Here is a 251,700-nt window from a genome sequence, read left to right as displayed (position 1 = left end):
AGTTTTAATAAATATATAAATATTTAATTGATACAAGCCTGTTTTAGTTTTTCTGCTCTTTGTGTAGCTATCTATTTTGTGTTAACACCCAGGGGTTAAGGTGCCATAGCAAGCAATCTTTTAATAGGTTGGACTTAGCAAGACAGATTGAAACTGCTCTCAAGTAACTGCTCTTTGTTAATACTGCAAGGGAACCCCCCCAAAAAAAAATCTAAGCTCCTCTTTGAGTTAATAACTACTTGTGTCCCTAACTATCAGCTAAGCTGCTTACTGGCTTCAAACTATAAAACTCATATCACAGACACATAATCACAGTTCCCTACAGAGTCCATCCAGCGTCCCACACAGAATCTTGTTTTTTCTGCTACTCATCTCTTTCATCTCTCTACCAGAAACATTGGCTTCCTGATCAAACTGTGGTCTGACCAATTATTTGCCAGCAACTGGTCAAATGACTGATGGCAGCAGGACATTCTGCACAGCATTCTGGGGAACGTAGAGCTGCCATCTTGCTAGGACCTGCCATCCCCCCATTATTAATGAAACCAGGATAAAAAAAAACATTCATTTAAAAGTAAATCATGGTGTTGACAGTTATCTACTAATAATGTGATATGTACTATATTGTAAATTATAATATTGAAGCCTATTAAAACCAAGAGACTATGAAAACGTACATTTTAAGTGATTAAAACCTTAGTATATTAAAAAGCAACATTCAAAAATGAGATTGGATGGAATCCAAGGACAGAGTCAAGAACTCAAAAAAGACATACTGTAGCTTGTCATGTAAATAAAAATAGTCATGAAAGGCTGTGAAACATACAGTACAGGACAATATTTTATTGAAGAAGAAAAGAACAAAAGAGTGAATGAGATGCTGAAACCTGGGTTAACAGTCTTTAAAGCTGTGCCTTGAGCTACACAGTCTGAATCTCAGAATCAATAACATCTGAGAGCATTCATTGAATTTGTCAGTCATATAAACTCAACCTGTACTGGTAATAATACTGTGCTACCATGTACTATGGGTATGTGATTATTGTACAGGGCTGATGTCTTCTTCAAAGGAAAAATAATCTGTCTTCTACTGGTTCTTGCATATACTGTATGTGGATTTGTCATTTGCTATAAGTGAAGTGCAATATGAGCGTTTGCATTCATGCAATGCCATAGGAGATCTCGGTTTGCCTGATGTCCACATGATAGTTTTTAAGCTTCCAAGATGACAGGTTTACTTACTGTCGGCTAATTTTTTCCCACATTTGCTGGGGGTAGATCTTTACTGTTTTGAAATTATCACAGCACTTGAGAAACATATTTTAAAACGTGTGAAAAAAGTGTTATATATGATTCTCAACAGATGAGTCTCAGTTCTAAACTGATGCTAAAATAGAGATAACCTTTTTGTGGCATTAAACAGGGGTGTGTCCAGTGTGGAGGAGGAGTCCTGGATGAAGGGCAATGCGTTGTTTTAGCAAACACAGCTGTCTTGGCAGATTAAGGACAATCCGTGAGCTGTGAGGGCTCTTTAAAAACACACTGAACACCTCCCCGGAAAGGAAGAGCAGACCCCCGCAAGGGGAGAACCCCTCACCGATGGTCCCGCAGGGGACTGTGACATGAGCTTGAGGCCATCATTTTTCCTTTCTTTCATTTTCATTTTCAAGCAGTGCTTTCTTTTCACCTGTCCCGTCATGTATCTCGCAGGCTGACCTTTTCCTCTCCTGTCCCGCTGTATATCTTACACTGGGAAAGGTTGAGTTATCTTTTTGATTTGGCCTTGCACTCCCTGCTCTTCCAGACTGGACCCCATTAAATAGGGTAAGTCTAGACTCGATACCACTGTGCCAACGTTTCTTTTTTCCAGCCTGGACCCCATTAGATAGGGTAAATCCAGTCTGGTTGCCACGGTGCAAAGCAGTGCATTTTTCTTCTTCTTTTTTGCCTTTGTTTTTCATGTTTTCTTACATTTTATTATTTAATTAATTAATAAGTGTGACAAACTCTGCCTGAAGGTACAAAAGAGAGATTCACATGAAAATCAATTACTCTTCACTGCTTAATTCCTTATAATTCCATAGGTTTTGGTTCATAAAGCAAGAATTCAGTGGTGAAGATGGATTATACATTGCAACTTTCTCTCTCCTGATAAATTCTTCACAAACTCCTCTTCTTTTCTTTGCTTTTCTATCTTTTGTCTACTGTTTGACCACATTAGATACTGTTCTTCTGGAAATACCGAGACTGATAAGTAGTTCACCCATCTAGTCTATAGTCAGAATACCATTTTATCTGGTTATTTCAGCTATTTTGGTGTCTGGGGTAAATGAATCGTCTTTCTAATATAAGAGGTTTTAATAAATACAGGCAATTTAGACCTGTAGTATACAAAATAATTGTTTTGCTTTCTCTTATCCTTAAAATTTGAGGTTATATTGTCTAAAGAGTTCTTGATAGTTGCATACCTGCCCTAAATACTGAAACTCCCAAGGGATTTTCTGAGCACTTGAAGAAAATACATGTGGTGTACGAGGAAGAGCATATATTGACAATCTTTTTTCCCTTTTAAACCTACAAAGCAGTGAGTTGAGCTATAAATCATACCTCTCCAGTGAAAATAGACTTGAGAATTAAGAATCCCTCACAATTCCAATTAGCATTTCTTTGAAACAAATTTAGTAACTAGTTTTGTTACATTGTAGGTCTCTAGACTTTCTATTCAGGGAGGGCGGTTTATCACTTTATACATCTCACAACCAAAATAATTAGGTCAGGCAGCTCAACAGCAGGTAAAACTGTGTAAAGCGTTATCTTAACAATAAGATATTCTTATAATTCAATGCCAAACTATTTTTAAAGTAAGCCTTTTATTCTAATATATTTGTAAGCGTTGACTGATTGAATGTAGGAGTTCAGTAGCTGGTACAAAGATATTGGAACAAAATTTTGAGGAAGAGCTTCTGACTCTTTAAAGTATTTTACACTTTAAGAAATAATGTACTGTGTAATGGTTAGAGGTAACGGGCATAGAAACGTATTTGTAGAAATAGACATTTATTTGTGGCTTACCTTGTATAAAATCTCAATCATTTCTATAGTCAGGTTAATATATCTAGAAATATTTGTGCAATTTCCGGAAATCATTACATCAGAGTTGTGTATATGGGTGTTATTATGTTGCTTCGTGCTCGTATCAGTGGGAGGAACAGCAGGGATGATTACACTGGGATGTGAGGTGAGAGGCTGGAAAGAAGGGCATGTTTGCCACTGAACATGTTAATGTTTTAGTAATTCAGCATGTGCGTTCTGCACCTTTTTGAATTATAGCAACCTATTCTGCAAAAGTATGCTTACTGATAAACACTAAAGGGATATTTTCATGCTCAAACTATTAACCTTTTTTTTCCTGAAGGTAACTGCTACCTCAAAATGATTAATAAGTCAAAGTACTATGTGTACAAGAAAGTAAGTTTTTTTAAAATAAAAAAACTTTCTATTTTTCAATAATTCATTTAATTATTGAATTGAATTGAATGAATGCAGCAGTCAATTTGGTCCTTAACTGTTAAAGATAAATTACAAGGGCACACAACCTTGTACATTTTGGGGCTAAATTGGTTGCAGTGATTTTCTTGAGGCCTGGAGCCTCTTTTCAATATGCTGCTAACTTAATCTATATTTTACTTTTATTGCTTTTTATGTGTCACTTTTACTACCAACAATCGGATTTAGACAACCCTATTCTATCATTGAAATGATGGATTTCAGTTGCCGGGAGTTCTTTTAAACTTCTGTTCTCCTCCTGTGTATCAGAGGTTGATAATTTCCCAGTCCTCTTGCTATCTTTGGAAATTTGTACAGTGTTTGCTCTCACACTTGTACCCTACCATTTCATAGCCCAGGGATGGAATATTTAATTTTGTACTCTGAAATTAACTGATGTCTAACAGTTATTTAAGCATTGTCAGGAATTGGGGTGATGTACAGTATAAATTAGTAGATTTGCAGAGTGAATCAATCTCTACAGCAGTACCCTATCAAACAGGATTATGTGACTGTGGGTGGTATTCTTGTTAAGGAGCTCCTTGGTAAAAGTTAACTCCTACCGGATGTCAGGCTCTATTGACATGGTGCACATCAATGCCTTTATTCAAGGGCACCTTGCAGGACCATATTAACTTCTGTACTGAATTTACTTGAAGAAGTTGTTAAAGTTTAGAAATTATATTTATTACACCAGAATAGCTTTCCAAAGTTTATGTAATACAATATTTATGTAGTACATAAGAAGAAAGTTGTAATAATTATTGGAATTTAATAACAGAACATGAATATCTATACAGTGTATTGCATATTAGATATTTTCCCCAAAATTATTTCTTTTTTTTTGTATTTTATGTTTTTCCTCAAACAGTTTCTCTGATGCAAATTGTAGAGAAAGTAATGTGCAAATTAATTGTTGTGACATTTTCATGTTAAGTTTTCAATTTAAAAAAGCTCTTTTGACTTGCAGCACACAGCATTCCGGAGGAAACATAATAAACCAAAAAAATGTTGCAGGAAAGAAAGCAGTTGACCTATTTTCTGCTTTTCACATTTCTGACATGATTTATTATAATTTAATGTTGCAATATAAAATATCATTAATAATTATTACATTAACAAGAATAACTGAGCAAAACAATCTACCCCTTTCTGAGACTAACAAACAGCTGTTCTAGCTATTTCATTACATCAAGATTAAGTCTTCTTGTAAAATGGGATTGGTTTAGTTATACCAAAAGAAAATTGACCTATATATTGCATTTACTGTACAGGGCAAAATTCAATAGCTTGTTATGCTTTAAGACAGAGCGCAATAGATTGGTAGATTGCATTCCATTTGTCATTAAAACTAAATTAATTGCTGTGGTTTGAAGCTTTGACATTTATCTTTATCAATAGGTCACATACTGACTGTGAAGGCAATTCAATAGGAACCAAAATTAGAAGAGAATTACACTAAAAAAATGTGTAAAATTTTCACATTTTTATCTGCAATACACTGCAGAGCAAATATGCATACAATGTTTAGTATATATGAAATGAGTGTAACATTTTTTATAAGTAAAGCATTTTATGCATGTAAAAAGGCACTGGCATTTGTTAAAGTATATCCTTATTTCACTTAGTCTATTAAAAATTAGAACAATTAACTGGAAATTTTGAAAAGTACCTTTCAGACTCATTATCAATACACAGTTTCAATATATTTATTCCTTGCTAGTTAGTCGGATGATCTGCAAACTTTACAGACAGTCTTACAGCATGTGTTCATATTTTAAGAAGAATATTTCTTTAAAAAATGTTTATAACATTTTTTAAAATAAAATAAAAAAGAAACTACTCAGATTAGTAAAACAAGCTTTGAATTTCATTTTCACTCATGCAAATATTATTCCCAATGGGTAGCTGATAGTGAAATTGAAATAGATACAAATATAAACTGTTATAATTTTCTGTGTTGCATTGAACTTGAGAAAGTCTTCTTTGCTTTTTTATATTCAATAAATGAAAATGTGAAAATATGGGTATTGAAAACTTCAGAAAACACTGTTTTTCAGATTACATTGAGCCTATTAGGCACATTTGTACAACATTTGCCTTTATACAGTATATATTCTTTCAACTTCTTGGATTCTCTATTCTTGGATTGGTAGTAACCTTCGTGATCATTATTTCTATGATAAAAACTAACTTAAAACTGGACAGTTTTCCATGTGAGATTTACCACTTGCATGTTTATTATAACCTGTACAGAGATTGGAGGCCCTAAATCACCAGCCCTTTACCTGCAGATCTACAGTAAAAGAACAGGTTATTGCATTACCTCCAGAAAAAAAAGAAACCAACTACACACTGAAGAAACTAAAAAAGAAATAGATGACCGTTTTGTAGAACATATACTGTACCTTACATTTGAATTAATATAGCAGCATTTTAAGTTGCTTGATAATTCAGTAGCAATAACCATTTTGCTGAAGGTATCACCATCTCTGAAGTACTGTAACTCACTGCTATGGAAGAAATGCCTTCTGTAAATAAAAGGAATGAGAACTGATCTTTTAACTAGGTACTTAAAATCCCATAGGTTGAATATTCTATATTTATGAATACATAAATGAATATCAAACTTTGAACAACACCAAGTTTACTGCATCTGTTTATATTTCTTTCTACTCACCTAAAAAAATGACTGATACAACCAAAATGAATAATTTAAAAATATTATACAAAATGTAATTGATTGTCTCATATCAGCTTTTCATAACTTTTTACTTCCAACTATTCATGAGAAACATAACTAAAAGTCTATTTAGATAGGTCTTCTTTCTAGATTTGTAAAATGCTCATAATTAATAAATAAGGAACAAGTAATAGGTTTATTCCATGCTGAAAAGAGAAGAAAGAAAACACAACGTTTCGGCCGTGGAGCCTTCTTCAGGTGTCATGCATGTGGACGCAGCTACCCACCTGAACTACTAACATAATTAATAAATATTAATATATCTTATAATTCATAGTGATATCCTTTCACTTTATATCCAGTCATCAAAATTTAGTGGCTGGTGTACTAAGAAACTGAAACTCAAACCTAAAGAAAGATAATTTCTTAAACTATTTTATTTCCTTGTAAAGAACACAATTTTGCAAATATGTACAACATTCTGTAGTATTTCATGTAACATAACTTTGTAAATGAACAATAGTATGTTATTGATCAATTAAGCAAGTAATCACTTCAAACCAGAAAACTTTAGTTCTCAGAGGCTGAAAAGTACTTAGTTTTTGGTCCTGAATCAACATAACAATAACATATACCTTGCTTGATTGATCGCAGTGAAATTGTTCTCGGTCTTTTGGAAGTGGTGATGTAATGGTGGCTACATTAGGTCTGATCGGGATCAGGGACCCCTGCAGTGTATTGTAGGTTATGTCTTGTGCATATGAAATGCACCATGCATGTGTAAACTATGTAAAACATTATGGATATGTTCAAACCACTTTTCAAACATCAGTTAAAGGTTCTTTCTTTATTAGAAATATTAAATATATTACCTTTGAACGTGTTATTTACTGCACTTACTGCTAATTTATTAACAGATGTTCAATTAGAATTGAAAAGCATGCGGAAACGCATATTTACATACTGAATTAAAACTGACTTATAGAGCATGACACCTTCCTAATGAAAGCAGTGGGCTGTCTCCGCTACAAATCTGTGGGAAAAATTGTTCTAGTAAAGTTCGTCTTCATTAAACATTTCTGTTTTATTTTCTATTACAATTTTATATTCTCTGACTCTACAGGCAAACAGAAATGTATTCAGTGTGTAATGTATCAAAAAATTGTCACTATATATTCATGTACATTTCATTCTTCAAGGATATGAAATCCTTGATAATACACATGATAAGTGTTTGGGCATTCTACTTCAATTGTGAGAGAGAAATACTCTCACTCAAGGTTTTAGATTTGCCTCTTACTTTTCTATGTAAGCACACATTTTCTTCTAGTTTTACTCTTGTAAAAAACACATACCTGTAAAAGGTCAAATACACAAGGATAGAAAACATGCAAATGATACCATCCTCCATTTTGTAATTGCATTATCCAATACAAAGTCACAGGCTAGGTGGAAGCTATCCTAGTCAGGAATGGGCACAAGGTGGGATAGATGGGACAGCATACCTCCACAGGGTTTTCTCAGAAGCCAATTAACCTACCAACATGTCTTTGGACCTGAGCATCTGGAGTAAACCCACGTGAGCATGGGGAGAACATACAAAGTCCATGCACATACCAGCACCTCAGGTCTGGAATTGAACCCAGAGCCCTAGTGTAGCAAGGCAGAAATGCTAGCCACTGCACTATTGTGTTGTCACAAATGATACCAAATGTTATGAACTAATGTATAAGAAATAAATCACAAAAACAGGGGGGTGTGGTGGCTCTGTGGCTTAGGATCTGCACCTCTGGCTGGAAATTTGCAGCTTCATATCCTGCGGCTGACGGAGAAATCCTACTCTGTTGTGCCCCTGGGCAAAGCCCTTAACCCCAACCGCTCCAGGGGATCCATATACGTGGCTGACCCTGTGCTCTGACTCCAAGCTTCTCTCCCTGTCTGTGTGTCTCATGGAGAGCAAGTTGGGGTATGTAAAAAGACAAATTCCTAATACAAGAAATTTTATATGGCCAATAAAGTGATCTTAAATCTGATTCAGATATGATATAGAAATTTAAATGACCTATGTGTCATAAAAAATTAAATGTTTCAGTTAACAGTTTCATCTGATCATTAAAGCTGCAAGGGCTATAAAGAGATTAGAAGGGATAGTTCATATCAATTGTAACAAATATAATTGTAGAACTGTTATAACAATTATAACAAATAATTGTATAAATAAGCAAATCTGAATCGGAAAAGAATAATTTTTCATTTGTGATTAGCTTTTTAGAGAGTTGTCTGGTTTAAAAATACCAGGTTTATTGATGACAAAAGATATTATGACTTAGAAGAACACTATTAATTTGGTGTTTGAAATCCCAAGATGTATCAGTTCAGAATTATTTGCAGTTTAGTTTATATAAAGAAATGTTCTTTTTTTTTCATTATTAATATGACAACAACCTAAATGGCAAAAAATACAAATAAAAAAACATCGATTCCAACATGAAACTGTATTGTTTTCAATATGAAATAGTTTATTTTGTTTTGAAAGCATCTCACAGAGATCTTCTTTACGGTATTTAATTAATACAACAGTATTAAAGCACCCAAGCAACTTATAAAACATTTGTGATTAAACCAACCATACTGTATGAATTTAAAATAATCACCATTAACAAATCAAACTTTCTTTTTTAAGACTTTTTACCAAAACATTTTCAAAAATCATCTTAAATCAAATAAAACCTTTAACCTTCCAAAGCTTTTTTTTACATCATAATTAACAATTCCTAAAAATGTATGCTATAAATGAAAACCCAAAATTGATGTTCATTTCAGATACATCTCCAGGCAAGTAATCATTGCATGCAAGTGATGTTACTGCTGCTGATAATTAATACAGCTGTAAACAGCAATAGAATAACAGATTTCTCCAGGCCTGTTCTTTCATTTGAGATTCAACCAACACATTATTCTGATCATCATGTAATGCCATGTACGCTAAGCTTTAAAAAGACAAAACTTCTCTGAACTTCTACTTCCACTTCTCTGAACACTGAAATTTAGGGTATCTAATGCAAAACTTAAATTTTCACTATTTTATGAAATTTTACACCTTGCACCAGACACATAATATCATTGTATTTTACAATAAAGTCTAGTCTAGGACATCGCAAGTATCTAAATCAAGGTCAATACTTGGGCTTTCTCTATCTATACATTGAGATATTTAACTGTAACATAAATAGGATGTGGCACAGACAAGTGAGGTGTATCTAAGACATGAGATAAGGATACTGAGTTTCAACTTGAGAAGCATTAATTTATTTTTTGAAAAGACTGTTGTATCGGCAATGATTTTATCTCACCTTTGTTGAAATCCAATTACAATAAGAAAATGACTACAATTGTTAAACTGTAAGCTGTATGGAATGTAATTAGTAAACATTATGGGATTTTAATGGATAGTCCCTTTCTTCTGATAATTAGAAAGAGTGCACTTAATACCAATTAGGTGGTGTCTTGCATTTTTTTTCCTTCTAATTACACACTATTGACAAGTGAGGGTTTTCAGACCATTATTGCTGAACATTTATGCATTTTAAATCTGATCAATATAGCATCACTGGACCTAAATAAGCTCTAAATTAAAAACAATGACATATAATTAAATTGTGATATGTTTAGTTTCTTGTACTTCATCCAAAAATGTTAGCATATCACTAATACTTTTTTTTAAAGAAACTGGAATACTTGATTAATTATCTTCTCTTTGGTAAAATACTCCTTTAATTATTTTCCAATTAACCATATTTTTGGGTCTGAAATTATTATAATATTTTAGTCTGATTTTAAATTACACATATGGATAACTATAAGGTTACATCATGCATTTCATTTTTGATGCCTTTCAAACTACTAGTAAGAAAAAAAAAGTATCCATATACACAAGTTTTCCTCTGCCCATAATCTTACACTGAGTTGACAGTCAGTCTGACATGACAGTTAGATGTGTAAGTATGTCTGTAGTTTCCCACAAAATTCTCATTGTACTTCATTTTAAAGTTATAGTTTTTTTTTTGTTTCTTTAGAAAGCCATAAAAGAGAGAGAGAGAGATATATATATACAGTATAACTGGAAAACTTGGAGATCGGCAAATCCAGTTTTGGTCTTGAAGTTTCTAGATGCTAAAATTTATTAAATGCATGAACTTTAAAGCTACCCAGTACACATATTTATCAGGAAAAGTCTTGGTGCTTTCTGTATTGTGTATGGTACCTTCAATTTCTTCTTGTTTTCAATGCTTGCTTGGAGAAATTGCTCAGCACATTCTTTTGTCAGTCATGGAGCTGTGTAGCTCCAACTCATGAGAGACTGTGATCACAATCTGAAATGTTCTAAAAGCGAAAACTCTCCATACAAGTTTTGAAAGCAAGAAATAAAGCATAATGCATATTTATGGAAAACTATTTCTATTCATCTTGTAAAAACATCAATATACTGTATGTATATCTTTAAAAAAATATGGATAGCTCCACTCCAATCCACTGATCATAAATTCAGACTACTTCTTAAGCTTATAATTAACTTGTCAGAAGGCCAGAGACTGCTCTTTCTTGCATAATTAAATATTCTGTAAGTTTTAAATGTTTGTTACAGAGAAAGTAATCAAAACACCAACTTAGAGCATTGGTTCTTAAGGCAGTTTAACATTGTTGTAGAAATATTCTCTCAATATTTCTTACAAAAAAAAGATTAAAAAGCTGATATTTCGAAAGGATGCCATTTTAACCATCACCAATATCCTGCACTCTGAGCTTGAGAATCTTGCTGTAGAAGGCATTTAGTTTTAATTTCCATTCTATAACATCAATCTTGAAGCAAATGAAATCACAACTGTGCAAAAAAGCGATAGTTTGCTGACATCAGATATGAAAGCATTGGAAAGTCCCTTTGAGTTTAAGCCTAAAAGAAAGAACAGAAACAAATAATGTAGAGTTAATGTAGATTTCATAAAAAGAAAACAATTTTTCATGAAGGAATCTAAAAGATCTTAAAATGTTTCAAGCTACAGTATATATTTTTTTCTCTATGGATATTTCTAATTTAATTAATCAAAGATGAAATGGCATTGCTTTCTCTGCTGTAATCTCTTGATAAATGTAAGCCACTAAACCATACATTAACAAGTTGCACAGACCACAGACTGCAGAATCTGTGAAATAAAATAACTGTTTTATATTGTAACTAATTGTGCATATTGTAGATCATTATTAAGAGCCAATCATCTAGTTCATTTCTTCTCCTACTGTAGATGATACATACCCTAGTGTAGAAATTTTAATTAATTCTCTGATATCCCTTTTTTAGTGACTTTTTAAAATAAAAGGTAATCTCTTACTTGACATCTTTGGAATCCTGATTGGCCCACTGCTACTGCCATCTCCTCCATCACTGAATGTTTTTATCTCTATGAGGTAGTCTTCTCCTGATGGAAGCTGCAGCTCCACTGATGTTTTATTAGTCTCTACAACATTTGTCCTGCTGTGCCAGTTCTGACGATACACAACCTGGATGGAAAAAGGTTCTGTTGGTGAAGCTGCTACATATTGAGTTGTGATTTGTTGTGTGTTGGTTGGGATAAATAAGTAAAAGAATTAGATAGTTCGTAAAGTGAATTGACAAATCATCCACAATATATGCTTCACAGGTAGAGAAAATAGCATATCCATTCTCTTCTGTCATTACATCACAAGATCATAAGCCTCCACTAGGCTAAGCATTGGGACAAACAAGCTTAAGCCCCACAGTTCAGAATACAGGCTTTAAGGTATGTGAGTTCGCAGATGCATCATAGGCCTTACCAGGCACTTGCCACGATGGATATTTTTTATGTTGCAAAACAGTGTCTTCCTGTAATACCTGCATTCTTCCCTAGCAATCATGTGGTGAATGCAACCTGGGACTTTAGTGATTTACATTTACATTTATTCAAAGTATTTTATCCACAGCAACTTACAATCAAATCCAGTCAAGATGCAAATGGTGCCTACAACAGTGATGAAACTGAGGCCCAGGTCAGAGTGCAGGAATTGCTCAAGGACCCTCTTGAAACATCATTTCATTACAAGGCCATCCATAACACAGTGAAGTAGTGGCAAACATTTGAAAGTGCAATCAGCAAAGTTTTTCGGGCAGGTACACCTCCACTGAGACCACTCTTCAATAACTGAAGCAGTATGTTAATGAATATCTTAGAAACATTAATGATTGTGCTCAAATATAGTATATTATCGATATAATTCACTTTCATCAGAATAATTATATTTTACATTTTAGGGGACTTTCCTACAGAGCACCTACTTTCTTTAAAGAACTTTCGTGTTAAAATCTCTGGAAAAAATACATTTTTTAACATTAACGGTAACAAGAATTAACAGACTCTCTGTGTTTTACCAATACCAGCACACAACAGCACAGTGTTAGGTTGCCAGGTCATTCACAGTACAATGCTTTTTCTGACTTATTCTACTCAAGCCTCAGCATGAAAGTAAGATGATAGCTGGAATGCCCAGTGTGAAATGAACTAATTTGAGGCTACTTTTCAGAAAAGGTTGTTTAAAACAGACAAAGAACAAAGCTGCTCTCTAAATAAACAACAAATTCCATTAAAATACAGAAAGGGGGCACAATTAAGTTGTTACTAAAATTGTGCAAAAACTATTTTCTATTGGTACTACATTCATGTGTCTTCTCTCCACTCCCTTTCATATCATGCCAATTAAGTTTATGGGTGAAAGATTTCTATTTCTTTTTAACATCCAGTAAAGTCCTGAACATTGTAGTCTATTAAGAAAGAGGAAGAATCTACAAATACAAGAGTCTATTAAAATTTTCTGCAGGGGCTTAATAGAAAATTACATGAATTGCAAATTATTGTCAGAGGTGGTTTAACAGACCCCTGTGGTTTTTCAATGTGCTGGGCTTAATGCCTGTGGAACACCAGTTAGGGAACACCATCTAAAAGATACAGCTGACTTTCTCCCTCAGCTACCAAACTCTAAAAACCTTTTTGTTTATTGTAATAAAGTCATCATTAGTGATTTTTTAAAAGAAAGCAACACCTTTTTTTAATCCTCCTTGCCCAATTGCTTACAATCGCAAACAATTATAAATGATTAATTTATAATTATAAATCTCACTCCTTTGATAAGAACACTGAACATAAAGTACTATATATGTAATATTTGACATGTTTCAACTTAAATTTTGCTGTTTTCATTTTAAAAAACAAAAGCAATTTATTGAATATGCTGCCGCAGTTTATTGAATATGTTAGTTTGGGTGATGCATTGGTTTTAGTCAATATTCAACAAAATCCATTTCATTTATTATTCTTAGGTCATATAATGTATTGCCTAATGCATAGTCTTTGTCCCATTATAACAGTATCCACAGTTTAACTTTACCTTGTATTTCAGAAGGCCTGTAATCTGAATACATTAGTTTTAGAATAAGAGTTTTTTTCATCAATGTCCATGAAGTATTTTTGGAACAATAAATTGAAAACTACTTAAAATGGGACAAAAAAAACACAAAACAAAACAAAACAAACAAAAACAAAACAAAACATGGGTTTAATAATATATTTACACTACATGGCTTGGTGCTGTAAACATATTAATTAGACTTCTTTTGGTAAGATGCAGCAGTGCCATCTCATTAAGTTAAAGCCATGTTACTATAGTAGTCACTATCATATACAGCTATGTAGCTATGTAAAAACACTGCAAAACAACGTCATTCCTGGTGAGCTCTGAAATTACAGTGTGGCCAAACAACATTCTTTTGATGAGTTGGGTGTCATTTGCATTATCAGGAAAAATCAGTGGTATGGCAATGAAATTCACACTCTATATTACAAAATGAATAGAAATGTTTTAGACAACATTACACTTAAATATAACATATTATTTTTTTATGAACAGCTGTAATGTTTATATATTTAATGCATGAATCAATTAGCCCACTGCAGAATCTCAGGAAACTTTCAAATATAGACACTCACTGGTGTTAAAAAACAAATGTCCCTGCAACCAAAGATCTAGAAACATTATGCATTACAAATGATTGTATGGGGCACTTATTCAGCAGGTCTCAACAAGCACATTAAAAGGTAAACATCCTTAGGTATTTTTTATAACAAAGAAGATCTTTCAATAACTGGAAAACTTGCCTTGTATCCAATCACCTCCGACTCATTTTCCATTGCCTTCACATGCTCCCAATTCAAAAAGATCTTTGAATTTGTCAAGTTCCATTCAATATTCCCAGGCGGTTGACTTGGAGCTAAAATATAAATCACACAGATACATGCTTTAATAAATGAAATCAATACTTTCAATCTGCACTGCAATTACTTCTTTTTAAATTGCTCCTTTATCTCTAATGTCTACCCTGAGCACCTATTTGAAAGAGTATTATTTTCTGTGGTGCAGTGGTGCAAAAGCAGACGATTTCAGATTCATCGTTTAATTTGACCATTGATAATTATATATTCTGTCGATCCGCTTTTCAGATTTTCTTTCTTCTGAATATCACCATATTCCTACAAACAAAAGCAATTGGAATAAACAAGCTATAAGGTGTTTTCTGTATGTTTTCATTAATTAATGTTTAAACATGACAGCTGATATTACCAAAAGCTGTATTAAGCTGTATTAAGGTCAATATGAATGGGTTGTATACATTTAATCTAGCTCTGTCACTTATCCCACAGAGCGAATTAAATACTAAGGACACTATTTTTTAAATAAAAATAAAACAATTTGATTGATGATGATAAACAATTGATTTTGTAATAAACAAAAACTCCATAATCTTAACCTCAGAAAAGCAAAACAAAGTAAAATTTATACATTGCGGATCATTTTAACTATGAAAAGGAACTTCAGATGTGAAACCTGTGTTAAGAATAGCATATAACTGCTGACTCTGTATTCTTTTTTATGTAGACTTAAATTTACATGCTCAATTTAATAACTGCAATTGGCTTACAGAATCCCCACAGAGCAATATAACTGATTTATCTAGGCAATGACTGTCTCTTAACTGAAGTATTCTGCTATGTTTTGTCCTCATATAATTGGTATCAGATAATTATCCAACCTCATGTCTTAGTCTTATATGTCTAAAAAATTAAACAGAATTAGTCCCTTTACAATATCTTTACAACCTATCAAATAAATGTACATTAGGACTGAGATTCCTAATTGGCTTTGGAGGGACATAGTGAGTAATCTCACCTAACCTCATACTGTACTGTACTGTACTGTATATCTCATGTGCTGTACTTACTCATTTTTGTATTTCAGACACTCTTAAAAGCTCATATACTTACGGGGCTTTTTGGTGGTGACATTTACTGGTGCACTTGAAGGGCCAGTTCCAGCACTGTTATATGCCTTGACCTCTATTGAATATGTTGTGCTCCCCTTCAGGCCTGTAATATTTGCAGATATGTCTGTCACCCTGATTTTCTCAGCATCCTTTTCCATTACACCAACTTCCCAGAAGAGCACCTGATTCCCAAAAGAAACAATTATTATTATTATTATTATTATATTCAGATCAGCATTTTACCTGAGTAGAGAACATCCTAACAGAAGTGCTGTAATTCAGTGTTGATTTTCACACAGCTACTATACTGTATGGTGATTTATAAGGTAGCAATTTTGTATTTAGAGGTCATGGACTTCTAAGTAAATATGAATTTCTGGTAATGTGAAGTCCTTATAGTTGCTGTAATTTGGTTTGCCAATATATTTTTTTCTCTCCATTATATGATGTTGCACATGTTTGAAAATTGATTGTGTATGTACAGTAGGAAAAACAAATGCAGGGAGTAGCAATACATTTTTTGCAGGTTTCAGTGGGGGATCACTGAAACAGAGGCTGCTTTTAAAAGGAATTGAAAGTGCCATTCATAAACACAGGCTGTGGACTCTTGAGTCTGTACTATGACAAAATAAATAATAAAAAAATGAAATACAAAGCTAAAAAGTCAGAAAACAATTCTCAGCCACTAGAGAGTTTTATACAATTTCTAACTAGATAGATTTTTCACTGTCCAACATTTTATTTGTTCCCTCTGTCAGTGTTTCCTTTCATGTAAGACGTGTCAGAGGCAAGAAATATATTTTGTTCCTACCTCATAACCCAGAATTCTTCCAGCACTGGTCTTCCAAGGCACAGGATCCCAATACACTTCAATTTCGGAAGCTGACAGACTTCTAGCAGACACTCTTGAGGGTGCCGCATTAGGTTCTTAAATTGTTCACAATAAATAAAAAAACAAAATACATACCATGACATTGGTTTTAAAAGAAGAGTGGAATGTATTTAGCACATTTACACCTGGATCTGATTTCTGTCTTACTCTCCCATGTGGCTGATTCATTATTTCACCTTATTATTGTAACAATAATGCAAACAGGAAAGGTCAATGATCAGCAATTGTCCTTCAATCTACTGCTCAAATGACAGCAAGTGAGTGTTGCCAAGCTATTGAGTTATTGGTCTCACCAGGTCCCAGTTAGGACAAGGTGACAGTGGTGGATTAAAATTAATCAACCCTTGCATATTTAGTTTTTCTCTTCTTTCTATTTTGTGGAACATGAATGACAACAACAGCCAAGATTAACAAAACATAACTGATCAGATGCGAACGTTCAGTGACTGATTCAGACAGGACATGTTTGATACGAAGTCTGTTAAGTGTATACAGTATGTTGTCCCTTCAAAATAATTAACAGAATATTTTTAAGCAAGCATCTCATTTTTAAAAATGGATATATTCATTTGAGAAAAAACTAAACAGACTGGAAAACAAAAAGTTCCTGAGAATGGACAATGGCTTATGAACTTTGGAAGATGTAATAATTGAATGCACTTTGTAATCACTGAATGCACTTTTTAATTATCAAGGGAAGTAATTGAGGTTTACTGTAAATAGTAATTTCTGAAGCAAACCTACCCTCTTCTGCAGAATAAACTGTGAATACATGACTGAATGGTCCTTCACCAATGTTATTATAGACACCAACTTTGACTTCAAATGGCGAAAGTGGTGGGATGCTTTCATTCTTGAAGACATATCTGGAGGCATCAGGTACAGCTACTACTGTCTGCATCCATGTGGTTGTGTCAAGAGGTCGGAAAGCAACAACATATCCAAACCCTTCTCCATTCTGTAGCTCTTCTGGAATAGGCTGTGTGATAAAGAACAAAAACCACAAAAAATGGACTGTTTAATACTGTAGTTTAGAGGAAATCTAAAGATTTTGCAATGCAGAAAGCAAGAAAAATTCTTCAAATTGCTATTCATAAAAGATCCATAATTAACCCCATGGTGGGAGTTAAAAGGATTAGAAGCTCTTAAGGAATTTATTAAGACATTGATTTAAGACAAAGCTTTTTTTGGTTTGCATCTATTTGTAACATTTATGAAGAAATGTTTACTAACAGACCTTTGGAAATAATGTTTAAATTTACAAGTTCGTGTAATACATAACAGGCACTTCTTTACCCAAAGGGCTGTGAGAGTATGGAATAATCCACCCAGCCATGTGCTTGAAGCTGATACCTTGGCTTCCTTCAACGAACGATCCTTGGCTTAATAAACTACTAACTGAAATGGGCCAGATGGCCCAAACGGCCTCCTCTCATTTGTAGACTTTCTTATGTTCTTATTGTTTTATTTATCATGTCCTCACGTCATCTTTCACACATCAGGTTAAATAGCCCACAACTGTGTCAAGTTTCAGTTGCACTGTATATTTAGAGATAGCTTTACCACGGTTGGGGGAGAAAAAATGAATGGTTTTCCTCTAATTAGATTTTTTTTTCAATTTACAGTAAGTCATGTCAATAGAGCCACACCTCAGACTTTCTCTATCAATTTCTTGAATTTTTATCAAAAGCATCACATTACCTCCCATACAATTACAAGTTCTGATCGGCTTCCACCACCTCCACTGACATTAGCAGGAGCAATTTCTGGAACTTAAGAAAGAAAAAACACTTATTGAAGATTACATAATAAGAACATTTGAAAAGCAGTGGCCATATAGCCCATATAATTTGTTTGGTTTGTGGTAGCTAACTGATTCAATTTATCCAGACATTTCTTAAAAGATGTCAGGATACTAGCTTTGATAAAATAGCAGGGTATCATGTTCAGACTCCCACAACTTCATTTAAGCAAGATGATGTATGAATTGTGCAAAAAGTTGCACTTAATGACCCTGGTACTGTCATGTATTCAATACCCTGCACTATCAAAAAGTACCTAAAAATAGTACAAGCTGTAGTTGGTTTTGTTTGACTGCAATATGCTACAAAACTAATACGATAAAGGTTTTCTTTTGTAAAATAAGGATCCACTCCCCCTAAGTGAGATCAAATTTATCAAAAGCAAATATACTGTAAATAAACATGTAGTGGCAAGACATATTATTACACTTAGAATTAAGTGTTATTCATGATTTCTAATAATATTTCTGTTGCCCTGACAAACCAGCGTGGGCAGAGCAAATAAATGCACCTTAAAGGGGCTTATCTGATAAGAAAACATACTAATGACATACAGTATTGTGCTGTTGGCTTTGGTAAGTTTGCTATTCCTCTGCTGTACAAGACAGTGGGTTAGAGGATTATATATGACAACTCCCTAAACAACCATTGACCGTGATGCTGTACCTTAAAAGCTAGCACCCAACTCATTGATTAACTTCCTGTCATCACCTACTCTGTCTCACTGTACTGGCAACCTGACTTTACCGATCACATTACTGAAAACAGTCCGAGTCAGGTCAACTTTTTCCAAGATGACAGGCCAAGAGAGTAAGTCAGTAAAGAGCAGAATTCTGCCCAAGATATTATTCCTGTAAAAGAACAATCTTATGTTTCAGGAACCTTTTTGTCTGATCAAAGAAATAAAGACAGTAGGATTTTTAATATACTGTATCCTTGTATATTCAGAAAAAGGATATGGCTGAGATGAACCAAGTTCCTTCCACCAGCCTCTCTTGCAACTGGACCCAAGAAGATGACTGTGCACAGACTGTTTTAAAGACATTTCATTCCAGAGTGGTCATCAGTAATACTTAGCAAAGCTCTCTCTCTTCCCTCAGCTCTCTGTCCCAGTACACTCCCAGCAGAGAGCAAGCACCTGCCAAGTCACCCAGTGGACCTACCCAATGCAGCTCTGTCTTCTCAGCATAAGCTGTGTTTATTTATTCTCAGTATAAAATTTAAAGGAACATTTTGCCAATGGGTCCTTGAGTATTATACTTCTTTATTCACACTATAATTATTGAGAGTTAAACTATAACTGCAAACACGTTTTATGGTTCACTGTAGTAAATGTGTATTTGCTTGTATCTGAGAATATGATTGTGATTTAACTACTGTGTAGGACACTGATAAAACCAACAAGGTATAATCTGAAATTATGAACTCTGATCTTTATAATCCCTGAGTGAAAAATAGTATTTCGTATCACTGCAGATTATTTCACAAATATATTCTTACATTTGTAATAATATAAAATAAAATTGTATCTTGTATATTTATAATCCAAGTGTAAAACTATAAATGATTATATTTGATTGATTCCTAACAGTAGTAGAACTCTCACAATTTCCAATTCCATTTTCTAATTGCTACAGCAACTCTCAATTTGCTACAGACTTAAAGGAGACTCTTTGAATTCATCTGTCCAACATAACAGTATTTTTCAAAAGACCTAGCAGTTGTCGATGAGAGCATGCATTAGTCACTGCTGAATGTTCTGCTTGCTAATGTATACCACACGAAACCCACACTGTTTTGTGTGAAACATTAGTCTAAACCATTAAGTGGATTCCCTTTTGTCATTATAACACTTGCTTTTCTTCACTGTTTCATTAGCAGAGCAGTGATTCCAGAAATCTTTTAATGGAATCTGAAAGATCAAGTACAAGTACTCTGACAAATCACTTATTTCAAATGTGCATTTTTAAAGTAGGGACAAATAGGCAATTTCTCCCTCTTTTTTTGTCCTTTCTATGAGCTGCAGTATACTGACAACGGCATGTCTTTTTCTTTATTTGTTATGTTTAGAAAGCTTAAAGACATTGAAAGGAATATAAAGTTAACAATCCCTTATCAGATATCATGCATGATGTTTTTGAAAAATAAAATATATTGTGAGACAGTATTATACAAAAAAAGGAGTAAAGATTACTCTTTGATAGTGATAGGATCAAAATGCAACCAGGAAGGTTACTTCTACATGGTAAGTACCATTATTAAAAGGCACTCAAGGAAATGTGAAATAACAATTGGTTCTTATGTGCATCAAAAGCTATACAGAACATCATCTTTTAACAGCACCTCTGTGAAACACTGTTCAAAACATGCTGTTCTATAATCACGCAAATGACAGAGAACAAACTACAGGGCTGATGTCAGGGGTATATCACTTAGCAGATTACAAGAACAGTATAACCAAGCAAGATCAGTTGTTCACTTCCAATTGAAACACAGCTCATACTATTGAATTGGGAAGTGCCATGAAATTCTACAGAAATATTCAGGTTGTTTTTAGAAGTTAATTTAAAACAAACTTGCTTTGTAATGTTATATAATAAACTCCTGGTCTACTAAGAATAAACAACTTCAATATACAGTAGTTCGATGTTGTTATGAATCAAAAGTCATACTGTACAGTACCTAACATACAGTAATTTAATATTTAGTCAAGGGCATTGAAACGAGCACAATTGTTTTGCTCTACAGTTAATAATACATATTTTCTTGAAGGAAGACATTTAAGTCACATGGAAATGAAGATCTTACCTCCTGCTTTTGTCCTGAACTGCTTTGATGGAGCACTTGGCTCTCCAACCCCAACACTGTTGCTTGCAACCACCCGAAATTCATAATCCACCCACGGGTTTAGATCTACCACTGTGGTTCTCAGTGTCTTTCCAGGTATGTATTCAGGAACTATGATTAAAAGAGAGACTGGAACTGAACTATTTAACATCATGAAATATATATGTATTTACTTTACATACTTTTTACATTTTTTTGTCTTCAAATGTCTTCCACACATTGTAGACTTAAAAAAAATACTTGAAAACTAAGATATTTCCCAAACCTTTATTAAAGGTTTATTAAAGGCGCTTATTAAATTAAGGAAACTTTTCAAAATCAGTAATAATTGCTATTCTAAGAATAAATATTATCTTTTCATTACTTTCATTACTGTCACATTCAATGGATTTATAGGTAAATAACTTTTGTAATTCAACGCAAGAACTCAATGGTACTCAATGGTACTGTTCAACGGTAATGAGTCAATAAAATCCTTACAAAATAGTCTAGGATGAAAAGAGGACAGACATTTCCAACATTATGTATACAGTATAAATAGAATGGTACACAGACAAATAATCAAATGGGAATTTAGTTATTAATTCAATTAATTGTAGGGTATAATTACCTGTTTTAACTGCCTGCCATCCTATTGAAAAAGGTGTCCTTGCCTGTATTGTGTAAGTGTTAACTGGGCTACGATTATCAGTACCTGGTCCCCAGGAAAGCTGAGCTGTTGTGTCAGTAATCTCTTCAACAATCAGATCCTCTGGAGGACCTGGGGGCCCTGATATGACACATAAAGCGTTCAGGCACATACAAAGTCATATCACATTCATAATAAATCTATTAAAATAAAATGGATAGCTGTTTCATGCACAATACACTTATTGCAGAAAAGAAAAGGAATATAATTGGATGGTTTAAAAAGAAGATACCCATTAAAAATAGATTGGAAGAACATGGTTTTGCTTCATCTTTTCATTAATCAATATCATGAGGCTACTGTGATTAAAAAAATATATGAACTGCCGTTCTCTATAAGTGTCCTGAAATAAGTAATAAAATAACTTGCTAAAAACAGACACACAGCAAGTAAGCACACCTCTCACAATCAAGTCAGCTGCCGCTGATACACTGTCAACAACTGTATGGACCATGCAGACATATTTTCCTGCATGCTTCAGTTGAATATTCCTGATCATCAAGTCACCAGAAGAACCCTGTACAGAAAGAAAAATATTCATAAAGCTTCTGGTGTTTTTCACTCCACAATGCTGAGCAGTTAGACCTTATTAAAGATGCCAAGAGATAACATTCTTACAATTTACCTACTGTATCTGTGAAAGAACAATTTATGCTTAGATCACTGTATTCCAAAATCCAGTACAAACAACTAATATTTTGAATATGTGCACTTAAGTATTATAAGAGGAAATGTGATTTGTTGCTGAGTAATAGCACTGTAAATTGTTCAAAGTTATTATTCAAAGTTGAATGAGTTAGTATTTCAAAAACTAGATCTGAAACCTGAGAAATGTAACTTTTAACTTTTAACTAGACCAGGAATTATTTTTACAAAACTACTAATTACTGTATCTTGGAAAATATCCAACCCTTTTAGTCTTCATATCTAGACAAATCCACATTTTTAAATAATTCCTGTAGCTGGTTTTGGAAATTTAGATTGGTCTGGTATTACATAATGTATGCAAGTGCATTAGAAATCTCTTTTAGACATAGGTTTTTGTAAATTAACTTATTTTATGTTAATTTAGAGTAAACACATGGTAAACATACTGTATTCCAAAAAGAACCTCTTCAGATTAGGAAAATATGATAATTTAGAAATATAAATATTAGTTACAGATTAAGCCATATTTGCAATCTGACCATTCATTTTTTAGGAATGAGCACAAGGAAACTGATTGCATCTTTCTCTGGTTTAAGCTCTAACTCCAATATGGAATGTCTGTAGAGCTTGTATCATACAGTAGCATTAGGGTGAATTATGAGTTTCAAGTACTTACTCCTCCGATTTTTTCAAAATGGTCTTGTCTGTTAAAATCAATCAGCTTCCCATTGAAAAACCATTTGAAGGTGGGATCTAGGGTTGAGTCTTTTGATACTTCACATGGAAGGACTATGCTTTCCCCAACTGTAGCATCAACACTTAAAGGTGGAATAATGATTTTTGTAGGCTCTATAAAGACAAAGAGTACATAACGAAACACATTTTTTAGACATTGAGCACTACTTTGATAATAAATACTGCAAGAGAGTAATAGCTTTAGACAGCTAATTTTACAGAAATCTTACATAACAAAATCCTGTAACGTGCAGAGAGATCTTTTGGAACAACATGCATTATACATTTGATTTATAATTTAATCTTCTATATATAGTCAAATAGTCAACTTATATAAAGTCAAAGTTTAACACTAACACACATGGTTTTGTGCTTCATATACTGTAAAATGCATCAAATTAGTCATAAAGTAAAGTAGGATCTTCACCTAATAGTTGATGTTCTTTGAACAGAATGTAATCAAATAGCAATTACAGTATATTATACATATTAAATCAAATTTAATAATAATGATTGGTTCAATAAGGTTGCATGGTGGTGCAGTGATTAGAATTGCTGCCTTGCTCCACGGTGGCAATGGGTCCAATTCCTGGGGTGCTATCAGAGTGAAGGTTGTACTGTATGTTCTCCCCATGTTAATATGTATTTTTTCCAGAAGCTGCAGATTCCTCCTATAGTCCAAAGACATACTAGAAGGTTAATTCACTTCTGGGAAAATTGGCCTTGGTGTAAGTGTGGACATGATAGGCGATAGGATCCAGGTCCTCCACGACCTTGTACTAGATGTATTGGTTTAATTCATTATTTGGTATAGTATATCGAGCCATTTGGTATGAGAAATACACATAACCTGGTGAAGGCTGCAGTATACCACTTCCCTTGTTCTGGAAAGGATGCCCGGTCCATTGCAGGGACACAGATAAAGGGACACTTTAGAATAGCCAATGAAGCCTGGACACTAATGTTTCTGGGAGGTTGGGAAGTACAGAACCTGGCACAAGCCCATGTGAAGCCAAGAAGAACATGCACACTCCACACAAAGATTCCAGAGTTTTCCTTACTGAATTAATACATTTGTTGGAAATTATGCTTTGTGCATTAACACATTTCTTAAAATTACCAGATTCATACATCACAGATGACAGAAACTAATTTTACATATAGGTTGTGGGCTCTGCAACATTTACAATAATAAAATACAGCCTAATTGTTCTTATAAAATGCCACCTGGACATCAAGAAGTGCACTGACTCTGTAAGAGATTATAAATCACACTTACATCAGTTAATATTAATAAATGATTATCAATTAAATCATTTGTTAATGAACACAGCTGTTGAACAGTGAGAAGGAGACTCCAGATGTATGGAAATAAGGTTTTTGGTTACTGAAATTAAAATTTATCTTCCTACACAAAAGACCCATTCTCCCTCTACTGAACATTAAATCTCATTAACTGATTTATAAATATCTGGCCAGGACACAAAATTGTGTCTCAAGTACAATCTCAATGTGAGCTTGGGAATCAGTTTTGGGTTTAGAAACTAAACAGTGGTGTACCAATGTCCATGTACAGTAGCAACAGATGTCCCTCATAAATAGTTTATGAGGTCTAGCAGAGATGACTTAGAGTGACCTTTAAAAATCTGAAGGTGTTTTTTAACACCTAATCATTTGTTTTATCCAGCTGAGACAAGACTTGGAAGATTAGTGGTAGAAAACAGCATTGAGAGGAAAGCAAGCAAGCTGACCAACATACTGCATAGTAAGTATCTCTGCTTTGAGCATACTCTTATTTCAGTGTTTGGAATCCAATTTAATTATTTCTGTCATGGCAATTAAGTTGAAACTCAAAAGCTATATAAATTAAAAAGGGATATATTTAGTTTTTAAATCTACAAAATGCTATGATGCTAAGCTTTTATTAAATCAAAATAAAAGATATAATGAATGGGTTTAGAATAATGCAGCACATATTGTACTTTTTCCAGGAGGTGCCAAAGTATTTTTTTCTTTTCTGGACGTAACCGCACGGCCAATAACTCAAAGCTGACAAAGCTTAGGATGAGTTATGTTACTGTCAGACTAGCAGGAACATAAAACAACTATATATTTCATTATCAATTTCATGGTTGGGTTATTCTTTTTTTTTCTTTTCTTATTTCTCAATGCTCATGCTGAAAAGCCAGTAAAATCCCAGTTTAAAAGCTTACCTTTAACCACCAAACTTCCTGTGCTGCTCGAAGTTCCAAATGGGTTTCTGGCAATACATGTGTATCTTCCACCATCATATTTCGTAACATTGGTGATTCTCAGGCTTCCATCCTCTAACACAGCCACCCTGATTGAGAGAATTATATGATAGAAAATACATGCTACCAATATCTTCTATACATAAATAAAATGTTTGTGAAATTACCACTATCAATATTGATCTTTCTTCGTATTATAATTTGAAATGTTGAAAAAATGGGAAAAAAAAAACAAATTTCTCAGGTTACTTTTTTAGAATCACTACATTGGCAACAATTTTGCTGTGCTACTTGCACATTCATGGATATTTGAGAACCTTGTTATCAAGGAGCATACTAGACAGCAGTATTGCTAAACAAAGAATGACTCTTTTGATCATCTAAAACTTAAGCAGGTATAAAGACAGACTGTTTAGTTTTTCATATGCTGTATACCATTTGTTTGCTTTGAATTATTTTGTGGTCATAGTAATTATCTTGGTAACCCTTTTTGGAGGAAGGTGACTGGATTAAAGGATTCAATTTCCATGTATGAAAATATGCACTGTAGGACAATTAAGACTAAAGAAAAAAAACTAGGTGGGTGTTGAGATGTGTATTGGGAAGAGATACTGGAGCATTCAAATTGAAATGAATCTTTAACTCGAGCCTTATCACAAAGTAACGTGTGTGATTATATCAAAACATTAAAGGCCATTTTCGAAAGGTAATGAAACAAGGTATGAATATAAAGCAGCATAAACTACAGGGGGTAGCCTTCAGTGAAAGTGATAGATCTGTGGTGTTTAAAAAAAGGCATTTCAGCTTTAAGCTGTGCAAAATGAAATAAACATGAAACTAAATGTGCTCTCCACACGTTTCTGTGGCTTTCTCTTCATAATTATATCCCATGAAGTTTCAATCAACAAATGAAGTTGCCACGTGTTTAACTGGTAGAGAAGCACTGTGCAGAAATATCAGTTCAGTCAAAGGGGCACAGTAGGTCATGGGATTCTCATAACTTCATGTAACAGAGCTGATTGCTATTAATAAGGTGCCTGGACACCTCTGCAGTTTCTAACACAATTGGCACATAAAATCTCCTGATTCCATTTTAGAGGAGAATTATATAAACAGTAGAATTAAAACAAACATCGGTATCATAATCCCGATCATATTAATCACTTGATAGTGATTTTCACCTTTTTGAAGGATCTGAAAGCGCTATGTATAAGTATACAGCCATTCTGCACCTGCAGCCAGAGTGCAGACAAAGAAGTGAGAAATTGCTTCACCAATTGGATTAAGAACTTTAGGTAGGCCAGATTGTGCAAAATCAGAATGGTTAGCCAGGACATTGGGATATCATTTACTTTCATATACTCTAGATACCCACATGTATACTTCGTTCTTTTTGACATATTTATGTACTGTCAAGATGCAGACACTCTGTAATCACTATTTTCTGCTTCTCCATATGACAGCTTACTGTGGCATATGATGACTAATCAATAGTTCATTTTGCAGGCCAGAGCAGGTTCGCTGATTTACTGAAAATGTATAGATAAATGGTGATTGATTTCAGTAGCTATATCTCCATAAGCAGAGACAGGAGAATACTTTAGCTGAGCCATGCATAATCCTGCTGTATGTATTCTTACCCACACTATGAAATGGTACAGATTTCCTTATCTACACATATTTAACTCTGAGAGACTCTTCATCGCATGTCACCATACTGTATAATGACATTCAAAATATGTTTGACCCATCTGAGAAAGAAAAATTATTACCTGTAAATTGCAATAATTTTAAATGAATTACCTGCATATATACTGTATGTGTATAATATAGTATCTACAGTATATCATGGGGCAGGGCTTTTGATATAGTGATCATTATAAAGGGAGTCCCAATCTCTTAATTCATCATGGATCTGTGCTTACTAGGTCAAAAACATCATCCTTAATGTTAATTCCAGATGTCAATTACTAGATTAATCCTAGGAATACTGTAAATCACTGGGGTGGATATGGTGACAGAATACTTTGTAACAGACAAATGGATAATAAGATTACTGGAAACCCTCCCACATGTTGCTTGAAAGCTACTCTTTGGCATTAAAATAGTCTACCACTTCAGGTGTTATGAATGATCCCACAGTAGGTGAGCATTAGCCCATTAAAAAAAATCACCTGACATGGTTTAATCCCAGGGGTTTAGAGAAAAATGACAGGCAGTAGACATTCAGAAAAAAAAACTGAGGACTTTGAAAAATGTCAAAGAATGGGAATTAAAGGGGTCAAACGAACTCCAAGAAATAATAATAATAATAATAACAATAATAATAATAATAATAATAATAATAATAATAATAATAATAATTGCTTACACTTATATAGCACTTTTCTGGACACTCCACTCAAAGCGCTTTACAGGTAATGGGGACTCCCTTCCACCACCACCAATGTGCAGCACCCACCTGGATGATGCAACGGCAGCCATAGTGCGCCAGAACGCTCACCACACATCAGCTATCAGTGGGGAGGAGAGCAGAGTAATGTAGCCAATTCATAGATGGGGATTATTAGGAGGCCATGATTGGTAAGGGCCAATGGGAAATTTGGCCAGGACGCCAGGGTTACACCCCTACTCTTTTCGAGAAATGCCCTGGGATTTTTAATGACCACAGAGAGTCAGGACCTCGGTTTTACGTCTCATCCGAAGGACGGCGCCTGTTTACAGTATAGTGTCCCCGTCACTATACTGGGGCATTAGGACCCACATGGTCCGCAGGGTGAGCAACCCCTGCTGGCCCCACTAATACCTCTTCCAGCAGCGACCCTAGTTTTTCCCAGGAGGTCTCCTATCCAGGTACTGACCAGGCTCACACCTGCTTAGCTTCAGTGGGTTGCCAGTTGTGAATTGCAGAGTGATGTGGCTGCTGGTAAATGGCTGTGCCTTGAATGCTGCCACTAAATATGTACTGTGTATGAGTTTAATTCATCATAAAGTATATCAGTGAAATGTAAGCAGGTAGACACATTCCACCCACCCACATCCTTGTACGTCTTGCAGAATTGTTACTCACACTCAATGCCTTCTTATTCAATAACCTTATTTACCAGCAAGTTAGTCGAATTGCCATGAACACCAGAATGGGACCCAGTTATGCCATTGTTTTTGTTGGCTGGCTAGAAGAACGCTTCTTTACTTCCTACACTGGCTTCGTCCCTGACCTCTACAAGCGATACATCAATGATTGCGTCGGTGCTCCCACATGCTCTAATTACCCGTTAGAGCACTTCCTGCATCATGTCACCAACTTCCACTTGTTCCTCAAATATACAGTTAACATATCTTCCACTACTCTTCTGTTTCTAGACATAAACCTATCCATTAACCATCCCTGATCCTCTACTTCAGTCTATTACGAACCCACGGATTCACACAGCTATCTTCTGTGCATATCATTTCACCCCAAACACACTAAAAACTCTCTTTTCACAGTTCCTTCGGCTACGATAACTCTGCAGTGATGAGATGGATTTTCAGAACCAAGCACTCAAAATGTACTCTTTTTTCATCAACAGAGGATCCAACACCCATGTTTTTGACAGGGCCCTCATCCCAGTCAACAATTCAACCAGGATCCCGTGGCCTAACAGCCGCTGTCCTTTGGTGCTTCCCTTCCACCCTAACACACTTTCTATCCCCAGGACCATTAACGACACCTTTTCCATCCTACAGGCTGATCCCTCCACTGGGGCCCTCTTTTCTGACTGCCCCATCATCTCATATTGTCTGCTGCCTAATCTGTGTAACCTTCTTGCTCACAGCTCCCTTGACCACCCTCAAAAATCATCGACACCAGGTACTTTCCCCTGCAACAGAGCTTGCTGCATCACCTGCAAGTACATATCTAACACCACACTTATTCAAGGCCCCTCAGGACAATTCTGGATCACCCAGGCAACCACTTGTACCTCCATTAACCTCATTTACTGTATCTCTTCCAGGAAATGCCCAGCTATCTATGTTAGGGAAACCAGAAGGAGACTACTGTAGGAGACCACTTCAGAGGACATGTTAGGGCTGTGAAGATTAAAGATCTCTCCAAGCCCATAGTTTCTCATTTCACCTCAGATGGCCATGATTACACTGATCTCTGTTTGCGTTCTCATAGAAGGTTTTCTTAACTCCCATAGCAGAAAGACATCAGAAACAAAAATTATCCTGAAACTTGGTTCACATCTTCCACCTTCTCTCAATGACACACTTGTTTTCATGTAATCTTCTCTATTTACATGCAGGTATCGACTTCACACCTCTCTTAACTTCGCACCACTTGAGTGGCCTCTCTGCCTCTCCTCTGCTCCTGCCTCCTCCACTCTCCCAGCTTTTGTTCTCCTATCCTATTTAATCTTTGCTGTCTGCCCTGTCTTTCTCACACCTGAAGAAGGCTCCACAGCCGAGATGTTGTGTTTTCTTTCTTCTCCTTTCAGCATGGAAGAAAACCTATTTGTTCCTTTGCAGCCTACACATGATGACACAGCTACGCACCTGACACACTTATTGGTGATTAAGAAGCACAAGCAAGGAAGTGCTTTATTGCATTATTATTGCCAAGGTACCCTAACAGAGTTACTTAATGTTACATACTGTACTTCTCACTGGTTTTATTTTAGCCCATCTCAGCTTTTTATTTTTTTTAATATTTGGTGAAAGATCTTCTCTTAAAATACAAAAATGTGATTGCACATGGGCCTTGTACAGTACTTAGTGCTACACCTTTACAGCTCCTGGTTTTTGTTTCAATTCTTGCAAAATACAACTTGGAGGACCTTCTCAAATTCAACTTGTGCTTGCATGGGTTTTCTCTTAGTATGTCAATTTCCTTCCAACAAGACATACTTGATAACAACTCTAGACACAAGACTTCATTTGAAGAATGCACCTGAATAATCTAAAAATTAATCTTGTAACACTTGCCTGTTCACCATTCTTTTCAATAATCTCTGACAATATCTGAATTCATACAGTGCATATACTGTTAAGAATATGAAGCGCAGCATTATGTAATTGTTAAATTTATTTGTGCAGTAAGGAAAACGTATGAGTTGTATCAAATCTATAATCAATACAATTCAGGAATCATACCTCTTACTTTCTTGAAGAATTTCACCGCCCTTCTTCCATGAGAAGGTAGCCCTTGGAGAAGCTTTTGGTCGGCATTCAATGGTAACTTCACCTCCTTTTTGAATCATTGTGGTTTTCCTCACTGGACTTTTGGAAAAATCTGGTGGTGATGCTGTGACAGAAAGAATATGTTTAAGTTAAAAAAGCATAAACAGTAAGCCTTTAAAACAATAGTTCCTATCATCATTAAAAAGATCAAAAGATGCAGATTAATTATTAATTATTATTAAAGTAATTAATGTTTATTAATTAAGCTTCATTTATTGGAGCTATCAGCTCCCTTTCTGTTTTGCTTCCAGGTAAAGTACCGTATGTAAAAGGATTATGATGAAGGCATAGACCATTATCAAAGAACCTAAAAATAAAGCATACAGTACACATACTTTAAACTTATTAATTTCAATTGATTTTGTATTTATTTATTGTAAGTCTCATTTTCTTATAAGATGTTCAACACAGTGTTTTGCTTCAAGGTAATTAATCTTTCCCCACAGTAGGGGCATATCAAAATTGCATGGATTTAGTGTACATAACAGCTTTGTGACAGCAAATACAAAAGTTGTTCTTTTCTAAAGATGCAGGCATGGAAACAAACAATTTTCCTCTTACCGACAACCTTGAGCTCAGCACTAGCATAAATTATTCCGTGTCTGTTTTCTGCCAAACACTGATACATCCCAGAATCCATCAGGCTGAGATTTGTAATGGTTAGTCTACCATTTTCTATCTGAATTCTGTCCTGGTTACATAATACAAGAAAAAGGGATCACAATAATTGCTTGCATTTATATAGTGCCTTTCACTTCAAATAATCTCAAGGTACTTTACATATAGGTGGGGATCTACCCATTTAGCTTGGTCATATGCAGCAGACATTATGCATCAGCAGGTGTGATCTTCTTTAATTAATTTATGGGCCACACAGTTAGGGGCCAAATTGTAATACGAGCTCTTTAATAGTCAAGTAGTTTTGTCTCAACTGAAAGATAACACCACCTACACCATGTGATCCACCAGTAAGATCACTATTCTAAGAAATTAGTTTGGAAATTCCGGCTCATGGGTTTCCTTAGAGGTGTTCCATTCCAGTACTCACCCAGACTAAGCCTTGCTAGAAGATCACAGTTCTTATTATTCCACTTTGATCATTTGTTTTAATCGGTTTACTTACGGCATTTTTATCCAAAGCAACCCACATCTGAACACGTTTATATAGCTGAATATTTTCATGAAGCAACTGATTCCAGTATCTTGTTCAAAGGCGTAATAACAGTGCCTCACCAAGGAATTGTACCCACAACCTTCAAGTTACAAGTTCAGAGCCCTAACTACTAGTCCATACTGCTGTCAGTTAACCATCATTGCTCAAGAGAATCAATGCTGGAAATGTTATTGGTCTTATACTTTAAGAAGAAATCTGTCAATTAGCTTTATAAAGCCAATTTAATCTCTCTCAGATGTTTGTGTGACCTTTACTTAGTACTCTCACTCCTAATTTAATATTGATTCCTCTAGCTGCCTAATTCTTTTAAGTGCATTGTCGATACATAGGTAAAACCTTGGCTTTACTAAGCACTTTATTACTACGTGTTTTCAAGAAAATTCAAAGCAGTAGCATCTTAATACACCATTTTATCACATTTTACAATCAGCCTCTGAATGATAAAGGATCTTTTAATGGAAACATAGTACGTGAAACAGATTTATTTACTTGCATTCTTTTTTTCAGGTGCATTGCTGACCTAATTTATTTTTTCCCATTAAATATCAATAGAATATTTAGAAAATGATTACATGTGACATACAATAGTATCATACATGTATATTGACTCAGATAAGAGAACAGATTGGTTTATCAAGGTTAAATGCCAATATTTAATAATTTATTTTCAGCTGTTCTGCTAAATATGCAAATTGTCCATATAGTTTTTAAGATTATTAAATTACAGTACTTCTACATCTATAAACATAATTTATATAAATAAATCAATCAAATGAGTCGGAACAAGGTGTGAACAGGATGTAAACAGGTAGTACTAAACAATCATGTGACATGTGACATCTCAGGTCCACTAATACCTATTAGCAAGCCATTCACCAGTAAACCATCAGGACTTCCACTCACCTCAAGAACCAAAAGTTCTCCATTTTTCAGCCACCTATATGTAGGTTTTGGTTTCCCACTGGCTTTGCACTCCCAATAGAGATCATCTTCAATGGACATGTATGAATCTTTTAATGTTTGGACCCAGTGAAGATGTTCAACATCTACAGATACCAACACAATTAAAAAAAATCATCAACAGATCTCAACAAAGAATAGTCAGTTTCTATTCTATTTGGTTTCAGATGTACAGTAAGTATTATTAAAAACAACTATAAACTCTCCAATGCACTGTTTAAACTATACAATTCTAAGAACCATGTACAGTGTTACAAAACATTAAAATAAAATATTCTAATCCATGCACTGCCAACAGTGAAACAAATACTTGATAAGAATGGTCAAATAGAAATTCCTAAACAGTATACAGTATAATTTGTTGTTTTTACTTATTTCTTTTAGTGTCTATGGTTAATAGATATGTTTGAATGTTTATTAACATTGCAGAAAACTACAAAGGCACACAAAACATAAAGGTTAATTGGTACAAATTAATTCCAGATAATCTTTTCTTCTTAATACCCTTACACAGTTTGAGAAAAATAATAGTTATTAAACTCAGACTATATAATTAATAGAACAGCTATTTGAATTAGACTTGCTTCAATGAACTCTGACAATAATGAGATAACTTCATTCATAGCAATGCAGCCATTAGGTATATTGTGTTATCTGACAAATATAATTAGAGTATCAGCTCTTGAATCCCTTATAACAAATTAAAATATGACATGTAACACAAACAAACAGGCATTAAAGTATATATATATATTTGAATATTTACTTAACTTCGACTTTTAATTTAAAATAGGCACTTCTTATTCCACAATTTTATCATGCTCAGAAATATATTCTGTTTTCATCAGGATGCTTAATATAAATTCATGTGTTTTCTATGGTTACAACTGAATATTTTGCATTTGAAATGCAGTCTAAAAAGTCTGAGACATGGAATATTTTAAGTGAAAACAACAAAAGACAGCCTTTCACAGATCGGAACTTTAATTTCCACATTTCTTCTTTAATCTAAAATGAATTACAAGTGTGAGATGCAAAATAAAAAAAAAACGAAGTACATTTTTAAGCTGATATCAAAAGAAACTCTTTAGATTGAATCAGGAGGTGTAAATTGACATACCATAGAAAATCAGCCTTCCTTTTGCAACATTTCTTCCTCTTGAGTTCTCAGCAATACATTCATATATCCCAGCATCTTCTGGTCGGAAATATGGGATTTCAAGGACTCCATTGGAGCTGTTTATTTTGACCTTGCCAGGAAAAGGATTACCATCTGCTCTTCTCCATGTTATGACAGGAACTGGGCTAGATATATCAAAAAGAAAATGTTAATTAATGCCACATATGTTTGAACAGGTACTGGCAATATTGCATTTAAAAAAAAACTTGTGTATTTCAAAATTAAGAAAAAGCAATCAATCGCTAACAGAAATGCATATAATTATGTGACCATGATTTCTGATTAATGCAGTTACTCTGTGTTCCTTACTGTAAAACAAATTGATTTTTTTTCTATTTTGGAGAAATTTATTTCATAGAGACTCATATAGATTTATACATCTGTTCTGAAAAACAAGTCACTTTTTGTTTGAGTAAAATAATATTGACTTTTTTCCAAAACTTGGACTACTTTTCTTCAGTAGTGAATTCAATTGAGTTGGGTTGAGTCACACATCTTATTTTGGTAGTTAACATTACTCCAGTTCTACATTACATTATTATCCAAAGTAATTACTTTGCTTCTGTGGCAATTACAGAAATTGATACTGTACATACTTTCCCAGGGCGAAGCATTCCAACTTTACCGAGGATCCTTTAGCAACAGAAACTGTGTCTGAGAACTGCACTTCTATTTTTGGCTCATACTCTCCCATCACAGCTGTTAAAAAAATAACAATTACAGGCAAACTTACAGACATAGTACTAGGAAGTCTCTTCAGTAAGATAAATTATAACTTACTAAAATATCCAGCTAACTTCTATTATGTGGCTCTGGGGTAAGGATCTGCGCCTGTGACTGGAAGGTTGCCGGTTCAAATCCTGCAGCCGGCAGAGGAATCCTACTCCGTTGGGCCCCTGAGCAAGGCCCTTAACCCCAACTGCTCCAGGGGTGCTGTACAATGGCTGACCCTGCGCTCTGACCCCAAGCGTCTCTCACTGTCTGTGTCTCATGGAGAGCAGCTGGGGTATGCGAAAAGACGAATTCCTAATGCAAGAAATTGTATGGGGCTAATAAAGTGATGTTATGTTATGTTATGTTATGTTATGTTATGCTATTTTAGGTTAAACAGAACACAACCGAATTATGTCATTAAGAGATTCATGTCCAAATATGAGAAGAGCATCAATTTTCTTCTTTTTTCTGTACAGTACAACATCAGAAAGCACCAAGTTGATAACCAAGTTTGAAAAATTGAGTATGAGCTGATTTTAATGATGTTGAAAGTCTATTCAGTTTTACAAAATTCATGGAATTAATTAATTAGTATTTACAATATATTGAATTGGTATTTATTTTCCTCCAGAGAGCAGATAAATAATCCACTGATGATAATCAATGTATTGCATTGATGAATTGATTGATTGGTGTATTTATCCAAAGATACTTACAATCAATTAGCTAGTGTAAAAAATAACATTGTATAAACCACATGTAAAGATAGATTAACAAAACAAATACAGTAAGTTAATATGCTACTGTATAATACAAAGACCAAAAAATGCACCTCAGAAAGTACAGTCTACAATAACAAAGCAAAAGAAATACAGTACAAAGCACAGAAATGACAATGATAAATCACATAATCTAAAGGTAGAGATTGAACAGGTGGGTCTTAAGGAGGTGCTGGGGGGTGGTCATCATAATAATTTCCCTTTTAATGAACCATTTCACGGTATGTTTTATGATACAGTAATATTGCAATTAAAAATACAAAAAGGAGACTAAAATGTATAATTCTTAAAATATGTGGACACAAATGGCGAAAATAAACCTCTCCATCAATCCCTAAGGTAGCCACTGTACAGGTGGGAACATTGCCAGCACTAGGCTCACTGATTCACAATTTGCTTCATGCCTCTGCAGGGATCAATGTTATTTAGGCTCCATGCATATTAACCCTCTTACAGTTTCTGAACAAACTCTGATACAGCCTTGGTTCTTGGCAGCTGAAAGACAGGTTATTAATAAACTAATGTCCTGCTTACATGCAGCAAGAAACATAAAAGCACTATTTGGCTCAACCTACTCTTTTTTTCAGTTTTTCATTGTTCTATATAGAATGGCAAGCTTGGTACACAAAACTGAATAAAAGCCAGTTTAAGAGTCTTACCATCTGTACGTAATACTACAGGAGTTGGAGAACTGAACACTGTGGCATTGGTTATAACATTCCTCACCACACAGGTGTAATTCCCAACATCTGATGCTTCTACTTTTGCTATGTACAAGTTCCCTGTCTTTTGTGAAATGAAGCGACGGTTGTCCTGCTGTACAAAGTTGAAAGCTTCATTGAAAACCCAGGAATACGTGAGCTCTACAAAGAAAAACAAAACACAAAGTTAATTAAGAAAGACAAGGTACTGTAGCTTCCAAACATTGTTTCTGCATGGGACACCTATACAGGAAATTAAGAGATCACAGCCCTGCAAGTCTGACTTTCTGAAGAGCACACATTTCGCCTGGTACATGTACTGTACTATACGTTTCTGTGCCTGGCTGGAATGACATTCATTTTTTATGTGAAAGTGGGAAAACTCTGTTTATGCTGCTGGAGGAACAAATGTATTTTCATCTGTCTTCAGGGTATAAAGTACATAAAAGACTGGCTATAAGGGTATAAAGTACATAAAAACACTGGGAAAATGTGTGAAGCAAAACTCTGCTGTATTAATTAATGCCACCATGTAACCAGGTGACAAACACAAGGTAGAACTGATACTAAAATGGCTAAAATGAGTTAATAAAGAGGCCAATGAGACAATGCTATTCTACATCCAGAACAGAAATGAAAATCTAAAAAAAACTGTATTTTAGGTAACTAAAATGAAGTATTAATAATTATATAGTCCTGTGTTAATAATTGCACAGTCCTGTAGAAATGTAATTCCTTACAAATTAAAATAGTAAAATAAACTGCATGCACTCAATTCCATCTCTTCATAGAAGACAATCTAATGTAGCATACACACATCTTGCACAGACTTCAGTCCGATAGTCAATCAGATTTCAGTCTGATAGAACCTACAGAACTTGAGCATCAGAAAAATCCCTATTGGCAGGAATCAAGCCCAAACAATGATTTAGAACAATTTTGACCATAGGACTCTCTGAAATAGAAATAAACTGGTATCAACTTCTGTTAAAACTCTATATTCTCAACATTAGAAATGTAATGATTTTCAGTCATACTTTAAAATGCAAGTGAAAAAATGCAAATGTCCTGTCTTGAAAAGATACTAAAGTATTCAAAAATAAGATGACATCCAAAATGTACTTTTTATTACATATCTTGAGTCTAAAATTAGATGAACACTGAGTGGAAAACTATTCATTTTATGTTATTGTATTGCTGAGTAAAATAATCAGCTGTAGAATGTTTGGGAACACATATCTCGTCATGTCAGTGTTTTATCAGTATTTATTCCTGCTGTGTTGAGGCAAATGAAAAAACAAAACAATGGGAATTTCTATGCTAAATGGCTTGATCATTCTAAAATGAATCAAAGAATGTGTATGATCATGCTTTCAGGAAAGTATATGGTTTCCAACTTAGAAAATAACATTCTTTTATTAACATTGTAACTTCTGCTTCCTTTGGAATATTTTTTGCAATATTTAGATTTATTCCATGGTTGAACAGTCTGTGAAATTAATGTGTATGTTTCAGATTTTAAAAATATAATTATGATATACCTATTCAATTTTATCCTGACATCCTTTTAAGTATATCACTGCTTAATGAGCCAGAAAGGAATACAGCACAGAAGGGTCTGGGGACATCAATGCCAAAGAAGAAATTAAAAAAAGAAAGCTTTATATTATATTGCAATGTATTATGTCCCTAAGCAACCTTTTAGTTTTTCGCATGCTGTCAAAATCCTCATTTGTTACCTCAAAGCACAAATGAATTAAAATACATATGGTATGGGTCCTGTGTTTCAGGAAAAAAATGTAACATTGAATCCCATAACTTCTTATGAGAACATATAGTATAACAGTTTATCAAAGATAGTGATAATGAATGTACACGAGCTGCAAAGAGATTACCATCACCATGAGAAGCTTTAAAAACATAGCTGAAATAAAAACTATGTGATTAAATTTAAATGTCAGTTTTCTGAGGGATTTCCTTGAATTGTCCACTCTTCTGCTGAGCCCCTGCAATATCCACCAGCCAGGGAATATAGCTTTCAGTATTAATTCAGATTTTAGTAAAATCATTGTTATTGTCCACTCCCAGGAGTTCCTTAAAATTCCAATTCAATTTTTTGAATGTTCTAACCCAAAATTCTAAATTTTTGAAATTCCAAACTTAGGGTTTTCCGTGCAGTTCTGCTAGAATGCTTTCTTTTTTTTTCAAGAACATATCTATGCCTCTATGAATTATGTATATTTTTATCTTTAGTTTTCTTTATTGCCACTATACGATTCTGGTGGGATTTCACACTTCTGAATAATATATCCAGGCAGTACACTGCCACTGCACTTCTCAGCTTGCCTTGAGCCTGTTAATGATGGTTACTTTTAACTTACTACTGATTTAGTATTCATTTAATAATTCATTTTAACTTTCTCTTGACCCATAATGTATTAGTCATCAAAATTTGTTTTCTGTTTCTTTGTTAAAATAATATAGCTGAACCAGCTTAATTAAAACTCCCCTACATCAATTATAAAGGTATATGCTCATCTAATAAAATATACATTTCTTGTAAAAGTTTTTTATACCATTTTCCACAGTAGGAATCACTTAAACATATGCTGTGCTGTTTTTATGTTAAGGCAATTAAAGTGAAATATGCATTTTATATGTGTGTAACTAGAACTAACAATAAAAATAAAAGTATAGGAACATATAAACCCCTGAATTAGCAAATGGCTATTTCATATTATATTTTCATATGTCTATGCATATGTTTTAGTTTTATAGGCCATTTCAGGAAATCATAATCATCCCAATAGCTATATATATAACATCCCTAATTTGATGTACTACCAATCCCGATATCAAAATTTAGAACAAAAAGACAAACACACAAGATTTAAGAAACCAGGAAACTGCAAAGTAAAAGATGCAAAACATGATTTCACAAAACTTGAGGAGCTCCTGGCTGTTGATTAATTTGAAATCTTGAAATCTTAGAGAATGCTGGACTGCCAGCATGAAATTATGCTGGTGGCATCGAGTTTGTGTTACCAAGAGGAGAAGCATTGGGTAGGATTTGTACAGACAGGAAACTAGTCACAAAGGAAAGTAAATACAGCAATACTACATGCAGTTCTTTGCCATATCTAAATTCTTTATCGTATAAATATTCATTTTTTAAATATTACAAATAGTTTGGTCTTCCTTACCAAAGCTCCCACAAAGGAAATCATACAACCCAGAAAAAAGTAAAACTGAGTTCATAATTTAATTTAAGATTTAATTTCGGTACAGTATTCCCTTCGGCTATTTTCATCTCTTTTGTCTTCTTAAGAATTATGTTTTTTTTTTGTTTTTCTACAGTTATCACTTGTCTGGGTATTTTAACTTTTATTTAAAATTCTTGATTATGTAGTAGATTTAATAAAAATAACAATGACTGGTATATCTCTAACTTATAACTAAATTTATTTTATTAAATCTGCCTCGTGCTCCTTAAGTTACCTCATGCTGACCTTCTACTGCGAGTCTATTCATCTGACCAGGAATTTCTAATATTTGGAATACAGATGCAGCCATTCAAAATGAGCGGTAAAAACCCGCGGTACAGTAACCTACCCACAGGGCACCGGAGGGCACCGCGGTAAGTGATTGACTGGCCAAAATGACCGTCAGGGGCACTCGTGGTGCATTGGTTGGTAGTGAAAAGATTTAATAATTTAATGTCTTTACTGTGCACATTTTAATCCGCTTAGTTATGAATATTTATATGGAATTTTACCACTAAAGGGAAATTTTAGTAGCTGAGCATAAAAAGAAGAGGAGCATAACGCATCTGAAGGTCATAAACGATATTAATTTAGGAACATAAACATTACTGTATGTACATAAACTGTACTGTGTATGGCTGGTCTTGATAGTTTAAAGAAAAAATACACACCAGTCTTCCATTTCTCCCTAAACATTTTAAGCATGAAAGTTTTATGAAACGGTACCCAAATATGTGATTGCTGTATAGAATGAATTTTAATTTTTAAAAATTATTTAACACGAAAATTAAGCTGTTTACATCTTCCGCCTGAGAACAGTCACCCGTTGCTACCCAACGCAGAAACACAGCCACTAACTAGCAAAGAGAGGACATTAGCTAGCCAATATGATAAAGAAATAAATGATTATTTTGTTTATTTCTTTTGCACATTTATTTGAACATTTCCATCAATTGTACAAGCACTTGGAAACTGTCCAATCCCTAGTTCATCAGGCATTTACCGGTCTGGCGCCGGTCTGTGTCTTCTAGGATATAATGCCAGCGAACTCTTGTTTTTATGTCCACAATAACTACGCTGGGCAAACGTTCCGAGGTCAAATTCTTCCAGCACGGGGGTACCTTTAAAGCGGAGACGACGGCACCGAAATTTTTTGGCGCGCCTTCTCTTTAAAGCCCTGGCTAAATATGAAGACAGTACGTACAGTTATAATTCAAACGGAATTAAAAACTACACATCCCAGTTACCATGGTGGTGCTTGTGATCATTGCGTTCAACCAATGAAACAGGGCGAAAAATCAGTCACATGACTTTGGGGCAGAGTTTCGAAAGCTTAACCTATCAGCAACAAAGCGAAATTTACACGATAGGCTACCTCAAACTGTCAGTTACACGACTGTGTATCTCGCTTAAGCCACTCCTATTTGGCATTTTAGTTATGGAGGCGGGAAGACGCCCCCCCCCTCTTTGGGTGTCTGATTTGCCGCCATCTTTAACTGTTCGGTGTCCGAATCGGAGTAGCTACGCGTACGAAATAAAGTTAATCCCAACTACACAACATATATAGTCACTGTTTTAAACGAACAAGAAAAAGAGGATTTTCGGAGGGCAATTACGCTGTGTTTATATAGAATAACTGATTTATGAGCAATCTAATTTCTTGTTCGTTTAAAACAGTGAAATGTCAGCTGCAAAAGATCGCACCAGAAACAGCACTCTCTCTGCCTGTCATAGACGTTCAGGAAAGGCTGAATGAAGTCATGTCAAGTACAATAATTCGGTGATCAATAATAACAGTTGTAGGACAGTATATAAGGAGGATAAGGATTTTGAAGTTGACTCGAAATCTGATAGGTAACAGGTGTAATGCATCCCTGATAGGATTCTTGCTGTCATATTCTGAACATATTGAAGATTGCTCAGTGTGGATTTAATTTCCCCAGTGAACAGGATGTGCATTTATTAATTCTAGAAAAAAAAAGCCTTTCTTGATTTCTCTAGTTCTTAGTTTCTCTAGTTCCCTTTAAAATAAACTATTATTCCACAATGCAGAGTATTACATGGCCAGTATTTACACATGATATTTGTGATTTAAAGAAATTAACACAAGCAGCTTTTGGAGATTTAAGTGTTGGCTGAGTTATTGCAGGATAAAAGACCAGAGATGTTGGTAAGAAGAAGATAATTTGGGGAAAGCTGAGGAATACACTTATAACAATAACACTTCCTAGTGGGATTAGGCATACTTTTGATGAAGATGATGAAGTTAACAGACTATATGTTTACATAGATACTGAAATAAGGATTGTATTTTAGATTATGTGTAGTTGCTGGCATTGAACTGTGTGTTGGATGCACATGAATTGAAGGAATGGGCAAACATAGCTGATGCGGATCCACAGAGCCAGCATATTAAGATGTTTATAATTAGAGGCAATTTGTTTAAATAACTAGGTATGGATACTGATGTGCAAGAGAGGTGGAAAGGCTGTTTCCTTAAGCCAGCACTATAAAATATTTTATTCTCAGTGAGATGCTGCCATTTCATAGTGGGTTTCTAACACTGTGTATAGTTCCATCCACACAGTGCCTTTACTTCCATCCATTTCTAATCTCTTTATCCAGTACAGAGGATTTGGAGCCTATCCCAGTAAGCAACGGACACAAGGCAGAATACACCCTGGACATAGCGCCAGTCCATCACAGGACAGAAAGACACAAACACACACACACCAGGGCCAGTTTTCCCATAAACCAATTAACTTACCAGTATGTTTTGGAGTGCGAGAGGGAGTCATATCACACATATGGAGAAAAACCATGTAACCCAGAGAGAACATGTAAACCCCCCACACACAGGATGGCAGGAATTGAACCTAGGACCCCAGTGCTGCAAGATAGCAATGCTAACCACTTCGCCACCATTATAAATGGATGGATATCTTAGTTATCTTTCTAGTTCACAGGTTTGCATGCATAATTTAATTTTGAAAGCCACTGAGACATCAGGTACTACTGTTGTATTTATGAAAAAGAAACAAAACAAAAAACACACTAACAACTGTGCCATCCTACTCCTTAGTTAATACATTTTATTATTCATAAACAGTTAACATTGTTAGCAAAATATTTTGAATTATATTTAACCCTATTTTTTCTTTAGTTTTGTATTTAACTTATTATATGATAGTCAGACTTAATGTATATTTGAACAATGGAAATATATTTTTACAAGATGCGGGGGAAAGTGCAACAACTTATTACAGTGCTAAATTTAATATTATTGATTGCTAATAGTTTATGCTAACACCTAACTTTCTTAATTAGATGTATTTAAAACAGTGAACTAAGTGTAACATACTATTCAGAAATACAATCGAAAATAGTTTTGTGGTGTTTGTATGGATGAAACGTTTCTAAAATGTATAACGTAACAAAATTAAAGACGATTAAAATCTGTTATCTTTCCACTTGTAATGTCATTAGACAGAACAACACGTTTCTGGTTTGACTAAGGATGGTATCAAAAAGTAGTCTAAGTGGTGAGAAAGCTGTGCTTAATGATAATTAAGGGACTTAAAAGTAAAAAGAGATGCTTCATATTGCTTGATTAATTTTAAAAACTAAGTTATAAATGCAGACGCGATTGCTGCCATAAGCGCTCCAGGCAGCAGAATGTTCGTTCTGTACTGCTGAGCTCCGCGCCTCCTCCCTCTCTGTAAAATCCTGGGTTCGGTAAAATGTTTCAGGCATTGATGTGAAGGACAACAGAGCTTTCACTGGCAGATTATCATTATTATCATTATAATCATTATTATTAATAATGATATTAATTTAAGGGTCTAAATACTAAACATATGTATCTGTATAGCAGGTAGTATCACTGTATTCCACTTTCTTTGTAAACACGGAAAAACAGATTCACAACGCAAAGCTGTATCGCTGTGTAAAAAAACCCAGTTTGTAATGAGCTGCTGAGCTAAGAATAGGAATGTTCCTGTTGGCAGAGGGGGTGGAAAGTGCCTGCGGTCATTTAATTAGTATTGCAATTCGCACTGATTCCCTTGCGAAGATATGGACTTAAGAATATTCGTGCCTGGTCAAAAAATGGCATTAAGCACTTAAAATTAATATGGTTAATAATAGTAAACTGTAACATGCTGTAATAAGATCGGCTAAACTGCGAAGAAAATGCTTTCAGAGAAAATGTTTCAGGTGTGAAGAACATAGATCTCCAATGCAATTTCAACCAAACCTGTTCCCACACACCCTGCCCCCACTACCATTAGAATATACACAAAGCACTGAAATCTTTCGAGCTAATGATCAGGTGACCCGAGAGAGAGCGAGAGAAACACCAAGGGGTGTGGAACCAGGGAACTATTTACATGGAAAACGGGCGATCTCCCCAGACTGTCCGCCCGTTTCACTGTTACCTGGATACCTCTTTATTTAGAACTTACTAACACTGATTTTTAGTTTAGAAGGATTCAAGTAGGGTTTTAGATGAAAGGCAGCGACCTTAATCAAGCCCAAATCATAATTGAACCCATTCAGAGCCTACATTACATTTTAGCGTTTCATTCTGAGCAGAAGACCCTCACACCTGAAGAAGGCTTGCGTTTTCTCTCTTCTCTTTTAAGCATGTGTACAATGTGTAATACAATTACAATGTGTAATTACAATGCTGTAATACAATTTGAATAGTATGAGGGGGGGGAGGTGTCTTTCGCTGGAAATCTCGCCTACTTCTACTTTACGAGTACAACTCCCTCTCTGCCGGAGTGCTGGCTATGACGAATTAAACCGGTTTTACAGGTATTTTCAAAGTAGGAAGTACAGTGTTAACTGGTAGCTGGTTCAAAACGCGATTCAAATCAATATAAATGTTTATTTTGTAACGCATAGGTGACTATTCATTGTTATTAAAAAGACTTAAATTCGATCATGTTGTGATATTTAGAAATATAAATTTGTTTGGTGCGAGTGAGGTTTTATTTAATCTCTGACCAAGGGAAACGTTTCATTTTTTCAAAGAAATGTTTGTTAAAAAATAAAGTTATAGTTCCATGGGATTCAATCACAGACCATGTGACATGGGAGTCAGGAAACTAACACACAGCGCCACCGGATTTGATAACGCTATAAAAACGCTATAAAATAATGTGACTTGGCACAGAACAAGTTTACAGCACAGTACAATAATAAATGCTGACCATGACTTTAGAAGCATAAATTGCCTTACACTCAATTTAAACACAAGCTGTCTTTAGCCCTCTAAGCTGGTTCATACAGAAATGTAGAGATCCAGGCTCAGAACACACAGCTTCATTAGAGAATACATATGCAGGACAACTAGAGAAGACGTTTTACAGAGGATGGATTTTTAGAAACATCCCATCAGTGACATCACTGAAGTCAACTCCTAGGTACTGTAACTGTCGTGTGGATAGTTTCACAAGAATCAGACAAAGGTTTAAGCATCGCTTGTTCTAGATAAAACTGCAAGAAAAAAAAACAACAACCCATAATGTACTTCTTTGCGGCTCTGTTTGCCCAAATCATATATTCACAATGTGAAATCTAGAAAATAATATTACGTAACCAAAATCCGCAATATGGAAACAGAACCTGTGTAATTGTTGATAGATGATGTACTCGTAACATTTTTACAAGACGAACTACAACATTTAAAAAATGACATGTATGTACTTGATATCTCTAATCAATCCACGGCGACATTGTTAAAAGCAGTCTCAGCACAAAACGAAACTAAAACGCATACCGTTTCGCGCTTCTTATTAGTTGCTCAAAAGTAATTTGACCGTATGAAATGCATAATATAAACCTAGAAACATATACGTGAGCAGTATTTACGCACTGTAGTATCGGTGTTAAGACATACCTCTCAAATACTGTAAATCAAGTTAAAAATATCTCAAGACCGATTCTGGTCATAATGAAACCAGGTTTCGTGTATGTTTTCTTTAAAGTACCGAGACCAGCCATATACTGTATGTTTATGTTCCAAAATTAATATCGTTTATGGCCTTCACACGCGTTGCAGTATGCTCCTATTCTTTTTATGCTCAGCTACTAAGATTTCCCTTCAGTGGTAAAATTAGATATGAATATTCAATACTTAAACGGGCACAGTTAAGACATTAAATATACATATACATACTGTATACAGTACAGTTTTCATACGGTAATATGTTTATGTTCATAAATCAATCTCTTTTATGAGCATGTGAAAGCCATGGTGAATCGATTCTCAAAAATTACTGTACTTTGCATGATTGGAAACAAATGCGTGATTGCGAAATGCTGTGGTGTTACTTTTACAAAGACGGTCAATGAAAAAAAGAATGTTGACCAGGGCAATACTTTGAGTTTACACTTACAGCTTGTCCAAGGTCATTCATTATTAATACTATTAGTAATATCTTCGTTAAAGACTTTGATGGCCACAGCTCAAACATGAGAGGTTGAGCTTTATTAGCTCCACCTTGCGGAAATTCTGGATACTATTATTTTGCTTGTTGTATTATAGGAGAATTTACGGTAACTCGCGGTATTTACCGGTAGCTTGCGGTAGACTGCGTACAGCATACCGGAAAATAATGCGGTATCGCCCGCGCATTTTGAATGGCTGCATCTGTAGCAAGTGCACGTGTAATGTATGTTTTATTGTGCTTGCGCCTCCTCTCTTGGTAGCCGATGATAGTGAAGTAAGAGACAAGATGTTAAAAGGGTTAATAACTTAATTAAGTCAGTTCTGCCTGAAAATTAGACTTCTAAGCAACAGGGGTTTATGGCAGGAAAGGGGGTTAACTGATAAGGATTCCAGATGCGAGCAAGGAACGCCCTGGGGGCATAATCTTAAACTGACCATTTGGCCAGGGCCTTTTAACTGGCCATATACCATGACCCCCCCCCTTACCATAACATCGAATGACATCTGAAGCAGCAAGCAAGGACTTTATAACCTAAAAGTTTGTACCGGCACATCGAACAATACTTCGGTTTTGTTGTTTCTTGCGTGAAACAAGACTTTGGCTTTATTGTTCCTTGCATGCAATAAACTCATCTGTTTTACTTCATCTCGAGATCAAGAACCTTATTCGTTCTGTTACAACAAATTTGGCGTAGTCGGCAGGATGCTCCAGAAGGCGCAGAACTTCCCATCGGCAGGAGAGACGGTCAGCGCTCACATTACTAAGAGGTAAGGACTCCTTTTTTTAAAAAAAAAAGTCCCGACTCTCTCTGACCGATTGGGAAGTCTCTGCTCCCTGCGAGAATCGCCCGAGATGACAGAGTAAACGTGAGTTCCTGAATTCCTCTGGCCCGGGGAAGACACCGGTGTATGTAATGGGTTGTTTGCTGTAAGCCCAGAATTTGGTCTGGCAGGCGGTCCGCGGTATTGTGTACAGGCGTTCGAAGCTGGTGTATGCCTTAATTGTGCGTGGAGTTTTTGAACAGGTTTTGGACCTTTACCGCGAAGTTCAGGACTGGTGTGGGCCTTAATTGTGCCAGGAGTTCTGAAGGTCAGAACTGGTTTGGGCCTTAATTGCGCCCGGAGTTCTGAGGCTCAGGATCGGTGTGGGCCTTAATTGCGCCCGGGGTTCTAGAGCAAGTGGTGCATTAAATGCACGTAGTTCAGGACTGGTGTGGGCCTTAATTGCGCCCGGAGTTCTGAGGCTCAGGATCGGTGTGGGCCTTAATTGCGCCCGGGGTTCTGGAGCTGAGTGGTGCATTAAATGCACGTAATTCAGGACTGGAGTGGGCCTTAATTGCGCCCGGAGTTCTGAGGCTCAGGATCGGTGTGGGCCTTAATTGCGCCCAGGGTTCTGGAGCTGAGTGGTGCATTAAATGCACGTAATTCAGGACTGGAGTGGGCCTTAATTGCGCCTGGAGTTCTGAGGCTCAGGATTGGTGTGGGCCTTAATTGCGCCCGGGGTTCTGAGATTAGCTACGCCTTGATCGTGCACGGATTGGCGTGGGTGGTTTTTTGTTTTAAAGGAAACAGAAGTAGGAGATATATATATATGTATGTATGTTTTTGGTGTTTTCCTTGTTTGTGAATACATATACACACGCACGACACTAACATAAACACACCTCATAATAAAAGATCAAAGCATTAAGTAGCAGGATTTAAAGGACGTTGAGACCCGAGAATCGCCCTGATTGAGCTCAGTGTGTAAGTCCACCCCGGGGCAAAAGCAGCGATGCTGGCGTTCTGGGGATGGTGAATTACTGATCAGGAAAGGGGGTTTTCGAGGTCTCGTTCCTTACCTGTGAACAGTGCGGTGTAAGTCCTCTCTAAAGTCTCTGAGAGGCATTTAGATCTGGAGGTAACAGACGCCCTTGGTTGAATGAGTGCAGGAATGCACAGGTTTTTCAAGTGAAAGCATCCCCTTATTGTATGAGCTGTTACCTCACACACGACAAAAGTAAGAGACCGAACATGTGTGCTAACTGATGGTTTGAGAAAGTGGTGGAAGGGTCCGTTTATATATCGGAAAAGTGTAAGTTGACGGAAAAGAAGGAGAAAAATATGGGAAAAGCTGAGTTTGTCAGAGGGAGTTTGGGGCGAAGACGCCTGTAAAGAAATTGATTGGCAAAAGCACAAGCATGTAGCTCCCACCCTGGTGCACAGCCGGCACCAGTGGTGGCAGATACATGAGAGAAAAAAAAAAGAAATTGGGATGTGACTTAAAAGTGTGTTTACGGGGAAAACAAAAACCCGGAAGAAAAGATACTTTACTCGCTACGAAAGAGTATAAACAAAAGCGAAAAGAGGCAGTGCAGGAGAATCAGAAACTAAAAGAAGAATTAGTTCCTGGTCGCACTGCACTAGTTAATGTGTTATATCCTGCTCTCCCATAGGGGACCAGACTGGCAGGAAATGAAAATAATTGGGATCAATTCCCACAGTGACCATATGGAGACGGGGGGTCTGAGTGGGATGACACCTGGTACGAATGTGATAGAGACGGAACAGGAACTCCCTTCTTAAAGGGAGGGCGCCCGCAGATCTGTACTGTACTCTCACCCGAAGTGGGAAAGGACTTGATGTAGCGGGGGCTGGCGTTGTTGAGGACAGCGTCACTCTAAGTGTCTCGCACCCCGTCGAGGGGGTCCGCACTCGCACCTACCTTCCCTGATTCCCCCATACGATCAAATCCAAAACCGGAAGATATTGACTGGTGGGCTAAAGTACCGCACCCGAAATTAGGAACGCAGCGAACCTGGAGTGCGCTTCAGGCATTAAAAGGATTCATGTAGAAGTAAAACAAGAATACAGCACATTGTGGTACGAAGAGAAAAATATATTCTCGATGTGTATGTGTGTTTTATGAATTTGTGTGCCGGCATGTATGTGTGTAACTGTGAGTTTTTGTATACTAAATGACGGTGTGAGTGTGTTTAGCCAGCGGGACTGGCTAGAGACGTAACTAAAGAGACTTGACGAAAATCAACTTGAGATTGGAAAATATAAGAGCGTCTGAAACGTATAAGTACAGTACAGGTGGACGTAAAAGTAGTTAGATAAACAGTTTTTGTATTTTTTATACAATTAGTTGCAATAGTGGAAACAATTTGGGTTTATTCGAATGTCTCAAAACCAGACATGCTGAAACGCTGTAGGTTTAGAATCGAGACTGGGGAGAATAACGTCTTGTGAGAAGATCTGTTTACCTAACGATTAGATCCTATAAATCCCTTGTAGCCTCCCTAAATCTGTCCCAGTCCAGTGGATAAAAATGTACTGTTAATGGAGTGTTGGTTTCTCTGTTAGGGGATACTGGAGCACTACTGTCATGCTTGTTTCAATCCTCTGTTCAACAGTATGCTATAGTAATGTATATGGGGAGACGGCGGGAAGCCACAGGAGTATTGGGGCAGCAAGTTTTACTTGCCGAGTACCAGATTTTAATGGGTGGTTTTATCCCAGATCTATTGGGTTGGAATATTATGCATTACAAAGAATGACTATCCAGAACAGGGTATCACATGGCTTCAACTGACTGTGATCACTCAGTATGTTGATGGTATTCTGAGTGCTTCCCCTGACGAGGAAACCCACAAGTCTGAGTTGCTTCAGCTTTATAGTGTCTAATATTAAGCAGTTATAATAAGGCCCTTTTGTGTCGAGCATTGTATAATTTTAACAGGGCCAGGGTGCAATGTTTTTACGGGGTGAGCACAACTTTTAACAGATCTGCTTAAGGGGGGAGTGCAGTACAAAGACAAGATTGCCTTGGTTCCAGCAGCAAAAGCCGCCTGTAATAATTTGAAACAAGCTCTCTTACAGGTGCTGAGACTGGGGTTTCCTCAGATGGATCAACCATTCTTTGTTTGTTAGTGTGGAAAAAGGGTTACTGTATATGTATATAATGTATGTATTTGTTGCATGTAGGCCACAATTCTGGATGGCTATGGAGAAATAGGATTCTCTCACAATGGCAGGGACTCCAGTTAAGAATACTGGGCTTGTCTCTGAACTGATTTGTAGTTTTACAGCTGCCGACAGAAGCAGCTTGAGTAAGGTGTAAATAACACAATAAATAAAGAATTCCAGTAACTCAAGGTAACAACCATGCAGATGCAGATGCCAGACGAGCAGCACTGGGAGAGCGGGAGTCTGAGACCCCTGTGAATCCTCTATTGGGGAAAAGGGAGAATTCAGGTTGAGGCCTTTAATAGATGTTTAATAGTGGTTAGAACAAAGGTGTAAAGAATGTGGGGTTGTATAATGATGGGATGTGGGCTGGCGCATACCCAAGTGTATGACAAAGATGATCCCGTGGTACGGACTGCCCTGCCCCTTGGATACTGATCTAGGGGCATACTACACTGGGAAGGTGTGCCAGGCTGTAATTGCCTCACTAGGGGTAAGTTGGAAGTCACATTGACACCATCACCCACAGTCTGAAAGACCAACTAAGGAAATATCAACTGAAGGAACACCGTGGGTAGATGCTCTACCTGCAGTCCTGTGCGGTTTGCGGGCTGGAGCAAACAGAACTGTGAGACTGAGCCCATTTCAGATCATCACGGGCAGCCAAAGAAACTCCCTGGAGGCCAAGTTTGGCTAACGCACTGATGAATTAACTAACTCTCTATTAACGTATTGTAGGTTTGTTAACTGAAGCGGTGCACAGGGCTCGTGAACAGGTGCTGGACGCTTGGGGACCTCCAGCAGAGGGGAGACACGACCGGATACCTGGCGAGTGGGTGTAGGTGAAGACGAGATACCCTGCCAGACGTTGCAATCCTGCTGGGAGGGACCATATCAAGTGCCACTAACTACTGATTGTGCCATCTGAGTGACAGGATGAGATCGCTGGATCCGCGCATCGCACTTTCACCGACCCACGGCACCAGAGACTGAGTGAACAGAAAGAAGGATGTTGTTACCGTTTCTGTGTCTGATGCTTCCTAAGACCAAAAGTGTGCTTGTTAGGCCTGAGGAGCATTACTGGGGATATGGTATCAATATATTCCGGGTGTTGGCAAATCTATCAGCCAAAAAATTATAATCGGAGTTGGGTCAATATTGCTATTCCAAGATCCTGACGATAGATCTCCACATGGCTGAGGTCTGCGTTTGGGTCCTGGAGTAGGACTTTATGTATTTGTAGGATTAGGGTTGTTTTATATGTATAATTGTAGCTATCACTTGTACAAAAACATCAATAACATCTTGTAACCGTGGAACGCACAATGTCATGGTAATGCATGCCTGTACATCTAAAAAGGAAAGATCTGCCCTGGGGTATGTGTAAAAATAGGCAGTCCTGACGTATGCCATATTTTATAAGGGGGGAATTAAGTAAGAGACAAGATGTTAAAAGGGTTAATAACTTAATTAAGTCAGTTCTGCCTGAAAATTAGACTTCTAAGCAACAGGGGTTTATGGCAGGAAAGGGGGTTAACTGTTAAGGATTCCAGATGCGAGCAAGGAACCCCCTGGGGGCATAATCTTAAACTGACCATTTGGCCAGGGCCTTTTAAGTGGCCAAATACCATGACCCCCCCCTTACCATAACATCGAATGACGTCTGAAGCAGCAAGCAAGGACTATATAACCTAAAAGTTTGTACCGGCACATCGAACAATACTTCAGTTTTGTTGTTTCTTGCGGGAAACAAGACTTCGGCTTTATTGTTCCTTGCATGCAATAAACTCATCTGTTTTACTTCATCTCGGGATCAAGAACCTTATTCGTTCTGTTACAACAATAGCAATCAGTTAACATGATCTTTCTAATGCCTTTCCCAGGAATATGCAATCATGTTCCAGTCGAAGAAATCAAACTTTTTTTGTTCAGTGAACTTTTACTCTTTGGGCTCCCAATTGGCTAAACACCAGGGAGAGGGTAGATGTGCTGTTATCCTCAGCTGGAGAACAGGCTGAACTAAATGATCCAGCTATTGTTTGATTCATTTCTGGATAATATATCTATATAACTATAAGCAAGATTAATAAACAACAAGACTGCACAGCTTGGTCAGCATTACCCATTTAGGGTTGGGATTAATCAAGCACAACTTTCTCAGGATTTCCTGGCTGCAGGGATGCAAGAAGTCACAGAGCAGTTCAGTTTTGAAGCAGGTTTATTCAGATGGCCATCAAAATAGAAGAACAAACTCACTGTTTACTCTGCCCTAAATCAGTCATTTTCATGGGCCTTTTATAATCCAGCCCTTATCAACTTTACAGATGCAGCCATTCAAAATGTGTGAGGTATTTCACGGCATACCGCGACACGCCCACCGGGGTATCACGCGGTATCACGTGTGTCACGTGACTAGCTATCCGGCGTCGCCTTGTAAAACCGCCAGGGGGAGCTTAACCTCTCATGTACAGCATTCGAGCCTTTAATTTTGAACTGTGTATTACAGCATGTTAATCATCAGTCATTCAAATGTTGGTATATTTTATAAAAGCAAGATTGCTCAGTTGGACAAAAGTACACAACCTACCTTTATCAGAAATATTTATGCATCAAAGCCTTTACTGAAGATATTACTAATAGTATTAATAATGGATGACTTTGGAAAAGCTGTATACTCAAAGTATAATTTCTTTAGCACATTTGTACAAGCACTTGGAATCTGTCCAAGCCATACTTTGTCAGGCATTTTGTTTTACTTCAACGGGCATAAAAACTTCCTTGCTTTTAACAGGGCGTTTCATAATTTCTAACTACGAAAATGATTTAAAATGCGACACCTATCATGAAAAGAAAAAAATACACACCAGTATTCCATTTCTCCCTAAACATTGTAAGCTTTGAAGTCTTTAACTAACGTGATACCGGAGTCAACAAGCATACTTTTAGAATTTGATTAAAAGGGAATATAATATGGAATCGCGTATCTCAAGAATTTAATAACGGTATGATTATATCCGTGTACTGCGGCAGGGCTGTTTCGCCTGCCTGCTTATGCGAGCTGTCTTGTAGCCTACTGGTCTAGGTGCGTGACTACCAACTGGCAGGTTGTGTGTTCGAATCCAGCTGGTGCTGGACCTTTCAGTTTTATTTATTTATTTTTTAATCGCGTAACATAAACATATTACCGTATGCAAACTGTACTGTATACAATATGTATATGTATATTTAATGTCTTAACTGTGCCCGTTTAAGTATTGAATATTCATATCTAATTTTACCACTGAAGGGAAATCTTAACATAAACATAGAGTATATGGCTGGTCTCGGTACTTTAAAGAAAAAAATACACACCAGTATTCCATTTCTCCCTAAACATTGTAAGCTTCGAATGAAACCACTAAATAAAGACATAAATATAGAAATCTTAAGATTTGTTTTATTTAATGTTGGTAGCAGGATGAACTGTCAGAGTGTATATTTTGTCGCAAAGTTGCTACAAGATGTTAACAGTGAAAAAGGTATTTAGAAATGAGTTATTTCAAGATGAAAAAGAAAACATACACGAAACATGGTTTCATTACGACCAGAATCGGTCTTGAGATATTTTTAACTTGATTTACAGTATTTGAGAGGTATGTCTTAACACCGATACTACAGTGCTTAAGTACTGCTCACGTATATGTTTCTAGGTTTATATTATGCATTTCATACGGTCAAATTACTTTTGAGCAACTAATAAGAAGCGCTAAACGGTATGCGTTTTAGTTTCGTTTTGTGCTGGAACCCGTGGATTGATTAGAGATATCAAGTACATACAAGTCATTTTTTAAATGTTGTAGTTCGTCTTGAAAAAAAGTTACGAGTACATCATCTATCAACAATTAGGTTCTGTTTCCATATTGTGGATTTTGGTTAGGTACAGTATTATCAAATCCAGTGGCGCTGTGTGTTACTTTACTGAGTCCCAATCTGTGATTGAAACCTGTAAAACCGGTTTAATTCATCACAGCCAGCACTCTTCAGGTGTGAGGGTCTTCTGCTCAGAATGAAACGCTAAAATGTTCGTGTATATTCTAATGGTAGTGGGGGCAGGGTGTGTGGGAACAGGTTTGTTCTTCACACCTGAAACATTTTCTCTGAAAGGATTTTCTTCGCAGTTAACCGATCTTGTAACAGCATGTTACAGTTTACTATTATTAACCATATTAATTTTAAGTGCTTAATGTAAAATCTTGTAAAAATATATTTTCATTGTTCAAATATACATTAATATACATTAAGTCTGACTATCATATAATAAGTTAAATACAAAACTAAAGAAAAAATAGGGTTAAATATAATTCAAAATATTTTGCTAACAATGTTAACTGTTTATGAATAAAATGTATTAACTAAGGAGTAGGATGGCACAGTTGTTAGTATGTTTTTTGTTTTGTTTCTTTTTCATAAATACAACAGTAGTACCTGATGTCTCAGTGGCTTTCAAAATTAAATTATGCATGCAAACCTGTGAACTAGAAAGATAACTAAGATTTTAATACTAATTAAATGACCGCGGGCACTTCCCACCGCCTCTACATTCTCAGAGTAGAACAGACTAACCTTCTAATGAAAGACGGTCCACCCCCCACGGACAGGAAAAGTGCCCACAGGCACTTAAACTTAATATGGTCAGTAACGGTAAACAGTAACATGGTAAGAAGGAGCACGTACAAACGTTTTTGAAATAACCACATGTAAGACTCTGATCCTAAAAATGGGATTTCTATATGTCTTTATTTAGTGTTTACATTAGTGACAAAGGCTAAACTTTTAGCTTCAGTAACGTGTACATATCTCCCCTTTTTATAAAACGACTTGGTTGAAAACTGTTCCAGAGCCACTGTTGTTTCATCAGTGAAAAGTACATCATGAAATGCCTCTCCCTGTTCAATCCACTGCAAAAAAGAAAAGGAGCATAAAGCTTCTGATGGTCATAAACGATATTCATTTAGGAGCAGCATCAGAGGTATGTTTTTAACTGCACTGCATTGGAGAGAATACCATAGTGTGTTTTTTTTTTTACTCCCTGGCGGAAACTGGCTTCCAGAAGAATCAGTATGGCTCAGAGATTAAATAAAACTTCACAGACATTAACGAAGAACATAACGCGTGTACTGTATGCACTGCAAGTACAACCCAACTCTCTGCAGGAGTGCTGGCTGTGACGAATTGAACCGGTTTCACGGGTATTTTCAAAGTAGGAGGCGAGATTTCCAGCGAAAGACACCCCCCCCCATTTTTCCAAGAAAGTTTAGCCTTGTCACTAATGAAACCACTAAATAAAGACATAAATAGAAAAATCTTAAGATTTTTAAAATACATGACTTTGCTAAAATTTATTTGAAAATAAAAACAATTACAACCGCCAGGGGAGAGAGAGAACAGGGGAGGGATGTTGGTTTTGCATAAGGGGCGAGGCTATGTTTGGGTATGTTTGGGAATGTGTAGTTACATGTTCTGGCTGTTTGTGAATTATCGTTGTTGAGTATGGAGTGTTGAGGTATTGATTTTGTGTAATGCTTTATGTTGAAAATTGAGGTGGATTTTGTTTATGATAAACAGGATAAACTGGGATGGGAGGAAGGTTTGGTTTTGCATAAGGGGCGGGATTATGATAATTGGAGGACTTTGCGAGTGTAAGATGGTTTGATTATTTGATTTTGTATTGTGGTTGTTATCTATGTTTTTGGTTGGTATTATGTTTATATGGTTGTTTTTGTTGGTTGGTTGTTATTATGGTTATTAATAATACGATCTATAGTTGAAATATGAGCCTAAATAAAAAGAAAAAGCAAGTGATTAGGTTTATGAGCAATCTAATTACTTATTCGTTTAAAAAGCTATATAAAATAAAGTTTATTATTAATTTGCTGGACAGAGCGGTGAACATTATTATGCATAAGACAAAGATAACGATCCTGATCAGTTTAGAAATCTGTGTACGCTGTAAGGTTTTTACTTCTTAAACTTTTAAAATACACGTTTAGAATTGAAAGAAATCCTCTTCCTGGTATAGCAAACCAGCACGTCTTTTTTCTCCAATCAGAGGGGTGTCAGATGGTGTCAGCCAATCACCATTCTGCGTTGGGTAGCAACGGGTGACTGTTCTCAGGCGGAAGATGTAAACAGCTTATTGTTCGTGTTAAATATTTTTTTTTAATTAAAATTCATTCTATACAGCAATCGCATATTTGGGTACCGTTTCATAAAACTTTCATGCTTAAAATGTTTAGGGAGAAATGGAAGACTGGTGTGTATTTTTTCTTTAAACTACCAAGACCAGCCATACACAGTACAGTTTACATACATACAGTAATGTTTTAAATTAATATCGTTTATGACCTTCAGATGCGTTATGCTCCTCTTCTTTTTATGCTCAGCTACTAAAATTTCCCTTTAGTGGTAAAATCCATATAAATATTCAAAACTAAGCGGATTAAAATGTGCACAGTAAAGACATTAAATGATTAAATCTTTGCACTACCAACCAATGCACCACGAGTGCCCCTGTCGGTCATTTTGGCCAGCCAATCACTTGCCCTGCGGTACCCTCCGGTGCCCCGCGGTGGCTTGTGGGTAGGTTACCGTACCGCGGGTTTTTACCGCGCATTTTGAATGGCTGCATCTGTATGTTACCATAAATGTCACATTTAAGACAAGGTAACAACATATTTTTAACACAAAATGTAAAAGGCCTAACATTGTATAGGACTATTTTAAATAGCAACACAGAATGCCTATTCCGATGCTCAGCTGAAAATACCACACATATTTTTAGTCAGTTAAAATCATCTCTGAAAGAGTCAAACAACATTGTTGCCTATTTTATTTGCCTGATTTCTTCACATAAAGGAAGGGTGCTTAATTGAATTCTGCATGGAAAATTACAGACAAGTTTGCAGTGAAGTCAGTGGGAGACCTGCTACTCCTGCAAGTGACACTAATTCTCCTGTCTGGCACTGTGAGTGTGCACCATGCCAAATGATGAATGATTCTGTAGGAGAGTATGCTGTTACCTACGTAGGTAAAACACATTCTGCTGTACCTGTTAATGGTTAATATTGTCTTTAAAAAAGCCTTTAAACCATAATCTTCATTAATCTAAAACTCCTTCCGAGATACTAAAACTGATTAAAACCCTTAAAGCAACAGCTGTAATATGTAGAAATCATTGAAGACTCCAAATTAAAAAAAGGAAAATGTAATAAAAACACGGGATATGTCGTGTGGCATTTTGTTCTTCCTCAATTTGTGTCTCAAATAGATTTTTACGTTCACTTACTGTATTTATAAACTTAGTATGTTCATGGAGGATGAAAATGCATTTATTGTATTTATAAGGCACATATGTTTTCCTGATTGTGGTTTCAGAGGATACATGGGCAGTATTCATTAAATGATCAAAATATCTTGTTCTTTCGTAATATACTGTAATGTACATTGTAGGAAGAGGCACAGCACCAACAGTTTTTTCGTATTTGCTTGTTACGATCCAGTTTGTGGTCAATGTGTGTTTGTTGTTATGTTCCACACTGCTGACCTTGATTGTTCTCCCTCCTCCATTAGCCCACCATGACACCACTGTTTCAGTATGACATCATCATCAATCAGCCTCTCAGCCAATCAGAGTGCATCTTATTCAGTATATAACATGGAGGTTTTCAGGAAAGAGAGGCCTTTTGTTTGTCTTTGGTCCTGCTTTGTGTCACTTCTAATTTTGCTTCGGCTTTGTTGGTTTGCTGTTTTGCTGTTTTGCTTTATGTGTGTGTATTTTCGTGTAGCTTCGGCTTTGTACTTTCGTTTGTTTGTGTTTATCCTTGTTTCGCCATTACCTTGCCCTAACGTCTTATATGTTCAACCTTTGTGTTCTTTTGTACCCTGTTCCTGTTAATTACTCACGTTTTCCCTTATTTTGTATTCCTAGTTCAGTTTTTGTGTGAAATTTTGTGTATAATGTTCGTGTAGTTAGTTATTGGGTACATTCTACACACTTAGTTGATTTTGTATTAGTAACACTAGTTTAGTATGGGTGAGTGCCGTATGTCTTGTATGGTTTTGGGTTGTCAGTGGAGGTTAACTAGGGTGTTGAAGACGCAGAAGACTGTGTGTTTCGGGTGTTCTTTTTTGAAGTCAGGTTATCTTTCCCTCACTTTCCTAGCCAGCTCCATTTTGTTTATTTTCATTTCTTTGGCACCACTCTAGTTCCCTTACCCTCTGTGTTATCGTGTCTTACAATCATCACTTTTGGACCCACCCTTGTTATCACACTTCCTAGTCCTTTACCAGAGCCCACCTGCTTCCAAAAATTATCCTAAATGTTACACCCCTTTACCCCTAGACACTTGGGGTCGTAACATTTTTGGGGGCTTGTCTGGGATATCGAATTCCCATTCTAAGGATTTTTTTTTATGTTGCAGAATTTTGGTGTTGGTACTTTTGTGCGTTTTGGGGCTGGTTAGTATAATTTGGCATTTGTTTATTGAATAAGGACTGGTATAGGATTTTTATTTGTGGATTGTTTTTGGCAAGGTATTGTAGTTATGGCTACTTTTGATTTACGAAATTTTGTGGAGGAACCTTCCTTTGAGCAGCTGGACAAGTGTAGGAAGGACGAATTGTGCCAAATTGCTGATCACGTCCGGATTCAGGTATCAGAGAAAGCTCTTAAAAAAAAAAAGCCCAGATACGCCAGGCAGAATTTGAATTGCGCCTTGCAATTCGTAAAATAGAGGTTGAGACGGAGAAGGAGGTTAAGCTCCAACAGCTTCAACTATAAGCAAAAAGGAATGTTCCTGCTACGCAGTCGACCCACTCTGAGGCCTCTAGTGTGTCTTCTTTGCAAGATCCACTCTCTACCACCTTCGATGTAAGTAAGCACATTGCTTTAGTTCCTCTATTTAGGGAAACAGAAGTTGATTCGTATTTTATTGCATTCAAGTGAATTGCCACATCACTTTGTTGGCCTAGGGAGTCTGGTCACTGCTTTTGCAGTGTAGATTAGTGGGCAAAGCTCAGGAAGTTTGTTCTACACTTTCTTTAGAACAAAGTTTGCATTATGATACTATGAAAGCTGCTATATTACGGGCATACGAATTAGTTCCTGAGGTTTATAGACAACGCTTCCGAAATCATAAGAAAGTGTCTGGCCAAACGTTTGTTGAATTTATTAGAGAGAAGGGCACTCTCTTTGATAAAGGGTGTGTAGTCAGTAAAATGAGTGACTTGAACTCATAGCTCGAGTTAATGCTCTTAGAGGAATTTAAAAACTGTTTGCCTGAACACATTCTGTATTTAAATGAATAAAAAGTGTCTTCCTTATCGCAAGCAGCTATTTTGGCAGATGAGTTTGTGCTCACGCACAAAAACGTTTTCATGTCTGCGCGCGTGGAGAAGACTTTGTCTACTTCCAGTTCACAATCTCAGTCTCTCCCAGTAAAAACTAATTCCTCACATCCTAAGGAAGAACGTGAATGTTTCTATTGTCACAGGAGAGGTCATATAATTGCAGATTGTTTGGCCCTAAAACGTAAGCAGCAAGAAAAACAAACGAAAGGCTATACTCTACTCCCCTGCCAGGTAATTTCCTAGTATAAAAGTTACCCTTTAACTAGTAGCGAAGAACGTACACCAACTCTAACAAACCCCTTAACTAGGGCACAATCCAAATGTATCTTGTGTAGAGGCACTTTCACATATCCCCTTTCAATCCCTTGGACCAAGATACTAGAATTATATGAGGAGTGATCAGAAAAGGGCAGTGTGTCTGCAACAATAAATGACTGGGGTGCTCCAGTATTCCTCAATATCTGAATCGGCTTCTGATCCCCTGGTTCACCCATTAACAAAACTAACCCTTTCAAAATGAAAGGCTCATAACCAGGATCAGGAGTATTTTCCATTGTCGAAGGAATGACAACATGGGAAACAGCATGGCTAAACCCTACACTCTTAGCTTGTTGCTTCTGCTGCTGCTTATGTTTTAGGGCCATACAATCTGCAATTGTATGGCCTCTCCTGTGACAATAAAAACATTCACACTTCTCTTTAGGACGTGATGAACTAGTTTTTACTGGGGGAGACTGGGAGCTGGGAGTAGATTAAGTCTTCTCCGCACGTGCAGACGTGAAAACGTTCTTATGCGTGAGCACAAACTCACCTGCCAAAACAGCTGCTTCCGATAAGGAAGTTACTTTTTGTTCATATAAATGGACAATGCATTCAGGCAAACAGTTCTTTAATTCTTCTAAGAGCATTAACTCGCTCAATGAGTCAAAGTGGCTCACTTTACTGGCTACACACCATTTATCAAAGAAAGTGCCCTTCTCTCTAGCGAATTCAACAAATCTTTGGCCTGACACTTTACGATGATTTCGGAAGCGTTGTCTATAAGCCTCAGGAACCAGTTCATATGCACGTAGGATTGCAGCCTTCACAGTATCATAGTGCAAACTTTCTTCCAGAGAAAGTGTAGAGCAAACTTCCTGAGCTTTGCCCACTAATCTACACTGCAAAAGCAGTGACCAGACCTCCTTAGGCCAGCGAAGTGATGTGGCAATTCGCTCGAATGCACCAAAGTACGAATCAACTTCCGTTTCCCTAAATAGAGGAACTAAAGCAATGTGCTTACTTACATTGAAGGTGGTAGAGAGTGGATCTTGCAAAGGAGACACACTAGAGGCCACGGAGTTGGTCGGCTGTGCAGCAGGAGCATTCCTTCTTGCTTATAGTTCAAGCTGTCATAGCTTAACCTCCTTCTCCACCTCGATCTCCATTTTACGAATTGCAGGCATAACTGGGCTTTTTCCTGCGCCTTCATATGCATTCGGACCAAACGAACTTTCAGGTGAGTCTCGCTTTTTGACCTAGTGGAGACCGGAGAGAATGGTTCAAAGGGAGGTAATGTGGCCTGCACTAAGTCTTCAGCCACCCCTTACACCTTGTCCTGTTCTTCCACAACCATAGCAGGCTTAGCACCAGCCCCAGAAGTACCGGTGTCTTGCTCGCTAGTGCAATGACCTCTAACTCCACCAACCTATCCATCACAGCTCTCTTGATGTCCCTTTTAAGAGCTTACGTTGATACCTGAATCCGGAAGTGATCTGCAGTTTGGAGCAATTCGTCTTTCCTATACCTATCCAGCTGCTCAAAGGAAGGTTCCTCCACAAACTTCCGTAAATCAAATGTAGCCAAAACTACTGTACCTTGCCAAAAACACAATCCTCAAATCAAAATCCTATACCAGTCCTTATTCAATAAACAAATACCAAATGACGCTAACCAGTCCCAAAATACACAAAAGTACCAACACCAAAGTTCTGCAACCAAAAAAAAATCCTTAGCACTGGGATTTTATATCCCGGACGAGCCTCCAAAAATGTTACGACCCCAAGTGTCTAGGGGTAAAGTGGTGTAACATTTTGGATATTTTTTTTGGAAGCAGGTGGGTTCTGGTGAGGGACTAGGAAGCGTGACAACAAGAGTTGGTGCAAAAGTGATGACTGTAAGTTGAATAAGTGACTGGTAAGACATGATAACACACATGGTAAGGGAACTAGAGTGGTGCCAAAGAAAAGAAAATAACAAACAAAATGGAGCTGGCTAGGAAAGTGAGGGAAAGCTAACTTGACTACAAATTTAAATCTTTTTGTTTGCACTTGGGAGTATTACATTTGTAATTCTATAGATTTGTTGTAAGACATGTCCTGGGGATTTACTCTTAAGCTATCATTTTCGTTTGGTTGTTCATTTATATACAGTACTCACATTTAGACACTTATTCTGTAATGAAAGGGCTTTCTAGTTTTGACTCTGAAAATGAATAGACCAATTTAGAATGTACAGCACATAATTGTAGCTATTACTGTTAGAAGAAGAATATGAATATGAATATCCAGACATAGACAGCAATAAAAACTATTTCATAATCACATGGTTCTAGTACATAAAAGTCCTAATAACTGTGATACTATTGAAATTGCCTTTGAATGTAAATATCACAGTTAGGGTACCACTACAAAACATGTAGAGTTGGTTCCTGACAAAGGTGGCTTTGAATGTTATTAACAGCTTACAAGAGGAATATTAATGCAACATCTCTAGCACTAAATGTACCTTAATATGGTTTTGACAGTACACAATACCTTCAAAGACAGCTTGTTTTATAACTGAATAAAATGTTACTGTGGCTGGAAGATATTCAGCTAACTGGAAGTTATTAACTGAAGTTTTGGATGGATAATAATGATGAATCAATCTCACACAGCTGTACTGTATGTAATCACCATCATTATGGACATTTTTCTGGAAAACAGGCAGCAAAAGGGTGTCTTTTCTCCCCCTTTCCTGTATATCAACATTTTAAAATTGAATATCATCTTTCCAAAAGGTGAATTCACTCATTAATAATATACAAATAACCAATTCTGTAATAATATTCCCTTTCATTTCATTCCTCTTTATCATTTCTTTCTTTGGTTGTATTTACTTAGTAGCATGTATTGTCTGAGGTGAGGGATCACCTGGAGTTCATTAGTTCAGCCACTTCGTTCTTAGTGATTAGTCATCATCTTGACAAAATGCATTAGAGTGGCCTACAAGCTTGAATGGACAAGGCCATGGGCCAAAACAACAAACTAAACGGCCTGTCACAAAGTTAATAAATAATTCATTTAAATGTTATATTCTCCTTTCTGAACATAGAAATGCATTAATATTTCCACTCCACAACAGTAATTTATGCATGTTCCATACCTCCTGAGTGTGGTGGTGGTCCGCAGAGCAACACCACAGCTTGTCCTTCCCGCACTGACACTGCACTCCTTTGTTTGCTGTTGAAATTTTCAAGGTCTAGAAGAAAGCAAGTAAAACATTTAATGGTTTTAGATTTTCTTTCAGGAAATTATTTATATAAACAGACACATTTATAGAATTCCATGTTAAAACAATTTAATGCAAATAATTACTTTAGATAAAACACATTTACTAAACTGTTATTAATCCTGCATTAAGATCATTTTTAAACAAAATTGGAATTACATCTTATTTTCTTTTGTAAGCTTCACATTTGAAAAAATCAATTACTAACCAATTCACTGCACCATTACAACCCCCATTCCACTAAAGAGCAATGCACACCATGCAAACGTTTGTCCATAAATTTACAAAGCATAGGATTGCTGCTTTGCCACTGCACAGCAAGCTATCTCAAGCTCGCTTAACAATGGTAGATTATTCTTCAATTGTACGTCACTGATGAGTGCGGTGAATCCCAGTAATAGTGAGCTAATAACACATCATACACTCCACGCAAATGCATTTACTAATTGACTTGCTTAGGATGGCCCTTATATTTTATTTTCAAATACCAAATATTATACCTACTGTTTTTCTGCTATTTGCTTATTTCCTTTCAAATGACCTTTTCAGTTACCATTTTCAAATCAGATATTCCATTTTTTTAATTGATAAAATTCACGTAACTGCATTAACTAGTGTGAAGAATACATTATACATACATTAACCTTGTGTTAAACTATTTGCACCAAGCTTCTTATAAGAATTGTATCTGAAATTCAATTAATAGATAATGATGAGAATTAATTGGACACTTTTGACAAAGATTCATATAATGTGGAAGGACTATTAAAATTAAATACAGTTTTAAGGCCTCATTAACACTTTAATATGACCTGTGATTACTGTGATTACAAGATACGTCATTTTTGTTCCTAGCTGTTTTGCATATTAAAGCAATTGTATGTGTTTCAAAGATGGGATATGGTACTATCCAGCCGCCTTCTATTATTTTTTTATTTTTTTATACCATTAAAAAATTATTAAGAGTTTGTAGGTATCTTCTGAAATTGACCTACATGTATTGTAAACCTTTTTCAGTAACACCTGCCTTAGGTTTCAGTCAGTGCAATTATGTAGAAGGCATTTTCAATTAGTACCTACAGTAGGTTGACCATTAACATGAACGTTCTGGCTTTTTCTTGGCTCTGGAACAATTATTGAACAAGACCTGCATTTGTAGCATTTGATGTGACAATAAGAGAGCAATAAGAGTGAAGAACCCAGAGAATTTGGAGAAGGAAACAGAACCCTAAAGCTAAAGTCTGGTATGGAATACTTTACCATGGCTAAAGAATATGCAACTATTGTAAAAATGCTAAAAACATGCAAACAATAAGATGGTAGAAGAATAGTATAAATTATCTGAACATTCTACTTCTTATGAAAGAAAAAATACATAAAATGTTCAACCATTCTATATCTGTAGCAGTGATGTGTCATTGAGGTTCTGTTTTAAAAGTGAATTTTAAAATAAAACTTTAATCAGTTTCAAATCCTAGACTGGATTTGTCATGGATTCCAATATTTCCTTTAGGGGCATCTTTATGTGAAAAATAGCTAATAAGGTGCAATGTACTGCATATTCAGAGCTTTTAAAACATTATAAAAAAAATATTAACATATTTCACAAACTATACAAATATATTAAAAATCAAGATGGCAAAATAGTTCACTTAATTTTATTGTTTCAAATTTTGCTTTTTAAGCAAAATATATGCTATATTAAGCATATAGCTTCTATATGCTTAATAATATTTCTGCGCTTTGACTGGAGTACTGTTGCAGGAATTCTAAACTGTCTAGAACATGATTCCACAAGTCACATTAGTTTAATTTGATTTTTGTCTTCATGGACTCAATGATACTTATGCTAGTAATCTGTGGCCCCTTTTAGTTTATTGACTTTTAGCATACTGGATTGCACCTTCCAAAATACCCTACAAAGTATCCTACAACCTTTAACCTACAGAATATTAGCAGTCGGAATTTAATCAATGCTTTGTCACATAAAATTCAGATACAATTATTAAAAATAAAAATGAAACCCAGACGTTCAGGAATGTTATTTACCTCATTAACAATTAAAAAAGGCAAAACTCTCTTTTAAATTCAAAGATTTTTGTGAACAAACATAATGTAATTTACATTTTAGTCACCAGATACTGTAGGCTTGTTGATTATTGGAATAGTACTGTTCCATTGGATTAAAAACATATATATTGAGCTCAGACCATGAGCTCATTTCAATGATTTGAAAAGCTGATGATCTTATTTCAATTAGTACAAGAACAGTAAAAGGTAGAAACATGCCCTTTAGTAATGAAGACCACTTGGTTGCTATCAGCATGACTAAAAGCAACCTGTGTGTGACAGAAGGTGTCAGGAGAACGAGATGTTCTGTTTTAACAACCAACAGATTAGTCCTGAGAAACCAGGCTTTGTGAGAGACAGGTCATGTTCTGGAAGGTAAACAGTCACCACACCAGTCTGGGACCATCACATCACAGTTGATCCATCTGTGTGATGGTTTTCATATTGCAGTGGCTGCAGAGCAAGGTATTGCCAAGAGTAAAACATCCTTGTGTCTCATTAGAACTGTAGTTAAATGCCATTTTAACATTCAATGGGGCCTTCCAGTTGATATCTAGGATAAAAAAATCACCATTTTCTCTGGGCTAGAAAACAAAACTTTTCTCATGATGACCCAATTTGGACATAACTGAATTATTATTATTATTATCATTATTATTATTATTATTATTATTATTATTGGCATTAATATTTTTACTCATATCTTAAGTTTTTTATGTTTTAATAACAAGATCAAAGTCTGAAAACAACCTATTGTTGACAATGAGCTGCCCTCATGACAGATGAGCATGAATTCATTGGTCTGTTTTTCAGTAACTGTGAGTTATAGGGTCATACTTTTAATCAACAGTAGATTTCACTGTACTGTCAGAGTAATGACCAATGGTATGCAGGGCTTTTTCATGATCACTTGAGCAGCTTCTGTATCTGGTGATGATGATGATAGAAATTGTTAACCGTTTCTTCCAGGATACTGTAATTGTCACTAAAAAGACAAATCCACAGTTGACAAAGCAGCTAAAAACAATAAGATTCAATAACACAAAGGTATTTATCATTAATGCTTAATTGTAATGGAGGTGTGTTGTACCATCAAAATGTATTCATTTAATATTCACTTAATTCAGGTTTGAATAATGTTGGTTTATATCTGAAGTTTAATTTCACATTTATTAGATTTATATAACAGCAGTAAAAATTAAAAGCATAAATACGTTTAATAAGAATAAATATAGGGTCTTTTCCGCTCTCCTGCCATTCCACAGTTCGTCCCTTCTGATATCTGTGACAGTTCTATCAGTCTCATATAACTAAATCACATTTATATTCTCAGACCCAAGTAAATATGCATTTACAATTGTGAACTAAACATCAAACGTTCTATTAGAATCATAGCAAATTTATTAAGAATTAAGTTGTGATTAATAAGGTCTGTTGTCCAAATGTCCTTGATGAGTTAAACTTCAGGCTGGTAAGCCAGAGCTAGTCTCGACTGGTCCATGATCCGACTTGCAGCTTCTCTGTGTTGGGAGGGTCCAGGTGCAGACAGAGCAGAGAGAGATAGAGCTTTTGCCTTGCGCTGGGGCTCAGGCAGCACTGTCAATGTAGCATCTTGCTGACCTTGCTGACCCAGAAACAGTCTGTGCACTGTTTGTCTTCTTGAGGTCTAGCCACAAGGTAGACATGAGAACTGAATTCATTCAGGCTATGGCTTTTCAGAACATGCTTGGATATTCTGGAGATTAGTAGTCAGTGGTTAACTGGCAAAAATGTGTTGGGTTACAATTTATACGGCTGACATGTCCAGTTGGTGGTTGTGATGCTATCAGGTTTAATTCTGGTACCCACCATGCTGATCACTTATTGGTGGATCTACCTTTGGGTGTTTGACTGTGCCTTTGACTTTGAGGTCCAGATGTGCCTATGGCTCTCTGCTACACATCCAGGTGCCAGCAGTGGACATCCATCATGGGAATTTAGATCATCACTGTCCTGGGGAAGACCATTATCCAAAAGACAAACTCAGCTTTCTTACTTTCCCATACGCAAAGACCACTAACTAAGTCATTCTGTGGCTGAGATCACAAAGAGCCTCTTTACATTCCTGAACCATCATGCCTACAGGCCTGGTGCTGCTTAGTCAAGGCCCAGAATGACTATTAGAAATCTTTAACACTTAATTCTAAGTGAAATAATAGGCCTTGTCACTACAGCCTCATGCTAAAAGGTGGAGTGTTTAACCTCTCCTGTCAGTGTTTCATTCTATGTATAATTTAGGGAAACTTTGGGCACATAAATGTACAAATCCTCACTAACAATTTAACAAAAAGCATTAAACATTTTTAGAAAGGGTTTCACATAATTATTTTTCAAAGCAGATCATAACATGTTTTTGTGCAGTTTTAAAAAGAAATGAAAATGGTATTTTGAGTCAGCTGTTCTATGCTGAAACTGTTGATGGTCCAGGAGCAACAGGGTCTGCTATATTCACCTGTAATTTATGTCTGCAGTTTGCTGCTTTTAATTAAAAATAGCTCAATAGCTGCCTTGAAGAAAAAGTGCAATACCATGTATATGTGTCTATACCAATAGGTAATAAAAGTACGATGTCATTATCTGCATCACGATTCAGGCTCTGATAATCTTTCATTATCAGGATTGCATTTCTATAGCTTCCTATACACATACGGCTATTTTACATACCAAGAATATTTCTAATCATATTCAGTAAAACCACAGGTATACAGTATATAAGAAAATAAACTGAAAATAATTTTAAGGTATCATAATCTGAAGAGTATTTGCTGTTATACAGCTGTCATACTAAGAGGCTACAGTACCTGTCCCCATCTCTTTTTGCTGCCCCAAATGGGGATGAGACCCTAAGGGTGAGAAGTGCAGTTTAAGGAGGTTGTAAATTATCAGCTCTCACAAAAGACGATGTATCTGGAGACATCATGGTGAGTGTGGTGATGTTAACAGCTGCATTGCTCAGGTCAAGAACTAAGGAGGACAGTATATATCCATACTATGCGAAATGTTAGTACTCTATTGCAATGGCTTTACTTCAGGCAAATGATGCTGAGGTTCTGCCAGATAGGTGTTTCTCCTGACCTGAGTGGAGCAGAAAATCTGTAAGACCAACCCACCAAAGCGATTAACAGGAAGCAGCCTCGACTGGCCAGCTGGCTGCAGCTGTGCCGGATAAGCTTCAAAATATCCTACAGCAGTTTGTCCAGAGGCTGATCAGGTCTATGAGTCAATACCGACAGGTTTGTGTTTAATGCTTAGGCAGGTTTGTACACAATCGTAATTTTGTAATGTTTCCATTCTGACAGTGTGTCATGTTTCTTATTGAAATTTGAACATGATTTTTGTTCACATTTTTGTAGGGTTGTTTGAGATCTATATTTTGTTGGAGTGTCTTGTTTCTTTTATGCATCAGTACAGAATATAGGTACAATACTGAAAATATAACTTTCTCTCTAAAGGGAAGGATTCAATTTTCATTAAACATCAATATACCATTTAACATGCTTGAGAAATAAATTGCATTTGGGATCACAGCCTTCTAAAATATAACCACATCCCAAAAGGCACAAAGCAAATATCAAGTTAAAAAAGTAGTCATAACACATTTTATTAAAGTATGCTTGACCTTAGTCTGACTTTGATCTCTTCTGTAAACCCCATTGATGGATCCTGTGGGTTGAATTTTCTGATTTCATTTATGAAACATGTCATCTTGTATGTCAGAAGATTATTAGTGTGCCGTTTTTTTTATTGTTCAAAAGGCAGTTTTCTCACACAACGTCAGTCATTCAAACTCTCAAACTTCATGTCCTATGTTCTTTGGGAAATTAATATTTTGAAGTTATTACTTGGATGTCTCAAGCTGAGACAGTGTTTGGAATTTAACACTTTTCTTCTCATTTTATCTACTGTAACCTAAAATACATATCTGTCTTCTACCCTGGAAAACGGGAAAATACATTTATTTAAAATGTATGTAAATATATTCAATAGAATTGTATTTTTATCTCCTCATACTGTATGCACTAACTATGGTGGCAGAGTAGCTAGCATTATGGCCTCATAGCTCTGGGTTGTAGGATTGATTTTAGCCTTGAGCACCTCTTGTGTGGACTTTGCATGTTCTCTTTGTGGCCTTTTGGGCCCTCCACATATTTTTCTCACAGTCCAAAGGCATGCTGTCTAGGTTATTAAATGTTCCATATTGTCTGTATGAGTTTGTGAGGCACTGGCGTCTTGTCCAGTGTGTATCCTGCCTTGCAACCTTTGTCTGCTTGCTTAGGCTCCAGCTCACCACTCTGTATTGTACTATGCAATTATTCAAAATGTATGGATATTAAATATTCTATTTCAGGTGTCAGGTAAAATAAAAGAGCTTGCAGCTTTTAAGACTTCAAATAGCTGAAATTGTTGTACACCCAATACTTATTGTGTGTGCAATCTGAGTGACTGCATCGGTATTTTCATTTCTTGTATTTAAATACTTCTATATTAGCAAATATTATCAATCCCAGTGTACATACTATATAGTTCTGCTTTAGAGCATATAACATTTTCAAAAAGGGAAAGAGTTGATCTGTATATCACATTGCACACGTTTCTTGAGCTTCCACAAAAGCAGGCTTTTACTGATGGTTACGACATAATCTGTTTTGTTAAGTTCTGACAAAACATGATATTACTGCAGTGAAAGATAATAATAAATAGCTTTGGGATCACATTTGTTTACATTATATTAAAGAGCATTGTGGTTATCAGAATCTGGTTATATGAAACATACTGTATGGCCCAGATGATTTTAAAACTGGTCCTTCAAGGTTCTATCCATGGCAACAGTTTCTCTTTCACATAAATTGGACACTTGTTTTCACCTATCTGATAAATTTACAGGACATCTTTCAATGCTTTTGTTTCTTTTTACAGAACTAAAAGAGAAAAAGAAGCCTTGAAAATGAACCTGTAACTCTTTTACAAACTCCCGTCTGTACAACATAAGATGTCTCAATATACTGTATAATTTTAGGGATGTCTAGATATGCAGTACGGTACATCACAGAAAATGTTAAATACTTTACTCAACTGGCATTTATCAGACCTTTGAGTTTAATGAAAATACATTTAAAAAGGTTTGTCATCTAAATAGAGTAAATAGAAAAAAATTAAAATGTATTTATTCATGAATCACCTCAGAAATATGGACACACTATCCATTTTATAAAATATCAATGCCTTATGATTAATGCAGTATTAACCATCAGTGGTAATACACTGATGTAAACAATGAACCTGTACCTCAAGTGGCACTGCTTTTTTCACCTATTTTATTATTATTTAGCACAGAAAATCTGCTTTAGGGAAGAAGCTAATTAAGAACGTCAGCTTGAGGGATGTTGAAAATAGATGTGTTTACACAGGACTTTTTTCAGATACAACACAGGAGAGCTTGATGGCTGAGTCATACATTAAATTTTCATAGCTGAAGATACTGGGGAAGGAGATTTCACAGCTCAACCTTTGAAAAACACACTTTCAAAATAGGATTTCAGACTCCAGCTGGAGCAAAATATACTTGGGTGATACAGTTTTAGCTGAGGGTATCAAATTAAAGCTGAGTTGGGGAGAAGCTGTCACACATTTAATGGTAATATAAACTCACAGTGTGTCTCTGGTACAATAGGATGTACTGAAACATCTTTTTAAATACAATATATATTATAGTCAAATGCTTGTTTACTGAAAATATGGACTTGCACTGTATATGTGTAACCTATTTACAAGTAGAATGCATAAAACTATAATAGTTTTATAGTGTTGATTAAATGCAGCAGCCTTTTGTCAGTAGAGTCAGGTAGCATGACCTCTTTTCAAGAACGAAATATAGCATTTTTTGTAACTGATACCGCAAAAAAGTAGTTTTTCCAGGGATAATATCTGATGACATAAAAAGTTAAGAGACAAAGGTATATGATGTTGTAATCCTGGACATATTCATGTTAAGGAATGCTTCTGTAACCCGGACATTGAACTGGTTGCCATAGGACTGCGTCCATACTATCTGCCGCGGGAGTTTACATGTGCCATCTTTGTTGTTGTTTACATTCCACCCACAGCAAATGCAGCAAATGCAGAGGCAGTGTGTGACGTCATACACACAGTCACAGCCAGGCTACAAACAAAGCACCCTAGCGCTTTTATATATATATAGCTATTTCAGGGGACTTTAACCACGTCTCTATTTCCACCACTTTGCCTACTTTCCACCAGTTTGTTAAGTGCCCGACCAGAGAAAACAAAACACTGGACTTATTATATGCCAATGCTAAGGATGCATATAATTCCACAACCCTTCCCCCCCTTGGCAGATCAGATCACAACCTTGTCTTGCTTACACCACTCTACATGCCTATTGTCCAGCGCCAACCTGCAACAATGAGGACTGTGAGGAGATGGTCTCAGGAGGCTATGGAGGATCTACATGGTGCTTTGGAGGCTACTGACTGGGATTTGCTGTGCAAACCACATTGGGATGACATAGACAACATGGTGGACTGTGTCACTGACTACATTAACTTCTATGTAGACAACAACATCCCCACCAAAGACGTACACTGCTTTTCCAATAATAAACCCTGGGTCACCAGTGACCTTAAGGCTCTTCTGAATGACAAGAAGAGAGCCTATAGGAGGGGGAATAAGGAAGGTACAGAGGGAACTAAAGCAGAAGTTAAGAGCCTACAGGAGGAAGGTAGAGGACAGGCTACAAAGGATTAGGGTGAGGGATGTATGGAGTAGCATGAGAGAGATCATTGGCTTCAAACAGGCTGGGGGTGCTGGGGGTGCAACAGAGGGGAACCTGGAGATGGCCAACGAGTTGAACCAGTTTTAAAACAGGTTTGATTCAGGGCCCTCTGTGGCTCAACATCCATCTCCCCACAGCCACACATTTCCTAAGCCTTCACAGCTGCGACTGCCCAACACCTCCTCCCTCCCCCCACAATCATGGCCACCTTCAGCTACAACCCCCAACAGCTACTCACCCCCCATCCCCCACAGCTGCCACTCTCCAACAGTGCTATGAGCACCATCCCCCAGGCCAGGCTGACCATCACGGCTGACCAGGTGAAGAGGGAGCTGAAGAGGTTGCACCAGGGTAAGGCCACAGGACCAGATAATGTCTTGTCCAGAGTTCTGAGGGCTTGTGCTGATCAGCTGAGTGGAGTGCTCCAGCGACTGTTCAACCTGAGCCTGCGCTTGGAGAAAGTCCCTGTGCTCTGGAAGACATCATGCCTGATGTCTTCCAGACTCGTACCAAAGAAGGTCTGTAGTCCTCAATGACTACAGACCAGTTGCGCTGACTTCTCATGTCATGAAGGCACTGGAGAGGCTGGTCTTATCCCACCTGAGACCCCTGGTTAGTTCATCACTGGACACCCTACAGTTTGCCAACCAGCCCAGTGTTGGCGTGGAGGATGCAATCATCTACATGTTGCAAAGGGCCTACTCACACCTGGACAAGGCCGGCAACACTGTAAGGATTATGTTTTTTGACTTCTCCAGTGCCTTCAATACTATCCAGCTCTTACTTCTAAGGAGGAAGCTGGAGGACATGCAAGTCGGTGCCTCCATGATCTCATGGATCACTGACTGTCTGACAGGCAGACCACAGTCTGTGAGACTTCAGAACTGTGTGTCTGAACAGGTAGTAAGTAACACAGGGGATCCTCAGGGGACGGTTCTTCCTCCGTTCCTCTTCACCCTCTATACTTCGGACTTTAAATACAACTCAAAGTCATAACACCTGCAGAAGTTCTCAGATGACTCTGCAATTGTGGGTTGTATCAAGGGTGGGCAGGAGGAAGAGTACAGAGGACTGGTCAGCAGCTATGTGGAGTGGTATGGGGAGAACCACATGCAATTGAATGTAACAAAGATGAAGGAACTGGTGGTAGATTTCAGGAGGAAAAGGGTCAAAACTACTCCTGTCTACATCCATGGGAATGGCGTGGAGATGGTGGACTTGTACAAGTACCTGGGAGTGCACATCGACGATAGACTAGAATGGTCTAAGAACATTGAGGCCATCTACAAGAAGGGTCAGAACCAACTTTACTTCTTGAGGAGGCTCAGGTCCTTCAATGTATGTAGTAAGATGCTACATATGTTCTATCAGTCGGTGGTGGCGAGTGCCATTTTTTACGCAGTGGTATGCTGGGGCTCTGGGATTAGAGCAGTGGATTCTAACAGGCTGAACAACCTCATCAGAAGAGCAAGCTCTGTCATTGGGTCTGGCCTGGACCCCCTGGAGTTTGTGGCCGAGAGGAGAATGGTGTCCAAACTAGAGGCCATTATGGACAACGTCTCCCATCCCCTCTAAGACATGCTTGTGGAAATGAAGCGCACGTTCAGCAATAGACTGATCCATCCACGGTGCGACAGGGAGCGCTACAGGAGGTCATTCTTGCCTTCTGCCATAAGACTGTACAACGCATCCACCTTGCGTCTCGGCAGAAGCAATATTGACAGTGACCTGTTTCTGGACTGAACAGTAAACTGATACATCTGTTCTTTTTCTTTCTTTTTTCAGTTTAAAACTGTTTTTGGGCAATATATCCCAGGGAACTCTGCAATATATTTATATATTTATATTTATATTGTCCAATACGATTTTTTTTTCTACAGTTCTGTTCTTTGTGTGTTCTGGACTGTGAGTAACTCTTCATAGTACACTTCTCACTGTACTGATTGTATTGTATGTATTGTATTATTATAATTGTATCATTCGTTACATTGTTGCTGTGTTGTCTGTGTTAAACTGCTGTTGCACTGCAATTTCCCTTAAGGGATCAATAAAGTATCTATTGAAACCCACCACTATTTCTACTTTAGGGATTCTTTTTTTAAACAAGTAAATTGCAATCAGTATTTTCTATATTAAGAATTAACAACTAAAACTGGGAAAATACAAAATGGAGCAAATGAATAAGGGGTAAATGAAGTAGTTAATCACTCTTTCAGTGAGGTACACTACCTAGTTTCCATAGTGTCCTTAAGACAAACACTTTTCAATCAGAAATTAATTAAAAATTTGGCAAAGCAGTCTTTTGTTTCCATTGTAACATAGATTATGTGAATTTTTACTTTTTTAATTTTCAAAGCTCTGTGGCGTTATGGGGGGGCATGCCTAGTGTGGAGGTGGAGCCCTGGTAGAAGGGCGACGCCTCGCCTTTGTAGTCCCAGCTGTCCCGGCTTCTAGATGATGAGCCACAGCTGGCCAGGTCCTATAAATGCACACCGGGCACCCTCCAATGGAACGAGCAGGGCCACCCCTGGAAGGGGGAGTTTTATACCGACAGTCCCGGAGAGGATTGCACCCGCATAAGGAATTCTTTGTCTTTTTTTCTTTTTGCCTGTCCCATCACGTATTCTCACCGGAGCAGACACACCTTTTTCACAGACAAAGTTCTTGTTTTGTTTTTGCCTTACATACCATGCTCAACCAGACTGGACCCCTCTAAATAGGGTAAGTCTAGTCCGGTTGCCGCTGTGCTAGCAATTCTTTTTTTTTTCCCCAGGCTGGACCCTGTTAAAGTGGGTAAGCCCAGCCTTGGAGATCACGAGACACTGAGGCACACAGTTTTGTTTTGCCCTTTTATTTATTTTCCACTTCTTTTTGTATTATTTATGATCCCTGCTAACCTCACACCATTGCTCCCGTCCCCTCACCTGGGGCATTGATTTTTTTACACGGCACCTCCCACACAGCACTGTCAGAGCTTCTTTCAAAAAGTAACTCTGTACAAGCTATTTTATCTATTTTAAATACTTGAATATTACTGTAAATTCAATAGTAGTGTTCAGAGTGACAACTTTGCAATGTACCAATTGTGTTGCCAAGGGGCCAGATGAAGTCATAGCCATAGCCATTAAAAAGCTACCACAGCAGAGTAACTCCTCATTTCATTAAGTTCAGAAGCCTAAAGAATTAGAGTTAAAATAATCTGGTTAAATTTAGACTATAATTGTTGACTTACATGCAAATTGCACCTTTGCTTCTCTGCTAACAATGGTTCCAAAGGTGTTAGTTGCTATACACTGGTAGATTCCTCCATGTCTGCTTGCATCTGGGGTGTTTATCAGCAGGTTACCTTCAACCAAGTGATAGCTATAGTCCATGTCTGTTTCAATGTCTTGTCCATTAAACTTCCATCTAGATGAAAAAAAAAAGTATTATATTGCAGGGTCATCTTTAATGTTTGACAACAACCTAGGCTTTGTTCTTTCAGTTACAACAATTCTAATACTTTTTTATTGATATAGAAAATAAAATGCAGGATCAGGAAAAATAAAATTATGAAGATGCAAAGGTATGTAATGTAGTTAGATGCCCTTTGTACTGCATTAGTAGTTATAGAGTGGGTTCAATGATAACCAGCTCAGCAAAATTAAATAAGAACTACAGGTATTGTCACTTCATCCATAAAGTTTCCTTATACATTGATTAAGTGATTAATAAAAATGTAGCAAATATTATACACCATTTTTACAAATTTACAAAACATTGATAAAAAATGCTCATCTCCATTTAAAACACTTGCATAAAAATTGAAAACAAAACGCTTGTCACAACATGGGAAAAAAAAAAAAACATGTTTAAAGCAAGCATGGGCTTAAGTTTACCATAAACCCACATCAAGACAATTTGAACCAAAACCAGCTGTGTTAAAAAGTATATATTTTATATATTATATCAATTTTTTATATGAAGAAGATCAACAAAATCAAACAGAAAGAAACAAACTACATAAAATAATACAATTTAGACAGAAAAAGACTTACCTATAAGTAGGTATTGGATTTCCTTTAGCTTTACAATTTATAAATATCTTACTATCCTCTGAATTCAAAGGAAACATTATATCACTTGGTTCTTGTGTGAAGACTGGTCCATGTAATATGTTTCTCTCTAGTGAAGGAAAAATAAAAAAGTCTTAAAGGTAGAAACTAGAAATATAAAGAAAAAAACATTTCCAAATTCAAATAAATGTGTTAAAGAGTTTCAGAAGTTTGAAAAGGTTATGTTAGAAAGCATAATGCGTTTAAAATTTTAATTTTGTTTCCTGAACCTAAGGCATATGGCATAGCACAATACAGAAATGCTTAATGTACTATTCAAACATTTTCTTCTAATTAGATACAAAGGTTTAGAAAGTGACACGATGTACATAAATTAACAACAGGAAGTGCAGTACATATTCATTGGTGAAAATTATAAAAAATATTTATAATCTAATAAAAAAAAGAAAAAGATAGTTTAAAAATTATTAAAAATATTTTTTGTAATATTCACAAATTTCTAAATTACAATAGCAAACTAAATTAGTGTTCTATACACAGACCCAACAAAAACTTTGATCCCCTGTAAAAAAGTTAAATTATATGCCATACAGCACTCTAAAAGTAAGTAAATAATTACAATAAATTGTCAGTTTCAGTAAGATTCTATACCCATTTCTTCTTTTCACTCAGAAAAGACAAATCAATGTCTGCTGTAATCTGAACATGTCTCTCCCTGTGTGAAACTGTGCACACATGTAGAATTTTTCTTTTAATATATATCCTTTTAATTAAAAGTCCCTTCATGTTAGCCTTTTTACTTTTAATACATTTTTTACAGGTTTGTAACCTTGACTAGGACAAAGTGTACTGTTCAATAGTGCAGAAGCATGCTAACGAGGGAATCAAATTGTGCTTTGCCTAAAGCAGTGATCTCACAGGACTCTCGTGGGATATACCCTTAATTTCTTCTTCTTTCTAACTCTGTGTATGTCCTTTAAATATAATAAATTAATTATTCCTCTAAAGTGTACCAGTGGGATTTTTTTCTAAAAGCATGCTGTTCTGAGCTCAGCATACAGTCAAATTGTTGAAGAAATCAACTAAACAAGAAAATGCATGTCCCCGAATTTGCTGTGAATTACTGTATGTTGGTTTCATCATGTACTCTTGTAACCTCATACAAGAATATATCTCTTGCATGAGAACTCCTTACGTATTGCAGATTCAAGCAAAAAAAAATATGCAATCTGTGATGTGCAAGTGATAGCCTTTGTTTGAATCAAACTGTAAGCAACTAGACTATACCCGCCAAATCCAATCAATAATGCAAGTCTGTCCTGGATTTAAGAGACAGTACATAATTTCTGCATCTGGAGAACACATTTTTTCTAAAAATAGCTTTTCATTAAAATTGTTCTTTTAGCCTTAACCTTAATTAATTGTTTGGATTTGTGAAACCTTAAGTACTAAAAACGTTTAGATTTTATATTAAAAAATAAGATACTGTAATGAAATCAGCCATATTTCCAGGACATTATTTTAATTGCTGAACACATTCTATGAACTCAAGTTTCTCTAATGTAAATGATCCCCAAAATGTAATTCTTTGAAATGAAATTAGACAGAGAGACACTCAAAATAGAAACAGAACATCTGTCATTTTGTGAATGCACTGGTACATAAGTAACTATTTAGCAATTAAGTTTGCAAACTACTAAAGACACACAACAAAATCATTTTATAGATGTCTTTACATTGAAGGTCAGAGATAATTTAGGAGACATTTGCCAAACACAAATTGGTCAGGGCAATTGGTCTTCATTAAATCCAAGTTAAGGATTTACCTAAGAAACACACTTGAAATAATTCTGCCATGTAACTGAGAGAACTTATTTAGGGTTTACACCATATTGAGAATATATAATAAAATCCTATTTATAACCTTGAACAGATTTATACGTAAAAAACAAAATGTCATTTTCTAGAATTAATTAACCTCAGTGTATGCAACAGAAGCACTTAATTAGATGCAGTAAACCGTAAAATACATTTAACAGAGAAATCTGGTTTGATAGGGTGAACATGCTATTGGTGAAGTAGAATTAGGAAGAGCTATCATAAGAGGAGTTTAAGATACCCTGGAAATGTATACAATCAGATTGCAACAATTGAAACAAAAAGACACTTGTTTTTTTTCTGGAACATACTGTATGGAAAAATGTCAGTTTATGTCAGTATGAAGCATACTATGCATTGAAATAAGTCTGCATTATGTAGCTATATATTTTTCGTTATAATTTGTGTATATGAAAATGCATCGTCAGTAATAAATTCATCATATAGGAGTGGATTACAAGTTTTAATTTTAAGAGTGCATGGTGGTACAAAAATCAATAAATTAATCTATACATTGTTATAAGCCATTGCTGCAGATCCCTGGAGAAGCTGCATTTATTGGACTAACAGAAAGCTAACTCCAGTCAAAGGCGACTGTAAAGGTTTCTGTTTAAAGCATCATAAGTAACAAAGAGGTGATATCGCCTCATTGAACAAAGGAACACTTGGGAAATTAAAATTCACTAGATGCATAAAACTCTTCAAAGGTTTATTTCAAAATGTTATAGGTCTTTGGAAACCAAAGCAATGCACAAGTGAAAAATAAAGCATGATAAATGCTAAGAGGTAAAAGCCAGGAAGAGTGAACAAAGTCCTCAGCCTGTTACAAACACACTTGGGGTAACACTAATAGCTCTTTAACAATAGAACACTACATCTAAACACACTGTTTTGTAACTACATGTGAAGCTTAATAATGCTTTCTCACACGAGACTACCCAGTTTAAAGGACATTTTCTTCTACCTCTGTTCATTGTGTCCCTTTACAAGCTACTACTTCATGAAAATTTTCATGGAAACTTACATCTATGACTGGGTGGAAATTAGTGACAGTTGTACTGTAGGTGGGTGTTCTAGGAACTCTATATAACACTACCCCCAGCCAAAAAAAATACACTTGTGGACAAACACTGGTGGAAACATAAAGAGGAAAGAAATTAGACTTGCTCAGTGTTTAATCCCATTGGGGATTTCATTGCAAAGAGCAACATATTGAAAAATCACTGTTTCATAATAACAGTAATATAATGCTTCATGCCCCATTATAGTTGAAAGTGTGAAATTATTTTAATCCAAATTAAGCCATCAGATCTTTGATTACTGTGGTTTAAATGACAACGATGCATGAGAATATGGTGGGATCTTATAAATCAAAGGGTGTATGAAGCATATGATTGATTAATAAATGAATTTGAGAAAAAATAGCTCCATTGGTTCAACATTGAGAACAGGTTATATAACAAAAACAGTTTTACTTCTTTTCTCCTCTTTACAAGCCCATAATCAAAACTAGAAATGATGGAAACATTTTCAGAATTCCTGCTATTTACAAGATATGTGCTTTTCTAATAAGTGAGTTCTATTACATTTTGATATAAAGCCCCATATAAATTGTTTTCTAAAATGATTTCAAATAATTGATAATAAAATACACCTATTCTGCACAAAGTTCTCCATAGCTGTGATCCAGATATAACTTTAACGTAATAAAGTCAGTGATGCAAACAAACCACATTACTAGCAATAGCACTTGCAGTTGGTTTTAAGACATTAAAATCAGTAATATATCAGCTCAAAAACTTTAAGTAACACTTAAGACTTTTAGGTTTTTTTTACCATCTCTGTCTTAAGTGTGCAAGGTTGCTGATCAAAACATAAGTGATACTGTCAGTCTTGGCAAAAGGCAAAACAACTTCCAACTATCAGAAACATGTGGATTGCTTTGAAGCAGTCAGTCAAAAAGTTTTCAAATATTCAAAATATTTCTCTAAAGAAAAAAACTATGCAGATTGTGTCTTGAATCAAAGACGGTTTATGGGACATTTTACCTGCAAGGCACTCCTTGAATGACAGAAGTATTAGCAGTTTCCATGGCAACAACATCTTCAGTTTCCAAGGTCAAAGATTTTTCCCATCCAATCACCAAAGAACAGAATATTTCCTCTGCAAATGCTGTCTTTTATCTGTGGAAACAGAAAGTTGAATGGGCAGTAAAGCCACAGTGGTTTGCAATACGCTCACAGTCTGTGCAAAAAAACAGAACTGAAACTGTAGGAAAATCAGTTGGTGATTAATAAATAATTCATTCATCCAAATAAATTCAAGGCAAGATACCCTGCCTAAGGAAAAAACAGCTAAAGATCCTCTGGCGTTGATATTTAGTGTACACATTTTGCAGCTACCATATCTCCCAAGAGCGGGAAGAAAAAGAGATTTAAAGGATTACAGCAGCAAAAGACTAGTACAAATCATTGCCAAAGGCAATGTTTGGATTCCACTAAAATTATTGGTTCAACATATTTATATTGTATTACTTGGTATAATAAATTTACAAAACTGCACAAGTACCCCCCATTTCACTTAAAAGGATTAAGATGAAATATATGAAGTGGTACTCTTAAAAGCACACTATATGACTCTCAGCTGAATAGGTATTAAATGAACCTGACCTCCACTGCAAATGCTGGTGAGCACCAGCATCAACCACGGGAAGGCATGTATTAAACTTTAAAGTTGATCAGTAAGGCAGCAGTACTATAAAGTGTGAGCTAACTTCCAAGGATTATTAACAATACAAATGCGACCAGGATCATTCAAAGTCAGTGATCTTAATATCTAATTCTTTTGACATGATGCATTTACTATATCATGGATTTAACTATTTATTTTTATTATAGAATTGTTCTTACCTAAACATCAATAGATTTAACATTGTGAACAGATTCTCAAAGCTTATTTAAAGCCTATCATTTGTTTTGTTTTTTTTCAATATAACATTAATTTCATGGCATATATGACAGATAATTTTGCCTATTTCAGATTATTATTTGTATTTTTCTTAATTTCTATCAACTGTTCTCAATTGTTACATTTTTGTTTTTTTCTATCTAACTATCCTTTTGACAAACTCATTTCAAAATAAAGGATATCTTATGATAAACTAAATTTGGAGAAAATTCTTATTGGTGCCAAAATGGCATGGACAAAGAAATTAAAATTGACAGAATTGATTATGTACATCAATTATATATTTCTTAGGACTTAGAATTCTGACCTTCTACCCTTAATTTCCAAAATCAGGATTATTGATTCGGTTTTCATTTTAACTCTGTTGTTCTCCCTACAGGGTTGGTATGAGTCTCAATCAACTAAAAATGAGCAAGTCAATAACAGAAAATTTTGTTGGCATCGTCCCATATGAGAGTTGCAGAAAATGATATATTTCTGTCATACCAGAGAGATATTATGCTGCAATAGTATCTAAGAAACAAAAGACTAGGATGTTACTCTTCATATTCCATTCAAACATCTCAGAAAATATTAATGCTGTGTATTAGATGGGCAATAAAACACTAAATCATTTTTATCAACTTGATAAGCAGCTCCAAAATGAAAACACACTTCTCTTTGATTTAACAGTGTGTGTCACTACACTACCCTATAAAAACAATTAGAGAACAGCCCTAATAGTAATAGGCACTTCTGGTGGTAAGTCCAAGTGTAATTGATTCCTCTACATGTCTAAAGATGGCTGTGAAGATATGGGGTCACTCAGCTCTCAGCAGGTGATGCAATTGTGCATGCGATGTGTGTAGCAGTGAACTGCACCTGATGCAGTGCAATAGAACATTTCACATGTGATCAAGGGGATCAAGATCTGGGACAGCCATTGAAGGATGCTAATATTCTGAAAACCATTCCTTCATCACCCTGGCTCCTTGAACTGGTGGGAATTCTTGAGTTTCTCGGGTTCTCATGTGTACTTTGTTGTTTTTTTTTTTTCATCAGTGTTAAATAGCATGTCTTGACTGATCACATCTTATACTTTATACTTCCAGTGCTAAGTCTTTCAGTTTACAATGCCACAGTAGGCAGATGATGTGGTATTTCTGTCACTTGTAGTTTGCGTATTGCCACAACTTTGAATACCCATTTCCTGCATTTGTTGTACCAATGTGATGTCAAACTCGGGTATCTTCCTTCCACTCTTGAAGTCTAAAGAGAGATTTCTTCTAAAAAAATATGAAATCATCCATCCTTTTTAGGTGAAGTAGCATATTTCAGCCAGAATTACATGGTTAGTGTTTTTTTATTCACTATCTAGTGCTTGTAAACCCTTGATGTTGTCTGAACTAACACATAGACCAGTTCAGACGAGGTCTGCTGGTCCTTATAGCGATGTGCCGGAGGCACCAACAAAGCCTTGCTTGCCATAGCACAGCACACTGAAACAAACTCAAAAAAAGAAACCAGGCAAATCCCAGGTCTGCTACTAATGTAAAGTCCTGAAGACAGACATTGCTGTGCATTCCAATTCCTTTGGACAATATGTCTTAAGGAACTTCTAATTCTCTAAAAAAAATTATGACATGGTTGCAAACTCTGTTTCAGTAAATACTTGAGTACAGTTTCATTGAATAATTTCAACTGCTAGACATCAAATAAGCTAGATGGACCAAAAGACCTGTTCTTATTAATGACATTTCTAACATTTTAATGATATACGCATATTTTGTCATTTTCAATTGTGTATCTGTATGGCTCAATTTCAAAACCCTCTTATCATCACAAGATGACTGAAAACACATAAGAATGAAAGGTGGACTCCCATTTGCATTTTTCCACATAGTAAGTCTGTACAGCAGCATTAGAATATGGAATGATGCAGCTTTCATTCACTATAACCAAAAGTTCATAGGATCCCCACAAGTGCGAGAAGTCACTGATTTTGCTGCAAGTCAAAGAAATCCTGTCCAAAAGAAGCCCAGTCTACCCACCAAGAGATTAGTCACCTTTATATTGTGGATAAGGAAACTCGCACTCAGCAAAAATAAAACTCGGAAACAAGAGATGACTGGGCTAAATTGTTCAGCCTGTATTTCAAATGAGCATGTTTACAGCTTGAGATATGCACGAATTAATTGGTATGTGTTATAAAGCTAAAGTGTAGGTCTACTTTCGTTTCCACTTTTATGGTCCAGTAAATAAACTTAGGAAAAAGCAGCTATAAACTGTATGTTCTCGGGTGCTTACAATATGCAACTCAGAGTTTTTACAAATTGAAATAAAAACAATCACAATCTACCGATTTCAGGAAGGAATAAAATAACATCTTTAAAAGACATGTTAAGTAGTTGTCTAACAGGCTCCAAATGCTAGTAGCCATTAATATTGCTGCTCAGGGGAAATGATTTATGCTAATTTATGTTCACTCAAGTCAGCTGTCCCTTTTCACTTTCAAGCATACTGTATCAACTTTCCTCTAGCAGCAGCAAAGCTAATGGTACTCCTGTCCTAATGAACGTGAACTTAAAACACAAGAAATTCTGTTTGCATTTGTGCATGTAATATCACTGCAGCTGCTTGTGTCACAGGAAGAGCCTATAATCCTGTGAGCAGTGGGCACACCAAATTGTCTTCTCACATAATCACAACTCTGTTTTAATGATGGTCTTCTGCCATCCTTTGGGAGGATGTGTATCTTGGTTACACTCCAGAAATTTTAAGTACTTACTCATGATCCCCGTGATTAATTTATATACCCAAGAAAAATACAATGGTAATAATTCTTATGCCCAGCAGACACTGGTCGCAGGTGTTCAAAATACCAAGTGGGATGAATCTTGGCTAATGATGCCTGCAAGGGAAACCATCAGTCAGATTTCTAAGCTGTTTTCATGTTTTGGCACAGTTAATGTGCTGCAATTTGATTTGGTTAGAAACACAACCTAACTCAATTAAAGGAATAAAAATGACCGTCGGCATCACATTGTTTTACAACAAGTTTATTTGAATTTAAGGTAACAGGAACCAGACCTGTCCTGAAATTAAAAATAAAATGTTCAAAATAAAATGGACAAAAGAAACTGCCTGGTCAACATCAGAGAAACACTGACACTGAGCCAAGCGCTCCTTAAGCACAAAAATGAAAACTAACATTCTACAAAATTTGTCACTGAGTAATTGACAGCAAACAAGACTACAGAGACATAAATTAACACAGTGTGATTCAATTAAGACTGGGAATTATATGATTTTTATAGTTTTTGAATATATTCATGTGTAGTACACAGTACATACTGTATATACAACGAGCATAAAATAAAACTTTACTTGTATGGTTTTTGGGGACAAAGTAATTCGATTTTGGTTATTGTTCAAATGTTTCTGGATCATTTTGATGAATTGATCATTATTGACTGTCTGTGATAAGTCACTCAATTGTATTTGCATAAGCACTACATCCCCTCATTAGTGAAGGAGTTGATTGGGCAGAGATGATGTAACCTTTTGAATATATAGTAAAAGTCAAGATTAAAAATAGAAATGGAACAAGACACCACCTTATTAAAATAACAAGGCCTTTATGCCATAGATATGTTGGAGCCTAGACTAAGGCAGGGCAGTATTGCCTGCTCTCAGTGTAGTGTACTGTATGTCAAGTGAATTTCCAGTCTTGCAAGATGGCTAGACACATCATTCCTTTAATGATACACCACCTTTTGGAAAACTGACACCTTTACCAAAATGAATGGGGAGATCCAAATGTGAACGTTGGAACAAGCGTATCTAGTTGAATACCACAGTGTTTGACAAAAACCTGGCTAAATGAACACTGAACAACTTCTAGGGTTTCACATGCTGAACTACCAGTGGGCTCATCCTGATGTGATAACGTTGTGTTGAGGCATCACAACATCCTCATATTGCCTGCGTAAGACTGAATGTGTTAGTTACTGCAAGATGGCTAGACACATTCCTTTAATTATACGCCACCTTTTGGAAAACTGACAGTTACTGTATGCCTTGGTTGGCTTGCTCATAATACCCACATCCCTTTGAACATTTGTTGGATGTGCTGTGACAATATGTAGAACTAGGGCTCTGAGAGCAGTGAGCAGGTACATAGATGTATAGGCTCAATGAAAGCAATGGAGCAGAATCTCACAAGACATCATCTGCAGCCTGCTGCAAAGCAATAATCACTAATGTACAGCTGCTATTGCCTCTAATGGCAGCCTCACACATACAAGTACACTAACTTTACTAACACAGTAGATCCCCTGTTGACAAATGTTTATCAGCATAATACATTTTCCGACGTCACAATGGACAATAAAATGCAAGTGTACTGTATCTACTGCAAAATAATATTTTATTTTATATTTTCCAATAATATCTGTATATAACCTGAAGAGATTTGTTTCTTTATGTTAACTTTCTGAATTTGTTGCAGTTATAAGTGACAAGTATCATTTGATGATGTTTGAGAAGAGACTCGCATTAGTGTGTGTACTGCAAAGGAACAAGGAAGAGAAAGGCTACTCTCTTTCAGCATGAAATCAACCTCTAAAAGATTCCTTTGATGTTTTTACGTACTTATTTTTGTTTTATTATCAAGCAATTTCTATTTCTGATCATGAGATCAATATGAATAAGAACAATAATATCTACATTCTCATTAATTGGATATTCAATCGATAGAAAAAAACATGCTTTGTATTCAACCCAGAAAGTTCAATTCACCATAAGTAGTGGGAGGTATTAACTTTAAGTACATTTCAGAGCATTCTACACAACACTTTGAGGCAATAACTGCATGATGGCTGCGACCCACTGCTTACCAAACTCTGTGCAATCATGCAAGATGCTTTTCTGAGCCAGTGCTGCAGCCACTTGTGAGTTATTTTATTTACTCAGGTTATGAGATTACTTCCACCATGCTTCACAGATGTTGTGGTGTTCTTTGGAACATCTACTGTACAGTTCCTTTCTTCCTCCATACTTTACATTTTCCAATCACTTTAGCATAAAGGTATTGTTACAAAAATGACCAGGCCTATCATTGTACTGTACTTCCAAGCAAACTCTAATCTAGAGTTTGCCTAACCCAGTTTTGTCTGATTTGTAGTTATATTTCATTCTTCTTCAAGTATATTTCAAGTTGCTAATTTTGATATGCCTAATTTCAGAGCTATGCTTTTTTAAGGTTCCGCTTAAATTTATCTTTAACAATCAAAACTATCTGCTTTTCATTAATGCAAAATCCTTGCTTCTTATTTTGACTTACAACTCCAAACACTGACGTCAAAGCAAGACTGGTGAATAGGATTTTCAATGCTCTTTCATGAATGCTTAATGCCTCCACTGCCCCAGTACATTAAGAGAGTACAGCATAGACATTTGTTTTAAAAAAAGGGTAATACTGAAAATACAGGTCATTAGTTAGTACCTCCTTTAAAGAGATACTTGTAAAATATTTTCTCACAGTTGATGATACATATTATATGCAGAAAAAGGCATTTGATCAATTTAGAGCTACCCTTGGGGATGTCCTCGAGCACTGTGGATTTGCATATTCATTTCTTAATGAATATGCTTCTTACTCTATACAATGTCCCACAGCATGTGTGCAGACTAAGCAGGTGATATCCCCATAGTTTACAGTTGATAAAGGCATTTACAGTATCAGGGACGTTCTTTGTCACCTTTTGTTTGTGCTTTCATTAGAACCACTGGCACAGGCGGTTAGACAATATACTGTAGGAGCATTGCTCCAATTGATATTTAGAGACCTAAAGATTATATTTCACTTCAAGATGATGCCATCCTTCTGGTATTTCTAACACAGTTCTCCTCATTCTCTCTTTACATGATCATTTTTAATATGTTTTTTTTTAATGAAATAAAATGATCAACATCAGCATTTATACTTTTAAATCTTTATATATGAGATATAGAAGAACCTCAGTAGCAGCCCTGAGTGGGATTTGGTTCTGGAAGAATATTTTTTACTATTGTTCAAAATATTTAGCACACAAGTAGATCCATTTTAAACACAGTATCTTCACAGCATCATACAGATAATTCTAGTAGGGTATTTTTCCTGACCTTCTTTGTCATAGAGGAACTCATGGTTTGGTTGATATCTATTTACAGTATATGTTCCAGGAATGCCCTGTGATAGAGACTTTTGGATTTCTGCTGTCAGCATGGTATTGAATCTACTGTAGGTGATTTGACCATACCTGTGAACCCCTGGGTGCTCCTGCTCAACACTTATTCCAAGATGTCTGTCAACTTTGACCAATAACATCTTTTGCAGGTAGGCCTTACTGTACAAAAATATCTATCTTGTGTGGCTGCCTTGAGAATGAGATTGTGTATGGTTGTATTCATTTGTAAATGTTACAGTGCAGTCTTATAGAGAGATGATAAATACATTACACTGCTCAGATTGAAGGACTGTTTAATTTGGATACATGCTTTTATGAAATTTACAGTGTTTATTCAAATGGCCTTATGTTTTATATTTTTTTTCCTTTTTTTTTTCTTTTGTTTTTGTCCTGATCTGTATTTAGATATAAACTATGTAGTTAAACAACTGAATAATGATGTGTTCACAACAAATTATACAGGAGTATTGTTTTCTTTATCCATCTCTGTGTTGGGCAAGCCTAATTCAAATCCCTCTCTCATCACTACAACCAAGACCTAAGCAGAGGGATTACTGATGATCAATTAGTGATCCAATATCAGTGTCTAGACAGATTCTCTTTTCTCCCCCTGAGTATAGTCAGAGGCCATACTAAGAAAACAGAACAAAATATACTTCTGATTGGACTCACTGAAAATCTGTGTAGTAGATGCTGCATTCACATGGTAAATGAATCAAAAAGATTAAACCTAAAAGATTTTCCTTAATCTTAACAACTCATTTTTTGTGGGTTCCATATTTTGTAAAGCTCAATGTTTGGGAGTTATTTTCAGACTTTTTTGTTTAAACTTGGCACCTGAATTCCACATTGCAAACAGTTGGCAAGATGTCTCATCTGTGGGCTGAAATGCCTGTCAAACTGTCTCAGAGGAACGGCACTCTGAAATTGAATATCATAGCTGCAATCAATTTAAGTCTCCTCATTTTAAACACCCTCTTATCTTTTTGGCACTTTGTGCTGGAAACTACACACCTGGAATTAGCAGAGTTGAACAAATCAAATATGTTGAGAGGAAAAGAACAACCATGACTAATGCAGCTGGTAAAGAGGTGACTGCAGGGGAGAAACAAGGCTGATTTTATCATTGCTGAGAGAACTTTGAAAGGGATAAAATGCCAGCTGGAGCGGAAGAGGTGAGAGTACGTCTTGTGGTGGTTTAGACTTTAACAACCCAAGAAAGTCATGTCCTCAGGGAAACCATCAGTCTGAGGACAACTAAACCTCTTGGTTATTTCTTGTAGTGATTTTTGATGTACATTTGTCAAATTACCATGCATACTGTGGCTGTCAGAGTTTTCAAGAGATAATCATTTTAATGAAAGAACGGAGTTCAAGCATGAAAAAATAAAGACAAAAAGCAGATGCAAATATCTGCAGTCTTAAAATAAACATTGTTCCCCTCTTTCATATAGCAACATTAAGCCATGAACCATGACCTTGGATTCACAGAAATTGTGCTTTGTATGTAATTTGTGTCCCAAAAATGTTATACAAAATAATGAAAATAGAGGTTAGGCCCATACTGTAAATGTTTCACGTGTTGCTTAAACCAAATGCCTCTTCTATATTTTCTCTTTCAATATCACTACACCCAGTTAATGAGAGCTGTGTACGTTTTACAATGTGCTATATTTGTGCAGAGAGAAACAAAGGTCTTTAAGGTCAAGTAAGGTCTTTAAGGTCAAGTAGTGCTCAGCTATTCACAGATTTCTAACATTGGCTGAGCTTACATGTGGTTATTGGCACATGCGTCGGTGGTGTGTATGTAGCTTTGGGGTAAAAACTGGACAACTGGGACTGGTTTTAAAAAAGTGGCCACACTAAAAGACATAATCTCATAAATGTGTGAGCAGGATAACACACAGGAGACACCTATTTTCAGAAAGAACTGTACCAGTTCTATCTGGACTGAACTGGTACCAGTACCAGTAAATGTGCCTTTTACTGTACATTTTACATAGTTATGTAAATGTGCTATGACTGCCTCAGAAGTAGCAAGTATGTGTGGGATAGATCTGACTCAGATTTTGATCATGCTTCTTGTCTACCATTGTGGTCTGTATGTAGTTGGGTTTGGCAGTTTCATTTCATACCTTTGAGTTAAATATCAAATCTTATAATCAGATATTGAAAAAGGAGATTATACTTCATGTTATACACAGGTGAAGACACACTGCTCCACCAACAACATGTAAATAAGCAAACAGAACACATTTACAAGAGTTTAACACTATGCTCAACAATTTATTTGAACCAGATGTAACACAACAATCATGGATTTCAGAATGTCAGCCTCTTATGATAATGCTTTTTGAGACAGTTATTCACACTTTCTTGGCAGTTTCCTGTATAAACATCCCAAGAACTGTTGCATTGCTAATTTGCATATGCATTCCATTCTTTCTCCTTCATTTTCCTGAGGTCTGATTAACAGATTCCCTCCATCAATGAAATTAACATACTGTAGCTCATGCATGTAAGAGAGTTGAATGTAAGCTGAGTTGAACGACTAATACAGCTCTCATTTCCAATAATGTGTGTACAGGCTGTCAGCAACTCTAGTGTCTCAGTGTTGTATGACTACACTCTAAACAGCTCACACCCAGCCTGCCTTAGAGGTACTTACATTAGCATGCCTGGTGTGCCTTTGTTTAATCATATACACCAGACTGAAACTGACAAGGGACTCAAGCTTTGCTGGTCTAGCCACCTAGGAACCACCAAGATCAAAGCATTAGTATTTCACGCTATTTTTAAGAATTTTACTCAGATTTGGTCATTTTATTTTTCACGCACCATTTTCATGCATTTTTGGAAGAATTTTAGAATCATTTCTAATTGGCAATAACAGGTGTTTTTTTGGAAGTATTCAAATATCTGCATTTAATACAGTATATTAAATGTGTGGGTGTTTTATTCTCTAAATTTAAATTGTGCACAACCCTATTCAGAACCCAGTTTATGTGATACTGTACATACCCCTGCAAAAGCACCTGCATAGATTTGTCAATAGTGTGGTTTGTCACAAACAATACATTCTGAGCCATTCTGGGAACTGAAAACCATTTTTATATCAGTTCCATTACTGTCAGAAGGAACATATTATATGCATTAGTGACATTAAATAAAAAAAAAACATTGATTTTTATAAGCATTTACAGGTATAGTATCTCCATAACACACTAAAAATGAAGAAATTCTACCTTTTCTTTGATAGGCATCTAAGAAATATTTCTTTTGCAAAATGAGTTGCTAGGTAAACTAAATCTCTCTCTTCACTTCCTTGTGCTGCAGAAATAGAGAACCAGATCAAAGCTGATAGAATTTGCCAGCTCATACAAGTCACTGTACCATAACAGTCTTCAAATTTAAAACTGCAAACATGTTCATTTTGAAACCTACAAAATACTGACCAAGAGTTATATATAGTATAAGCACGGAGAAATGGGAAACAAGGATTGACAGCAGATTGTTGGTTGCCAGTTTGAAATTTGTGACCTACTTCAGACATCAAGTAACCTGTAAGAGAGAATGGAGTAGCAGCTTTAAGTTTAAATATATAAATGGGATATTATAATCTGCAGAAGTAAAAAATATAAAATTTTTCAATTTCATCACATGCTTTTGTATTTAGACACATTCAGAGTAATATGGTAGTCAGTAAAACAAAAATCTGCACAAGCTGGCTATTTATCAAGACTCCATTGATTTCACTCAAAAATATTACAATGAATAAACAAACAAAACTTTGTGAAAATAATCATATCAAACCCTGCTTTGGCAAACAGAAGAGGAACAAAATGCAAAACCTTTGGTTTATTTAGGGGTATTTTAAAAATAATGAATTGATGATGCTTCAGAATACCATTTGAAAAGTTTAGTGAAAGTTAAGGATTAAATCTGCCATCAAACTCTACTGAAACAGAACCATTTCTGATGTTAAAAATACCTTTTGTGTGCTCCAAGTAACAAAAACGTGTTAGTGTTACCAATTTCTTCATTTCTCCATTACTGCCAAGGGAACAAAAAATGTTACTGCTGCTACATAACACCAAACAAAAAATAGAAGGATTGAAACTCACCAAATAACGCATTGTTGTTTCTATTTTTTTCTTGTTTCCATAACTAGGACTGTCTTAAATTTCACTCCGAATATCTATTTATATCTATCTATTTAAAGTATCTCTGATCTTGAAAAAAGCTTATGAGAAAGAACAGCTGATAGCGAGGTACTGTGAGCTTTATTAATAATTTTCATTGATATCTTAGATTAACTAAGATGAGTTACAATAAGATTTATAATAATCATTATTACATTATAGTTATGATAATTAACAAAAGTCATTTTAATCTCTCATTCTCCCCTTCCTCTTCTTATTATTTACACTTTTAAACTATGCAGGTGTATGACAGCTATACTGAGGGTACTTACCCTTGTGCAGTTTTTATTCAGTTTAAGCACTGTACAATATCTGTTATTTCTTCTTAGAAATACTCACACATACCACAACACACAAGCTACCACCACTCCCATAACACTGATCAGCAAACCCAAGCTTAATTTAAAGTTGTAAGATAATGAAATCATTTTCTCAGCTGGGACAAGATACTTAACTGATATCTACAGTACACAGCAAATGTGTCTGCATTGACTATAATAAAAAAAGACTCCTTAATGCTATATTCCTCAGAGGATCAACACAATTAGCACATGAATCAGATCTACCCAGCAAGGGTTAGCTAAATATTCATAGCTGGACCCATACAACTGGAAAGTGATCAAAAACATAAATAGCTATTACTATGTTCAATAAGCTCTGATTAAAATGATAAGGGGACACTTATTTCAGTATCTGAGAAACTAATTTCTCCAGCATTTGGATGAAGAAAAAGACCATTCTGGGTCCTTAAGAATTAACTAAGAATGTGGTGTAGTACATATAAACATATATACAGCCTATAAATAATTGCTAAATCAAACATATACCATTTTAAAAAATTTGAAAAAATCAGAGGCAGGTGTATTTGCTTTGCCTTGAGACCTGCTGATGACATGTATGGCATTCTCATAATATAGACCTACTGTATCCCTTACAACATATAATATACTATCTGTGTGCTTATTTAGAGAGGATAAATGAAAGTAGCTGCAGTAAGTTTAACATTGCTTTAGAGAAATTATAGAAAGAAAAGTATGGAGATGTGAGTTTCTTTGTATGTAGCTATTATAAATAATATTAATCAATACTGTATCTCATAGGTGAATGACATTACATCACTGAATAATGGAAATACTCAATATCATGAATTAGACTAGTTCAAAATTTACTCTTTACCTTTATTTTAGACATGCATTAAGCAGGGTGACAAAGCAGTTTGGTCTCCAGATTTACATCATGATTAACAAAGGGTTAAATCTACTGTTTTTATTTATTTTTTTCTGTTAAGCATCTCTAAGTACATAAAGTATATGGAATGCCGTATGGGTGATATACAATACAATAGTGGAGTGCTGATATCCTCTTGAAATATTTTTTAAGGAGGAAAAGCTGCTTTTACCATTCTTAAACAGTTCTGCATGTAAAATAAAAACCTTTACTAGACTATGTAAGTTATGCTTATTTGCTCCTAGATAACGTTTAGATATTTTATATATATATATATTTTTAGATACTCTTTTCACTCAGTGTTTTCTTCTTTATGCAGAAACAATTCTATGGAGATCAGCTACTGAAATTTTAGATATGTTGTTTTAAGCTCACAGTTAATTCTGATAGCCCAGGATGAACAAATGGCATTTTAGTTTTATGGATGTACTGTATTGAGAGGTACATTGAGAGCAAGATTATGTTAATGATTAGGAACAACTAGTAATAAGTCAATTGATTTGATTGGTAAATGTATACAAAACTGCTCATATATATTTTATCTTGACTTGTGATATGATAAAGTTTTTGATATTTCTTATCAATTTGAATTAGACATTGTTAAATCATAAGGTTTGTTTGTTCTCATCTAATCTCAGCACTAGAGAAAATGTTTATTAAATTGTTGACGGTCTTAACATCTATTTTGTATCTCCTCATTCTGTCTAAGATGTCTAAAACATTTACATAGCGCTGTATCTTTATACTTTGAAGTATTATATATTTAATTACTGCACAGAAAACAGATCGTACTGCACTGACCTACTTTATTTCAGTTGAATTATTTCTTGATCTACAAGACTACCTGAAAGAACAATGCACCTGTTCTCTGGCATAGCGATCATCATCTGAATAGTGATTTCAATATTAGAGCTTTTTTAATTTCACAAGTGAAAGAGTACAAATAAATGGAATTAAAATCAAATAATAGTAGTAGAATAATCCATGCATAAGACAGGCATTTTAAAAGTATTGGTTCAACAGAGGAAGTCAGTTTTTCTTTCATCATAAAATCTTTTACATGATCTTCAGACCATTACATCCAGAATCTGTCCTGAAAGTGCTCTTCATCTTCTGTCAACAGGACTTATAAAAGATATAAAGACGATATAAAGAAATGCAAACTGAGTATAACATTAATTTATCTTCACATTTGTAACTAATTAGATAATGTCAGACATTTAAATGGAAAAAAAATAGTTCTGAGCTGCGTCACATGTTTTTGCTGTCATGTTATTTAAAATATGGATCTTAGGGAAATTAAATTGTTCCAAAAATTGTCACTACTGTTATTTCTCAATATACTACAAGACTATAATGACAATCTGAAGGCATTGTTTATATATTTTAACCATGCAGCAGCCATTTACTCAGTGTGATTTTATTTTCTCTGTGGCCAGCTCCAGCAACACTAAACAAATGATTGTTTCTGAAAACGGAAACCAGCACTCAGTGTTCCTAATACAAAGTGTTCTGGATACAACAGGGGAATGCCATTCAGCTAGCTTGTGGCTATATTAGTTCTGTTGGTAAACAGGTAGAGTCTGAACTGTAAATATTATTGCAAAATGACATAAGCTAGGCTTAAAAACCACAATGTACTGTATCTCTATCCTTTAAGATGGTTGATTTCAGTTCTAGTATGACAAAATGTATGAGTAACCCTGTCTTAATACTTAACTATAGCAGGCAGTAGCTTATATTGGACTCTGTCTTCCTGGATGCAAAGGTTAATGTCAATCAGAGGGGAGCTGATTACAGTACATAAACTTCCTGTGATTGCTCACAGATGTTTAGGTATTATAATTCCCATAAAACCCACTAGTCAACTTCCCGATGGCATCTATGTCATGAGTGTTTATGCTGCCGGGCTATGGTGATGTCCTGCAGGTCCCTCAGTGCTGGCAGCTTCACAGTTGGTGGTCTGTTGTCACCAATGTGCCCATAAAAGGAATTCACATTGGACTTTTTTAAGCTTATTTAAAAAAATAGAAGAAACCATGGGAGGGTTGCCTGAGGTATTCATGGGACAGGAGTACTGCAACTTGTAGAGGGGATCTAACTAGAAGCCTTGTATATCTTACATGCTCCTGTTTAAAAAGTTACATATACTATAACACATTTAAACATACTCATTCCTAACTTTACAATGAAATTATTTCCAACAGCCTCCCATATACACTTTTTATATCCTTAAAACAAATACAAACACTTAAAATTTAAACCATGCTTCTACTAGCCTGCGTGAGATCACTGCTCCTGAGTCCTGACTCCTGTGCTACGTCTTCATCACCTACAGTAGTTACACCCTCCCTTGTTTTACAAAATGATGGCCTCGTCATTACATTTTAACATTAACATTCTCTTCCAATTTATTGTCTCTTTTAGTCCTTTTACACTGTTCAAAGATCTCTCTCCCTTTGGTCATAAGCTTTTAATCCGTTATGCTAGAATACAGAGTAGTATGGGACTAATAGATCAGTCTTTTAGAGCCTGGTGTTTCCACTGAGAGCACTGGGTTAAGTGCTGAAGTTCAACGCTGTTTTCTTCTGAGTACCCTCCCTCTGGTAGGGACTTCATCACTACACTGGCTCTGTCATTTCTGTTATCTAGCTATTAGGTGTGATTCTGCAATTCTGCAGGGCTTTACGAGTGTTCCTCTCCACACATACCTGGTTTTGTTGCAGGCTTGGGCAAATGGGCATATCTGGTGGAGTGATCTGTGATGACCAGAATGTGCTCAAACAAACTACAGCTCTGCTCCAGAGACAGGAAGTTGAAGCACATAAACCCCAGTGGATGGCCTGTATAGATGGAGAAAAGTGGTGCCCAGACAGCTGGTGTCAGGACCGTGCGTGGGCAGCATAGTTTGCAGCTCTCACACCACTGCTTCATGTTGGCATACATTTATGGCCAGTTATCCCCTTCCGACACTAAGTCAGTTGTGAACTCCATACCTAAAGTAGGTGACCCATCTTTTCACGTAGCTCTCTCAAGATTTCCTAACCACACACTGGTAGGCAGGACCATCCTTAGTATCTCTATTCCTTCTGCATTCTGGGAATGACGGAACAAAACTATACCTTTGATACATGGCTGATTGCACTGCTTCAGGAGGAGCCTCACCTGATGTTTCTCCCTCTTCCTGACCTTCCTGTTGGTTACCCTTTCTTAGTACATCACTACTGATAGTGGAGTTTCTGCAGAGAAGTTCCTGAGATCAACATAGTCTCCTTCTCTTTTTGATTGAAAACAACTGCCACTTGGCACTCAGGTGTTCTGTTGCTTCCCCCATGGGGCATCCTGGATAAGCCATCAACATCAGCAATGCCAGCAGCCAGCTGAGCCACCCATTTTGCCCTGATGCAACAAGATTAACTGTGCTGGTCACATTCTGTACTATAGAGCAATGGATTGTTCTCTGTCAAGAACTGGTGGCCAAACATGTAGTCCCATAACTTTTCTGCCACTGACCATTTCAGAGCAAGGAATTCAGGCATGTGGGCAGGGTACCTTTTCTGTGCTAGGGATAAACAATGCATAGGAGATCATTATTTCCCTTTTGCCTTCCTCCTGTGCTTAAACTGTCCCCAATCCCTCCAGTGATGGATTAGTCTGGAGAATGAAGGGATTACTGTAGTCTACATAGCCCAGTACATGGACTGTAGTAAGACACACTTCAGTCCCTTAAAGGCTCTTCTATCCACTTGAATGGAGGCAGCTTTAAAGAGCCTGATTTCTTCTTTTGCCCCTTGGAAGGCCCTCCTGTCAGCAGAAAAGAGGTATAGCCACCTTAGAATAGTTCTGGATGAAAGGATGATTATATCCAGTAAATCCAAGGAATTGCATGACTTCCTTTCTGTTAGTGGGAGCTGTACCTGATGCATCTTTTCTGGGTCTGTCACTATCCCCTCTTATGATACTAGGTGGCCAAGGTTTCTAGCTTGTGTCTTCAGAAAGCTGCACTTCCTGGGCTTAAGCTTCAGCCCATGTTCTCATAGATAACAGAAGACCATCTCTAGAAATGCCAGATGTTTCTCGAATGTGTGGCCAAATACGGTGATGTTATCCAGATACAGCAGGAGGCTCGTAAAATTATCATCCCCTAAGCAGCTTGTCAACAGCCTTTGGAAGGTGCTTGGAGTATTCTGGAACCTTAACGTGATCCTGTTACATTCAAATGGTGTGGTAAAAGCTATCTTGGAGCAACCTAAACCTGCCAGAACTCAGTAGTCAAGGTGGTAAAAACTTTGGTCTTGCCCAAAGCATCCAAAACCTCCTCAATTCACAGCAGTTTGGTATTTGAGTTCAACTGCAGGTAGTCTATGCATAGACAGTAAGACCCCTTTTTTCTGTGTCATAACCACTGGGGAGACATATGGACTTCTTCTTGGATATATGGCTTCTGCCACTTCCATGCCCTGATGATGCCTGAGGACCTTTTGGTTCTGGTCTGGTGGGATCCAATGGTAAGGCTGCCGAAATGTCAATAAGTGGTATTTCATGTTGAATGTTGGAAGTGCACAGTAGATCCAGGTCATTCTTGGAGAACACATTAGCATGCCGAAGAAACAGATCTTCCAAATCTCTTCTCTGCTGCTCATCTTGCACTACTGTCTTTGTCAGGTCCACATCTGACAGGGAGTGGTCCACAACATCCTTTTCAGTGTCACAGCATCCTGAAGCAGGATGACCTGGGGGCTTCCACCTCCACTACCCGCTCCGGGATTGTAATTCCAGCCACGCAGCATCCTCTCCAGATCCAGACAGGGTAGTATCCGGTGCATAGATGGACCACTGTCTTCCCTCCATCAACATCAGCGACAGGCTCATGCCACAGCCTCACAGTTCTCAGACACTTTGAACAGAACAGTATAAGATTCCCACCTTGTGGACTAGGGCTCTGTAACTGGCACATCCTGATCCAATGATGACTTCCTTATGTCCCATGTAGTGCTTGAACCTCAGCTGACATGGGTGTTAGGGTCCTGGATGTAGACTGATATGCTGATACCATGGCATATCAAGCTGGTGACTCTCCTGTACCCAAACTCTCTACCCCATTTCCTCACCAGGTGTTTCTTATTGGCTCTGACTACATTTGTTCCCATGAGAACAAGAACTGCCCTTGTGTATGGGGTAGTTTTGAGGTGGACCTCAAATCCTACTCGATAACCCAAGATGTGACCACCAGATGTCTTCAGTAATGGAAGTGATTTGCAACTCCAAACTATTATGGCTCACCAGGGGAGTCCTCCCACGTGAAAAAAAACATTCTTATTTTCTGGGCCAAACAGCATAGGCCAATACTATTCCTACTCCTGTGGCCCACCTAGACTGGTCAGCTGAGCTACCAATGCATGGTTGCCAGGGTAGAGCAGTCTATTTGTCTTTGATGTGTCCCTTTTAACCAGCTGTTACACACAACTGGTAGAGCTGGCTGTTTGGAGACAGGACAGGGGGGTATGCTCCAAGTGTCTCTCCTTCTCATACATTCGATAGCCTCACCCTTGCTTTCTATGAGATGAACAGCTCCCACTCCTTTATCTTATCCTCCAATCTACATTAATTTGTTATCAACTCCTGAAGACGCAACATTAGTCGTTGCATTGCCCCCTGCTATTCTGCTTGGGAAGGCATTTGAAGGGAATCACCTTCTTAAGCTCTAAGAGTCAAATTCATGGAGTCCTCATAGTTGATGACTTCTGCCTGCCCAGTCAGTGCAATTCTACCTGGAGTTCTCTGAACGACATAAATCTAGGCCACATGCACCTGAGCCTGTCCTGGCCACACACTGCTCCACTGATGGTAGGTTTAGAATTGAGTTTTGAGAACTGAGGTTATGTTTTTGTGCCCTAAGCCCAAGGTGACAAACTATTGTGAAGAACTGTACTGAGGAGTTGGAAGCCTCTAAGAGCTTCTGTCTTTGATTTAATTTTCTATATCTAGACTGCAGTAAACTCCAGTAAAAAGCGCCTTGACCTGGTAGCTGAGCTGCAGGGGGTGGCCCCACACAGGGCGGGAAATGGCTGTACCACACCCCTGGAGGTGAATGGACCTAGTCACCTCAGTGGCAACAGTCTCCAGGAGCAAGGAGAGAAACTGTCAGATGGGAGTGAGCTGATTATTATTATTTTCTACTATTGTTATAATTTTTAATGATAACAGTATAAATTTACCCTTAACAATTTTCAGAAATTTGCAACTAGACATAGTTAGTCATAAAACAAACACTTACAGTACTTTGAAACACAAAGTAATTGAACAATTAATTTCCCTTTCACAACCAATATTTGAAAAAATCTCCAATTCAGTTAACGTTCCCTAATGTTCAATAAGCCGGTTTTCCCGTCAGCTAACCAAATTTAAAAATGTAACTTTGTTACCTTTTTCCATATTGCTGTTTTTATTAAGTTTAATTTTTAGAAAAAAGGTGTTAAACTCCATCAACCAAAAAGTAGTCTCTAAAAACAACAAAAGCAACTTTTTCAAGTTCTGACAGTATAAAAGCTTTGCAAAGCGGAAGACAAATTACCTTAGCCTAAATACTAGAAATATAAAATAAGGCAGACAAACTTAATTATGCAACTCACTGTTATAAAGTTCCCAAAGTATAACCATCTACTAATTTGTGCACATCACATAATTTTTCTTTGTCTGTAAGTGTTTTGCTACTAGAAAGAAATGAATCCTTGCTAAAAATAGAAAATGTTTATCTTATGTGTCCAGAACAGAAGCTCCAACTTAGATTTCTTGAATCTATGCTAAACAATTCACTTTCAGAATCTGTTCCTATATGAATAAATATTTTAAGAAATGACCAAATGAATTAATTAATTACTGATAAACTAAGCTTTCAGTCACTACTCATTATTTCCCTGGCTACCACTGAAGAGGAGAAGTTTAAGAAGCTGCTTCAAAAATAAGTACTTTGGAATTTTAGATACTGTATCTCTGGCTTAAACTTTGAAGTATGCCAAAATTGATATGTTGAGATGCAAGTAAATATTAGTACTAACTGAAACCAGCACAAACCCTTAACTAAACAGGATTCATTTGCAAAGAGGTCACATGGAAAAAGATAATGACCGCATGATGATATGTATCAAATATAACGATCTTTCATACAGTCTGTACAGTATAACACGTTCCATCTTGTGTATTGCTAATTGTTACTAGCCTATTATTTTTCATTTAAAAATTTCAATAAATATCAGCAAAAGTGATATTTAAGACGGGAATAGCCCTGTATTAATGGAGAATTAATGTGAAGAGCAATTGCCGTATTGAATTAACATGATTAGCACAAAGAGGAACAACTGATTACAATGCATAATCCACTTTCTGATTAATAGATACATAATCCGCTTCACATCACTGCCTGTGTCCATGGCCCCATGACACTCAGTAGAACAGGCATAGTAAAACATTCACATATTTGCACCCTGAAAGCCACACAAATGTGATTACATGCATTACTCAGTCATGTTATTTATTCTCATTTTTATTTTGCACAGAAATAGTAATTGGTGTCTAAGCAGGAAATAAATTAGTGGCATCGTTTGTTAGTGTAACACCAAAATGGATACTTATGTGTTTGAAACCATTTCCTTTTTTTTAGGTATATAACTTTTGTTAACTTAAAAACAAATATTTAAATGTACAATCAAGGAAAACAATTGCAAAATACCTAGTGTTTAGACTAGAGAAATATGTGACAGCAAGGGTTTTTATAAGAAGGTATTTCTTAAGTTGTTTCATTCATATTTGTACTAGATCATCTATGACTAATATAATGCATTGCCTGAACTCCTGAGTAAAATATGCTTCCTATAGTGGGCATGTTTGAGCCAATAGTCCAGACATTGTCAGTTTAAACCAGGACCTTGTCCTAAACTGCTCTCTCTGTATTAAATGAATAAATTAAGAGTCATTTAAGGAACAATTAAGGATAAGTGAGATTGTGTATGTGAAATAAAAGTGAACTCCTAATTTACTTAGCACAATTCAGAAGGTAATGGGAATCAGGTGGTTAAATAATTGGGTAACAAGTAAATAAGAAATTCAGTCCTATACATGTATGATGGTCAGAAGGTTTGTGAGTTTGGTCTTCACCACTTCAGGGAACATCACAAAAAAGAGTACATGGTGTTGAGCTGTCTGAAAAGAGTTACAAAACCATTTGTTTTACATTTGGTGCTCCAACTATCCACTATCTGACCTTATACCAAAGGAAATTATTTAAGACTCAATAAACTGGAAAACTCTCGTTATCCCGACAAGCACCAAAAGCAACACAGAAAATCATCTAGGAAGTCATAAACAAAGTATGTTTGTTTGTATGTATCTAAGGAAATGTTTTTAATGGGGGGGTAGCCATATAGGAGTAACTGAGCTCTAAATAGAACATTGCCTCCATCATGTTTGCCAAAGTGCGCCTGGATGTTCTACAAGAATAGTGGAAGAATGATGTCAAGACAGACAAGTCAAAATCTGAACATTTTGTACACAGAACCACAGACTTGTGTGGTTCAAATAGCCTTTTGGCTTTACTTGCCATCATTGACCATGATTTTGGTGTAGTATCAGGAAACTCTGGTGGAACATGTCAGACCATTCATTCATCAGCTGAACCTGAACTGACAACAGGTAATGCAGCAAAACAATGATTCTAAACGTACATGCAAATCCAAAACAGAATGGGTTAAGAAGAAAACATTTTACTTTCTGAATTGCCCAAGTCAAAGTCCCAACCTAAATCCCACTGAAATCTTAGACAGGACATGAAGCAAGCGCTTCTTGCAAAGTCAAATGTCTCTGACTTCAAGCAGTTCTGCAAGAAACATGGGCTAAAATGTATAAAACCTTATAAAAAGATACATACAAACCTACAGACCTTTTCTCAGCACTGTATATCACATCAAACTATACTAATTTTCCGTGATTTAATTATGTAGCTTTCAAGTGTGTGAAATGGCCCAGCAGTAGGCAACTTTATAAGCAGAATGTGCTTAGTACTAAGTCGACCACTAACAGTGGTCACACCAATGGAAAGTGAAAAATGACAACCTGCCCCCTTACTTCCCCAGAAGTTTAGCTAAGAGCCTCTAGAATGTGAGGGTACAAAGAGAAAAAGACATGAGGGTGTGAATCGAATCTGCCAGCCCACAGAAAAAAGATGCATATTTCAAAAAGATGGGAAAAGAACCCACAAATCCCTCAAAAGCACAAGAGACGGGAGGTATAAAAATCCCTCCTAATTAGTTAGCTCTTCCATGTACAGTGTGTAAGCATGCATGTGTATACATTCAGACAACAGAATGCATATAAAGCTATAAAGGTGCTTCAATGGAGGTAAAAAGCCTTAAAGAAGAGTGCTTTTCTACTGCATTACTTTATATTGCTTCCACGTTTTCACTAACTTTGCAATGGTGTTCTCCCTCTAGGGGACAGAAGCCTTTTGTCACCATACTTTGTAGACTCTGCTGCTCCAAAGCCTCCCATCTATAAGTGCAATTTCCTACTGGGATAAAAGGAGACTTCTGACTTAAACTGTTCACATATTTAAGGTGTGCATTTTTAAGTGCTATCACAATGCAAGGTTATTTTTTTCTCTCTAGCATTATACAACATTATGTACACACATTTGAAAACATTCAAATTTAGGCCTTTATTTCTGTGCTTTATTAAATTAGATGTTGCATTTTACTGCCTTATCCTCAGAACCTGCAGCCAAGCATGTTGAAATACTTTTTGTACTTTAGAATTGCAAAAATATAAAATACAACCTTTAGTTTAATTTGTTTGACCTGTGAAGGCTTGTGAGTTTTTTATTTCTTTACACAGTCTAATATATTTTTTATTTATTGTATTTTTAAACAGCTCAAATTTCCTTTTTTCTGACATGCCACTAAGTGCTAAATGCTGGGAGTTATATTTCCACTGCTCCTGAGATTATGACTGATAGGGAACCTCTTTTACATTCATTACAGGCCATCCTATGAATAATTCATAGAATCAAATTACAGTTCCAGAAATATTCAACTGTGTTGTATCAGGCCTTTCATATCCAATTGATCATTTCTTGTAATACCTTTAACAGCTGGAATGAGGCACCTACAGTCACCACCAAAGGAGAACAAAGTCCTTTTTGTAGTGTGAAATACAAATTCCCTTTCAGCCAATAGGCTACAAAAACTAAAAGATTGAGAGATCATAATCTTTATCTTTTCATATAGTTTTTTTTATAAATTACTGTACAACACAAACCCCTAGTAGTTTGTTTTGTACACAGTTTAGGTCCAGATTAAAAGAATAGTAATAACAATTGTAATGCAATGGTATGAACACATGGAGAAGAAATATATTGCTCAGATGATACAGTGATGATATTGCAGTACACATCAACATCATGCCACACTACATTATCAGAGACACTATTCAGCATTTTGTCAACATGCCTGAGTATTCAGAATGAGTAAGAGGGAATTACTGCTGTCACTCACTTGAATAATGGAAAAGACAGCTATGATATTTCAAAAAAGAGTAGTGGATTAGTCTATCATCTTTTGTAGGTCACATTGTAAACAGTGCTTGTAAAGGTTAGGAATGAACTGTCAGTGCTCTCACTGACAGGGATCAGGAAAAAGCACCTGTCCCCTGCAAAACAGGTCAATGTAAAAAAAAATGTATTCTTCATCCCAAATGGTAAGATGTGATGACAAAGTAAATAAAGTGAAAGGATCTCTGCATCTGAAAGAGAAGTTCAATAAATAAAGCTCTTGCTGTTAGCTAGCACTGAAAATACAGAATCTGCAACTCTCGTGGCCAAGCTTAAAGCTAGTTCATGTCCTAGATGCAATAAAAGTTATGTAGTATTCCAACTAGTGTGCTGCTTGGTAATATACTGCACATTATTGGTGATCATTGAATTACATGAGAAGTACTCATGGCTGGTGGATTCAGTGTTTTAAAACATATTCCTTCATCAGTTCTATATTGAACATACCATGCTTGTACCCCCTAAAATCCAGTTAATTATTGTAGCTTAAATAATATTACATCAAGATAAACTTCATACACATTTAAGCTACTAAAAATGTCTAGCCCTCTATGTCTTTTGGTAAATAGGATCACTAAAAACATGCCCCATTCCAATATATTCTCCTTAATTGTGCCTGCTAATTTGAGTCATATGGAAGAAAATTGAGTTTCAAGAAGCTATGACACAATTTTAGATTTCAAATGATGTACCAATTTATCCATGCCTGACATTTTTATTTTAGGATAATAAATTGATAACATAATCACATTAATGCTAATACATATAGTTGACTCAACCATGAAATCCATACACAGCAACTTAAGTTAAAATTAATAAAATCCACGTCTGGCAATAAAACTTTCACAACAGGCCATAAAAGCATATCCCATTAGTTACAGCATGTCAGAATTTAAGATCAATCCTAAAGAATGCTTTGTATCTTTAAATATAAAAGATATAAAAAATTAAAAATACTTGAGAATTGATAAAAATAGAATTACATCCACACTTGGAATTTGTCAGCTTCTATTACTGCCTCCCACGGTGACCCTGAAACAACATACATTCACATATAAGTACTTAAGTACTTTCATGGACAATACTAGGCTTCCAACAGCACATTGTACAAACTATATTGGATAGTGCTTCACCGTAATTCTAGTTCTTTTAAACAATTATTTTAGTTTTTTTTTCCCAAAATAATTTGCCATGCAATAAAATGGGGTCTAGAACAAAAGTTGGGAAGATGGTGAGATCTTTGTCTCATTTTGTGCATACTGTATTTCTCAGCTTCTGAACTTCCCTTGTGCATCTCTCTCGCACCCCTCCCTCCACCCTATTTAACACCCTTGCAGCAGCTCCCTGGCTCATTTCTCGCAAAACTGATGGGGGATTCAGTCAGCTCATCCTTATGGTGAGGCTACTGTTCTCTCAGCCATGAGAGTTACACCAAATAACATCTAAAACATGTGTCTCTCTACTGTATTCATTAGAACCTACAAAAATTACTGAAAAAACATAGTTGCACAGCAAACCTATGATTTATCCATCAAACCAATATCAGAAAGCCACTCGTCCAGGGTTGTGGCAACCCAGAGGCATCTCAAATTAATTTAATATAAGGCAGGATTAAAAGCACGTGCTGAAAAGGAAACCAGAGCACTACAGGGCCAATGGAACTGGAACAAATCTGAAGTGCCAACTAAACATAAACAAGATTTACAGTATATGGAGGTGAGAGAAAACCAAGCACCTGGATAAAAAGACAAATACAGGAAGACATATACAGTACGGGTACATGGAAACTTTATACAGAATGCAGCACAAACCTACATTGAATCTTGGCAGAAGTACTGCTATACGTATTCTAGATTTAAAGAAATTTAAAAAATCCTACTGCACACTTATTTCTAAAGTGACATTCCAAAATAAGTTCATGATCTTATTAACATAAAACATAAGCCTTTAGCTTTGACCAATATATTAAGAATTTACTGGTGTAAGTTCTGAAGGGAATAATTTTCTATCAATATTCTTTGCTCCATAACAAAGAGAATAGATTATACAGTACTTGTTTGAAAAAGACTAAAGGGCAGGTTTCACCCATCTGGCGAAAGTACTTCAGACAGCCAGGCAGCCACAACCCAACTTCTTTACAGCATCTGTGATTGCTAAGAGATCAAAGAAGCTGGCAATTGTTGTACAACCTCCAGCCAGAAGTGTCAAAAGTGAAAATAAGGTTCCAGCTCTCAAATTAATGCAAACAAACAGAACAAAATAAATCATTGGTGTGCATACATATTTATCCATATTACAAGCAGCACAGCCCTGAAATCCACTCTAGAGCGTTAGAGGCAAACTGCATCAGTGCAGCAGAGTTCCAAAGGGAAAGAAGACTAAGTGTCACGATCGCTAGCCCCTCCTCTTAAGGGCACTCCAGCCCTTCCTTGTTCCCTCCCATTGTCTGCACCTGTTCCCTATTACCGCTCCCCCTTAAAAGCCAGACGCGGACCTCACTCCTGGTTCCTCATTGATTTCCGCATCGTGAGAGCCCGGGGTCCTGCTGCATCTGGCTCCGTTATGGTTTTAATTTTCCGTTCCTGATCTCCTGCCCCGCCGGTCCCGACCTGGCTCATGGTTTTAACCCCTGGATGGATCTCCTGGCTTTGGACTCTTCTCTCCCGTTTGGATTCCCCGTTTGGACTTCGACTTTGTTTGTTCGCCCGGACTCACTTACCCAGTACACCAGCTCACCTTGGACACGCCCCCCCTGTATCCTGACCCTTTCCTGCATGACTTTTTCTCTCCAGTATCTTCACTATTCTGGATCGCTTCGTCCGCATAGGGCCCGGAAGGAACTGCTACGTGACACTAAGGACTATTGCCCATCATCTCAATCTGTTGCAGAAGAAATGTTAAAAATTCATATTCTAGGAAATACTACACAACTTGGTGAACACATGCTTTTGGAATTCATAAGAACAGTATTTTTTGTGGCCATTCAAATTTGAGCATTTTCAGAAAGAAAAGGATGTCGTTTTGTTTGTCACGCCCTGTGCAGCCAGAGGGCGCTCCTTCTCTGTCCTGTCCCTAGTTTCCGGTCTGCTGTCCTTCCTGTCCCTCTCTTTCCCTTGGGCTATATATTTCCGGGTCTTGCACTCTGTCCTCGCTTAGCATTGACGTTCGGATGTCCTGAGACCCGCCTAGCACCAAGGCGCCCCACGTCCGCTCCCTGAGGGCATCGGTTTCTATACGGCATTCCTGAACTCTTTGCACTAATGAGCCCGGGCCTTTTTCCCGTCTCGCCGCTACGCATATGGGTAATTTTCCGCTCTCCTGCTCCCCACGGTTAGTCCCTTTGGACGTCCGTGACATTTATAGCAAGAAGCCACACACAAGAGTAGTTAATCAATATTATTGATTCTTACACTGCACTTCATGTTATACATTTTATATACATTTTTGTATTAATTTAGGTTTTTCTAGTCCTAAAGATATTAGTTTTGTATCAGGAAAAATGCATTTATGATATACTGTATACTTTCTTGGAAATTGCTCAGCAAAAGAACAAGTTTTAAAATCAAGCTTTCACACCCAAAGACTATCAATAATCTATTAGATTTTGGGCTGATATATCACTCAGAGAATGCTAAATATAGCATCAAAGGCTTTTAGCAGACTATAAAATTTTCTTATATTTTACCTTTCCAAAAATGCTCAACATCATTTCCTGTTTAGCTTTTAGTAAAAACAGAGGATTTTGATATTCTTATATCAAAGGCATAGCCAGCTCTGGAACTGAATCACTTATCTTAATTGATGATGTAACGAATGATGCCAGCATTGAAGTTTCTTAAGTTCACAGAAATCTCTACTTCTACTGGTATAGAAGAAATACTTCTACAATTACTGGGCAGTGCTTCACCATGCAAAATGCCAATGATCTTAACAGTATAGCTATTACAACCAAAGAAATGATCAGGAGAAAAAAAGTGAAAAATCTTAGAGTAGCCAAGTCAAACTCCTGATTCAAATTGAACTGAGCATTTTTTTCTGAAGAAACAAAACAAACTAAAGCCAGAACACACTAACAGGCAATAACTCAAAATGCTTGTAGCAAAGCATCTCAAATGATCATTCAAAGAGTCTGGCAAGTTCAATCACTCACACAATTCATGTGTTTATTGTCTTAAAGGGATATGTGACTAAATAATGACATTTTCACTCTAATTTAATCAGTGAAATAGTCTTAATGCTTATGGTCACTTGAGATCAATGGGCCAAACACATAGTTTTTACAGTTTTTAAATGAGTTATATATTGGTTTAATATGATCAAACATATAAATATGATGGAACTACCCAAAATAAAATGGATATTATATTGTACTTTTCGTTTACCTTATATAAATCTCATAATTACACAACATGTAAATGGCTTAAATAAAAAATAAAAATAAAAGTTTGACTTTGCTGCCCCAAAACATTTAGAGGGCACTGTACAGTATATATAAAAACACTATAAATGGAATTTGAGAGCATACTGCACGAATGTAAAAAAATAATAAAATTCCTTCTCATCTACTTGCATTTTGCTTTTTCATAACTAAATTATTAGTTGTCTCTTCCTTGCCCCTTGTACCCCTAGGACTTTGATCTCTCAGGTCTCAATTAAATGGATGTTCAGTGAGGCTTAGTCAGATAGACCTCCAGGAATGAAGAGCTCCTGGGATATAAAGCCCTATATTATATGCCTTTTCCTTTCCAGTTCATTTTTCCTGTTGCTGTTTCAAGTGCAGAATAGTACTGATGGGTCTAGCCTTTAAAAGTTACCAACAAATGTAGATTTTTCATTACAGATCTCATAGCATACTTTTTATAGGAGCATTGCATGTTCTGTTGATGACGATGCAACCAAGACAGAGAGATCCATTAATGAAAACTTGACCACTCACCTACGGTATAAGATTTACTGTATGTGCTGTCAAATATCCATCTATCCATTAATTTTCTAAATGCTTTATTCAATTCTGGGTCATGGGGGAGCAGAAGACTCAGCAAGCAACAGGCACAAGACACAATACACTCTAGACAGGATGTCCATCCATCGCAGGGCAATCACAGACAGAAAAACAGGCACATACATTCACACACCTAGGGACATTCTTCCCTGGTAGCCAATCGTCTTTGGACTGTGGGAGAAAACTGGGACACCTAGAGGAAGCCTACTCAAACATGGGAGAACATAAAAACACTCCATGCAGGTAGCACCAGAGATCTAAAATTGAACCCAGGGTCCCAGTGCTGCAAGGCAGCAATACTAACCACGGCACCACCATGCATCCCTGTTGTCAAATATATATATATATCATATATATTTATTTAATTAACTAAATCTAGGGGTACTATGTGGATATTTACTAAGTGGGGGTAAAACTGTAGTAATGACAATACTGTATGTCCTTTTTTGTAATGTACAAAAAGAGCACTGTGAAAAGAACTTCAATTTGAAAACATAAACAATGTTGAAAGAAAACACCATATGATATATATATATAATCATATAGAGCTTGATTTTAATGTAATACTTTTCTAACTAAGTGTAACTGACTGTATGTGTTAAGAATACAGATTACAGTCAAATGTATAATCAGCTGACTTAATACCTTCAGGGAAATGCTACAGGTTTTCAGCCCCATGTATTCTGGCCTTGTCAGCTTGTACTTCCAACTGACTGTACTGAATTATCACTGGTTTATCCCTTATCCCTGCTGAAGTCTCAGAACCTTGATCTTCTAGCCATCAATTAAAAAAGGTTTACTCCGACTTAGTCTGAAAAACCTCCAACAAAGCAAAATCCTTAGGGGATGATGGCCCTGTTTTTCATGCCTAGTGGTGGCATTCTACTTTTTCTCACAGTATCGGTCTGTCTGACAAGCCCACTTTTTAATTGCTCCGCTGCTATCTTTCGTTTGCAGAGGGTCTTGGTCGCTGAAGTCAGCAGTCCACAGGACTAATTTACACTTTTTTTCAGCACTTTTGGTACACAGTATCCTTCTGAGAATGTCTTAGGCCTGTGTAAAATCTACACACAAAACAAGTCTTTTTTAATTTACTTTAGAACTCTGATGCTTAAAAACATAGCATGTCTCTGAAAGCAGATAAAGCCTTTTAAAATTGATATTTTTGTTTTAATCAGCTCTTTACTATAATATATCTACTGTTCTGGTTTCAAGTAATTAATATATAATTAAGAAATTAAACATATCTCAAATAAAGTATGAAGTTAAAAAATTGCATTAACATGGTTAAAATTTCCTTGCACTTGGTAAAATTGGTATTATCTTTTCTGAACAATTTCTCATATTTGTATGAAATTTTTCCCAGTTTGATATCAAAAAGTATTTCTTTACATTTTAGCTGGCTGGTTATGCAAGTGATATTGTCAGTCACTGAACAATTCATCTATTGACACATTGCAAGCTCTATAGTGCCATAAAGTAGAGGTACAGTAGAACAGTGTTCCTAGCAAGCACCATTACTAGATATTCGTCGCAATATTAGAATTCTCATAACTACAACTACTTTCAGCAGTTATGCAGATAACCAGATGGTAAGTCCTTTCTAAACACTGGCAACATTTTTATAAACCTATAGATGGGATACATCAAGAGACAATCCTGGTTTCATAATACACTTTTTTGTCATCAGCATGTGTATTTTCCATTATTTTTGTGAAACAAATATGGACTTGATGTTTTCAAATGTAAGTAAATAAAGAACACATGCAATATCTTTCTCTAAAAGCCTAGCAAATTAATCAAAATAAACTGATATGTCTATAAAAATATGTAACTAATCAGATAAGGTTCATACTATATGATCCAGCATAAACCATGCTTAAGGAAAGTGCAATGTCCAAAGGTTTGTGCATATGCAATTTCCAGAACAAATATATTATGAAATAAATAATGTATAATTAATACAACTGTTATGTGCTAGGTAGTACTTTAAGATTTTTGTTTTGAAAAGTAAACCCGTTTTGTCCCCCTGGTTTTAAATAATCTTTGATTATAAATGGGCTGGACCTTTACTCACTATAATTTGACATGATGTGCTCAAACAATTTAAATCAATGATGCTATTACTGACACTCCCTTTTTCAGTCAGTAGGTGACTCATTTTGTTTACTCATTTTTAATGCAAGAATTTTGTTTGACAAAAAGTGAATAAATGAGGGAACACTCAGTGGAACAGCATGCTAAAATAGAATCATTTCATGTCATGCCAATCCATTCACAGTTTCAGAGAAATGCTCAGGTTTTTAATCTAACTGCTGTTGCCTGGAGACCTACAGAGAGTTCAAAATCTTCATGCACGCTCCCCATAATTAGAGAGGGGGGAGAGAAAGGAAGAAAAAAACTGTTGAGTTAAAATAGTTTTAAACCCCCCAAAGCATCCATAACAAAGGCCTTTAGACTATGTGGAGACTGCAAGAATATGGCTCACCTACTGGGTTCAATCCCATTCGTGTGGTCCACCAATGAGGAAAGTCTGACCTCTGGGATATAAAACCGCTAGTCTGCTTTTAATCTCAGTCTTGCTCATGTGGAGCAGTGTTAGGAATGAGTAGAAAAGCATAAAATTGATAAAAGAATCTTAAAAGTTTTTGGACTCCTAAGTGAAAAGTTCAATTTTCTCACCTAGTTTGTCTAAATCTAAATTTATCAACTGATAATGTTGACACCATTATTAAAGAATTAAAAAGAAGGGTTAGGATTTGAATCATCTAACGCCAGAAACAACTGCCTCCACCCCATGTTCACAAAGGTTGGGATCATACACAAATGACACAAACTAAAATATTTTAATGTTCATTAAAGAGAACAGATATTTGTATATAAAAGATTAATGTAATTTAATCCTGCATGATTGTCTTTAATTTTTCATTCTGCACTAGGAACCAAAATGAACTTAGATTCTCAATCTAAGAATTCAAACGTGATAGTTTTCGTAGGGACCTAATTTTTCATAACACACTATGGCAAATTAGGTTCTAAAATATTTAGAAACTAATTTTTAAAAAGAATACAGAAAAGAATGGGAAACTGCCTTTGCTTTTTCATCTGTGTTTGCATTCATGAGTCCAATTTTCTTGCTATTCAGGTTAACCAAGGTCACGGTACTACGGTATTTCTTTTCAAGTCATTTTATCTCCATTAATTTGAACTCTTTCTATGTAGGTGCATGCTGACAACAAACAGAAAAAAATGCATAAAAGGGTCAAACATATTTGTGTCATTTTTGATTTAAATCCACCATAACACTTGGTGATATGCGGTAAAATTTTGAAAGAAAGGATCATAGTTAAGAGACATTACAATGTTGAGCTGAATCAATATTCAGCATGACACATTCTTTATGACAGTGTTGAGTTCTAATGTGCCAGTGCTGCTAAAGTAAATAAAAACATAAATTGTATATGACAGGACAAAGCCTGTAATAGGAAATTTATAGTGTGATCTGGTTTATTGATTCCCACAGACACAGAAGGTAATTAATAAAAATGAAATGATTCTCCAACAGGTTGTAAAGAACATAGAAGGAATATTGAATATCTAACCAACCACCCCTTTTCCCAATGAGCCAAACACACACCCTTGCAAACATCCACTTTTCTCTACTACATTTGCTTGTAATTGTGTTTAATATGAAAGAAATGAAAGGCTGTCTTGTTTGCCTGGACAATTTGTGGATTTATGGGCTGCTATGCCGCTTTCTGATTATAATCTCTTGAATGCTATGGGTTGGTTATAAACACTGTATATTATCAGGCTGCATGGCATCTAGAACACAGCTTTGATATATACCTTCAATAAAAGATAATAGAAATGACAATAAGATTTACCTCATTCATTCTAAAGGACCCAGAATGATATGGCTCTATGTGACCGCAGCAATCTTTCTCAATCCAATTACGTTATGTAAAGCTACAAGTTATCCATATTGTTTAGTTTAAGTGATCAATATCACATGATCATGGGCTGTAATCTTGATATAATCTTTTAATGAAATGTTCTGTTCATGTTCAATTGATATTGAAAAACTTTTACAAAAAGCTATGGATACTATGATACAGAGTATTACAGTTCACGTTGGCACACTAGGTTTACTTAAAAGTTATTTGAGCCAACTACAATAAAAACTAAATTAAGAGGTAAGAAAGGACATATTGAAGAAAATCATTTTTTCCACAGATGACGCTAATTTCGCAATTTTAGCTTCCACTGAAAACACAAAGGACACTGAAAGTCTTTTTCTTTAAAGGCAACGACATTGAGCGTCATTGTTCAGTTTGTTGATGTAGCAACTACTGATACTGTCAGCCTACATCACTTTTGCTGAGAACCCCAGTTATAAAAACAGCCATTCGATAATCCATGCTGATTCTGAACATTATTCAGTACAAGGACATTCTCGGCCTCACTCACACTTCATGCACAACATCATTATATCCAATGACTGCCCAGTCTTCAAATAAGATTGACCCCATGATCTGGTGAAGTTCATCCTTGCAAACCATCCACATTGACCCACATCCCATAACTCATACTGTATAAAGATTCTACTTCTTATATGCATACGGCTTGTCTGAAGCGCCTCTTTATTTTAATTCATATGAGGTTCTCTACATTGCAAATATAAAAGCCATTTACAGTACTGTACATATATGTTAATGCTACTGTACTGTATATGAACTGTCACTATACAAATTGCACATTGACAATTTTTGTTGCCACCTACAGATGTACTTTATTCCCCGCCTCACCCCACCCCACAATTATTTTTGGGTGTCCTCTGCCCTATGTTTGCATTGACATAAAAACAACATTTTACAGTAAGTGACACTGGGATTCCAAGAAATTTGAAGTACAAATAGTCATTGTCCTTTTGGGTCTAATTTACTGTTGAAATTATTTTCTGAGGGATTCCTGGGTACCTGAATCTGTAAAGGCCAAAGTACAGGTTGAGCTACATGGTCCCAGGTTCAAGCCTGGGTCATATCATTAGCCAACTGTGGCGCACAATTGGCTCATAACTGTTGAAAGTAAGGTGGGGTTAGTCAGATAAGGATCTCTCTGCTGTCAAGGACACAATGATCTCTGTGGCCTCCAAGATGGTACTGTCAGTCAGGGTTGTGCCTCTCCTAAAATTGGTACTGAGCTTCCACCGTGGGACTGTGATGCCTGAGATTTGTTACAGACATGTGATTCGAAGGTGAGTGAGTTGGAGGAGTCTGCTTTCACTCCCTTATTCTCTCCTACGTGCTGTCTCAGATGTACACAACTAGAGATTTCTAAATTACAAAAACGTATTTTCCTCACCAGTTTATTAGACAGATGGCTGAATCCAAATAAATAATCATCTACAGATAACAGGTTTTCAGGTTAACTTGCCCAAATCTGTCCGATTACTCCTTACAAATGCTTTTCGTTCAGTATTCACTGCTAAAGAAAGACCATATGCTCGACAATGAACACAAAAAAGTTTTTTTCCCTTTGACATTAAATGATTTGAGTGAATTTGATGCATTCAAAGTACTGTACTTCACTACAAAGACCAATATCTCAGTGGGAAACTTCAAAGAGTTTAATTGAGAACTTAATGAAAATATGGGCATATTGCAAGTAGAATTGAAAACAAGGACAAGTCATTTTTATTTCTTTTATTACTTAAAATTTACCCACTGAGTTTGGAATCAACAATAGTTGTTTTACTATTTAAGAGGTCACAGTAATGACTTCTGAATGTAGATAGACAGAATCAGGAAGGGTAGATAGGCTCACCCCGCCTGACTGTCCATTGAACCATTTATCTTTCAACAGATTAGACTCTTCACAGAGATGTACAGGAGGGACACCAGCATATGGAGGAATGGTGTGTCATTCACAGACATCACTTCAAACCTGCAGACACTGTAAAAATGTACAGGAGTTGCTGTTTTGCCAGATGCCAACTAATTCCAACTAAAACTCGTTCCTGCTTGGACACAGTCAGTTAGGGATATGAGCTGTGGCTCAAACTTGCAACATCTAGGTCATAGAGCTCAGCCTACACTCAGGGAAAATGCTTTTATCTTTACCATTTAAGCCATTCAGTAAAGTTAAGTGTTGTTTAGGATTTGCCTGTGTTTGCAGCTTTCAGACATTAATGTTTTTGCTCATTAATATTAAACCAAAGGTTTTAAAATCAAACGTACTGTATATTGCATACCATTATGGATGTATAACAATCACCATTCTTTTCTCCTACCCAGACAAATACTGCTGAACTATTCAAGACTTCACAGAAGGCCAATTAGTTTGAAGTTAGAATTCAATGGAATGGAACAGCTGAAAAGCAGAACAAGGAGCAAACAATTTCTAGTTAAAGGAGTGCCAATCAAAAACGTGTCCCATTCTGGCTGTTAGGAAGCAGAACATGATCTATCTTCAAGTCTGATGTTACTCAAAGTGAAGCTCACAAGAGCTGAATGCAAATCTTGTATGCAATGTACTTGCTTTAGATCATTTGAGAAAAACTGACCTTGTTTGGATCCTTTTATTTTGTAATGATATATATGTAATGTCTCATTATTAAGATAAAATAATAGAATACTCACAAAAAAGAAATCTCCATGAGTACAGATGATAATAGAAAGAATATTTATAAGCATGACAGTTTTAATTTAGATTGTTTTCAAAGCATTCAAAAGCTCCTACAACCTTTACAAGTTTAGAGGGGCTTTTGTCATTTACTGACAGTTTTTTTTTAATCACAATGTATGTATCAGAAAGTATCAAAATCTCTTTTTTAAAATTCCTATGCTTACGTATGTAATTGCTTATAATAAAGAGTATGCTCAAGGTCATGTTAATCATCGAACTGAATGCCTACACAGTTATCCCATCAATGAATATCTAGTCTTAAGAATCATTCCCAACAGAGAGCCATTTTAAAACATAACACACTCTTCTCAAGCCTGTCAGAAATTAAGCACTCCATTGATTTCACCAAGAGTGAAGCATTTTTGTTATTTATTTTTAATAATACTTCCATATTCCTTTAGGACTTCATTTTGATTGCCTAATTCCACCTTTAATATATAGTAGGTGGTTGCTGGTAAGCGAGGTACTCTAATGTAATGGCCAATTAGTTTGGCATGCTATAATTATCAAAATAATTGTACAGTAGATGTGTGCTACAAAAAGTGAAGCCATCATTTCCAAATGAATCTCTTGGGTATTCATTTAACCAGCACGTAATTCTCACGCTGCTGTGGAACTGAAGGGAAGTTGATAGATAAATTGGCAATTATTTTCATTTTTGGATGATTCATTTTACATTTTGACACAAACCCCATATGCCGAAATGTGAAGCCCTGTGGTGTACTTATATTGCAATTTTGTGATATTTTATCTAGTATAATAACATTACCCAAGTTACTAAGTGTCAGTTTAAATGTCCTATACAGGGAAAATTGAGTGGCTTTTCTGCTTCATTGTTATTGGGAGAAATAAATGCAGCTGTCTGAAATTGAAACTTTTGTTTTTTTGTAATATACAGTAGCCATGGGTCATTCTGGCCTGAATAATTCTGATGGCTAACCACTTTTCTTTTTAACTTGAAATCTGCACTAATGCTGCAGACGTGACTGAAAGTGTATCATATGCCTGTTCTTCTAGCCCTAGAAGCACTTTTGCAATGTGATTTATGTTGTCTGAAAGAAGGTATGGGTGTTTCTATACACAGTATATACTGTATACACAAACACAGAACATAAGCAATAAGCAAATGTTTATTGCATACACTGAAATAAAATCTTTTACAGTATTTGCACTAATTCCCAGTCAATAGACTCAATTCAGTAACTATTGAACTGTGTGACACAGCTTCTGTCTGAGCCAAGTATTTAAAATGATAATCAACAATTTCATATCACTTTAGCTATAAAGTTGTGATAAATGGCCAGGAAGACTGAATCTAGAAATGTATCTGTATTTAATTAATTCCAAATTCCAGTTGACCACGACAGCGTTATCAGTGTTAATATATTTCTACAACATTCAGACCTAGGACTGAAAATATGAATATGAAAAAGCTTGTAAGTAAAATAGTTTAATGATCTGATTAGACAATATATTCTGGAGAGAAACAATAATCAATAATATAACACAAACTGAATTAATACTCTTTTTTTAATCACTGCTTGAGACAATATTGGTGACCTGGAAACACAAGGTCCTACACAGATATCTAAGGTAACAGAAACACTTTAGTCTTGAGATCATGATGGGACTCAATTCTACTTATCAAAATACTGAAAAAATTATTTCATAATGTTAACTAAAGGTTTAACAAGAAAACAATGACTTGGGTTCACAAGTGGATATTATGAAGAGGTGCACACAGAACTGAAAATAAGTGACACTTCTTTAAATAATGGTAATTTGGTTGGAACAATCTATCCTGCCAAGTAATTAAAATTGACACTTTAAGGATTCATCAAAATGGTGTTGGATAATATTTTGAAACTATGAAGCTACTGGCAATCATACAAGATAGACCAAATACATTAAGTTTTTTTAATGAAAAGTCAAAGATACATTATAATAATTATTTAAAAAATTGTGACTAATTCACAACTTTTTTTTTGTCTGAGATTATATTATGTGAAATGCTTGAAATGTTATTCTGAAAAAATAGGTCTTAAACTATTCAACATGCTGAATTTCTAAAACAAAACATTGATCCATTTCTAATTTCTATGAAATATTAGTCTGATGAAAGTCTACAACTTTTAATATTATTTCTGTAAAGTGACACTGGTAAATGTCAAGGTGAGATTGTATTTTCTTTATATAGTGTTTGAAGAAAGAAGTAGTAATTAGTAGTAATAGTTTATGGAAAAGGAAGTCCACACTCCAATTCAATTGATTAACTTATCATGACAAATTTGTCCTGGGATCTTACAACATTCACCAGACATTTTGTTACATGGAAATCCATCAGGCAACGGGCCCACTATCACACACTTAAAGTATAATAATAAAAGGAAAAAAAGAATATGGATCCTAATATTTGAAATGTTTTCTGTAGTAACAATATGGCAGATGAAGGTGTGTGAGGGGGAATAACGAGAGGCAACAGAGATGATATGAAAAATACTCTCAATGGATAAAAAAAGTGGTGACATTAAGTTAAAAGTGACAGTATTTTTTGCAGATAAGAAACCTTAAAGCAATTTACAGAGTGGATGGTAAATATCAGAATTTTAAAAAGTCAATCCCTCTCCCAGCTGGAAACCACTGGAGCTTTGCCTTACTGCTGTTACCTGTAAGTAGTTATCACATCAGAAATCTTAAAGACATGACATTTTAACAAACAAATTCCCATTTTGAAACTATAAGGAAAGTGCAGGGAAGATAAACTGACCTATTTCCATGAAAGTGGTTTTAACTGAAAACATTGCTAATATTAGAAATCTAAGGAAATCTGCCGAGCTCTACAATTTACTGTAACTGTTGTGACATGTTTAAACTGTAAGGACCCTTCAAAATATTTATTCAAATATTGTAAATATTAAATTAAGCTTTCTGCAACGTATAATGTTTTCTTTCTGCAATGTATAGTTTATCCTGTAACTGGAGAACAATTAATGGTTTTATCTTCTTCAATTGAACATACTGCATAATGAGATCAATTAATTTATAAAGGGGTCAGGTGAACAGAAAATCAGGAAATTCCTGACCCTTCAGGACTAGAGTTGTGCACCCCTATTTTATGATATTCACTCCATCACTTTTAAAACGTATTGTAAATGTGAAACGGTTTTCAACCTATAACATTTGTAATCCGAAAGGTTCTCGATTGAATCATTTGTTGAAAACGTAAATTTTCTTTGGAAACTTTAGTATCAAATAAACAAGTTACCCCCCAGATCTGAATATTCTTTTTATTACTTTACCTTTTTTAATCTATTTACTGACATTTGTAGAAGATAAAAAACTCGAACGTCTTAAACATATACCAAATTCTTAAATGAAAGAAATTAAATTCTCTTCACAATGTGATCCTTCTGAGCCTTTCTTTAGAATGAATGCATGTTCATGTTATACTCTGACAAACCAAAGAAATTTGGAAATAAACCAACCTAGCTAATAAACCTAGCCTAGAAATAAACCAACCTAGCAACCAGCCTAGCTAATGACCACTCCAGAAACACATGGCCCTGACTTCGGTCAGCCCTGACTTGGCTCCTTCAAAAGACTTACACCACAGGAGTTAAATGTTATGAGAGCAAAATCCCACAGCCTTTTAAAAATCCAGTTTTAAAGCACTAAGACACTGCAGAGATTCACAATTCTATTTTCTGTGGTACAGTGCATGAAAGCTTTATTACTTACTACTTCAGTATATTCAATCTTCCCACTAACTGCAACAGGCTACTGTATATAAATAGTTGACTGGGGTTCAGTGTTACTGCAAGCTTTCAGAAAAGACTATAGCTTGTGCAAACTTGTGTAAACTTTTTTCACCTCAGGTATTTTGCTTACTTAGTACTTAGTAAAACAATTTGGTATGACAGTAAAATCGATATACAGTAGACCCATTCCCTACGAAAAGTTAGTTACCCAACAACTGAAAAAACAGTAAAATGGGACATTATATCATGTATGGATTTTCAAGGGTGACAATTTTAATTAGAAGTGTGACAATTGAAAGGCTTTATTCATAATTGCCAGACTTGAGCAAACAGGTGAGCTCACTTGAACTTGAACTTTATTGCCATATGTAACCGGTACTGGTACAATGGAATTCTTACTTACAGAAAGTCTCTCGATTGTAAAACAAGTGTAAAAAACAAAACAAAGTGCAAACAGTGCATCAAGACAATGTACAAACAAACAGTGGACAATGTGCAAGTAAACATGTAGACAGTTTGAATGTAAACAATACAGACGTGTAAACAATGACTGGAGATGTGCAATAGATAAGAAATCATAAAGAGGTAGATGGTGATGGTGTAGGTGTGGTCCGAGGGGGATGGCTAAATGTGTTCGCCAGTCTCACTGCTTGTGGATAGAAGCTATTGAAGAATCTAGTGGTAAGTGTCCGTATGCTCTTATATCTCTTGCCTGAGGGCAGTGGGGTGAAGAGCTCATGCCCGGGGTGGTGACTGTCCTCTGTGATGGCCAGAATTCTACCATGGCAGCGGTCCTCATAGAGCTGTTTAATCTCAGTGAGACCGCAGCCGATGATCTTCTGGGCCATATTGACCATTCTCTGCAGTGCCTTTCTTTCTCGCATAGAGGTGTTGCCATACCACACGGTGATCCCGTTGGTGAGGACGCTCTCTATGGTGCAGCGGTAGAAGTTCACCAACACATGTATTGGCATCCCCCATCGCTTGAGGCACCTCAAGAAATTAAGGCGCTGCTGAGCCTTCTTTACGATAGAGTCAGTGTTCACAGTCCAGGTTAGATCTTAAGAGATGTGAATTCCCAAAAACCTAAAGCTGGTGACTGTTTCCACTTCCGTTCCATCGATACTGAGTGGGCTGTGAGTGTGTGGCCTGTGTCTCCGAAAGTCCACTATTTGCTCTTTCGTTTTCTTAACGTTCAAGTCCAGGTTATTGCTATGACACCACCTAAGCAGCTATACGACTTCATCCCTGTAAATGGATCACTGATCAGTCCTATTATAGTGGTGTCATCTGCAAACTTAATGATGCGGTTGTTGCTGTGTCTTGCTGTGCAGTTGTGAGTGAACAGGGAGTACAACCTTGGACTCAGACAGCAGCCTTGTGGGGTTCCAGTGCTCAGGGTGTGTGGTGTTGATGTTTTATTGCCTATCCGCACCACCTGTGGTCTCTCAATAAGAAAGTCCAACAGCCAGTTCCAGACAGAGTTGCACAGACCTAATCCCCTGAGCTTTGTCACCAGTTGACTGGGTATGATGGAATTGAATGCTGAACGGTAGTCCACAAACAGCATTCTCACATACGAGTTCTTAGTGTCCAGGTGTTCCAAGGCTGTATACAGAGCCAGGGAGACAGCATCATCCACTGATCTGTTGTTCTGGTAGGCAAACTGCAAGGGGTCCAGGGACTCTGTGATGGAGGAGTTGATGTGTGACAACACCAGCTTCTCCAGGCATTTCATCACCACAGATGTTAATGCTACTGGGCGGTAATCATTCAGGCATGTCACTTTTGTCTTTTGGGGGGTTGGAACAATAGTGTTTTTTTTAAAGCAGGTGGGGACCATGGACTGTGACAGGGAGGAGTTAAAGATGTCCGTAAACACTGTGGTCAGCTGGGCTGCACATGTCCTCAGGACGCGAGGTGGTATCCCATCAGGCCCTGCAGCCTTACGGATTTTCACCCTGCTCAGAGTCTTCTGCACGTCCTGCTCTGAGAGTTTCAGAACAAACTCGCCCTGCACACTTGGGGTCTTCTCAGCATTGCCCGTGTTCAGAGCATCAAAGCGGGCATAGAAGTGGTTCAGCTCGTCAGGCAGGGATGTGTTGTTCGTGTCAATCTCCTGGCTGCAGCCCTTGTAGCCTGTGATTGACTGTAATCCCTGCCACAGCCTCCGGGTGTCAGCGCACTGCGTTTCAAGCCGCACTCTGTAGCTCCGTTTGGCGTGTTTTATGGCTTCCTCTAATGCATACCGTGATTTCTTGTACAGCTCTTTGTCCCCCGATTTGAACGCGGTGGATCTATCTTTTATTTTATTGCGAATGTCGTTAATGAACCACGGTTTCTGATTGGGAAATTACCTAATTTTCATTTCTGGTACACAAATGTCGGTGCAGTATTTAATATAGCTGGTGACCGCGTCCGTATACTCATTTAAATCTGTGTCGGGAGCTCTGAATGTGTCCCAGTCTGTACTATCAAAGCAGTATATTAACTTGCTTTCCGCCTCCTCAGACCAACAACGCACTGACCTGTTCGCAATGGGGGAGGTCTTCAGCTTCTGTTTGTACTCAGGAAGCAACAGGAGAGCGATGTGGTCCGACTTACTGAAACTCGGTTTGGGAAGCACTTTGTATGCTCCTTTTATTGTTGTGTAGCAGTGGTCCAAAATATTGCCTCCTCTTGTTGGTACAGTGAACACTTACTGTGTAGCATGCATTAAAATTATTATCCTGTATTTTGTCAAAATGGTTGAGATTAGGTATTAAACCATACTTGACAGTCATTTAGTTAAACCATAATAATGCCCTAAATACAGTAACATTGTCTATAGACAGTAACTGGCAATTCCTTCCTGTTTTCATAACTTGGTTTGCCATTCCATGCCTTTCTCCATTCCATATGGACTCATTCAAATATCAATTTACTTACAAAGCCTTATTACCAAGAATAATGACCTTATACTGTATTAGTGTCTGAAAAGCTGTAACATAAAGAAATGATAAGTTGTTCTGATAAAACCAACTATAATAAATGTATAAAGCTACAGTAGCACTGCCTATTTTAAAACTTCATTTTGGATACACAGTTGCTCATAGTGAAGTAAAGAAGTGCATATCTAAAGTCCATCCCTTTAACAAATTACAATGTCTTTTCCAGGAACTGGAGTATTGTAGATAAAGGCATTAAAATATTTTAATCACCTTTCAACAATAGGAATTTTAAACTCCGTTCAAGACATTGACATACAGTATATCACTTTTCATTAAGTCACTGTGAATTTTATCAGTACGTTCCATGTAGAAGATTTATGTTTTTCTTGCTAGTGCAAAATCCACATATTTTTCACTGTACAAAATAACACATTTATGAATATCAAGTATCATTAGACATTTGATAGTAAAATTATACAATATTTACATTTTGACATAACAGGAAAAGTCAACTGCAACTTTAAAGAGTTAACCTGTACAAGATTTAAATACCTAAATGATGTGGCAGTCACTGATGAACTTTTTTAAGTCAGCCACAAAATACATTACTGAAATGATTCATACTGTTTCGAATGGCATACATGATTAAGTGATAAGTGATTAGAAACAACAAAAAAATCCCTACTTCTAAAACAAATTGTACCTTACAAACTGAGCATCTGGAGCATCTGTTATACTTACTTAAAGTACAGATGTATATTCTTACATTCCAGTACAGATTTGAATTCCAAAACAGTTCCAAACACATGTAAACAGTCTTACATCAGCCAGAGTTTGCCAGCCAGGAGAACTAAAATTCCAATACAATGATCCCAAGGCTACAAAGAGACATTCCTGTGGAAGCTGTTCATAACTGGTGTGAGGAGTGTTTAAGCAACAGTGTTTTTACCACAGGATGCATTGGGTATTTTCTTTCTATATTTAAATACTTGTTAAATATTTCAGATTAACACGTGTAACAGTTAAAATGTTATTCATTACACCGTATTGCAGAATTGGAGGCATGTCAAATAGAAGCAGCCCACTGTATTCATGATTTGGGACTTAACATCACTACTAAGATAAATTCAAGACCTTATGTCTACCTTCTTGCCAAAATATAACAAAATGGGAAAATACTGGATTATACAATTCCCATACAAGTGGACGCATGGCAAAGTCATAGCCATTATTCTTAGTAACTTTTTCTATCTTGTTAGTCCGCAGAATGAATTTGAACAGCGATATACAGTAAGTGTTATACAGATGCAGCCATTCAAAATGCGCGGTAAAAACCCGCGGTACGGTAACCTACCCACAAGCCACCGCGGGGCACCGGAGCATACCGCAGGGCAAGTGATTGGCTGGCCAAAATGACCGACAGGGGCACTCGTGGTGCATTGGTTGGTAGTGCAAAGATTGAATCATTTAATGTCTTTACTGTGCACATTTTAATCCGCTTAGTTTTGAATATTTATATGGATTTTACCACTAAAGGGAAATTTTAGTAGCTGAGCATAAAAAGAAGAGGAGCATAACGCATCTGAAGGTCATAAACGATATTAATTTAAAACATTACTGTATGTATGTAAACTGTACTGTGTATGGCTGGTCTTGGTAGTTTAAAGAAAAAATACACACCAGTCTTCCATTTCTCCCTAAACATTTTAAGCATGAAAGTTTTATGAAACGGTACCCAAATATGCGATTGCTGTATAGAATGAATTTTAATTAAAAAAAAATATTTAACACGAACATTAAGCTGTTTACATCTTCCGCCTGAGAACAGTCACCCGTTGCTACCCAACGCAGAATGGTGATTGGCTGACACCATCTGACACCCCTCTGATTGGAGAAAAAAGACGTGCTGGCGTGCTATACCAGGAAGAGGATTCTTTCCATTCAAAACGTGTATTTTAAAAGTTTAAGAAGTAAAAACCTTACAGCGTACACAGATTTCTAAACTGATCAGGATCGTTATCTTTGTCTTATGCATAATAATGTTCACCGCTCTGTCCAGCAAATTAATAATAAACTTTATTTTATATAGCGTTTTAAACGAATAAGTAATTAGATTGCTCATAAACCTAATCACTTGCTTTTTCTTTTTATTTAGGCTCAGATTACAACTATAGATCGAATTATTAATAACCATAATAACAACCAACCAACAAAAACAACCATATAAACATAATGGTGGTGCTGGACCTTCCAGTTTTATTTATTTATTTTTTAATCGCGTAACATAAACATATTACCGTATGCAAACTGTACTGTATACAATATGTACATGTATATTTAATGTCTTAACTGTGCCCGTTTAAGTATTGAATATTCATATCTAATTTTACCACTGAAGGGAAATCTTAACATAAACATACAGTATATGGCTGGTCTCGGTACTTTAAAGAAAAAAATACACACCGGTATTCCATTTCTCCCTAAACATTGTAAGCTTCGAAGTCTTTAACTAACGTGATACCGGAGTCAACAAGCATACTTTTAGAATTTGATTAAAAGGGAATATAATATGGAATCGCGTATCTCAAGAAATTAATAACGATATAATTATATTCATGTTGCAAAAGAACTGCAACGGACATAAAAACTCCCTTGCATGGTTTCATTACGACCAGAATCGGTCTTGAGATATTTTTAACTTGATTTACAGTATTTGAGAGGTATGTCTTAACACCGATACTACAGTGCTTAAGTACTGCTCACGTATATGTTTCTAGGTTTATATTATGCATTTCATACGGTCAAATTACTTTTGAGCAATAAGAAGCGAGAAACGGTATGCGTTTTACTTTCGTTTTGTGCTGGGACCCGTGGATTGATTAGAGATATCAAGTACATACAAGTCATTTTTTAAATGTTGTAGTTCGTCTTGAAAAAATGTTACGAGTACATCATCTATCAACAATTACACAGGTTCTGTTTCCATATTGCGGATTTTGGTTACGTAATATTATTTTCTAGATTTCACGTTGTGAATATGATGGGATGTCTGATGGGATGTTTCTAAAAATCCATCCTCTGTAAAACGTCTTCTCCAGTTGTCCTGCATATGTATTCGCTAATGAAGCTGTGTGTTCTGAGCCTAGATCTCTACATTTCTGTATGAACCAGCTTAGAGGGCTAAAGACAGCTTGTGTTTAAATTGAGTGTAAGGCAATTTATGCTTCTAAAGTCATGGTCAGCATTTATCTTTGTACTGTGTTGTAAACTTGTTCTGTGCCAAGTCACATTATTTTATAGCGTTTTTAAAGCGTTATCAAATACGGTGTTACTGTAGTTTACTGAGTCCCATGTCACATGGTCTGTGATTGAAACCTGTAAAACCGGTTTAATTCGTCACAGCCAGCACTCTTCAGGTGTGAGAGTCTTCTGCTCAGAATGAAACGCTAAAATGTTTGTGTATATTCTAATGGTAGTGGGGGCGGGGTGTGTGGGAATAAGTTTGGTTGAAACATTTTCTCTGAAAGCATTTTCTTCTTGTAACCGATCTTGTTACAGCATGTTACAGTTTACTATTATTAACCATATTAATTTTAAGTGCTTAATGTAAAATCTTGTAAAAATATATTTTCATTGTTCAAATATACATTAAGTCTGACTATCATATAATAAGTTAAATACAAAACTAAAGAAAAAATAGGGTTAAATATAATTCAAAATATTTTGCTAACAATGTTAACTGTTTATGAATAATAAAATGTATTAACTAAGGAGTAGGATGGCACAGTTGTTAGTATGTTTTTTGTTTTTTTTTAACCCAATCTCCGGGAAACCATTAGTACGATGGTGAATCGGAGATTCTCAACCCTTGCTGCGTACGACTGGAAAAGAATTCGTGATCGGATCAACGAAATGCTTCGTAGGAGGAGGCAGTCTTTTCCTCTTGTCTAACAGTCTGTCCACAAACAAAACATTCCTGTTAGACAAGAGGAATTGAAAAAAAAACAATGTTGTCAATGAAAACCGGTGTGTGTGTCTCTCCCTGCTGGATGTCCCTCTCACAAACTGCTGAATGAATAAAATAATTTTATTGAAAACGAGTTTGCGATTGTCTGGTCTTTAAATTCTGTAGATACGCGATTCCATATTATATTCCCTTTTAATCAAATTCTAAAAGTATGCTTGTTGACTCCGGTATCGCGTTAGTTAAAGACTTCGATGCTTAAAATGTTTAGGGAGAAATGGAATACTGGTGTGTATGTTTTCTTTAAAGTACCGAGACCAGCCATATACTGTATGTTTAAGTTCCAAAATTAATATCGTTTATGGGCTTCACACGCGTTGCAGTATGCTCAGGCACTAAGTAAAAGGAGATGCTTCGTATTGCTTGACTAATTTTAAAAACTAAGTTATAAATATAAAAATTGCAGGCGCTGCTCTGGTGCGTCGGCTCCTACACAGTGCCTGTCTGCCGTAAGCGTTACAATATACATACAGTACCCAACACTGCTTGTACCCATCTGTCATGTAAATAAAACACCTTGAACTGAATTGAATTGAGGGGAGAAGGGGGGGATACTAAAGCCAATACTGGCTCAATGGGCTTTGACGTGCTAATGCGTTAACGGTCCGGGTGTGGCAGGCTTCCAATGTCAACTCGACTCGATTAGAAGACAATGAACGTATTTTAGCCCTAAATGAATTAATAGCAAACATGGTTTACATAAAATACATTTTTCCAAGAAAGTTTATAATAATACGATCTATAGTTGAAATCTGAGCCTACTTTAAAAATAAAGGAAAAGCATTTTCAAAGAGCAATCACGCTGTGTTTATGAAGAAAAAGTGATTAGGTTTATGAGCAATCTAATTACCTATTCGCTTAAAATGCTATATAAAATAAAGTTTATTTAGAGATGAATGATCAGTGTCGCAGTTTAAATAATGTGAGTCAGGAAACTAACACAGCGCCACCGGATTTAATAACGCAATAAAAACGCTATAAAATAATGTGACACAGTACAGCACAGTACAACAATACTGACCATGACTTTAGAAGCATAAATTACCTTACACTCAATTTAAACACAAGCTGTCTTTCTGTATGAACCTCTAAGCTGGTTCATACAGAAAATGTAGAAATGCATTAGCCTGATCATGATTAAAAAACACATAATTAAACACGCGTTTGCGATTTAAATCAGAACACGATTTAAATCAATATAAATGTTTATATTGTAACGCATACTGTCCCGCCTCCATTTCTCTATAACAATTTACTGTTGCACACACACACACAATAGAAGCAGGAACCACTGTCAGAAGGGAAGATATATTCAAAATATCGCAAATATCGATCATGTTGCGATATTTTGAAATATAAAAGTCAATTGATTGTCCATAATATCGCTTACCTATTTTTTCGAAGAAATGTTTGTTAAAATAAAAGTCCAGCACCAGCTGGATTCGAACACACAACCTACCAGTTGGAAGTCACGCACCTAGACCAGTAGGCTACAAGATAGCTCGCATGTTCAGGTAGGCGAAACAGCCTTACACAGTCCTGCCGCAGTACACGGATATAATCATACCGTTATTAAATTCTTTAGATACGCGATTCCATATTATATTCCCTTTTAATCAAATTCTAAAAGTATGCTTGTTGACTCCGGTATCACGTTAGTTAAAGACTTCGAAGCTTACAATGTTTAGGGAGAAATGGAATACCGGTGTGTATTTTTCCTTGTGATATTTTAAGCTCTAGTTGAATGATAGGTGTCGCATTTTAAATCATTTTCGTAGCTAGAAATTATGAAACGCCCTGTTAAAAGCAAGGACGTTTTTATGCCCCGTTGAAGTAAAACAAAATGCCTGACAAAGTATGGCTTGGACAGATTCCAAGTGCTTGTACAAATGTGCTAAAGAAATTATACTTTGAGTATACAGCTTGTCCAAAGTCATCCATTATTAATACTATTAGTAATATCTTCAGTAAAGGCTTTGATGCATAAATATTTCTGATAAAGGTAGGTTGTGTACTTCTGTCCAACTGAGCAATCTTGCTTTCATAATATATACCAACATTTTAATGACTGATGATTAACATGCTGTAATACACAGTTCAAAATTAAAGGCTCAAATGCTGTACATGAGAGGTTAAGCTCCCCCTGGCGGTTTTACAAGGCGACGCCGGATAGTTAGTCACGTGACACACGTGAAATGCGTGATACCGCGTGATACTGTGACACGCCCACCGGGGTATGCCGCGAAATACCTCACCCATTTTGAATGGCTGCATCTGTACACTAGGTACTCACATATTATTTCCAAGCACTTCATTGAACATTGTTTTAGGTTCCCAAATTATTACACTGAATCTAGGCCATTATTACATCGATATTTTTAAAATATATCAAAATACCTTTACCTTTAGTGTATGAGTGTTCACCTCAGGTGCTTACAAACAAATTTATATCAATTGTTTATTTATAATACCCTTACTGCACTTTTATCATACTGAAAATCTATCCTGAAGCACTATTTATCTTAATAATTAAGTAAATGGAAAACTGCTGTACTTAAATTCCTGTGAAATCAAAACTATAAAGAAAATGCATGCACCCATTCATATACTGTATAAGTGCCTGAAAATATTTGTTGAAGAGAGGAAGTTGAGTTAAGAGGAAGTTCAGTTTTAAGTCCTTGAGAGCTTATACTGAACCTTGGTTACCAGAATGTGTTTATTCATTTACAACACATCTGAAAATGAATAATAAAGCCCAGTCCACTAACACTTTGATTGCTTACAATCAATTATCCTACTTAATAATACAGAACACAATTTGTTACAGTTTTGTTATAGTTATGTTTCTTACTATTTAGAGGTGTCAATCAACTTCAGACACAAACAAGTATTTAAATGAATCTGTTCTGAAACTCAGTCCTCAAGACTTTTGCACTTTTAAGCAAAATTTCTAGAAAAAGGCAATTAATCTTAACTGCCATCCTACTGCTGCTTTTCACATCAGTGAGTGCTCTCACTGATATACACGTAATCTCAGCCACACCATGCATGGACATCAACCCAATCTGTCAACAGCTTGTCAAAAACAGCAGCTTGAGTGAACAGCAATGAATCTTTAAAGAGGACACAAATGCAAAGAAACCACTCCTGCTTCCTTAGAGCTTTGCTAAGCCTGAGAGTTTGAGCATCTTGGCCAAATGTTTACTATGGCCACTGATGTTGTCAAGACAGCAGTTATTTTGATGGACATTTTTTTCTTTTGTGTTAAAGTCATATTAATGAAAAATCAATAAAAACTTAAGACAGATCTTAGCTTATCTGACTAAAGAATGTTTCTTCATACGTTCTACTTTACAGCGGTCTAACTAAAAGTGCCAAAGGCAGAAAACGGTATGAAGTTGGCCTGCAGCTTTTTTAAAAATTAATTCCCAATAATGGAAAGTGAGACCAATCTATTTTTTAATTAACCCTCATTAGGTCTGCAAACCCCCCCAAAAACCCATTATTTTCAAATATTTAACCTAAACTCCATCTAGAGCATATTTTCAAAGCAGGTTACCCAGCCTACAGCAACAAACAAAAGAGAATTTAAGGTTATGGCAAATCCAAGGCTGAACAAAATTTTCAATGACCAGTATAATACTGAAGGTATTTAATAATGGCTGCATTGCTCTGTATATTCACCAATCTACAGTCCCTTATCTACTACCTTCACAGAGCCTGTTGCTACTGTACATGGCTGTGTTGCTTGTATACAGTACTGTATGTCTTGTATACAGTATGTTGCTTTGATTTCCTCACTACATTGCAAGTTATGTTATATTATAAACGATCTCTTCCTTATTGACTTATAACCAATCTGTCACTTATGTTTTGGCCTAAAAATTTTTTAAAGTAATTTAAAAGTTGGACATTCTGGGCAAATATTTGTGAGTACTTTGTTCACTACAAAAAAAGTCAAATTATGTAGGGACCACATAGATTAAATGCTGTTTTCAATAAATGTTTGAGAGGAGGACCACTGTAACCTTACCCATCTAGTTATAAGAATAAGGGTAAGCATTTCTCTCTCCACCCCATCACTGCCCTTGAAGAAGCTCATTCCACTAGTGGGAAGCTCAGATGGCCACATCCTTACAGCCAGGCTGCCATTCATCCAGTCAAAAAAGTTAAGCCAATAATCCATCCATGCATCCATGGATTTCTAACAGCTTTATCCAATTCAGGGTCACAGAGAGCTGGAGCCTAAACTGCCAAATAAGTCAAGATACACCCTGGTCAGGACACCAGTCCATTACAGGACACATTTTAGACGCAAACACACACAGACTCAAAACCAGGTCAGTTTTCCCAGAAGTCAATTAACTTACCAGTATGTCTTTAGACTGTGGGAGGAAATCAGAACACCTGGCAGAAACCCATGTAACTGAGAGAACATCAAACTCAATGCAGATAGCACTCCAGGTCTGGAACTGAACCCAGGGCTGCAGTGCTGTGAAGCACACATGTTAACCACTGCACCACCTTGCTGCCCCAAGTTAATGATCAAAAACTGTAATCATGTCTAACATCTAATCTTAATCAGTATTGTCTAAACTACTAAAGTTCTTGTAACACTTAGGTAGCAAATGTCTTAAACCCCGTGAGAGAATCAATATTACAGTACACTTCACAAAAACTGAAGACAATTATTTTCATTTGCATTTGTACTTAAGATGTCATGTGATTTTTATAAAGCTCACAATTTTCCAATGATATTTGTGTTTATGATATTCCGTTAGCACTTTGTCTGCAGCACCATGTAATAGAGGGTCTTATGTATATACTGTAGGCCTTCTGTGTATATACAATATATACTGTATATTTTCTCTCTGAAAATATCAAAATCATATTTACCGTATAACAAATGCTATAATGCTATAACCACCTTGTGCAATAATGATCTTTGGTTAATAGGGGCACATGGTTTCTCAGTTGCTTCTTAAATGGGAAATTAAAGTTTTTGAATTATTGTCTTAGCTTATTAAAAAGTACTGCATGTTGACGTTTTTATAAAAATGGTTGAGATTTTTGCATACAGCCAACAGATATGTGATTATTCAATTATATTCCTTTTTCAATATCTGGCTAGCCTTGAGCAACAGGAAATTAAGTATCTACAGAGAAGAAGATGACCAATTAAGTTCTGCATTTGACTATTCATTTTTATTATAGGCATAGATGATTCATTTTTGGGGGTTTGTGCAAAGTGAAAGTGCATACAAATTGCTTTTATTAGTCCTTATGGTTTAAAAACTCAGGAACTGTTAATTACACTAAATACATAAACACTTCCCTAAAAGTAATTTAAATAGCCTGAATACCATAAAAATACAATCTGCACTTATTTTGGGTGATTTAGTACTTAAATTACTTTATAAATTGCACAGATAGCTCCAGCTCAGCTAAAATAATCCAATGACATTATTCACTTAATTCTCCCAAAGTGATAAAAGTTAGGAAATATGACAGTCACTAAATAATCACTAAACTAAGTAAGATTCAGAAATTAAAGCCAAATTAATGATTTTTGATCAAAATAATTATCTTTAATAATTATCATTATTGGCTAGAATATAGATATCAGGGGTGTCATTAAGTATGGTTATCAACCTCTCTTGCAACTTTCCATCCCTAAAAACAGGGAGAAAAGTGAAATGTATCAAATACCCATAACAGCCTTGGATCTTATCTACACCTAGACATAGAAACCTGCTATGCAAGCAATCACCGCTGTGTAGTAAAATTCTGTGTATCTCACATTTTAATTTAATAAAAATGGCACCTGTTATCTTTCCATAGCCCCCAATATACTGATGTCCCTGGCACACACCATAAGCTTTTCAGACTTTTAATTACAGCTTTGATTCTTATATGGATTGAGGTCTACAAGTTAAAGTCATTTGTAAAATGAAGAGTAATTTTGAACCTGAATGAAAGGAATATGTCAAGTGTATAAAGGACACAGTACTTTAACATTCCTGAAGTTTGAATGTGCATAACTCTGGGAGGATAAAGTATACAGTTGTCTAAGTTTGAACTTCATCATTGTTTTGATTCAAAGAACCAGAGGAAGTTGATGGTTTCCCCAATAGACAGCTAATTCATTTTTAGTTTTTGACAGTACTGTACATAAAAAATGTATTCTAATTTGCATGGGTGAGTGGCCTGGTGGTGCAGCGGTTAACATTACTGCCTCTGGGATGCTGCTTCATTACTGCTGGGACTGTGGATTCAATTCCTGATGTGCTAGCTGCATGGAGTTTGTATGTTCTCCCCCAGTTTGCATGGGTTTCCTCCAGGTGGTCCTTTTTCCTCCCACAGTCTAAAAGTAGGCTGGTAAGTTAGGTGGCCTGTATAAAAGATTGTCCCTGATGTGTGTCCCCTGCAACTGACCAGCATTCCATTAAGAATACATCCCCCCTTGTGCCACATGCTTCATAGGATAGGCTCCAGGCCACCATGATCCTGAACTGGATAAGTGTTTATTGAAACCAATGTGATTTGCTTCCCCCCTCCAGATTTAAATGCAAAATGGGTAAAACCCACTGCCACATGCATTTTTATTAACATGTTTTGACAGATGAACAACATTAATTCAACAATTTCCCCAAAGTGCCACATGTCACCTTATTTTTGCAGCATTAACATCTCATTTTTAAAATAGAGTTGGGGAGGGCAATTTTGGCTAACCTCACAACATAAATGTAAGAGTGCGACAAGACCATGGTTCTTGGTTATTTGAAAGTCCTTGAATCCCCGTGCAAAAACCACACTGCAAGTACGGCACTTTAACTTCCACATTTTAAATGGCCTGTCTTTCTCTTTTGGACCTCACCTAGTTCTTTTACCATATTCCCTGATCTCAGGGAAGACTGCAAAGTGTTCTTCCTTCTTCATTGCTATTTTTTCCAACTCTAATGAACTCAGTGAGAAGATCTTGTCCAGTGATTTATGTCACATGCTCATTAGATTTTATTGGATCCTTTCCACACACTATCACTCAATACCTGGCACTTAAGTTTTCAAACCAATTAACTTAATCATTCAAATCTTCACTCATCAGTTTAGCAACCTGGCACTTGTTTATGCAATTAGACTCACTGCATTGCCCAATAACAACCTTCACTAAACTCTTTGCAATTTATGTCATTGCTCCTTCACCAAGCACTACTTTTAACTTCTCACCACTATCCCAGCTGATCCTATTTGGCCAGAAATATCCTTCTAACCACCAATTGCATCTCTGACACAGCAGAGGTCTTTCTTCTCTTATACACTCAACTTCAAGTTTTGCTGCCAATAACTCTAGGAGCATTCAGGAGTCAACCTGTTCTATAGATTCCTTTGTTGCGTGAAGGTATACTGGCTAGTCAGGTCTGGTTCAGTTACCAACTGTTCCTCAGCAGCTCAGTTTGACCCTATTGAGGTTGGCAAATGACCACACAGCTTTACTGTCCAGCACCTGGGATACCCCTCAGGACAGCCTCAGCTGTATTTCTATCACATCTCTCACCAAGTTCCACAGGCTTAGTCCAGTCCAGTCCAGTCCAGTCCAGTCCAGTCCAGTCCAGTCCAGTCCAGTCCAGTCCAGTCCAGTCCAGTCCAGTCCAGTCCTAATGAGCACTCACCGCTGCAGCTTACACTACCTCCTTTAAAGCTGGAGCTATAACTGTTCTTATAAGCCTCCTATTTAGCAAGAGGTGTGGCTAATTCCACAAAGAACCTGATAGCCTGATAGCTTATTTCTCTTACATGGTATTTGACTCCTGATTGCCCACTAATCAGACCAGCTGGATCTCAGGGTTTTTCCAATTAACACGTGGCTCTCTCTCAAAGCCACCTCGGACTACCTCACACCCAACATCCAAGGAATGCCCTTGTGGTGAGCATAAATGGTGTAGTGCTGCCTTAACTTTGATCAAGTAGTACCAGAATCAGCAAGATGTGCTGAAATGTCTCTTCTGGTTTGTGACCTTTTCTACTTTCATACAATCATATGTGTATTGATGCTGATCAATCATTCTGGTTGCTGCAGAGTTTAGCAGGGAAGAGCAGTAACAAGACTCAGAGTGTATAATAAGCCCATTGAAGTTCTCAAGAGAATTCAGATTATATGTGAGCATAACAAGATGAATGATCTTTGAGCTGTATGGAATCTTTGATGGGAGTTCAATTTTGGGGGCCTGACTGCAAGTGCTACATTTTTAACATTTCTCAAAAATGCAGTAGGATACTGCCTAACCCTGCTAATTGGGACCTTCTAACCATTTTGTATGCTCATCAAAAAGTTCGACTATTTCGAAATGTGAATTTAATCAAATAGCCAAACAAAATGCAAAATAATAATATGAAAATTTTGCTGTATTACAACCTTAAATTGCAACACTTCTGAACAGGATTTTTTTGTACAATAAAAAAAAACATACTTAACATTTTGATGGGACATAATCATGTTTATTGTAAAAAAATAGAAAACTAAACAATATCAGCTTGGACAATTATTTCACCCCCTGAGATGTAAAGCATTTAATATTTACTTAAGAACTTCCAGCTTCTTTTTAAACAAATCAAGGGTTGCTTTGGCTTTGTATTTGGGGCCATTGTCCTCATGTTGAAATAGGAATCTCCGTCCCAGTTTCAGATCTTTCGCAGACTGCTCCAGGTTTTACTCCAGGATCTACTTATATTTTGCTCCATCCATTCTGCCTTCAATTTTGACAAGCATGCCAGTCCAAGCCAATGAAAAGAAACCCTACAACATTATGCTACAACCACCATGCTTCAGTTTGGGATAATGGTTTGTGAGTGATAAGCAGTGCTTTTCTTTTGCCAGACATAAAGCTTAGCACAAAGGCCAAATAATTCAATTTATATCTGATCAGACCACAACATTTTTTCCACATTGTTTCAGAGGCTCCTACATGCATTTGTGCATACTCCAGATGGGACTTCTTTTAAAATTATGGCTTCCTCCTTGCCACTCTACCATTCAGCTCAGGCTTTCTGAGTACCTAAACTATTGTTGACTCACTCATATCTTCTCCCATCTTACTTATGAGACATTGTAGGCTCTCAAGGGTTGTTTTTTCAGTGTCTTGACTGCTTCTCTGACCAATGCTCTTCTTTGAAGGCTGCTAAGGTTTTGGAGAATGACCTGGACATTGAAGAATCTGAGTAGTTTTATGTGTCGTCTACCTCCTGAAAATTGATTTAACACTGCCACATGGAATACTCAGTGCCTTTGAAATCTTTGTATATTCCACACCTGACTTGTGTCTGTCCACAACAATGTCCTAAGGTGGGAACCCACATCAACAGGCATATTTAACCTTATAAAAACAGATATGTTCAATCTGAATGGTTAACCACTTTCATCACACAAAGATGATTGAGGAGACAAATTGTAACCTATGCAGATGACACAATCCAGGGATGAGTGAGGAAAACACGGGGAAAAAAGCATGCGGGAGTCGGGAATTAATACAGGGGGCATGTCCATGGTGCGCTGGTGTTCGGGGGAGGTGTGGCTGAGGCAAACAATCCAGAGCTGAGTCCAAAAGGGGTATCCAAGACGTAGCAAAAGTCCAAAGCCAGGCGATCCATCCAAGACAGACGAGATTAAAACAAGAACCGGGTTGTGACAGGCACAGGCACAGGCACAGGCACAGGCACAGGCACAGGCACAGGCACAGGCACAGGCACAGGCACAGGCACTTCCAGGTCCCAGACTCGCCTGTTATGGGAACCATTGCAGAGCCCGGAAGAGAGTAAGCACCCGGCCTTTATAGGACGAGGGGCAGGAACCGGAGGCAGGTGCAGGGAATGAGTACTAAACAAAGAAGGGCTGGAGCGTCCTTAAGAGGAGGGGTTTATGATCGTGACACAAATGTTTGAGGCAGAGCTATTAAAGAGTATTAATGTTAAGAGGTTTATACTTTTCCATGAAGACTTTTAGGGTATTTATTTTGTCTGATGTTGTATGGATCAAAATGGAAAAAAGAAACGTGTAAGCCTATTGAGTTTTGCGGTTATAACACAACAAAATGAAGCAGAATACAATGGGGATTAATACTTTCTACAATCACTGTATATTGCTTATAGCAAAACAAACAAAGCAGAGCACCACAAAAGTTTTAACTCCAATACGATGAGTGAGAAGCAGTGTCATCTACAAGATGGAAACCTTTGCATGGATGATAGCAAACGTGGGTGAAATTTGCTACATTAACCCTTGTGTAACCTGTTTTCAATGTGGTGTCTAGACCTAAGTAATTAAATTTTAATAACTTTAAAACTGACATGGTCCTTTGACCACACTCTTATACTTAAACTTGTTGTACCTTACAGTACTTTTGACTAGCAGTGGAATTCACCTCGATCCCGTTTGGCTCCTTCCCATCTTTACCAGCAAGCCAACACGGAAATGACTGAGGCTGCTACTCCTTAAGAGATTTCCCTGCTCTCATAATGTTTAATCATACAGTATGTGTCTAGGAGTCCCCCTACTTCCAGACAGCTCACTCCTAACCTTGGGAGTCTTCAACCTTCCGTTACCAACCACTCTCAGCCTGTTGTCTCCCCTGAGGCTAAGTTTCCCCTGAAGCTCCACTGGCTGTCTCACTCACCCTGAGTGAACCATTTTCTAAAACAGCCCTCTTCTTGCTTGGACCAGGTTGTCTGTAGCATTGTTCTATCCCTTCTGTGACTGTGCTGCAACCTGCCTCTTCTGGGGTTGCAGCACTTACCCTGAGATCCAGTGTCTCACTGTTCCAGTGACAGTGAGGGTCACCTCACTGACAGCTGAAACACCTCTCAGAGAGGGTCTCACTCCCCTGAGTTGATCCGGACTATTCACTCACTAAATCTTTATATAGGACCCTGGCTTTACCTATTTGTGATCAGTTCTCTAATAATCTGTATCAGAGTGACTCTGATGACTCAACCCCTCAACTAACACTCTATCCACATTAGATCCAGTTATCGTGTTACACTGTAGTATATGTGCTGATTATATCACCATCATTTTTTAACTTTTGGTGAGCAAAAAGAACATTTGTTTTCTGCTTTCCTTACTAAAGTCCATAGTACATGTGTTTTTTTTTTTACTTTTTCCAATTTATAGATTTAGTTTAAAGATAAAAAACAGTGCAGGGTACATAAATAATATAATAAATCCTCTTAGTAATGTGGAGATGATTGGGCACATGGTTGATTACAGTCTATGTATAAAACACAGCACCTTAGCTGTGCATTGTAACTAATTTTTAGAGATACAATTTATGAAAGATTGTATTATTATTAAGGAGTGCCATTTTTAGTACACAGGCTATGTCATAAAACATTTTAATTGCAAGTTAATATACATATTTCAACAACTATTTGCCTTCGAGGTTTGCACTGTCAACTATTTCTATTTGTTGAGTGTCAATTAACCATAAATTGTCATCATCTATGAGCTTGTTCAAAATGCCCTGCCCTATTTATTTCCAATCCAAACATAATTTGCTATTCATCCTCTTAGACCACCTGCTGCTTTTGTCAATCCTCAGGAGAAGGTTATATCTGAGAAGCCGGCTCTTTTATTTGGATCTGCATATCCCTTCCCTTAATGTGTAAAGCTCTTTGAAATCTACTGATTTGGCTCTCATGTTTAATGCACTATGACAATGGGATACAATCGGGTCATGAGGAATGTGTTTGACTTTTTGCTTCTCGTTCTCTTTTTTAGCTTTTACATTTTTATTTAAAAATCATTTTCCTTAAATGTGGGTAGAAAACCAATTTGGAAATACACTCAATGGCCAAAATCTAAAGAACCTGTGAAGCTAGCCAGCCATGTTGTTAAAAGCCAATATCCTCGATGATTATCGAGAAATCACTAAATACGATCCATGTATTAATTAATTAATTCTCCATATTTGTAACTTTTCTTCTGTTCTTGTGTTCATAGTATTATAGCAAGAAAATGTACTTCATTGTATTTTTTAAGTATAAAAATGGTAAAAAGTTTTTTTTTTTCTCTTTTGGAGAGGCTATGCAGGAGTGCAACCAAATTTTCAACGAAATAAAAAAAAACACAAAAATGACAAGCTAGACACTATTAAATACAGAAGCAGGACAATTTTTGAGGACTTCCACAAATGTAAATACTGTATGGTGCATAAATCTACACTTTACTTCAGCAAGCAAGATCTTATACACCAGAAGGACAATGTGCTATTTTATATAAAGCATATCTGGGCAATGCTCTTAAGCCTTCAAAACACCCGATCTGCGAATGTTCCCAAAATTATGCTGCATACTGTATGATAAGGCCTAGAATGAAATAATGATTCCCACAGATAGCAGGTTATGCCTCTTGGTGCCTTGCAAAGACTCACCTGCCATCGTCCAACATGTCTGGTTAAAAATCATATGGATTGTGAGAAAAATTCAATCTAATCACTGACAGATCTTGCTTCTCACATACGGTATAAAACTATCAGCATTACAGAACTAATGGATTAGACAATTTTTTCCAAAGTGCTGCAGATAAAAACAAAAAAAGGCAAAACAGAGTTGTCAAGTGCCACAAGAAGAGAATGTCATCCCATCTGTTGTTTCACTTTCACGTTCTCATCATTTCCTCTTCACTATAAAAACATTTTGTAAAACTCAAATTTTAATTAAATGGGATAAAAACTGCCAAGAACAAGGTATGTGTAGCTTTATTTTACCTAAACATTTATATTCATGTTGTAATTTTTTCAGATGTCCAAAACATAATAATTAGCAATATTATTGCATTGAGGAATCTACTTTACACCTTTTTTGTTTGCCTAAGGCTATTATTTTAACAATCTAAAAAAATATGCTTCAGGTGTGTACATGTGTATTGTCTTCACTTTTTCATTTTGACATCTGTAAAAACACTTGAAAAACGTTATTTTAAAAAACATAGATACAAAAATATTTATACAGAAAAGTAGCCTATAGCTGATTGCTATTTTAATCTAAGACTTCACTTTCTACATGCAATGCAGTCTTAGCCAGTCCCAGATCCCTGTTGGTGCCCAAGTCATTTGATGCTTTGAGTGCTCTGCACTAATGATTTGCTTTGCAATGTGCTTACTACTTGCATTTCTGATACTGCCACGCAGCTTCCACTGTTTAAAGGATGCACTGAATTAACCCAAATAGACTAAGGTAATGATCCATGAACATTAGTCTTGAAAAGAGTAGATATCCATGGGTTTACTCTAGGTCCTGAAAAATTGTGTTAAATTGTTAAAGTGGAATCTCTAATGGAAAACAAAAGTGATGACAAACTCTGTTAGATTCTGTTTCTCAAAATTCAATTAAGTTTTGTCTCTTGAGTAAAGTGGTTGTAAAATATGTATTTGAACTACACATGAACTATTTTGACTACTGCTGTAATGCAATGACATGATATAGATCAATCTGTTCTCAGCCTGAGACACAGAACCTTAAAAGCAGGTAGAAATCCTCACCAATTTGGTTGATTTAATTGATACATCACAGGAATGTTAGTTTGTTTTGCCATTAAAGAATAACAGAGGAGAGACCCACAATGTGGCTATAGAGATAAAGCTAAATCTATCACAGCCTAGCAAATATAATGGGAAAAGACAGTTTAAGGGTTTAGAATAATCACACATGTCAAGAGTTATTTTTCACAGCATGAGGACAGAAGTTAGCAGAAAATATAAAGTTGACTAAGTGCTGTGGTCGTAATGCAACACTGAGGGCGCTTCTGATGGATGGTGTTTGGCATCACCCTGAACAAGTAACTCGGGCTGACACTTTGCCATGCAACGCTAAACAAGAGGAAGAAAGACACATTGATGGACAATGGGAAACAAAAGCAATGGGGTAGTGAGGTAAAAAAAGATTACTTCCTTAGAATGTTAGTAACAAAATAAAATGCTGCAACACACAGGTCACCACTGGCTTTGCATACAGAAAACATCAATGACGAGGAACAACATTTCATAAAATAACATATGTAAGAAGATGTTTGTTATTTGCATCTATTTATATAAAAGAAGCATTTAGCTGTTTGTGGAATTAGAGGAAAAATAGCCGGAAGCATTTTTAGTTAGGCTTTTTGCTGGCCAGAGCATCTCATCAGGAGATCAGCTCATTGCAAAATCCATTAAATACAATCCATACAATCCCTTAATCATGCAGCTGACCAGATAGCTATTTGGCTTGTTCTGTATTTAAAAAAAGTACTTTCTGGACAGATAGGAAAAGACCAAATGCAATTCTATTTGTTTTATGCACAATTTATTTTGGTTCTGTTATTTTTGTACTTCGCCCAACATAAACCATACAGTCATAAATATTTCTCCTTGAAAAACTAGATACACTATCACTTTTAAAACCATTATTTCAAAATATCAGTAACAGGTTTATACATAAAGTAACGAAAGATCGAGAAATACTTAAGGAGGAGTGCTTCATCTAAAGCTCAAGGACACTAATGTAAACAGGCATTAAAGCACTGCCTGGAACAAGGGACATGAAGTTAGTTTAAATCCTTAGCCGTTTGCTTTTGTAGATGAATCTATTAATATGAAACTAGCAATTTTCAAGCAGGATCCTGTGGGAGCCCTCTCAATTACATCCAAGCAAGCTTGCACTGTATACAGCTTTGACATTATGTTCACAGTTAATGTGATGTTAATACATCTATGGAAAGAGCTTCCATTCCAAATAGGTTATGTGTACTAACCCTGAAATTAAAATATATCCAGCCAGGTGATTATTGCTTTGGTCTGTTAGATCTTGTGGAGAACAATTTGAGATGATGCATTCTTTTCTTTTTTCCTGAGACATTCATGTGTTTTTGTTTCTGCTTCAGAGCATGCCTAATGCTAATCTGCAATATAACAATAAATATTGCCTACACACACTCACACACCATCCATGCACTCAAAAATGCTTGCAGTTGCTTTACTTTGCTTGAAAATAAGATGACGGTTAGCCATCTCAACACAATTTAAGACACTAATATAATGCATGGAGCCACACAAAACAGGATCTAAATTAATTACTTCCCAGCTTACAAAATTATACATTTGTCTGTATCTTCCAGAGGACAAAATGTGCCAAATATCTTTAGCTCTATCAATCAGGAAAAATAATGAATGGGTTGAAGTGTTTACCAATGATGTAGTAGTATTAAGTGGGTAAAAGGCACATGATACACTCACATGTCCATTTAAGAGTCCATTTTACAATCATGCCATTGTGTATGAGAGAAGGGTACAAAATTATAAGAGGAAATGTGCATGCAGGAGTAAGCTTTCATTTCTAAAACACTGAGCATTAGTTTTTGATGGACAATTAGAGTCTACAATAAAAATAAAAATCCAGCTTTGTCACCTAAGGCTGCTATGTATTTTATTCAATACCATACAATAATGAACCAGATTTAAGCCATTCAGAATTTGTCCAGTAATGTGTTAAAATGAGCGTAACAAAAATTATTGGCTCATTGGAGATTCCACTAAAGAGTCTTAAATATTGCATGGACAAAATAAAGTGCAATTCCTATTGGCTGTATCCCTGCATAAACAGTTATTTGAAGTGTTTTACTAGGTCATTACAGTACAAATGGAAATCCATTCATTCATAACAAAGTAGCAGAAGTAAACAGGGCATATGCTTTAAGAATATTATCAAGTTAGCATTTTATAGCAGTAACACCAAATATTTCTTTCCTTCTGAAATAAAAAGAAACCCAATAGATACAGAAAAAGAACAATCTCCTTCAGATACTATTTGTAGACACAATGCCAATCATCTTTTTTTTTGCTGAATGCAGCACTACAACAATGCATCTGATGTGTAAGCAGATTGTTGTGCAATATTCATGCATTGCAGAGATGAAAAAGGAACAGATCCATTCTACAAAGCCTTTCAGAGGCCAGAATCCAAAAATAATCCACCAATTTAAACGGGTCTGTATCCTTTTTAATGTACACCTTATATCCACTATCTTTAATTTCTCTTTTTTGACAAAACATCCTTTAATTCATCATGTTCTGTAGTTTATAAGGAATGTTCAAAGTATAATCTTAATTTTCAAAAGTAAAATTGAAGTTGGGAATTTGAAACAGAAAAGGAGAAATTGTTTAAATATACCTAACTGTTGCATGTATTTATTGATTGGTTTATATCTACTATATAAATCCATTCAGCCCTACAGTAGTTCAGTTCTAGGAATTAATGGTCTGACACAGAAACTTAATTGCAATGAATGGTTTTGCACCTACAGTATAATAATTTACTTGGCAATAGACAAATTGTGAACACTGAAAGATAAAATCTCAGTGAATCATACTTTTGGAGAGGAAAACTGATTATTTTGGGACTGAAATTAGTTACCAAATAATAATGAAGATGAAGAAGAAAAAATATTTAATACAAATATTTATTTTAATAAAAATATTCAAGTATATTAGAAATATGTTTGTATAATGCTTGACTTAAAGTTGGATGTCATTTGTCGTTAAATGTGATATTTCAACATATCATTTGAAATGTGTCCTACAGTACATAATTAATAATTACAGATGCAAGAACTCAGCTCGGATGGAGAACTCCTTTGATATTCGTTGCACAGAATGTAATGATTTCCATGGATTTTGCTAGAAATAATTCTATTTCTAAGGATCAGGACTACTTTTCTGACAACAGGGCTATTCATCTGTCCTAAGAGGGCAATGAACGATTTGAAGCCACAGTGGGACCTTTAAAGACCTCTACAGATTATAATAATAATTGGATCTCAATCTACAAAATGGCCTTTAGGGGCACACTTAAATCAAATCTTGAGACAATGTAATCTTAGACAAAAATTATGACAAGATAGAAAACATTCTGTTATTTTGCTAATAATGGATAGATGTCATGTTGCTAAAGGTTTTCTAATGCTTATGGTTCCTTTGACACTAATTATCCTTAATGTGTTTGGCCTATGCCCAACAGCAATCAATACAATTTCACTTCTGGATTATAGGGCCACCTCCTTCACTCCTCCTGATGTAGTCTCTTTGTTTTGCCTCTCTTTTGACCAATGAATCAACTTTTGCATTAAATATGCATTGAAGTCAAATTAATAAATGGTGTTTTTGAAAACTAGATCTCCTTATGTTTTTTTTGATGCCATGAACTTGACACTTAGATATACAGTACTGCAAATCAGGATCTTTTCTTGATTTTACGTGAAAAAAGGGTTCTTTCCGTTCCTCTGGTAGTTGAGTGTTAAAATTGTAATTCATAAGCCTGCTCTTAGACTACTTTTCAGAACGTTCAGATTTCACCTTGTGCATTATGAGTGTTTTTGAGAAATGGTCTATGTTAAATGAAAAGTCTTCAAGGCAGAGGTGATAATTTTACAAAAAAATTTACATAACAGACCATCGTTTTACATGGTGACACTTTTAAAATGACTGGGAGACATAAAATATCGTTTTAATAAAATGTGGTCTCTAAGGACAAATAATATCAGTGTCCTCAAGCTTACAGTAATGGAATATAATGTGCTACCTCTTTGTCAGATTTACAGATCCACCTACCTGTCAAGAAATCCTTTACTCTTTGAAAGTATACTTGTACAGTATAACTACAGTAGGAACATGTTGATGGAGGGTTTTTTTCTATGTAATAATGCAAATACCATAGATTAACAACCAATGAATCTATAAAGGATTTGCGACTGTTATTCATTACCATTTAGTGGTATAATATTGCACCCTACAGTCATGCCTATGGAATAGGTAATCTTGCAAATATGAGAACTTTGATAGAAAGTCACAATGACATGATGAATGTATTCATTGACAGGCTGCAGACAACATTCAGCAGTTTTATCAGCATGAGGAATGCAATAAATAATTTTTGTAATTCTCATCATCCCTAAACACCTCAATGTGGTCTATAATAAACACTTATAAATATTTCAGTTACAAAACAACTCGGGAATTAGATGTTTCTTTGAGGCGGTTTTGAAGAGGTTTCTTCCTGTTATTCAGGAATAACACACAAAAGAGTCTAAATGTTTTGCTGCTAATGACTGTAGTTACAGTTGACCTATAGCGCATAAGAACATTAGAGCTTACCAAAGAGAGATAATCTCACTTGTTTGCAGTTAACTTAGAGTGCAGATGTCAAACACGCAGCCCATGGGCCAAGTCTAGCATGCTAAGCCCATTTGTCCCACCTGTGTGGAAGTGGTCATCAGATTCATAAGCCAGATTCAATTTAGGCCTTGTTTGAGCCTGCTTATCATACAGAAAAAGCAAACACTTTTCAAATTGTTATTCCAGTATATACGTCTCACAAATGTGTGCACACTGTGATTCTCTGTCTCTATCCAGTCATGGTGTTCCTCTTTGAAGATGTCACAGATCTAGTTTGACAGGTCCATGTCATTCAACAAACTGAATAAGACCTGTACACACACTTCCTCAAAACAAATTAAGTGACTGAACCACCTCTGGTCTCACTGAAACCTTATCTACTGATTTGGTATCATTTTGAAAGACAATATTTAAGTATAAGTAAGATGGTCTTCACAATTCTCTTAGAAAAATAAACAATAATGTCTGGTTTAAGTGTTTAAGTTTATATTTCTTCATAGAAATGAACATAAAACCAACATGCTTGATTTATATACAAGAGGTAGCTACTGTACGTTCCAAAGAGCAATAGCAATTTTTGTAGAAATGAATTTTATGCTATTTTTATGTCACTGCAAGTGACAGCTGGCTAGCTGGCTGGTGCCAGTTTTAAATACTTTGCATTTTCTGTGTTTATTTTGTTCCCATATGACATCCTATTACCTTGCCTTTTTCTGTATCCCAGTTAAAAACACTTTTAAATAGAAAACAAGGTGTTCCTCATGTATCATCACAGGTTCTACGTTAGTGTTATCAGTCCCTCAAGCAGAATTCACAGGTAATGTTGATCACTTAACTCAGAGCCTGTATAACTTGTATTTCAGTTCTGCATTTATCAGTTTGATATACAGTATTATACATATGAAACTTGTAAACCACTGGGCTCAGCAGTTCAGGAGTTATATAGAAATCAATGCCCTTAGGCAGTGGATGTGGGGCGACCTGGTGCTAGGCAGGTCTCAGGACATCTAAACATCAATGCTGAGCGAAGGGGAATGAGTGACCCAGAAATATATAGCCCCAGAGAGAGAGACACTGGAAGGACAGCAAAGCAGAGGAAACTAGGGACAGGACAGAGTGAGAGCACCCTCTGGCTGCAGAGGGCGTGACAAGTAAAGGAAAGAGGCTGAGGACCTAGTGGTACGGTGCCAGGACAACAACCTCTCCCTCAACTAAAATTAAGGAGCTGGTTGTTGACTTCAGGAAGCGGGAAGGAGGCTATGTCCCTGTCTACATCAACAGGGCTGCTGTGGAGATCTTCAGCAGCTTTTTGTTTTTAGGCATTCACATCACCAATAACTTCACCTGGTCCCATTACATAGACAAGTAATCATGAGAGCACACCAATGCCTCTACTTCCTCAGGAGACTCAGGAGATTTGGTATGTCTTCACAAATTTCTACAGATGGACTATAGAAAGTATTCTCACTGGATGCATTACAGTTTGGCATGGTTGTTGCTCAGCTCATAAACATGAAAAAATACAGAAAATGGTGGAGACAGCTGAGGCCATCACTGGTAGAGAACTCCCTTCCATCCAGACCATTTTCACCACACACTGCCTCAGAAGGGCAAGTAATATAATCAAAGACTAAAACCACCCCGGGAATGCACTTTTCTGTCTTCTTCCTTCTGGTAGAAGATTTAAGAGTATAAAAGCCCTGACTTCTACGTTCAAAGAGAGCATCTACCACACAGCCATAAAACTCCTAAACTCCACCTCTTAAATCGTCCTACCCCCACTTACAGCTCTCTTTTTTGCACTGAACTCAAAATACAGCCACCTCTTGATTTTGCACTGAACTGAAAAAAACTGAACTTTGCACACAGCTGCCATCTAAATGCTGGTTAAAATTATTACTGCTACCCTGTTTCTGTATCCAAGAATTGTGATGTCATTTGTTATGTCGTTTTCTATGTTAATGTTATGTAATCTTTCATGCCATCTGTTATGTAATTTGTCATGTGAAGAAAATATGCAAGTAAGCATTTCATTTTATTCAGGTACATATGACAAGAAACTTAATCTTAAAAATTGTCAGCTTCAGAATATATACTGTAGATAGTGTAGCTTAATTCAAACCAATGCAAATCTTACACCTAATCCATCTTTTTTTAACCTTTCTATCATTTCAATAAATTCAACCGTTAGGAATAATTTTCCTTATTAACTTTGCTTTTGCAATACCTGAAGCACTAGCAACATACAGTAACATAAAAGGTGAATATCCAATGATACAAAATCACTAGGTAAACAAGATAACGGAAGTACCTTTTTTGTTGGAAAACAAAACTGTAAATCAAGCATTCATACAGCAATTGGGTAGGTGTAAATAGGTCATTTGTATTGTCAATTTTGAAACTATATGTTCCAACAATATTCTTTTTAACAGAGATTTAGGTAGTGTAATTTAATCACTGCCATGATGTTTTAAATAATTACAGTTAATAATAACTGGGGCAGAGTGGTGGCTCTCTGGCTAAGGATCTGCGTCTGTGGCTAGAAGGTTGCTGGTTCAAATGCTACTCCGTTGGGCTGCTGAGCAAAGCCCTTAACCCCAACAGCTCCAGGAGTGCTATACAATGGCTGACCCTGTGCTCTGATCCCAAGCTTCTCTCCCTGTCTGTCTGTTTGTGTCCCATGGAGAGCAAGCTGGGGTATGCAAAAAGATGAATTCCTAATACAAGAAATTGTATAAAGCTAATAAAGTTGCAGTATGTTGTTAATGCACAAACCACCAATATTTAGGAGTAAAGTTTATGAAATCATCTAGTGAAGACAGTGACAGCTAATGACATTTTAAAGGGAGATATTTATTTGTAAAAATTAAAAAGCATGTGTCACTCAATGTATTTGACTAGCATTTTTTATTTATGCTATATATGTCCCACTTTAATTACATTTAAATCAATTCTGGCTCCCCATATCAACAAATGTTGACACCCCTGACTTGGGGTGATTGTATAACTGACTCTGTTCACGTAAGCACAGTAGAATGATGCTTTAAAGTTAAAATTAACGTGGAAGACATGAAAGTGTACATCCATTATGCCTATTCTGAGACGAAAGTAAGTGCTTAATACCTGTGGCCCTTTAATATGTACAGTAAAAATGATCAGCTCAAAGTGTGCTAATGCACGCAGAGTCATCTGATTACCCTATAATAGTAATGATCTTATATGTCTTATAATAAGGATGCTGCACATCATGAATAAAGAAAAAGACAAAAGTACAATTAAAAGTAAATGAAGAGAAAAAAAATCCAAAAGAGCATACAGGTTTTTACAGATATACAGTAGATACTCAGATGTACATTATAATAATAATAATAATAATAATTGCTTACACTTATATAGCGCTTTTCTGGACACTCCACTCAAAGCGCTTTACAGGTAATGGGGACTCCCCTCCACCACCACCAATGTGCAGCATCCACCTGGATGATGCGACGGCAGCCATAGTGCGCCAGAACGCTCACCACACATCAGCTATCAGTGGGGAGGAGAGCAGAGTAATGTAGCCAATTCATAGAGGGGGATTATTAGGATGATGGGGTAAAGGCCAGGGGGGAAATTTGGCCAGGACACCGGGGTTACACCCCTAGTCTTTTCGAGAAGCGCCCTGGGATTTTTAATGACCACAGAGAGTCAGGACCTCGGTTTTACGTCTCATCCGAAGGACGGCACCTGTTTACAGTATAGTGTCCCCGTCACTATACTGGGGCATTAGGACCCACATGGACCGCAGGGTGAGCGCCCCCTGCTGGCCCCAGTAACACCTCTTCCAGCAGCAACCTTAGTTTTTCCAGGAGGTCTCCCATCCAGGTACTGACCAGGCTCACACCTGCTTAGCTTCAGTGGGTTGCCAGTTGTGAGTTGCAGGGTGATATGGCTGCTGACATTATTATATTATTATCTATAAAACTCCATTAGTCCATGTACGTCAGATAGAATCATTACGTTTATTTACAACATGCTTTTTGCAGTATATGAAAGTTCAGACAAAAACATAAAGAGATTTGGTCAGTTTTGGAGTGATGTGTTTGGTCAACAAACACACACAGCAGATTCTTCTTAGGTTTTGCATTAATTTAATGCACCCATAATTTGTTAGTAGCCAATCTCTGAAAAACTGTTCCACAGTGAAAAAAACAAGAAATACGTAACATTTTGCTTTATAGCCATTTTCATAATTTTACTCTTTTGCGTAGCTTTTTTTGCTATTTGCATGTAGAATATTCCTTTAGACTTTTCCAATGTCCCTCTTTTTTCACTTTTGAAAATTATATGGTAATGAGGACTTTGTAGGATCCTTTATGAAATGATTCATGCATTTATAACATCAAGGCTTGATTTCTCCAACTTTTTACTCTATGGGCTCCCACACTCTCTTCTCAACAAGTTGCAATATGTTAAAAACTGTGCAGCTAGACTACTAACGCACACCACAACCTGGCAACATATCACTCCAACACTTACTGTAAGTCTCTAAGTTGTCTAAAAATGTATGTATTCAATAGAAGATCTTGTTACAGACATTCAAGACTCAAAACAATCTGGCTCCATCATACTGTACATCTTTGAACTCCTCCCTTTTTATACTCCTCCCCATAGGGTTAGTTCAGTTGAGGCTGAGTCTTACAGTGCCTTGCGAAAGTATTCGGCCCCCTTGAACTTTTCAACCTTTTGCCACATTTCAGGCTTCAAACATAAAGATATAAATTTTTTATTTTATGTGAAGAATCAGCAACAAGTTTGACACAATTGTGAAGTGGAACGAAATCTATTGGATTTTTGAAACTTTTTTAACTAATAAAAAAATGAAAAGTGGGGCGTGCAAAATTATTCGGCCCCTTTACTTTCAGTGCAGCAAACTCACTCCAGAAGTTCAGCGAGGATCTCTGAATGATCCAATGTTGTCCTAAATGACTGATGGTGATAAATAGAATCCACCTGTGTGTAATCAAGTCTCTGTATAAATGCACCTGCTCTGTGATAGTCTCAAGGTTCTGTTGAAAGCGCAGAGAGCATCATGAAGACCAAGGAACACACCAGGCAGGTCCGTAATACTGTTGTGGAGAAGTTTAAAGCCGGATTTGGATACAAAAAGATTTCCCAAGCTTCAAACATCCCAAGGAGCACTGTGCAAGCGATCATCTTGAAATGGAAGGAGTATCAGACCACTGCAAATCTACCAAGACCTGGCCGTCCCTCTAAACTTTCAGCTCAGACAAGGAGAAGACTGATCAGAGATGCAGCCAAGAGGCCCATGATCACTCTGGATGAACTGCAGAGAACTACAGCTGAGGTGGGAGAGTCTGTCCATAGGACAACAATCAGTCTTACACTGCACAAATCTGGCCTTTATGGAAGAGTGGCAAGAAGAAAGCCATTTCTCAAAGATATCCATAAAAAGTCTCGTCTAAAGTTTGCCACAAGCCACCTGGGAGACACCCCAAACATGTGGAAGAAGGTGCTCTGGTCAGATGAAACCAAAATCGAACTTTTTGGCCACAATGCAAAACGATATGTTTGGCGTAAAAGCAACACAGCTCATCACCCTCAACACACCATCCCCACTGTCAAACATGGTGGTGGCAGCATCATGGTTTGGGCCTGCTTTTCTTCAGCAGGGACAGGGAAGATGGTTAAAATTGAGGGGAAGATGGATGCAGCCAAATACAGGACCATTCTGGATGAAAACCTGTTGGAGTCTGCAAAAGACCTGAAACTGGGACGGAGATTTATCTTCCAACAAGACAATGATCCCAAACATACAGCAAAATCTACAAAGGAATGGTTCACAAATAAACGTATCCAAGTGTTTGAATGGCCAAGTCAAAGTCCAGACCTGAATCCAATCGAGAATCTGTGGAAAGAGCTGAAAACTGCTGTTCACAAACGCTCTCCATCCAACCTCACTGAGCTCGAGCTGTTTTGCAAGGATGAATGGGCAAGAGTTTCAGTCTCTCGATGTGCAAAACTGATAGAGACATACCCCAAACGACTTGCAGCTGTAATCGCAGCAAAAGGTGGCTCTACAAAGTATTAACGCAAGGGGGCCGAATAATTTTGCACGCCCCACTTTTCATTTTTTTATTAGTTAAAAAAGTTTCAAAAATCCAATAGATTTCGTTCCACTTCACAATTGTGTCCCACTTGTTGGTGATTCTTCACATAAAATAAAAAATTTATATCTTTACGTTTGAAGCCTGAAATGTGGCAAAAGGTTGAAAAGTTCAAGGGGGCCGAATACTTTCGCAAGGCACTGTAGGTGACTGTGCCTTATCTGTTGGTGCTCCAGTGTTTTGACGTGAACTTCCTCAGTTGTCTACGAGAGACAACTTCTTTAACTCTCTTCAAATCTAAACTTAAAACTTACCATTTTACCTAGGTACTCAATATTTCTCATAGAGCAAAAATAAGAGTGTATTTTGTAAATATATTACAGTATTTCATTTTAACAAACAACAAAAAAAGTATAGTTTTATTATTTTGCCATTTCCAAATAACATGTTCCAGCTGTCCTAGAGCAATTTCTGCGACTTACAGCTATATCTGGAGTGGAATAAAAGTAAAGGTCAGCGTTTGTCAAGCTGCATGTTCTTATGATCAGACTTACCTTCAAAAACTACAGCCACTAGGGAATGAAACTGTTGTGTCAGAAACCTGAGAAATAAACTCTAAGTGCACTACAGGGTGCTTATAAAGTTAGTTGGCCTATTTAAACAATTGTGCTGTGAAAGCTGAATTCTGGAGCAGTGCTACTTGTTATTCATACTGTTGCAATGGACCACTGAGAAACACATTCCCTTGGACAATAACACAGCACACCACAGGTTATGACATTAGCTAACTGACCTCTATTTGTAACCATCCTGGAAGGACATTTAGTGAAGTCCTGCATTTCCCACTTAAATTTCATGTACAATATATTTCATGGATTTGTTTCACACTTATTGCTTCATGGTGGAACACAAATTTAACAATGATGCTAACTTTCTTCATAAACATTTTTGATTGGATATGTATATTAATCTTAAATATAGCAAGCAGAAATGTTATTGAGTATTGTGGTGTATAAGCCAGTAACTTCATGGAAATGTTTTACTTTAACATTCACCTTGGTCTCACTCAGTGCAACATTTAAATACAATATGTAAAGTATATATATTAAAGCCACAACACTCATCTGAATAAGAAACTTTGAGGGGTTATAAGGATATACACTGTACTGGACATTATAAATCAATAAATTATATGACTGCTCACATCATTTTACTCACAATGTTTTTATACGCAAAACAAAAAAGCACACACTGAAGTGACAGAAGAAGGTTAGTAACAAGGTCATTGTAATACGATCTTTCCAGTGCAGAGTTACAAAAATGTACTTTGTTCATCTATAGATCATCTGTGGGTAATCAAATGACATAAAAAATATTCTTGAGATACATTTGAACAGTATGGTGTATATTTTGGCTGCCAAAAATATAAAGAATATTTCAATAATCTCTTCTATAAATTAGCATTGCCTAAACATTAGATGAAGCTGCCAGAATGTTATTTCGTTAGTGGGTTAACAGCACATACAGTAGTAAATTTAGTTCATTTCATATTTAAAAAGTATTTTATTTAATACATTTACCTATTTTTCTGTAATAAAGCAATACAAATTTTGATGGTTATACACATTTTTTAATAATTAAATGAGAATTACCAGAGACCAGATATGTGTTCTGGTAATGTTGATAAAAATGCACATATGAAATGACCAACTTTAAGCAGTTCTATAACAAACCATACTTGTTGCATCATTCTTTTGGTAAACTGGTTTTAAGACTCATGCAGTTTTTACTTCAAATTATTTAAATTATGTCTTGTGCAAGTCTATAAACATAGCAGGACTCAGATTGGTGACGAAATGTGGTATATTTGACACTTTACTTTAACGTAAAGAATGCCTGGATGGGCAAACTGAACACAGTTATATTTTGTGGATTATTGGGATTCTCAATATAGGCTGAACATCACCTTCTCTTGCAAGTATTATATTTACATCAGTCTAGATCAATGGGGTATTATTTGTCTCTGTAATTAACACAACAATCCTGCTGATTGAATTATCATCACATAATAATTTGCTGAGCCAGATGAATAGAGATCTGCATCAGGAGAATTAATTACATTTTCCAATAGATGCAAGGGTCCTGTTTCTGAAGTGAAAAGGCAGAGAAAGAATACTTGTTCACCATACCTAAAGAAATCCTTTTAGTTCACAGTCAGCTTTGAATTAATTATTGATTATGAACACAATTAATTTGAAAATGAGCATTAGTTTGGCCAGCTCGGAACACAATACCCTTTCAGCTGTGTTCCTGCTTATAGTAAGGACATGCAGTGGAAATAAAGAGTGGGAACTGATTTCATATACTGAAAGAAAACAAGAACGTGAAAGTACAGGCTTCCTAGTTTAAGAGTGCAGATGATAATTCCATTACTTGGCTTCGTTTAACCTCCATGATAATGAAATGTCAGATGTATTCATAGATAACCAATGTTTTAGAAGAATAGCAATTTAATGGGAAAACTCCTGAAAAGCAATGTGAGCTAAGCTAAATAAATCAAAATGGAACGTGAACAATATTTTTCCACCTCATGTTTATGACATAACAAACTATGCTATTGCATTGCTAATTAATTAATTTACAGGTTTGCATGTCACTTTGACTGTCACCTGGCAGGACACAAATCTTTTTTCACCTCTGATTAAGCTACTGTGTGTTTCATGGTACACAGTCAGCTTAGCAATGCCTTTCATTATACAGTATGTGAGGGTTGTTAAATAAACTAATAACCTCCTTATAGAATGCTGAGCTCTGAACTTCATGAAACAGTCAAACACAAACGTCATATCCTGACTGGAACTGCATCATGAATTGACCTCTCTATACCAACTAGAAAGGTCAAACCACTGACACATTAGCTTACTCCTATACACTTGACCTTGTTCAATATGGGCAGTAGTATTTCTGTTCCGGGACACCCTGGTGTGTGTTAAAAATGTTGCTGACGTTTTGGCAGGCTGATTTGCTTCAGTAACCGTCTTTTTCACAAATCCCTGTGGACGGTTTTGGAAGAAGATTTATGAAGTTCCAGAACTGTTTGAAAGTGCAAAGAGGCTTCTGCACAGAAAGTTTCAGATTCTTATCCTCTCTTTTGCTTTGCTATCCAAAGTAAACCCCCTTATGTATTTGTGCCAAGCCTTTTCAAAACAGAGCTTCTCAAAAGCATTAAATCCTTGTATTCAAAATGAGACAATGAGTCTATTAGAATAATTTACCCAGGCCATTCCTTATCAGTTCTTTATTTAAAATTGAAATGAAGCATCCTTTTTGGAACTATCATTCCATCCAAAATGCACTGAAGTTTATTTATCAAAGAGCTGCTATCATTCTTTTTTTGCCTGCCTTCACAAATGAAGTATATTTGCAATATACATTCCAAAAACATTATCAAAGTTAATAAAAACATTCCTTTTTTTTAAAGACTAGCTTTACCAGATTTACATCTAGAAAGTTCCAGGTCCTCACTTTTTCAATGAATGCTAGACATGCCACTCAAAAGTGTGGAAGTATTCATCAGAAAAGAACAGCACTAGCAAAGTCAATTAAGTCATTCTGCACTTGGATCATCACAAACTGAGGTCAGCCAGCAGGGGTTGAAGGCAATTACAAGTTATTGGACTTTCCTCATCAAAATATTTATAAAAGTCTGAGCATTGCAATAAAACTGGTTTATATGGTTGTTCCATGATTAACGTTGGACATCTTCTAATATTTTATGAGTTTCATGAAATAATGAAGACTCCATCACTACATTTAATTACAACTTCAGATGTGCAACTTGAACACAGTTGTCTTAAAATGTCTGATGCTTTTTACAATGGCTAGAAAAATAATTGTTGATACTAACATTTGTAGGAAAACACACCAAATAAAATGTTCAGTGTTGCACATAGTGAATCCTTCTATGTTGTATTGTGTATCTAATGCAAATCCACTGTATATGCAAAATAAAAGGCCTGACCTAAAAAGGTACAGTTCCGCAAATGCTTTTAACATTAGCATTGTGACTTTGTGCTTAAGATACACTGATACCTCTTAAGTACCACAATCTGCAACAAACTAAAATATGTATGTACTGTATGATTAAAAATGAGGGTCAGAAGTGGCAGGAACTCTTTTTTTTGGGGGGGGAATTCATAATTATTTTATTATAATAACAGTAAATATAATAATACTATGCCTCGCTGTCATCAAATAGTTCATTTTGGAGAAAAAAAATTAGAGACATAAACAATTTTAAATTGTTTTTAACAAAACATACCTAACCACAAATTCCAAGTGTCCCTTTTGAAACTAAACATTAAGGGAAAGATTCACCTGCAAATATTATTAACAGACCACTCAATCCAAGTAACTTGAATCTAAAGTACGATCCATTAACAAGGTTCCTTGCTTTTTGAGGTTAGTTCTGAAATGAAATGTTAATTGCACAGAATTTTTTATAAACTTTGAATAATACAAATGTGTTTTTTGCAGGTCTCTATGGTCTATACCAACAATTCCATTTACAGAAATGCCCTGTATACACAAACAAAATAATTTGCTTTTTTTTTCAATACATAAACTGTCACGCTCTTAAACCCCTCCTCTTAAGAACGGTCCAGCCCTTCCTAGTTTTATTCTTGATTCCCTGCACCTGTCTCTAGTTCCTGCCCCCGTCCTACAAAAGCCAGGCGTTCCTGCCAATCTGGGCTCAGCTTTGGAAGAAGGACGCCCGGAAGCCTGCCTATCGGCGAGTCCAGGAGCGACTCGACTACACACGCTTCATCATGGCGTCCTGACCTTCTGAGTCCAGGATTAGGGAGTGTCTGGTCCCGTAACCCCCCTTTTTTTCCCCCGTCCCTCCACCGGATTATACACCGGATGTTTGTCTGTCAGGATGGATTACCCGGTCTTGGACTTCTGCTACACTCATGGATTTGCCTCGGACTCCCTTGGACTGTTTGCCTCGGCCACATCTCCCCCAAACACTAGCGCACCATGGACACGCCCCCTGTTTTCCTTCCAGCCCTCTTGCATGCCTTTTTCCCCGTGTTTTCTTCACTCCCCCCCGGATTGTGTTGTCTGTATAGGGCCTTGAAAGAACGCTTCGTGACATAAACATAACATTAGTATTTTCCTAAAAAAAATTATTCTGATTCTCTCTTTCCTAGAGTTAATCCCGCATCAGCAGGGTCTGCTTGTCGGCACACCAGTCTCCATTTGGTGGTTTGAACCAAATATTTGAGTTGACGTTGTCATTAACTGCGACTGAGAAATACTCCAACCGGCACGTCGCTCCGCCTGCTGTCGGAGTTGGGGGGGGGGGGGGAGGAGAACAAAGTAATGTAGCCAATTCATAGAGGGGGGATTATTAGGAGGCATGGGAAATTTGGCCAGGACGCCGGGGTTATACCCCTACTCTTTTCGAGAAACACCTAGGGATTTTTAATGACCACAGAGAGTCAGGACCTTGGTTTTCCGTCTCATCCGAAGGACGGCGCTTATTTACAGTATAGTGTCCCCGTCACTATACTGGGGCATTAGGACCCACCTGGACTGCAGGGTGCTAATAAAAATGCATCTGGCAGTGGGTTTTACCCATTTTGCATTTAAATCTGGAGGGGGGAAGCAAATCACATTGGTTTCAATAAACACTTATCCAGTTCAGGATCATGGTGGCCTGGAGCCTATCCTATGAAGCATGTGGCACAAGGGGGGATGTATTCTTAATGGAATGCTGGTCAATTGCAGGGGACACACATCAGGGACAATCTTTTATACAGGCCACCTAACTTACCAGCCTACTTTTAGACTGTGGGAGGAAAAAGGACCACCTGGAGGAAACCCATGCAAACTGGGGGAGAACATACAAACTCCATGCAGCTAGCACATCAGGAATTGAATCCACAGTCCCAGCAGTAATGAAGCAGCATCCCAGAGGCAGTAATGTTAACCGCTGCACCACCAGGCCACTCACCCATGCAAATTAGAATACATTTTTTATGTACAGTACTGTCAAAGACTAAAAATGAATTAGCTGTCTATTGGGGAAACCATCAACTTCCTCTGGTTCTTTGAATCAAAACAATGATGAAGTTCAAACTTAGACAACTGTATACTTTATCCTCCCAGAGTTATGCACATTCAAACTTCAGGAATGTTAAAGTACTGTGTCCTTTATACACTTGAGATATTCCTTTCATTCAGGTTCAAAATTACTCTTCATTTTACAAATGACTTTAACTTGTAGACCTCAATCCATATAAGAATCAAAGCTGTAATTAAAAGTCTGAAAAGCTTATGGTGTGTGCCAGGGACATCAGTATATTGGGGGCTATGGAAAGATAACAGGTGCCATTTTTATTAAATTAAAATGTGAGATACACAGAATTTTACTACACAGCGGTGATTGCTTGCATAGCAGGTTTCTATGTCTAGGTGTAGATAAGATCCAAGGCTGTTATGGGTATTGATACATTTCACTTTTCTCCCTGTTTTTAGGGATGGAAAGTTGCAAGAGAGGTTGATAACCATACTTAATGACACCCCTGATATCTATATTCTAGCCAATAATGATAATTATTAAAGATAATTATTTTGATCAAAAATCATTAATTTGGCTTTAATTTCTGAATCTTACTTAGATTAGTGACATCAGCAGGGTCTGCTTGTCAGCACCTGGACTGCAGGGTGAGCACCCCCTGCTGGCCTCACTAACACTCTTCCAGCAGCAACCTTAGTTTTTTCCAGGAGGTCTCAAAAAGGTTATTTTGATTATTAATGTTTATTTAGATTTATTTTTTTTTACATATAATGCACCTAATTACATATACTGTAGCTACAAAACTCCAGCTGCTACTCAGGCCTTAAAATAGATCACTGGTATTAATGGACACCAATGTGGCTATGAAAACAGTGCTTATTAATGATGGGTCACTAATAAATGTCATGTTTCTACAAGCTTATATTTATACAGTACATCATCCTTGAGGAGCCATAAGTAACAACTGTAAGTGCTCCAATTGTCGCATTCTGTATACTAGAATAAAATTTGATATACTGTATTAAGAGGCTCCTGAATAGCTTAAAAAGCAGAGGTGTTTGTTCAGAGAATAGATTGAGCCCTGTGGTCCAGGACAGACTGGGCCAAATCACTTGCCACCTGGGGTTGGATTTAGCCACGTACTGCTGTACAATTGATTATGAATGTCAGGGGGATGGTGGTCATGAGTCAATTCCCATGACTTACAGGGTTAAATGCTGGCTTGTGTGATATTAATGACTAAGATTCCCTATAAGGTACTGTGGAGTTTGCAGGGAGTCAAAAGATGAAAGGCTCTAACATTCTATATTGGGCATAGACATTCTTCACCTAATATTCTATGTCCAATACATAGGCATGTTGGAGGAGTATTTGTGTGGAACACCATTTTTCTTCATTCTGCTACATGCAAACTTTGTAGTCATACATGAGGTTTTCAGTACTATCCATATGTTTCAATATTTATCTTTTGCTTTTTTTTCTACCGGTTAGACATACATGTAATGACACAAGTTACCTCTACATACCAGTTATTGTATACAGTATGTATTACAGAAGCAGCAACTGGGCTAGATTAGAACCAATAGTGTTTCATTTAAAATGTGCAGATTGACAGACATTTGAACAATACTGCAGCATCAATCAAAACACCCATGTTTGTGCATGTGATAGTTATGAGTGCTGAACTGTTATGACACACACATTCATTAACAGTGACAGCACCACATTATTAGAAATGCCAGCTTCACCTACACTTTGAGATCACAGTGTTGACCCTAACAGACAACATGGTGCTCTCCCTGTTACACCAAATTACTTGTTCCATTTATCACTGCTATCTTTATCACTACAGTAAAGATCATATCTAAGCCACCTGTGCTGTGCTCACTGCAATGTAATACTGTGCTCTCCGCAATGTAATAGACCAGTGCATCAGCAATAAAAGCATGTAATGCATAGTTTGTAGTTTACTCCCAGCGGAGTACAATAAAACCTGTTCATGATATTTTATATTACCACAAACAACCATTCTTTAATTATTTTTTTAATAAAGTATACAACATAACAACTAACACACCTGAACTACAGTAAGAAGCTAATAGCCATTAAGTATTAACATAATATGGTAGGATTTCATTTTTCATTGCTTATATATGTAAACTGACTGAAGTTTAACTAATTAAATTTTAAATGTAGTTACATACATTTTTCAATTTGATAAAAATTTCATTTTAGTTACTAGCACAAAGGCACAGTCTATTACTTCATAAAATGTCACAAAGGAAAAAGCAGATTGCACTACAGATACGGTATAGTATGACAAGGGAACAGGAACACAATTAGAATGTTACTACAGTATATATTAAGTCAGAAAGCCCTCAGTTTTACTTATTATAGACAGTTATCATACCCATCATGTTCTGTACACTCCTTTAAGTAGCTTATACTTTACTGCTCTAATTTTCTCCTGACTCCATTATACAGTACTGTATATCACATTCTAGTTGTGGTACTTTACAAAACTGCAAATGCAAGGTGCAAATGTATGGTATCTAAACTTTAAAAGTATGATCATGCTTCCTGCAGGCAGAAAATTCTCTCAGGTAATCAGTGAGTTACAATAGTGGGACACATTACTTAACACGGGAAAAAACAGGGCATAGTCTTCTAAAGAAACTGCAGCCAGCATAGAAGACTGAATCATTTTAAATTTCATATCCCAACCTCATCCTTTGTCAATAAAGCCACCTTTATATTTATCAATTTAATTATCAAGAAAACTATCACAGAAAATTAAAATGATTGTATTAATAAACCAGGAATAGAATAAGTCTGCTCGTGAATAGAATAGATCTCTGTGTGCATTCAGAAAGCAACCTCCACATGAAAATGACAATGATACTATACTGTATGTCTTGTGTAAGGTCTTTTTTTGGACAGTAAACTGGAAACTTTGAGTATACTGTAATCACTGAAGACAGATCACTTGGTGCTAATTTGTATGGATAATTATATCAGGCCTTTTAATTAAAAAGGGAAAAAATAAACATGTCTATATAAAATGAAGAAAGAATTTGTAATCTGGTATTATTACCATACAACAGGTGGATGAATACAAAAAGAAATCTCTGGTGATATGTAACCACAGTGTAGTACTACTGTATGTTAAGATCTAATGTAGTGCACTACAATAGCAAAAGCTTTATAAAGCAAAAAGTCACGTATATATTCTCTAGATAGCTAGCCTTAGATGAATTGATAGGGCAGCAGAGACGTGGCAGGTTTATAAAGTCACTGCTTTGAAAATTAAGCTATAAAGTGGCAAATTAATCATCATTTTGCAGGACTAAGTGACAGAAAAGTGCAATTACAAAATCAATCTTTCAGTGTAGCATCTGTAAAAAAATAGCTAATGGTATATCATTCCTTTTGTTAACTTGCCAGTTAACTCGGTCCATTTCTCTGTTTGGTCTGCTAACAGTTTTTTTTTTAAAGATACTGCACTTTCTTCATTTTGATGTTCCTGATGACAATTGTTAACTTTTGTTTTTTCCTTCAGGACTTTGAAGGAATAATTCATATTATGGTTAAGATACTCTTACATACAAACTGACTAATTGACTTAAAATGAGAAACATTTTCCAAATTATGCAACAAAACCATTCATTACTTTGAGTGCCTGCTTATACAGTAGCTCACTATTATCATTTCCTGCAGGCTCCATTTGGGGGTGAAGCAGATAAACTGGATTAGTATGTCGTAGCACCGTGAAAACATCTTATATCAGCTACTGCATACACTGGTATTTATCATACAAATTAATTATAAAGAGCTGTTCAAGGATTTTGACATTCAAAGTGTAATACTTGACTTCTTTATGACATCTTAATCATATAACACGGTTAATTATTCCAAATTAACCATCCAGGAAAGAACATTATAGAATGGAATTTTCTACATAAAATGTATTCACTTTTTGTTGTCTTTCATATAGAATGAGCATCCGTTACACAGTTAACCAAATTGTGCTCATTAGTTTGTATACATAAATTAGATCCAGTTTTCTACTTAGTTTGATCAAACTATCACCTACTGTAATTCAAGTGTTTCTATTTTTTTAAACCATCCTTAACTGTTTTCTCATTATAAGACATTAATATTTAGATAGGTAATTGGTATTAAGATATGGGAAACATAATAAATAATAGTACTAAAGGCAAAAAAAAACATTATACTGTATATAATGGCATTTCAAAATACACTATAACAAAAGTCAATATTTACTGTAAATATTCTACTTCCCATGAAACAGTATTCAATGTACCCCACTCTCCACCAGTCTGGATATCTACAAACACTCAGATAATCAAATTGCAGAAATTAATCTTAACACAATAAAACCCAGGGGGAAACGTGCTCACAGATCTACTGGCAACGTATGTATTTAACCATTTGAAAGTTGCGATACTTTGCAGTTATCAAAATCTATGTTTAAAATTAAAGGCAATAAGGACATACAGTAGATAAATAATTTGGTTAAGACGTGTTTCGGATTGCACTTCACTCTAAGGCTCGTTTAGAATTTCATATTTTTAAAAATCCCGTTTTGTAATGTGGTACATAACCTTCGAAACTGCTCATTGCCAGGGGGAGTGCTAGACCTGATCCTCCAGTGATGAATACAAAGTAACATCAAAAGTGGTACTTAATCAGAACAGCAGCTATTCCTGATTACAGTGAGTGGCTCCCTTTACCTGATGCCTCAGTTCAGTTAAATAATCCATGCATAACACCACATTCAGTGCTTGCTTTGTACAGACCCTTAATATTTTGTGTGACACATCATATGTTACGGAGGATTTATAATAGCTTATCCATAACAACCAGAATGAATAGGTGAATATTTAAAGTAAAGTGCTACTAGTCTTACAGACATTGAAAGGTATTTAAAAGGCTCTAGTTAAAATCATCAACTGCAGCATAAGCACTGGCGTAACACTGGCACTTTCACTTATAGACTTACTTCTAATTAGTACAGTTGGTGCGGTGATTTTTATTACAAATTGCGGTACTTCTATTATTGTTTTAGATTTGTGAGAACGTTTAATCTGAAAATCATTGGACATATTATAGGAAAAGGGGAAAGTGATATATGGCATAACAGTAATGTAAAAGGGACCAAAGGGAAAGCCCCCAGCGAAGTAAATCTAACGCGTGAGATGATCGCTCTTTCACTGACACCTGTCTTCATCACTACGCCACACCGTGAATGCTAAGTGAGGGCACACAGCATCCAATTCAACGGCAAGAAAAAGAAACGCATGTTCAATAAGCATGTGCTCAGAGTAAAATGTCATTTACTGTGCGTTGCGCTGCTACTCCAACATTCTTTCTTTGAAGTTAAAATATATTAAAGAAAAACAAATATTAGAGTTGATGTACAGTACAGTAGCTTCTAGTGCCATTGTTTGCCTTTTGGGTTAAAATCACGGTTAAAGCGTTCAAGACGGTTCAAGATAGGCAATACGATTTCCAACGTAAAGGATGTGATGCTGACAAATACTGGTCTATTACTAATAGTATATAAACTCAAAAGATATGTTGCTTTTTAAATATTTTAAGCATCCATAATCTTTATTATACTAAGATTCACATCAGTCTTCTCTGAGCAAGAGTATGTGGAAAAGCCCCTCGGGCACTTTATCGACCTTTCCTTGTCATACTGTACATGTCATAAAAGCTCTCCAAAAAGGGACTGAGTACACAATGTTAACACAGCAAACATTTTTCATCCTTACCTTACCACGGCGTACTCTTTTAGATCCTGAAAATAAGGAAGGACGTACTTTGAGTAGGTGGTCTGGAAAGGTTGCCGAAGCTTCGCAGCCGCTCAGGGTGCAGAAATGTATGCAGACTGATGTCCGAACAGAGGTTTGTTCTGCCTCACGTCTGGCTGTTGACTGCAGGATAACTGAACACTAAACCCCTCCCCCGTCCCACATAAAATCTTTATTATAAGAGAACAGCTACAGCAATGGAGCAATACCTATGCAAATACCAGGAGAGGGGAGGAAGCAACAGTCTTACATTAAATAAAAATACACATTCGCAACGCGCTGTGTGTCATTTATGTGAATTAGCAAAGTATTTTCTTTAAAAATGTTGCATCAGAGCTACTGCAAATTACTGCTTTCACGAAATAAAAACATAAATATATATGTATTTGTAAGTATGTTTTTGTTGACTACATTTTTATTGTAGTCTAAATAGTTGTAAATTTAAGGATAATCTTAGACGATTGCTAGAATAGAATATTAATCAAATATTTGGAATTCGACAAAGTGCTTGAGGGCGGGGTAAGCAAATTATTTATCTTTATTGGCGCCCGTCTGATACTGTTGCACATCTATTTGGACTCGTGTTCACGGTATCTTTCATTTCGATTACCTGTTATCTACAAAATGAAATAGTTTCTCTGTGCAATATTTTCCACCTCCTTTCCCTGAAAATGATAAGCTCGCCAGCAGGTTAGAGGTATATTGCCAGGGCACCATAATAGAATATTCCTGCTATTAGGGCAGAACCGCAAAGCCTTTTACTTTGAAGTGTAATGTACACGCTCACGGCACGAAGACGTTTTATTTAGTCATTTTTTGACGAAATTGCTGTGCATAGGAAAACTTTCTTTCCAAGAAACCATAGATTCTAAAATAAATCACGTCTTTAAAACAACGCCGTTCTATTTGCATAAACTGGAATGAGAACATTAAAATTGATTATAGCTCTGAATTTGGTAAGTCACATCAAAGGCAAAACCGGATGGTCGTATAATGGTCATCTAATGAGAAAATGCGACTTCTCATTGTCTAGATGCGGCAGGATATTAAGCTTTGTCATGACTAATTGCTGCAGTAATTACTTGACCTGTATGTGACTGAGTTACATTGTTACATTGATAGCAGTCTTTAATACAATGTCAGAGAACACCAAAACCTAATAACTGCTTGGATCAAAACAGGTGTTCCACAGAAGTGAAATGGTCAATAAGCTTTGTAAATCCTATAAAGTCTTACCGTGGCACATGTTCCACAAGCTTTGTATTGTGGAAACAACCCTGTAATGCAAGGTGGGCTTCACGATTGAAATCACTATGTCACACTATAAAGGATTTAGAACACTGAAAAATCCTCCTAACTATGTAACTGACCATTTTTTCACAGACTTTTCCCTGCCCTCTCACCCTCCCACTTCCCCTGTCTTTCCTGGAACAGATGTACTGTATGTACCACAGTAATAGACAAGTCTGAATTAATACAATTTCATTAGTTTGGGCTGCACGATTTACTGTGTGATCATTGCTGTTTAAGGGTTTAACGACAATACAACCTCAACCACCACCTTCTGTATAATGACTGCTGGAAAATAATACGGGTGAGCTAACAACATTAATTAATAATCAAATGTTATTGTTTCAAAAGCTGTTGAATTTCAATGTTTTGAACATCCAAAACATTTTTTTTCCATGTCCAGTTATATTTCAATACTGCTGAAAAGCTCACCGGGATTATTTTTCAGCAGTCATTACAGAGGTGTCAATGGTTGTTTCTTCTGTACACTGTTTTTGTTCCTTTTACATTTGTGCTTCTCAGATGATTTTCAAGATACTGTAGATCTCTGGTACTGTGTGTATCATCAGCATAAGATGCAGAAAATATAGAAAACAAATACAAAAACTTTACACAAATAACCAGTGAATTAAATCTGTTCATCTGCTTTTTAACAAACATTCCCCTTGTCCCTCAATGCTGACAGATACACATTTAGACTCATAGCAGTCATGTAACTAAATTAACATAGAGTGTAAAATGTTAGCATTGCTCCTTTTCAGAATTGGTGGAAAACATTGCATGACCTCTTCTTCAAGTTGTAAGCCATCATATTACACTGTATCATAATGTTAGTATCAGTAATTTATTAAAAGATGCAATGTGTTACATATGTCTTAAGACACTATGCAAAAACTAAAGTTTGTGCTCAGAGATACATATACGGTAGATATAGCAACAGTACGGTACATACAGATTTATGGAACAGTACAAGAAATATCGATAAACATGTTTTGCATGCCATTGCTTGTGAAGATGTCTTCAATCCTCTGTTCTATTATTGGATGGAGGAGAGTGATTCAAACATAAGAAGTGGCATGTAATGCCATCTGCAGGTTTAAAGTCCATCATGTACTTAAAAAAACTAAGTTCCGTCTAGAAAGTGTTATCACTGTTCTTGGATGGATATGTTCTTAAATAATACTTTGTATTGATTCAGATCAGTGGTTGGGAACATAGAAGGTAACCTGAACTAGTTTTCGGGGTTTAAAATGAGGATGTGTCAAGATAACAAATTATTTCAGGATGCACAGGAAGACTTGTACTCCAGAATTTACTTCAACTCCAAACAACAAATTAACTTTTAAGAGGTAACATATAAAAGTTTTTTTTGTATATTTACATTTTCAACAAAACAACAAATCTAAAAATGAAGAAAAAATCTGGGGGAAAAACTGGGGAAAGGGAACAAAATGAACTGTCACATTGTGCATGAACAAAATGTAATCTACTGTTGCAGTGCCCTTTTCACAAACTCATAAAAACTCTTAAAATATGCTGACTTTAATTTATTTAAGAAATTAAGTGCAATTTAGGGGTATCCCAGTCTCCCTCCAAGCTTATTAATTAATGTTTGGGCTGCAGTTAGACCCACAAACAAAGGTTATTGTGCCCAAATATTAGTAACACATAGTAAATTTAGAATGATCATCAAGATGGAACAATCAAAGACTCACTACAGTCACTACAGTACTATTTACATCTGAAGGCACATTAGTCACATATACCCAAAAGTATTCTCTTACAGGACAATCCCTGCATTTGTGTGGGCAGGGAGTGGATTAAGCCCAATGCATCTGTGGCAGAGAGATTGAGAATAAACTTCATCTGTTATTGCCTGTATGTGTGGCCTACAGCACATACTTTGGGCAAATTTAAATTGGATTACTATGTGTAATTCACCTTCATCTCTTTAAGAAGAAGAAAAGATTTGTTACAGACTGTAACCCAATCCTGACTACCATCCAACATGTCTAGTTCACTGGCTTTTTTTTAAAAGAACTGTCAGGGAACTGATTTTATGATAGTGAGAAAGTCTCCCTGAGATAATGAAATGTGCACAGAACATTGTCATGCAAGATGTCACCGAGGATGTGTACATTTCTTGTAGATTAGTTTTGGCAAGAAAAGCCTTAGAAGTCTTTTTGTCCTGTATGAAAATTAATAATTGGTGAATCTTCATGAAACTGAGAGGCTGCAAGGAGCACTGTTCACTTTCCTGCAATGTGTAGACACAATTGTGTCTCTGGAATCCGAAAATAAGAGATCTTGGTCTAATTGGCTTAATTAAAACTTCTTTGCCTGATTCTCCAGAATCCAACCATGTCCATAACACCCTCAGAGAAACAGCCTAATAGTGAAACTTAAAATTTGGTGCTGGCAGGCTCAGACAAAGAGAGACTAGTTTTAACAGAATTAACTTGTTCTGTTTTTATTTGTGTGGTACTCAAATAGGGATCATGGAAAGTAAGAATCAGATTCAAGCTTATTCATTCTTATACAGAAACACTACTATTTAGTGGAGTGTTCCCAAGCCCTTTCCAGCCTAAGGCACACTTACTTTAATAAACGAGTTGTGTGGCAGACAGACCCCCTGTTACCAACTGCACCTATGGGCATTTGAACAAAATATAGCGTGTGTCTTATGTATGCAAATGTGAAGGGTCTCCAGTGAAACATGATGCATTTCATTTCTCAAGGTCCAATAAACTATGCTGCCAAATTAACATATATATTAAAAAAATAAGAATGAAAACTAGAATGTCTATGTCCTATTTAGCAATTAATGGCAGCTGAAAAACCAAAGCTATGGAAGCTAATACCAAACAACTATTACTATTATTGTTTTTACTATGTTGTACAAATCAAACCAATTCCTCATTGGTTTAAACTCCAACTAGGCCATATTTCATTCATGTTTTCCCCTTATCAGTTTTCACTGTAGAAGCTCCACAGCTTCTATAGGTTACTCTACATTTGGCGTTGTGTTGCCTAGCAAACAGATACAGTAAGTTCTGCCAAAACCAGTACAATACCAGTTAAAAACAAAAAAAAATAAAATTATTACTATGTTTACAAATGAGTAGCAGCATTAATTAGGTTAACTAGTATTACAATTGAGCTCTCCAAATTCTTATCAATGAGGAAAAAGTGGTGGAGCCATATCAATCATACAGTACATGTTTCTAAAATGAACCTTCCCAATATAGTGCTGTGTCTAATAAATAATCCAATATACTGTAGCTTAACAGATTTTAATTTTTAACAAATATGATTTTTTTAAAAGTTTGTGGCACAACAGTTGGGAAATACTGTTGGAATGTAAAATAGATCATCCACTGTAGTTTAGTATGCTTATATTTTAGCTGGACAGTATGACTAAAAGATATGATTGTGACCAACATATGTTACATTTACAGTACAGTGCATCCAAAAAGTCTATCAAATTTAGAAAAGAGGCTTAAGAGAACTAGAGTGGAATAACCCCGATAATGATAACTGTCATCCACTTCTTCCCATTACAGTCTTAGGGAATCACTGTTCAGACTGCACAGAACTGGCTGGACTACCATAGGGTATAAAGATATTATTGATTTATTAATGGCTAAAGTAAAAAGTATTCTAGAATGACACATACAGTATTTGCTTTCCTTATCATTTACCAGTTTCAATTACTTATGAAATTGTTGTTTTGACTGATAAACAAATTGTTAATTCATTCATTAATAAATTGCATTAATGCCTGTTGTGTGTTTGATAGGCTAAAACCTATCTGATGTAGTTAATTTCCAGCTTCCCTTCAGTTTTACGATATACAGTAGCACATTAATGAATCCGAAGTACAAGCTGAGCTTTGTAAAAATGACAGTAATATGTCCGCTGGCCACAATAGTACTGAACCATTTTTATGAAACGTGCTGCTCATATAATATCCACTCCATTGACCCACTTATTCAATTGCTGTTTTAAAACATCTGAAATCCCTGAAGACTGGAAGTCCACCCTTGTTCTACCTCTTTTCAAAGGGGGTGATAAGTCAGCTGAATGGTACAGTATATGGTATGATAAAACAGGTATAGACCTACAGTACTGTATATCAATTTTGTTTTGCCTTTTTAAGATAATGGAAAATATTATTAGCAAGCAGTTAAGCTCTTTTGAGGCACCAGTTATATTTTATCTCATATACAGCATGTTTTCTGTCCTCAGCTTTGATGTGTTATAGCAACCTTAAAAGTTCCCAAAGACATTTGAATAGCTCTTGAAAAAAATCACACTTGTTCATCTTTATAGATTTTATAATAATAATAATTGCTTACACTTATATAGCACTTTTCTGAACACTCCACTCAAAGCGCTTTACATGTAATGGGGAATCCCCTCCATCACCACCAATGTGCAGCATCCACCTGGATGATACGACGGCAGCCATAGTGCGCCAGAACGCTCACCACACATCAGCTATCTGTGGGGAGGAGAGCAGAGTAATGTAGCCAATTCATAGAGGGGGATTATTAGGACGCCATGATTGGTAAGGGCCAATGGGAAATTTGGCCAGGACGCCAGGGTTACACCCCTACTCTTTTCGAGAAACACCCTGGGATTTTTAATGACCACAGAGAGTCAGGACCTCGGTTTTACATCTCATCCGAAGGACAGCGCCTGTTTACAGTATAGTGTCCCCGTCACTATACTGGGGCATTAGGACCCACATGGACCACAGGGTGAGCACCCCCTGCTGGCCCCACTAACACCACTTCCAGCAGCAACCTTAGTTTTTCCCAGGAGGTCTCTCATCCAGGTACTGACCAGGCTCACACCTGCTTAGCTTCAGTGGGTTGCCACTGTAATAGTGCTTCTGAAGATTTAAGAATATAACCACCTGTCTCTGTGAGATTGAACAAGGACGAAACGGATGAGGGATGCCATTGTGAGGCCAACAACAACTATGAAAGAGCTGTAGAGTTCAATGGAGATGACAGAAAATTAGAAAATATGTTTGAGTCAACATTATCACACTCACTCCACAAAGCAGGTCTAGTAATGGCAGACCGGAGCATAGAGTTTGCAATAAAGAACCTGAGTGATCCTGCAAAAATGTGGCAAAAGATTTTGCTGGTTTAAATGCCATGTTACATTTGGTACAGACTCTACAGAGCACGTCTACAAGTTAACACCATCCCTACAGTCAAGCATGGTGGTGGCAGCATCATGCTAATGGGGTGTTTCTCTCCTCAGGAGGAACTGGAAAAAAATGTTAGGACTGAAGGAAACATAGGAGGAGCAAAGTACAGGAAAATACCTGTTTGACTGTTAAAGACTTAAAATTACTGTAGAGTGAAACAATATGTTTCAAGAGGACAATGATTCAAAGCCAAAGGCCAAAGCTACACTGGAGTAACTTAAGAACAAGAAAGTGCATATAGTTGTGTGCTCCCAGAACTGACTTTAGTCCCATTGAGAATCTGTGAAAACAGTTTTCCATACATTAACTCCAAGCAACATTAGAGAGCTGGAGCAAATCTGACAAGAAGGAAAATATTCACTAAGCTGGTTTGCGCAGTAGTTAGAGATTTACCTTAAAGACATGCAAGACAGTAAGTGCTTTGAATAAATATGAATCTCATAGGTCTGGAAACTTTTGTAATCAACATATTTCCGTTTTTGTTCTCTTTAGGTATTGCTGACATTTACTGTCAGTTATCATGCCCTTAGAAGTCTTTAATTTTGAATAAAAGTTACTTAAATGTGACACTATCAATGACTGGAGCAAACTTCAGAATAATATGAAAATATCCACTTTTGTAAATTATGGCATTTTGAATTGAAGATTTGAATATATTCTATCAGACTCTTGCACTTATTAGCCTTGCCATTGATATGTCCTGATATTGATGTTTTCTTTCTTTCCCTTGTTTGTTTTCTTAGCAATATTGGAGTTAGGTTGTACTTGTGTTTATGAGATTATGAGGACTTACTTAGAATTTATCAGTCTAAAGGAAGTCTTTCTTATTATGATGTAGTAGGTAGCACAAGTATGTCTCAATCTCTTTAGAAAGAACATTTGTTTAATACCAGTGCTTAATAGTGATAATGGTCTATAGCTCAAGCATTCAAATGTCTACTTCTTAGAGCTAATAGAAATTATGTTTATCCCCATGAAAGTAGCCAGTTTGCACTGAAAAAATTACAGAGTTTATTACTACACTCCTAACCTGAGTCCATACTGCTTGCATAATCCTAAGAATAAGCCATTTCAGTTGTTTAGATCTTGTTCAATTGTGTGTTAGCTTCAGAACGTGTGGACAGGTGAATAAAGGTCATGATGAACATAGAGGGTACAACCGTTTGACTGTTTATGATCACCTTAGTAAGCATTACATATCTTTCAGTCTTAGTGCACATAATCTACTAGGATATTTACCATATTAGGGGTGAGCTGCCTTCTCTTTAATATTCACAGTTCTTCTGTAATGGTGGTAAAGTTTTTAAAATCACCCTTCAGAGTGGCCAGCTGTGTACTTTCCTGGAAGTTACAATTTTGTTGTTTGCATTTGGAGAATTATAGTTTCTAACTTGGAAATCTGCTCATTACATTTTATGTTCTTATGAGAAGAAAATGGAACAGCCCCTAATAAAAAGTTTAATAACCTCCCATAAAGAATGAGGGTTGATTTCAGGACTACTGTCCTTTAAACCCTCAGAGAGATAAGAAGGCTTCATTCTAAAGCAGAAGAAAGACTTAAAATGCTAGACATTACCATGCAACCAAACTAAAGAAGTACATACTGTACATGTTACATATTAGAAATATATTTGTGAAGGTGTTGCAGCAAGGATGAAGAAGCAAATATTTAGGCTATCTGAGATTATACTTGGTGTTTTCATGGAAAGTAAACTATTTTAACAATATTTCTCAATTGCCAAGCACGACAAAAACCCATATCTTGTGTAAGGGTTTGGAAGAATTTAGAAGCAGATATATTGGGATAGAGATATACTTTTGAAGAAGTTGCATGTTCAACACTAGACTAAAAATCATATTAAAGTCTTCTCCTATAAAAGGTACATAGTCTCAAAAACATGAGTTGGATAAAAAACATGAGTGAATAAAAACATAGGTTTGATGAATTCATGACGAGCATGCCTTACTTCTGTTAAACATTACCATAATTACCATAAATAGCTTGTGGCAATTACCACAAAAGAACTTTGATAACAATGTCTGTCTTCCAGTCAGCTCTATGCATTTGGCTCTTTTGATTGATGAATTCAAGCAAAGCAAATTCCAGAACATAACTATATATACGTAAAGCCATTTAAAGATTTTTAAAAACACAGCAATAAAATACAGTACAGCTCACTATCTGTGATCTAAAGGTACATACAGTATGTGTATAACATATGTAACACAAAATGTAAATAGAAGAGAAAGAAATATAGTGGCAGTCAACATCGAACAGATAATATGACCAAACAAAAAAAAACAAAATGAAGAATGTTAAAATGTCACACATCAATATAAAAGTGAGATCTCACATACACAATTAATTGAGATTAAATGTTTTAGAACAAACAAATTTAAGAAACATGAAGAAACACAAAACATTGCTGACTATCTGAGAGGAGAAAAAAAAACATTCCTCAACATTGTCATGAACCTCATTACCTAAACACAAACATTAGAAACATTCACTTCTGATGTTACAAACCAAGCTACTGTATAAAACACAACCAAGGTCAACAAAATATAGAGCACCTGCAATTGCTGAAGGCAAGACCGGATGGTGTTCAGTGGGAAGCATAAAAGTTTAACATTGGTAGAGATTGGTTTTCCTTGAGTTCCTGTTGCAACCCACAATAACATCCCTCTGTGAGTGATGCTGTACATCAGAAAGGCATAGACATTTTCTTAGTCATCACAGGGCAGTGCAGCCTGTGACATAAGAAGCTGCTTCCTGAATTTCTTACACTTGATATCTTAGTACCACTCCTGAAGAGTTGCATACTGGGATGTGCATGAAAATTGCACTAAACTGTAAAATAAAGCAACTAAACAAAAAGACAAGGAAGTGAAGATCTACAACAGTGTCCCACCTTTACTGCCTGCATAGTGGAGAGTCACCAATAGCAGTTTTTTCTGTTGCTTATATTGTATGTCACAAGAGCAAACGAATATCAGACATGCAGATTTGTGGGATTTTCTACTTTCTTGCTTCTGAGTCTGTGAAGTAGGAAAAGAAATCAGTAAACATAAACCATTTTTAAGTGGGTTCTTGGTTACAGAGTGCCTATAGCACTTTTTAATAGATTTTTTTAAAACAAATCACTTTTCAGCCTAAAGAGTTTGTACTGTGCTTTGTTCTGAGATGGACTTTAAAATCCATTTAGTGTGGAAGCTCATTCTACTGGTGTACCTTGTATATTGGATTTCTAAAGTCATTTATTATCATTTTAACTCTTTTTTTCCAGGAATGTTTTGAAAAGGAAATGCCTGGTATTTGTGGGGTAGAGCTTGGTAAAACCTAAGATACAAAACTTAACAAATAAGACAAGAAACAAACAAACTAGGTTATTCTTATAATAGGAAACATGCTCTTCTGTAACTATTAAGGTAAACAAAATTCAACTGCATTAGTACAATTTCGCTTTAGCAATTTATTTGCATGTAGACATACACCTTTAAATCAAGGTACACAATTAGTGTGTGTTTATGCCTATCCTTTTACTAAACTGGTCATGATTAGACAGATATTCTGCCAACACTGTAGAGAATTTGCATTGATTCTTTCATGAAAACAACTGACTTAAAATCTCTTTCAACGAGGCAAGTCTTTTTTTTAATTCTGCATAACAGACAGAAAGATTCATTAGGAATGAATGTGAACTGGAAGACAGGAGCCAAAGATAATAGTAACAAGTATCAAGGACAAGGCTCATAAAGAGCAGGGTGTCAACACCTATAAGAGGCATTTGATTTACTGCAAGATTCTCTCCATTCAGTCTGAAGGCAGACTGCAATGCATTAAACATGTGCTAATTACAATGTAGTTGTCTAATGTGTGATGCCTCCACTTATCAGGACTTGACTCAACACTTAACTCACTGTGATGGGAAAACTTAATCTAATGGAAGCAATAAGTATCTGTGATACTGGCCATTAATTTATAACTTCAAAGTTGAGACTTAGGAAGTGTACAAGGGAGGTTTCGTTCTATATTTTTGTTATATATTTTAGACAACTATCTAGACAAGACAGTCAAGGCAGGGAACATATGTTTCATATGAATTGATAAGGATACCTCACAATTACATTAATAAACTATGTGAGAAGATATTTGATTCACGCATCAAAATACAGTAGGTTTATTTGTCTAGTAATCAGTGAAAAGCTGACTTTGTTTTGCTCATTGACAAGAAATATTGGATTTTATATGTGAACAATTAAAGTCTGAGATTCAACCCAAGTTTCTACCGTGTTATGTTCCTAGTTTTTGTTTATGCTAGGAAAACTGTCTCAGATGGAAAACCATCAAAGATGGTTATTTATTTGTTTTAATTGTATGGTCTTAGTAAATGTGGCACTAGTTTTATCTCTCTGCATGAATCAAGTATATACTGTATTAAAAAATCTATTTTGTGTACTGAAATGATTACTAGTATCTAAGAAATACATTGTTGCAGTAAGACTGTGAATTTTAGAAATGATTTGTTTAGAAACTAATTAGGCTATTGACATACCTGACTTGACAATTTTCCTAGCTAAGGTAAAGCCTTACTCATGCTGCTTTTAAGTATTGTTGCTTTATGAGAGCAAAAGTAAAGAGGAGGAGTACATTTGCTTGGTCACTGGAAAAATAATATTAATGACTTTAAATGCAAAAATTAAAATGAACCTTTGCTTTTTCCAATTACTAAGCGTACCATGTAACACATATTATATGTTTAAGATACATTTTCTAAAACACCAGTAGGATTTTGGTCCACACTCCATTAAATATATATTATAACATTACTGCTTGTAAAATATGCATGGGTGCAGGGAGTGAACATTTTGTTTTCTTTTTGAAAACCAGTGTTTCAGTGTTTTGCAATGAGATTGTATTTTTCAGTAACTTCTTACTGTATCCATTACTTGAATGAAATATGATAATGGATCCTTTGGATGAAAAGTGCTATGTAAATGCAATTTATTCTTTTTCCTATTAATGGAATGCATTTCTTGTGATAAAATAAGAAAGTTATGTCTCATTATTTTTAAATAAAGGACTGGAGGTAATAAGTGAAGTATGCATGTGAAAGCTTTTCATTAATTATATTGAAATCAAATTAAAGTATCTGCAGGTAAGCATTTATATCTATTATGTATATATAATTAATTAAATATGGCAAAAACACAAAGTATTCAAAACAGTTTGGGCTGTCAATTTAAGGTATTCATCCATTAATCCATTTTCTAACTGCTTCATTCAATTTAGAGTCGCGGGGGAGCCGGAGTCTATTCAAACTTTTTGTATTCATTTAATTTAATCACCTAAGACATTTGCAGCTCTGCTCCTACCTATATATTTTAGTTAATTACCTAAATTAAGTTAATTATGAAAACAACATATGAGCATATACTTACTGCCTTTATAGCCTTAATATGCTTTTGATTGGCATTTGTTATCTACTTTAAATCACTAAAATCTTTACTGGATACATACATAGAAAATTTGAATGAATACCAATTTGAATATTGGTTATGACAAATACTACTACAATATCACTGCTTACAACTACTAATATGAATAGCACCTGAGTATGTAATAAAATATGATGATATACATATGTTTTTATTATTACTGTATATTGAATACTGAAACATGATCAGGTTATAAAATAAGATATGGAATAAGAAATAGAAATAGAATAAGATCAGGTTAGCCCATACAAAGTAAACATCACATGATACTGTATGGTTTTAAAGCTTCTACAGTACAGTATGTGTAAAATATATTTAAATAATCAAAATCTAAAATAAAAAGATCTTTTTCCTAATTGCTCATTATTTAAATTATCATTAAGGCAAAATAGAAATTATTTTAATGCCTAGTAAAACTGAAAAAAGACATCATGTTCACAACAGGTTATACTAATAAACTATTTTAAACTATCAGGTTTTTTTCTGGCTGAGACATTATGTTTTGTGAATGTCCCAGTTTTTATTTGTAATATTAATTTAATATGTAATAAACTGTAATATACCTGTGCGACCTTGTTGGGGTATTTGCACCGAAGAAAGGCCTGCAATCTACTTCTGTATCTTGCCATGAAAACTCTATGGATAGTGATGGTGGAAAAGTCCATAGGGTCGCCATGAGTCGATACCAACTTGACGACACTCAACCACCAATATACCTGTATAAAAGTAATCAAATGTCAATATAAATTAATTTTAAATTAAATTAAATTTTACCATTGTACATGTGACTCACAGAGATTGTACAGTAAGTCATTCTGCTCTCTGTAGGTTAAACACACGGCATGCTAAGTATTCAGTGCACTACCTGTCAGTTTTGAAGAGTTGTACAGTCCTGCATCAGATTATAATAAAAAGGTGGTGGGTGTTACCTTTTAGAATACCACGGCATGTATCTTGTGGTATGGAGCATTACACTTCGAGCATTCTGAGTGGCTGTATTTGTATGTTCATACTACAAGGAACATTAAGCATTAATGCATTAGAAATTTACATCATATTAAATAATAGTCATCAAGTACCACTTTAGCTGACTGATAGAGTATTTACATTTCACTACATTAGTATAGAGAGGTTTATGGGAACCATCTCAGTAGGTTGCCATATATTACTGTAAAAGTGAGAGAGTCTTAAATTTTCACTTTGGAACTGGGTGACTCTGAGTGTCTCTGCCATTAGAATTAAAAATCAAAAATCAGACTAATTTGAATTAATGGTTGAAGACCTAGTGCCTTATCTCACCTGCATGAACTTGCATTTTAAGAATTGAAAGAACTTACCCAGATTTTTATTTTTTGTTACAGTTTCTTTTTATTCTTAATGTATTGTGGCAGCATTTTATGAATTTTCATAATCAGAGTAATCTGCTTGTCACTGACACCATGTACTGCATATGTGTAAAATAGTTGCCTGTGCACAGAATGTACTGTACTTCACAATATTCATCAATCTTAAATTAATCTTTAAAATCTAAATATTTATTTTTCATATTTTCAGGTCAGAGAGTTTAAAATATTTTTTTTCTGAAGCATTACTTTAACTTTATCAAGCAGGTACTTATATCTTAATGTGTGGCAATCCCCATTTACCTAGATATACCTGTAGAAGCCAATAAAATTAGCTATTTTAAAGCATTTTCACAATTTTTATTGATGCTTTCTGTATTGGTAGAATATAATAATGTATATTATTTTATGTTTAAATTGAGTTTCTGAAAAATGAACATTAAATGATTTCATAATCACATTCAATTAATAAAAGCAAAACTTTGGTGATCTTCAAAGAAGGAACATAATTTTTCAAAAACAAAACAAGCTATATTCAGCCAATACAAACAGTGTAAAGACAGAATGCAATAAAACAGATAAGGAGGAGATGAGGCTGCCTCTGAGGAAAGTGAAATTGGGTTATCCATCTAGCCACAAATAAAACGGAAAAAATCTTTACTTGTGTAGCATTGCAAAACATGTTAGTTATTTGGAATAAAAAGCATGGGGTAAATTAATGCCATTTGTTTTCTGTACTCCCTTAACACAGACGTATCTAAACAAATTAATTTAAAACAAGAAAGTATCATTGAAGTTTTAAATTTAAAGTCCAAAGTAGCAAAATATATTTTCTTCCTTCTTAAACATGTCTATTTAATGTTCAAGTTATATGACTGTTGTGTATTGTACATCTTTACCAGTTATGCATAAGGCATACAGTATCTTTACTGAAGCAATTAATATTATGCTTCAGCTTCAACATACTACAGTACTGTATGTCTTTGGAAAATGATGTATACTTTTTAGATGTTTAGAGCTTTTTCCATCTACAGTATCCTTTAATACCTTTTTAATATAAATTAAGTTTGTTTGCCTGGAATCTCCTGTCTCCTTAAACTCAAACCCAGCCAGCAGTGTTGATTTCGCACAAGGCAACAGATTGCCAAGTGGAAGGACTTCTTGTATGGTGCATGCATTGCAAGGGTGCTTTGAATTTGATTCTGAGATCCTTTTGGCCAGACTAGAAGCCAGAGCATACTCTGGAGACATGGCTGTCTTCCAGAATGCAATGTGCTGTTGGGAATTAGTGTCTTTGATTAGGTGGTAAGTGGTTAAACTCCAAGAGAGAGATGGCAACCCTAGGAAATTATCAAAGTGTCCATGCTGTTTCTGTACTGACAACCAGACTGCCTTTCTCCCTGTTCATCAAAAGGAAGTTTTGGCAAAAACTGAAAACTGGCAAAGGCTTTAGCCTCTGCTACCAGGAACTGCTCCCTATGAAGGGGTGAAGAAATTATTAAAGTGACAAACAGTACATTGTGTATACAGTATACAGTATGTGTGCATCATCATGTCTCTTTTGTCTGCATGTTGACATGCATAACCCTCTTGAGGAAATAGCTCTGTAAGAGTGAGTTGTCCTACATAGATAAAAAAATGTTTTGAAATAGTGGCAATATCTTAACAGAAAGTTGTTAATATTCCAAAAAACATTTAGTTTAACCGAACAATTTACACAATACCTATTAAATACTCGTCCTTGTTTCTTTCTATTCCAGAAAGAATAGAAAGATTAGTTGGATTAAAAGAAGTGGATACATTTCAAATCCAAGAGAAATGATTTTAAATATAATTAACCAGAACGATAAAGACAATGGAGAATCACATTAATCAGAGAAAAACAGGGAACTTTTAATTAAAGATGGACAGGTTGTTTACTATATTTTCTTGAAGTTTAGTTTTTCTGTGATGTTAACTTTGAGCATTTGACAATGCTGTTTCATAAATTTAATAATAATACAATGTTATTTAAACAGATAAGGCAATTGACAACAAATTCGCATTTGCAATGATAACTTGCAATATTAATGGAAAGTACCCAATTACAGTATATAGTAATGAACTTTACTGGAGTAATCTGATAAGTACATTCCCTGTACTGTACTGTAGGTACTTGTACAACTGCAGTGTTCCACTAGACTTTAACCCTTTATCCACCCAGTTATAAAATAACATCCTAACCACTATCCACACTGTTACCTCGTTATTGTTATTGGCAAACATTAAACCCTAAATACCCAAATGGAGGGTGTGTATTCCACTGCTGAACCATAAATTGCTGAATTAGCCAAATCTTTTGCATACAGTTGGTGCAAGTACAGCAATCTATGCCTTTCTTAATATAATGCAAATATACTGTATATTGCAGTTACTCTGTTAAAGCTATGTCTACACAAACTATAACTATGTTCCTGTTTGGTTACAAGATGTTACAACTAAAAACTATAGTTAAAAAGTACATGTATAGGAGTTACTATTAAAAAGATATTAGTGCTGTGTTAGGAGCTTCTGCATCCCCTTCCTTGGCTTCACTGGCTGGTATTCTATCTTGATAGAGGAGACTGGGAGTGCTGCAGCTGATGTGGTCAAATCCTTACTGCACTTTGCCTCAGTAGTTATCTCTACTGAGTCTCTACTTCAAGTCTTGCTTAGGGGCCTGTTGGGCTAGGAAAAGGTTCTGCTAATGTAGCTAATGTTGAGGGGAGGATGGTGTTATTGGGTTATAGTGTCTTATTCCTATATGTTTGAAAATATAAGACTAATTAACACAAGTTGGCACATAAATAAACACCAGTGGCTATTTAGAAATATATGACCCTTAACTTAACAGCTGTGATTTTTAAAATTCCTTATGTTTTGATGCACATCTGAAGCATTAATTCACTGCACATTTCACAGTTGTAATGTGCTGTTGAGACCCTATAAAAGCTTCTTCCAGCTCTTTGCTGGAGGTTATTTGCCCTTCTCAGTGTCAAGGGACTCTGTAGCTCACTGCTAAGGAAACAGTCCTCTACTACAGAGAATCAGATACTTACATCTTACATAGTAATAATAGCACTGCACTGAACAGCAGATTCAAGCTTTTCAGTTAAAAGTCAATACACAGTACATCTAGAGCATTTAATTTCATCTTTGACTTAGTAATGGCTCAATGGCTTAGTAAGGTAATAAATTCTCAAAGTGTTGTTTTTCTATATTACTATGAAATATAATTATTTCTTTAAAGCTATCAAGTTTTGGGGTCCTGACAAGGTTTCAGTTTAATGTACCTGTTCATCTTGCAAGTGAAAGAATAGATAGATTTTATGGGATATATGACTCTTAATAAGCTCTGACCATTTCACATCCTCAGATGTAAAGCCTTTTACATAGAAGTATGATTTATTTAGCAGAAATATGCAAATTAATTAGGTTTTATCAACGTAGTATAACCTTCCATTGCCTGTTGAAAGCCACTTAATATAGCACTTGTAAGAAACACCATTCAGAGTTATGGTGTTTATAAGCCTTAGTAGAAGTCTCTATGAATTATGGTCAAACATAATTCATATCCTTATCTTTAAAACAATTGCTCTAAAAACACTATAGCCCTAAACTTGTTTGTTAATATAAAGAAAAATTACATCACTCCACTGACAAGAATTTTGTACGATGTGTGTTTTCCAAAAACAAAATACAATTTGACAATTTGAGAAATTATTGTCATATAAGGCCAGTGAAATAAATGGACCAAGTCAATGGAAATAGATACTGCATCAGTGAAACAGAAGTAAAATTGTTTTGCATACACTCCATTTAAAAGATGGATTGGTGGATAAAAATACTGAAAAAGAACTTATTACATAGTGCACTGATACAGTATTTCATTTTCTTTCTGAAATGGTGTGTGCATGTCCAATGAATAGTCTAGTGGTTAAAATGTTTATTCACCAGTATATTTATTTCTGTTTTATTAATAAGATCATCACAAAGACTTTTATGGCAGTGCTTCTATTGTTTATCATTCCTGGACTGCAACATTGTAACTTTTCTTGGTTCATTTTCTTTTTTGTACTTAAAATCCCCAAAGGATTTGTAAAATTTATGTGTAGTTTCTACTGCATGACCTTACTGCTGACTTCAAGCAGTTTAATTCCATAAGTCAGAGTTACAGTAAACTGTTAATTGGCTGTGAATTAAATACTAGCGATGAGAGGGAATTGACAAGCTATTTTTCATTTACATATTCATGTTCATTTTAACATGAGGGTAATTGAAAATATCGTTGTAATATAGAATAATGCTTTCAGCACAAGTATTCAATGCTAAAATATTAAAGGCTATACAGAAGCAGCCTGCTTTTATTTCTCTGACATTTTAGAATTAGACACAGTGTCATATTTGTTTTTTGCACATACACCCCCACCCAGAATACTCTGCTGAACTCAGACAAAATAATTTCGATAAATTAGTAAGAATTAAAATAATAAATAAAGAATTATATGCAGATGTTATCTATAAAGAAACACCAAACTAAATCTCAGATTTTATATCATATAAAGCATACAGTTGGATCTGGTTTATATACCATAATTCTTAATTTATTGTAAGACATTTTACTTATGATTATAATGACTCAAGTATTTTAAGCATTTTAAGCAATCTGATGTATAATGCAAAAATTAGAATTACCCACACTAGTTGTTTAAGGTATTTACGAATAACCATTCAATAATACACTTTTGTTTATATTAAGAACAGTGAAATATACAGCATGATTGTGCTCTGCTTGAGAATTAGGATCATCTTGATACAATCTACATTAGTTAAGATGGCTTATCTGTAAAATAAGCTGACTCTGTTTCAACACTCAGGAGACTAGTCCAGGTAAACTACCAAACCAGCCTTGTGAAATAAACGTTTGAAAGTTTTGGAAATGGAAGTTCTTAACTGAAGTTCAGGAAGGCTATCCTGGCAAACAACAGGCACAAGGTAGTGGATATGCCCTGGACAGGACACCAGTTCATCGCAGGGCACAAACAGACACACACATGCACACACTCAGGACCAACTTTCCCAGAAGTCAGTTAACTAAAAGTTTGTGTTTGCATTACTGGAGGAAACCAGAGCACCTGGAAGAATCCCAGGAATTATGAGAGAACACATGAAAACTCCAAGCAGAAAACACCCCAGGAACTGAATCCAGGACCCCAGTGGTATGAGACAATAATGCAAAAGAGTGTGCCACTGTGTTCCTAATGTCACAATCATTCTAGATATAAATTATTGAATGCTATACTGTATATATCATTCACAAATATTTCTATGTTTATATTTTGCCTCATGCATTCTTCCTCAACCCCATCTACACTTTGCAGCTACCCCTTAGTTAACTCCTACTGTAAGTAAAGTCCTCTGAAGGCTGCATAAGGGTGCCATCCTTTTTATGTATGAACAGGAGGCTAGACCTCATCAAAGCAGATTAAACCCTATCTCCCTAAATTTACATAATCAATAAACATCATCAAATGCATCTAGGTCTTGGGCATTGTTGTGACCTAAGAATGAGATGTATTAATTAAAATAATTAATTTGCATAAGATAATTATTTCTTTCAACTGCTACTGTAGTGCTGCAATGCTTAAGTTGAATCATCATGGGTGGTGATTGGTTGTAATGTTGGCAGGTGTAGTGCAACTCATGTCCCATGTGGCACATTCCTAGCTAATGGGGAGTTCTGGCCCAGTCAGTGGATTAAAACATGTGTTGTTTTGATGCAACATGAGTGCTGCATTTGTTTTTTGTATCAGTATACAGTACATATCCTATTACAGTCAGCAACTAACACAAAACAGTCATTTTAAGGTGCAGAAAGACTTGTAAGGTGTGACTTGGCTTAAAGTTTATAGTTCAGTATTATTAGTGGTTTAATAGCAATATTGTAGTCATTCACTTAAAACAATCATTCCTCTGTTTGACTTGTTAGAATGCAGTTAGAACTGCTAAAGAATGCAGTGTTTGCCTTGTGTCAGGATATGATTGAGAGTATTTTAGAACATTTACTCTATCAGATTCTGTTGAACATGTTAACAAGTGAAGAGAAAACATTCAGAAATACACTTTTTAATTGTATTTGTAAGTTACTATTTCACACTCTAATGATAATGGGAAATAAATAACAGACAATATTTTGCATTTACTTTGGCAACTGGAAAAAAGTTCAACAATAGATCATAAAAACAGAGCTAGTTCAGGTACTTATGCACTTATCAGGAACATGAAGGAAAGAAAAATGATTCTCACAGGATAACTATGATCACTAACTGTCTTTGACCACAATTGGCAGAGAGCTGCTACAGGCAGATTGGATAAACACTATATAGTATTAAATTATTTGTTTTTTAATGCATAAATGTTTATGCATTCAAGCATAAAGCAGTGACCTATAATGTGCATATTCAGATAATACCTTGGTGCATTAAAAATAATGAACAGCAACCTATGTAGGTTCATACTTAGGGGAAAGAAGATTTTCATTCGGAACTCCATGTCTGAAACCGTGCTGTTTCATTTAGCAAGGAAAGATGTGTTTAAGTAAAAAAACTGAGATTTTCACCAGCTAAAACATACAGTAGAAGCATAAATTGATTGAAATAACTTAGTAAAGGAATTCATTCAGAGGGTAGGTTGTCCAGCTCTACAGTACAGTATGTCCAGATGCTATTGGTCCAATACAAACATTTATAACCCCACAATTTAACAAAAACAAAGTTTTTCTTTCAATTGCCATTAATATGCAGCAGTATTACAAAATATTTATTAATAGTTCACACGCCTTTGCTTCTTGAAGTCAGTGGGTGAATGTGAGATGGAACATCCTGAAACAGCATCATTCATCATTCTCCAGCTCTGCAGTGAAAATACTTGTCCGTATTTAGACACAGCTCTCTCTGCATCAGCAGAGTTTAATAAAATTTTAGGACAGTGCCAAACCAGCCTTGCAAGGCTTGCCCTCCACTGACCTCCAAAACTATACCACCAGCAAACTCCAATACTCTCTAGCAATAGTTTCATAATGAAACATTACAAGTTGCACAAGTAAGAGCATGCAATGGTCAGCATACAGAATTTAGCTTCCAAATAGTTGTGTAATTTTTGTTACTGTTAATGTTTACCTACTAATTCATCTAAAATGTTGAGGGAGACATTTTAAATTATTTTTACTCATGTTTGTGCAACCCTTCAAAATCCTTTATAGTTGGACAAAAACTGTACCTCAGGATGCTTGTATCTATTACTAAGTAGAGTTTGGCATGGGCATTCAATGACCTTCAAAATACTCTTTTGTAATGTTAATAATAATAATAATAATAATAATAATAATAATTCCTTACAAGAAGCACTTTACAGGTAATGGGGACTCCCCTCCACCACAACCAACATGCAACATCCACCTGGATGATGCAATGGCAGCCATAGTGCACCAGTACGCTCACTACACATCAGCTAGCAGTGGGGAGGAGAACAGAGTAACGAAGCCAATTCATAGATTGGGATTATTAGGAGGCAGTGATTGGTAAAAGCAATTGGGAAATTTGGCTGGGGTAACACCCCTATTCTTTTCGAGAAACACCCTGGAAATTTTAACGACCAGAGAGACCTTGGTTTTATGTCTCAAAGGATGGAATCTTTTTTTACAGCATAGTGTCCCTGTTACTATACTAGAGCATTAGGACCCACACAGACTGCAGAGTGAGTACCCCCTGCTGCCCCCACTAACACCTTTTCCAGGAGCAATCTTTTTTTTTCCCAGGAGGTGTCCCTTCCAGGTACTGACCAGGCTCAGATATTCACTATGAACTTTCAGAAATTAAAACTGAGTGTTTTTAAAGCATGAAACCTGTAACAAGAAAATTAATGAGTTACATTTCCCTGTTATCAAGGAAAAAACACCAGATTTTGCAGGGAGATTTCAAAGCCTGTGACAAATTTTTAACGTCTATGCAATTGATAGCACGTTACTGATAATACTTGGGAAAGAATGAAACACATTAGAAGTGGTTAGGAGCTTGCAGATTCATTTGTAATTTAGCCAATGTTGAAAAGTTCTCAATGCCTGAAAAGAGAATTAGGGCTGTTTTGAAAAACAGTATTTCACTGATGTCAGCATGTAAACATGATGGCACCCAACAAGCAAGTGACTCACCGTCAGCCAGCGAGTCAAAAGACCCTGGGGAACTAATCTCAACTCAACACAGCCAGAAATCCTTCCAACTACAGGTATGTACCAGTACTGATGCTATCCCTTCATAGTTGGCTTTACATGATTCTGTCGACAGTATATAACAGTCCAGTCCATGTTTAGACACAGCTTTCTCCCTGTAGACTTTAAAAAGAAATGTTAGACAGCTTCCAACTCACCTTGCAAGGTGGAGGTACTGTACTCTCCTCAGTACTCTCAATACAAATAGCAATGTGTTTGTATTTGATCTATCTGCTAGTTAAAGTCATGTCATGTCATTTGCCAAACTGCTTTATACGATTGTTACGACCCCAAGTGTCTAGGGGAAAAGGGGTGTAACATTTAGGATAATTCTTTTGGAAGCAGGGGGGTTTTGGTGAGGGACTAGGAAGCGTGATAAGGGTAAGGAACTAGAGTGGTGCCAAAGAAAAGAAAATAAACAAAATGGAGCTGGCTAGGACAGTGAGGGAAAGCTAATCTGACTACAAAAGAAAACCCGAAACACACGGTCTTCGGCGTCTTCAACACCCTAGCTAAACTGCACTGACTACCCAAAACCATACAAGACAAATGGCACTCACCCGTACTAACCTAGTGTACTAATACAAAATCAACTAAGTGTGTAAAGTGTACCCAACAACCTAAACTAACCTTATATACAAAAGTTCACACAAAAACACAAGTGAACCAGGAATACAAATAAGGGAAAACAAGAATAATCAACAGGAGCAGGGTACACAAGAACACAAAAGTTGAACATGTAACACTGGGGCAAGGTAATGACAAAACAAGGATGAACACACAAACAAACGAAAGTACAAAGAAACTAACATAAAACCAACAAAACAACAAAGCCGAAGCTATACGAAAATACACACACACAAAGCAAAACAAACCAACAAACGAAGCCGAAGCAATAACCAGAAGCGAAGTGAAGCGATAACCAAAACCAAACGGGACCGACGTCAAACGAAAGGCCTCTTCTTTCTGAAAGCCTCCATGTTAAATAGTGAATAAAATGTGTTCTGATTGGCTGAGAGTTAATTGATGATGACGCCATACTGAAAATGTGGTGTGATGGTGGGCCAATGGGGAAGGGAGAACAATCAAGGGTCAGCAGTGTGGACATAAAAGAAAAAACACACACACTGTGACGTAACAACGATATAGTGTCGCAGGAAGCCGGAGCCTACCTGGCAAGCAATGAGTGCAAGGCAGGGTACACCCTGGATGGGGCGCCAGTCCATCGCAGGGCAAGTGCAAGTCAATCATACATGGGGACAACCTGGAAGCCACAGTAAAGGCAAGGGGGGAAATTTGGCCCAGACACCTGGATAACTCCCTATACTTATTGAGAAATGCCTGGGGATCTTTAATTACCACTGAAAGTCGGGACCTTGGCTTAATCTCTCATCCCAAAGATGGCGCCCACTACAGTATAGTATCCCCATCACTATACTGGGGAATTAGGATCTACACAGACCGCAGGTTGGGCGCTTCCCGCTGGTTCACTAACACCACTTCCAGCAGCATCCATCGCTTCCCAGGAGGTCTCCCATGCAGGTACTGACCAGCCTCATCCCTGCTTAGTTTTAGTGGGTAGCCAGTTGAGAGCTGCAGGGTGATATGGCTGCTGGGCTACTTAAAGTATTAAATAGAAATGTGTTTTCTGATGTTATTCAAGTATTTCAAACTGATGACCTCAGAAACCCTGATTTTCAGAAAACCCTGAGCAATAGTTAGAATTTTGATTTAGCCCTAGAGTTAATTTAGTTTTACAGACACTTCCTATGTTTAAAATAAATCTCAGTTTTATCTCCAATTCTTCTTCTAATTCTTCAAGGAATAACATACTGGTGCCAAACACACCTCTACTTTAAATAGGATTCTAATTAGGTAAGGATACAAGATAGTTCCTCCACTCAGAATGAATCAACGTAAAGGTTGCATACCTGTGGGAATACATCAACACTATGCTGTATACTGCTTAATTATATTAATGAAACACCATCATCAGCATTGCACTTCTTAGGTGGCTTAACACAATATCGATGTACATGTGACAAAACAGTTATTTTATTTTTAATAAGGACTCACAATAAATTAATCCAAGACAATAACACACTCAAATTTTGAAATGATGCACTCAAATTAAGCCACTTACAAGTCTGACTGACTGTTTCTTGGAATGAATGCCCCTTTCTTTTCAATAAATACACTAAAACAACAAGCACTGACACATTCTCTTATATACAGGCCATGATGCGTGATACTTGCACAGAGCAGCTGACAGTAATTATTTTAGCTTTGTGTCTCAGAAAGGGCAGTTACTAACCCAATCGCTAAAGAGGAATGACCTTTCTGTCCCCTGAAATCACATGGTGGAACTTTGTCACATTTTTACACAAGTTCACAACCCAACCCACCTGGCTGCATAAGGATGTCAAATCAAAACACCTTTAGAATTCCATTTTTAAAGTAATCTCTGGCATTGCATGACCTTAATAAACCACACAGAATACATGTCATGATCTGATGAACAGAACAGAATACATTCTGAATATATAACATTTTGCTCTATGTGGACAGTAGTTGAGTCGATAGCTGTAGTGTGGTCTAAAGTGATAGAACTCTTCAAAATGTCTCAAATAATTAAATGGAAGACATTAAGCATACTGTATTCTTATTAAAAGGTCTCATCTTCCTCACAAGGGATTAAACAGCCCTGGGCTCAGCACTGGGCTGTGGATATAACTTCATTTTTGTTATTGTTCCTTATGTTCTATTACGTAGTTTTATAATGGACCCATTATCTGAATCTACAAAGGTATTTTGGATATTGTGGTTATGCATATTGAATGGAAGTGGTAGAATATCTCTTTAAAAATATTTTAAAAGTTTCTTTTTTTCAAGAAGAATGAGTCTCTCTAAAAGACACTTGAGTAGCAGGAAGAGGTCAATTTCTGAATAATGTTCTTGTTTTTACATCTGCAAATGCAATTCCATATCACGAAATCAATTTTGTTTAAATCAAAATACATCACATTTTACCTGTTATTTTTTTATCTCCTACTTGAATTCTAAACATGGATAAAATTATCCTGAACAGAAAACATATTTTATGAAGATTAAAATCCAGATATATGTATTGGCTAAGAGGGTCATATCATATTACTTATGCAGGCAGATAGTGGAAACTTATTGGAGGCTGCGTTCCTACATTGGTCAATGAATTAATTACAAGAACTCTCCACCTCAAATTAATGGATGTACTGTAACAAAACAAAGGAACTCAGAGCTGTGAGATTTATGGAGCAATTTTCAATCGCATCCTAATCTGGTTCTAATCATTGGTCTCCCAGGTTCATTGTTTAATGAGCTGTCTAGTAAAATGTGTCATTGGGGATGAAAATAATTCTTTAAATTAAAAAAAAAAACATACATACAGTATATGATTTTCCTACAGAACATTACTTTTTCAAACAAGCATCATTCAATCCACTAAATATTTGTTTGTGTAATATCTATATTAATGAAAATATGAATCTGAATAATCCCATTCAATTTATTCTTCTACAATACACAACCAACAGGTTTTTATTAATAGTATTATATTGTATAGTTTTTTTTTATTATTATTGCATCAGGGCTTGCTTTGTACATTCCTTTAAGATTCAAGACTGTCTAAAGAAATTTACAATTTTATTAATTATCTAATGATTTCTGAATTGGGTTACTAGTAAATATGATTAAGCCATGGTCTTTTATCTCATTTTATTTGCTACCTACTGTTAACCAGATTTGATCTCACAGCACCAGCAGTCCAATTAGCCTCCTGTTCCAATTGAGACCTCTCTGCATTGCTTAATGCTCAATTCAGTTTTTTATCTCACAGTTTCAAAAGCTAGTATTATACTAAATAGTGGAATCTTATCTAACACTGTAACTTTGAGCACAAGAAACTGTCCAGTTTATTCAGAGATCATCTCTGCTTGTAAAGAGAACCCATGAAGCATCTCCAACCTTTCCACGCTGGGAATATAATTTTCCTGCACTGATGTGTCCAGTGTAGCACAGGGAGAATGAACACAATCCATCTAATATACAGTGTAAACTAAATGGTTTTCCTAGAACTGCACACGAAAAAAAAAAAAATGGTAATATAGTTGATGAGAACATCACAACACACAGACATATTATTTTCTCAGCACTGCATTGGGAATATTCACACTGAATTACATGATACATTGGGAGTTTCACACAGACTCGGATGCTCTGAGTACAACTATGAAAATATCCATTTGGGTCACTTAAACATAGCATCTCATCAATACAGTAAGGTCTGTTGTGCCTCTGAAAGTCTTCTGATCAAAATATAATGCCTGAGGTGCCACAAAACAGTGCTCAGTGTTCCTATGTGTGATTTTACTTTTTAAAAAAATTTAAGAAGCAAATGGTAAAATATCCTATGAAATCATTTTGTAAACACAGAGCAGACTATTTAAAAGTATAATGCAAAGTAAAAGTTACTACGTGAGAAATACATCAATGCCTTATGCATTTAGCACTAGTGTCTGGATGACACTAGTCCACAGTAGTCCAGTCAGTCCAGGGGTCTGGGACTCTGGTCCAGTCAGTCCAGGGGTCTGTGGTTAAGGGCTTTGGACTACTCAACAGAATGTTGTGGGTTCAAATCTCAGGTGCAAATGCTACTGTGGTAGCCATTAGTACTTTAGCTTATTCCAAAGCCCAGCTATATATTATAATTGGCACCCCATTTTATACTGGCAATTCTGATTAACTTTGGATAAATGCTTTAGTCAAATACAGTATATTATTAGCAATTAATAATTTGGGAACTGTCAGGGGTTTTGTTTTGCATAGCTTTGAGGATGCAAAAAGTAAATAAAGTGTGCAAGATTGGAAGGAATTCAATATTTATACATTTTATTTTTCTCTTGTTTGAATCTTTAGAATCAATTTTCAGTCAAAGGCCAGGCATTTTAAAAGGCCAAATTCAATTCACTTTTGCCCCTGCTGGGTTGACTTTTACCACTCTCAGCCCTCACACTCTGTCCTATGTTTCAGTTCCTTTTTATTTCTTGACTTTTGTTTGGTGGGGCAAATGCTTTCTTTTTTAGTTTATTTTCATTAAGAGATCTACCAGCATAATAACAAGACATGTTACGCATTGAATATACAACTTCATATTTCATATTTCTGGTGGTTTTTTAAATAAAATCTGTTTGTTTCAAGGGCACATCTGCTCAGTTGAAACAGAAACACAAAAAAACATGACCTTCACAACAGTTCTGTCTCCTTGTACAGGTATATGTACCTAAGGGCCCCACACAGAAAAGTTCACTTTGTTTGATACTTCTATCACTTTTTTTATCCTACACATTCCCCATGTTACCATCAGTGATGTGTCTATGGATTCAATATGATGCTCTCATTATTTTTTCACTTGCTTATGTCTGTCTCTTTAGAACTGTGCAGGGAATCACACTGGAGAGTGTTTTCAGATTGCATTTTCATTTTTTTTAATAACAAGATCCATCTCGGTGTTCTCAAATTCCCTCTGTAGTATCGTATTGTAGTGCATTAACATTTCCTTTCTTTGTCCTCTATGTTATACCAGTCTCATTCAAAGCATTTAAATATCTAAGGCATCCATTAATTGAATTCATTATATGGATTATGGAAATATGTATTGTGGTTAGTTATTAAGTGATATTAAAGTTGTCTTCATGATTAGTTTTCATGTCTTTGTTTAAAGCACTTTAAGAAATATTAAATCGATTCAATGTTTTTAGATATTTTATGGAATATCACAACTAATATTTTAACTGTATAATGTGTTTTTTTTTGAGAGACTCATTTTATTTTGATACATGTATTCAACAGAAAATAACAGCACTGCAGTACACCTGATCAAAATATAAGGTTTTCACCTCAATGGAAATGGGGTAGGTTGTCCCAGTTTTAAGAGTGATAAATTAGACATCTTTTCCATGAAATGCCATTCATTTAAAGATGCTTGTCACAGTCACAGCCTTTGAGGTTGCTCAGGAGTCCTCAGCTGTTTTTATAGAAATAAAACAACAATGAAGAAGGGCTTTCTTTAAATGTTTCTTACTTTAGGAGCTCACTCTGCTTCAGAGAGTTAGGCTGAAGGTTGCAGTGAGGATATAACAAACTACACTTTCAGCTCCATTAAAGTTTATACCTCAGTTCTGGTAATGGAGCTTGAAAAGAGGATCTGGTCTCAAGTAATTAAATCTGATCAAATTGGCTCAAAAATGAATCCTAAGTGAGCATTATTGGTCCTGGACAGACCATAGATGCACTGGAAGAAACCCTGGTGGCACTTTACAATAACTGCTGTGATGTGGAATTCAAGCAGTAGAATTGAACTGTTTTGGAATATGAAAGAGATTCTCAACTACAGTATGTCATCCCAACATCTCTGACCTTTTCTTCTATTCTAAATGCAATGATCAAAGATTCATGGCAAATGCATTAAACACTTAAATTTGCATTACGTACATTATATTGTGCATGTGTGTGTCTGTTTGTGCCTTGTGGTGGATTGGCATCCCATCCAGTGTGTGTCCTGCCTTTTACCAGTTGCTTGCCAGGATAGCCTCTGGCTCCCCCACAATCCTGTATTGGATAAAGGAGGAAGAAAATGGATGGGTGCATATGTCCTGTGATGGACTTGCATCCCATCAAAGGTGTATCCTGCATTGAGCCTGTTGCTTACCGAAATTGGGTTTGACTCTTCCGTGACCCTATATTGGATAGGATTTAGAAATTGTTCTGTATGGACAATATGTTGTAAGATACCGAAACTTATCTAATAAACTTCCATAGTAAGTCATTTAAAAGTGTTTTTTTTCTACCATGGCAAATATCATATCAGATTGTAGCAGCGGGAAAATTAACAAATCAAATGTAAAACTAAATGTATTAGGCATCAATTATTTCATTTACCTCTACTGTATAATGCAATAAATCAGATGTTTAAGATCAGAACAAAATAGGGTTGTGCATCATATTTTTATATGAATATCATATGATCTGGTTTTAATCATCGATCTTTGCTATCACTGCTCTGAGATCGTGGTTGCAGTTAAATGGCTGGACAAAATTCTGCAATCTTAGATAAACCAGCTGTGCTTCATGAAGTGATTTTTATATGTAATAATCAAACTGTTGCATCCTAACATTTTTGTATGCTCGGTTGGATATCTTTAAAGACATATTTGGGTTATTACGTCAACTGTTCTGCAGTTGGTGATTTGGGAAATTCTGACTGCTGGTTTCAGAGGTTTGATTTTTAATTATTTACCCTCTTCCAGAATTTAATCCTTTGATAAACTACACTTTCTGGACTTTAATGTGGGAGGATAATTAAGAAAAAACAAACAGCTAGAAATCCCAGTTTAACAATCAAGAAAGATGTGAGCTAATTATGAGTAACATTACAGAAATCATAAAGAGACTGAGGCATGGAAGTAAAATAAAATTTATTGTGCTACTGAATTATAAATGTTAGTGAAGTAAACCAATTTTAACTGGCATTTTATTTTTAGAAATTGGTTGTGTCTGACACAATGACTACCAGAACTGGTAGCCATTGTGTCCCTTTATGCTTATTTTGTGCCTAATCAGACTTACCTGATATTAACTACCAAATACTACCAAATATTAACACCTACATGTATTTTAAAATTATTTTTCTCGAATGTATTCAGGAAACCTACCACATAAATATTCTAGCATTTCACATACAGATACAGCACACTGTGGTATACTATAGTTCTGTACAGCATGCTAAATTCAATCTTTCACTGCTCAAAGAAGATCAATAGGCAGTCCTTCTGTTGTGCTAGCTGTTACTAAAACTGTATCTTAATGTTTTTTTTTAAATAAATTATATTTTTTCCAAATATACAGATGGAAAAAAGAAACGCAATATTTTCTGGAATGAGAATACTATAGTTATAGCTTATGTACTTTTACAAAATGTTGTCAATTTGTTTTAAGCCCTCTGACCAGCAATACAGCTTGTACAGTGAGGCATTGCAACTTTCCAACCACACGAAAGCTCGTTAGGTGCACTTTTACCCAACGAGGTCCAGGTGGAACAATGCACGATCAGGTCACCTTTAAAGGCCATAATTCAAAGTTAGGTCACTGCAAGAAAAAGGCCACACTTATAGTCAGTTTTCTGTGCATTCCATAATGCTTTGAATATCAGAAGCAAGTGAGAGGGTCATTGGCATGCTGCAGGCAGGCATGTCATGTGCCTGCGTTGCCAGACACTATGGAGTAAGCTGCTCCACTATGTCCCGACTGCAGACAAGGTTTCTGCTGACTGGCAGGACAGATGACCGTCCAAGATCCAGTCGCCCTCGAGTGACCACACCAGAGCAGGACCGACACATCAGACTGGTCCATCTGAGAGATCGTTTCAGATTTGCCACCCATACTGACACAATGCCCACATCAGTGATAGGACAGTGAGGCTCCATGCTCCATGGACTCGTCAGCAGTGGCATCAGGTCCTCTTCACAGATGAGTCACTCTTCAGTCTGTTCCATGCAGACGGGAGGGCCAGACGAGAGTGTGGAGGAGGAAGTGTTGCATTTCTTTTTTCCATCAGTGTATAACAAACATTATCACATGTATTTAAACAATTTCAAAATGTATCATGGCTGTAAACATTTTTTTCTGAAAAGGGGATTACAGAACATGCCATGAATGGAGCCTGTATCAGACTTATTTGATTAAGTGGATTTGAAGAAGTAGGCTTCCAGTATATAAATGTTATAGAACTTCACGTTACTTCATATGACCCCTCATAGTGACCTAATGTGAGAGCTTTCAACCTAATGTATCCAGAACCCATTCATGGCATATTTTCTTCAGAAATTCATCTTTTTTTAACATAGACAAAATTATTTTAACACTTTTCAAAATCGTTTTAAAATGCTTCTTTGTTGGTTTGTGTCATGACCGTCATCCCTCCTCATTTTATTACGTTCACCTGCCCCTTGTTTCTTGTGTATTATTTAAACCCCATGGCCTCTGAAACTCTGCTCTCAGCACTGGAAGATGGACGCCTGGAAGCTTACCAGCGTGTCCAAGTAAGACCTGATGGCATAGGCTTAACCCTGGCATCCTGACCATATCCATTTCCGGCGCCGGCAAGATGGCGACAGTTTACAGAAAGCTCTCTCGTTGTATGACTGTTCATGTTGAACTCTCAATGGCTGTCATTACTTATGACAGACAAACACTTTTAAACCTGAGCACAGACTCCTCAGGGTCATCAAAGAACTTTTTTCACATACCGGACCCCACCTGCCGGACCAGACAAAGATGCGGCAAACAACAACAGTTGGGCAGACGTCGGGGGAGCCAAGGCGGCGTACTAGCGCGACTACAGAGCCGTCCGCACAGACCAACGCTGCCGTCTATTTTGTTAGCTAATGTTCAGCCACTGGACAATAAGATAGATGAGCTACATTGTCAGATTAACACTGAAAGGGACCTGAGGGAATGCTGTGTATACGCCTTCACTGAAACCTGGCTGAATGCATACATCCCGGACACTGCCATCCAGCCAAAGGGGTTCACCATTTATCGCATGGACAGAAACCTTCAAGCAACTGGCAAACACAAAGGAGGAAGCGTCTGCTTCCTGGTCAATAGCAATTGGTGCACTGATGTGGAGTTAATCTCTAATTCCTGCTCACCAGAATCTAGAACACCTGACCATAAAATGTCGACCCTTTTATTTGCTGAGGGAGTTTTCTGCCACCATTATAACAGCCATTTACATTCAACCTCAAGCCTGTGTGGAATCAACACTCAGCGAACTCCACGACATTATCAGCAAGCACGAAAACCCAGACCGTCTCAGTTGTAGTCGGGGACTTCAACCACTGCATTCTAAGGAAAGTACTGCAAAAATACATTCAGCATGTCACTGTACCGACAAGAGGAGGCAATATTTTGGACCACTGCTACACAACAATAAAAGGAGCATACAAAGCGTTTCCCAAACCAAGTTTCGATAAGTCGGACCACATCGCTTTCCTGTTGCTTCTTCGGTACAAAGGAGGAAGGAAAGCGGTTAATAGACTGCTTTGATTGTACAGACTGGGACGCATTCAGAGCTTCCGACACAGATTTAAATGAGTATATGGATGCGGTCACCAGCTATATTAAATATTGCACCGACATTTGTGTACCAGAAAAGAAAATTAAGACATTTACCAATCAGAAACCGTGGTTCAACAATGACATTTGCAATAAAATAAAAATAAATCAACCGCTTTCAAATCGGGGGACAAAGAGCTGTACAGGGAATCACCGTATGCATTAGAGAAAGCCATAAAACGCGCTAAACGGAGTGCAGCTTGAAATGCAGTGCACTGACACCCGGTGGCTTTGGCAGGGATTACAGTCAATCACAGGCTACAATGGCTGCGGCCAGGAGATCGACACAAACAACACATCCCTGCTGGACAAGCTAAACCATTTCTATGCCTGCTTTGATGCTCTAAACACGGACACTGCTGAGAAAACCCCAAGTGTACAGGGTGAGTTTGTTCTGAAACACTCAGAGCAGAGGACTCTGAGTAGGGTGAAAATCCATAAGGCTGCAGGGCCTGATGGGATACCACCCCGCGTCCTTAGGACATGTGCAGCCCAGCTGACCACAGTGCTTACGGACATCTTTAACTCCTCCCTGTCACAGTCCATTGTCCTTACCTGCTTAAAAAAAAAACCACTATTGTTCCACTCCCCAAAAAGGCAAAAGTGACGTGCCTGAACGATTACTGCCCAGTTGCATTAACATCTGTGGTGATGAAATGACTAGAGAAGCTGGTGTTGTCACACATCAACTCCTCCATCACAGAGTCCCTGGACCCCTTGCAGTTCATCTACCAGAACAACAGATCAGTTGATGATGCTGTCTCCCTGGCTCTACATACAGCCTTGGAACACCTGGACACTAAGAACTCATATGTGAGAATGCTGTTTGTGGACTACAGTTCAGCAATCAATTCCATCATACCCAGTCAACTGGTGACAAAGTTCAGGGGATTAGGTCTGTGCAACTCTGTCTTCAACTGGCTGCTGGACTTCCTAATTGAGAGACCACAGATGGTGCGGATAGGTAATAAAACATCAACTCAGCCTAAGCACTTGAACCCCACTGCTGTCTGAGTCCAAGGTTGTACCCCCTGTTCATTCACTACTGCACAGCAAGACACAGCAACAACCGCATCATTAAGTTTGCAGATGACACCACTATAATAGGCCTGATCAGCGATGATGATGAGTCCACTTACAGGGTTGAAGTTGTACAGCTGCTTAGGTGGTGTCATTGCAAGAACATGGACTTGAAGGTAAATAAAACGAAAGAGCTAATAGTGGACATTCGGAGACACAGGCCACACACTCACAGACCACTCAGTATTGATGGAATGGAAGTGGAAACAGTCACCAGCTTTAGGTTTTTGGGAATTTACATTTCTAATGATCTAACCTGGACTGTGCACATGGACTCTATCTTGAAGGCTCAGCAGCGCATTTATTTCTTGAGGTGCCTCAAATGATGGGGGATGCCAGTACCCGTGTTGGTGACCTTCTACCGCTGCACTATTGAGAGCATCCTCATCAACGGGATCACCATGTGGTAAGGTAACACCTCTTCTCTAGAAAGAAAGGCACTGCAGAGAATGGTGAATTTGGCCTAGAAGATCATCGGCTGTGGTCTCACCAAGATTAAACAGCTCTATAAGGACCGCTGCCATGGTAGAATTCTAGCAATCACAGAGGACAGTCACCACCCCGGGCATGAGCTATTCACCCCACTGCCTTCAGGTAAGAGATACAAAAGCATACGGACACTTACGAACAGATTCCTCAATAGCTTCTATCCACAAGCAGTGTGATTGGTGAACACATTTAGCTATGCCCCTCGGACCACACCTACGCCATATACCTCATTATGATTTCTTATACATGTATATTGCACATCTCCAGTCTTTGTTTACATATCTACATTGTTTACATTCAAACTGTTTACCTATTTGCTTGTACATTGTCTTGATGCACTGTCTGCACTTTGTTTTTACACTTGTTTTAACAATCGGGAGACTTTCTGCAAGTAAGAATTCCATCAGTACATGTATAGGTTATACATGGCAATAAAGTTCAAACTGAAGTTCAAGTTCATCAGAGTCCGGGGTTCGGAGCGCCTGGCTCCGTTATGATTTTAACTTCTGTGTTCCTGGTTCCGTTCCCTGTTCCTCATCTCTGTCTCGGACCTCCCTGCTATTGGATTTTGGACTGCACCCTGATTTCCCCTTTGACTGTTTCGGACACGTTTGCCTTCGCCATGCCCCCCAAGCACCGGATCACTGCTGTCACCGTCCCCCTGTCTGTAATCCTGTCTAGATCCAGCTGTGTTTTCCCTGTTGTCCTTCTGCAGTCACTTCCGGATTATATTGTCCGCATTGGGTCCTAAATAACGCACTTTATGGGAGGCAGGAACGGCTCTCGTGACAGTTTGTCAACACCAATACTGTTAATTGTAATAAGTTGGGGAAAATTAATGAAGATAAAGAGCAAAATCTTTGAAGCAAATCAAATAAACCTAAATGTCCTAAATACGTTCTTCAAACAGAGGGTTCTAAAGAAGGCTAAGACCATAATGGAGTATGTGGCACATCCCCTCCAGTGTGAATTTACACTCCACCCATCTGGGATACACCTATGTATCCTGAGATGTAAACTTTTCAAAACCTCATTGCTCTGTGACTTTTTGATTCCCTACAAACTATGATTCCATTTCAGGCAATCAGGTTTTGAACTGTAAACATTGTTAACCTTTCTGAAATTCAAAAATACATGACAGCAAGCTGGTCATGTTTGAAGATCATACCAATTTAGGAGGATTAACAAATTAGCAAACCTCTGGCTGGTAATATGAAATATTAGGTAATGTAGATAACAGTAGGAGTTTGCATCCCGGTAGTAGAAATATGGACTACTAATGTGATATTGACCAAATCACATTTGGAATCAACACTGGGGTAGTAAACTCGAAAAGGGGTTTATGTACAATGTTGTCTAACACATTGTTTGTCGCTAGTACTGTATAGTACTGTATATGTATAGCAGGAAATGGCTCTGATTTCTGATAGGCTTTATGACATCTTTTGGCTACTTCTGCTGACATGAGGAGGCACAGACAAAAGAACAAGTAAAGAAAAGAACAAAGAAGGCTCCACAGCCGAAACATCAACTGTTTTGCTAGCAATCATTAAAATTGTGAATTGTGCATACCTCAAAGGGAAATTAAAAAATTTAATATGTTGATCTTAATATTGTTATAGCTATTGTAAGTGACCAATGAAGTGTCATGAAGAACCTAGATACAATGGTCAACACCTGTCAGCTATTCCAGTTCTCGGGAGCTTCAAAGCAAGGAGATGTTTGGTGAAATACAGGAGTGTGAGATTCAGAGATCAGATCAATGGAGTTTATTTAATGAAAGTTTGGGAGGGATGACAACAACCACGCTCAATCATTCCCAGCCGTCAGTGATTAGCAATCACTCCCTTCTTCCTTCCTCCACCGAACGCTATCAATACCAAATGCGATATCTCCCTTCCTCGCGTGCGACTTTTGCATCCCACCTCCACCCCAACTACACCTCTGCAGCTGCCCATTGGTTACTTGGCGGGGGGGTCCTGGCCTCCTTGTCCTATGGCCAGGAGGTCGGCCCTCAGCCAAGCGGGTTAAGCCAAACACTCGCTCCACAATAGTTCGTTGCAGTTCGTCATTCCTCGTGAAATCATAATGTTTACTTTGGTTTACCTTGGTTAATTATGTTCTGGGTAAATGTTTGAGTGTTAATCAGCAGTCCAGAAAGACAGCATAAAATGGGCAAGTAGGGAAAAAAGGGAGAAATAAGAGGAAAATACAGAAAGGATGATGACAGATATAAAGGGAGGTAAGAGCTCTGTGTCCTGATCATCCAAAAGGACCAGATTGGAGTATTTGAACCTTGTTAAGATTTAATTATAATCTACGGTAATAATGTATTATTGACCTATTGCTTCAAAATCTTCTGTAAAGTGTTTTTCAGTCTTTTTAACACATTTCCCAAAAGTAAATTCAATACATTTTTTGAAGTTCAAAAGGTAACAGGCTACTATTTTACTTATTCAGGAAATCCTTATCGTATTTATTTCATGCATATTTAATTTTGGAATTCGCTGTTTCTGGTGCACTTAAAGGTTTCACTTTTCAAAGGCAAGCATTCATAATCACTGAACATTGTCACTATGTCTACAAAGCACTTGACTACTGCTCTACTCCTCCATTATTTTTCCTTCTATCTATGCCAGGGTCTCCTACTTTGTATTTATCAGTCTCAGTTAACTTGTACTTGAACTTTATTGCCATATGTAACTGGTACTGGTACAATGGAATTCTTACTTACAGAAAGTCTCTCGATTGTAAAACAAGTGTAAAAAACATAACAAAGTGCAAACAGTGCATCAAGACAATATACAAACAAACAATAGACAATGTGCAAGTAAACATGTAGACAGTTTGAATGTAAACAATACATGTGCAATAGATAAGAAATCATAAAGAGGTAGATGGTGATGGTGTAGGTGTGGGGTTCCAGTGCTCAGGGTGAGTGGTGTTGATGTTTTATTGCCTATCCGCACCACCTGTGGTCTCTCGATAAGAAAGTCCAGCAGCCAGTTGCAGACAGAGTTGCACAGACCTAATCCCCTGAGCTTTGTAACCAGTTGACTGGGTATGATGGAATTGAATGCTGAACTGTAGTCCACAAACAGCATTCTCACATACGAGTTCTTAGTGTCCAGGTGTTCCAAGGCTGTATGCAGAGCCAGGGAGACAGCATCATCCACTGATCTGTTGTTCTGGTAGGCGAACTCCAAGGGGTCCAGGGACTCTGTGATGGAGGAGTTGATGTGTGACAACACCAGCTTCTCCAGGCATTTCATCACCACAGATGTTAATGCTACTGGGCATTAAATAAGGGTAAGTAAGTAAGGGGAAATTGTGAACTAACCACTGAATGTGCTTCACAGATTAAACAGATTTTTTACCATAATTATCTTGCACAACAGTATTTGTCTCCCACTGCTTCATCATGTTGATGCCCTTTTATTTAAGTGGTTTTGAGAGGTTTTGTAGTATGAAAGCTTCTTTCGTTAGGCTGGTGTAACAGAACCCCCTGTAGGTAGGGTAGCAAGCGTAGCAAGGGGATCTGCTAACGAAATTTAAATGAGAGATTAAATGGCCAAGGGAAGTACCTCAGTATTACTTACTTTACTTACCCTTTAGTCGACCAAAAATACACGTTTAACCTCACATCAGAAATGAGTAGCAGTAGAAATGCTTCACCTAGTTGATCCTGGTTAGGCCAGTCCGCTCTCACCTACAGGTATCTTCTTACTGCCATGCTGGCATGGCAACAATCAAGGCTACTACTAACTAAGATAAGTCTTGACCTTGCTTTTACCCCCAACAGAGTATTTGTAAATGTTATTATAGTTTCCCCAAAGGATCTCAACCTGAGATCTAGCTGTCCATCTAACTGTCCAGAGTGATTGTGAGGGTCTGGTTAGACAACCTCTAACTGTCTCCTCAGTACTTTTATAGAATACTAATTGAGTTAGTACTGAATAACAACCATCCATAGGTGCAGCCAATTCCCTCATTTGTTTGTGAAAATGTGAGGAATGTGTTACTGTCTATATAGTCCCATCCTGACCATCCTGTTACACCTGAATAAATCAAAATCTGAAGAGGTCATAATGAACATGAAGTAGCAGTTCAAAACTAATGCTCCTTCATGCACAGCACAGTATCAGTGGTGATGTGTTAGCAAACATTGTTCGGATGCAGAATGTTGTCCTTTACCTCTGACAGATGCTCTGTTACTCCTTACTCTAGGCAGTAGCCATGGTGTTAAGGAACTGTTTTTATATCAGAACTCTAGTAATGACAGAGAGATTAAAGTGGCAGTTCAGGAAAAGCTCAGGGACCAACCTGCTGGTGGCCAATTACTGCCAGTGTTGGAGATGTTTAATTGAGCAATGGTGTCCTGAATTTTCTGAGTAATAACAATGACATGAAGGAACCTTGGGAATTTGCAGCATCATCAGTGAGAGTCAAATTGCTCCTATAGGTGGTGCTAACTGTCCTGTAAGGTACTGTAGAGCAAGCAGAGTGTCAAATGACGAATGGCTTTGGCAGGTAGCACATCAGTAGAGTGTAGGCAGAGTTCTTTATTTGCCTCATTATGGTACAGGAGCTGTAGAGGTGAAAAAATATATTCCATAATATGGGAGGTTATAAAAATAGAAAAAGTAATTTTCAATACTAAATTTTGAGAATGCATAATGAACAAAGTAACACCACCTGAAATTCTTTGATCAGGCTTCTTGATATAGAATTCTACATCCGTGCCTTACAAAAGTATTTACTGTAGACCCTTGTACAATTTTCACATCTTGTTGTTTTACATCTTTGCAGCCATGACACTTTGCAATTAACATGTATTTATATATAGAATGTACTTCATACATCAAAGTACAATTAACAAAAACACATAAACAGATCATGTGAAAGGAAAATGGAAAAAATCATGGTAGTGTAAATATTCAAATGTTTTGCTGAAGCAAATCTAAAGTAACTTAAGTGCATAAAATTACCTTAACAAGCCACACAATTAGTTGAGTACCTCGGTCTGTGTTTAGTAATAGTGGTTCACATGATTTCAGAGTAAATGCATCTGTCTCTGTAAGGCCCTTCAGACACATATTGAATTTCAATATCTGAAAAGATTCAACCATGAAGACTAAGGAGTTTTCAAAACAATTTAAGGATAAAATTGTAAAAAGGCACAGACCAGGAGAAGGGTATAAAAATTCCAAACACTGCATATCCCATCACAGCTTAAGCTGATCATTCAGCAGAAGGTGTATCGTACTACCCACCCCACATATTACTGTATTCAAGCTGTCCCTCCAAACCGAGCAACTGAACAAGGCAAAATGCTGGCCTGTATGGAAGAGTGGCAAGAAGGAAGCCATTGTTTAAAAACGAACACCTCAAACAGTATATTGAGGATGTTTCACAACAAAGTGGCAACATTTGTTTTGTGTTCACACAAAATAAAATTGAAATATTTTGGTCAAATATATGGTCAAATCCAAAAAAGAAACAATGTCAATCAATGTTAATGGTATTGCTGCTGTCAAGCTTTGTTCTGACAGAATTATGTTGTGATGCTGGGACTGAAAAGCTTGTCAAGATAGAGGGAAAATGGAAGCATTGTGCAGGCAGATACTTGAGAAGAACATGCATCAGTCTGCTAGAGCCCTAAATCTGGATCATGCTGTAAATTCACCTTGCAGCAGGAGAATAACCCAAAATGCATGACAAAAACGACACTGGAGTGGCTTAAGAATAAGAAAGTGAATGTCATTGACTGTCATTGTCAAGTGTGGACTTGAATGTGGCAAATTGTGAATCCATGGAAAGACTAAACATTTCTGTCTATAAGTGATCCACAAACAGCTTGAGGGAGCTTGATCAAATCTGCCAAGAACAATGGACAAAAAGTGTCTGAAGCCAGTGTGGACAGTTGGTAGAGATTTACCAAATAAAGACTGTGGCTGTTATTGCTGCCAAATATTGAGAGCACAGGTCTGTATTCTTATGCAATACATACTATTTTTTTCTCTTTAGTTTTTCTTCAGACTTACTTATCTTATCCTTTTTGTGCTTGAGCTTTTAAGTTTTGAATACAATACTAAAGTTAAAGAAATCTTTACACATCATATTGTAATTTAATGAGATGGGACGCTAAGGTCTGAATACTTTTGCAAGGCACTGTATTTAGCTATGCAATTATTATTTATTTTTTTATAGAGATTGCTTTTTGCATTATAAATGGGGATGGAGTGGTGTGATAATTAACACTACTGCCCCACACATCTAAGATACAGTACTTTGTTTGATTCTGGTCTGTAATTGATGCCAAAGGTGCTTCCTCCATGTATTGACTGAGATGTGCGAACATGCAATCAACATACTGACTTTTTGTGTTTTTTTATTTCTTTGCAGTTTTAGTGTTATTTACTTTCCTTTCACCTACAAACGTTTTGATGCTTTTGCAAGGCACTGTATGTTTAATAAATACATTAATTTATACAATTGCAAGAGGGAAAATAATGTATGTGATAGTAAAGTTATAATATTGTATTGCAGGCACATCTCAAAAGGCTTTTTCATAGGAACTCTGAATTTCCATAGCAGAAAGCATGCTTTCAAATCTCATTTTATATCTAACAAGAATGAAAATTGTCATTATTCATTACATAGGACATTTGTTCAGTGCCACATAAATACCATTACATCCAATTCAGTGTTTTTATCATGTTTTTATTCTTCTTTTTGTTATTAAAAATATACTTGGCAGTGACAGCCTTGAATACGAGAGTGGATTCTAAAGGACATAATATTGTCATCCGTTTATGTAGTTATTGTTTATAGGGCATCTTATCTCATTTTGGGGGAGAATGAATCATGCACAATAATAAAAAAACTGCTTTGCTGCTTCACACACTTTGTATGTACTGATGCATTTTTAAATATTTCTCAGCACCAACATCATAAAAATAGTATATTTCCAGTACACACTCAAATAGTACTAAGGGACAACAGGTTTACAGAGACCAAAGATCTGATATTGCATGGGAAATGCAATGTTCTATATCATATAAACTGTTTTCTATCATCAGATTATTACAATTATATATAGTAACAGAGCTAAGAAGCAGGTAGCAAGGCAATCAATACTAGCAAAGCCTAAATAAAACAAAACTAACATCCTGAGTCACTTATGAAACTCAAGGACACAGTTTTGCCTAAAAGAAACTTTAGACAGTTTAGCTGATACAGAATTATATGTCACAGTGGCTAATTGTCCAATGAGAGCACTATACCATGCTTGGTACTATTAATAAATGTATGCTCATTTTAAAATACAACACCAATTTAAAATAAGTGAAATGTTGTTCCAATGAATATAATTTTGTGGTAATAAAGAATGATATATGATCTGTTTTTGGAATCATGCATAATAAAAGGGCATGATTAATTTTGTCATGGTTAAAGTGGTTCTCCAAGAACTGAATAAGTTAATAGATCAATAATTTAAAATGTGTCATTTTTCACCTTAAAACTAGATGCATCATTGCTATATGATGAATACAGCTGAATTCTTTATTCCAGGAGCCATAAAAAGCCAATGCAAAAATGAGAAAATGATTGCAATGCACAATTTATTAACATTGGGAAATGTATAGAAAACTGGAAAACTGTAGATCCCCTCTGAAACAGCACAACTATGTATATGTTAAATAACCGCATTTTAAATAAATGTTTTAATAACTGGTTTAATAACAGTTACGACTCACATATGAAATAAAGTATGCAGACAACAATATCCATTATTTAAATTTGGTGGTTACTAGTAGGTCAGATATTCCCTCTTTATCCGACTTTAAACATTTGAGTCTAATAATTAATAATAAAGTAGATTTTAACTTATTGATGTCTTTACTGTATGTCATTACTTTAATTACAGTACATGCTGTAAGTGCTGCATAAAGTGGTTCCATACTGTATCATGCCCTGTACAAGACTTGCACAGCATATAAAAGAGTCATCTTGCGTTCTTGCAGAGGGTTGGACAGGTAAAGACAGCAGAGGCAGGAGTTCTATTAGGGAACAGTGCCCACTTCAGGGAGGCAAATGAGGGTGTGGGGGTGTCTTTGCTGCAGGGCTGTGCTATTTTCTAGGTCTTATCTGAAACAGCTCCACAAAATAAGAACAAATAGGTTATAAAACAAGGAGGTCTGATGAAATTGTTTAATAGATATTTCATATTAAATATATTCCTCAATCCAAGCATCTTATTTGTTAATTTCCTTAAGGATCCCCAAAAAGTACTTCATCTACAGTACATGCTTAGTTAGCATGTTCTACAGACCCACAACCCTATATGTTAAAAAGAGATGCCTCCTATTACCACTCCTAATAATGTTGGATAACTTCTAATGATGCTTTATGGCACTTGATGTAAGCTAGTTCTGCCATAGCTGTCAAGTATGTCGGAAGGGACGAATCGTGGAATGGCAGGAGAGCGAAAATAGACCCTATGCGTAGCGGCAAAACGGGGGTTAGCCCTGGCTCAGCTGTTCAGGAAATGCCGAATAGAAACCTATACCCTCAGGCCAAGGACAGGAGTGACCTGGTGCTAGGCGGGTCTCAGGACATCTGAACCTCAATGCTGAGCGAGTAGCAGAGCAGAAGCAGGAAGTAAATAGGCCATACAACAAGATACACCAGAAAGACATGAATAATCACAGGAAACTAGGAACAAGAGAAAAGTAGAGCGCCCTCTGGGCGTGACAATAGCTAGACATTTCAATACATACAGTACCTGTAGGCAATGTGGGGTTTCAATGTACTGTAACAATCAGCAACTGTAAAGGTAAATATTTATAGGGAGTACTTTTAGGAAACAATCAAACATAGTAATTTACAGTCTGATACACATTCTGATTATACAATATACAATTTACCGATACAAAATCAAAACTTGCATAACAAACAATAAATGTAATAATAGAATATTTGTGAAATGGTCTGCTGTGATATGAAAGGATGATCATTCACTCAGGGATTACAAAGATCAGAGTTAATCTTAGAGTTAAAATACATGTACTATAACGTGTTATGGTCTACCTTTTAGGTTCTATCAGTCTCATATAATTATATCACAATTATTCTCAAATACAAGTAAATACGCATTTACCATTGAACTAAACATTAAACATGTTTTTGGAATAAGAGTTCAACTCTCAAGAACTATAATGTGAATGAAGACTTTTTATACTCAAAGATCTGTTGGTCACATGTGTTTGATGAGTTAAAATTGGTAAAATGGAGCTTGAGGTTTTTCCATGGTCTGGCTTGTAGCTGCTCAGTTTTGGGAGGGTGCCAATGCAGACAGAAGAGAGAGACAAGAGCTTTGACTTATGTTGCTGGGCAGCTCTGCCAATGTTAGCGTCTTGCTGAACTTTGGTCTTCTTAGGATCTGGCCACAAGTTAGAAAGATGGGGAAAACTCAGTTCGTCCTGGCTATAGTTTGGTACTGAATATGCTCGGATATTCAATGCTGTAAAAAAAAAGTTATCCAACTGTCTAATGTATTAATCAGGTGCAAATAAAAGTGGGTTCGCGAACACTAGATTTCTTTTATATCAGAATTAGTATTTTGGACCGAATTTTACTGACTCAATTTCTTGGCCTGGCATCCTGGAGAAAAATTTAAATCCTGACCTGGTTGGAAAAGTCAGATTGCCAGTTCAGTTGGAGGGAAATGAGAAGACAGTGAGTTAACCAATGAAAATGGTTCTGGCTTTTAAAGTGCAACATAACAAGTTGGTGATTGGTTGCTACAGTATCAGTTTTAGTTCTGGTGTGCACCTTGCTGATCACTCATAGCTGGATCGTCCCTTTGGTGATGAAAAGTGACCTTGAACTTGTGATTCTGGCAAGAAAACAGACTAATGACTTGCTGGAGTCCATCTGCACAATATAACTTGAAATTGTTCAGTTTTTATTCAGCTTTACTCCTTTAAAAAGGAGTATCTTTAGCTACATTCCTCTACAATTAAAGAAAGGCCTAAGCTGTCATGGTCAAGGCACACAATGATTATTCGAAATCTTTAATTACACTTCATTTTAAGTAAAATATTTGGACTTGTCCCTATATATCCCTATTATTAATTAAAATGACATGGGTGGCCTTAACATACACACCAAGAACACTCCTTAGTATTTTCTAAACCTTCTAACAAGGATCAGAGGACAATAGTAAGTTGCTAGAGAACAGCTCGCTTCCTGCAGATAGCATAGTCAGGTGTTATTGCATTCTGGGCTGAAGGTGCATACAAAGACAATCAAAGTATGACAGTAGGTTTTACATTCTAAATAGCCCATGGTTTATTCCCAGCAGTTATTTACAGTGTAAGTGCTGTTCATTAATTTTTAAAGCACCCTTAAGGTTTTGTTGACAGACAAAGCTGACAGGCAAAGAAAGCATGCACAGTTGTTGTTTTTCATCATAATAAAAAACATAATAATGGCTTTAAGCACAATGTTGAAGAATAAATTATTGATTGCGGACTGTGCTTACGATGATGTAATGTTCGCAGGTCACCTATTTCAATTCAGTGCTATGGAGACAAATAAATAAAGATGGATGTTAGTGGCTTCACTCTGTTGATAATTAAATGTCTTCTGTGTTGCACTTATTAATTAGCTACATTTAACTTAGCTTTTGCATTGACAATATAATGACTTGCCTTGTCATAATTACCTGTCTGCCTTTTGTGTTCGTCCTTGCACTATGAAAACTCCCTGATAAAGGGCAATAGAGTAATTGTCGCTTCCTTGATGGATTATGAATATATATAGGCAAACACATCAAAACCAAGGGTTGGATACAGATAAAATTAATAGGGATACTTGCCTTGAACTATTCACTTTGAAGAAAACAATTAGATCTGCATTTAATTGACTAGTTTAGAATAAGGTAACAATCGACAGTAGAAATAATTGGCTGTTTCTTTTAGCATGCTTAAGATATATTTTTGCTATTGTTTTAGAAAATATTTATGAAGTATACATACTGCCATTTAGAAGTGAACATATATTTATATTGAGATATTTTCCATTCCTATCTGATGTTGCCTGCCAGGGCCCACAAACCTGATCATTGTACTGTATATGAATTTATTCTTTACATCAATGTTAGATTCTGTTCTCATATTCTGCTTTTCGCTAATGGATTTTGATTTTTATTACATCCTGGATTTGATAATAAATGTTTTCATTATAGTGTTAGTATATTGTGATGTATGGCTATGTTCTCAGTTGATTTGCTTCAGCATACTGCCTGCTGTCAGGAAGATTAATACTCTAATGTGATTTCCCATACCCTGCATTCTTTAAAGATGATGTTGCTTCTTAGATTCATATCTTTGTGTTTTAATTGCTAGTGCTGACCTTGCCATTTTGGCCTTCATATTTTTGTGCAGGTTCTTTATTCTTCTGCCACACAGTATTGTTTTCTGTAATGTATACAGTATATTGTATTCATTAACAGGATTCATTCATAATTTTAATAAATACATTGGTAGACCAGCTGAAAGAGAAGGCATCATGCACATTTTGGTTACCACAAAGGAAGACCAGATTGTTTATTAGTATTGAAAGTGTTGAGTAAATATTTGCTTTAATCGCTGATTAAGGTCCAGTATTTGGCAAAATGTGAAACCTTAGGAGCTGAAACAAAGTTTTAGATTTTGGGTGAGGGCAGAACTATTTTTTTTTATCTTTGATTAATTATCATTATTGACAACTCTTGGATTGTATTATTGTTGGCAAAGTACATTTTTCAGTCAATTTGTCAGTTAAAGTATGAGTACACATGACTAACATGAGTGAATATGTTGGTAACATTAATTTCAGTTCAAAATAGAGTTTGTCTAAATTCAATTTGGGATTACTTAACCTAGTGTGATGTTATTGTATTTAATACTTTACATCAACTGTACTAAAACTTGAAAACATGCATGTATACTACTAAGGATCCAATTGGAATGTTAACATAAACAAATGTCTAGTAAAGGGCATGCCAATCTTTTTATAATGCTTTTGCCGTTATACCATTAAAGCTTTGGATTAGAGTTCCAATTAAAATCTAACACCTGAACAATCTCAGTCATTGTTAGCAGTACAGAAACTGGTTCTCACTTTGATTATATAACTGTTCTCTTTCACTGAAACAAGTAATTTTGTTTAAATAATGAGTCATTATATCTTCACAGAAAACTTTTGTTTAACCCCTAAAAGGTTGTTTGGAGCATACCTCTACAATATAGGGAATACTACAATATAGGGACTGAGAACAAAGTCTTACACTTAGTTTTATGTTTAAGCCAGGCCCTGATAAGATCTGACCATCTGAATGACTGGTAGATATTGATATTATTTGAAAATTTGACTCTATTACAATTGTAGTACACCTCTTTTATGTTCAATTTTACAGGGATTTATAACTCAAACATAGTTTATATAATTATGCAGACAACCATATTTTAAGTTTCAAAAAGTTTAAAATCGGTCTTACTTTTAAAATAAAAACTTTCTATGTTTTAAATAAGAGGTTTATTTTACTGAAGAACCTAGAATTGTGAAAAGACCTTGGGACAAGCACATGCTCTATGGTAAATATGCAATAAAATGTATTTATATATTGCAATGAAACATTTGTGTTACAGTATGTCAGTTTTAACTTACAGTGGAATAACATTATTCCAAAATAATAAGTGAAGTAATTATTTAGTAGGTGTTTTAATTGAGTGTGTCGATTATTTTGGACTACAAAATGTTTGAAGAGTGAAATTAGATAAATATGACTTAAACTCAGGTCAACGAGGTAACAATCAGATATAAGAGCAGGAAGAATATGAATACAACACTAGCTCCTACTATGCTTCAAAAGAGCATAGTCTTCTTTATAACGATAAAAAATTTCAATATTGTTGGGACGGCTTCAAAGCTCTGAGCTTAAGTAAAAAAATGAAAAAATGAAACATGATTACATCCAGGATTCTATGCAATTTACTATTGAATATATGCCAGCCAGTGTCATGAATCATAATGAGATTCTTTCTTGCATAAAAAAACATAATGCACCTGCAGTTAAATTGGCTGTGATCCCTTATTTCATGGGATTAAAAAAAAACTTCTTGTCATATATCAAACAATAGACCATACTTCAGATTCGGGATATAACAAGCTCAAATGTGCTTGAATCCAATCGCTTCCTCCAAACCAAACCAGCAAATGTAATGTATGTTAAAGCGCCGATATTTACTAAGCTTTTGTAATGTACTTGCTTTGCTCCTTCTAAAGCCACATTAAAATGACAGTGACGTGAAACATATAGATCATAAACTAGCATATTTCTGGTGTACATCCCACTCTGCAGCTGTTGTAAGACATATTACTATTCAGGTAATACCATAACTTTTTTGTAGTCTGGATGTGCAACAGCATGTACCAAATAATCTTTCCTAGTCTCCTTTTTATGAGTTTGTAATCTCATTACCAATGCATGTCTCATTAATTTATTTCACGGCTGAGCAGCCTAGTGCTCCTGCTGTCATTGCTCACTTCCAATTGGTTTCTAAAGTTTGAAATCCAAGGTGCAGGAATGGACTTACTAGTAAAAATGGAATCATCAGATATACTGGACTATACTTGTGGAAAAATCTTAATCGAAATGATTGATATTTTGGATGGATGCACTGATGCCATTGAATTCATAATGAATAGTAAACATTGTCACAAAATGCTCAGACTGATCAACAGTGATGTACTGTATACTTAAAAAGACCATACATGATTAAACTCCATGTACTGTATAATTTACATGGAATGGGACATGAATAATAACTGGTTTTGTATTTTTATGTTGGTAAGCATAACTACTACAATAAATAAAAAGTTTAATTCTGCTTTGTCCATAATACGTCAAAGTAAGCCGTAACACATACTGTACAGTATATAAGCCTCTTTTACTGGTCTACGTATATTGATGTGACACTGACATCCCTAATTTAACAGCTGTTGGTGACCTCCTTACCTTGACTTACAATATGCAAAGTAGAACAAAACGTCTCTTTATATGGCTCTGCTTTCTAGCTTTGTGAAGCAGACACGATATGGATGTAGCTTGATCATTATAAAGAGGCTATCTCTTTCAGTGCGTCATTATTCATTTGCCAAGCTCAAGTGAACCTTCGGTGCAGAGAGACTTGACCTCAGTGAAATAGAAGGCAGCTGATTGAGGGGGTGGTGTAAGAGAAGAACTTCAGAGAGGCACCTCAGTTAGGCTTCAGTGAGCAGCAAGTTCATTCTGCAGGCTGCTTAGTTATTTGTCTTTCTTCTTGCCTTGCCTGATTGAGTTTTCTTTCAAAGAAAACATTGGAGTGATAAATAAAAGTTTTAATGTTTACCAAGGTGTCTAAATTTAATTGGCTTGCATTTACTGATGCCAGTCTGGACTCCTTGGAACCCTTTACAAAAAATTATAAATAATCAGCTACTTTTTAAAAATTATTAGCTTTCATGCTTTAGCTTTCTATTTCCTTGTGGGAGTTACGTCTGTATGCTTTTGCAGTAAGTTGTTTAACAGTACCCCCTGATGTGCCCATTAATTGAAAACTAAGCCTGTTATTTTTGTTTCAAAACCTGATGAAGCCTACATGTAATTATCATTAACATTTTAAATTGTTTCATTTATCTAGTAACTAGAATAATTCAATTCTAAGAGAGTTAAAGAACAACTGAGAGGCTCCACAAATTAAATGTTCAATTTATGTCATAAAGATGGCAAAGGACTAGTTCAATTCTGGCTTTCTTTGTCCACTTCTTTTTATCAGCACTGAGGATACTTTAAAAAATCTGTACTTATAGTTAATTGAAAATTTGGGGACAAGCACACTTTCAATTTTACATAATCTATTTTTTTAATCTATTACAAATTGTTATAAGGGTATTGTTATCCTTAAAAAAATGTCATTCAACAACTTATGACTTTCTTTTCTATTTTATTACTTATGTTGGAACAAGGCCCAGAAACAATTGGTAGATGCTGATACTTCAAAAAATATTCTCTCCATGCAAGCATTCCTCCCCTATCTGCTGTCACACAATGAATAAATGAACAGCAGCTACATGAAAAACATTCAGCCGTCGATTGGGCAAAGCACTGTGGTAGAGATTTGCTCATCTTCACTTAATGAGAGTAATCAGGTGTTTAGCGGATGTAACTAGGCTTGAAGAAAAGAATGAGTCGAACTAGGAATCTCACTTGTGATTAAGCACAAGTTTTTTTTTATTATATACCAGACCGAAATAGCTCTGTGCTCAGCTGGGAAAAGGGAGAGAAGCTTTGTTCTCACTTCTGAGATCACATAAATATATTTGAAGTGCAGATAATTATGTAGTTGAAATTTCTTTTTTATTTGCTTTAATGACCAAGTGGGATAAAACCGCACTCAGACACACCTGCATTCTCCTACAGTATATGTTTTTCATGACTTATTTAATGGCCAATGTGACAGTGTTACTGCCTCACAATTGTAGGGTCCTTTGTAAATTCTGAGCCGGTGTGCCCTCTGTGAGTTTGCAGGTTCTTCCATTGGCCATACAGATTTTTCTAAATTTTCTGGTGTTCTCACACAGTACAAAAACATGCTATTTGGATTGATTTGTCTCTCATACAGATGCAGCCATTCAAAGTGTGCGGTACAGACAGGTACCGCAGGTAAGATGACACGGGGTACCGCGGTGCGTGATTGGTTGACCGACAGGGGCACTCGTGATCCGTTGGTCTGTCGTAGAAAGACTTACTGTAAACGTCTTTACTGTGCCCGTTGTAGATATTGAATTTTACCACTGAAGGGAAATCTTAGTAGCTGAGCATAAAAAGAATAGGAGCATACTGTAACGCGTGTGAAGGCCATAAACGATATTAATTTTGGAACGTAAACATACAGTATATAGCTGGTCTCGGTACTTTAAAGAAAAAAATACACACCAGTATTCCATTTCTCCCTAAACATTGTAAGCTTCGAAGTCTTTAACTAACGTGATACCGGAGTCAACAAGCATACTTTTAGAATTTGATTAAAAGGGAATATAATATGGAATTGCGTATCTCAAGAATTTAATAACGGTATGATTATATCCGTGTTCTGCGGCAGGGCTGTGTAGGGCTGTTTCGCCTACCTGTTCATGCAAGCTGTCTTGTAGCCTACTGGTCTATGTGCGTGACTACCAACTGGCTGGTTGTGTGTTCGAATCCAGCTGGTGCTGGACCTTTCAGTTTTATTTATTTATTTTTGAATCGCGTAACATAAACATATTACCGTATGCAAACTGTACTGTATACAATATGTATTTGTATATTTAATGTCTTAACTGTGCCCGTTTAAGTATTGAATATTCATATCTAAGTTTACCACTGAAGGGAAATCTTAACATAAACATACAGTATATGGCTGGTCTCGGTACTTTAAAGAAAAAAATACACACCAGTATTCCATTTCTCCCTAAACATTGTAAGCTTCGAATGAAACCACTAAATAAAGACATAAATATAGAAATCTTAAGATTTGTTTTATTTAATGTTGGTAGCAGGATGAACTGTCAGAGTGTATATTTTGTCGCAAAGTTGCTGCAAGATGTTAACAGTGAAAAAGGTATTTAGAAATGAGTTATTTCAAGATGAAAAAGAAAACATACACGAAACATGGTTTCATTACGACCAGAATCGGTCTTGAGATATTTTTAACTTGATTTACAGTATTTGAGAGGTATGTCTTAACACCGATACTACAGTGCTTAAGTATTGCTCACGTATATGTTTCTAGGTTTATATTATGCATTTCATACGGTCAAATTACTTTTGAGCAACTAATAAGAAGCGCGAAATGGTATGCGTTTTAGTTTCGTTTTGTGCTGGAACCCGTGGATTGATTAGACATATCAAGTACATACAAGTCATTTTTTAAATGTTGTAGTTCGTCTTGAAAAAATGTTACGAGTACATCATCTATCAACAATTACACAGGTTCTGTTTCCATATTGCGGATTTTGGTTAGGTATTATCAAATCCAGTGGCGCTGTGTTTTAGTTTACTGAGTCCCATGTCACATGGTCTGTGATTGAAACCTGTAAAACCGGTTTAATTCGTCACAGCCAGCACTCTTCAGGTGTGAGGGTCTTCTGCTCAGAATGAAACGCTAAAATGTTTGTGTATATTCTAATGGTAGTGGGGGCAGGGTGTGTGGGAACAGGTTTGGGTGAAATTGCATTGGAGATCTATGTTCTTCACACCTGAAACATTTTCTCTGAAAGCATTTTCTTCGCAGTTTAACCGATCTTGTTACAGCATGTTACAGTTTACTATTATTAACCATATTAATTTTAAGTGCTTAATGTAAAATCTTGTAAAAATATATTTTCATTGTTCAAATATACATTAAGTCTGACTATCATATAATAAGTTAAATACAAAACAAAAGAAAAAATAGGGTTAAATATAATTCAAAATATTTTGCTAACAATGTTAACTGTTTATGAATAATAAAATGTATTAACTAAGGAGTAGGATGGCACAGTTGTTAGTATGTTTTTTGTTTTGTTTCTTTTTCATAAATACAACAGTAGTACCTGATGTCTCAGTGGCTTTCAAAATTAAATTATGCATGCAAACCTGTGAACTAGAAAGATAACTAAGATATCCATCCATTATATTCCATAATATCCATGAAATATATGGCGCTGAAATACAGTATGTGTGACGCATAAAAGACACCAAGGGATTGGGTGAGCTCCCATCACAAAAAAAAAAACTGCGAACCTGCACTACAGCGACCATAGTACAGTATGGAGACCAAGGCGTTTTACGGGAAGAGACGGGGTGCTTCTGCCGCCCCAGCTTCCAAAGAGCGAAGGGTAAGCAAATACAGCAGACTTCATCTGAAATACGCGATTACAGCGCATATTACAAGGTATTATTGCCGTTTTGAATTTTAAATTCAATTATAATTATTTCTTCGTAGCCTGTTCTTCAAGAAAACACCGCACGGGCGAAACGATCTACCACCAGGACAGTAAAAAAGAAAGCGGTAAGACGGAAAAAAAGAAAAGTTTATTTTGACTTCTGTTCCGCGACTGATGAATACTACTGTGTGACTTTATTTCTTACATGAATTATGTTATTTTGCCACAGGCCGTGGGTCTCTGCTCTCGGCCACTGGCCAGGGTGCCAACCTGTAGAAGCAGCACCTGTATGGAGACATTTCGGCAGCAGCGGGAGCATTACGATGCATTACTGGGGAGGATTGGGAGGCTAGAGTTCCAGCAGTCAAACAGTTGAGCAGCTGTCTCCCGAAAAGTGCCTCTCCCCGCCCCGCAGGCTGCAATGCCTGGCGGAAGCTCTGCCCCCCGCAGAGCACACACCGCCTCAGGACACTCCATCCCGGCCTCTCAGTTCACCACCGCGCAGGAATCTGTTGATGCTGTCCCCACCGGCTATCTCCCCCCAGGAAGCACAGCGGAATTCACAGATGCCAGTGGGACAAATAATTCTCCCAGATGTCCAACTGCTACCCATCACCCAGGAGATGGAGGGGGGGTTGTACTTGCAGTGCATCGGCATAGACGGGAAAGCAAGAGCCGACCGCTACGCCTCCCTCGTGTTTCGAAATCTTGTGACTTTTGAAATTTACTGTGGGTGGACCACGTCTGTAAATTTCGATGGGTCCAGAGGCAAAAGTGCCTTGCCTTGCAATCTCCGGGAAACCATTAGTACGATGGTGAATTGGAGATTCTCAACCCTTGCTGCGTACGACTGGAAAAGAATTCGTGATCGGATCAACGAAATGCTTCGTAGGAGGAGGCGGTCTTTTCCTCTTGTCTAACAGTCTGTCCACAAACAAAACATTCCTGTTAGACAAGAGGAATTGAAAAAAAACAATTTTGTCAATGAAAACCGGTGTGTGTGTCTCTCCCTGCTGGATGTCCCTCTCACAAACTGCTGAATGAATAAAATAATTTTATTGAAAACGAGTTTGCGATTGTCTGGTCTTTAAATTCTTGAGATACGTGATTCCATATTATATTCCCTTTTAATCAAATTCTAAAAGTATGCTTGTTGACTCCGGTATCGCGTTAGTTAAAGACTTCGATGCTTAAAATGTTTAGGGAGAAATGGAATACTGGTGTGTATGTTTTCTTTAAAGTACCGAGACCAGCCATATACTGTATGTTTAAGTTCCAAAATTAATATCGTTTATGGGCTTCACACGCGTTGCAGTATGCTCAGGCACTAAGTAAAAGGAGATGCTTCGTATTGCTTGACTAATTTTAAAAACTAAGTTATAAATGCAGACGCTCCCTCGGTGCGCTGCTCCGGTGCGTCGGCTCCTACACAGTGCCTGTCTGCCGTAAGCGTTACAATATACATACCCAACACTGCTTGTACCCATCTGTCATGCAAATAAAACACCTTGAATTGAATTGAATTGAGGGGAGAAGGGGGGAATACTAAAGCCAATACTGGCTCAATGGGCTTTGACGTGCTAATGCGTTGGTTTAACAGTCCGGGTGTGGCAGGCTTCCAATGTCAACTCGACTCGATTGGAAGACAATGAACGTATTTTAGCCCTAAATGAATTAATAGCAAACATGGTTTACATAAAATACATTTTTCCAAGAAAGTTTATAATAAACGATCTATAGTTGAAATCTGAGCCTACTTTAAAAATTAAGGAAAGCATTTTCAGATAGCAATCACGCTGTGTTTATGTAGAAAAAACGATTAGGTTTATGAGCAATCTAATTACTTATTCGCTTAAAACGCTATATAAAATAAAGTTTATTTAGAGATGAATGATCAGTGTCGCAGTTTAAATAATGTGAGTCAGGAAACTAACACAGCGCCACCGGATTTAATAACGCAATAAAAACGCTATAAAATAATGTGACACAGTACAGCACAGTACAATAATACTGACCATGACTTTAGAAGCATAAATTACACTCAATTTAAACACAAGCTGTCTTTCTGTATGAACCTCTAAGCTGGTTTATACAGAAAATGTAGAAATGCATTAGCCTGATTATGATTAAAAAACACATAATTAAACACGCGTTTGCGATTTAAATCAGAACACGATTTAAATCAATATAAATGTTTATATTGTAACGCATACTGTCCAGCCTCCATTTCTCTATAAAAATTTACTGTTGCACACACACACACAATAGCAGCAGGAACCGCTGTCAGAAGGGAAGATATGTTCAAAATATCGCAAATATCGATCATGTTGCGATATTTTCAAATATAAAAGTCAATTGATTGTCCATAATATCGCTTACCTATTTTTTCGAAGAAATGTTTGTTAAAATAAGAGTCTAGCACCAGCTGGATTCGAACACACAACCTGCCAGTTGGTAGTCACGCACCTAGACCAGTAGGCTACAAGACAGCTCGCATGATCAGGTAGGCGAAACAGCCCTACACAGCCCTGTCGCAGTACACGGATATAATCATACCGTTATTAAATTCTTTAGATACGCGATTCCATATTATATTCCCCTTTTAATCAAATTCTAAAAGTATGCTTGTTGACTCCGGTATCACGTTAGTTAAAGACTTCGAAGCTTACAATGCTTAGGGAGAAATGGAATACCGGTGTGTATTTTTCCTTGTGATATTTTAAGCTCTAGTTGAATGATAGGTGTCGCATTTTAAATCATTTTCGTAGCTAGAAATTATGAAACGCCCTGTTAAAAGCAAGGAAGTTTTTATGCCCGTTGAAGTAAAACAAAATGCCTGACAAAGTATGGCTTGGACAGATTCCAAGTGCTTGTACAAATGTGCTAAAGAAATTATACTTTGAGTATACAGCTTGTCCAAAGTCATCCATTATTAATACTATAAGTAATATCTTCAGTAAAGGCTTTGATGCATAAATATTTCTGATAAAGGTAGGTTGTGTACTTTTGTCCAACTGAGCAATCTTGCTTTCATAAAATATACCAACATTTTAATGACTGATGATTAACATGCTGTAATACACAGTTCAAAATTAAAGGCTCAAATTCTGTACATGAGAGGTTAAGCTCCCCCTGGCGGTTTTACAAGGCGACGCTGGATAGTTAGTCACGTGACACACGTGAACTGCGTGATACCGCGTGATACCGCGACACGCCCACCGGGGTATGCCGCGAAATACCTCACCCATTTTGAATGGCTGCATCTGTACATGAACTGTACGTGTGTACTGTAAATGGCATCCTGTGCAAGCCATGTCCTGTCTTACGATCATCGTCTGCTATGTTAGGCTGAAACCCTGTAATATATTGGAATAAACTGGTCATGGAAATGAACAGAGTGATGCATTTCAACGTGTAAAATAGAATAAGATGGAAAAAAGCATTTTTAGTAATGGAGATAAATATCCAATTAGTCAGCATAAACTCTTAGGCAACTCTCAGGCCCCCAAAGCCACGTATAGGCAGGCAAACAAATCCAGTAACCCAAAAGAACCATTATGTGGCACGACAAGTTTTCAATGCCTTTCAAGCTCCAGAGGATCAGGTCTCTGCGACTTGTTTAAATCAAAAGAGACCTTTCATGGTAACGCCGGATGGGAAGTAGTGGGTAAGTGGAGAGTAGCTGGGTTTCCTGTCTTATAGAGTGAGTAAGGCCATTGTGTCTTTGGCTGCACTTCAGCCTCAGAACTGTGATTGCTGAGAAGCTGTAGAAAGCTATTGCCAGTGTGCACTCTTGTGCTCAAATAAAGAGCATTAAGTGAATTTTCTTTTCTACTCACTACTTAAAACTCTCCTTGTAACCACTACAGCATTATTTATAATCTTCGATTGCCAAATTCCAGGGTGGAAGAGGATGTTTTTTATCTCAATCAATGCCACTTAAGAAGGCTTTAGAAGCAATGAGTTATTTGATGAGGGGGAAAATGTAGGGACACTATACCTACAGTACATCAGCATGTGAACTGTCATAATGGATGTTCTTTTTCAAACTCAGAGAGACTAGGGTCAAACAACCATCCTGAGATTTTTATTAAAATACAATATTGTTTTTTTAACACATGTATATCCATTCCATATAAAAACATAAAAAGGCATTTATATTAATAAAATACTTTGATATGCCTTTGAAAACAGAAAACAAAACATCCTGGTGTATATTTAGTTTACTAGCCATTCTCCAATTGGGACCAATTGAATTGAGAATCCAACCACATCCTGAATACCCTAAACTGAAAAGCCCAATAGTAATATCTAAAATTAGGAACAGCCAGATTACCAAATTCTTGGGAGCACAATAGGGTTTTAAGCTAGATTCTTGTCCACCCTCTGCTCTGAATGAAACTAGTTGTAATATAATTAATTTGTCCCAAATATTGTGACAGGAATGAAAAACAGTTCACAGAAAAAAAAATATTATTGTGAGGCAGTGTGTTTATTTTCAGATAGGATTTTATCATGATTTTACCATGGAAAATAATCTTTACAAAAGATTACTTATTTGAAATCTGCTTTAATTGTATTCAAGAATTTAAACAACCAAATAAGGTTTTGATCAAAATCAAAATGTTAGAACACATTATAGACAGTTCCAAAATGGCAGGACAAAAAACTGACTTTTCCTGCAAATTCGTAGGGATTTCATCAGGAGTTAGCTTAAATGTGTTTAACTTTGCCTTAAACTAACCCAAGTCTGCACTGACTAACTTTGCTGACCTTCTCAAGGTTAAAGAGCATGCTGTATGCCATTACTGTCATTGATCTTTGAAGCTAATCTTTGCTTCTGTTTTAGTGCCAATAGTTGTCTAGTGTTGGCAACATGTTTGTAATACAGTAACATTGTTTTGTCTACACTGTGGTCAGTGGTCACTGAGAAATTGTAAATATACTCATACATATGTAGCAAGCCCAGAAAAGAAAAATTCAGAATCACACATAATGACTTATCTATGAATTGGCTTCATTACTCTCTGCTCTCCTCCCCACTAATAGCTGATGTGTGGTGAGCGTTCTGGCGCACTATGGCTGCCGTCGCATCATCCAGGTGGATGCTGCACATTGGTGGTGGTGGAGGGGAGTCCCCATTACCTGTAAAGCGCTTTGAGTGGAGTATCCAGAAAAGCGCTATATAAGTGTAAGCAATTATTATTATTATTATTATTATTATTATTATTATTCTTGAGTAGAGTAACTATACCTCAAGAGAACAACACTCTGCGATACAATACTGTAATTTTGTGTACAGTGTAAGCATATGTAGAATTCAGGTTACGTAGCATGGTCATGAACGTAACCCCTACATAAGCTGATGACTCTCTGTATTATGAATTCTACTCTTACATTGAAAATTATGAATAACTATCACATATGTTTATAATTTAGTATAATAGTACATTTATTTGTCAGAATGGCCAACATTTTTTTTTCAGCTGCAGGACTGTAGAATCTAACAGAGACAAAGGCTGAACAAGAGCCTATAACAAAGCCTCTAGTAACTTGTTAATTTTAGGATTATTGTAAATCTCTAGACAAGCTTTCAAACCCTCAGAGAAAAGCTTTAAGAAGGCCTTGATTTGAAATAAGTGAGTTAAAATGCCAGTGTTTAGTTGAACCAAATCAAATGAATGCATTACCAGGCCATGATCTAAGGATTAGAAATATTTCTGTGGAAGTAAGGCATTTTAGTAAAATCTGAACGGTCCGAATAGGACTAAGAGATATTTTATGGAAAAAATGTAGAAAAAAACTACATAAACCATCATTTATACACATGAAACAGAAGTGAAGATTAACCTGGAAACCTTGCAAAAGGAAAATGGAATATGACTGTAAGCTGTCAAAGAAAAAATAAATAATGCAGTTAACATTAAAAAGACAAAATGTATTCATATGAAACAAGATTAAAGAAGTAATAAATGAGATAAATTGCACCATGCCAATAAAACAGTGAGGTCCCAAACTTCTAAACACCAAGCCCAGAATAACTCCATGAACATGACTGAGTGTCCCGCGATGGACTAGCAACCTGTCCAGGGATGTAATCGCACACTGTTTCTGAGATAGGTTGATATGACCCTTGCTAGGAATAAACAACCAAAATTATTACTACAATTCTGATGAGATAAAAGAAATGGGAGTGCACATCTCTCCCTTGACCCTAAAAGCTAGAGTGAAAATACTAACTGTAACATTTCTACAGTACATCTTCTGTGTTAATACTACTTAATATAGATTTTTTTTTCTCAGCCTGCTGCAGATTGTCAATTTCTTCCTTCGTAAACACCTGAGTGAATTATTAATTTAATACACTGACTGTTTCCCATTTAATGTCTGTTCCTATTACTGTCTCTGACTCACTTTGCTTCATCTGTTATTGTCCTTTTTATTGCTGTAATAGTGAAAAAAACACCCTCTCTTTAGAGGTATTTTAGCTTCTGTTGTAATATTGTTTTGAACTTACAAATATTCCTTTTTAGCTGTGAGTGCAATTAGCTACTACAACATTAATGACTATATTGTAATAATTGTACTCCTTTTAGTGCTTTAACTAACACTTGTTATTTTTTAATTATTTCATAAAGTACTATCTTTCTCATACTGCACTACTGCTTTCTAGATTTTTATTTTGTTGCTTGTGGGTGAATCTGTTCTGTACTACATGCAGAATATAATTAAATTGTTAATTACATATCTATCCTCTCCTGTTCTTTGTCTTTTAAGTTCAGTCTCATTCATTCTTAGTCAGTATTCCTTAAACTGCAAACCTTTGTTCTGTAGTTTGCCTGGACAGATGGTTGAAATGCACATCAAACAATACCATATTAACCTCCCAGCTCAGCTCAAACTAAATAAAATACTGTAACTACTACAGGTTAATTTACAGAAGGCTTATGTTTTTGTGAATGGAAAATTTTACTATGCACCTAAATAAAAAATATAACATTAAATTACATAATTTAAGCACCATGCATTTTCCATTTATTGTACAGATACATTTACTCCAAGAGTCATATGAAGTCCAGATTGATTCTGCTCTATTTCTGTTTTTTTTTTTCTTCAGCTCACCCATATGATCTTAGTTGAAGTCAGAGAGTGTTTAGAATGTAATCATTGCATTACAGTATGTGTGTTAATGGCTTAATTTGTGTGTGTTTGAGGTTGTCCTGTAGACAAAGACGCGCTGCCTGGGCTGCAAACCTAACCCTAACCCTAACTCAAATGGGAACAATGCAAAGAAGATTAGCATGGTCCATACCCAAGGTGACACACAAATACATACAGTACAGTACCCTACAGAAAAAACCTTATGTTGTCCTTTTAAGGACATTATGTTAAAGAAAGTATGATAGAAGGAACTGTAGTTCTTAAAGATATAATATTCTTTAAATTGGTTAAGTCAAAGGACTCATAACTCATAAGGTTGTTAAATCCTGGATGGAGCAGTATTTTGAACAAGCTGCTTCATTCAGGTTGTTCCTATAAAATACCCAGCTGTATTAATGTTATTTATGATTCATTTTCACCCAAGTCACTTTCAATAAAAGCTTAAAGCAAATACAGCAACAATAACAAAATTAGAGGCATTTATAAAGCAATTAAAAAAAATGTTGCATTGCACTAACAATAACCACACATGAAGGAAAAGGCAGCAATGTTTTATGAGTTATGAACTCTACAGTTTTTTTAAGTATTCTATCACTGATACAGACAGTAGCAGACACATGAATCAATGGCCAGTAAATTTTTTAATCGTCTGACAAATAGAAGAATCAGAAGCAAGGCCTTAACCTATACACAGCAAGCAATTGTATTTGACCTAGTAAACATGACCTATGGTAAGTATCACAAGAGGAAATGTGAAATTGGGGTAAAATTCTAACCAAATCCGGTTGTCTACCTCAAGAAATATTCAATTTACAACATTTATAATTATATATAATATATAATAATATAATTCCAGATGATTATTACATTTGGAGCTTTAGTCTGGTGAAATATTTTTTCCAATATATTCATTGACAACTGTTTTAAGCCATGGACTAACAGAAATAATTTATCTTTCATACATTTTAGTACATAATATCAATTGTTTTCATAACCTGAACAAAAAGATGAACACTGATCTCTAAGAACAGTGTGTATTATTTGAAGTGAAGCATCTAAATCTGTATTATGCAGACTTTTGTACTTCCACTTTTAATTACTACCACAGAGAATTTAGAAGAAAATAGAAACAAAGGCCTACCTCAACTCAAATATGTAAAGCAGAAGTAATTGGGTGTAAGCAGGAGTTCTGCTCTAGCTGTAATCATTGACAACTGTAGCTCTTTAAAGAGAGTTGACTTTCTGAACTTGAACTTGAACTTGAACTTTATTGCCATATTTAACCGGTGCTGGTACAATGGAATTCTTACTTACAGAAAGTCTCTCGATTGTAAAACAAGTGTAAAAAAACAAAACAAAGTGCAAACAGTGCATCAAGACAATATACAAACAGTAGACAATGTGCAAGTAAACATGTAGACAGTTTGAATGTAAACAATACAGACATGTAAACAATGACTGGAGATCTGCAATAGATAAGAAATCATAAAGAGGTAGATGGTGATGGTGTAGGTGTGGTCCGAGGGGGATGGCTAAATGTGTTCGCCAATCTCACTGCTTGTGGATAGAAGCTATTGAAGAATCTAGTGTCCGTATGCTCTTATATCTCTTGCCTGAGGGCAGTGGGGTGAAGAGCTCATGCCCGGGGTGGTGACTGTCCTCTGTGATGGCCAGAATTCTACCATGGCAGCGGTCCTCATAGAGCTGTTTAATCTCGGTGTGACCGCAGCCGATGATCTTCTGGGCCATATTGACCATTCTCTGCAGTGCCTTTCTTTCTCGCGAAGAGGTGTTGCCATACCACACGGTGATCCCGTTGGTGAGGATGCTGTCGATGGTGCAGCGGTAGAAGTTCACAACCACATGTATTGGCATCCCCCATCGCTTGAAGCACCTCAAGAAATAAAGGCGCTGCTGAGCCTTCTTCATGATAGAGTCAGTGTTCACAGTCCAGGTTAGATCTTAAGAGATGTGAATTCCCAAAAACCTAAAGCTGGTGACTGTTTCCACTTCCGTTCCATCAATACTGAGTGGGCTGTGAGTGTGTGGCCTGTGTCTCCAAAAGTCCACTATTAGCTCTTTCGTTTTATTTACCTTCAAGTCCATGTTCTTGCAATGACACCACCTAAGCAGCTGTACGACTTCATACCTGTAAGTGGATCACTGATCAGTCCTATTATAGTGGTGTCATCTGCAAACTTAATGATGCGGTTGTTGCTGTGTCTTGCTGTGCAGTCGTGAGTGAACAGGGAGTACAACCTTGGACTCAGACAGCAGCCTTGTGGGGTTCCAGTGCTCAGGGTGAGTGGTGTTGATGTTTTATTGCCTATCCGTACCACCTGTGGTCTCTCGATAAGAAAGTCCAGCAGCCAGTTGCAGACAGAGTTGCACAGACCTAATCCCCTGAGCTTTGTCACCAGTTGACTGGGTATGATGGAATTGAATGCTGAACTGTAGTCCACAAACAGCATTCTCACATACTGTACGAGTTCTTAGCGTCCAGGTGTTCCAAGGCTGTATGCAGAGCCAGGGAGACAGCATCATCTACTGATCTGTTGTTCTGGTAGGCAAACTGCAAGGGGTCCAGGGACTCAGTGATGGAGGAGTTGATGTGTGACAACACCAGCTTCTCCAGGCATTTCATCACCACAGATGTTAATGCTACTGGGCGGTAATCATTCAGGCATGTCACTTTTGCCTTTTTGGGGGTTGGAACAATAGTGTTTTTTTCAAAGCAGGTGGGGACCGTGGACTGTGACAGGGAGGAGTTAAAGATGTCCGTAAACACTGTGGTCAGCTGGGCTGCACATGTCCTCAGGACGCGAGGTGGTATCCCATCAGGCCCTGCAGCCTTACTGATTTTCACCCTGCTCAGAGTCTTCTGCACCTCCTGCTCTGAGAGTTTCAGAACAAACTCGCCCTGAACACTTGGGGTCTTCTCAGCATTGCCCGTGTTCAGAGCATCAAAGCGGGCATAGAAATGGTTCAGCTCGTCAGACAGGGATGCGTTGTTCGTGTCAATCTCCTGGCTGCAGCCCTTGTAGCCTTTGATTGACTGTTATCCCTGCCACAGCCTCCGGGTGTCAGCGCACTGCGTTTCAAGCCGCACTCTGTAGCTCGATTTGGCGCATTTTATGGCTTCCTCTAATGCATACCGTGATTTCCTGTACAGCTCTTTGTCCCCCGATTTGAACGCGGTGGATCTATCTTTTATTTTATTGCGAATGTCGTTGTTGAACCACGGTTTCTGATTGGGAAATGACCTAATTTTCATTTCTGGTACACAAATGTCGGTGCAGTATTTAATATAGCTGGTGACCGCGTCCGTATACTCATTTAAATCTGTGTCGGGAGCTCTGAATGCGTCCCAGTCTGTACTATCAAAGCAGTCTATTAACCTGCTTTCCGCCTCCTCAGACCAACAACGCACTCACCTGTTAACAATGGGGGAGGTCTTCAGCTTCTGTTTGTACTCAGGAAGCAACAGGAGAGCGATGTGGTCCGACTTACTGAAACTCGGTTTGGGAAGCGCTTTGTATGCTCCTTTTATTGTTGTGTAGCAGTGGTCCAAAATATTGCCTCCTCTTGTCGGTACAGTGACATGCTGAATGTATTTTTGCAGTACTTTCCTCAGATTGCAGTGGTTGAAGTCCCCAACTACAATTGAGACAGCTTCTGGGTGGGAGCTTTCGTGCTTGTTGATAATGTCGTGGAGTTCGCTGTATGCTGCTTCCACGCAGGCTTGAGGTTGAATGTAAACGGTTGTGATAATAGTGGCGGAAAACTCCCTCGGCAAATAAAAGAGTCGACATTTTATGGTCAGGTGTTCTAGATTCGACGAGCAGGATTTAGAGATTACCTTCACGTCGGTGCACCACTTGCTGTTGACCAGGAAGCAAACGCCTCCTCCTTTGTGTTTGCCGGTTGCTTGGTGGTTTCTGTCCATGCGGTAAACAGTAAACCCCTTTGGCTGGATGGCGGTGTCCGGGACGCATGCGTTCAGCCAGGTTTCAGTGAAGGCATAAACACAGCATTCCCTCAGGTCCCTTTCCCCGTTGATCCGACAATGTAGCTCATCTATCTTATTGTCCAGTGACTGAACATTAGCTAACAAAATAGACGGCAGCGGTGATCTGTGACGCGGCAGCGGACGCCTTCGTAGTTGTGCTAGTACGCCGCCTCGTCTCCCCCGGCATCTGCCCACCTGTTGTTGTTGTTCGCCGCATCTTTGTCCGATCCAGCAGGTGGGGTCCGGTACGTATAAAAAGTGGTTTGATGACACTAAGGAGTCTGTCCTCAGGTTTAGACTGATTTAGACTGAATCAATAAAAAGACATTGCTATTGATGAAGCCCCTATTCAAATTTAAATTATTACACAGCATCACATTATACAGGTAAACATGCTCACAAATTAATATCTGGATGTATTGCTACATACTGTACATCAAGAGCATTGGAAAAATATTGTAAACACAGCATATAACCCAGAGTAGATCGGACTGTGGATTTAAAGTCATCAAACAGTGCTCTTTTATGCATTAGAGTGACGGGTTTTAGAAGATATTTTAATGAGGCGAGTCTTGTAACCACAATTAAAGTTTCCATTGCTTTTTTAAACTACCGTCACAGTTTTGCAATATATGCCTATAACACCACTTGAGTAGCCTGTCTACACAGTCAGTACATAATATGTTTGTCCTAAGAGGCAAAACAAAGGTGTTCACTTTTTCTAATTATGTCTTTTTTATCACAGGTTTCATATAAATCCATCTGCAATAAAGTAGGCATTAGTATTTTGCACATCAGGTTCTTTTTTCCTAGGACAATATTTTGAAAAAAGCACATTCTTTCCCTAACAATTGTAATCATTGAAAGATTCAATTAAGTTTTCTTTATTGAGTGCATTTGAATACCATATCAAACAAAGCAGATTCCTATGTTCCGTGGTTTGCTCTGCCCAGGGGATGCCGTGGTCACCCTTTTACACATGTTTTTGAAGTGTCTAAAGGTGGTTCAATTCTAGAAACAGGTGTCTTCTTCTTATTATTATGAATAGTCACATGCCCTCATCTCACCTAGATCTCCTGGTAGATGATGGTTCAAATCTTGGCCTCCCACAACAGCAGAAACAGATCCGGTTGACTGGTCTGACAGCAGCTAAAAAGATGCTGGCTCTGCATTAGGAGCCTTTGGACTCCCTCTCCTGACATAATTGGCCCCTTGCCCATCTTGATATACAGTAATTTCTCCAGAGCTTGGATCCAGAGTACCAGCAGTGTGGTGACAGTATAGGATTAGAGTACTTCTGCTGTTGGTGCAGTCAAGGGCTTGTTGTGAGGGCTTCTCCTGTATCCATAGGATTTTCTTTAGTGACTTCTTGAATGGAAACTCTGAAGACGATGGGGGATGGAAGTAGGATGGGAGAAATAAAAGGATAACATTTAGATCTTCATGACTTCTTGATCAACACTCACCCATCTTTGTCCTTTTAAGGAAAATGTGTGAAGCTGTATTTCATCATCAGTTAAAGCTGTATTATTAAATGACACACACTGGTCAAATGTCATTTTAAAATGGCAAGTACAAATATTAAATATGATGCCAAAATAGTTGCCATCATTTTTCTTTATGTGTGGTTTTACAGAACATGAGTAAATGATCTATTTTTTTATGTTTCTTGTTGAGATTTACCTTGTCTGAAGGTAGAAAGGTTGCTAGTTTTTAAGATATTTCTAAAGGGCAGCAGAACCATGGAGCTTTCAAGAGGAATATAAATGAAGCAATCGGCTGGAAATTATACGAGGAACCTTTTGATACCTGTATAAATTACAATTTTTATGTCATGGGTTTTTATAGCTGGATGTTTCTAATCTCTAGTTTTAACTAATCTGTTACAAATATTCGATGCAAATATAGTAACAGTTTTAGTTTCAATAGATGTTTCTTTGAAAGATGGATTTATAATGTTTATGATTACATTAATTAGTACCTTTTTAATAGCCAGATATTTTGATATTTTGTATTTCTATATAACAGTTAAGCTTTACTATACAGAGTCAAGGCTGAACTGAAATGATCAAATTAATTTGTCTGGATTTTTTGTATATTAAAAATAAATACAATAGCACATCAGGTGTATCTTTTTGTGGGTATACCGTAAATGGAAGATTGTACAGGAACTGTAGTTATACTGTAGACCTAGTTCATGGAACTGCAAAAGCAATGTGATGTGTTTTATGAGAATTTATTAATCTTGAATAACCTATTCTGAGTCTTTTCCAGAAATTCTCCACTGCTTAAAGACACTGATTTCCGGTAGGTGAGAAACTATTACAGGGAGAATAGCTTTTCTGTAATTAAAATTTCAGTAGGTGTAGGAAAATGTTGCTCCATTTAAAATATAAATTAAATAAAGGAACAGGACCAGATCAAATACTAGATTTATTCCTTCTTCCTTGACAATGTATTCTGTAACCAAGAACTTTAGGTACACAGCTGCGTAGTTTAATTCAGGCATGATTAATCTGTAAAATCCTTTTTATATTAACAATCTACCTCATATTACTTATAAAATCAAGGATTCCTGCACAGTGAGAGTTTAGAACAAACATTCTGTTATGTTTGAAATTGAAATCCATGGAAATGAGGTTCTGTAGATGGCTACATTCCTCATTTACAGTCACAGGTCTGTGTTTCATCCTCCTATGATACTGCATATTCAAAAAACGTGCATATATTATATGTGTGTCTTACAAATATTACATGATTAAGAGCATTAGATGAAACTTTAATTCACAACTTTTGCTGTACTGGCTACTTTGCCAGTACCAACTTTGTTAAAGTGCAAAACTAATTGAACACATTAGCCTGATATTAAAGAGGGTTCTCTGGTTTCATGATTTTTATTTTTACTTTGAAGATTCTTCATAGTACAGCTCCATAATTTCTGTCTGATCTGGTGTCTAAATATGTACCTTCAGAAGTTGTTCGAACTGCAGAAGCAGTTCTTTTAACCTTGCTTAAAATTTGATTGAACACAGTGGGGGGCTGAGACCCAGTAGTATTTAACTTTCCTACCTCAGCCTTATAAGAAAAAAAAAATAATTTATTATTTAAAAAACATTTTCATGGGGAGAAGCAGGGGGTAAATAAAGTACAGAAAAGGAGCTCCTGGACCACATCGGAAACCCAAGTGGTCCTATTGGTTGGGTGGTTTGACTGCCTCTGGGTACTGAAAACATAAACACCCCTTACACACTGAGAGTCACTTAACAGGCACTGAATCCCAACTGGGAACTGGGACATCAGGGGATAGAAAAAGAAGAGGAAGACTCCACTGACTCCCTGTCAGGCATTTTGAGAGGTGCTACCTAACAACTGAGTAAGGCCCTCAGAGGATAGAAATGAAGAGAGAAAGAACCTCCTGATTCAGAGAGTTACTTTGAGAGGTGCTGCACCCAGGGTCGTGAACGAAGAAAAAGGATTTTTCTGATTCACCAAGAGTCACTTTAAGAGGCACTGCCTCATGACTAGGAGCCAGGCCCTCAGGGGAGAAAAGGAAGCAAAAAACGTCCCCTGGTTTGCTAAGATTAGCTTTGAGAGGCACTAGCTCACAACTGAACCAGGCCCTCAAGGGACAGAAAGAAGGAGATTTAGTCGGTTAGAGCTACTGAGAACAGAGAGGCTGAGGGTCCCATCTGACTCACGGTGTCAGAACATCCCCTGAAGGAGTGAGCTTCTCTTGCAAATCCAAAAGATGGACCCACACCCCAATACTCTTTCTTCCAACACCCGGGGGACAAACAAAAAAACAGAAGAGTGCACCAGTGCATAAAAATAAGACAGATGAGATGAAGAATTAGGAAAAGGAGAAGGTGAGGCTATGTGTCCTGACCACAAAGAAAAGAGGGAAAAAAACCTTTGTTGCCAATCTTAGGGAAAACATCTGATGGCGCAGGAGGAATAGACACCCCCATTCCAGCCATACTAGCTATGGATAAATGGACAGCATAAATGACTGATGGAGAGGTGAAGATGTAAAGGTTGACTGCAGGAGAGGACCAGCTTCCTAAAGCTTTGATTAAGTGGATAACCACATTAGCTTGAGTTGTAGAGGTGGCTGCTATGATTCTGAAAGAGTGGGAAGTGTAGAAAGATGGATGAGAGCAGCCTCATGCTCTAGGATAGACGAGCAAGCAGTGCGTTGGCTGAACTGGCTTGCACATTGGACAGAACAGGGTAGAGAGGCTGAATGCAATTAGAATGAGATATGATGTTAACACTAGAACTTGATAAGAGGAAAGAGCTTTTAATTGTGGAGAGTGGATGGCTGAAATGAGAAAAAAAAGGTCATTCCTGGAATACAAATTTCTGGGATATCTCAAGACTAAATAAGAAAGTTGTTGACAACCCAAATGAAAATGAGCCATAAAGAGGAAAAAGGTGCTCCTCAAGCAGGAGGTAAAAGTGTAGATGGGAATGAGGTAGGATGCAGTCAGAGATCTGTTGCAGGAAAGTTGGAGATAGAATGGTTGCAGATTCTACAGAAAACAGAAAATAAAAACAAGTAAGCACAATATGTCCGTTATTTCTCTGGCAGGAAGTGAAATGATGTCTGAAAAGAGAATCTCACTGGAGACAAGCTTTCTGGAGTCACTAGTTTCTGGATTCTGCAGAATGGTGGCTGAACAGCAGGAGACAGAAAGCAGGTTAGGACAGACAATCAACTTTGGGCTCCTATGAAGGTGAATTTTAGAGCTATGAGAATCAGAGCTTGGAAGAGACTGATCTTGGGAATCTGAAAAAGAAAAAACAGTTAAACTAATTGTGTCTGTGATCATGTCAATGGGGAATGAAATGGCATCATTTCACAGTAGGAATGAGATGAGAGAATATTGCTGGAGATAGGCTTCCTGGGTGAGATAGGAGGCATATATTTCCAGATTCATGAATAATAAGCTGAACTGTGGAAATAGAGAATGGTTTAAGACAGAGGATTGATTGAAAACCTGCAATTGAATTGCCTTTGAAGAAGTGGGAGATTAAAAGAATAAAAACAATGCATACAGTAGATTGAAGTAAAAAAGAACTGAGGCAATCTTCGGAAAGGGTAAACATAAAGTCTGTTGCTGAGGCAGAAGAAAGTATGGAGTAGATGGTGTGGGAGCTGCTGACATTTTAGTGCAGACTAACCTAATTTGAGAGCAAGAAGTTGATCAAGTGAAATATTTGACGGAATTCAGATGCTTGAGGGGAGGAGCCAGCAAAAGCATTGGCTGAGAAAAAAATGACATGAGTATGGATGTGTAATTCCAGATAAAATAGATTCCTGTGGCCAACTCTGAGTCCTCAGAGTTGTGGTGGGGGGAGGAGGCATTTTCCAATTGAGTTTGAAGGGAGAAATGTAGAGAAACTATTTGGAAGCTCGTTGAGTAACTATCCCATGAATGGGGGGTCAAAGTGATCTTCAAGAGTGCACTCCAAGTGTGGGATGTGAATAGGTGTAGAGATACCTGGAAGGCAGACAAGCCTGGAGTGTGAATTCTGGCAGAAATTGCAAATATCACATTTTGCTAGAACAGACTGCATGGTTGTTGCATGTGATTTGAATTCATAGAATTTATTGGTCTTCCATATTTCTTATAATGTGAATCAAGGTAAGGATCAAGAGGAATAATAATGTGCAGCTCTAGAGTAGAGTGAATCAGAGTGAGCTGAGAAAGAGCTGATACTGTAAAGATTGGTTCTAAGACTGGTAATTATATGGTTTATGAGGTTGGTCAGGTGACCACCAGTCTAAGTATGATTATCCACGGCGAGGATAGGGCTTCTCTGCAGGCAAAGCTTTGAGTAGTCTTAAGAGAAGCAAATTGAGAGGGAGTAGCACTTAGTCTGAAACTTAGTCTGAAAAGTGCTGAATCCCATGGTAAACTCTGTGGCTCAGTAAGATAGGGTGAGTAACAGCAGGTTGTGGAGATTTCCAATACTAACACTGATTTGTAGTGACTAAAAACTAGATGAACTGTTGTACTTGGACCATGAGGTAAATCAACAGGGCACATAACTGAAATAGAAGAGATTTTTTTTTACTCAATTAGTGGCACAACAAAGGGTGAAAAGGATGATGACTAGCAATTGCTGTCTGAGACCTGAAGTATTACAGTGCTGAGGCACTGCTGAGAGTAAAGCTGCAGGCAGAGCCAAGGTGACAAGCTTCAGCTTATCCTGCTGGAATTGAGGTTAGTAATGTCGGTTAGTAATTGAGTTAACTGTTGAGACTAGTTTAGAAGGGAGTGTGGCCGCTCTGATGTGAGCTGCAGAGAAGGTTCCATTTTACAGGAGGTGTAGAATCACTATAGGAAAAGCTACAAGAGCACATTGACAAGGGATTGTAAAAATATGTGAGTCATTCAGAAGCTGCAGCAGCTAGAAATGAACGATAGGGAGTATTTTTCTAAATAGCAGAGAATTTAGCAGAATTTGTCTTATCAGATAAAGTCCACATTTGATCCGAATACTGTGAAAAGGAGCTCAGTTATTCTGGAGAGATGCGTACTAAGGCATTTGTGGAAGTAAATCAAGTTTGTCTATTGTAGGAAGCTTGGAGCTGCTTAGAATGGTTGCAGATTGATGCAGTCCAGCTGACAGAACAGGAGGAAGTCTTTGGCTTGTCATAGAGTTTCTGTGCATTCAGGAAATAGCAGAGAATTTAGTGGGTGAGTCAAGTGCTGGAACTCAAAACTTTAGACGTGAGTGTTAATGTGATTAGAGTTTAAATAAGGGAAGAGATAACTGAATAATAGAAGAAGAGGAGGAGCTCCTACTTCTTCCCCAAACCTCCCCCTGAGAGTTATCATTTAAATAAATATTTTCAAGTAGGATTTTTAATTTTTTAGTTTTTCTGGTGATTTTTGTTAGTACAAAGGGTTTTTTAGACATTTATTTTAATATTTCATGTATTGTGTTGTTTTACAAGCATATTATTTGACATATTCTTCATTATTATTTTTTACAATGTCATACTATTATTTTAATACTTTCCTTTTGCCAACCTTACAGAACCTAATTAAGTCCTATTAATTTCTCTTCACATAGCAAGGTTAGTTGATTATTCATTTTTAAACCTATTACATCATTACACTTGAGATTTGCAGGTGGAGCACGCACAGTAACACCTCAGAGATGCCTCTTTACAGACACAGTCTTTGATGATCCAACCTGAGAATGGAAAGAAAAATGTCATAAGAACATGCCACATAGTCAGTGGTTAATTATCAGCTGGTAAGAAGCTAAACCTGTGAGGAAGGAAAAAGCGAACATGTAGTAACAGCATGCTTGCAGATGTGTCATTTTATAAAATTCTCATCACGCTGTAGGCCTTTTTGGTGTGTCAAAAATATTATGTGACTCATGTGGCAATTCCTTCATGCTTGAAAACTGTGCCTTTAGTCAAATGAAAAATAATGTATCATTAAATGACAGCCCACACTAAACTCCATTAAATGGATTTTAACACCATTCTAATACTGGGGACACTCCAACAAATGAGACACAGAGCTAATATAGGCAGGATCAGAAAGGTGAAGAGCAATACAATGTAATATTACATTAGACATTTTATTTAATTTTTAAATTGTTTCCTTTTATCCTGCAAAAAATATCCCTCCTCAGTCACATAGAAAAAAATACACGCTTCAAATACAGTGGCTAGTCAAATAAAACTTAGCTCATTAAGAATCTCTATATAGTCAATGAAGTGGATACTATGAGCATTTTTAACATATGAGATTTTCCCTTCTGTAGAGGTGAGCATAAGCAAGTTCAAAGTGCCTAACAGATGACTTCACCTTTTGAGCTAAAATGAACTGCAAAATTAAATGCATAAATAAATTCCTAATTTTCCACTTGTAGAAGCTGTGTTGCCTTTTTCAGTGTCTGTTTCTCAAATCCACACTTTAACAGGTGATCAATATTGTCTCTGTTGATCACTTTACAAAGTCAAAAGACTAAATTAAGAATAGAGTAATATAGAAATATTTGACCAGTAAACTCTCCATACCCTTTTGGGCTATAAAGAGCATGGTACATGGTTTTAAGTTAATTATATTAGTTTGTGTGTACTGTACTGTATATACAGAATACAAATATAATTTTAAATTGATTTAAAAACAAATCCAGGCTAGACAGCAAGGTTACCAAAAGAGCAAACCACTTCAGAACTTACACAGACAATGTTTTTAATTGAAAATGAGTTGCCATGTTACTATCTTTTATTATTTTTTTTATTTTTTTGTCAGAACACCCCAGAGAACTGAACCTTCTTGTCTGATACTCCATTCCTAATGTTTGGGACAAATATATGTACTATGTGTTACATGTACAATACACTGATATGCATCAAAATATTTAGATTATATACATGTATTTTAAAGAAATATTCTTTGTTTAGTATTTGTTCATGTGAACTGAATACTTTGAAGGTGGAGCTACTTTTTCAGAAAAAGCTCAAAGTCATGTTTATTGGATTGTTCAGTATTGAGACCCTGTTTCACCACATGAGACTTTTAAATCTATCCTACAGAAAACACTTCTCTGTTCTAGCATGTGACAGCCTTCAAGGTACAGAGATAAGGAAAATGAAAACCATCACCTTGGGGGATTGTGGATACTATTGTTCTGAAATGAAAGATGCTGGGTCTGTTTCAAGATGATCTTTATTCTGCTAGGCTTCTCAGCAAACTATAGTAACTACTTTCTAAAAAAAACAACAACACAATATTGCCACATGAAGTATGACTTCAGAACTTCAGTAAAGAATACTGGTGTGCCAATATCATCACATCATTGTGATATTATTAATAAATTGTTCACAAAATATTTCATTTAGAAGATAGTTTAGACTATAGTTTTTTTTTTTACAATTAACAAACCCCTTTGTCCAATGTTAATTGTAATTACAGTCTGTCCAAAAAAGTGGGAAAATTCAATTTAAAAAATAAATGAGATTATACAGACCTAGGAAGACATTTTGATCATACAGTATATCAGTTCACTAATATATCTTCAGTACAAAGAATAATAATGTTATAATGAATTATGCTATTTCAACACCAATTCAGTTATTTTGATAAGGCAATGTCTTTCTGTGGTCTTAAGAAAGTGAAAACCGAGTGATACTTGAACTAATATTATCTACTTGAGTGCAATGCTAACATTTTAAAGGTTGTTATGCACAAATCTCAGAAAGGACGTAATTGTTCTTCTTTTTTTTCAACAGGATGTTTTGGAAGGCCACTGCTTGCATCCAAAATATTACTCAAAGGTTTGATAAATCACTGTGACAGGTGCTATGAATTATTTATGTTAAAGAAGCTGTGATTGTCTCCCCAAGTGCAAACCAGTGATGAGTGAGGAATGGCTAAATTGATGTAAACAGCAGGAGAGTGACAGACCCCTCACAGAGGAGGTCATCTAGGATACCCAGAGTGTAAAATTCTTTCCTTCAACTTTATTTTTTGCTACTAAAGAGAGAAGGTTAACTCATACCTTTTGCATATCTGACAGTCTATTAACAGGGCTCAGTTTTAAAAGTCTACTGAGGATACTCTGTAAGCTAAAAAGAAGCAGAGCCCTGTACATTTGTGTATCCGAGGACAAAACCTAATGTTGCTGATCAAGTCACTCCAAAGAAATTGATATAAAATCTATTGAGTAATCAAGACATCCACTTATGACCAATTACAAAGTATGTTTAGATAATAATGGACAGTTAAGTACAATGCAATTAATGCATTGAAAGACAGCTCAATAATACATTTGTGACTGTATAAATAGGTACAAAATACTGACACAAGAGTTACAGAGCATAGATGCTGCATTGAAAACAATTTTAAAAAAAACATTGGCTTGTAATCAGGCAGATAAACATTCAAATTAACCAGCTTCCGTTCAACAGCAAGATACAGTATAAGCATGTTGTATACAAACATTACAATAAGTTCTGGATTTTAAAAAATCTTTGGATTTTGAAGACTGCTGTCTCAGATATTAATCTGCACTTTCATGCAGAAAGCTGAAGACTCTACTTGCTGCAAATGATCTGTTTTGTGAGACATTTATTGAAAAGGGCGATGTTGGTTCAATGCATCAGTTGTACTGTAGAACTCCCATGCTCATAACAAAGGCTATATATCATGTTCATAACAAGACCTCTTTGACCTTAACTACAGTCAATTCTACGTCAAGGTAAGTGTCTCTTCAAAAAGAGAGCCAGTCATGATGTCTTACCATGATAACCTGCGCGATCAGTGAATTGGAGTCAACAGGGATTAAATGATCTACCTTTCCATTCCTAGCACAATGCCTAACCAAGTGAGTCTTGTGCCACCAGTGTTTCCTTTGATTTTATTGACAGATGTATTTCAGAGCAATCAGGGTCATGCTTTCAAATTGCTGAATTAGTACCTGGTGTCTCCTTTCCTCTTTTAAGTCAGATTTTTTTGTCTGATTTCCCACAAAGACATAAAAGTTTTAATACAGATACATTTATATTTAACAGTAAATTTGTAATGAAATTAAAGGAATTCATTAAGACCTTTATGGAAATTCACCAGAAGAGAACAATATTTATTTTGGATTAATGATATTTAGCAAAACTGAACATAGCACTATTATGTCAGTCATAAAAGCATATTTAGTTCATGATCCAGTCTCTACAGTTTCTATTGACATCTATCACATGCTGTTTCTTTTGGAAGAAACGTGATCACCTCCTGTCCTTCAGGGCCATAGAGTCTTCTGGTTTTTCATTCTCTGATATTTTTAATCAAGTTCATTATTTCGGTAATAAATCTAAATGACCTGTTTTTGTAGGTTCTGGGGTGAGTTTCCCGAAAACGATGAATCTTAGAGACTAACGAGCAACTTTACGATGTACATATGTAACGTACATGCTACTTTTTCGTGCGTTTCCCAAACCCCCTCTTAATCGATCATTTTACGAGAGAGTATAAAGTACTTCTTTGTTAACCCCGCCCCTGAAGTCGCTTAGCAAAAAGCATCACAAGTCGATTGACAAACATTTGATTGACAATACTTTCATTATATGGTGTCGGTTTTGGTCCTTCAGTGGGATGAAATAAAGTTGTGAAAAGGAATATGAAGTAAACATGACATCATAATTTAACAGCCATTTAAGCGAAAGCGTATAGATAGGCACAAAATGGGACACTTATTGTTTCTAAGAGAAAAAATAAATGACTGAAATGCTGTAAGAGAAAACTAAGTTTAACTGCGTGGACAGTATGCATCCTGAACAATGTCTTTGATTTAAAACAATATTTTTTGTCACACTGCCATCGTTAAGAATCACAGTGTTTCATGAGAAAATACTGCTGTTATTTAAAGTTGTTGGGTGTGTTGGAACTACATTTTAATTGGTCTTATTAACATGACTTCTGGAAAAATTAACTACTAAGCTTGGCAAGTGTCACTCAACAAATACAGGACCTATAATCAAATTTAAAAACAAGTAGGTCTAAGCTTTACCGTCAACAATCACGACAGAACATAAAACACCATATCGAACTTAAAATATTGTATCGACCGCGGGTTTCGGAAACTCACCCCTGATCAGTTGTACTGAAAAGTCTAGAAATGTATTAAAAAATATTTATTTATATATATTTGTATATAAGTATAGTATAAAAGTATACTTGTAAAAGTACAAAAACCTACAGGAATTCTTTCCTTAATGTCTTGAACTGCCCTCCCCAGGTTTAGGATTTCAAAACATTGTGTGAAAATGTTTCCACTGGGCCATTAATTATAGAACATACTATGAATGCAAATAAATACGTCAGAATAAGAAACACACACAAATACCTTATTGTGAAACGTAAACATGTAACTAAGTCTGAAAGCATAATGTGAGTGTATCAAGAGATTGCAGCCCCCTCTTTTATTTTTTATTTAATCAAGACAAACTGAGACTTTATCAAAGTGTGTTTTGACACACCATGTGAAAGTAGTTTGGTTTGTTCCTTTTAAAACTATGTGCAGTAGCAATAATTTAGCTGTCCAAACTTTGCAGGAAATTTACCTTTAAAAGATAGGAGGTCCCATTCTAATTAAATTATTGACTGTACTGTTAAATTAAATGTTTAATAAAATGTTATATTTTATTAAATGATTTTATTTTACTTTTTTATTTATATATACTGTACATCATATTTTCTATTATTGTACACTACACACATCACTGTTTTTACTATTCTGTTGAAAAAAAAGTTTATTATGTTCTATTACTTAAACCAACCATGGATAATATTAACAATAGAAAATTACTGCTTATCTGAGTCTATGAAATCAGCCATTATTACGCAATTTGTGGTATTTTAAATGCAAAACAATATTTCTAAAATTGTGCGCTTGTTTTGTTTGATTGCATTGAGGTTCCTTGAGCTACAGTACATACTATAAATGATATCTTTAACTTATTTATGTTACCATAACAATGTTAATTTAGCTTAATTATTTTTAAACATTTACTGTGTGGTACAGTATAATTGTGTTTAGTTTTTGAAGATGTTAGATGTTAACTAATATGAGGCAAGTATTCTCAGTGATTTTCAATAATTAATTGGTTTCAGGTAAATAGGACTGCCACAGTCAAGAGTGACAGCTGCTGCTGCAAAGTAATGTTAACGAAAGTAGTGGAAGAGGATAAGGGCAAGAAAAGTACTGCAACAAACAGCACAGGAACAGACTGCATGCCACCTCCAAATAGACAGCACTAATCAGTTACAGTACCTATACTACTCTATATGGTAGTCCATGACTATAACATCACCAGTCAATTTTTAAATCCTTGACTTAATTTGTTTAAAATGACATTTTTTTCATTCAAGACAAAATTTTGTGATTATGGAGAAGTGGCTGATACACGAATGATCACATTTCAGGAACTGTCACTGTAACAGTCCCTTGTACCAGTGTCCTCCTGATTCACCCATGTCTCTAAACCAGTGGCTGAATTTTGTAGGTGTAGAAGCAATGCTTGTTAATAAGACAGTATTAAGTGTTGCTGTGCTTTCCCAAATGAGGCTCCATCTCTCTCTTCATCTCTGTGGTGCAGCCACAGAGAAGTTATTCATGCAGGCTGATTTAAAGATGTTTTCTTTTGATAAGGGACAGCTCCCAAATGGGGATGCACTTAGCTAAGCCTGGCTATCATGATCAATGGTCATCCATTGGCACCTATCTGTCTAGGGAGTGCCAAATGGACATCTGGACTGCATTCCTAAGTGTCAGGAGTAAGTGACTCATATCTCACCTTGATCAACCAATCAGGGACTGGTAGGGCTGAATAACCCACGTGGGTCTCTGATGCCCATGAAACTTTCAGCCAATGAACGAGCTGAAGTTCCTCCAGGTAAAAACAGGCAACACAGAGAGCCTGTAGGAGAAATTCTAAGGAGAATCTCTAAGGAGAATTCCAGGGGTGCGAGACAATTCCAGGGCAGGACAGCCCAGGAGCAGAAAGGCTCCCAAGGGCAGGACATTCTCGCAGCGCGCCTCCTGACCATCCTGAGACACAGCCCGGACAACCACGGAACGGCCAGTGGGTCTGAGTGCCAGAACTTTGCTTTGTTCTAAGAGTCGAGAGCGGAGGTTGCAACGAGTAACCAAAAGATCCACCCGAGGTTACCATCAGCAGCAAGCCTCATGAACAGGTCGGAACGGTGGACAGCTGACTCTATAGAGGAACTATTCAGAACTAGCGCTTCATCAGGAACGAACCGGTCCTCTTCCTGACCTGCTGGGACCCACAGTCATCTTTTCTCCTGTGCACAAACTCTTGCTAGTTTCAGCCAAAACTAACTAGCCGGTCTTCAGAGAGCATCAGCAGCACACCGTTCGCAAGCCGCACAGCACAGCCTGGCACGGAGCCAGGGAGCACAGATTGGACAGCAACAAGCCTGCAACTGTTTCTTTGTGCCCACAGGAGATCTGAATCCCCAGAGATTGGATGAGTATTCAACTTCACTGCATTACAGCTTGAGAATTCAATTGTTATCCCAACCAGTTGATATCAATTTAATTCCTAAGAGTTATGTACTTGTTTTGAGTATCTAATGTAGAAGTTATAACCAAGTTAATTTACGAAATGGTCTAAATGAATGATATACTGAACGTATGTCCTCTTGATATGTGTAACACTTCGTAACTGACTGAATATATACTGTACCTTTTGTATTCTGATAACCCTCTCGATAAGATCTGTTAGGTTAACATAATAAATGTATCCTCATGTATTAGTACCTGTGTGTGCGTTGTTTGAGTTATACCGCAAGGTTGGATTCTAAAGCCATTAAAAGAATCATTTTGTGACTTACTGCTACAATTAATAATTGTCCCACTAAATGCCCAAACCCCTACAGAACTGGTGCCTCTTGAGAGCACACTACATAGGTAAATTCTCATTGAAACTTTTTCTTCCAGCCATTGATTCCTAACCATGGTCCTGGGGGACCCATGTGTTTGCTGTTTTTTGTTGTAACTGAGTTGTTAATTACTGGTGCTAATTGATGCCTTTAATTGATCTGCTTGCTTGTTTAGACTTTTGTTTCTTTGTTTCTACATTTAGCTATGGGTTTAAAAAATGCTCTAATTTGAGAGGATTATTCCAACAATTTCAGCATACAGTACATGCTGTATTCTGTCTGTTTTCATCTTGTTGAGAGTTTACACCATTATTTCTGACTAAACAGCTTTTAAAATATAATGAAATTATGAGAAATAAACACAGGTCCAATTAGCAATGTAACTGTTTTTTGCCTTCTGCTAAAATCCCATTAGTTACATTTCAATTAATGCAGATAGACTTGGAGAGATTTGACACTCTGAACTTTGAAATTTCCATGTGATTAGGAACAAAAGCCAGACGATAAAAGGTTCATCCTGGACCAGGTTTAGAAACTAGTGTTCTAGCACATGCAACAGATATACAGTACAGTAGCTACTTGATATAAGTCTGCTTCACCCATTGAAGAAAGCACTCAACACCAATACTAGTTTTGGGGGGGAAATCTATTGATCCTCTAAGAAACTATGCAAGTCAGTCAAATGCAACTGTAACAGCTGCATGAACCATCATTTTGTAGTGATATGATGGTTAAATTTGCTGAAACAATTAGAAAGTGGGACAGAGTGCCTTAAGGCTGCTAGGAATCAATCAATACAATGGTGACACAGACAAGTATTTACATAGACACTCCATGTAAATAGCACACCAGGTCCAGAACCAAATCCAGGGTCCCAGTGCCGTGAAATACCAATGCTAAAAACTATGCCTCCATGTCACCCAGAACAACATACAATTTTATTAAAACAATAATAATAACAACATGTGCAAAAAGCACTAGTGTAAATATTTATGAATCAATCTACCATAATACAGATGGCTGATCAGTCACTCAGGGATGATAATAACACAAGGCTAAAATACATTGATTATAATACTTCAGTTAATCATCAACCTTGTAATTTAATATGTCACATACAAAACATCAACATTCATACATTCAATAGACAAGTAATTAGTTGATTACTTTCTTGAATTAAGCGTGATCAAAACTGTTTGGAACAGTAACTTTTTTAAAGTGTTATGATGTGCAAATACTCATTCAAAGTAGAAGGTTTGGACAGACCATTCTGATGAAAATTTGATTTTTAATGAAAGTCTCATTGGGGAAAGGAATTAACTGGACCCAGTCATAACTGTCTTCTTCTACAGGCTCTAGGTAAATGGATGTCTGGTGAGCACAGGAACAATAGATTAGGTTTCTGCATAGCCTCACTCTATGAATGAAGACACTTTCTTTCATTGTTGAAAAACATATCTACATATCTACAGGACTTAACATACAGGGTGAAACTTTAGAAGTCTGCTTGTCTGTATGTTGCAACTGCAATGCTGAATATTCACTGATATCCACTGCTGTTGACAATAATACAGTTGTCCAACTGTATTATTTAATTAAATTGGTCACTTTCTCACAAAACATCCCTTGTTGTAGAAACCTTATTGGGCAAGAGATACCAGTTGTAGCAGTCACAATATTTATTTTGCTGTTAATTTGCTATCAGTTTAGACAGTGTCCTAAACTGCTGTGCAGAAAGTCAAATTTTCACAGGTGGTGATTAGTCCTGATGTTACCTCCCCACATGGCAGGTCCCTTATTGATGGATTCCTTTGACCCTGTCAGTGGATTTATGGCTAGAGACCTCTGTCTGGGGTTCAGTTGTTTCTCCCTCTTGCAAACTAAGAGGTGTTGCAAATACAGAGGCATTGATATCAGAAGTTAAGCCCTGGAAGTGTCAGACATACCCAATTGTTTGTGTCAAAAAACCACCATCTCCTGCTTATCAAAACCCAATATGAAATTTCTAGAAGCTGACTCAAAGTTGAGCATTAATGGTGTAACCAGAGAACAGCAACAGGTTTCAGAGGAGGACAAAACACACTGCTCAATGTACAACAGAAGTCATACACCTGAGTGCAAAGATAGCTCTATATTTTGGTTCACTGTGGCCCCTGCACTCTCCAGATTCACGTGATATGTGCAGCTGTTGATAAAGCACCAGCAAAAGAATGACTGTGTCACATATCCAGCCTAAGTATTTAATAGGGATTGATTGTCTCAGAGTTCAATTTGAAGCAATGTATACTGTACTGTAAGTTACAGCTGCAGGAATAGTTTTCACTCATTAGCTTAATTGTGTTCTCACTTCTCAATTCTTAATTGTGGTTATGACTGATTATTCTTTTTGTTGAATCATATTATCTTACTCTTCATAAACTGTAATTTCTTACCCATTGCACATCTTGTGGTATATATGTATTTATATGACTTGTTTGTTTTATTTAAGTTGCCTTGACTGATGAATCGCCAAATAAACTGATAGTAAAGTACTATAAAGATAAAGCACTAAAAGACTAGATTGTGAGATATTATCTCTTCCAATCATTTCCTGTTTCCCTGTACAGTTGTATAGTTCAGTTTATTTAACAAAACAAAGCATAGCAGGATGGATATAGAATGCTTGACCTCTTTGTAGAACATTATAATCACACGTATGTTTGTTTTATAGTTTTATATACTAGAGAAAACATAGGATGCAAATACACTTTGTTGGATGATATTGCACAAAATTGAAGAAAAACTGAGTAGTTGTTCAGCATGAAAGCTTATATAAGCTATTGTACTTATTTTAATAAAGGGTATGTTTGCCACGTATTGAATGTAGTAGTCAAATGGTATGATAATTAATTACAAATGCATGCAATTCAGCACCATTGGTTTTCTTGAGAAAAAATATTCATTACATTCCAACTATTAATGAGACAGTGTAAAGAAAGTACATCATTAATTCTTTTCTAGAGGCAGTGAACATTTAACCTTTACTTTAATGTTTTTTGTTAATCTGTATTTTACACATTAAATGGTATTTGAAAATCAACACTGTGCATTTAATTCAATTTATCCAGATTGCATTTATTTATGTAAATTGCAGATTTATACACTGATATTAAATGAGTAATTGCTCACTGGGTCCAGCTTCATAGAGTAGCACCCGAAGGAGACATTAAATATACAATTCAGTTCTATACCATCAATTTACTGGGTTTATATTTCCTGAAGGACAAATATTAGAAATCTTTCCCCTAAATAGAGATCTAACAATCTAGATTTAAACCCTAACAATCTAATAGCATGCCAGACCTCCATGAAATAAAGTAAACAGCTCTGAATGGTTTGTGTACATATCAATATGATATTAAATACCTTTACAGAAATATCAGGATTAAAAGATTTAATTGTTTGCCAATACATTTCTAAATATCTTTGCATTCTGGAGGTCACATTTCAACAATTTCTAATGGTAAATATTATCAAATGTTTGCTAAATACATTTGCTCATCCTGAAAGACCAAACCATGTCATTTTCATTTTTATTGTTATAAATTATAATTTATAATTATAATAAACTATATAAATAATATATTAATAAACTTCAGGGTTACTTTAGTAATTTTTCAACAGTTAACATCAGTTTGATTGCACAAAAAATAAAGAAAAAGAGAGGGAAAATAGCAAATAAACCAAATCAAAGAACAACAAAAATGCCAGTACACTGAAACTTCTAAAAGAGCGAAATTCTGAAAACCTATACAAAAGTTTTGAATATACAAACATACAGTAAATTGCCATCCAGTGCATCAGACTAGCATGGCTATTGTTGAGACCAGTACAATAACAAAAGTATAAACATTTTAAAGACTTATAAGAATAATAAGTAATAAATAAAATGCTACAGTACTTTCCTGTCAAATAGTACTCTGTAGTTTGGTACATACAGTATAATTTCTGGAACGCTTTACGTTTTTACAATAGAGAAATAAACTAGATGCCCAATACATTTGTCTTTTTGAAGCCAGTCACATGAAAAATCCATTGAAAGATTTATATTTAAACATATTTGAAACACAAAATGAGTGCCTGAAAAGTTAGTGCCTGACATTAGTGCCTTGAATTCGCACTGCATAATAGCAGCAATTTATTGTTCCATTTTCTTTTCTGCTATGTATGAATGCACTCTTCCATTAGAGCCTATTCAGTGTCATTATAATGGCATTTGTTCAGATTAAGCTTCCTTGCAGATTCTGTACACAAATAGAATTTACAAAACATTTTGACATTTCGACAGCCATTGAAGACTTTGAATAAAAGTATCTTTGCTAAGAGCCATGCACAATATAAAATTGTTAAAACAATGGCTGATGGTTTTGTTTACTCACATAAGGCTGTTTACAGCTCATTACCATTCGCCCATTATAAGACACTTATCCTGGTGAGGGGCTCTGCCAGCCACAGCCTCTCCCAGGAGCATAGGACACAACTCAGGACTGACACACACAGTTGTTCGCCCCTTGAACAGTCCATCTCAGAGCTACAGAAAAAACAACAGTTTCGAAAGGCTGATCAAGTCTAGCCAGCATGTCTTAGGAGGGATAGGAGATGGAAGAAACCAGAGCTCCAAGATGCAAACATCACACAGACACCCAGGGCTGGAATCAAACTTAGAACCTGAAGATGTAAAGCAGAAGTGCTAACACCATACTACAGTACTCTACAGCTCATTAACACTTTCTGAAATGTATGGAATGCAATGCTAAAAACTCAAGGCAGAGAGCCTGTAATAAGTGTAAGTATTTTTAGGGTTCCGAGTGTTTTTTCTTCACACTTGTGTTCGTTAAAAACAAATAGACAGAAATAAGAAGATATACTAGGATGGTTAAGCCATTAAATAAAAAAAAATGTCTCTCTCAAAATCTTAAGAACCACTTCACTATTTGAATTGAAACATCAAGAAATAAAGCTTTTTGACCTAAAACCATTTTTGCACATGAAATGATTCTGTGATAACTTATACTGTATGACTGTAAACACTGTTTTGGGAAATGCAACCTGCTCCTGTTGAAAAACTAACTTAATTTAAATTAACTCTAAATTTCTTTGGGATAAATCTAACACAGACAAAATGAATACAGTATACAGTATATGAAACTGGGGCTCCTGATCAAAACAACATAACCTCGTATTTACCATTTATTTTTCTTTGTTGTCAATTTGCAGCCTGTAAAAGTATCGGTTTTTCAAATCAATTTGGCAAAATAACTCAAAATCTGGTAAGTATAATTCTAATTTTTTTGCACCAAAATGGCCGTAAGACAACCTCTTTATTTTCACAATTTAAACTGCCCAAATCTTGCAAACTAAATGTTGACAGAATTCATATAGCAAATAATCAAATTTGGTAGTTGTTGTTCTAAAGGACTTGGTAGGCTTTATCACACCCAGACATCCTTCAGAACTCCATCTTAAATGCTCCAATACCTTATACGTGTCACACACCAGGTTAACAAAAAACACATGTTACTCTAGAACCCTCCCCCCAAAAAAGGTATTGGCCAGTAATTACTGAATAGGCTGAAGTCTAAATTCTACTTTTTTAACATTGGAGTAAAACCTTCAAGTTCAGTGGTCAAGGGGAACAATTCCAGACTGTAATGATTCATGATTCCTATTTGTCAATAGGACATAGAAATGTAATATTTGAACTTTGAATAAGATCCAAGGAACGTGTGGTGGGTTACACTGTAATGATCATTTGAGACAGCTGCTGAGGAGAAACTCAGCAAGAAGAAATGCACTAAACCTGAGATACTGTACATAGTAAAATATTCTTAGAAGTGGAATCACAAGAAATGATTTGACTCAATTTTGATTGAAAAAACTCAGAAATATTATTTGTGTTGGACTCCAGACTCTTCAAAATCTAAATCCATTAAATGGTTTTAATGATGAGATTTGGGAAAGAAGGAATTAAGGATTATTTTTCTCATTTTCAATTAGCTTCCCCCAAATAGCTGACCTTGTGTCAGGAGAACTTTTTACAGAAGTTCTTGATAGTAACTTGAGCAGCAGCGGTCAAGGGCTCAGCAACATAATCACATCTGAAAGCACACATCTGGCAGAACACTCTGAAAACAAGTGTAAGTAATAGGAACAACCTGAGTGCATCTGTGACATGAACAGGGTTTAATTTACTATATATTGTACCAAGTGGACATCCTCATGATTTCCATCAGTCTTGTCTAATTCTCTGTTTTTTGCATGAAGGTAAATACGAAGGGACTGGTTGTAGACAAGACAGTTTCATACTGGGAAGATAATACAGTACATCCCTTGTGACGACTGCTGAAAGATCAGTCACTGGGTGTGAGGGTAAAGAAATGTCCTGTGACAAATTACAGGCAGTGTCTGAGATGTATAAAATAAAAACCCTAAAGCAGTTGATCCTAAAATTGTGGTTGATTTTTTTCTAAATATCCTGTGATTTTCCTATGAATGTGCCTATTAGAAGAGAGACTCCCTGCCCTTATGAACAAAAATGAAATGGTCTTGGGCTGGATCTTAATGAATGCTTCCCCATTAGGACTTCTTTCTGAAAAACTCTAAACTGACTACCAAAATATTTATAATTGGGCACATCCAGACACCTAAAGATTTATAGAACTGTAATATCATAACCTGGCCTCACAAAGGCCCAAATCAGACAAAGTATTAATGAATTTGTTATAAGCATTGGGGTGGGGATTTCCACACTTTTAATGAATGAAAAATATTTACAGATTTTATTGTATGACCACTTTTTCATTACACCTATCATTTTCCTTTTTTCTATTTTTTAATTATCAGCTTGCATCCCTGAAAGGTAAAGAGACTCTGTCTTATAAAGAATGTTAGGCTCCCAAACATTCTATAAAATAATGTTTGCAACATGTTGCTCTGTTTCTTCACTCTCCCTAAAGTAATTAAGGACTCCCCCTCAGCAGGAAGAGATGCCATTTTATTAGCTTCACTTACCAGAAAATAGGCATACAGCTGATTTAATAAACCAATCATGTTAACAGTATTTTATTACTAAACTCCATTGAGGTTATCCAAGATTGGTTTCCAGGCAAGATATTGCTGCTGACAACTCATACTAATGTGAGAGACTAGATTTATAAGATGTGACTTTTGGATTTTATACAATGAGTGATATAATTGAACAGAAAACAAGTATCTAAGACATCTCATAAAATACTATGAGAATCTGCAAGGCTTTTTATCATATGAACTCATTGTAGAAGAGTACCATATTCTTGTTTTAAAGCTTTTAAAAACATGAAAGATAATGGGAGATGATTTGTACTGTACATGCTGGGAAAATTAATTATTAATTATGTATAAAGAAACACACATGCCTAAACAGTTTAATGTGCAAAAGAAGGACAAAAGACGCACATTTTTGTTATGAGGCTGAAAACCTTGAGATGTTTAAGAGTTCGCTGAAGCAATATGATGGGACAGGACCAAAAGCAACAAGATAATACAAGTAGAATTCAGTTGGATCTAAAGCATAAGGAATCTTTATTAGAACTATAGCAAGTAATTTATGAATAACTGCTTGTGCTCATTTTTCACTACTAGTAGCATAAACCCAGATGACAGTTTATTAGTAAAACCGGACCTTAACTAGCATGGAGAAATGAGGTGTATCTATGGGATTCTAAAATATTGTATCTTACTAATGGGAGTAGCAACAACAATTACACAAAGGCAGCAGTTGCAAACTAAAATCTTTAACCTCACATTAGTCTTACGTGATTAAAGTAATGCATTTAAGTAGTGTTTAAGGATTACACAGAAATCAAATAGCAAATCATTAGCAAAAGATATGATGAGATTCTGGCATGCAGTCTGTTGCTTATGTGTTTAACTTTAGCTTAATAATTTTCTTTAAACATATGTAACATTTTTTACAATGTTTTAAATAAATTAAGATATCTAAAATGAACATTCTGTACTTACATCATTGAAAATACTAAAAACAATTACTTGAGAGAAATCTACATTTAGCAGTAATAAATATGTTTGTTACAAATTAGGTATTATGTCAATAATTAGGAATAAAAACTCATTATTGAAATATATTAACAGCGTTATTAATCTCAACACCCTTTGACTAATGAAAAATGCTACAAATTATATATCTTGTTGAGAAATAATAGTAGGTAGAAAATGTGTAACTAGGGGTTAAAGCCCTTTCTAGATGCAGGTATTAGTAAAATAGTTCTCAAGTCAAAGTATGCAATGATTTTGTGATAGTTAAAATATTTAGAAGTATGCAATAAAGAAAACTTCTTATAGAATACATTATCAAATTTGTAGTGAGAGTGGTGTTTATATATTCTTTATGGGAGGTTAATACAGTATTTACAGCTTGTACTATTAAACACTTTTGTGACCACAACTCTATGAACTCTGTGGTGTATTGAACTCTGCAATGCCTTTTCCCATACATTTTTTAATCAGTACATTATTTCCTATGACAGACTGCATGCTTTAAGATCTTTTATTTCCTAAGATTTTTATATGTTATGTAAATACAAAACCACAAAGAAAAGAATAAAAACAGTAAATAAGTAAGTTTAATTGAGTTGATAGTATTGTAGTGTGGTCTCACGAGGCACCAGTTCTGTAGGGTTTGGGCATTTACGGGGACAATTATTAATTGTAGCCGTAAATCACAAAATGATTCTTTTGATGGCCTTAGAATCCAACCATGCAATATAACTCAAACAACACACACACACGGGTCCTAATACACGAGGATACATTTATTAATACATAGAATATGCATGTAAACCTAACAGATCTTATCGTGAGGGTTATCAGAATACAAAAGATATACAGTATATTCAGTCAGTTACAAACAGTTACACATATCAAGAGGACATACGTTCAGTATATCATTCATTTAGACCGTTTCGTAAATTAACTTGGTTATAACTTCTACATTGGGTACTCAAAACAAATACATAACTCTTAGGAATTAAATTGATATCAACTGGTTGGGATAACAATTGAATTCTCGAGCTGTAATGCATTGAAGTTGAATACTCATCCAATCTCTGGGGATTCAGATCTCCTGCGGGCTCTCTGGCTCCGTGCCAGGCTGTGCTGTGTGGCTTGCGACGGTGCGCTGCTGATGCTCACTGACCGGCTAGTTAGTGTTGGCTTTAACTAGCAAAGTTTGTGCACAGGAGAAAAGATGACTGTGGGTCCCAGCAAGTCAGGAAGAGGACCGGTTCGTTCCTGATGAAGCGCTAGTTCTGAATAATGATTCAGCTGTCCACAGTTCCGACCTGTTCACGAGGCTTGCTGCTGATGCTTACCTCGGGTGGATCCTCTGGTTACTCTCTGGCAACCTCCGCTCTCAACTCTTAGAACAAATGAAAGTTCAGGCACTCGGACACACTGGCCGTTCCGTGGTTGTTTGGGCTGAGTCTCAGGATGGTCAGGAGGCGGGCTGCGAGAATGTCCTGCCCTTGGGAAAAGTCCTTCGAATAGTCTTGGAGCTCTGTGTTGCCTGTTTTTACCTATAGGAACTTCAGCTCGTTCATTGGCTGAAAGTTTCCTGGGCATCAGAGACCCACGTGGGTTACTCGGCCCTACCAGTCCCTGATTGGTTGATGAAGGTGAGATAAGAGTCACTTACTCCTGACACTTAGGAATGCAGTCCAGATGTCCATCTGGCACTCCCTAGACAGATAGGCGCCAATGGATGACCATTGATCATGATAACCAGGCTTAGCTAAGTGCATCCCCCTTTGGGAGCTGTCCCTTATCAAAAGAAAACATCTTTAAATCAGCCTGCATGAATATTTTCTCTGTGGCTGCACCACAGAGATGAAGAGAGATATGGGGCCTCATTTGGGAAAGCACAGCAATTAACAAGCCTTGCCGCTACAGTATCTTGTCAGAATGATCCATTCATTTACGTTGTTCAATGTATTTTAACATACCCACACTATAAATCAATAAAATGTTTCTAGAGTTTGCAGGGTTTTCATTTAAACTTGCATGCTTGTTTTGTTTGAAATGCATTTTTTTGGAAAACAGCTTCCATATATTTCCATAACTGACAGCAAACAATAAGCTTTAGCCAGAGCTATTCATTTTCTATCAGTTCTCAATTTTAAAGATCTTAGAGAATGTAAGAGCAATGATACTGTACAACTGAACATCCCACCAGAAAGCAATCAAATATAGCCATCAGCATCACGCAACCACATAAATTCAAGCCAAAGGAAAGGCTTGAACACAGGATCATTATTGCAGGAAAGGCAAATGAAAACCTTCTGATTTCACTTTTGTGTTTAAACAAAAGTAAGCAAAATATGGTGTATAGTGTTTGCTGGCATAAGGCAAATATAGTAATGTTTTGTTCTAATGCTGTCAGTCTTGTGCTTTTAAGTTTGAGTCTTTTGTTCAGACTTGAAAATAATGCAGCTCTAAAATGGTGGATTTCTGTTTTTTCCTATATTAAAACCTGATGAGTCTGGTTATACAGCCAAACAAAACATCCATGAGAGACTGTATACAGTAGGGAGAGAAATGTTGATTTGATATGGTGATGTAGTGCCTTGAATAGTTGACAACAATAACTGTCTGGGGATAAAGAGTTTACAAGAAAAGTAGCCTATGTAACTGTTTAAGTTTTTTTTTTCCTTATTTTTAATATATTTTTTTGATTACTTTGTCACACTCCTAAATTAACAATCTGTTTATATTACTCAATCTAAACTCCTACATTTAAAAAATAGAAAGGAGAAATACAATGTTTTTGCTGTTGAGCCTTCTTCACCCTTCTTTAAACTTTAAAATTAAGACTCATTTTATACAGTTTATACATATAAATGTATTACAAGTGTGTATGTTCATTAAATGAAAGTTATTAACTGAAGATTGAGAAGGACAACAAGTCAATCAAACACAGGTGTATCTAATCACCGTCATTACAAAATTTGCTATACAGTACAGTGCATATCAAACACAAACACCACCCTTTGAATTCATCTCAAGCATCCTTCCTCCACCCCATCTCCACCTTGCAACTACTGTACCCCTTGGTGGAGTTTGAACCACCTCATCCTATAGCCATTACCTAATTAGGTTAACCCATCTCACCAAGTAACTAAAACATTCACAAAGCATTTAATTCTTGGATGTTGTTGTCCCGAGTGAAATTGATTTTGACTGAAAAATTGTGTGAAAACTAATTTAAATAATTATTAAAGTCTAAAAAGGTCATTCATAATTTAAATAAAGATTTCAGGAAAGTCTCAGGTATGTATTGTACAGTACAAAGTGTGCCCATATGGACATACATTCTATGGATCAGTTTACTTTTGAAATATACAGAAAACATCAGTAATCTGTCTTACTTTTCAGCAGACGTGACATTTGTAACTAAAAGCTAAGAGAATTTGTATTCATTAACATTTTGTTGTTGTGTGTGAGGAAACTTTTGACTCAATCTATGTGTATGTGGAAAATGCCACCATGAATGAATAATCTATAATTAAAAAGGTCTAATTTGTTATCTATTTTGAGCAAGAACAGAAACTTTAAGAAAAATCAATAAAACCAATTTTACAACTGTAGGCATTAAGGAATAAATAATCATTCATACAGAATAAAGTGCAAGGTGTATACTAACAGTTGTTTTGTCTCACACAAAATGTACTTGAAAAATATGTTAAGAAATAATTTGTATTTATTTTTATTCTACATTAAAAATGAGGTCTGAAATCACTGTGGTTCACTATCTCATTGATCAGTCCCCCTCCCCCAAAGTAATTATCTGTAGCTTCAACACTGAATGTTTGAGACTCAGACCTTATTTTAAGCTCAGAGATGTACTGCACATTGATGACCGTCCAAAACTAGGCTTAATTCCTTCTAGGTTAAATTATTTACAACACAAAAAGTTATTCTTTTCCCATGAAAAACTGATCCATTTAAATAGCTTTGCTTCTGCAAAAAGAAAAAAATATTACAAAGCAACAGCCAATTATTGATGAACAGTTTTTAACACATGTAACACTGTTAACATTTTGTTTTTCCATATGTGAAACCACTTTTGTGCAAGCATGACATTACATCATTTACAAGAACATAAGAATGGACAAAATGATACAAATGCAAAGAAACCAGCCCATCTAGCTTACATGGGTGTTGTTGTTCTTTGCTGCAAATGTATTACAATCACAGGCCTTCTCGTGAGGCTAAACAAGGAAATTTACTTTTGTTTGTTTTTTCTTTTGAATTTTTTTAATTAAATAATATTGTAAAACTAATCATAAGTGGTACAATGACATGGGTTGGCACTGGTGCCTCATAGCTCAGGAGTCCTGGTTTTGATACTGGCCTAGGATACTTTCTGTGTGGAGTTTTCTTGCTTTCCCCATGTTTTTGTTGAATTCTTGGGTGTCCTCCAACCTTCCATAGACATGATGGTTAGGTTGACTATTTTTTTTCCAGATATGATACTTAAGGGCAATATTACACAGCTATTATTTACAGTATATTTTTCAGTCACACTGTGTGTCCTTACATCTTAAACCGGCAGTGTAATTTGCTTATTTCTAAGAATGGCTTCATCACTGCTTGGTATTCACACTCCCTCAATGCTAAGAGTTCATTATCTCTAAAGCACTTCTGTCTGAGCTTGTGAAACCTTGTGAGCTTGCATGGTTTTTATTTACTTAATCTAACTAATAGAACTAATATATGTAATATACTACTCAGCAAATAATAAACATTAACACGTTTATGCAAAAATACTGTCCAATCCAGGATTCTGGCTTTCCCAATTAAAGCAAAAAGGAACATACTGTACCATATGCACAATAAGTTAAGTTAAACCTTTCCAAATTCATTCAAATTAATTGGTTATTTATTTTAGACACACGTTTCTCCAGGCATGCAATGCATAATGCATATCCTCTTGCAGTACATGTTTGGAACCTACAATTTTACTTATTCTCAGCATACAAGACAAAAGTAGTTCAGGTCGGTAGCTGCGTCAGCATGCGTAGGCTGCAAAGGAACAAGAAATAGGTTCTATCTATTCTCTCTAAGTAAATTCTCTCTATTCATTGTAGGTTTCATTTCACACCTCTCTTCACCTATCCT

At 36.4% G+C, this 251,700-nt stretch overlaps 1 protein-coding gene and 1 long non-coding RNA gene across 3 annotated transcripts; one reads left to right on the top strand and one right to left on the bottom strand.

Annotated features, from left to right (window-relative positions):
- Window positions 1-8,727: 8,727 nt before the first annotated feature.
- On the bottom strand, window positions 8,728-161,618 carry cntn6 (contactin 6). 2 transcript variants are annotated; one of them, XM_088636366.1, is made up of 23 exons: window positions 161,427-161,618; window positions 79,685-79,819; window positions 75,741-75,867; window positions 74,936-75,111; window positions 62,676-62,771; window positions 36,171-36,374; window positions 34,615-34,717; window positions 33,959-34,143; window positions 32,782-32,924; window positions 31,266-31,395; window positions 30,618-30,768; window positions 25,440-25,567; window positions 23,168-23,340; window positions 22,243-22,360; window positions 21,766-21,924; window positions 21,117-21,266; window positions 18,208-18,278; window positions 17,251-17,485; window positions 16,426-16,541; window positions 15,616-15,796; window positions 14,452-14,564; window positions 11,617-11,785; window positions 8,728-11,180 (listed from the first exon to the last, which is right to left on the bottom strand). In XM_088636366.1, exons 2-23 carry the CDS (start codon window positions 79,737-79,739, stop codon window positions 11,077-11,079), a joined length of 3,087 nt encoding a protein of 1,028 aa, XP_088492492.1. In that variant the 5' UTR covers window positions 79,740-79,819; window positions 161,427-161,618; the 3' UTR covers window positions 8,728-11,076. The 2 variants fall into 2 exon arrangements, with proteins under 2 accessions (XP_088492492.1, XP_088492493.1); XM_088636367.1 differs by having other exon boundaries at window positions 161,475-161,618.
- A 50,989-nt stretch (window positions 161,619-212,607) lies between these two features.
- LOC148661895 (uncharacterized) lies at window positions 212,608-213,951 on the top strand. The gene is made up of 3 exons (XR_015939828.1): window positions 212,608-212,835; window positions 212,943-213,008; window positions 213,113-213,951. It is a non-coding gene; the product is annotated as an uncharacterized LOC148661895 (long non-coding RNA).
- The last annotated feature ends 37,749 nt before the right edge of the window (window positions 213,952-251,700 follow it).

The sequence above is a fragment of the Lepisosteus platostomus genome, chromosome 6 (genome assembly GCF_059453375.1).
Source record: "Lepisosteus platostomus isolate fLepPlt1 chromosome 6, fLepPlt1.hap1, whole genome shotgun sequence".
In the NCBI taxonomy this organism is placed as follows: domain Eukaryota; kingdom Metazoa; phylum Chordata; class Actinopteri; order Semionotiformes; family Lepisosteidae; genus Lepisosteus; species Lepisosteus platostomus.
The sequence above is the reverse complement of the archived record's forward strand: the minus strand, read 5'-3'. Positions and strand labels throughout refer to the sequence as shown.

Excerpts from the sequence above, each read along its gene's own strand:
- cntn6 (XM_088636366.1), bottom strand. The coding sequence starts at position 79,739 with ATGTTGTTGCCATGGAAACTGCTAATACTTCTGTCATTCAAGGAGTGC. Across the intron at positions 34,144-34,614 it reads GAATGCTTCGCCCTGGGAAA|CCCAGTTCCTGTCATAACAT; the intron begins GTATGTACAGTA and ends TGATATATCTAG. Across the intron at positions 11,181-11,616 it reads CAGGATTCCAAAGATGTCAA|GCTTAAACTCAAAGGGACTT; the intron begins GTAAGAGATTAC and ends TCTTTCTTTTAG.